Genomic DNA, 243,793 nt, shown 5'->3' on the forward strand with positions numbered 1-243,793 from the left:
ACTAAGTAAAATCTCCCTGGCTGTGGTTTTGTTTGGAAACATGAAGCAAAGGTTCTGACAGCTAATGCCCTCCTACTCTGCTGCTTATAAGAAAAGTACCCCCCACAAGAATTCCACCAAGGACCATCCATTCAGTCTCAAAATAAATGAAGATGACTGTCTTCTTGTAGGCTGTTGTTTGGGTTTGCAACTTGCTCTGTGTTAGTGGCTCTTAGGGGTGAGTTTTAAAAACCAAACCACGGTGTTCGCTCTTTGCATAAGGTGCTCTCAGCAGATGCAGGAACCTGGCATGGAAATCAAAGGACACAGTTATTTGGTGGATGTAGAGTGAGCCAAGGCACTTAACAGGCATCACTGTAAGGCAGCAATGCTTTACCAGCCTCTGCTGACTCTTGGAATGAATATTTTGAAGGTAGTGCAGCTTCTTCTTAATCTAATTTGGTGGACATGGATTCCAGAAGGAAGAAGATTTGACAGTGTTTCACAGAGCAGATGGCTGTATACGGATTTGGACTGAATTATTTCCATTTCAAGTCCTCTGCAACAGGAGGAAAAAAATATGATTTGAGTCTCATAGCTATATTTATGCCTGTAATTGCTGGTTAATACAATTCTGGTCAGAGTTTGGAGGATCATTTCTTTTGTTAGGCAGACAAGAGGCAGCTTCATCCATTAGCACTAATCCTGTTCTGTGAGAAGCCCAGTGTCTAAGGGTTAGAGTGATTTGTATTTCATCTTTGTCCCCCTTTTAAAATTGGAGGGAGGTTTGGCTTAGAGTTGCATGGATAAAGGTTGGTGTTCTGACACCTGCTAGTAGGTGTTCCTTGAAGGAATTGTTTGGGATGCCAAAGGAAATCTAACAGCTTTTACTTCATGGTTCCTGAATCAGTATAGGCATCCTGAGATGCCTTGGATTGTGAAGGTGCAAAATGAGGGATGTCACCTGGGATAAATGGAATGGGATTCATTATCTGCCTGTGAGTCACCTCAGTTGGAATCTGTCTGGTCATTGTTTTAACTGATAGAAGAGAAATGTCCACCTCATTTGGGTGGAATCCCAGCTGGAATGGGTGAAGGACAGCTGAAATGTGCACATCCCTGTTGGTTTCTCTTAATGCACAACAAGGGCTGCTTTGTCTTGATTTTGGCTTTTCTGGTATAAGCCCTGGGCATGTGAATCGGTGCAATACTTGCCAAATGGCAAAGTTATTTTTCCTCAGAAATAACCTTTATGTGTAGCACTTGAAGTTCAACAGGTACTTTTTGTGGGGGACCCTACCAGCTTTTTAAACTGCTAAGCAGGCACTGCAGAAAAGTCAAGTTTCTGTTATCACTCAAAATGGTGAAATGGGTATGTGGGAATCATCACAAACTGTAGGAAAACCAACCATGAGAGTGCCTGTGATCAACAGCATCAACCTGGAGAATTATGCTTTCCCCTTAAAAGGGAAAGGGGGGAAGATGAACTAAAGCCTAAAAACTGGCATGTTTCATCAGATAGTTCTAGTCAGATGGCAATAATACATTGAGTTGTCATTTTGAGGCCAAAAATATACAATAGCACATGTTAAATCCATCTTGTAGTTGAAGCACTATATATTGTGAAATGGGCTAATACCCTGGAGAAGGCTGGATTGGAGCTGGCAGTTACACTGTTCTTGCAGAAGCCTAAACATGTGCCCACATGTGGACTAAAGGACCCAAATTGGCTGCTTTGAAAAGGATGGTAACATGAGTTCTGCCAGGGGGGAAAAAAAAAAAAGAAGTGTTCATTCAGAGACATCACAGAGCAGGCTGACAGGAGGTGGAGGCAGCAGAATTTGTGCAAGGAGATGTCTGAATTTGGCAGGGCTTTAAAACTGAGCCTAAAATAAAGTGGTTTGTGTGCAGGCAGAGTGAATGGTGAGCCTGCACACTGTTCAGGGCCAGCACATTATGGGTAGAAGGGACACTGGAATGTGTCACAAAGCTTGGGCAAGCCCTCGTGCTGGGAAGGAGGGGGGTTATGGTTTCAAGAAATTCAGAGTTTTTTATTGAATATGAAAGCTATTTAGCTGTTAGGGGGTTCACTCACGTTTTTTATCGTTTTCAACTTGCACTGGTTAAGAAAATATGTGAAAAACTGGCATATGGTAAAGGTGGTGGTATGGATGCAATGTGAAATGATTTTCCCTTCAGAACAATATATTTTGGGTTGTGAAGGACCATCTAAGACAATCATACCTTTTATAGGATGTACTGTAAACTTAAAAGATTATTTTGAGTATAGAGAAACCAATAATAAATGCAATTCAGTCATAGAAGAGCGATGGATGATGTGTGGGTGGGAGAAATAAGAGTTGGGATTCATTTAAAAAAAACACCCCAAATTACTGAGGTCATCATGTAGCTTTTATTTAGAAACTATTTACTGTGGAGGATTAAAGCAATAATAAGAAAAAAATTCTTAAATTCAATTACTGAGTGCTTAGTTGAGGCGAAGTGGGAACATGTCATCTAAACTAATGTAACAACTAAACCCCATTAGTCTAATTGTCTTACCTAATTTATAACTTGCTGGGGAGCAGTGGAGGGCAACGTATGTATTCATGTCAGATTTGAGACCATGAAAATTAATGTATTTTTCTGTTTTTTTTTTTCTTTAGGTAAGTAACTCAAGGGGACATGAAGAATTGACATTTAAATGGCCAGCATGTTGCAAAAGGTATGTCTGTTCAGATTTGACAAGAAGTGTGTGAATAATTAATTTGAGTACAATTTTAATGGGTATTTTCCTGTTTTTTAAAATACTGTAATCTTCCTTTGTTCACTGAATGATTGAAAGGTGTAAAAATCAGCAAGCTCATGTTTGTAGTTTTGTGGTAATAACAATACTACTAATAATATGATAAATGAAATATGTAAGTATCATGCTTGAAATCTCTTTGTGCCCCAGGCTTTGCCTGAGGTCAGATGAGGCATTGCTGGTGATCCCTGGAAAAATATACAGTTTTTTTATATACATGTTTTCCATGCTGATCATCAAGTTGATTTCTCAGAGGTGGTGCCACTAAATAACTTCGTGCCAGCTAAACCAGGATCCCTAAACAGCCCCTTCCTTGCCAGCCAGATGGATATGGAGGTATGTGAGGGCTTATCCTGCCTTGGGAATCAGTGTCTGCAAATATGCTGGGAACAAAATTCCCCAGCTCCTGCTGGAGACACCCACACACAGGCTTCAAAGCACACCCTGCTGTATTTTGTTTGCAAGAGTTCTCCGAGGCATTATTGTTTTTTTTTTTTTTAAGTCACTGATAATCGATTATAATTTTGCAGAGTGTTTGTTGTCAAATGTGGTTGTCTGTGAAATCCATCTGGATTTCTGGAGATTGATGGGAGACTAATGGATACAGGGAGCAATTCCAGCTAATACCAGGCAGGGATGGTAACCCAAAGCTGTTTGGAAGGATCTTCAGAAAGGCTGGTTAAAGAAAGAGAATTCTGTCTTACAAAAAATGTCAGTGTTTCCTAATGATTTGCATGAGAGTGAAAGTTACACTTGTGAACATTTTTGACAGAAGGCTGGAAAGAGGAAGACAGACCTCTTGATTAGGGATACAGAAGGTAGATTCTATTTCTGATCTTGGTGAGGCAGAACCGAGGTTTCTCTCTCAATTTTCTATTTCTGAAAAGATTATGGAATCTAATGTTGTCCCTGGATTTTAAGTTAAACCCCAGACTATATTGGACACAAAAATTCAGTATTCTCTGACAAGATTTTCAGCTGAAAAAATCTGTTTCTGCCTTACATAGATTTTCCAATATTGGCTGCATGTGACTACTTTATCTTTTTCTGCTGTTCTTTCCGATTTTTTTCTTTCTCTCCCCTGGGATTCTACTGACATAGAAATGTCAGCACACAAAGCCTCACCTGAAGCTGATTGAGTGAACTGAGTTTGGGAATATTGCAGCTTAAAAAAAAAAGTTTGTCCATATGAAATTTGGGTTGCACTTGATTATTCTGTTTTGTGTTTTAAGCAAGAAGTGTTTTGAAAGATGTGGTATAAAGGTGTTGCAGCCAAGCAAGAAAACAAATCAGTTTGTTTCTCTCCCAAAACTTGCTGTAATTTTACTGGCTCAGAGGTCTTGGTGAACAGAAGCACAAACATATCAATGTGTACAAGTTCTGCTTATTATCACTGAAAAAATGCCTTTGTGGGAACTAAAAGGTCTTTTAAGTTCCCAGAGAATGCCAGAACATCATTTTAGCCTTTGAAAAGAGACAGCACTTGGCTAGCAATAAAACAAAATGCTGCTGTTTGTGCCTTCTTTTGATTTTTTTTTTCTTCAGTTTGAGGAGCTAAACATTAAGAAAGCCTCCAGTTGTGAAGGACAGGCAAAACATTCCGTTTGGGAATTGAGGTGGAACCTGCAGCAGAGTATAGTTGTGGAGTTCTGAGCACCAAATAACCCCCAGTTATTTGGAACTGATAAAACCATATAAAATCAGCAATAATCACTCGTGCACTAGTTTTATATAGCAAACCACAGGATTAGATTTGATGCAGTGTTTGCTGAATGCCTCATGTATTTGCGAAGTGTGGAATTAATACAAGTTGGTCCTGTTTGGGTTTGTGTCTCGTGGGCTGCATTAGGGTAGATTGTGGGGAAACAGATAGAATGGTATAAAAAGATGAAATTAGAGTTACTCGTTTCAGGCAATTTAGTTTATTGCACTTGACATCTTATCAGGTCTCTGAAACATAAGTAGAAGCTTTCTCTTGGAAACATGTTGTGTCCTGTCTGTGTTGATGATCATCAGTAGTGGGTTCTTATTCCTTTGCTGTAATGATGTGCTTTCTATCAGAAGCCAGCAGAGACTCTGCTGCGGAGGGACACAAAATTCCTTTAATTTTTATGGGAATAATAATAACCTAATTATATATTATGCCTTTGAAAGCTTTCAGAGGTCATCTCACTAACCCAGGCACTGCTCTGTGAGCTGCATCATCACTGTTTTGAGCAATATTGATTCTCGAAGTGTAGATTCTCTTTTTTTCACCCCCATTTTTGCTTGATTTTTGTCTGTTGAGCCACATGTGCAAGTTTGAGCTCTCAATTACAGGACTTTACCAGCTCAGTGTAACGCTCACAGTTCGCTCAGGTAAATGCCAAACAACAAACCTGGGGATTCTCAAAAGGAGGTCAAAATCCTCCAGGATTCCAGGTTCTCTGGGAACTTTGCCTTGCCTTTTAAAAGCACCGGTTTCTGCATGATCCTAGAGGCACCAGAGGAAACATGAGCTGTGTTCACACGGATTTCTCCAGAGGTAGGTGTTCTCTTTTTTTTTAATTTTTTTTTCCTAAGACTCTTAGGACTTGGCAGTCAAACCTCTGGGTGTGTTATCTGTGTTTTAGATCCCAGGTCAAAACGTGTTTCTTTGCCACTGGTGGGTAACAAGGTGCCCGGTGTTGTGCTGTGCAGCAGGGAAATGCTACCGTGTCTTTTATTCCCTCAAGCTTTTGATGAAGGACAACTTAGTGCATTTTTGGCACATGCTCTCCCTGGCTTTCCCTGGAGCTGGGCAGCAGGACAGGCTGCCATCCTTTCTTTCCTTTCTTCTCTCTGGCTCGGCTCTTAAAAGCCACATTTTTTCTTACTGGTGATCCTGAACTGAGGCAGTTGCTGCAGCACCTGATAAAATGCTGAGAAAAGCAGTAATTTTTCTTGGCAAAATTTGAAGCAACTGGTGGGGGGGGTTCAACATGCAACTCCACAAGAGAATTGTCCTGGAGCCTCTTAGTGATCATCCCAATGTCTTTTCAATGTTGGAGAACCAAAAAAATTTTGGTGAATAGGAACTGACTGGCAAAATCTGCCAGATTCCTAATGGCAAGACATTTATTGTGTCTTATTAGATCTGTGTGTGTGTGTGTGTGTAGGCTGTGTCTTTTTGTTTTTGAAACATCTGGCAAATCCTGTAGTTTGAGAGTATACTGTTCATATTGGTGCCAGCGAGCTCGTAAAGAGTGATGTGATTTTTGGAAGTAAACCTTGTGTGTAATGCAAAGAAAACCAAAAAAATATGAAGCTAATACAACAGTAGTCAGTATTGATAACTGTAAGAACATAGTCTCATTCTGGGGGGAAAAAAGCTCATGCTTTTTATATTCAGTTTCTGTGGAACTAAGAGGGTGTCAACTAACAGCAGTGGAGAGGAATCAAGCTTTGGAATTGGAGCAAAGGGAGGATATAATTTAGTTTTCTAATGTATGCCTCCCTGACTTGGAAGAGTTAGGAAAGAGCTACATAATGCCTAATTAGTTTATAACTGACTCGTTAGTTAGTCCTGATAACTAAACCTCTAAGCAATGGGAAAGATTTGGTTTACTCAGACACAGAACACAGAATTGGATCCTTGCACTTTGGTTTGGAAGGCTGACTGTGTCACACATGCTGGTGGTGGCATTTTCCTTTAGGTAACTTTACTGTCACACTGGTGAAAAAGGCTGGAAGTGGAGGACATGTGTGTTTGAGTAAGATTTTTACAGTGATCAGCATTAAGACAGAAGTATCTTCTGTCTGCACCTTGATTTTTGTAATGTTTTCCTTCTTAAAAAACGGATGCAGCACTTCAGGATTTCTTCTGTGTGTACATTCAAAGTTAAACTGCATCTTCTGAGATCAGTGCCCAAAATGTCTGTATGCACAAACATATGTGTATGTTTAAATTCTCTCTTGATATATAATAATAAGTTGTGCCTGTTTGGACTTTCTGAGGAACAGATCTGAACATCTGAGGAAAGCAGGATAGCATTTCACATGAAATGGTGTTTTTGTTGGCAGCTTCAGGGCACACAAAAGTTTAAATGGGCATAATGAATAAATTACCCTTTGACTTTAGACTATTCCTTCAAAGCAAGGTTGGAGTGGTGTGTGGTGAATTTGGTTTTTGCTTTTTGCCTCCGTGTATTTCTTTGTAGGTATGTAAGAGGCTCATTTTCTTCATGATTAATTTAATCCATCATAATCTCCCCTGTATTACAAAAAGCAAGGAAAAGCATTTTTATGGTGACCAAAATGAGCGTGGGGAAAAGTCACGGTTACTTTCTTTTGATCTTCTTGAGATCCGTGAGTGCAAAATGGGAGAAATTCCAGAGTCTCTCTGAAGACTTTGAAAAGTATTTCAGGTTTGCTATTGATTTTCACATGGAATGCTTTCAGATAGCGGGACAATTAGCCAGCTGATCTAAATCCAGCTGAAGCTAATGGGCCGTCAAGGCACGGGGGATAATTGGAGTGTCCAGCACTACTCTGAGCCGAGACTGCCACCAGAAGGAGTGGGAAGCGGGATACACTGGCCAGGGGCTGAATTGCTGGGACTCTGTAATAGCTGCTTTGAGAGATTGTGTAGCCATGCTTGAAAATACCTTCCAGTCTAGTGGCTGGGAAGGAAATGTGTGTGGAAAGCATCTCTGGCTGGAAGCAGTCGCGGTTTAAGAAGCAGATTGTATGTGGCCCTTTGGTGCCTTGGTCTCTTCTGATTTGGAGTTTTCCCTTTGCTTTTTCCCTGGGCATAAAAATAGAAAAGGAAGAAGCTGCTTCAAATAGGCTAAGGTCTCCCAAAGTGACTTTGCTTAATTTAAAAAAAGAGCCCAAAGTAGAAATCCTGAGGACGTGTCTCATATGGTCCTAAGTTTTTCCACAGCTTACTTTCCAGACAAAAAGAATGAAACCTGAGATGTGAAACATTGCAAAGAGCAACAGGTTGGCTGCCATTTTATTTTTTCTTTTTAATCCAGGTTACCCTTTCTGCTCAAGTCTGATTTATTTTCTTTTACCCATGGCAGAGAAAAGGGCATGATGTTTTTGCAGTGAGAGGATGGGTACCTGTTCCCAGCCAGACAAATATCTTCTGTGTATAAACATATGTTGAGAAAACACTTCATTCTAATGCAGCCTTTGCAGTTCCTTGATTGTGCCAGAAGAGATGAAAACATAGGTCTGGCCACTCTGCAGAGTTGCTTTTAGAGATATTCTGCTTGTTTTAATGTTTCAGACAACCTCAGACACGATGTAAATGCACAATGTTGTTGCTTTTGCTTTTCTCCATCCGTGTTCCAGTGCTATTTCTGGCACAGGTAGAGTTTGAGGATGGGCCAAGGTAGCCATCCTTGCCAGGCTTTCAAACACTGCTGGAGGCTGGGGAGTGTCAGGTGTCCTCCTTTTGAGCCTGTGCCTACCTCTGAGTGTGTTTGGATACTGCAGAAATCTCGCTCTCTTAAGTCTTCAAGTGCCACTTAAGAATGTACATCTAATCTTGGGTCCATCTGAGTGTTTCATGTGTGTTCTGCTCTCTCTGAAGGTTATTGTTTTGTTGGCTCTGTTCCAAGAGCCAATGAAAATCCATTGGAGGTGAGGTTTGTGTTGGGTTGAGAGTGTTAATGGTAGAAAGTTTTTTCCATTGACGTGGTTGAGGGCAAACCAGGTCAGTCTCATCACCATCACTCTTGTTGCTGTAATGGATAGGCTTGGTTGTTTTTTTTTTCCTTCCTGAAGTATCAGTGGTGTGTAGGTAATACATCTGTTTTTATAAACCCTTTTCTCCCTTAGGCTGTTTTACAGTGGCATGAAATAATACTTAAAAAATTATAATGCCTCGAAGTTTTTCATCTATTAAAAGTGATCGAGCTGAGGGAACAAAATATTGCCCCCAACACGTACCTCGGGTTAGGAACACAGAGCTTTTAATGAACTGTCAGATAAGCAATCTGTGTACTCCCACACCAGATCCTTTCTCCAGATTTCTCTGGGAAGGAGGGAAAGGGCTGACATGTATTGCATACATTTTAAAGTGACTGCAAAGCCAGTCTGTAGTTTTGTAGTTTTTACACCCATGGCTGTAATACCTCTGCAGAGGTGGGAACCCAAAGCAGAGGGAGTAATTTTAATTCCCTTTCTGTACTTGGGTCCTCTTCCCTGAAGAAACTGGGAGCTGCCTCGTTGTCTGCCCTTGTTTTGCTCAGGCTGTAACGTCACAGCAATTTGTCTCCCGAATTTGTAGCCATGAGAACAAATTACGATCTGCTGTAATGGTAATTACGTTAACCAAAAAGGTCATAAAAGTGAGGGGGAGAAAAAGCTGCGTGTACCAAAGCTGTGCAATGAGTTTCCTTCCCAAACATTTTTAATGAAAAGAAATTAATATCAAATTGTATGTGTGTATATATATATGTATGTATGTGAGTGGGTGCAGAGTGTATAAGTGTATGTTAAATAGAACAAAGCCCATACTCTTGGTTTGAGAGCAGCAAACACTAATGAATCTATAAATTCTCTGAGGGGAGGCAGCTGATGTAGCTGAGTTAAAAAACTCAAAGCCCTTGGATAAAATCCTGCTCAGCAGCAGGTAATAGGCACTTTCTGCCACATTAAGCTCTTTTCTTTAGAACTTACACACAAACAGCTATTTTTTTAGGTGGGAATTGGGTACGTTCTAAAGAGTGTTTGCCGTTGTTAAAGGAAGTGATTTATTTATAAGTGAATATGAATTGATTTAAATCAAAACCATTAAGCAGGGCCTTTGGAATGATGCAAAACTTAGGCTGGTGGTTATGGAGTTGCTGAGAACCCGCAGCTGCACCTTCTGACAGGAGGAGTTGCTTGGGAGTGAATGTGAGGACACGAGCAGTGGAAGGAGTTGCTGGGATCCACATTTAGGAACTCTCCAAGGAGAGCAGTTAATGGACTGAGCCATCAGTCTTCCAAAATTTAAAATGGAGTAGCAGCTGGAAAAGCTGAATTTTGCTTAAGGATTGGGCAAATACCAATGTAGAAGTCTAATGTAGAATCCTCTATAAATAATGTCTGAGGTTGGACACCTGTCCTGAAATGGGCTGGAAACAGAATAACGGTGACTGTCCAAGGAAGGCTGGGACTGCCCAGGAGAGCACAGGTGGTAGTTTGCAGAGGAGAGGAGAGAGGGAAGAAATGCTCCTCCCATTTAGGGAAAGGTTAAGTGAGAGTAGGTGACAGCTTTATTTATATCCCCCTGTTAGGAGGGTTGGCTGGGAGCTGCCACTTGCTCTGTATCTTCTCTTAACTCCCCACCAGGGGTTCGTCTGTCTGAAGATTGTGACCTCTAAGGTGGCCACTTTACTTTGTTCTCATTCCTCTTTGTGTTTTTATTAACTGGTGTTTTAAAAGTGACTTTAGTAATAGTCTTACAGCTGTAAGTACACCGTTAATTAATGACCCGTTGCTTGCCCTGTTCCTCAGACAGCCTGGAACTGTGCAACGATGTAAACTTGGTCTGGGCACTCAGATCTGAACCACGTTTGTCATCCATAAAAGCTGCATTTCAGCAAGACCTGAGGGTCTGTTTCCCAGTGTTTTCTCCTCAGCAATAGCCACAGCCTGGTGCTTGGGGAACAGGAGGAACTGGTACTTCCCCTGGATAATCTCCTGGCCTCCAGCTGCTTTCAGCTCAGGGGATTTCCTGAGCTGGATATTGTCTCTGTGATTTAATAACCCTCAGTAGTTTTCTCTTTCACAAACTTGTCCCTCCTCGAGCTGAGGTAACTCCTTCTCTCCTGCAAAATGAAGGGAAATTCTGCCACCACCTCTGCTCCAGAGGCTGGGCTGGAACACATGAAACCTGCTGTCCTAGAATATGTGTTCTTAAGTTCAAGGAGGGGAAATACAGTGTTTAAAGAGGAAAACAATGGTACTGCATAATTTGGATAGTTACTGCAGCAGTTGAAATATTGTGCTGAATAGGGGCATATGGTCAAGAACAAACCCAAAGCACTGAAAAAAAAGAGAATACCATGTTCCAAAGGCAGGAATCCTTATCCAAATGACGAGGCATTTGGGTCTTGGCAGTGGCTGTGTGTGTTTGTCTTGTCAGCGCTCCTGCTCTCCTAAGTATGGCTTTATTTATAAAATATTAGCTTTCAAAAGGAAGCCATCAGGAAATGAATAACTGTAGTCACAGCTGGGTTTGAAAAGGGAAGATGAAATAGGAAGCTCCATCCATTTTGTGTGCTGAATGATGCAGGAGTTCTGTGAGAAAGAATCTATTGGTTCTGCAAGACAAGAAATTAATGTACTTGATTTTCTCATTTCTGGCGTTACACGTTGTTCCAGGCTTTCGTATCAAACACTGAAAATTAATTTTATTTCTTTTTATTGGTACCTTCCTGATTTAAAAGTAACTTTGTTGAAGTGTAGGGACTTAGAAAAAGCATCATAATCTTCCCTACTCACTCTACACCTGGGACTGCTGGGACACTTCCAGCCTGGCTTTAAGCTGCTGTAACATTAAATGTTTAAGCTGTGGTTTTAGAGGCTTGTGACTTGTTCAGTTGTGAATTAATGTTCATGGGAATGGCAGAAAGCTTATTTATCCCCTGACATGGCAGCCAGATTTTCAAGGCTGTGCTCCAAAGCATGAATATTCTAGAGGTTTTCAGCTAAAGAGTGGTAAGAGTTTTCTTAAAATAAGCTGTTCTGCAGACACTTTCTTTTTTTATAGACCTAGACTGTCAGTCTAAGATAGACCCCAAGCACTGAGAGGGTTTTAAATTTGGTGTGTTAAGAAGCAACATGCCTTATACTGTAAATTGTTGGACAACTGCTCTCTGCACCACAGCAGTAACATCTGTTGGTGTAAGAATTTAATCTGGTTTGTCTAGTTCCCGGTCAGAGACTTATAAGAAAATATTTTGCTGCTCTTTAAACAATTTCTGCTTTAATTGCAAGTGGGTGGAATTATAAAAATGCTGAGAGCTGAACCGTTGTTCAAATACTTTGGCACATAAGGTACTGCCAATTGTTTATTGCTGGTAAAATAAATATTGCCAATAGTTTATTGCTATTAAAATAAATCTTGCCAGTACAATAACAGGAATTGAATTTGAGTCACGTTGTGGCAGTACCTTTCAGTAAAATACAAGTCCGGGTATTTATGCAGGTACCACAGTGATGTGAAAATACCCACACAGCTAAAATGAAGTTTTTTACTTTGATGCATATATTGACTGTAAATGTGACAACTCTCCCATTACTGTTCCTTTAAAACTTGTGCTGTCAATCTTTGGGATGTGCTCTCAAAGGTGAGCTGCTCTCTTCAAACATATACCCCAGTTAATTTTTTTTTTTCTTAATTACATCATTGGGATAAAATCAGCTTGAAAGTGATATTTTTCAAGGGTTTGGGGGTGGAGGTTGATGATTGTTAAGTTTATTTTTGAGTGTGTGGTAGTGTTTTCATGACCTGTAAGTCACTTTTAACTTACTAAGAGATATGAACACAGAGCATGAAGAAAAATAATGTTTAGGAGTTAGGAATTCTTTTAGTTTTTTAAAGGAAGTGTCTTTCATACCTTTCTTAAAAGAAAATGAGAAAGCTTGATTAGTTTGTGCTGATTAATTTACTTCGTAACTACCAAGCACCAAAGAGCAAATTGTCTCTTCCTCATCATTTCCCTTAAACTGAAGTTAAGAAGCAGTTAAAACCCAAACTCTGCCCAAATCCTGTTTCCAGGGGGCAGCAAAGTTATTTCTGTGGGACTGAAGTGCAACATTTCTCTGACAAAGGCCAGTGCTCTGGAATGAAGGTTAAATGGGAATGATGGTCCCCTGCCAGCCTGTCGGGGATATGGGGATCCTGGAATGTTGTCACCAAGCCAGGGCAAGAAATAGCTTTGGAATAATTTTCTTTATCTGGGAACCAGTCAGGGACCTGTAGAGGTGGGATAGCAGTGTGGTTATTTAAAAACACTGGTAATTAAGAGATTACAAGTGTTGGTTGCTCTGCTTTAACATTTTTTTTGTAAACAATATCCAGTACTTAGTTAATAGTTTGTTTCCTGTTTTACCCTTGAGTTACTTCATTTTGCTCAGTAGTAAAAAGCTACTAATATTTAGGCAAACCAGACTCTCTCAATCAGAAAGTGTCTACTAGTAATTTCATTATTTGCTGCTGAGGGGATGGTTGTGCCATGATTTATTTTTTTAACTCCTTAATCTCAGTGGATTATCAGACAGTTGTAGGCCAATAAATCTGAAATTACAGCTGCTGAGAGAGATTTCTTTACTATTTTAGCAGAACATGTGAATAGCTAACTACAGCTTTTCTATGTGTTGATTTCCCCTCCGCTGCCTGTTCTGGCTTATCATGGCATTTAAATGGCCAGATGATAATCTCTGCATCAATATAAAAATCCTACTTTCAGGTACCTGAGGCAACTGGACAAGATGCACCTGAATGTTCAGTCATCTGAAATCTCCATTTTGTTCACTTTGCCGCTTGGGGAAAACTCTTGCTGATGTTGTCTTTGAGTCAGAAAGGCTTGTTAGGATGTCAGATATCTTGGCTATTTCCACGTGCTTCATTCTGCTGGTGTTTTAAAATCTGACCTTTTGCAGTGATAAAGAAAACGAGGTGGGTTTGCTGCAGGATCCTTTTTGTGGTGGGTGAGCGGCGACCAAATCCGTGACTGTATTTATAGCTTGGCATTCCCAGCTCTACCCCCCCCAGCAGTGCTGGGGGCTGATCCTCTCCCAGACCATTGGAGCTGCTGCCAGGAATGTTCACTTGGCACGTTATAATCACTGTACAGACATGAAGGGAGACTCGGTGCTGCTGCTGTGGATCGTTTTCCATCCTCAGGTGATGGATGGCAGGGATGGAGACCTGCCAGTCCCGGCTGCAGGCACTGCTAATTGAGGCAGGGAGAATTTCCCTCATGCTTTACTCCTCAGTTCTCCTCTACTTGTTGTTGAGGTGGGAAGCTCAGCCCCTGCCACTTTTAATCAGGCTGTGTTCACATCTGTAGTAACCATGGGGTGTGTTGAAGGGGGAGTACATAAATAAATGCATGGAACCTAATATACACTGCTTGGGTTTCAGCTCCAGGTGCTGTAACATTACCTCTTAAACCCAAATAATTGCTAGTAAGCGTGGTTTTGTGGGTTTGATTTTGTGTGGTTTATTGGGATTTGGGTCATTTCACACCCTGAAGGGCTGTGGGCAGCATCTTGGGCAGGTACTGCTGCCTGCTGGGCTCAGGCTGGGGAAAGCAAGGCAGGAAAAAACTGTTTAATTGCCACGTTCACGTCAAGAAAAACTCTTTATTTTTGCGAGGTTGGAAACTAGAGAACTTGTGCAGAGCTTCAAAATAATTAACATTGCATGAAACTTGAGGAAACCCCTTTTCTGTGGTGCATGATCAGCGTTTGCTTGTGGTGTCACATCTGGCATCTTGGAAACGTTGCATATGAGACACCGATAAAAATAATTTATTTCTTTTCCCCCGCCGTTGTTTGATACTTTTCCGTTTGGCTCCGTCAAAACTGTGGGGGAAGAAACCCGATCCTAGCTGCCTGCAAATGTCTTGTAAGGCAGCGTGTGCCTGCTTCGCCTCCCTTTGGCCGAAAGAGGGAGGTCTCTGCCTTCCTCCCTCCCTCCCTTCACGCTTTTGCTGGAAAAGGGCGTTTCGGATAATCCCTGAGCATTTGAGGTGTCTCTCATCTTTCGTATGAAAGGGCACTTTCTGACTGAAGTTTTCAAGCTTAACTAGAAACCGGAGCTGAGCTGGATTTCTGTGTGGTTACCTGGTCGACAGTGAAGTGTTAAACCAGAGTATTTTTAATCTTGGAAAGAATAGGATGAAGTTTTCAATCCACTTTCCGCCAGTGCTCAAGAGATGACTTTTAAGAAACGAAGGGGAATGTTGTTGTTTAAAATGTAGTAAGACTTCTCAAATCTAGCTTTAAGGCAGGTGCTGATAATTTGGCTTTTCAGCTGCAGGTCCACGGGCTTATAATAATATTTCCTTAATTGACAAACTGCCCAAATCCCCCTGTTTTCTGTGTTCTTCTGATAAATGCAGGGAACCACGTAGGCAGCAAGCTACGTTTTGGGAAGTTTTGAGGAGAAAGGTAGACTTGCTACATGTCTTTTTACCCCAGAGTAATGCAGCCATGAGACATCACACCTAAACCTTGTTGCATTTCAGTGTGTGAGAGCAGGAGTCTAATTCTGAATAAAACGTCTCTGGATTTGGATCTGGTGCTCTATTGCCACCTTCTGCTCATCCCTCTTCCCGCCACGGTACGTGTTGCACCGGGGAACTTGCATTAGGGATGACATTTGATTTTACAGCCTCTTAAGGAAGAGGTGCCAGAAGGAAATGTCAGTTCCTCTTCTGGATTCCTGAATGCAAAGCCCTGTTTAAATAATCCCAGGAAAATGCCTTCCCTAGGAAAACGAATGATAGTTTGGATCCTTTTGAAAACTGAGATGTAGAGCCTTTCTCTGACACAGCTTCGATCACCTTGGAAGCTCACAAATCACCAACTGAAGCATCAATATTCGTGTATGGCATTGTGAACTGCAGAATTTGAGACTAATTTCAACCTTTGAATACTTTAATAGGGGATAGAAGCAATTGCAGAAGTAGAATTGATTGCTTAAAAGTGCATTGATTTGTTCCAAAGGTTTCTACTTGGTGTTCTCTGGGAAGTGTGTCCCTGGATGTTTAACCTTTCAGAATTTATGACTTATTCCATGGCCCAAACACTGCCTTTAGCTCCTGCTGCTCCATTAGGAACTTGGGTAAAAGGAAATGGCAAATATCAGCTCCCTTAGGATATCACCAGTGAAACCTGGTCCTTTTTAAAATGCTGGAAATAATGTGCAATTTAAATTAGAGCCGAAAGGCATATTAATTCTCTAGTAAAATTCAGGATAGAAGAAGGAACAGGGGAAACTTGATGGTGTTCCTGACAGGTACTTGTAGCCAGGAGAAGTGGGCAGGGGGAGAGGCAGCCTTAAAATTTCATGGATTGAGATCCATAGGAAGAAGCAGGTGTGTCATTACATACAAGTTTCTTCTTACCTTCTTTTGGCACTGTTTGCATAGAAGCTACAAATAGCAAGTTCTTTTTGTCTGCTAAACACCTGCAGCTTGTGAGGAGAAAGAATTAGAAGTCAGAGTTGTAGGAGAAATAAATCTGCCCAGCTAACAGGAGGTGTGCTGTGGAGGGGAGGATGGCAGGGCCCAACTGCACCGTATTTTACCTGTACTTATAAACAGTCCAAAGTAACATTCATTTTGCTCAAGTTATGTGATTACTCATCCAGTTGTTGGGGTGGTTGTATTAGTTGTCAAACCATGACAGTAGCATTTTTTCAGGGTTTCCTATTTTAGCTTCCATTGCTTTCCTGCTTGGGAAATGTAAGTTTGGCTTTTCTTTGGATTTCAACTTCGGTTACTTTATTGTCATTTATAGTTCAGAAGACAGACAACCTCATCAACATCTGGTCTGTAATTTGAAATGCTGTTCTTTGATGCTTAAGAATTGCAAATTAGATTGAGGCTGTCACAAAATGTTAGATAACTGGGGAATCACCAAGTGTCATTTCAGTTTCTGTCAGAATCTCTGTTTTAGTCACATTATGGTTTTGTTTAATGTTTTTGTTGCTTCTTAGTGTAGTATCAATAAACACATGTAAAAATTGGCTCTGACTTGGAGCAATTTTTTGGGGCATTGTTTCAGAGTGTAAGGAAATCTTGACATTTAGTCAAGCTTTGACATTTTCTGTTAGCCCAGATCAAACCTTCCTCCGTGGAGGTGCATTTCAATAGACCAGAGCACGACAGTCAGAGGGTCACCTTGGCCTCTGATGTAATGTCTGACTTTTAGGCAAGAAAATATCGGGATTGGACTTGGTCTCTGTCTGGAGCTGCAGGATGTGTCAAATGTTTCCATGGACTCAAACTCCAAATACCCCTCTTCTGTTTTGGGTTTTGTGTAGAACTTAAGTTCTAAGTGAGCCAATTGAATTCAACAGAAACAGAAGAGTCTTTCTAATGGTCCCCTGCTCGATGCATTGGTGGTTTCTGTAGGCACATTGTCTTCTGTTGTGCTCCTGCAAGTGCAATGTTCACGTCAGATTGTTTCATCCAAGTTGTCAGAAAACTGGATGACACCTCCTGTCTTGGGTTGTCTGCTTGGACACTCCCATAGGGCATTTCTGAGTGTTTCTGGAAAATTCCCTTACTATCATCTAGGCAGAACAAATGGGGGTTTCAGGTTACAGGATCTTTTTGCATTATAGGAGGAAACCCAAACCTGTATTAAAATGAACTTCTACGAACTCTTTCAGGGTAAAGTTTTTGTTTAGGAAGCAGAGGAGGTAGGACAAGTATTGATGAGCTTTTGAGGCTGTGTCTCTGGGAAGCTGGGTGCCAGCTGATGTATAGAAAATTTGTATTTAACCTGTCTCAATGGGCAGGACATTCTTTTATATTGTATTTGCTGTACAGATATATAGAACTGGATTCTCCTGTCTCACTGCCTTCGGGAGCAGGAGGAGTTGAGTGCATCTGATGGGGATGTTTTCTTTCCCTCTTGAGGCTGGATCACAGATGCATTTTTGTGCTTAGAAAATCAAAAGGTCAGAGGAGCACATGGTCTGTTTTTGCCAAAGAAAGGGCCTGGGATCTGCAGAACAAGGGGGCTGCTTTTAGTGGGAATTGAAATAAGGAGCTGTGCTGGTAAGGAAGAGCTGGCTGTTCAGTGTCCTGGCATTAACACTGAGGAGTCAAGATATAAAGAATAAACAGACATGTTGTTGGATGGCACTTGCTGAGGATCTTTGGGAAGGCAACAAAGGACAAGGCAGACAAGGAGAGGATTTGGCATGTTCAGGGGCTGAAATTTCCTGGAATTCTAGACTGTCTTAATCCACTTGTTTCTCAGATTCCCGGGGTTAAAACTACAGAGGGATGTCAAACTGCCTGTTAAGATAACATTAATCAATGTGTGGATGTTGAGATGGATTTAATCTGCATGGAAGGTCTGCCCTGAGCTCTGTGTGGAGCTCTGTCTTCCCCCTGGTTCCCTCCTGGGCACTCTCTGCCCCGAGCACCCACAGTTACACGTGTTGCTTCCTGTGCTGGTCTACACTGGGTGATGCTCCTCCACCGTGGCTTCAAAAGATGTTTTTTTTCTTATTTTGGCTGATAATATTAACTTTGAGCTTGTCCAACATTTGCCTTCAGTGGAAATCATGGAGTGTATTCTTGCTAACAGTAAGAAACGCTGCAAGAAATCCTGTGTGTCAGATGTTGGGAGCTCTGACAATGGGTGGGGTTTAACTGCTGATCCTTTCCTCTCATCTGTGCACTGGGTTCCTCATCCAGTCGTGGCTGGGTCAGGAGGTAAATGGCCATTACTGCTGAGGCTGTGTCCCTGAATCTCCCTCTGTGGTTAACTCTTACTGAGCCATTTAATCCTGCAGGTGCAGGGAGGAACAGGCTCCCTTCAGTCATCCTTTGGCAAAACAAGCTGTGACAACTGCATAAGTGCATTATCCTTAAATGAAAAACAGCCTCTCTAATTTACACTTGGGAATAATAGAGAATTTGCAATATTTTTGTCAGTCTTTATCACTCTAGTGTTTCTTTGAGTGTGGGCCAGTCCATCCCTGTTAAGCCTGTGTCTTTGTTGCAGTGATAAACAGTAAACTTCCAATGTAATCTGTATCTTTGGGAAATGTGCACTATGGATAATAAGTGAAAGAAGGTCAATAGGGAAGTGACCACAGCAAACACAGCTGCCATCAGCTGTTAGAGCACAAACTATTCCCTAATGCTTTAGTACAAGCACTTCTCCTTCTGTGTGAGGGAAGGTCAAGGAAATGGTGCCCTGTTTGCACGGATGTGACTCCTGGATTGACTGGCAGGGTGGAAAATGATGTTGCATGCTCTTTGGGGCAGGTATGGACATCCATTAGGAGGCCCTGTGTGCAATGGGGCTGTGTGTGAGAGCTCATCTTTATCTGGTGTTCCAGTGGTCATTCCACATCTGTACCTGTGCACTTGGCACATTTCCAGAGACCCAGGTCCCACAGTTCCTGGAAGTCTGAGGCTCTGTTTGAAATAAGGCAGTGTTTGCTATTGTGTGGGTCCCGTGTCCCTTCAGCCACAGCAGTGGGATGTTTCAGCACAGCATTCCAGGCCCTAGATGGATTCCCATGTTGTAGATTCCCAAGCTGTAGTGCAGCTGTCAAAAGTGGCAGTAATGAGTCTGCAGGATGTGCTGTGACAGCAGGGGAAGAAAGGAGCTGCATAATTTCATTATCCTTTTTACTTCTCTCTTCATCGACACTAATGCCTCTGGAATCCCTTTGTTCCATTAAACCTCAACCAGTTGGGGATACCCCTTTGAAACTGTAGTGGCTCAAATCAGAGCCTGGCATTAAGCTGTACATCATTTCAGGGGTCATAATGCCAACATATCTCTGCTTCTCCATCTCCATTTGAAAAGGAAACGTTTTATCCCGAATTGTATTATTGGTATTTCTATCCTGCCCCAACCCAGTTCTTTCTTAGCAGTCTCAACTTTTAGAATTGAAAAATGCTGGACTTCTCATTCCAGCAACTTAATTTTTAATCATTTAAGAGTTGTTTTTTACATAATAACTTCATTTGTGTAAGCCCAGAACATTGTTTTCTGGGAAGTTGTTGGCTTCCCCTTCCGAACTCTCTGCAGCATCACTCAGCTGCCACAGAAAAAAAGAGCATCTGTTTTTCTTCCTGGCACCTACTGAACATGACTGAAACGTTTTCCTATGTTAGAGATACACTTACACCTTTCAAAAACATCATTTAAGGAAGGAATCTGGGGAGAGGTGGTGGCTTTCCGTGTCCTGTGGAGCCTTTTCCACAAACAATATGGGGTCTGGTCCCGCTCTCTTGAGCTTGGCAGTAAAGTTGTGATAACTCCAAGAGTCAGTGAAGCTCCCTGGATTTCTGTGACTGGTAAGTAAAACACTGTGCACTGTGTGAAACAACTTGGTGGTGGGAAGTGGTGCCATCCAAGAACAGCATCTTTCCCTTGCTTTTTTAATTATGAATAGGCAGTACTCTTGGATTTGAACAGGAACCTTCATGAATATATTTAATTGAAGATACCAGAGGCTTAGAGAAATGCAGAACATCCTATATATATTAATTTGTAATTAATTCATTATTAATGAAACACTTAGATTAACAAACCACGTCTTTATAATTTTTTAATAGAGATTATGTTATTGGAGGCTTATGAATTTCTGAGTAGACCTTGTGATCAAGAGCTTGCTTGTTTGCTTTCACATCTTTATTAAAGTATGTTTCCTCTACTAAAGATTTTTCTTCTCCCCCTCCAGTAGTGTCTCAGGTCTTTCTGGGAAGGAAGGATCTGCTTATTCGGGTTATTCCAGGGCAATGTAGTGCTCATTTTTCTTGGTTGCTGACGGGGAGCAGGACATGCCTGAGTCATTTTTCAAGAGGGGTCCTTTGTGTGTACAAACCATGACCTTTCACGATGCTGTCAGCATCATTGGATAGAAGCAGTAATTCACTCGTCATGTTCTGCACAAGAGCAGGCCCAGACAGTTGCCATCAGGCAATGATCAGGTGGTGTTTGGCTGCCATTCAGGCCTCCCCTTACACTGCGTCCTGGCCCTACGTGGTGTAATGTGGGGCTGATAAAAATGGGCTGTCAGGACTGCTGAGCTGAGCGATCCTCATCCTGCCACCGAGCCTGTGTTGCTCTGCGGGGATGCCCGCGAAGGGATGGGCACCGACCAGCTGCTGCAGATCCTGGCAGCCCTGCCTGTCTGGGGGGTGGGCACAGCTTAGTGATAGGAAGCAACCAAGAAAGAAAGCCTTTAATATCCTTTAGTATTCCTTTAATACCCTTTTATTAGTATCCATAGTATTTTCCCTTTAATTTCCCCGTTCACTAACCAATATCGTGTTAATAGTTAACACAATATTGTGTTAAGATCCCTTTGGTATCTCATTTAACTCCCTTTTCACTAGTTAATATTGAATCCTGTTCTTAGTATTTGTTTTTAATGCCACCCAATAAGGTAGTTATATTGTATCCATTTTAGTTTTGATTCTCTGTGTTTATAATCCTTCCTTCCCAGAAAGACCTGAGACGCTACTGGAGGGGGAGAAGAAAAATCTTTATTCGAGGAAATTTACTTTAATAAAGATGTGAAAGCAAACAAGGAAGCTCCTGATCACAAGGTCTACTCAGAAATTCATAAACCTCCAATAACATAATCTCTATTAAAAAATTATATTTTCTTAAATTTATTATTATTATTATTCTCCCTGTAATCAAGATATTTTGTGTATTTCAATGTTTGTGGCACTTGTCTTTATTTTGGGCATGTATCCTAATGAACTGTTACAGTTCTCTAGTTAGCAGGTAAGAAAAGAAGGATGAGGAGATGGCTCTGTACAGAATGAGGATATTAGGCCAAAATGTAAGAGTTTTATCATGTAGAGTTGGTTTCGTCACAGCAGTAATGCCAATCTTTTTGTCTCTCTACACACACGCAGACAAAAATCTAAAATTCAATTACATATTTTTTCCTCTGTTAAAACTAACTTGCAAATTATGGATTGGTGCATTATTTTGTTTGCATTCAGGAGTCTTTCACTGGTCAGGTTTTTTTTATGGATAAGATTTGCACACAGGTAAGAGGAATGTCCTAAACCCAGATATTATTTTCTCCCTGGATGCACACAGGACATCTTCTGAAGAGGAATCTTTTTTTCAACGTGCTGCAATCCATTGGTCCCACTCACTGTTTGTCAGGCTATACATAGATCTCTGAAACTTATTTGAAGATGTGGCCACAGCAATGACTTTTGTTCCCTAAATGATATTTTTGAAAGGTGTAAGTGCATCTCTAACACATGAAAACGTTTCAGTCGTGTTCAGTAGGTGCCAGGAAGAAAAACAGATGCTCTTTTTTTCTGTGGCAGCTGAGCTGAAGTCAGTGCTGACGTCCCTGTTTACAGCATGTCATCCTAGAAACAGACTGTTCAGAAGATCCCTTGTTTTCTTTCGAGTCATTTGAAGTCTTAATTGTCGTGTTCTCTTGATTTGCCTTGTCTCGAGATAATGGAATTTAATACCGACATTGGGGTCGGGGGTTACAACCCTAAGATGCTAATGAAGCCACTTACTGTAATTGCCGCCTGGAAAACGATCTGCTGAGTAGTTGCTGACCAGAAAAGGTCCGTTTCTCTTGTTTTTCAGAGGGGTTGTTTTTGCCATTTTCTTGTGGCTTTAGATGTGTGTTTTTGATGCCCGCTCGGTTTGGAGGCGAGACACCCACTGTGGGAGGAGGTAATGAGAGGAGACAAAGGCATCTGCGTTCCTGGCTAATTTTAACCTCCAGCTATCTTTCCTCTCAGGATGCTCCGTGCAGACAGAAGAGCTCGTAGGCGAACAGGGAGCAAATGATTCTCCCCAAGTAAACTGATTGCGTGCCAGACAGAAGCGATTTTTGCCAGAATGACTGATCTCCTTCCAAAATCATTCCAGAACTGTTTTTTTTTTTTCAGCTTCCAACAGGGAGTAGGAGTCTGGTAGGTAGTAGTTGTGTTAGTGGAAGCTATGGCTGAATCCAAATAAATATGAGCCTTTAGTAGGTGTGTGCTGTGTTAGGCAGTGCAGAATATTCTGTGATTCTGTGGAGTTCATTACTAGAGATTCCATGTTTTGTGGTACTCATTCCATGTACCAAGTCACTAAATTAAATGTACATTTTGGGACAAGCAGATAAAAGAGAGACTCTCATACCTCCATTTCCACGTGCCCTGGCTATGTGAGTGATTCTAGCTGAGGAAGATGATTTCCAGGAACAATTTTGCTTGATGAATGAGCCTCCTTTCCTGATTGCAGATTGTCTGCAAAGAGATAGCAATTTTAACAAACTTGTTTGTTATTTATCATAGTTTTGTGCCTATTAATTCTTTTCTCCCCCCTGAAAATTGCTGTTGGTAGTGAGATTTACCCTGTGGTCCTGAGAGGACGCTGAGAGCGAACTCTTCCCTTAAAACATCTGTGATAACCAAATAGAAAATGTGGGCACACAGTTGGAGCAGAATCCTACAGAAGTCACGGGGATGTTTGCATATCGTTTTTCTCATTATTTGCTCGACTGTAGCAGTGAGGGGAAAATCGACACCATCTAAGAGCTGCTCAGTAGCCTGTGTAAAATGAGTCTGATGGGCCCAGGGGAGCTCCCAGCAGACGTATCCCAATCTCTTGGATCGCCTCCACGGTTGGCATTAATTGACAACCTGTGTTGGCTGCAGAGGCCGAGCAGCACGTGGCTCTGGAGTCTGGATGGCGTCTTCATGCAGGGTTTGGTTCTTGTCAGAACTCCCTGGGGAAAGGCTGCTGAAACAGCACAGAAAGGTTTTATGATACCACTTCTCCTACTGTGCCCGCCGTTATGTTCCTAAAAATGGTCTGGTCTTGATGAATATTGATATTGTATCTTTCCTTCTTAGCCAGAAGAGGTTTTATTTCATTATTTAGCTATTTTCTAGCCAGAACTGAACCCCACTCTCTTTTCTGCTGGGTTTGCTTGGTGGGGCTGGGGGAGAAAATACCTGTAACTAGGGAAAACCCAACAACCCTGAAGATTGCTGTGCACTAGGGACAACAGAGAGCTCTGCTACTGATTCTAGGCTGGCTTTGACTTGGCAAAGCTGTTAAAGAAGTGAACAGGCCCTTCAGTTCTTGTCTGATCTTCCTGCTAAGGCTGCCAACAAAGGCTGTGTTTGTACATGTATTTCTTGTGACAGTTACTTGTCTTGGAGGAATTAGAAAGAGATCACTGGCTCCTCACAGAATAATGGCCCTGTCCCTGCAGTGCTGAAGGGAGCTTTGATCCTGCTACCCTGGTGTGGGTGATCCTATACCAGTTAGTGATTTTATTGAGCCTTTGTGCTTGCACCTTATTTAAAAGTAATTAAAAAATTATATTCACTTGTGAGAGTTGGTTCTGTCCAAAGGTAGACTAGGAAACCCTTTATTTTACTTCCTTCCTTCACAGTTTGGGTTGCCATAATAGACAACAAGAAGTGTAGACTGGAAAGAGGCCAGGAGACCCATCTGCTAAAAAAAGAGGCATCTTTCTAATTACAGTCTGGTCGGCAGGGCCTGGGGATAATGACACACCTTTCCTCCCATGAATATTTTCATGAACTTTGCCTGTCTCAGGAGATTCCCTCAGTGCTGTGCTAAATTGGGTTGTTTGTATGGACACAAAAGAAAAGGACAAAAGATGTATGTTCTAGTCTTAGCGTGAAACCCTCTATCTTCTCACCAATTAAACAGCAGGAGGATTCTACCCCAATTTATGAGCAAAACAGTTGCTGAAGGTCAGGGGAATTTTTTTGTTCTATGCAAGTATGTATTTTAATGCTCTGCAAACTGGATCTGAGAAAGGAAGCTTCTTGCTTTGGTTGGTGTTTTAAAGTTGCCAGTAACTGTACGCAGAATCAAGAAATGTATTAAAACATTGTTCCAGCAGGCACTACCATTATGTCCATCCCCCGTTTATACCTTTATAAACAGCTCAGAATGATCCCTTTGCTGTACTTCAGTTTGGATTTTTAGCTTCAAGCAGTTTCCTGGTTAAAAACGAGAGGCATTTGAGCAGTGGGGTCTTCATGCATGTGGGTAAACTGGTGCAGATGGAGAAAGTTATTAAAAACAAACAACAATTGGCAGTGCAGTGTGTGTATATCCAGGTCACCTCCAGACAAATTCACAGCAGTTTTTTTTATTTGTTCAGGACATTAAAGATATCTGTGAAGATATGTATATGCTTGCCATGTATGCAATAAAAACCAACCTAAAAGGAAAACGCCAACCAATGTAACCTTGCAATTCTTCCCTCTGTGACCTCTGTTCCTCGTAATTCTGACTGCCCTGATTCCCAGTGCTCATAAATATTCCATTAGATCGGTGGCACAAAAGAAATTCCCTTGTAGCATTTCACATAAAGACCAAGATTCTTATTAATTTTGCATAAGTAATCTTTCTCCTGATGCCGAGACCTCAGTGCAGTAACTCCTGAGCGTTGTTGTTTGGATTGGCTCTGTTGGTTTCCTTAATCTGTAACAGGACTGAGGGGTCTCTTTATCTCCAGTGGTTCCTCCTTGTCTTCCTGTGCTAGGACAGCCCAGTTTTCTTTTCACTGCTTTGTCTTTTTGCTTCCAGCTGATCACTCAGAGATCAGTTAGAACTCAAGCCAAAGTTTAAAAACAATAATTTTTAAAAAAGGAGGGGATAGAGGCACAGCTGTAGCAGAGCAATTTCTGATCTCCTTGTGCTAATGGATCAGATCCTCTGGATGTAGAATCCAAGTAGCCAATCAGCCCTGCAGCTTGTGTCTCCTTGACATTTGCTGTGTTTCAGGGCTCCTTTATGTTCATATCTGGTCCTGCAAGATTGCTTAGGAAAGGGGTTCTGACAGGTCTCTGCTTCTTCACTCGTCATGGGCAGAATAATTACACCATTAGAGCAGGAATAAAATAAGCAAGTGATTAAAAAACCGTTTCAGAGACCTACCCTGGACTTTTTATGACTTGAATGTTTGATATAAGAATTGATTGAAGGAATTTCCATTTCAGTTCTAAGTGTCTGATTCTGTTCTCTGCATGATATAATGCTGTCACTCTATGTTCTTTTAACTAAGGTTTGCTTTGGTATTTTATGATAGTGGGTTTCCCTGTATGTTTTTGTCTCATTCATCATCACGTTGCAAATTACCGCGGAAAAGAGAAGCTGCTCAATAGGAGGGGTTCAGAGCTATTTTTAGCCCTTTGGTATTTTGAGGAAGTAGGATCAGAACGTGTATTATATTCAGTTATGTGTTTGCACTTGCAGAAATTATTAAAGGTGTTTTTAAAGCTACATGTAAGTGATGAATGGTGGTGAGGTGCATAAATCAAGCCAGTGTCTGGGGTAATATAACATAATGAGCAGAAGGGTTCACCAGTGTGAAGCCAGTGACCTTAGAGGATTAAGTTGTTTTAGCCAGTCATATTCCATAGCCTTTACTCAAGTAAGTAATTGCATTGAAGCTTTTTTTGCTTTTGTTTATGTAGAAGAGAAATGAGTAGAAGTAACAGCTTTAGGTGACTAATTCCTTACCTTATGTCTCACCATTTTCTAGCAGGTGTGGTGAGCATATATGAAGCAAACTTTAAATGTGGTGTAGATTTAGTGACCTAAAGTACAAGTTACAATGAAGATGGCATTAGGTTGAGTTCCTTGTTCTGTTTTAAAAAAAGAAGAAATAATTGTATGTATTGAAATGGAAACACAGAAAGAACAATTGTACATTTGGGAGAATCTACTTATTGCATTATCACTTGCCCCTTCCTGCCCACCCCGTGAGCTTTTCAGGTGCTTAAAGAACAAACCAGTATGACACTTTTTAAATGCCCGGTGTCAGTAGAAAACAGACCTGTTAAACAATCTGTCCACCCTGGAAAAAATTCAATCAGTACAGAGCACTTAGCTTTGCTCAATTTAGCTGGGTTTTAATGAGACACTTTCCACTCCACACTGAGCTGTGGCACGAGGTGATTAGAGGAAAGCAAATACTGGCTCAGGGAGCTCATCACTTGTTTTAATTTGGAACAGCAGCACAGACCAATATGTGAAAATTGAGATTGGGCCTCCAAGTTTGACAGGCAAGAGAACCAGATGTGTTAAAAACAACATGGAATAACCAGACTGAAGGATGTCAGCTCTGACTCCTCCACAATATACTGGTGCTTTCTGTGGAATGTTGCTTGAATTCCTGTGGGACAGAAAGTTTTAGTACGTGCTCCAACACTCGTGGATAAAGCAGACATCAAGGTGCTTTTTGGTGTTCTGTTTTTGCACTTTGGTTAGATAAATGAAGAATTGGAGAGGAAAATTTAATAAATGTGCCTTTCTAGTAGAGTTTTCAATCTCAGTGTATCGCAAAGCATCTCACTGTGGCGCTTGAGTCAGGGTTTTGAAGTTATTTAAGCTCCTGCCTGCCATTCATTTCACCTGTCAATACAAAATGTGCCCTGGCACACATCCAGTAAATAGAGAGACAAGGCATTGAATTGCAACCCAGCATTTTCTAATGATTTTGGAGCTGAGAGCATCTGCTCTGAGGGATTTATAACAAGGCACCACCTAAACAGTAGGTCTGTAGAGCAACTATTGAGATTGACTGTGGAGAATACAGCTGTCTTTGAATTCCAGTTGTGGCACACTGTTTGATTAACGTGGTTCAATATTGTTAGTATTAATTTAAAATGAAAGAAAAAGCATATTCTGAGGGCAGATATGTGTGTGTTAACTCTGCCAAGCTTCGTGTACTGGCTGCTTCAACCCACCAATGGTAAAACATTTAAAAAAAAAAAGGAAGAAAGATAGTACAGTGTCCATAGAGGGGCATTCCAATGGGACTTCAGATGGCTGAACCTGGCAAGTTTTTGTCATAAATGTGGGAGATTTGAGTCCATGCATCCAGCCTTAACCTTGTAGAATAACCATGTCCTTACACATAGTACATCTTGTTCCTGCGTGGAAGAACAGCTGCTCTGTAGGTCTTGCTCCTCACATCTTACCAGAGCTGGATAGAAGGTGGTTGAGTTCATCTTTCCAGTCCCCTTTAGCACATTTAGGCTGTGTAGAGCCCAGGGGTGCTGGAACCAGGAGGACTTGGACAACTCAGCCTCCCCAGCAGCCCCTGAATCCTTTTCCTCTGCTTTGTTGATGGCCTCACTCATTAGTATTAGATAACATGTTGTGGCATTGCATAAAAACTTCTTTCCTTGTTTTTTGCAATTTGAAATACTGTCCATCTACTTACATTTTCCCATGCTGTGCCTTTTAATTTTTCATGTTGCTATTTTGTGGGTTTATTGTCACTACAAACAAGACCTCTGTTGTTCTCCTTTCACTATCTCTGCAAAATTAACTTGGGCTTGCATGGTTTCTGACAGGCCTTTGAATTTTGGTATATTTGGCTATGCATTATTAATATCCCCGAGGCTTTTGCTGTTCTGGGTTTTTTTTGAACGTGACCTTACTCATTTTATAGTGATGTTCATCACCTCATTTTTTCTTTTCCTTCTGAGAGTCCTTAGGGGGTTGGGAACTTCTTGATATAAGAATGGTGGAAGAGAAAGGTGTCTCTTCATACTGGCAGAATAGTTATACTGTTGTTTTCATATATATAATTCCAAAATAAGTACTCAGACAGTTATAAATCTCCAATAACATAATGCCTGTTAAAGTTATGAAGATGTGGTTTGTTACTGTAAGTATTTAATGAATAGTGAAGTAACTACAAATGAACATTCATAGAATGTTCTGTATTTCTCACTCTCCTGTCAGTGGCCAGAGAAGCAGTAGAATGAGATTTCCTGAATTTGAGGAATAAGTTCAATTAACTTAAGCTCATACCAGACTAGAATGACTGCAACAATTTTACTCCTACAGACACATTTGAAGCAAAAAGTTTTGTAGGAAGATTGCTTACCAATTTAATAGACTAATTACAAGTAAGTCAATTAGATCCTTGACCTATTTCTGCAGAGCAACACAAGTGTTAGTTACACAGCACAGAACATGCTGGGAAACTTGAATTGTCAAATTCTTAGCTGAAAATTTTTAGGCAAAGATCAGCTTCCACGTTATTTACATGGAACAAAAGGAGCATCCTCTGACACCCATGGTTTTTTTTTTTTTTTTACCAGTTTGAATGGAGCCTTATGTTAAAAATAATAAATCCATCTATGGCACAAGTTCCTGAGCTGTGAGGAGCCTGCACCAAACTCTTGAATGGTCATTTTGATGTGCATTCTCTCAATGCAAGAAGTTAATTCTTCTAATCTAGAATATCTGCTGTTGTTCACAGATACAAGATATGGCTCGGGATCAGTTCAGTTTGCAGTGAGGGGGGTACTGGAGAATTCCTGCTTTTTTTTTTTTTTTTCTCAGGAGTTACTCTATGTTTCTGTGATAGCAAAATTTTACCCTGTTTCTTAAACAGCATTTTCTTCCCTAAGATCCCTGCAGCAACTCAGTGGAAAGAATACATAAAAAAATGAAAGGAATAACATTAATGTGAATACCTCTCAGCTCAGAAAGCACCAGGAGTTCCCCATTAGCATGTAGATCTCATTCCAAGGGAAATGAAAATTTACCGAAGAAATCTTTTGACCCAGTCAAATCTCAAGTGAACCAAACCTGAGTATACTATATCACCCACTCAGCTGTATTTTCAATGAGGCTTTTCAATGTCTTGAGAGAAATTAGTGGGAAGAGGAAACTGGGGGAAGGGAGAACAGGGTCCTACACATGTCCTGAATTTCCTTTTTTTTTCCTGCACAGTTCCTTGTAAGAGCTTCATCTTAGGGCAGGGTGGGAATCTGATCTCCTTAATCACAATTAATGCCTACAGGTAAAATGTTTTTCACCTTAGTTGGGTTACTGCCTTGAGTAATTAGAGTGAACTGCCCCCCAAAGTTAACTCATCCCTTCCCCTACGAGTAGGGCAGACCCAGACAGTTGCCATTAATTAGGCAATGATCGGGCGGTGTTTGGCTGCCATTCAGGCCTCCCCTTACACTGCGTCCTGGCCCTACGTGGTGTAATGTGGGGCTGATAAAAATGGGCTGTCAGGACTGCTGAGCTGAGCGATCCTCATCCTGCCACCGAGCCTGTGCTGCTCCGCGGGGACGCCCGCGAAGGGATGGGCACCGACCAGCTGCTGAGATCCTGACAGCCCTGCCTGTCTGGGGGGTGGGCACAGGTTAGTGATGGGAACAACCAAGAAAGAAAACCTTTAATATCCTTCAGTGTTCCTTTAATACCCTTTTGTTAGTATCCATAGTATTTTCCCTTTAATTTCATTTATATGGTCCATGTGACCACATGATTAGCTATGCAATTTATTGCCTGATTTCCCTAAATACAGTGTTGTGAACAGTAGCCAGTTAAAATAATCAGAAACAGTGAACTGGTATGAGGGAACAACAGATCCATCATGAGGATTTATTTAGTTGCTGTTAGATTTTCAGGCTGGCTGAGTTACAGCTTGCTGACATTAATAATAGCCCTGTAGAATATTCTTATTACAAAGTATTTTATGGCAGAGCAGTTCTGTGGCTTTTGCTTGCCTGGTGGGATTTTCCATACGAAGAAAACCAAAGACAATCCACTTTTCCCCTCCCTTTAGAGTATTTTAACAGTTGGAAGATTTGAAAAGATTGCTGAAGTGCTGAGTTGTTGTCTGAGTGTTTATATATAGTTTAATGAGAGCGTAGCTGGTGTCCTGAGAATACTGTCTGCATTGTCACCTCATAACTGCTCCCTTCAGGGTTAGTCTTTAAACTTCTTTTTTTGCTTTGTAAACATCTCGTTGTTCCTCACAACTGTTGTTATTGTCTGATTTTTCTTTGTTCTTCTAACAGGTCTTTCCATTCTTATCTCTTTGCTTCATCCCCCCTCCTGCCATGGCCTTGATGCTTTGGTTATTCCTTGGAATCAGCCTGATCTATTCTGACTCCCATGCCATTGCATCCCTGCTATCAAGGAATTTTTAGAGTAACTCAACTAAATATGCATGAAATCTGAGCCTCTCTCAGCTATATAGGACATATCCCAAATGGGTTTTTATAAAAATCTCCCTGTGTTTGTATATTTATTTATTCACTTGGGTTAGAGCTCAAGGTTTAACAGCTGCTGAAAAACTGACTTCTTGAATCATTAAAATGGGCAGAAAAAAACCCATTTAAAAATCTAGGGAGAGCCCTATCTCCTCCTTTTAGTTCTCTGACAAATGTAGTCTGAAAATAAGTGTTAGTCAGGCACTGTGGGGTTTTTGTTTTGGTTCTCTTTTTTTTAACTCAAGCACTCCAGACTAATACCACCATCCCCTGTTTGCTCCCAAAGATCCAGTAAGTAGGTCATGTAGCATCTTTTTGCAGACACAGAACATCCTGGGAAGAAATCTCAGGCTTCTGTCCAGTTAAAAAATATTTATTCTGAGTTATAAGTCTTAGAATATTTTTATTGAGAAATTCATGTGAACTCTATAACTTTTATTTTATTACAGCTTAAGGTTTATGGTTGTAGGGATTGTTTGAGAATCTTCCTTCACTAATTTAAGGAAGGTTCTTCTCTTTCTGCATGAGTAAAATAGGCTTTGAAAACTCCTTTAGTGGTGGGCCTGATTTTGCCTGATTTCTTTTTTTAAATGGGAATTCCTTTCAATGAAGTTCAAGGCTGTCTTGGAAAACCCAAGTGTGTAACCCTCGTTTGCTTGGTCAGGGGGTTCCAGAAATCAAGTATAAGTGCACACTAAATCTCTTTTTAAAAAAATCTCTGAACCTGTTAGTTACAGTGACTTACAATTAAAGAACCATTGTGAATCCTTTGTCTTGTATCTGTAAACAACAGCAGATATTATGGATTAGAAGAATTAACTTCTTGCATTGAGAGAATGTATGTCAAAATAACCATTCAAGACTTGGGTGCAGGCTTTTCACAGTTCAGGAACTTGTACCATAGATGGATTTATTATTTTGAGCATAAGGCTCTATTCAAACTGGTAAGAAAAATCCATGGGTGTGCATGGACTGGGTGAGGGGCAATAACAGCTCTGATGCTGGACAAAGACACTCTGTGTAAAAAAAAAACAAACAACAAACCAACAAAAAACAACCCAATAAAAAACAACAGCAAAAAAGAAAGAATAGGACCAAAAATAGAGTGAAGAAATGGAGATTGGATGAGGCATCCCCTAATTACTATTGGATCTTACAGAAAAAAGCCTCCATTCTATAGTATTGTGATAAACAATGTGGAGATACACAAAAGGGCAGATTTAAACTGTGTAATTCTGGCTTTTCTACTGCTTGAGGTTTATAGAGTTGCAAGCATGATGTTCTTTTAGCACCCTTTTTTTTTTCCTGTGTGACATGAGCAAGTTTGTTTAATGCACCATATGCTGCTGATGGAGAGCTCCTAACGTTTTCTCACCTTGGAAAACAGAGCTTTATAAGTAGTTTATTGAAAGTAAGGAGGATAAATTGCATTGGGTATATGGTGGCATCCTCAGCTTTTTTTTAGTTTATTAAAAGCACTTTTAAAAGGTTAAAAAAGGAAAATTTGCCATGTTTAAGACGGAATCTTTCAAATACCTCTTTTCACCTATTCAGAATGGAAATGACCTGAATAAATCATGTAAGGGTTCCTCACATGGGGGTTCTGGCTCGGCTCCATCAAAGTGACATAACTGTGAAAGGTTGTCAATTGGCATTTCTTTGGTCTTAGGGAAAAAAAAAAAAAAAGAAGAGTTAAAAAGCTTGTGTGTATAAATTGGATACTGCAATTTATGCAGCCTTGGCTTTGATTGCAGAATACATTAAGCCCGATGGTTAATATGATATGCTCTGTGGAATCTGTTCTGTGGCTGGGTTACATTGCAAATACAATAAGCTGGCATCTGACCTGGAGCACTGATATGTATTTCTAACATTGCCCAGTTGTTATCTGGGCTCGATTTTGGAGCAGAAAACAACACAAGGAGATGTCCAGCGTCGGGTCAGAGCACCTGCAGCCGCAGTTCTGTGCTGCGGGAGGAGATCTGCAGCCAGGGCTCGCAGGCAACTGCTGAGAAGAAATCTGTGTCAGCTGTGATTTTCCTTTTCTAGGCTAGAAAGCAAAATAATCAGCTATATATAGCACACTTGAAAGGGCCCACAAAATCTGGCCAAGTAAACACAGTACTGTTGGGCTCTTTGCAATGCCGTGCCTTGCATCTTCCCAGGGTCCCTCTGAAGAGAAACAGGCAGGAAAGGGAGAAGTAAAGCAGAAGCAAAGCTGATACTTATCAAATTCTCTGCGTTGTTAGCTGAGCATCTGGCAGAATTCTGCTCGTTTTGCAACTGATAAAAAGTAGCAAAACTGAAATGTCGAGCCTAATCTCCGTTTTATTCACGGCTATTGAGGCCAAGCCAGTGGGATTCTGGAAAGGTGCTGAAAGTTGCCCTTGGTCTGTGTTGGTACGGGGTCAAGATCAGGATCTTTGCAAACAGCTGTTGTCCTCCTGCAGTGTTTCCTGCAAGTGGCAGAGTTCATGGCGACAAACTAGAGGTGCTTATTACTACAGCAGGGAACTTTGAGAGGACTCTGTTCAGGAAGGGAGCCACAAACTTATCAGGAACTTTCTAGTCTAGGAACACTGAATAACTTCACTGAGTGACAGTCTTTTATTCCCCATTCGTAGTGTGAATGTATTTTGCTCCCTGATCTTAGCTGAGACTTGTAATATACTGCAGCAATCGAAAAAATGTAACCTGACATTGAGAACCTACTTACCTGAAAATTGCCATTCTCTGGCTTTTGGAAATCGAGCTAAGGAGACCTAAATTACATTTCTTGGGCTCTCTTATTTCAGAACGTGCAGTTAGGTTGTGTTTTCTGTTTGTTTGCCTGCAGCTTGCAAACTTTCCCTTGGAAGAGGCCCCCCTGAATGGCTGCTTCTGTAGAAACACTTAGGTTAAACCTTAAAGATCAGAGTTGGACATATGTATCAAAAATTGCAAAATATTTTGTCTGATTTCCTGGGCACGTGGCTTATGCTTAGTAATACTTGTTTTGAGCAGTGTTTTTTTTTTTTTTTTTTTTTTAATTTATGGGTCTTTTAAGTGATCTGTTTAGTGAGTACCAATCCAGAACAGAGCAGTGGGTCCATGAGGCTTTGTGGAGCAGTTGTCAGTCATGTCTAATTGATTCTCTTGGCACTATCAAGTACTTCTGCTGGCAGCACATCCAGGTTTGGTCCTGAGTAGCAGGTCCAGAGCGGTATTTAAGTTGTAACCCCCTCATCCATTTCCCTTCCAGCTCTAGTGTGAGTACTATTCCCGTTTTCATTCCCAGATGAAGTCCACAAAGCTTCACCTGTGTGATTTCAGTGATGCATTTTTAGTCTGACTTTATCTAATATACTTTAGGCCAGGGGAATGATGGGTGTGAAATAATAATGTGGATTTTCATGGTCTTGGAGCATCACAGACCATCAGTGCTGTCCTGTTTGCATCCTGAGGATCTGAAAGCATTGGCTGAACAGGTTCAGCGTGACTCTCTCTTTCCTGCACGGTATCCAGAGGCCAAACTTGCTTTCCTTGTTCTCCCAGTTGCAAATGGCTCTTGGTACTGGTGTGGCAGGTGGGGACCTGTGGAGGAGGCACTCCAGGTCCCAGCTCCTGCTGCCCTGATGGTTCTGCTCGTGCTTGGCGGGGTTTTAGAAATGAGGTTATGCAGCTTAGCCTTGGAGGAAAGCAGGGAGTGCTGGGGATGGAGAGTCAGGAGTGGTTGCTAAGAATATCAGATCAGCTGGGATCACCATGACAACCGTGTTGCCAGGATGAGAAACTTTCCCTGCAATCAGTCAGAATTCATAAGTACACAGCGTCTACCTGTCACATTGGAAAGTCAGCCTCAGAGTTCTGATCCAGAGCACACCTTTTATTAAATCCTTAAGGATTCATGTGCTTTGTTTGCTGAACAGTCTGGTCCAGAGGGCAAAGGAAAGCATCTGTGTGAAGTCAGGGAGTGCTTGAGGGGCTGGGTCGGAGACAGACATTTGCAGGGACAACCATATGAATAATCAGATTGCATTTGTGTTATCCCTTGGCTTGGTGGTTTAAGTTTTTCATTCCAGGTGAGGAGATGAAGTAAATCTCCTGTGGTTTTGTGCAAGGGCTGTTTCTAGTGCAGATCCATTTTATGTTCACTCTCCTTTATTAGTGTAACGTTGAGAGATTTGGATTGTGGTCATTGGTGGGGGTTATTCAGTGGCAATAAGCAGCCAAAAATAAGTGCTGTTATTTTACTGCTCACCTCAGTTAACTATTCTTACTAGAGTTTTAATTCACAGACAGAATACCTTTAAGAATGTCTACATCTGTGTCTGCTGAAGTTGATTTGCTTTTTTGGGGATCTGATGTTCCACTTTGTAGGCTACAGTTAATCCTAGCTGATATTTGTTAGTGTGGATTAAACAGTTGCATCAGTGGCAGAGCATTTCCCATCCTGTGATGGGTGGGCTCTGCTACGTTATTGCAGTGACCACAAATTTACTGACACTTTGACAGCTCTCAGAAGTACATTGACATTAAAATTATCCTCTGATAGCTTTAGCTGGGGGGATGAGTGGATATGCACAAATTGAAAAGGCTCTTTCAGGTCAGAAGTTGACTTGCCTTGTGACATATATGACATGGATAATAGGACATCTTAGTTTAAAATGGAGTTTTAATATTCACCTACCCATGAACAGACCAAATCCTCCTCTTAGCTTCCAGCTCTGCTCTGATCACCATTAAAGACTATCATTGTTTTGAAAAAGGGCTCTCAGCTGGCTTAAAACTTAAAATTTGCATTATCTGAGAAATTTTGACATGTTATCATAAATGGGCAAAAAATAGTTTTTAAAACAAACTGGAAAAAAATAGATCTGTTGTCTTTTGATTGAGAAAATGCTAGTGTGATTCTGATTTGGTTTCTTAATATAATGTTGTCACAGATATTATATGCACAAGTATATATGTAAGCTATATATAATACATGTTATCTATACAAGCACGATACACATTTTAAAGCTGTTAAAATCTAGAATGTCCTCTGCTGATAGCATTCTTTCTGAATACTGTTAATATTTAAATTCGGTTACCACAGTTCCCAAACGAAGGTTTTGTTTCAACAGATTAGAATTTGCTAAAAAAATCTCAACCACAAACCAAACTCACCCCACAAAACAAAACACCTTTTAATCAGAGAACCTCAAAGCAAATGTGACTGAGTGAACTCTTCAGCCACATCTGCATGTCATGCATCTCTATTTCTACCTCACTCAAAGCAGAAATTTTCATTTTCCAAGTCATCTGTTTTTCTAGAAATACCCTTTCCAAATTCTTCATTAGGAGTGTGTTGATGGAAATTTTATGGGCAAGTCTAGTCTCTTAACTCCTCCAACTTCACCACACGGCTGGAGGAGAGATTGGTGTAACTCCCTGTGGGGTTTCAGCATAACCTCAACTAAAAAGACAGTGTTGAGCCTGACATTCAAAACTGGTTTTGTTGGTTCTCCAAAGGCCCTGTGTTGTTTGAGGCCCGAAAAATGACTTGTAGCTTTTAGATTCTCTTAGCCTGGTGACAGGAAAAGTAGGTGAAGTAATGACTTTGCCTTGACTTGGTGCTGTTGGGTACATTTAGCTGTTTGAAGCAGCCTGTGCTGTAGAAATAGTAAAACAAAGGTGGAAGGGCTCGTGGGAGGAATCACATTTAGAGCCTTCTGTTGAAAAAATCGCTACCACAATTTATTTGTTCCTTGTAAAACACAAATTTTCCTTAATTTGGAGCTTCCCTCAGTGTGCAGCATAGGATTTCCCTGCTGAAAACTAAATGTGTGCTCACGTTCTTGAGGCTGTATTGCTGTTGGGTTACATGGGTTTATGAAAAAGGAATGAATCATAACAGAGAGATCTTTCGAAAAAATACGCTTACTACTTAATTATGAGGGGAAAAAACCCACAGGGCTGGTGCAACTACATTTTCCCATATTAATTCTGTTCCTATTCACAAATAATTCCTGTCTTCGCATTCAAGGCAGCTGTTGGACAGAAAAGTGATGATGAAATTGTCTTTTTGATGTGCAGGATGAAAGGCCAGTGTTAAAATATGTTATCTGCAATATATATAAATCTTGTGACCGTTTTCCCTTGGAAACCTTGGGGCTAATTAGGGGGTTGGAAAAAAAAAGGTATGGCGACTTCTTTGGTGGAGAGATGCCCAGGTTCTTTGTAACTCATACTGTAAGAGCAGGGTTTCTGCTGTGGTTTTGTTTCCTTCATTAGATGAGTCATTATTAGAAGGTGCCCTAATGATAAATTAATAGAGAGTGTAGATTAAACACTCCCAGGAATTCTTAGTTAACAGTCATTTGACCAGCCCCGCAGAAAGCTTGTTTTCCCTGAAATCCTGAAATTGAAGAAGGGATGATGTAAGCCCTTCAAAGGCTGGAGAATAAAGGGATTTTTTTTCCACCCTTTAATGAAAAGAAGCTTTTGTTAGGGAAGGCAGAGTGTCCTACAGCGTCTGGGAGCAGGAACATGCCATTCCTTCCTCTTCCCCCGCCCCTCTGCCAGGGTTTGGATTTCAGCAGTTCATGCTCGTGCGGAAAGGGCTCGGTTTTCTTCCCAAAATTTCACCACGTGAAATTGGTGTGGAAGCTCACAGGAACCGTGCATTCCATCTGGGAAAAAGGGGATGTTGAGGGCCCTGCTGGGAGCTGTGCATGATGCTCTGAGGGGAGGGCAGGACCTGCTTTGGTCACTGCCAGCTCCTCCCAGAGTTTCCACGTCCAGCACAAAGCTCTGCTCGATCCCACGTGCTGCTCCTGCTGTGGTTTCCCTCTAGGGCGTTTACTAGAGAAGTGAAGGCACACAAAGCCAGCATCCAGCATTCCAGAAGTGAGGAAACTCAGCGCACCGCTCAAGTTGTTCTAATAATTAAGGAATATGGGGCTGGATGTGCTGGGCACTGTACGGGTTTACAACAACAGGCAGTGCTTCTGCTAAAGAATTTGCTGCCCTAAATGGATGATTCACACACAGGGCAACAGAAGGCCCAGAACAAACAAGCTGCGGGAGGGTTGGTAAACACTCCCTGCGTGTTATTATTAAACACACACACGTGTATATATTTGGGTTCAGTTCAGCTAAAAGGGAAACTTGAGGAAATGGAATGAGGGGAAGAAGGGGAGAGTTTGTGGGGGGGGGGAAAAATGATACATAGGACCGGAGGCGTTAAACAAAAGTCAAAACACTTTTAATGACAAAAAAACCTAGGGAGGAATGTTGTGTGGGGTCTTTATATAATAAAGAAATGGAGTCTGCTCCTCGATGAGATAGTGATCAAAGAGACTTTATTTCAAACCTGGCACTCTTTTTATCCCTTACAACCCCGTGACCTTGTGACCAATGAGGTTATTGATTCTGGCACGTGTCCTCTGGCCTTCCCTGCCCTGGGTGCTTCCCCTGCACCCCTGGACATGCCTCCTACATCACCCCCTTCTCAATCATTTCAGATGGTCACAAAAACAGTGCAAAAACAACAGTGCAAATAACAGAACAGTACATTATAAACTACCGTAGCTTCGCAATGACCCAGCACATCGCTTGCTTTGGCTTCTTATGCATCTATTGTAAACCTTTTAAAACCTTCTTATAATTCTAAGGGGTAGTGCAACTTAGAAAAATAACTTTATTAACCTAGGGGCCTTAGCCCAACTGTGCATAGACTTACAACCTTTATTAATCTGAGGGTTTAAATAACTGGGAAATTCAACTTTATTTCAAAACCAGGGTATACTTAGCAAATTAAATTCTCTTAAAGTGACCACGTGGCTGAGGTGGTGTTGGTTTTGGGAAGTGTTTGGTGTTTAAGGTACTTGTCCAGCCAAAGAATTCTCTTATTCATTCACACGCACACTCACTGATGGCTGTCATTCCATTCATCATACACACACTCATGGGTTTTGTGTAGACTCTGCTTTTGCCACACTGGTAATCCTCAAATGTAGACCTGAAACATGAACATTATTACTGAAACATAACTGTTTTATAACTTCTGCATTACTCTGGTTCTCGCTGCTGTGGTTGTGTACCTAGGTAGGGTCTAACACACCTGGAAGGAATCCATTTCAGCTCCTTCCCTGTAGCCACACGGGCACAGCCTCGCCCCCAAGTCACAAGGTCCATCAATCCCGTCCACTGCCCTGAAATCAGATCTCTTACTATGACTGGTGGTTTGGGAGAGGCGAAAGCTTGAGGCTTGTGCTGCCTTTTGTGCCTGCTTTTTTCAGCACTGTCACAGTTTAAAAAACTTATATGTGGCTTTCCACAGATGCTCTTGAGGGCTACAGACAGATTCCCCCCTTTTCTGTTCAGTTAACGTGTCTTTCAGCGTGTGATGTGCCCTTTCAACAATTGCTTGTCCAGTGGGTGAGTGTGGAATACTTGTGGTGTGAGAAATTCCCCAATTTGACAGGAAGTTTCTTACCTTTTCTGAGATAAAAGCTGGCTCATTGTCAGTCCTAATCTGTTTTGGGGTACCAGGGGTTGCAAAACAACTGAGCCAGTGTCTTATTACATGCTTGGCCTTTTCCCCAGTGTGTACTGTGCCAGTTATGTATTGTGAGTGGGTGGCAACTGTGACGTGTATGTATTTTAATGTACCAAACTCGAGGATGTGTGTGATATCTTGTTTGCCATTAATCCTCTGGGGTTAACATCTTCCTGAGATGGCATGGGTGTGATTTGCTGATAGTCTGGGCATAACATGGTTATGTCTCAAGCCTGACTGTTATTTGAAATTGTCTCTTCAGTGAACGTGCGTTCTGGTGGAAAAACGAACGAGACAATTTTGCTTGCTCTAAGACTCTAGGTATGGTGTTAAACATTGCTGCTTTGTCAGCCTCTCGGTTCCCTTCAGCTGTTGGTCCAGGCATTTCTGTGTGTGACCTTGTGTGCATTATGTAAAAATCAGACTTTCTGTGATTGACAAGAAACCATCCAGAACACGTTTCAAACTACAGGTGAAGGGTTAGACACATCTTGAAGAAATAAACGCTTGAGATGGGACACTTACCCTACATAACAGGAATCTGTAACAGTATTAACAGGTTGTTCAGAAAACTTTCCCAAGGCAATACATATGGCAACCAGTTCCAGAACCTGCAGAAAACCTTGGTTCATGGTCTGTACCTCTCGTTCCCGTTGTCCTGTGTCAGGGTTTACCCATGCCACTGCAGCTTTTAGTTTCACCAGGTTTCCTGTCTTGTCCCATTTTTCTACGTGCAGAGCTTCTACAAGTGGCAGCTCTGGGACTGCTGCTTTAATGAACCCCACAAGCTCTGTTCGTTCATCCCATGTGGCTTGTATGTGGTGAGGTCTTAGCAGGGTAGATAATGCGTTTGTGTCTTGTGGAATGTCGGTGGAAAAAAGTTTCCCACGTTTTCTACCTCACTCTTGCCGCTGTAGATGCACGTGTGCGGCGGTCCTTTGTTTCGCGGCTGCTGCGTTTCACTTTGGGTTTCTGGATCGCCTGTTCTCTCGGGGCTTTCTTTCTTTTTGGCGTTCCGGGCGGCGTCTGCTCTTGTCCAGATCTCTGCTGCTGCTCCGACGGTTTGAGGGTGACGGCAGATGGCAGGGGGACCTCCCAGCGTGGTGCAGCGGTCCGGCGGCGGCGGCGTGAAGTTCCCTCACAGTCTGCAGCGCTTCTGGCGGCTGGTTCGGCGGTGTAGAGGCTGCACGCGGCGGCTACAGACACACACGGGCCGGCAGAAGGTGGCTACGAGGTCTTGCGACCTGCTGGGCAGGGTTTGGCGTTGCGGCTTCTACGGTCTTCTTTTTTTCTTCTTCTCTGTTCCTGTGCGCTTTCCCTAATCTTTCTTTGAGCTCTCTATACTAACTTGCGTCTCTCAGTACCGGCTGAGACAACGGCTTAAAGACGTCTGAGTTTTTTTTTTCGGTGAAAAATTCCCGTGTTTTCTAAAAATGAGTACGATAACCGGAATTTACCGATATTCCCTGATTGAGGGATTTCTGTTCTAGCCCAACCTAGGTTCTAAGTCCCTGTTCGGGCACCACGTGTCACATGAGGTCTTTATATAATAAAGAAATGGGGTCAGCTCCTCAATGAGGTGCTGATCAAAGAGTGTTTATTTCAAACCCAGCTCTCTTTTTATCCCTTAAAACCATGTGACCTTGTGACCAATGAGGTTATTGATTCTGGCACATGTCCCCTGGGCTTCCCTGCCCTGGGTGCTTCCCCTGCACCCCTGGAAACGCCTCCTACAGACTTGGGCTTCCCACTCTTTTCTGGAGTTCATGCTTTCAAAATTCGTGGGACTCATGGAAATGTGGTAGGGAACAACACCAGGGCTGGACTGGCCCTTCTAAATCTCTGCTTAGTTTACTGTGAACCGTGCTGTCCTGAGCCTCAGCCCACCTGGGGTTTTCCTCTGCCTTCAGTGGAGTGATGCCTGCTGGAAGGATATTTTCTTTCAGGAGTTTTTACCTTTCCTGAATTTTGCAGTCCCTGGATCCATTATTCCTCCAAACACTGATATTCTGATCAGCTTGACCTTTGCAGCAGCTTGTGGGCAGGGGAGCAGATCTGGTTCGTGTTCTGAAGAGCTATTTATTGACTGGGGAGAACAACAACAGAAAGCATCTCTGGAGGGAGGGGGTCCCATTATAATACAGAGCTGGATGTGGGAGAACTGCCTTGTCGGTGTTTTCTGTGGGAATTCACTCCAGGCCTCTAATAACAGCAGTAATAGCTCAGCCTTTTATGTGGTTAAACTACTGTGTGTTAAGATGAGCCAGAAATATGTAGTGGTAATACTTTTATCTGGATTTAAGATCCCTTCTCCTTGAGGTGTGCTTGATGAAAGGACTTGAAGCCTAATTTTCTTCCTGTGTTGCACACTAGTCCTTAACTTTGCTGAGCTCATATAACTTAAGAAATCACATACAACAGTATGAAAATGCAGAGGTCGCCTTCATCTCTGATCGATTCAACAGACTGCACTCAGCTGTGGGGATTGCTTGAAAAAGAAGAAATAAAAGCCTTCACTGAGGCCATGTTCAGTGTTGTTATCCCCCCCAAATGAACTTTGTTTAAATATACGCTTTGTAAAGTGAGCACTTTTCTTCCTATATTATAAGCCCTATGTGAGATAATTGTGTTTTACCTGTTGATGTTAATGTACAAGTGGAGTAATGCAACACTGTGGGTTAAAACCCAAGCTGGTTTTATGTTTTAAAAAATGAAATAAACCAAATTCTATGTCAGGACATGGTGTTTACCAGTTGCCTTTCACCATTTTTCACCATTTCTGTATTCCATTCAGAGATGATATCCAGGTTTTCATGCTGCAAAACTTTCCATGAAACTGAGAAACGAACAGTTACAGAATTGACTTGTTTTGCATTTCTCAAATGTTCTCCAAACACGGAGTGCCTTTCTAAAATTACAAATACTACAGGGAAGGAACAAAATCTCGTTACTGAGTGAAAAATAAATGAAAGCTTTTCTGCTGGAACAAAATAATCTTGTTTGAGATTAACCTTTACAAGTGGCATGTACAGGCAGTTGCCATCAGGCAATGATCAGGCGGTGTTTGGCTGCCATTCAGGCCTCCCCTTACACTGCGTCCTGGCCCTACGTGGTGTAATGTGGGGCTGATAAAAATGGGCTGTCAGGACTGCTGAGCTGAGCGATCCTCATCCTGCCACTGAGCCTGTGCTGCTCCGCGGGGACGCCCGCGAAGGGATGGGCACCGACCAGCTGCTGAGATCCTGACAGCCCTGCCTGTCTGGGGGGTGGGCACAGCTTAGTGATGGGAAACATTTGAGAAAGCAAATTTTATAATATCCTTTTAGTGTCCCTTTAATTCCCCTTTTATTATTGAATATTGTTACATAAATAAGTTCATAGTATTTCTCTTTAATTTCCACTTTTTACTAACCCATATCATGTTAATAGTTATCCATAATATTCTGTTAAGGTCCTTTTTTGGTATCCCTTTTTACTAATTAATATTACGCCATTTTGAATGCTATTCTTCATATTTCTTGTAGTGCCACCCAGTAAGGTAGTTATATTGTATCTTCTTTAGTTTTGATTCTTTTTGCTAAGATTATTATTATTATCCTCACTGTAATAAAAGATAGTTTGTGTTTTTGCACGTTTGTAGCACTTATCTTTATCCTGGACATGTATCCAAACAAACTGTTCCAGGCGGGTTCCATGTTTTGGCGGCTGTTGCGCTTTCAAGTCTCTTTCAGACTCTTCAAATGCAAACTTATGAAATTCAGAGTAGTTTTCAAAGTATGGCAGGGAGAAATGCTGCTGAGTTTTCTCTCTGGGAAAGGCTTATCACAGAGGAAATGAAAACCTATGGATGCCGCTGTGTGCCTTGATTTCCGAAACGCCTGCAAACCAGGCTGGTGCTCCTGGAGATAACTGTTCCCAGCTGTTGTTTCACATTCCAACTTTTACAAGTGTTCTTGCTGCCAATAGGAAATATTTTCAGGTCTTTGCTGGATAAGGCATCCATTTATTTTACCTAAGATGTTTTGTTTATCTTTTTGAATTACTCTGCGTGTGGAAATTTTGTGCACGTTTCCAGAATGAAAATTAGCTATTACTGTTACAGAGAGTTAAAAATAACCGTTGCCCTAAGTGTTCTGTTAGCTCTGATGTTTCAATGGCATTGGGTTTCAAAATTGTCTTTGCTATTGTAACTGGTTTTCTGGGAAAGAAATGCTAAAGCCACTTTTATACTCCTCCTGTTCTCATTAAGAATCCTGACTTTGGAGCAGAAGGAAGAGAAGCCTTTATTGATATATATCTCAGTCATAAAAATGCAACAAAACACATGCTAAAAGTATACTGCTTATTTTAGTGCAAGTTACTCTTTCATATTATAATCCAGATCTGCTGTCTGTGCCCTGCTTTGGTTGGACTCAAATATTTCAGGCTTTTTCTCCCCAAATTGTGCACGTGTTGGTTGTGATCTGCAAGCAGCGTGTTCATAACCCAGAGTTTAGAGATAAAAGGTCTTTCTTCAGAGCTTAGATTCACTCTTAAATTGGGTTCAACTCGTTTATTGCATCGGTTTCATGGTGTCTTATCAATTATGTATGAGGGTAGAACCGTCCTGGGTTTTACTTGCTTTCTGTTTTTCTTCCTCTCAATTTCTTTTGTTTCTTTGCACCAGGAGGAGAATTCCTGTTGTGCTTGGACTGACCCCAGCATCTTCCACTCTCTTGTCTCAAGTGTAGCAGAGGTCCCTGTGCCATGAGGCTCCTCAGGTGGCCTTCTCTTCCCTTCCAGATTGCATTTCTAGTGACATTCCAAGTGTGACTTTTCAATCCCCTGTCAAATACCACCAGAAATGGAGCAAAACAGTTACTATCTCCAAGTCATGTTTAAAGAGAAGTTGACGGTAATGCAAGGCTCAACAGGGAGATGCTTCTTTTTTTAACTATTACTATTTTTTAAACTGAGGTGAGCTCCTGGTGCACAGCAGAGGTATCTTCCCTCCCTCTGCACCCCGTTCCTGTTTTGTACAAGAGGGAGAACATTTCTCCCCCTTCCCAAAGTGATCAACTGTGGTGAGTTAGGTTTGCCTGAAGTGTCTGTGTGGGCAGCAATCAGGCCAACACAGCTTTTGGGGAGAGCATGTGTTCAGGAAGATGTGAAAATCATTTCCAGTTGCTGCATGGGGTGGCTCTGGACCCCACTGCCTCCCCAAATCCAGCTGTGGGGTGTCCCATGCCACCCCTCAGGCTTGGCTCTGGAGTAAACAGCGCTCCAGAGACCGTCCTTGCTCTTCACTGCCAGAGTTTCCCTATTGAGACAGGGAGTTAAAAATAAATGCATTCCCTGCTTTATATGCTTTGGCATAGGATACTATAAACAGCAAAATTATTCTAAGATCAAATGTATTTGGGCTGTTCACAGTATGGCATGTGAAGGAAAGACCTATTTTAAGGCAGAAGAATAGACAGTGGAACCATTTTCCTTGAAAACTTTGGGGTTTTTGCTGCTGCTAGAGTGATTCATCCTGTTACTCACCGTGGGAGTGTTAATTGTCAAAGGGTAAGAGAAGTGCCACCTCCTTAAGGTGAATCCAAGAGAGTAAGGCTGGGACATGCAAGGTACTGATAGTTTCTTTGGAGGAAGTGTCAGCTATAAATGATGGTCTCTTCCAGCGTGTTTCCAAAATGCAGCTCCGCCTTGGGCAGCATGTTGTGATGCTAAAATGATGTTTTTCCTTTTACATCGTTGGTTTGATTATTAAATATCATTTGCTTGTTGAATTGTTGTATATCCTGAGCAAGTCCTGCCTATCCAGTGCAACTTAGAAAGGACGAGCAGCATTTGTTTTGTGCATGTGTAAGAATTCTGACCTAAAAACGTTTATACTTCAGGGATGATTAAATCGAGGTAAAAAAACTAGACAGAAATGATTTTTCATCGTTTTACACTGTAATTTGTAGGATAGGCAAACTTACAGGCTGCTGTAGGAGGTAACTTTATAATTACTCCCCTCTAGCTTCTGTTGTAAGATCATCACGATACAGAAAAACACTTAAATGTGATTAAATGCTCGACTGAATTAAAACTTCCCTGAACGTGGTACTTGGCTGAGGGCAGAGCAAAAGGGTCATCTGAAACTCAGAGCACCCTCAGGGACCTGGGGGGGTCTTCTGTTACCTGTGGATGATGAAGGCACATCCACCAAAAACCCCGCCACAGCCTCGGCCTGAGCTTGTCTTCAGTCCAGCACTGAGGACCTGAACATCTCTGTGTACCAGGTGTCTTATCTGAACACAAAGAGAACACCTTATAACTCCTATTTTCCCCCCCCAATATTGTGAAAGTGGTTATTTTTAAAATATTTTTTTACTAAGTACAATAACTGTGGGTGAAAACAAAAAGGAAGCCCTTTTGATTTTTTTTTTTAAATATGTATTTCATTAAGTACATACTGGTACAGTTCCAAAGAGAATATTTTCTAACAGGATGGGTTTTCAGTTGAAGAATGTCAGCTTGACGTGTGCCAAAGTGTTCTTTTACAGTTAGGGAAGAACAAATTCTTTGTTAAATGTTACTCCAGTTTTTGTTGCTAAATATGTAGACATGCAGTTTTTCTCTGGAAGTTGGAGGAAATGTGTGTTTTTTGTTTTGTTTTGTTTTTTTTTTTTCCCCCACTCAAGGCAAGAAAAACTTGAAAATGGAACATTGTGGCAGGAAAAGATGGGGTGCAGGGAGATGCCAGTGCAGGCAGGCAGAGAATGGGAAGCTTTTTAGGGGAGAGGCAGCTCTCAGGGTCGTGGTGTTTTGTGATGCCTCCGTGGGCCTGGAGAAACAGCCCTGTGGAGTGGCTAGAAGGACTCTGTCATGCAGCTGTAGTAATAATAATCAGCATAAAACCAGCAGTTTGATACAGTGGCTTCAGAGCCACTCCTGGGGTTTCAGGGATTGGCTTGGTGATGCTTGATGAAAGCCAAAGGAGCTGGTGTTGGGATTAAGTTAGAAGAGCTTGCAATTCCTCATCTTGTCCATGGAATATGTGTTTTCAGCTAATTAACCTTTTCTTTCTGAAGTAATTCTTGCAAGCCCTTTGCAGTTTTCAGCAAGTTTCTAATGAGGGCTTTGATATCATGTTACCTGAGAGATGAGATCTCTGGAAACAGCAGTGACTGTCAGATCAGAAAATCTCCCTCTCTGATCCTCTTATATTTGAGTTCTTTCTCATTTTTTATATATATGCATGTACTTAAAAACTACACTGAGAGGAGTTAACAGAGAGTGCACAGTTAGGAGATGCTTTTGCATCCTCTGTTTGACCCAGTCATGTCTGTACATCACGATCCAGGGTTCAATTACACATGCCCCAATACTTTTTCCACCAGCTCCCGCTACTTTCGATGCACAAAATAATGATACATGTTTAATGACCAGCTATTCCAGAGGTTGTTTCCTGCTCATTGCTCGATTTGTGCCCCCAGGCCTTATTTACAACATGTTGTTTAAACATCCCTTTGAAGGCAGAATTATTAGTCCCTTGGGGGCTCATCTGTTGGGCTCATCCAAGTCGGAGCCAGTGCGTGGAAAATAATTAATTCATTTTCATTATGTTTCTGTTAAGTGGAGAGACACAGTTATTCCTGTTCAGTGGATGGGATGCTGAAAGACAGGGATATAAATGACATTCAGAAGTTTTTTGCTGTGTTTGGACCCTCAGTTGAGGAAAACAGGGAGTTGTGTTTTTCCGAGTTAGCGTATTCCGTCTCGCTGATCCCCTCTTGGCTTCGATTATCCCTGAGAGTTTTTAACCCTTGGAAGAAAAGATCCCAAGGTGGCTGATGAGCCTCCAGAAAGCGAGAAGCTTTACAGTGAACAGCTTGTTTTTAAGCACCTGTCTGGTATGAAGCATGAGGAGGGGACAGATGGAGCAGCAGGAATGCTGTTGTCTGCTGTGCTGATGGGCTGCCCCGGCTGTTCTGCTCCTTGTCCTACACCGTGTCTCCCAATTTCTCTCAATCCATCTGCAGATCAGATACCAGATGCCCTCTCTCTGTAGCTCCTGTTGATCCCTAAGTGTGTCCATCTCTGCCCTTGGAGCCAGGTGGTTCTGGTGAAATAACAGCTATGAAAGGAGTGTATAAAGCATTACTACAGGTAGAATTCAGGTTACCTGGCTACCTTTGCTCTTCACTTTTCCTTACTTCTGGAACAGTAGCCAACCATCTGCTCCTCTTGAGCTTTCCCCCTTGGTTTTGGAGGACACGAGGCTTTGGGAGGCAGTGACTCTTCTGTCCATCTCCCCTTTTTTCAACCTCCAGTGTAATTTCTTTGCCCTCCTGCACCAGCAGGACTGAATTCTCACGTTCAGTCCTGGTTCTGCTTCCCTGGTGTTGCCATCTTAGTACCCTTTTTGTGCACTTTGACCAAAGCATGTAGATGTAAAACCTTTAATAATAGAACTCTTTCAGGCGAATGTTTCAAGTTCATCTTGAGGCAGTATCAAAAACATCAAATCCAAGAGGTGGAAGTTAAATCAGAATATTTTACAGGAAATACAAAACAGTACCTAGCAAGAAAAGGTTGTATGTAACAATCATAACTAACAGCTACACCTGTAGTATTTTCAACCCTGGAGACTCACTTGAGTATCTGGGTAGAAAAAAATAAATTGTTTTCTTTGTTTTGTTACATTCTGCTGAAAACACGACACACTTCTCTTGCAGTGTATGCATGGTGCATGATACAGATACTCTATTGTATAAATCCTCTGACACAAACCTTTATTCTAATTTCCCTTTCTGTTATCGCTGATTTCACATTTAATTTCTGGTAGTCTTTGCTTTACCAGATGAAGGCAAAATACCCCCCCACACCCCTTCAACTCCTTTACTCCAAAATAAACCATAAATTAACAGTTATCTGAAGAATAATAATTGAAGGCATGAGAGAAGAAGGCTTTGAGCTCACAAGTCTCCATGGTAAGTGTCTGGTTACTATAGCAATCGCCATGGAGCACGTGACCTGCATGAGAATTGCAGGGGACTTAAGAGCCTTTCCTCCTGCCTAAGTTTGATGTCTTCACAACAGAGGTGTTGGGCGAGGTCACATCCCCTCCATCCCCATCCCAGATGGATGGATAAGGCAAACGCTCAATTTGCGACTCCCAGCGGGCAGAAAATGGGTTTTAATTTGTTTGATGTGCAGCACAACCCAAGTGAGGGCAGGAATTCCTCCTCCCCGCTCTAACATGTTTAAAATCTGTATTTTGACTGTCGGTTTGTATGGGAAGTTTGCTGTGTACGTGTTTTGTGGAGCACTTTGAACTACACGGGCAACCATATCTGTAAAGCTTGGCTCATGTTTTACTGCAGAAACACAGTAGAATCACAGCAACTAGGAGGTGTGAATATTGAGGGACAAAGTAACTTGGTGTTGTGTTAAAATAACCCACTGTTTTAAAGTTAATTCTTTGTTTAGACATTTATTTCATTTGTTTGGTGAGTGTGGTGGCTTGACTTCAATAGTGAGAAAAAACAGTAGAAAAATGTCTTTCTGGAAACAGAAAGAAGGCAAATTTGCATTGTGCATGACTTAATTTTTAGTGGATATTTGGATAGTCTCCCATTCATTCCAGCACACGGCAGTGCTGATTTGGCTTTCATCGCTGTTTAAAAGCTGTCGAGAACCCTATTTGAAAAACCTTAAATATTGATAGTTCCTTGCCACTTCCATGGAAGGACACTTTTCTAGAAGACAGAAGCAACAAGGAATAGAACCGAGTGATTCAATATGTCTGTGTGTTTTCTGAAAGATGGCTGTGTGTTTCTCAGCTGTCCTGAGAAAGATGAATTGCCAGGTCAGTCATGGCTGTGTAACAGAAATCCAGGTGAAAGAAAGATAACGTTGTTGTGTGTTTTAGATGCAAACTCTGTGACATCCCGGTACTTAAAAACTGCAGGTTATTTTTCTACGAGGACATGTAGTGTTAGGTCAGGTTTTAGGAAGAAATCCTTCCTTGTGAGGCCCTGGCACAGGTTGCCCAGAGAAGCTGTGGCTGCCCCGTCCCTGGCACTGTCCAAGGCCAGACTGGACAGGGCTCTGAGCAACCTGGGATAGTGGGAGGTGTCCCTGCCCAAGGCAGGGGGATTGGAAAGAGATTGTCTGCAAGGTTCCTTCCAACCCAAACCAGTCTGTGATTTTTAATGGAAAACTATAACACTGGTTAGAGGAATCTGCCTATTAAGCTTTTGTGTTTGTCCTTTATACATTGAGAAGGGAAGAAATAGGGATTGCTTATATGTATGAGATGATATGTATTATTAGTCATTTCATCATCATAAAAATAACTTGTTCAGTTTTTTATAAATTTCTGATATAAGTAAATAGATGCACAGTTTAACTCTTTGCTGTTTTAATGACTCAGTGGTAAACCATAGACAGCTTTTTCATCCCCCTCTGCTAGGCTCTATTGTTCCTGTCTTATCAGGGTGGGCCAGATGGAAGCTGAGGGTTCAGCTCAAGGTAACCAGCAGAAACTCCAGTAGGGGTGGGTCGATAAAATCCCAGCTGATTATCTGTGGCACTGCTGAGTAGACACTGAGCACTTGCAGCACATGACATTTACAGGGGGTTGGATAATAAGCACTGAAGCCACTGACAGAATATAGGTGTCCCCATTTTAAGAATGACAATATTTGCAATTAGCTTGGCTGGAATAGCCGAGTATTTTAATGCCTTTAACTGCTGGGATGCAACAAATACAGTGTTTGCTTTCAGAACAGGCGAGGTGGAGAGGGGTTTCTGGAGATCATCCAGTCCAATCCCTATCTCGGATCAGGGTCAGCCAGGACAGGTTGCTCAGGGCCATGACCAGTCATGTTTTGAGGATATCTAAGGATTGGGAATTCAGAGTCTAGCTAGGTAATCCATTCCTTTACTTTTAAAGTGATTTTTTTAGAAGTTTAAATAGAATTTCTTGCATTTCAGTTGATGCCCATTGTCTCCACTGGGCACCACTGAGAAAAGCCTGTCTCAGCTTCTTTACTGTCTCCCATTTGTATTTGACACATTGATAAGATCCCCCTGAGCCTTCAGTTTCCAAACTGTGGAATGTGGAAGTGTTCTGACTTGCTGACAGTGTTTTATCTTATTTTTTTTTTACTTTTTTGAAAAAGTACAGGCAGGACGGATGCAGAGTCTGAAGAAAAGTCAGAGTGCAGAAAGAAGTTCTAGTTGAACCAGAAGATGAGGTTCTAAATGTTGTTGTTGGTTGCAGTGGTGGGAATTAACACAGCTTAGTGGATCTGCTGCTGTTAAATTCAGTGGGAATAGAGCTGGCCCTGTAGGATTAAATTTTTTAATTGTGGAAGTAGCTGGGAATGATATCAAAAGCAATGACTCTGGGAAAGCCTGTGATGGACAGACAGACAGACAGACTGACAGAGGTAGTGATAAAGCTGATCTCTTGTACAGCAGCTGTGACCCAACTGCAGCATCCCAGCACTCAGTGCAGGCTGGTGACATCTGCCAGCAGCTGCAGCAGGGACATCCTCCTTTGACTTGGGTTCCTGTGCCTATGTGAATAAATTTGGGAGTGAGGGTCCTGGGGCTGGAAAACACCCTCAGCAAGGAAGTCCTTCCTGATCGTCCACACTTATCAGATTAAAATGATTCCTCTAATACTGCAGGAAACTTTTGGCAATGCTTGTGGAGAGGATGGGCCAGCACCTTTCCCAAGAGCTTTCAGGGAGCTGCTTTCACACCTTTGTGTCATTTGTTTTCAGCTCTGTAAAGCAAGTTTAAGCTGGGGTGGAATCCCCTGGAGAATGAAAGCTGTCTGAAGGGAGATGATTGTCCACTTGTTAACCTGGTTGTTACTCTGGAAGGTCCTTCAGATGTTGGGGGGATTAAGGCACTTGAGCTAAGCACCTGGATTTAGGTGTAATGAATACAGCCTGGAAACAACACAACCAACAGGATCTATCTGTGGGAATTACACACACACACACACACACACACTGATCTACCTGCTCACCTGAGCCCTCATTCATGGGAGTTGCTCATAATGAATTACCAGCCATTGATCCTGTTTGGTGGGTTGATAGATATGGTTTGGAGATCTGATCCCCCTTTTATAAACTGCTGAGGGCTGATCAGGAATGTGACTGCAGCTATGTTTCAAGTGAGTTCAAAATCACTCCTGTGCAGTTCCCCATACCTGAAGTTGACATCTACATGTATTTTCAGCTAATAAATTCTGTGAGGGGAATGCATTACACACCTTAGAGTATTTTTTTTCCTAACCACTTTTAAGTGGTGAGGAATGCCTTCAGCAGTTTTGAACGTTTAGGACTGACTGGGGTGTTTGGGCACTTCTGAGACAACTTGTGTGGTTATTAGGTCTGACTTTGTGCTGTTGTTAGACCTGCTGGCAGTTGACACCAGCTGTGATTCCCTGTGGGGTTGGGTTAGGTTTGTTAGGTGTCAGGCTGGATTTCTGGGATGGTGGGAAATGTTACTGAGCCAAGAGCACTTGTTTTCTTTGACTGCACCCAAGTCTGTATTGCCAAAGGTGAACGCTCAGGATGTGGGGACAGGAGCGAAGAGCAGTTGAGGTTAATAGGGTTGTCATCCTTCAATAAATTCATGATGGTTTCGTAGTTGAAATACTTGTCACAATAGGCTTTTCTGGTATTTTGGTTGTGGGCAGCGTTGCATCATACCTTGAATTCCCAGGGAGCGGTGTGACAGTCCCACTCTTGTGTTGCTGACAGAAATGAGGGAAAGATCAGGTTACAAGTGTGCAGCTTCAGGATGGAAATGGAAAATCCTCAAACTGTGTGTTTCTGTGTCACTCCTCCCTCACACCTTCCAGCTCTGGCTGCCTCCCTGGGTGCTGCCCTTTTGCTGCTCACGGTGACTCCCAGAGAATCCTTCCTTTCACCAGGCATCAGGCCTCCTTCCATCATTAAAGTCTCCTGGGAAAATCCACTTATTTCCTGACTATCACGGATGTCTCCTGCAATCCCATGTCCTTATTCTTTTCCAGCTTGAAGACCAGAGTAAATACAGAGTTAAAAATGGAGCAACAGGTCCCATCTCTTTTAGGGACAGAGGGAGAAGTGATGGATTTGGCTGAGTGAGATATTGTGCTCTTCATCCCCATCACCTCTGGGTTTTCAGAACGATCTCGTGTGATTTGTAGTTTTCAGAACCATCTTGTGTGATTGAAGTTTTGTTCATATTCACTTTCAGATATATCAGTGATTTTGTTTCTTTACACCTTGTTTCTTTAAACCTTGTAAGAAGAAAACACACAGTACATCATCACCATGTTACTAGAACAATCTACTTTAATCCAAGGATGACTTACTAGGAATAAACAAATATCAGATAAAGACTGTGAAAGACTTAGTTTTCTATGAGAAAGGACTGGGGAGGGGGAAGAATTTGTGTAAAATTGAACTAAAATGAGAAATGGGAGATGGCCTCTCTCTTTAAAACCAGCATCTGTGTGCAGAGCAGTCTTGTTTGCGAATTAAGAGAATGGCCACATCTCTACAGGTTCACAAATGCATTCCATGGATGTCTGATGCTGATAACAAATGACTGTTGTACGTCTTCCCCAAAATCCTTGCTGTGACAGTGATTGCAGCTCTAATTATGGCATAACAGATGCAGTGTTGTATAGCACCCGCCTTCTCCGAGATCTGTAGCTCCCCTTGCTTTTACATGAGTTATTTCTCATTTTAGTCTAGAATTTACTACTGCTTGCAGTAACAAAGAAGCCACTCTAAAGTAAAGGGGGAAAAAAAAAAAGGATTTCAGATTGTTACACTGCTCACATTGTTGTTGTGCTGCAGATGTTCGTTGTGTTTGCAGCCAGGGCGATTGTGGGAGAGCAAATTCATGCCTCATTGGGTCCTTTCCACTTTCTCCAGCCTCTCCTCTGCTGAGTAAGCAGTTAAAGGGAGTTTTTTTTTCTTTTGTTCCCCTGCCTTGGCTGCTGTTTGAGAAGGAGGGCAAGTTACTTGGCTGTTTTGTTCAGTCGTAAGTGGAAGGGGTATAATGTTTTTTCTTTCTCTTGAGTATTCACCAGAAGAAACAGAAGAGCGCATTTGCAAATCTCACATGCATTTACTTGTGAACGTTGCTGTGTTGTTCTTCCAAACCGAGGAGGAGGTGATTTATTTTAGTAGTACAAACTAACGCCTTGTGCTGTGTCAGTCACGCTGCCATTGTCTGCTCTAGTGCTGACGCTGAATCACCTCGGGGATGTTACAGTTGTGGCCAAACACCTCGTTCCCGTGTGTGGGTTTGGGGACAGGGAGGCGGGGTGAGCTGCACCTCATGCCACAGGGATGTCTCATCCCTGGGAGTGTTCAAGGCCAGGTTGGACGGGCCTTGGAGCAACCTGGGATAGTGACAGGTGTTCCTGCCTATGGCTGGAGGTTGCAATGAGATGATCTTTCAGGTCTCTTACAATGCAAATTATTCTGTGATCCTGTGATGTGGGATGCCTGGGAAGCACAGGGTGTCCCTTCCCTGAGCACAGCCAGGCACGGAGGAGCATTGGTGACTTTTTAGGGGCTTTTTCGTTTTTGAGGAAGGAGGACACAACCCAATACTTTGTTCTCGGCCTTTTTCCTCTCCAAATCTCTTTGTTTCTTGGTTCTGCTATTAAAAGAAAGCAAAACGATAACCTTTGGCCAGGGACAGTCTCAACACTGTCCCTGCAATTTTTGTCTGGTTGATGAAGTCGAAGTGCACGCTGTGCATTTTCCCATGCGACTTTAGCCTTCGAGAGCTCATTTCGGGTGGAGAGAAAAACAACCAGCGAGGCACCGACAGCCCGGAGGGGCTGTGGCTGGAGCATCCAAGCTCCAGGGGCTCGGAGCAACCCGGTCTCTAGCGGCAGCGGGTGTGCCTGCCCGCGGCCGGGGGGATGCTCGGAACCGGGAGATGAGCTCGGAGGGTGTTTTCCCACCCCGACCGTGGGTGATTCCGGCAGCGCGGGGTGTGCCGTCCCCGCCCCGCCGCCGCCGCCACGGCAACGCGGCCACTGTGCCCGCCCCCGGGCCGGCCCCGGCGGTGCCACCCTGGGCTGGGGCTGGGCGCCGAGCCTGCATGGCACAGCAGTGCCGCTCGCCAGCAGCATGAACGAGGAGGCGGCCCAGAAGAGCGACGGCGGCGAGAAGTGCAACGGGGGGGGCAGCCAGCGCAGGAAGAGACCCAAGAAGGTGGGAGCCGGGACCGGGGGTCGGGGTGGGGGGGGCGCGGAGCTCCTGCCCTGCCGGTGCTCGGCGGGGCGAGGGGGGCTCTCTCCCCGGGTAGGGTCTCCATGTGGAACCCGCGGCGCTGCGATAGCCGAGCCGGAGGGGGGTTCCTGCGTGTCTCGTTCCGTGGGAGTTGGCGTGGTTCGGCAGGGGATGCTGCCCCGGAGGGAGCGGGCGGTTTGTTTTGACAGAAGGGGGGGGTCTTGGCTCGTGTGCTGCCATCCCTTTTCCTTCAGGCGGCACAGATATGCGGGGTTTATAGACCTTCCGTTTATTTTGCCGGAGGTGGTTCTTAGGTCGTGCTGTAAACGATCTTGGAGGGATTATACATCGCTGGCTGTTGTGCCATCCGCGGTAATTCAGTGATGTTACCGACAAGTAACGGGGTAAAAATGTGAATTGTCCAGCCACACCCAGTTCCCGGGGCACGTTCCCCGTGTGTCCAGTCTCTGTCACAAATGGTTGATTTGCAAGGTGCAGCGTGCGGTGCCCGCTGCTTCAACCCCCTGCTTGAGGTAATCTCTTTTTAATGGCTTTAATTGCAGGCGGCTATTTATTTCTGTTTGGGCTTTCTCTCCCCCTTAGGAGGAAGGGAAGATGTCTGTGGTGCTGCATAATTATGACATAAACGGGTTTACAGTTAGTCCCCCCTCCCCTTCTTTTATGTCCATTGGTGTAACATGGGCTACCCTCTTGAAATTTGGGGGGGCTGCTTGCGAGGTGAAGAAGAATTTAATCCTTACAAAGTATATTCGCTGATGAATTCTTCAGTCCCTCATGTTGCATAGAATTTGCATTTTAACCAACGCTGTACACAAGCAAGACAAATAGCTACAAATTGAAATAACACCCAGACATGTGTTCAGGGACTTGTGCAAAGGCTTTGACCTGGTGAGGAAAAGCTCCTTTGCAACAAGGTGACGCTGTCAGGCCCTTTCTTATCACAGGGGGAAGGTTCTGTACCTGCAACCGTAAAGGCATGAGAGAATCCAGTCTAAGCGAGAATTTGAACAAAAACATCCTCACCCCACCCCATTGTGCTTGGAATATTGCCTGGATCTCCACACAGTGGGGGATTTTATATAGCATCTTGGCCTTATAGTTAAGCAGAACCGAGTAGGAGAGGGGATATCTGCTTGGTCTCACCTCAGGATTTGAAAGGTTCATTTGTGTGGGCATGGAAGTCTGTGTGAGGGAGCAAAAATCAAATGATTAAGTGCATACCCGATGTTTTAATTTGACTTTTAGATAACCTGGGAACAGTATCATACTAGGAGAGATGTTTTGAAGATCCAAGGAATCAAAGTGGGTGTTTTTATCACTTTTTTTTTTGTAATCAATGTGTTTGTGGTTTCATGTTTTCCCGTTTGTTTTCCAAGTCAAGTGGCCCAGAGCCTTTCAAGGTTGAAACAATTGCCAAATGAATGTACTTGGAAAGCATCTCTTATTTATTGAGTCTCCATATTCAGAGTCTTTATAACAGCTGATCCATCTTAATTTTTCAAAAGCGTAATAAATGGGTATCTTCTTAAAGTTATGTTTTGCAACCAGGAAATATTAATTAGGCATTTTGAATTGATAAATATTAGGCAAAAATTGTTAAACCCTGGGTTTGGATGCAATAGATGCTGGTGGCTCAGTTCTGGTTTTAGATAAGCCCTCATGAGTCTTTACCCTTAGTGACTTGCTGAAGAAATACAGCTTCAAGCTTTAATATTCCTTTTAAAATTCCATGAATTAATTTCTGAAAACCTCAAAATAGATAATTTTCTTGATGGGAAAGATACACCTTGGAATAGCCAAGAGTACAAGAATTCCAAATTGAATTCCTCTGTGTTTTGACTAGGTAGGCACAATTTATTTTGGGAACAGAGACCAAAGTGCAATGTGCAAGAGCTCCAAAATCCCAAGTAATGTAGCCTGTTTTCAGGTCCTGAACTACTTTTGCTGTAGAAGCTGCATTGCACCAGCCAACATGCCCTCTATCTGTTCTGCGGAAGTTGATCCCTTTTGTGTGGATAATTAAATATTAATTGAGCTGGATGAGTTTGATCTATGTATTGAGAGAGGCAGAGAGCAGCTTAGCTTGGATACAATGTTCAGCTGGATCTCCTGTATTCCAGGAGGGTGTTCTGGATGGGAAACCACATAGGCTTTTCTCTTAATTTTCAGGAGGACCCCATTTGTTTTAATGCATGCACACTTTAGGATAAGAAGGCTTCAGTTTTGCCCTAATACAGGAAAGGCAAATTGGAATTTTCATAAAATAGAGAAAATGACTACCTGCACAAAGCCAAATTTAATCCTCGTGGTGATGGTTGTGGCTTTGTGCATTCCATGGTTTGTGAATGCAGTGGTAGGGTTGCATCCAGTTTTCCAGTGGTACTTCTCCTCCATGTGATAACTGGGATATGACAGAAGGTGTGTTCCTGGGAGAAAAACCTGAGTTCATTCAGTTCTAGTATTGGAGTGCATTGGGATGCAGAAGGGAACAGAACAGGGTCATTCTGCTGCTGGTGTAACTTTGTGGAAACCTGCTGAGAGCAGCACTTGGAGTTGGCCCTCTCATCTTGGTAGCCAGCACTGGTGTTGAAGGAGTAGCACAGCAAGCCATCATAAATTTACAATATACTGTTTTTTTGATGTTTCCTTCTGTCCTTTACCAAGTACATATTGTGATGGGTCCAAGTACTAAATTCCTAGAATTCCTTTCAAAGATGGTTTTTTTTCTGTCTTGAATGTTTGAGATGAAAACCGACTACTGTTGTTCACCATGTAGGAAATGAAGCCTGTTCCCATATCTAGTATTAAAAGCCCTGATGGCAAAGGGCTTTCCAGAAGCTACAGGTTCTTCATAAACCCCACACCACTGGTGATTTAGTGCAAAAATAATCTGTTTTAGCTTACAGCAGATTTCCAGTCTTGGTATTGCTCATTTTTTCAGAGAAATTAAAAGCTTGGAGTAAGGCTCATACTGGAAAAGACTTGGAGGAAGTTGCAATGTTGATTTAGAGAGAGAGAGAAATGAGACTTCTTTTCCTAACCTAAGCGTAATCTCCTCCTTTAAATAAAATTGGGTGCATTAGGTGAGGTGCTTCCAGTGGAAGTTGTATACTTGCTAATGGAATCATTGGAGTGTACAAGCAAATGCTTTTAATGAGTTTTGATTAGTTATGATTGTTTATTCTGTGCATAAGGTAATTGAGACCCATTTTGGAGTATGAGCATCATGCTGTTCAAGAACGAGAATCCAAATGTACACAAAACATGTGGAGAGGGATTGCTGGAAGAGAGAGCAAAATGCAGAGGAGCTTGGCTTCAGTGTCCAAGCAAAAGGCTGTCAGAGGGGAAGAGGAAATGATCCTCTTCTGCAGCTTCTTAATGGGTTTAATCAGATAAAGAGCCAAGAGAAACTGAATTATGAATGAGATGTGATTTTTCTAACCTATCACTGGACTGGATTCAAGCCCTTTGAGGAGGTCCCTCTTGCTCCTGTATTTCTGTGCTTTCACCATCATCATCTATGGTGCCGTGATAATCTTAAACAACAGTTTAGTTGATGGCAAATGTGGCTATTTAAGTATTTTCAAACAGTGTTCATCTCTTCCAAAATCATTGTGAGGACTAGTGTGACAGCAGTTCCAGTCTGCTGGGTGGTGTGTCCCTAAATTGCCATCCTTCCAAGCTGGCCAAGCCCCGCTTTGCCTTCTCTACTTGCTGCTCTTTCCCTGGCTCTGCTGTTATTACTGGTGACAGACAAATTGCTGTGACCACCCTGCTCTTGGCTGTGCTGTTGGGTGACCCAACCAGGATGAAACCAGAGTCTGCTGCCTCTCCTGAGAGAGATCGTGTCCTCTGGTTTCAGAAGGAAGGTTTTCCTTCGGTCGATATGCAGTAAATTGAACAGGCAGAAAGAGCTAATGAGGAAAAAACACAGGCTTTCCTTCCTTTCAGCAGTAGGATGTCTAAAAGGCTTTATCACAAAGGAAAAGTGGTAGTTACAAGTTAACCCAGCTCGCTGGTGTTCAATATTATTAATTTTACTGGTAGTGCAGCTTCTGCAAGGTCTTATTCTTTCAGCTGAACCGGTGGGAGAGGGCTGGAACTGCATAATCCAATTTACACGAAAGTAAACAGGCAGAGAAATGGTACTAGAATTTGCTATGGAAAGAAGAGAGTAGATGGGGAAAAAGATGAACTTGTTTTAAAGTTGTGGAGGCAAGAGACAGGTTTGTGAAGACTGTGAAGGGTCAGACCAGTCGTACTCCTCAATGTCTGCCCTGTGCTTTAACATGATTTGCGCTGTCCTCAATCTGATGCAACTCCACTGATGTTCTTGCGTTACTGACATCAGGATTTGCTTGTTCCCTTTGCCTTTTCTTCCTAGCACGGGGCTTCCAGCACATTTTGTCCCAGCTGTAAAACTAACGTCGTAGCTGCAACTGCTCTGATGTATTTAGCCTTAGTTGCTGTGTGTGTGACGGTAACAAACCAAAAATGGTGTGTATTTGTCCCACTGTGGGATAGAACATCTCATTCCGTGTCCCAGGTTGCTGCAGAACAACCGTTGCATCAGCAGCCCCGTGGTGATTGACACTCTGGGGAAATAATTTCCATTCCCTTACGGCAGCAAGACAGGGAAAAAAATAATGATGGGTGACAGAGCTGAACGTGTGGAGTGGAGCGTTTTGTGTTGCCGTTGTGTTTTCCGGCAGCCTGAAGTGCGTAAGATGGAGAGGGCACACGGTCTCAGCCACGCAGCTGAGCCTGGCTTTTCTAGGTCTTCATGTTCTGGTGGAACAGGGTCACTTCAAACACTGTTGTGCTCTGGGATGAGCAATGAACAAGTCTTAGAGCTAACACAGCTACCTAGAAGGTTACATTTCTTCGTTGCGGGCTTTAAAGTTAATATATACATCGCTTTTAAAAACGTCGGGGTTTTCTTAACAGAGCAACAGGAATCTGCAAAGGGGTGGAGTGGTTTGAGTGCTTTAGCAGATTTGTGGTAGTGCTGCATTTCCCAGATGAAATGCTGTGAAGAGAGCAAGCAGGCAGTGATCTGGATCCGAGCGGTGGCTGTTCCACGGAGCAGCGTGGCGTGTTGATCCTGCACCCGCCTGCCCCGCATCCCGGGCTCCTGGTTTACCCTTCGCAGTTCTCGCTCGTTTTCACCAATGTTTGCCAAACATCAACTGAGTCAGAGAAGCAAGTCCCTTGTTCCCCAGCCAGCTTCCCCTTCTCCCTGCAGGATGCCTGAGGCTGTCAGGGATGGCACATATTGTCTCGCCTTCGCACATCTCGCAGCCTTGTCACGCCTTCCTGCGCTGACAGAGCCTGAGCTGGGCTCAAAGCCACCTGTCCTGGCTCTCTGGGGACATTGGGGCCACGCTGGAGGCAGCCACTTGCTCTGTCCTTGCCTCCCCTCCCCTCCTGGCCTCTGCCTCTCTTACCTGCCTCTCCCCATCAGAGATCCCGTGGTTTTGTGTCTCTGTGTCCCTGTCTCCACTGGGCATCTTGTGTTGATGCTTCAGATGACATTTCTGGCTAGGGAGGTTCTTTCACTCTCCAAATCGAGAGTGACATGTGCAGCACGTAGATATTTAGGTTAGGCACTGGGAGCCCTGGAGCTCTGAAATGCAAGGAACAGAGGGAGGCCAAAAAAATAATAAGATGGCTGGGGGCCCTTCCATCCTCATTTATTTGCAGGAATTAATTATTTTGAAATCTTTCCTAGCTGATTAAGTGGGCTGCTTTTGTCTTGGTGACAGAAATTGCTGAGCTAAAAGTTTGAACTTACTGTTATTATTCCTACACTGTGTAGGAATAATCCACTATTTTCTCAGTGCATTTTCGGTAGAAATGTGCCATACTGTTAGTCTTTCAGTGGGATCCTTGTAATTTTGCATTTTCTCATTTATTTACGCTTGATTTCATTGTTCTCTGGCACCAAATACAGGAGAGAGAAATATTTAAAAAGTAGATGGAGATGGGCCAATGTTTAAGGTTTCCTCAGAGTAGTTTCTAAAATTGCATGAGAGAGGCAGTGAATTGCTTCAGGTCACTTTTTGGTAAAAAATTCATGGTTGAAAAGACACGTAATTGATTTTCAAATTATCTTTCTCTCTTTGAAACGTGATTTTGGAGGATGGAAATGTAGTATTATCTCTTTACCTTTTTAACCAAAAAGGCAGTGTATCCTTTAGGGCATGTCAAAATCAAACCTGTTGGCCTGGATCGGTCTCTTCCAAACCTTCTTGAAATAGAAATGTTCCTTGAGCACATGGCAATTTAGGGAGTAAAGGTAGACATCAACTCATGTTATCTCACCTCTTCTGTGGTTCCTTCAGGCTGGCTGCACTTGTGTTACCAGCAGGTACACAATTTGTAACCTACTTCTGTTTTTCTCTCAGTTCAGCTCACACACACTCACACACGGGTTTAGTCCGTGAATGAAGTACTCCCTGGAGAATAGGATCAGCTCCTAAGGAAAGGAGAGAGCAAACTGCAGTAATTGCAGTTGGAAGTGATTTTCTAGGTTAAACAGCACATAGGGTTCTGCCACAGGCCGAGCAGTTCAGAAGGGATGGGTTGTTTTTATTTGTTTCATCCAGTCTTGGCTACCATGGGCTTATATTACGCTCTAGTACTGGATGTGAGCAAACAGAGGGTATGGATTTCAGTTGGCACCAGGAATGCACAGATTGCTGCAACGATTTAGCTCCATGATGATCAATTAAATCTGCTGGTTGTTCCACTCCTGGGGTTCCTTTACACAAGGCAGGGTTTGAAGTGTGTGTTGGTGCAGTTGAGGCAATGAAGAAAATGGGTGCTGGTTTAGAAGTATATAAATGAAAGTGGAAACTGATGTTTATAAATAATTTTCACCCTTTTATAGAATATACAGTTCTGAACCTTGTTTATCTCCTACTGTACTAGAAATGGTGCTGTTTTCCTGTGACTGAAATGCTCTTTCTAAAACATTTTAAATATCTAATATATCTGGCAGCTTTCAGTCTCAGAGAGCAGATGTCAACATGTAAATGTCAAGAAACAGTGGCAGTTATTCATGGTGCAAACCCTTAGCAATCTCATCTGACGGTCCTGGTGGATGCCCTGGTATGATCTAATCAAAAAATGAATGAATAGGCATAAACACCAGGAGGAGCAGGCTCTGGGCTCTGTGTGTGTGTGTGCCCTCGGGGGTGTGGTGGTGTGCTGTATCCTGTGGTTTTTCCAGAGCATGGCAGCAGAGCACAGTCAGTGCTGGATGGGAGCGTGGGTTTGGTGCAGCCGGCGGGGAGCTGGGCTCTCATTGCCCTGTCCCTCTGACAGAGCAGAGCAGGGCGAACATCAGGAAGCAGAAGCGCTGGAATGGGCACAGATTTTCCAATCAATCAGTGATTCATGCTCATTAGCTTTGAAGCACTGAAGAAAGGGGCTTTATGAGCTGGCATTTCCACTTGTGCTTGAGCTGCTTTGCTCGAGCCGAGGGCGGAACGATGACTGCGGCGTTCCCGAAAACGAGGGGGAGAGAAGCCTTGTCTAAAGGTCACTGCCCTGCCCAAGCCCCCTTGCTCCAGTTGGAGATCCTTCCAATGTGTCCCCCTCAGCCCTCTGAACTGCTGGTGGCCTCTTGTTTGGTGTGAAATCCTGGTTAAATGGGTCAAGTGTAGAGCTAAGTTACCATTTTCTTTGGTGCACTTCAGAGCTGGGGAGGAGAGGTGCAAATATCCCCTCCTGTACCTTGAGGCAAGCCCAGCTTTTGTTACTGCATTTATCTTTAATTAACCTCTTCTAATGGTGCAGAAGGTGTTTTCCAAGGAAAGCATGGCCCTTGCAGAGCTTGCTTGCAGTCTCTGTAATTGTGTTGGGGGGTGTAAGCGGGTGAGGGCTCGTGGTTAATTATACGTGAGGCCGTGTATTTGTGCACGCCTCTCTCCCCCCTGCTCGTCAGCAGAACTGCTTTTTTCACAGCCACATCACCAACAGAAGCAGCAGGCAATGGCTTTCAGTTGGAAAACAGCTGCCAGGATCTCATTATGCACTAATGTACACTTTAAGATTCGAGATTGCTCCTTTGCAGAGGGAGCTTAGGAGCGTGGCCCATTGGAAATGTGGCTGACAGCAATTAGGGTAGTGATGTACAACATGCCTTTCTTAGAAATCATTGTTATAAGCCAGTTGTTACCTCTGAACAGAAATAATACAGCCTGGCTCATACCTATACAGCAGTTCTGTGAATGGTATCCCAATTTTTTTAGTGAATGAGTGAAAAAATGCTACTGGAAATCTCTTCTGCACAATGTGACTTCACCTAAATGGAAAGCAAACACAATTAAAAAAACCCAACTCAATGGCTGAATGAAAGCAGTAAATACCATTAATGGGAGCCACCTTTTTGATTGATGCAATCAAAGTGACAAAGATGTGGTTACAAACCAGCTGAGCATGAGTTGGAGTCAGGGAAGCTTCATGTGTTGGGTGTTGATGGTGGAGACCAGGGTTAGTGGATCATTCACGTGGGCAAATGATGTTTGAACTTGGACCTCTGTTTATTTTCTCCCATCTGCCCTCTTGGGAGGATGAATGTGATAAGTTTTATTTTTTTTTTTCCCCTGAAAGAAGGAACAAATGGTTAACCTTTTGCTGGAGCTTTCTGAGAAAAACATAGTTTAACTGCCCAAAAGAGAAGCTCTGTTTAATAAAGAAGGAAACCAAATACTTCAGGTTCTAGTCTGAAAAGTCACCCAAGTCTGTAACGTAGATGTGGCATTTGTAATTGTGTTTAGAAATAAGTTCTGGCACTGATGGGATTTGGATCTCTCTGCTGTCCTTTCTGGGAACCAGAGTAAGAATCTCATCTGGGTTTGAGCTCCCCTCTTCCTCCCTGTAGAGGAGACAGGATGGGAAAGGGATGGAAATGAGCAGCTAGGAGAGAAGGTGAGGCTGGTTCTTTGTGTGACAGTGTTTTGGTGCTTGACTAGAACATCAGAGAGGTGTTTTTCACTATCATGTACTTAGAAAAACCCCTTTATTGGAAAAGCATGAAAAGCAGGTAATTCTTTGGTTCTTTTTTTTCCTCCTCAAAAAGACCAATGAAATGAGAGTGTGATTTGTGTTGCTTCAATGCTTGGTTCGACCAGCTGAGATTAAGCTGCCATTCTAATATTAATATACACTCATTTTCTCAAACAGCATTTGCCATCATTGCAGCTAATGGGCTTCATAGGAAAAATTGGGATCACTGCAGCCAGTAGCTTTGCAGGGGTTTGCCTGGGGCAACCTCAGGTGCAAGTGCCAAAACCAGGCTGAGAATCCAGTGATCCTCAGCTCTCCTGCCTCCCTCTCACTGCTGGGGATCAGCTTCGAGGCCCCTTATTTCCCACACACCCTCTCTTTAAAAATCCCTGCCTCTTCTTTTCGCTCTCCGTGCCCTTTACTTTTCCCTTCTGAGCCCAAAGTCTTTTCCCAGAGGTCACACAAAGCATCCAGGGACTCGTTCAGGTTGGATGTGCAGAGGAAAGCAGACCCTTAGCCGTGTTCAAACAAAACCCACAGCTCATTTTTAGAGCCTGAGTCAAACCTTGCTGAAGTTTGTGGAAGGATTTTCATTGACTTTGGTAATTTTTACTTCCTTTTAGTGGCTTTGAGATCCATCCCACCAGGAATGAATTGAATATTTCCTCGTTTACCTTTGACATTTATGGCATGTAGCTACATGAATAGCTGAATTAGGACTGCTTTTTGATATATTTAGAGCTTGGGTTGATAAATTCTGGGGCCAGGTATTTAATCCTTCTCTGGAAAATTTTTCCTTGTTACCTAATAAAATTATTAGATGGTTTTATTGCAGTAGTAATGAGAACCATTAGTATATATTGATGTTTGTGGAAAACATGATATCATCAGTCCATTTCCCAGCTTGTGCCATAAAATTCAGCAGATACCTGTGGAAACATGCAGTTAGTTCTTCCTGAAGCATGTCAATTGACCTTTGAAATATAAAAGCAGTGCTTAGCTGTGACCTACTGTATCTCAGCAGTGAGGATTGAGTAAGTCCATCACATGTCGCCTGGAGGTGGTGAAATGTGTAGGTAGATTATTTATTCCAGATGACATTACAACAGTTTCTTCTGGGGAGAGTTACTTTTACTGCTTTTTTAAAAATTATTTATTTTTGTAACCCTCAGAGTTCTCTTTCACTTGTTTCCCCCGAGCCTCCCAGTGTTGCTGGAAATCAAGGTGAGTTTTTGGCAAATCGGGCTGCGTGGTTGTTTCCAAAATATGAAGTGAGGTTCCTAATTATTGTGTGTGAATTTGAACACCCTGTCACGTCAGAAAAAACCCCCAACCCCAGGGAAGGTTTGGTGTGACCGGTTTGAGGGGTTTCAAGTGGTCAGAAGGTGACTTCCCCGGATTTGTCACACTGTTCTGTATTGCTGGAAGCTCCATCAGAGTTTGTGGTGTACAGACTGTGCATCTCAGGATGATGTAAGACGTGGCACATCAGTGCAGCGCTCCAAGGACAACGGGGAGGGCTCATTAATTGTGAGACGTGTTTGGAACATCGTCACTTGTGACACAGACTTGAGCTCAGGAAAGATGATGAGCTTCTCTCATTGCAGGGGGATAATGGGGTTGGGTGGTTGTGCTAACAGAGAAGATGACCTCAGTTTTACTGACTCTGATGTGGTCTTGTGTCTGTAATTTTGACCTCCTGTTGGCTGTGGTTGAGAACAGTGGGAAGGGCAAGGTGGGCAGTTAATTAGTCCAGAGCTGCCCCAGGGGCTGCACATGCACAGAGAGCTTCTAATGCAGAAGAACTACAGAGAAAACTCCAGGTGTGGAAAGCCCTTTACAAATAACAGCAGGGATTATTTAGGGTTTATTCTGATTTAGGTAAACTTGGTCTAGCAAAACATTTCAGGGCAGAGGCAAAACAAACATAGTTCCTTTACGTTGATCTCATTAAACATCTGTTTGAGTGGACATAAATGTTCAGGTTTGGCCTCCAGCTGGGGTTCAAATGGTTGCTGAAGGCCTTTGTCCACTCCAGCCATGCAGTGTGTTACTCCTTGCAGTGCTCAGTGGCTTTGTTTCTTAGGTTGCTAAATGCCTTCCATGTATCTGTCTGCTCAAATAAAGAACTATTTCTTTGGCCGTTCTAAATGAAGAAACGTTTCTGTAGCCTCTGGGAACTTACTAACTGCAGAGGTTTCACAATTGGGTTGCTGGCACATAATATAATTTCAGCGAAATAAAATGGAGACTCACAGAAGATAAAATTATGGAAAGGTTTTCAGGAAAATAACTTGAAAGCCAAAAAGGAACAATCTTGGAAAAGAATTGCATTTTAATTCCGAAAAGTACAGTGGGTTTATCAGCAGCTCACTATTCTTTAGGCTTAATGTTGAAAATATGATTTATCACCTCCTTTCCTTCATCTCTTCTCTAGATATTTTTAAAGAATACGCCTAAAATCTCTGTCTCACTGGCCTTGGCTGCCAGCCAAGCATTTAGTTCAGGATTTATTCTAGTTCTTGTCCTTTGCTGGCTTCATTGTCACCCCTGTGCAGGTGCTGGGCTCCCTGAGAGCGGGTGTCACAGTGGGTGGTGACAGCCTGGCCGTGGGCCAGGATTAATGAGCAGCAGCTTCCCCACTCACCTTCCCAGTCTTTAGTAGAAGAGCTGCCCTCCCACACCTCATCTGCTCTGAGAGGACCTTTAGAAATCACAGAACTACACAATGGCCTGGGTTTTGAAGGGACCTTAAAGATCAGGCAGTCCCACCCCCTGCCATGGGCGGGGACACCTCCCACCAGCCCAGGTTGCTCCAAGCCCCATCCAACCTGGCCTTGGGCACTTACAGGGATGGGGCAGCCACACTTTCTCTCGGCAACCTGTACCAGTGTGAGGGGGGTACTTTAGAATTAGATGATCAGTGGAGCATAGAGGAAGATGATGTGGGCAGGGGTCGCTGGCCCCTTGCCCTACAAGTAGGGCAGGCCCAGACAGTTGCCATTAATTAGGCAATGCTCAGGCGGTGTTTGGCTGCCATTCAGGCCTCCCCTTACACTGCGTCCTGGCCCTACGTGGTGTAATGTGGGGCTGATAAAAATGGGCTGTCAGGACTGCTGAGCTGAGCGATCCTCATCCTGCCACCGAGCCTGTGCTGCTCCGCGGGGACGCCCGCGAAGGGATGGGCACCGACCAGCTGCTGCAGATCCTGACAGCCCTGCCTGTCTGGGGGGTGGGCACAGGTTAGTGATGGGAGGCAACAGAGAAAGAAGACTTTAAATATCCTTTAGTGTTCCTATAATACCTTTTTATTAGTATCCATAGTATTTTCCCTTTAATTCCCCGTTCACTAACCAGTATTGTGTTAATAGTTAACACAATATTGTGTTAGGATCCCTTTTTGGTATCCCTTTAAACTCCCTTTTTACTAGTTAATATCGTGGTATAAATGCTGTTCTTAGTATTTGTTTTTAAGGCCACACAATAAGGTAGTTATTTTGTATCTTTTTTTAGCTTTTGATTCTCTTTGCTAAGTTTATTATTATTATTATTATTACTGTTATAAAAGATATTGTGTGTGTTTAAATGCTTGTGGCACTTGTCTTTATTCCAGACATGTGTCCAAACGAACTGTTACAGCCAGGGCCTCACCACCCTCACAGGGAAGAATTTCTTCCCAGTATCCCATCTAATCCTACTGTCCGTTCCCTTGGCTGGCAGCCAAGGCCAGTGAGACAGAGATTTTAGGCATCTTCTTTAAAAATATCAGGAGAAGAGATGAAGGAAAAGGGGTGATAAATCATATTTTCAAAATTAGGTTTAAAGAACAGTGAGCTGCTGATAAACCCACTGTACTTTTCGGAATTAAAAGCCGTTCCTTCTTGTCCTGTCCCTCGAGGCCCTTTGAAATAGTCTCTCTCCATCTTTGTTGTAGCTCCTTCAGGTCCTGGAAGGCCACAATTGGGTCACCCCAAAGCTTTCTCTTTTCCAGGCTGAACAATCCCAACTCTCTCAGCCTTTCCTCACAGCAGAGCCGCTCCCTCCCTCTGACCACCTTGGTGGCCTCTTCTGGTCCATGTCCTTCCTGTGTTGGTGCCCCCAGAGCTGGATGCAGCATTCCAGGTGGGATCTCACCAGAGTGAGCTCTCTGCTACTTTCCACACACTGGATGCCACATGTCCCATGGATGCATTTTTACCCAGATTAGGAATCTTCATGGCATTCATATAAAGCACAACACTCGTTGTGAGGAGTCCAGCAGGGAATGAAAGTGTTCTTAGGTTTCAGGGACATGAGTAAATATGAGATAAAAGATGAACATGTGGTTTCTCTCACCTTTTATGCTTACTTTTATGCAGAATAGTTTCAATCCTGCTTAATTAAGCCAGGTGGTGGTTTAGTTGATGATCTGCCAAAGAGGGCGAAGAGCATTTGAATTAGTTAGGATGCTGCTTTAAAAAAGTGGAAGGCTATAAAACAGCATGATATTTTAGTTCTGGTATTTAATGAGAAGGTGGTTTGAAATGTACCTGATTCTCTCTCAGGTTCACTGAATGTTTTTTTTTTTTTTTTGTATTTCTGTCTTGCAGCTTGCCAGGTGTTTTAGTTCAGAGTAGCTTGGACATGACACTTTGTGTCATCTACCCTCTGTTTGCATTTGTGTATTAATTTGAAACCCTATACACACATACATTTATATATTTTCTCATGGTTTACATTTAAAAAAAGGTAGTTGATATTTAAAAGCCCTAAGAGACTTTTCAGAAGGGTTTGTGTCAGTTTGGCTGCATTTCTTTCAGTATTATCAGGTCAATGTGTGTGTGTCACCTCAGAAATGTATAGGTGAAGGTGCTGAGAATATTCAGGGTAACCTGTTAATCACACCCAGTTAAAAGGATACTTTCTTAAGTATCTGAGACTTTCTTAAATCCCAGGCTGCAGTCTGTTATTTCTCCTTGCTAAGTTGATATTTCAGTGATTTTTACCATGCCATTTTAGCACAAATAGTGCTGCTTTTAAAGTGAATCTTGGAGGGAAACTCGTTTCTCTGACAATGGCCTTCACAGTGTGGTGTGAACGTGCTGATTTTGGATGTTATTTGCAGACAAGGAGTGGAGCCATTGACTTTTGGGGAGCTGCAGTGGAAGTTACAAGTAAGGAAGGCTGAGAAATGTTGAGCAATAATTAACAGCTTTCCTACAGCACATGTTCAGTGGGGATGGGGTGTGTGTGGGTTTTTCCTGTAGGTGCACATCTCACATGCCCAGCACGTGGGATGCACCAAGGTCCCCTGGGTGTTGACAGTGGGATGCCAGTCCTGGCCTTGAGGCTCTTGTGCCATTTAAAAACATCCTTCATGTTATTATCTGCTCATATATCCTCAAATAATACCTTTGAAAGGATAAAACAGTGATAGTGGTAGTGGGTGCTCTTTCTTTCCTGCATCTCCATGAGCTGCCTCATGGGAAGTGCTGGGTCTGGGGGGCTCCTGCCCTCTACCTGGGGCATTTTAGCTTTAAAGCAGCATCTCTCTCTGTGCAGTTCTTTAATGGGCATTAATACTATCAGCTCCACAGTTCACTGAGAGAAATTTAAGGTATTTTAATAACATGAACAAAATGAGTGAGAAAGAATTTTATATAATTTGATTCAAGCATTATTTGATCCTCCTTTTCCAGACTAGGAAGGCCCACTCTCTCAGTAGGCTTTTTAAAATGTTGCTGTTTTTAGATTAATGAACCTCTGCTGCTGACTTTGATCCTTAAGGTCCTTTCCAACCTGCTCTGTGTTTGTGACTTTGTTACACCCTCTGTGTGTCAGCAAAAGAGCCAGAGCACATTAACAAGGCAATCATCTGTTTTTATGCTGCAGGACAAAAACCACTTTAGATGGTACCAAAATCCACCTGACAAAAGTGGTAGTTGGTGAATGAAAGGCACCAGCCCCCATTTTTGCAATCCGTGGAACACGGAACTTTAAATGTTCTAACTGGAAATAAAGGAGAAAGGGGGGAAAAAAAAAGGATAGAAATGTTAAAATTAATTTCATCCTTTGTCTTATCTACGATAACTTCTGGTTTGTATGTTAATTTTCTTGAAACAAGTGTCCAAATCAAAGGCAAATCTTCAGAACTAAGATGTACCCTGGAATTAGCGTATCTGCAGCGGGCTCGGAATTTTTCCCTCTGATTATTTTCCGGGGAAGGCTTTTTATGCACAACTAGGCAATGCTTTTGAAGAGGCAAATGGGGTAAGGAGATATCTGTGCTCTGTATTTGTGTTGGAAATAACAACTAATGCAATTAGTAGCTGACTGCATGAGCGCCACCAATTAGAGCTGAAGAAGGTTCGAAGTCTGTCAGTGCAGAGCCACGTTTCTGTATCATCTCTGCTGGCAGAAAACCACGAAAACTCCACCGAGATGGGTAGAATTGTTCATTGATGTGGGCTTGCTTTAAACTTTTTTTTTTGGTCTAATTTTTCCCAGTTCTGATTTTTGAAGCTGAAACCAGCTTTTGGGCAGTGTGATGAGTAGGGCAGAGCTGATTCCAGCCCCTCCTCTTCTGGGTGAGGGACCTCCCCACCTGTGTTTTACATTTCAAGCTCCTGAAATTTTTATAAATCCACTGTCTCATCTCCAGCATTCATGGGTCAGAGATACCCAGCAAAGAATGGTTTTCTATATTTTATTAGGAAACAGCCTTATTTTTGTACTTTTATCTCTATTGGTTCCATACCAGTTTGCTTATGCAGGTCCATTTGAAAGGCTTATTACAATAAAACCACCCCAAGCCCTGCCATTTGTTTGACGTGATTAGTTCCTAACAAAATTCGCTTTGGCTGCTCCTGTGATCATTATTCCCTTTATGTCAGGGCTGCTCCATTGTTCTGGAAGTCCTCTGGGCAGTTTTGTGAAGGTTATCCAATTTTTCCTGCGATCCAGTCAGCAGGGAGCCGTTTGCAATTCTGGTTTTGCTGAGCCATGCAGGTGTCACTGGGGGGCCCAGTGGACACTCAGACAGAGCAGGTCTGTGACTGTCACCATGTACTTGGGATTTCAGAGGGCAGAAGTATTCCTAGGTAGGTCAGTAGATTTGCTCAAAATCCTTACAATTGGACTGCTTTAACAGGTTTTTCAGGGGTTTTCTGGGCATCAAAATTTTGGCTGACCGGTCACAAGCTCTTCATTCTTTGCTGTTACCTGCACTTGGTGCAAAAGTCATAGAATCATGGAGTCATTTAGGATGGAAAAGCCCTCTGAGATCGAGTGCAACTATTTCCCCAGCGTTGCCAAGGCCACCACTTAGCTGTGTCCCCAAGTGCCACATCTGCACACCTTTTACATCCTGCCAGGGAGAGGTTGCCCGGAGGAGCTGTGGCTGCCCCATCCCTGGGAATGTCCAAGGCCAGGTTGGACAGGGCTTGGAACAAACTGGGATACTAGAAGGTGCCCCTGCCAATGGCAGGGGGTGGGACTGGATGAGCATTAAAGGTCCCTTGGTTCCAACCCAAACCAATCTGGGATTTTACGGTGACTCCACCACTGCCCTGGGCAGCCTGTGGCAGAGCTTGACTTATCCTTCCCCCCCCCCCCCCTTTTTTCCTTAGTTCTAGAACTTTGGTACAAATCACTGATGTGTACAGGTCAGAACATCAGATCACCAATTTTCAAGTTTTGTTAACACAAAACTCCACCTTTGCTGTATTTTATTGCCTTTGAATTGTAACTGTGCTTTCCACAGCTTGGTTAGCAACCTTTTTGACTGCTGCTGGTGTTTGTATCATGTGAATATAAGAAAAAGAGGGAAAAACAAAGGAAATAAATATTAGTTACAGCTGCTGGGACTGAGCACACCCAGTTTATCAACACAAAGGGACTTTGTCCTTAAGCCTGTTGTCACTCTATCCTCACCAGTTCCAGGCCCTTGAGATTTTGCCACCTCAGTAACACTGCTGGGGATTATAGTAATTAACCCAGTCTTTCAGGGAAAGCTATTCAGCCTCCTGGAACGGATTGGCCAAATTTTGGATCATTTGGGTGTTACCAGTGACGATGGGAGAAAATGGCTTAAGGTGGTTTGTCCGAAATGACCAAACGGGTCTGACAGAGGAATGAAATTACAGAGAGAGAAACCTTCCTAATTGCCACATTCCTTCTGCTGTAGGAGCACTTCCAAGGACAGGTCCTCACCAAGTTCCAGTCAGCAGGATTCCTTTGGCTTGTCCAGCAGCTCCACGTCAGGTGATAAGGGAGGGCTGACCTTTGGTGCAGTGTGATTTTAAAATAAAGCAAAAAATACGTCACTCCGGTGACGGTCGCTCAGGCTGTAACGTTTACAAATGTGCTCCTGCTCTGGAGCTACCTGGAGATGCATCTTCACCTTGGAATCTTATTTGTAGTGTTGGATATATGTATGTAAGTCATATATATATATATTTATCAGCATCTTAATTGTGTGATAAACACAAAAAATAGCTGTATTTTGCACTTGACATCACAGGATGTCTGGTCACGTTTACTGGAGCCACAAGCATCAGTGTCCACAGTGCAAGTTTCTTGCATGGTAATTCTTTGGAAAAGTGTGGGAACAGTGCTTGGGGCTTATTTCTGGAGATGCCCTGAGGTAAAACATCAAAGCAGGTAACCTGGAGCAGGTTAATCAGCCTGCACATAACCTGACTGCCACGTTGGGTGCATGTTTATACCCCAGTGCAGACTGCTACAGATTACCATCCAAATATAGTTTTATCTTGGGAATTTTTTTTCCCCCCATCCCCAGGTTCCTCATTAATTTTGAGTCCTGACTGGCAGTGATTGCTGTTGTTGAAAGCAATATTTTCAGCAGGGTGGAAGGGATTTTTTGTACTGTACTGTCTGTCTCTTTCTCTTTTTTTTTTTTCTCCCCATCTCTAAGCAAAGGCAACTTTTTTAGGGGGAAATAGATATTTTCGTGATCTGCTATGATGCCTCATTAAGTGTGTTGTTTTGGCAAGCCATTATCCAGCTGAAAAAGTTTTGACTGGGAATTTTTTATGAGCACAGAGAAGCGTTTGCACTGAAAGTTACCTAAAACACTCCTGAGTTTGTATGGGAAGTGATTTGATGATCTGATTCCTCACAGGATGCAAATCCTCATCTCAAGCACCAAAATCCTCACAGCTGAGATGGCTTTTCTGACTTCACTGGAAGTGTCAGACTGGAGGCAGGGGTAGGAAACCAATTATTTTGGGTTCTGTTTTGAGAAGTGCTTATTTCTGTCCATGCCTGGATATGGAGCTGTCAGTTTGTAAGGCTCCTGGTGCCTGGGACAAGCACCAATAGGTTGTTTACTGTAATGAATTATTAGCCTTTTTAATGTATATTTGCCCTTGGTATGGGGGAATCAATATGTTTAATTTTTGCTGAATGGAATAAATGATTTGAGCATATTTCAGAGTAGAAGCTCAGGCAAGTTCTAGAGATATTTGACTTTGCATTAGAGTAAATTATGCTCATTGCAGTGGAATTGGACTGGATGACCTTTAAAATCCCTTTCAACCCAAACTGTTCTGTGACTTTGATTTGTGTAGGAGTTTCAAGAGCTGTTGACTACTGAGAGAAGAGCCCAGGACCCAGCAGTGAATTGTGTCCCCAGAGAGGGACATAGATTTTGAACATCCTACACACACTTCACCTCCATGGGATTGTTAGCTCAGTATCCTGCTATAAAATATTCCTGTACATTAGGGTTTTTTATGAATTAACTAAAGTGTTCTCACACCTGTTGCTAGGGATACAATACAAAATAAATGTGGGATACTGTTATACTTAGAGAGAGTATAAGATGTGTCTAGAACACTAATTTTAAAAGGTATTTTAAGGTTCTGTGTGGTTCTTACAAAAAGCATAAGGTAAGAAGAATGCACGGAGCTTGAAGATGCAGGCAGTTGGGTTTTAATTATTTCTTATTTATTTCTCAATGGCGTATGTGTATTTCTGAGATTAAAAAAAAACAAAACAAAACTAAATACAAACTAAATACAGAAGTAAACTAACTTGTGTCCAGTCACAAGGCAGAACTGCACAGAAATCCTGCAGAAACAGAGCGCTGGCCCTGTTGCCAGAGCCTAATTAGCTGTCACAATGCTGGGCCCTGCAGTCTATGACAGTTGGGGAAAATTGTTGTCACGGGGAAAAGGATTCATTTAATTTCATTTGCCAAATTTAAGTCTTGCTCTTTTTGCCCTGAAGAATTAAGCCACGAGACTCTAACGCTGAGGTCACCAGAGTTGTGAGTAGGTGTCCTTGCATTAATATTTAAGGTAAGTAAGCTTAGGTGATGTGTGTGTATGTGTGTGTGTGCTAAGAAACATTCACCATCAGCCAACTGTTCTGGGCAGATTCTTCAGAGCAGGTGAGTGATGTGGCTGTGCCTGACCTGCTCCTTTGGGATTGATCTCTGTGAGCTCCTAATCCCTGTGAAATACGGTTTTCTCCTCACTTTTTGCTGTCCTCCTTCCACCTGCTCTCCTGGTACACAAAACAACGTTCAGCAGGACTTCCCCACACGTTCTTGGTGGTTTTCCTCCTTGGCAAAGCATCAGCTTCTCGTTTTGCCTTTAGGAACACAATTCCTGTCAGCATCAGTAGAAATTACAGACGTTCTCCAAAGCCTTCTATAAGTCAATGGAAGCCTTTCTTTGACTAAGTTGGATTTTAATTTGTAAGCATGTAAAAGAGATAAGAAATCCCTAATTATAATTTACTAATGCGTTTTAAGACTCTTGTTACCACAGGCTTCTGTAGAAATAGAGTTTAATAGAGCTGGTAAAGCTGCAAGAAGTCATTTTCTTACGGGTTGAGTTCTGGGTCAATTAGAAATAAGCTGACTTATCTATTGTGCTTTATAGCAGCCCTGTACCCCAACTGTCTTGCTCTTGAGACTTTTGCAGGATTGGGTATTTCAGTCTTCTTTTTTTATTCTAGTCAGTGATTATTTAGCCAAGTCTTTAAGTAAATATATGTACAGATGTCTGTGTGTGGGTAGAGAGAGACAGAAACCTCTGTGGGTAAAGAAACAAAATAATTTTCTCATTATTTAAGGCAAGCGAATCCAGACTGCAACAACATTTTAAATGAGTGTATATTTATACAGGAAGTTGTCCAGGAACTTGCATGGCTTTTGTCAGGGGAAAAAAAAAAGTGTTGTTATTCAGTATCAAAGAAACAATTTGTTTTATGGTATTTCAGTAGTACAGTTACTCAGAAACCCAGGCTATTTATGAGAAAGTTGGCAAAGCAAAGGGAGAGGAGAAATGTAGCCAGTTTGTTGTACTGTGTAGGTGTTAAAGTAGCTGCTGGAATGTCTTGGATGGTGAGGACAGAGGGGGAAACACGCTTTCTTCCCCCAATTTGGAGAGTATGGGAAAAAAATAGTAGTGGAAAGTGCAGGTTTGTGCTAAAAAAGGAAGTTAATCTGCGTGGTGGTAGGTGTGTGGAACTTTGGCTTTCCATTTTTATCCGTGTGCATTAATAGAATCACACATCTGCTGTCGGAGGTTGCTTGCTTTTGTAGACGTGTTTATCTGCTGAAGTTACCCGGGGGGGTGGGCAGAACCACAGAGAATGTAGCACTCTACACCTTTTTACAGAATTTCAGTATGTTTTGCCTGGAGGAAAAATGGAAAACCGGCAGATGAGCCAGAAACACCCTGCAAGTGTCTGCTCCCTCTCCAGCTTCTGGACCACGGTCCCTCCTTGCCTCCTTCCCGTGTTTGTTGCTCATCCCACGCCAGCGTTTGCTGCGAGAGGCACGGTTGCAAAATTTGCAGGAGCGTGGCACGCCGATGGAGCAAAGCGTTCGTCGTGCGGGTCCTTTGAGCCTGGGAATGCTGCAGAGCTCACTGGCTCATCCCGTGTCAATCCACAGCCTGTGCAGGGGTGTTTTCCTGCCCAGCTCCGTTGCCATGGGGACCGGGGCTCTCGGCGGTGGAGATGCGATCCTCGCCCCCCGCCGTTAGTGATGCCGTGGGATCAGGGGCGGGGAACGCGCACGGCAGCCGGCACTGGGATCTCTGCTGACCCCATCTGCTGGGACCGACGGCGGCGAGGGAGCCTCGTCCTTGGCTCACACGCTTCCCAGCCTTTCCCCGTTGTGTTTGAACCGCGCGGGTCCCCGGGTGCCCTCCCCGGGACCTGCTGCCGGGAGGAGGGAAGGTGTCGGAATTCAGGAGGGATGAGCCTAAGCAGCCTTGCTGCCGAGCCTTCTGGCTTTCTACAGAATACCGAGTGCCGCCTGGAGGTGGATCCGACAGAAATCTGCTGGGGAGGACAGGACAGGGACTCTCTGGAAGGAAAAGGGGTGTGGGGAAATATTGCTACGTGGCAAGGATAAGGCAGGGCAGAAGAGGGAAGATGAGACTGGCTGCCAAAAGGAGTAAGGAGGTGTCAACAGATGATCCTTTGGTCCAGGGGCTTTTTTGGAAGGCAGGCAAGAAGCTGGCATTATGTTCAGTGCTTGCTGAGGGGAGGTTATTCCCTTTCCATATGGTTTTTTTATAGCTGTCTCATCCCATTCTGTGTTTCAGCAGTGCTTGGGGTGCAGCCTGTGTGCGGGTACAAATGGTGACACCGCTGGTGACACAGTAGCCTGACACTGTGTGTGTCAGGTGTGAGAGGGTTTGTGAGCATCCAGACATTCCCAGGAGCAAGTCTGAGGACAGTTATGCTTAAAGATTAGGAAGTGCCAGAAATAAGGTGTGTGTTCCCCTATGCATCACTCTGGTGACAGAGCTGTGCTCTATTTTTCCATGGTATATATGATTTTTACACATCTGATTTTAACAATAAGGGGTGGGAGGTGTTCTTGCTTGGGATATGTTGGAAGTGGGATGTCTAAGATGTGGGATCATGGGAAAGGGAGCAGAGCTGGCCATTCAGGAAACAGAGCCTTGCCCTGGAGATGTGGGCTTGGACTTTGTTCTCCTTTAAAGTTCCTACATGGTGCTGCTCACTTGGGAAAACTCAGGACAGCCAACAGTTACGTGTCCCCTCATTTGACAGGTTGGCTTGTGATTCCTGGTCTACCTGTACAAATATCAAGCACCATTATAGCAGATGAAGCCAACAGAAATACCACTTTTGGAATACAAACGTTGTGTCACGTCTATATCCTGAAAAATAAGATTCTAAGCGTTCCTGGTTGGTGCAGCCAAAATGAGAGGATTCCTTTGGCCTTGTAAATTGAAGATTAAGTCCCTTTCGTTTTGCAGAGCTGTTCTTGAACGTAAATGCATTATTACAGATACATATATATATATTTAACAGAACTACAGAAAGGCCTGTGAGGGAATTAATAATTTAATCTTGAGCAATCAGGTTTATCGTGCAGAATGGAAGTGCTTCTGCCACCCATTGAGCATAAAGGAGAAAATAAGCGCTCAAAGCTCTGTGTCTGAAGTGTGTGCTGCCTGGGCCTGCTCACTGCAGGGGGCAGAGGTCTCATGAATATATATATAGTATGTGATCCTTAATTACAGACTGTCTCACAGTACATGTATGTAATGGGGTTGAATAAAGATTATGGTCTCAATTAGGAATTTTTTAGGTTTTAAGTGGGAGCCTCATCGCTCTCATTTTTTCACAGTGAATCCTCAGGATTCAGCTCCCAGATCTCAGGGGTTAATTTCCTTATTTGAGCTTGTAATGATGGCAAGATCACAGAATAAAACCAGCTGTAGATGTGTCTCTTCATGCTCCTAGAAATGAAAAGGATTTAGCATCCTTTCCTGTCTCATACCACAGCCTGTTTTCTTCCACAACCCCCTCACTCTTCTTCCAGGCTACCACCTGTCTCTTCCCCCACACCTCTCACCTTGGCTGCATTTCTGTGTGGTGCAAAGTTAAGTACACACCTCTCAGTTTGAGATGCTGCAGGAGGCAAGACCGCACTTAGAATCCTGCCAAGCGTGTTCTTTGTTGCAGAAATTCCTTTTCCCCAGCACAGGAACGGGTTAAAACAGCCCCAGTAAACGAAGCGGGGTGAGGAAACTAAAGGGCAAAACCAGCAATAATCAGGTGGGGTGTTTTTTTTTGTGCTCTCCGGTACAAAACAGCAGCTGAAGCAACTACTGCTGCACACACATGCAGTTTGGTGTGTGATGAATTCAGAAAGAGCCTCCTTGCACATGACTGCACAGCAGCAGCTCGTCTGAGATCATACAGAGCACGAGCCAGCAGGAGACTTTGCAAAGGTTACTCCTCTGTCCTCGCCGGGCACAGTTTTCTTTTCTGCCTCGGGGGGATGATGAGCTTGTGGAAAACATCGTTCTCCGAGGCACCCGTGTTGATGGCTAAAAGGAATACGTTTGGCTTTTGAAAGTGGGAGGTTTGCCCCTCCCGTGTGTTGAAAGGGAGCATTAAATCCCAAGTGCATTTCTGCTGACCAGGTACTGTTCTCTCTCTCCTGGGCAAACTGATGATTGTGTGCAGGTATGCCCCAGGCTGTATGATGTAACCTCCTCAGTGTGTTAAACCATGACACAGTAACAGATTTGGAGAAATGGGAGAGGTAATTGTGGTGCAAAAAAGCAGGAGGCGCTGTGCTCTTTCCATGGTGGGAGAAAGCGAGCAGAGAGCCTTTGCTGGGAACACCTGTGTGCCAGGGTTATGGGAGGAGAGGGATGGGATCAGAGCAGTTGTAGCAGAGCTTCAGGCCAGCAGAACTGTCATTTCACTGCCCTGGAGCAGGCAATCTGGAAGGGACCTTCCCCAAGATTAGTGGAAAACTAGCTTAATTTTTATTTCAAGCAGTAAAAACCAGTTGCCCAGTGGAAAACGTTTTGTTCCCCTGAATTATATTAAGCTACTTAATACTATTAAGTGTATTAAAGCCTGTGATTGCAGTTCAAGACAGACTGAAATGTTAGCACCTGTGCTTTTCCTTAGACTGTGCCAGCATGGAGATCTGAGGCTGCTGGGGACAGCCGGGGCTGCAGTGCCACCCTGTGGCACCAGCGTTGGCAACACACTCTGCTTGGGGGAAAAAAATTGATTTATTAGTGGGAAATAAAAAGACAGCATTAAGCAGACTGTTCTTCCCCCTTCCCAGGCTCAACCTTGCTCCTTTATCCTTGTAGGGGGATGCTGTGTCCTTACAGGCAGTACATAACAGTTCCTCTCTGCCACTCCTTCCCTCTCTTCAGATGTTGAATTAAAGACTGATTTTCATTTAGAAAGCCTTCTGCTGTGCATCCTTGTGTCCTCAAAGAAAAGAGATGGAAGGGACTGCTGGATCCTGTTTGCTGGCTGGTTGCAGTTATGGAGATGAGAATCCATTGTTCTGTTTAGGATTTTTGAAAAGTTTGCAGGTATTTCCTTCAGTACGGAAAAGATGATGTCTCAGGATGTCTGTGTGTTATGGAATGGTGGACAATGCAGTGACCTTCAAGCCAGCACCAAGACAGACCAGGGAAGCGTGAGAGCACAAGGCTACCAATTAACCCAGGTAAAAGATGGGGCACAAGGTGCTGAGGTCCCTTTCCCACTTTTCCAACTGACCAGCGTGCTCTGCCATGAGGATGTGTTGGCTGACTCGGTGCTTTGACAGCCTGCTCCATTCCAAATCTCTGTCAAAAGAGGGGTGGTTAAGGCTTTGCTTAGAGATTTTGGATTCAGAGAGCTGTCTGAAGTCCCAAATGAATATATTGGTGCCGTACTAGTCTGTTCCTCCTTTTTTTGGAGTTGTTCTACTTTACATAAATAATAGTGTTTTAATTGGGCCATTCATTCATTGAGATGATAGGACACCTGGGATTTCAGATCTAGGTTTCTCACGTCCCCAGTGATGTGCTGAAGTGTTTGTCTTCATTATCCCTAGCTGGAAAGTCCAGCTTCTGCCTCTTCCACACAGACCAGTTAACTCCTGCTGTGAACCTCATCCTGTGTAATTGTTAGTGCCATCAGAGGATCCTGGGTGTCTTAAAAGGAATTCCCTGCCTTGAAAGGAGTTCTCAGTGTGGCAGCTCTGTGAGCAGGAGGAAGGATTACCTCTGTTCCACATGCTGCTCACAGGTGCTCCAGGAGCATGAACCGGGCAGAGCGGAATTAAAACACTCCCTGTAATCCAGTGCTGGTTGTTGTGGAGAGAAAAGCTTGTTTTGCTCTTTGCAAGAGCTTAAGGATGATAAATTGAGGGGAAAGCCTGGGATGAAGTATGCCTCTGGTGCAGACCGAGACATTTACAGTTCTTTTTGCCCTCCTTTTTAATATTAAGTCTCTATTTGCTGCCTTTATCCCTTCCCAGTGCAGAGCACGGCCTTAACCCCTGTGAATAAATCATCTGCCCTTTTGCTGTGGATATACCAACTGAGATGTCCAGCTCAAATTTGAGCTGCTCTGGCAGCTTTGCTTAGATCTGTGCAGAAATGTTTCTAGTCCTTTCTCACCCCGGTTCACTGCCACCTTGAGCACAATCACTCTGATTTCCAGGTGGGGGCATCCCATTGGTGACCTCCAGAGCAAGGGCGAGGAAACGGGTGAATTGCCAGATATTTATTCATCCTTTTTAACGCTGCTGTCTTGGTGAAATGTTAAATTCCCTGAGTGTGTAGTGACAGTCCAGGGGCATCATTAGACGAGCTCAGCTGGGTTTCAGCAAGACTCCCACGTCAGGTTACAGCGCCGTTTTTGCAAGGATGTGTTTTGGGTAATGGATGTCTGCAGTGCATTTCCAGATCTCCATAATGGCGAGAGGTTGTTTGGGAAAGTGGTTCAGACAGCTCCCCTTTGTAAGGTCTTTGTTCCCAAGGCTCCCCAGAAGTCACAAAGTGTTTTTCAGGAATTATTCCTGCTAGAAAGATAGCGTTTTTAAAGTGAAAATGATGATTAATCTAGACAGAGCGCTGCCTTTGTCCCATGAATTGGGACCATTTCCTGTTAGTTGTGTGAGAAGACAAATTCTTCATCCTCATCTTCCACAGGAATTAATGGGAATTGAAAGCACTTCAGGAACAAATCCATGGTAGTATATGCCTTTCTGTGTGTCCGAAACATCCCTTGATTCCTGGGAATGCTTTGTTTCACATAACTGAAGGTGTCCTGGTATGGTCAAGCTCTTTTACCCACTGAGTTCACAGTGAAAGAAAATGATGTGCATCAAATATGCCCTTTTGGGTGTGTCTGTGAGGAGTTTCTCATTGTATGATTCCATAAACACAGATCTGGAAGCTAACAAATTTAAAATTGTGCTACAGTATTACTCTTAGACAGACAAGGAAACAAAACTAGTGTTTTGAAAGTGAGACCTATGTTATTTTTTTAAGTTCTAAAAGGACAGTGAGCTAACATCTCCCATGACTTCCAAGGAATCTATGTATTTAGCTGACTCAAAAATGACTTTTAAAATTGATATGATTTAGAAAAGGTATTTGTAATAGGTTATAAAATGCTTTTGAAAGGTCACCTGGCAGATGTTTAGTGTGGAATGTCGACAATTAATCCAAGACCAACTCAGGAGGGAAGGGGGGCTCTCAGGCAGTGCCCCTGGACCCTGGTCAGAGGCCCATGGCCTGTTGCTGGGTTTGGTGTTCAGTCCTGGCTTTTTGGCTTTTGTCTGTCACATAAGGAGACTGCTTCTTTATTTCTGCTGCCTCAGGGGTCTTTGGATCTTCTCAGGTGCTTCCTGTAGAAATTCCCTGGCAGTCTGTGTCCTTGGGCCACCAAGGAATTCAGTGATGTGATGGATATACAAGGATATACATCTTGTTCTGTCTTACCCTAGAGCAGGGCTGTGTTTTAGCCATCCCAAAACTTTGTGCTCGGGCTGGTTTGATGCTTTAGCTGCATCAGAATTTTGGCCAACAGGTCAGGGCAGGTGATTCTCTCCCTCTGCTCCTCTCTTGTGAGACCCCACCTGGAGCACTGCATCCAGCTCTGAGGATCCCAGCAAGGGAAGGACAAGGACCTGTTGGAGCAGGCACGTGGGAGGGCCGTGAAGTTCAGGGGGTGGAGCACCTCTGAGAGTTGGGATCGTTCAGCCTAGAGAAGAGAAGGCTTCAGGAAAACCTTAGAGCCCCTTCCAGTGTCTGCAGGGGCTCCAAGAGAGCTGGAGAGGGAATTTGGACAAGAGCACGTAGGGCTAGAACAAGGGGAAATGGTTTTAAACTGATAAAAGGGTAGGTTTGGAGCAGATATTAGGAAGAAATTCTTCCCTGTGAGGGTGGTGAGCACAGGTTGCCCAGAGAAACTGTGGTTGCCCCATCCCTGGAAATGTTGAATACCAGGTGGGATGGAGCTCGGAGCAACCTGGGCTAGTGGGAGGTGTCCCTGCTCATGGCAGGGGGTGGAACTGGATGAGTTTTAAGGTCCTTTCCAACCCAAACCAGTCTGTGATTCTATGAAATGTGAACTCATGGCTGCCTTGGCATTACTTGTCCAGGAGAGGGGGATCGTTTGCCATCCATTCCCCAGGCACTCCCACTGGGAAGCACAAAACTGGCAGTGCTTCCCTTCCCTCCGTGTTTCCAACAGGAATAAGCGTTGTGCCACAGGAAGCAGCTCTGGCTTGCCTGGATTTTGAAACCTGCATTTTCAGCGGGCACAGAGGGGCACCAGGACGCGTCCCGAGCTGTTCCCGACTCCTCAGTTTTGCGCTCTTGGCGTTCCGTGCCCGCCCGGTGCATCCCCCGGGAGCTCTCCAGGGTTCTGGGCGCTCTCCAGGGTCCCGAGCACCCGCCGCTGCCCCGGGGGGTCCCCCAAAGGCACCGAGATACCTCTGCCCGGGGTGCCCGGGGGAGCACAAAGCTTGGGATTCGCTCTGTAGCAAATTCCTTACGTCCTCTCGCTGTCCTTGCCAAATAAAGCCCCGCTAAAGGCACTGTTTGGCTGTGCGTGTGGAATTCAGCATTCCGTAGGGAACAGCGCTACGTCTGGACTGGTTTGGTCAGGCACTGAGACCACTGAAGTTGTTTGGCTGAGGGAAGAGAAGCCAAAAGTAAAGGAAACAGAGAAAAGCACCTAGCTTAGAAAAAGGGTCTGATCTGTTAATGTGTTTAACATGGTTGCTAATTTGGGGAGTATCTAAAAATAGTCTCGGAGACCTCTTTAAGAATCCTTAATATAAAATTTTATCTTCTGCTTTTATAAATGAGTAGCAGACAGGTGTTCTCTTGTTATAAGCAGTGGGAAGATGTGCTTTAAAGACAATGGTAGAGGTCATACATAGGGGTGAAAAAGATAATGGTGAGAGGAAGATGATGTGGGCAGGGGTCGCTGCAGATGTAGAGCAGGCCCAGACAGTTGCCACTAATTAGGCAATGCTCAGGCGGTGTTTGGCTGCCATTCAGGCCTCCCCTTACACTGCGTCCTGGCCCTACGTGGTGTAATGTGGGGCTGATAAAAATGGGCTGTCAGGACTGCTGAGCTGAGCGATCCTCATCCTGCCACCCAGCCTGTGCTGCTCCGCGGGGACGCCCGCGAAGGGATGGGCACCGACCAGCTGCTGCAGATCCTGACAGCCCTGCCTGTCTGGGGGGTGGGCACAGCTTAGTGACAGGAGGCAACAGAGAAAGAAGACTTTGAATATCCTTTAGTGTTCCTTTAATACCCTTTTATTAGTATCCATAGTATTTTCCCTTTAATTTCCCCTTTTACTAACCAATATTTTGTGAATACTTATCCATAATATTGTGTTAGGATCCCTTTTTGGTATCCCTATAAACTCCCTTTTTACTAGTTAATGTTGTGTTATAAATGCTGTTCTTAGTATTTGTTTTAATGCCACATGATAAGGCAGTTCATTTGTATCCTTTTTTAACTTTTTATTCTCTTTGCTAAGTTTATTATTATTATTATTTTGTGTTTAAATGTTTGTGGCACTTGTCTTTATTTTGGACATGTATCTAAACGAACTGTTACACTACCATATATATATAATATAGGGCTATATATAGTATATAATATATTTTTATTTATTATATAAATATACGGGTTCATGACTTGGTCCTACTTTTCTTCCTCTGTACTTTGCGAACTGAAACAAACTGTGGAAAGCAATTTATTGTGTGGGTCACGTTTAATTTTAGAGGATTCATTTTTTTTTGGGGGGGGTGTCACAGGCTGTTACATGTGCAAATCCCCATACAATAACATTTGTGTAAGTGGCGATTACTCGAGCCTTTGTTTTGATCACTGTGGGCTTGTAAACTGGGAGTCGAAGGTAGGTCAGGCCCATTGAAATGTGAACCCGTGTGACCTGGTGCTGCACTGAAGTGCGGGGACACTTTTACACGTAACAAGGATGCTTAAGCAGAGCTGATTATGTGCAGCATCTAGGCTGCAACTGAAAGGATTTAAAGTGGGTGAGATCTGGGTCATGCTGGTTTTCAGCTTCCAACGCAGTGGCAAACAAGGCAGTTTTCCTGTTGTAAGCTCTTGCTGCCCAGGCATAATTATTTTTCACATCGTTGCAATTTGTGAAGTTATTTTTATTTACATCGCCCTGTTGGCTTTGGGAGAACAGAATTGTGCTTCCAGGTCAACAGATGTTCCTGTTAAATGGGTTACACGCCATCCAACACTGTAGTCCAGCCACGTGAGGGTAACAGGATCCTTTCTGAGTGGAATGAACTCTTACGGCACGTAGGTCAGCGGGGTTAAAATAAAGAGCCCTCCTTCTGACTCCCCAGGCAGCTCATATGCAAGGCTCCCCTGGTTTTTGGGAAGACAAGGAATAGGACTTTTAAGTAGCTAGTGGTGGGATGGATCTGTCAGGGACACAAGTGGAATGTGTGGCAGTGCCTTTCAGGGTATAACTTGCTTTTTGTGAATTTTCCCGGATAATTACCTTTAAGCTTGAAACGTGCCCTGTCTCAGGATTAGAGAAGGAGCCAGGATTAGAGAATTGTTCCCTTAGGCTGTTGGACCACTTGTCCATGACACCAGATGGTAGCTGGGGAGCAGCAGTGCTAGTGCAGACCCCAGCAAACTCCCCTGCTCTTGGCTGTGGGTGATCTGCCCTGGGTTGTCAGCAGAGCAGGGACAAACAGCACCTTCAGAAGGTGAGACCCTGCCCCTCTTGAGCAGATCCAACAGGTGTAAGGGCAGGGATGAGGGAGCCTGAGGAACACAGTGTGCACCTTGGGAGTCGGACCTGGCAGGTCTGCAGCACCTTCAGGATGATCCCTCTGCTCCTCCTTTGCTTTAATGACTTCATGAGATGAGAACACAATAATCAAAGGTGAAAGCGGGCAGGGCAGGAAGGAAGATGAGAAGGCACATTTCACTGGTGAATTAAAAGATCAAGTGTTCTGAAGTCCACTGAAATCAATAAAATGTCTGCTGCTGCCCTTAGCGAGCTATTGGGAGGGGCCCTGTTTGACTGAGTTAAAATACAATGTGACGTCAATATTTTCAATCAATATGAAAGCTACTATAAGTGGAGCGATACTGGGAGTTAATGCAACTTAAGCAGGCTTTGGAAAAAACACAGGATGGGCACTCTTGCCAGAAATAACCTATCTCTAGTTTATTTAGGGTTCTGATGAAACAAATACGCTTCTTGAATTGCCAACTTGGATGTCTTAACCGCCTAATTGGGATATTTCTTTGAACCAAAGGCATCGGTGTCTGAAGGGCCTTTCTACACCCTGTTCTTGGTGTTCAGAAAGTTGACTTGGTGTTCAGAAAGGATGGCTATGTAAAGGGAAATGCCTGGCACAGGTGCCCAGCAGTCTGAAGTGACCAGAAGCTGGGAGAATACTCGAAATTATCAGCCATGCTTGTCCTTTTCTACACTTTGCTAAATATCTGATTTTTGGCCACTGCTGAAGCCAGAAGACTTTGGTCTCATCCCACAGTGATTGTTCTTATGTTCCTAGGAACGTATTATGTCTTTTTCTTCACCCATAATATGGAAAAATTAATTTTATAAGAGCAGAATAATATTTTCAGTAACTCTCCCAAGATGAAGGTAGCTAAGCAGTATCTTTTTTTTTTCCCTCTGAGTAATTATTAATTGCATTTAAAGTTAGTCAGTGTTGAACTGAGTATGTTTGAGACAGAAACCTGCTGTGCAAGGGAGGGTGTGGGATTGCAAGTATTACTGCATCTGAAGTATGTTTTTAGTGCTGACCACCAAAGTGTCAGTGCTGTGACTTATATCCAGGTGGTGTAACAGAAAAGATGTTAAGACTGGTCTGATTTAGGTCTATTTGTACCTCAACTTGCCCTTTTTCATTTCTTGTTTTGTACTGCTGCTTTTCAGTTAGTAGAACAGATATAGTCAAGGTACAGAAAAAAGCTAGAACACAGTTTTATGTGTCATCTTTTTGGTACCAGCTCAATGACACTGATTTCCAACTTGGAACTTTCAAGAACATGTTATGTCCACTTGGTAACATAAGAATGAGAGAGTGTAGAGCTTTTCATTTTTTAAAGCTTGATACTTTTTCTCTTGGAAAATATAAAATGAAACCTACCCAGTATTGGGTGTGTGATTGGTAACTCAGTTCCAGGGTTATTGTACCTCTAGAATTAGGACAATTGCTACTGTGTGTGACTAATAAATAAGAGTATGGATTAAACAATGAGTGAGACAGGAGGCAATTTGTAACTGTAACCTATGCTTCCATTGTTGACTTCGTGCTTTTACTTTCTGAAAGGATTATTTTGCTGCTTTTCTAGGAATGTGCAATTCTGTAGATACTGAAATGGCTGAATATGCTAATATGCACAATCCAGATGAATAATTTAAAATAGTTGAATTAAGTACATTGTTACCCTCCCAGCAAGGAGGTAAATTTTAAACCAGTGCACAGTTTGTAGGGACAGAGGTGGTGGTTGTATATTTGTGAACTCCCTGGTGGATGTACCTGTTGGGTGTCACGTACAAGTATGGCTGTGCATCACTTTGGAGGAGCCCAACTCACAGAATTGTCATCTGCCTTGTCCAGAAGGGTTTTCTACAACACCTGGCAAAAAGTTGAGTTCCCCAGGGAAAAACTATTGCCTGAGACAGCTCTTTCTCCTTTTGATCTGTTTGAAATCACTCTGGATTTCTGGGCTGTTTCCTGAATGTACTAGATCTTAGAACTGGAAAGAACAGTCTCCCTTCTGGCTTCAAAGCATGAGAGGCTTTTTCCACCTCCTTTTTTTTTTTTTTTTTTTTTTGTACCTTTGGGAAGAGATTTGAGTCGCATTTTCTTGGTGTGGCTTCTAGGCTTGGTCTTAACTTTGTTTTTGCACTGCCCACATGATTGATGCAGAGAGGGGCTCATCTCTGTGAGATGGACCCTTGTTAGTGGATGTGCTTCAGGGGAGATAATCACTTCTTTACATCCTCTCCTCCTGTACTCAGTTACTCTTGGTTCTCATCCACTGGGTTTTTACAGACTGAAAATGCTGATTTGCTCAGCAGATCATGCCTGTCCACCTGAAAGCTGGCAGGTAAAAAGCCCAGTGCTGATGAGAGCTGTGGCTCTTGCAGCAGTGCAGGAGTTCATTGTCTCAGCTGCTGGGGCAGGTTGGAGAGCAAAACCTGGAGGCTGGAGTCTTACAAGCTTCATTATCCCAAGTTGGGGAATTTGTTGGATCTCACGAGTTCTCTATTTCTACATTCAGAGCTAGTGATGACACATGCTTTTCAGAGAAAACCCACCCTTTTTCTGGATCTGTGTTCTTCTTGTGTTATTGTGCATCTGCCCACTCTCCCACTCCCCTCCCACACGCCGTTTGTGGCAGCATCGCTGGATATTCTGCTTTTCTGAGGTACCAGCTCCACAATGCATTTTCTATGTTTAGGGGGAGATTGCTCAGGCTCCATTTTTGCTTGAAAATGTAATTTTCAGACTGATACGTGCAGAAGGATTTCTCTTTGTTAAGATCTAAATGCGCAGTGCGATGACAAGCCCTCTTCTACTTTTTTTAGGAAAATCTGTCTTAGAACAGAACACTCCTTTCCTGCAGGGACATAAGCTATGGCAAACATTGATACACACTTCATGTTCTTGTCTCCAGACTGGAGATGTTCTTTCCAAAATAACCTATTGAAAGTCACTTATTTTCACCACACAGTGGTGAAATATTTTTATGTCTCTTTGAGGTTAGGGAGAAAACGTTTATGGGACGTAATAGTGAACTCACAGAGCTGACTTGAAGTTCTTCTTTACCAATAATCTTATAAAGAATATTTGCTATTTCATTTTGTCTTACTTGGCACCAGTTGTTCAATTCCAGTGTCTGATGTTTTTCTCTGGTGTAACCTGGGTTACAAAGTGTATCAAGTCCTTTTTTAACTTTTAAGCGAGTTTTCTGAAAGAGTAACTATTTCATAGCGAGCTGATGAACCTGCACATATCAATCATCAGAAGATAAAATTGTTTAATAATCATGACTGCTCTCAGCCCTCCTGTGTATCAAACCTTACTATGTGCATCTTGTTATCAGGATTTAAGCATTTAGTGGCTGAAGGATGCCTTGAACTGTAATTTAGGGAAATCCCAAGGCAAGGATTTTTAAGTGTGGTGACCTGGAAGTTGGTCTTATTTCCACATTTCCTATTTAAGATCCCACAAAAAGGTTGGGAAGGTATCAGGAAGGTCGAGTTGTAGACTACCAGCTGTTCATTTCTGGTTTGCAAGTGAGGATCATACAACATGAAGAGGACAAGGCATGCCACAGTTCTTTAAAGATTCCAGTTTTCCCCTTTATTTTATCCCTGTAGCTGCCTCCACCTGTCTCACTTTGCTGGTGGCTGTGCTGCAGCTCCTGCTTGTGTTTCAGCCATTAGCTCTGTGTAGCCCAGTTTCTCACAAATGGGAACAACTGGGAGAAAACCAACCTGGATGTACAGAGGAGCCAGAAAAAGCTTGGCAGGCACTCCCTGCCCTGCTTCTTCCCATGCCTCCTTTCGAGTAGAGAAATGTATTTTTGATTCAGTGCACAATGCACGGGTCACTGGCACAAACACAAAATAGATCCCTGTTTTAAAGATGCTTTTACAGTGCTTGGTAGTTTCCACAGATATACCCTTGTGAAAATGTGGTCTGTGAGATTGTCAAAGTGAAACCTTGTAGTACCAACAGAAGTCATCAATGAGGATTAGTTCCATGGTGATGATAAATGGTCCTGGTCCATGTGAACTGAAACCAAGTTCTGTGGGTACCCCAGTAACGTGAGGTGGGGATTAGGGCTGCTCCATGAGCTGCTGTCACATGAAGGGCTGACAGGACGTGTGTCACTGGTGTGGAGGTGCTGTGTTACAGAGAAATCCATGGTGCCCTCCTTTAGGGGCCTTCAGTAAAGTTCAGCCTGAAGTCAAGGGTGCAGAGGGAAACCTGGCTAAGGGAGTTGTGTCTTTGGTGGGTTTTGGTGCTGCTGTCAGTGAGCTTCCATGTCCCTGTGTCTCTGGGGTGGCCAAACCGGGGATGCAAACAACTCTGAGTGTGGCAGCCCACCTCTCTCCCTCAGGACCTGCCTGGAAGAGGCCGGAGCAGTGGTGTTGGAGGGAGCTGGAGTGTGATCAGCTGTCTGCCAGTGACTAATGGAAAGGCTCTTTTTATCTACTCACATCCTATTTTGGTGAATAAATGCTTGATGCTAATAGTGATAACACCCTGGGAGGAGGGAGCAGAACTTTGATGTGCTGCTTCAGCAGGGGGATAAACAATGAGGGAATAACACGGACCCGTCTGTCTCTGCTATTAACGCCAGAAATCAGTGTCCCAAACCCAAATGTTATTTGGGAGGGGGAGGAGACTAAGTAACAACATGTTGTTGCTGTCTTTTTTGGTCCACGGCTGTAGCTGTTCTCCATCCTCAGCGCGGCTTTTTGGGTGGAATAATAACGAGCAGCGCCCTCGGTGGTGTTCTCTTGCCCTCGGTGGAGCTGAGCGGAGCGGGGCAGGCCGAGCCCGGATGACGGCGGTGCTTCCCCCTCCTCGCCGCTGAATGCAGCTCTCCTGATGCGGCCTCACGTGGCTGCGGGGAGGCACAAGGAGCGCTTGCTTGAGCTCCGCCAGCCCTTCCCCGGCGGCTCTCCGCGCTGCCTGCAGGTGAGCAGCCAGAGCCTGGCCTCTCCCAGCCCGCCGCAGCATCCTCTCGCCTTCCCATCCACCGGCTCGGCGGCCAGGGGGGAGATCGTGAGGAGCGCAGGGGCTCTCGCCGGGCTCCGGCACAGGCGGCGGCGGCGGCATCGAGTCCCTAAGTCAGACTGCACCATTTTCTTCTCACCCTGCGTAAAGGCGATGTGAGAAGCTGACGGGAGCTGCCCCCTCCCCCAGCTGCCGGTGATGCTGAAGCGGAGCCTTCCTCCCAGCCAGAAGACGCAGCCTCTCTCCGGTGGAATCCCGAAAGACCTTCCCACTTCGCTGATGTGTGTTTAAAGGCCGGTTTTTTCGTTTCCTTTTCCTTTTTTTTTTTTTTTTTTTATTTTTTCCTAATCCATCCTCCCCGGCTGAGCCTGAAGCCCGCCTTCTCCTGCAGCCGCAGCCACGCCGAAGGGCTTTCAGGCTGCTAGGAGGTTATTCCAGCTGCTCCCTGGCCGTGTGTGTTTGTGGCTGCGGGCACTTTGGCACGTCGTGGCTCCCTTGCTCCCGAGCCATGGGTGCTGCAGAGGCTGGAGCGGAGCCGTGACCTTTCCTGGGGTGCCGGAGGAGCAAGAGTGGATTACGACGTGAAGTTCTGGCTCGCAACCAGTGCCCTTGCGGGGGAAAAAAAAAAATAAATCACCTGGATATCTGCGTGTGGTGGGAACGGCTTCCTTGGAGCTGGGCTTTGCCTCGCCAAAATGGCTCACGCAGCCGCTTCCATTAAAAAAGTTCGAGAGTCTGAACTCGAGGAGAGGGAGAGAAACCTTGAGAAGGAAAGAAAAAGGCAGCGGAAAATCTCTAGGGCTGATCGGAAGCGCAAGGTACGAGGGGGAATCCAGCTCCCTTCTCCTTTTCTCCCCCGCCCTTCCTCCCTCTCTGCAGCACTTCGCAGGTGTTCGTTGCCATGTGTAGTGCTCTGCCCTTCATTTTCCGAACCTTTCCCATCACGTTTCCCTTTTGCATCCCTTCCCATCCCTTTGGAGCCCCCGCTGTGGACTCAGCCCATCTACAGTGAGATTAAAGTGCTGCCAGCCATGGCAGCCCAGAGCCACCCAGGAATCCTGCCCAGAGAGATGGCACGCCAGCATTGCCGCCTTCCCTGCATCCCCCGAAGAGCTGGAGCTGCCTGCCATCCTTCCCAGCCAGGTGTTCCAGGCCTCCAGCTGATCTGAAGGAGTTGTCAGGGAGGGAGGTGGCTGTGCTTGTGTTCTGCAGTGTGAAGGTGCATTTCTCTACTTCCCGACAGCATTTCCCCCCGTTTCCCACGTTCAGGTCCCCAGTAGTGCTCGGGGCTGTGTGTAGGACCTGTCTTGGGGTGCTGGGCACCTCAGCCGAGCCGTGATGCAGTTTTTGGGTGTCACTGGGGGATTCTGGGCTGGTGATTCAGTGTATTTACTCTGCACACTGCAGGTGCATTGTCGGGGTAGGGCCTGGCACACAGGTCTGCAATCTGTCGGGTTGGCAGTCTCTGATTCTCTTAAGGCATCTCTGTTTAGGTGGTTCGGATTTTGGGGAGATTTCTCCTGATTTCTAATTAACTGTTGTTTTCCTTCTGTGTTAAGAATGGGGACTGACAACTCCCGTGGCCACAGGGTAAAAAAATAAAGAAGAACAAAAAAATCAATAGAGGCGATTTGTTTGCCAGATATATATAATTTCCAAGGATGCAAAAAATATGAAATAGTGGAGAAAATATTAAAACCTGAAGGTTCTGTGAAGCTTAGCTTTAGGACTGTGTTACATTGGGAGTGCCTGTGTTAATGCCTCCTCATTGCTGTTTCTTTCCTCCCATCTCTGGAATCTCTAGCTTGTCACATGCATTAACTCCTTCCCTGACACCATGTTTGTATCCATTCTTTATAAATTTCTCAGAAGGAATAATATCAGAAGATATAATCTGCCCTTTTTTTTGTTTTCCCCCCTTTCTACTGTGTTGCATGCAATCACAGATCTCTGTGAAAAGAAAAACACAGAATCCAACCATGTAACATTTGAATTTACAGATCCTTTTGGCAGATCTCTAGGATTCAGAAGCCATCTGCTCCCTTGGCATACCTGGAAATTTTGAATTGATTTTACATTCAGTCTTGTGGATTTTCATATTCTGAACTGCAGGGCTTCAGTAAAATGACTGAGGTTGTTTTTGATGCCTTTGGGACCTTTGGGTGTGATCTCCGTGACTTTCCAAAGGCTCACTTTGCAGAGTTCATTAAGTCACATCCCAATTCTCTTCATCAAAACAGGAATGTCATTTCCAATGTATGCAGTGCCTGGATGCTGGGCAGAGCTGCTTGGGGCAGATTGTGATTACTCTCCTAATCCCTTAAATGGGACACTGCAGCATAAGGTAGTTTTTGTGATTACATTTTTGATTGTGGAATCCTCTGCAAAACAACCCCTTTTTTTTTTTTTTTTTCTGAAAAGATGTGTTTCATGTGTGGGTGTCCTTGCTGGAAGGGCTTTTTCCGTGTTTGCCCAGCACCCACCTCAGTTACTTCATCGGGGCGTGCGTTGTTTTTCCTGATTTTTTTTCACAAATCCTATTTCGGCAACGTGTTTGATTCAGATACCTTTTTGACTGCTTTAATTAAAGCTGGGCAGAATTGATACTGCTCCTTCTGCTCTCTCTTTTCCCAGAGAGCTGCAAGCAGGCAGGCTCAGGCCGCATCCATGTTAGTGATCATGTGTGGTGATGCAGGCTCCTAATCAGATTTTCAGATCCAGGGATCTCCAGCGGTCGTTGCTCAGAAAACATGGAGAACACCTCGGCGTTGGGCATGTTTCTCCCTTTTTAATATTCAGCCCCTGCTCCTGGCTCCCTTCTACTGCGGCTGTACCTCGCTGTTACATAAACAAGTGCCTGGCTGCACCCTAAACTTGCCTCCCCGTGGTTGGGGGTGGGTCAGGCTGGGCTTTTCCCTCTTGCTCCTGCTGCAGGAGACGCACAGCGGCACAGGGATGAGTTTGTGTCTCTGTGCATACGTGCTGCTGCTGTGCCTAGCTCAGCAGATCAGGTGCATGGATGTGTGTACACGCCCGTCATGTACACAGAATAACCCAAATACACAGTAGATGTTGTATATGTAATAGAATGTTTTTATTTAGTCGGCAGTTTAAGTGAGGTTTATACCACTGATATATGTATTTATAAATATGTCACTTAAGTTCCTTAAAAACAGTACATTGTTCTACTGTGAAATGGAATTATCTCCCAGTAGGTGCAGAGCCCTCCCAGCTTTTGTTGGCTTCCTTGGAAAACGGAGGCTGGGGACAAATTATGGGTGTGGGTCCGTGAGGGGCAAAATGCAAATGGATATTTTTTTGGTTGTTCTCAGCACTTCAGCTCTTTCTGCAATAGGGGGAATATGGTCCCAGCTTTGTGACTTATTTGAAAGCCCTTGCATTGCAGTGAGTGGATTTTCAGTGCAGTGGAGATCCATTTTGTTTGGAGAAGGATAGTGAGAGCGGGAATACGTCAGGTGTGGTGGGCTGTCTTTCCAAACCCTCAGTTGGATACACGCCATGTTACCCCTAGGAGCACTCCTTTGGCCTTGGGATGGAAACTTGTTCCCTGTCCCTGGAACATCCTGATTATGCAAAAGAGGATAATGAAAGGCCATGGCTTTATCTTTTCCGCTCTGCCAGGATGTTTGGCATCTATTGCTACCATCCCGTGCTTTCTCCGAGCTCCCGGGAACGCTGCAGGGTGTGGGCCCTTCGTGGCTCTGCTTCTTCTCCTGAGTGTTTTGCTTCGTGATGTTTTGCAGCGTGATCATCACCTGTCTTGGCAGCAGCACCACAAACGGTGGCTGCAGCTTCTGTGCTGCTTGGGGAGGACCAGAATGTTCCTAAATGTCATCACGTCTGCTGCCTGACGTAGCTCCGGGCCGGAACAGCTCCCTGGCCACCGGCAGGGCTGGGAACAGGCCCGGCACCAGCAGCAATCTTGCTCAGATGATCTCTTTTTACCCTCCTTAGTAGTTCTTTAAAGATGAGCAGAATTATTCCACACCCAGAACTTGGGGAAAGGGACCTGCATGCTGAAGACCTTTTCCTTCGTTCGTTTTGAGGTTGACTCGGTCGGTTTTAAAAACCGGTTGAGAAGAGGCAGCTCTGCTCACCTTGCATCCAAGGGGAAATTTTCCCTTTCATGGCAGGAATCTTTCCTTGCAACGTGGATGCAAACACATGTATTTAAACGAAAAACCCGCCCAACCATCTGAATAGTTGTGTGGATACCCAAATGTACCTATTAAAAGCCAGGTACTAACAGAGGAGTTGAGCAGTTTAAGTGTGTAAATTTTAGCAAAATTCAGGTGTGCTGAATCCCATTAAACCTAAATGTGAGGCCCAGCTCCATGTGCCTCTTGTGTCTTTTGAGAGAGCTGACTGTGGCTCATCCTCTGGGGAGTGAGTAGAGGGGAGCTGGTGTGATTATGCTGTGGTCACTCACTGAGTCAGCAGCAAAGCTGGAATTACAGCCTGGGAATCCAGCTGCCTTGCCCCTGGCTCTGTGTAACACACACTTGCTTTTCCCTGTCTAAAGTAGTTTTCAAAGCAGACAGAGCCTCCTGTCTCTCCATGTGACAAGTGTTGGAAAGATTTTAGAAAACCCAAGTAAAATAAAATCCCAAAGTAAAAAAAGCTGTTATAAAAATGGATTTTGCTGCCAAAGAAAACTAACTTTTCTGTGTTACAAATGTGGTAAGCTGGTGGCTGTTACCTTTTACCACCAGTAATGAGAAAAGAGTTTGAGCTCTACTCTCTTACTAGCAGTTAAGTGGGTATTGATTTAGTATTTTAAAAAAGTTTGGAAAGGGCCAGAATTCACTGAGGAAGGAGAGGGATTAATGAGTTTGGGCACGCTGGAAAAAGGCATCCTAAGGAGGAGGAAGTCACATGGAGCCGCAGTTCTTTGCTCTTGGTCCCTCCTGTGTTGGTTCATGGATACCAAACTATCTCACCTGGTGTGAACCTGCTGCAGGATCATCCTGGAGTTTATATCAGGCTAAGGAAGGCAGAGCAAGTCTCTCACTGCCTGACCTGTGTGTATGGGAGCTTCCAAGGTTCATTGCTGCGTTAACCCGCTGTTCTTCCTTTAGCACCAAGCAGTGTTGTGTTCCTTGCCTTGGCAAACACCTCTGTGCCTCACTGGGATTTCTAGATGTTTCAGGTGTTCCTCCAGCTATGAAAAAAAAAGTCTTTTTGGTGGTTTTTGATGGAGTGTTTGCGTAGGAGGTGCCAGTTCCTGGTGCCCTTCGAGCGTTTACCTCCCGTTTCTCAAACTTAGGTTTTCCTTACATAGATGTTTCTGGGCATGAAAATAATATCCCACTGTTTGCTTCCTTGTAAAATGGAGCTTTTCTAGGTGATGTTGCATTTCAGAACAGACTGGGACTTGCTGCTGCATTTTATCAGTGTCATATTTGAGGGGTGACGTGCAAGGGAATGAATATAAGGGGAGCGAAACAAGCCGGGGATTGTAGTAAAGATTGATGGTCCCCAATTCCCTTACTTCTGATGGGAAAGGAGCAATTTTCCACTGCAAGTTTAAATTTGCTCACCTTTGTGTTGTTGTCTAATTGTACCGTGATTTATATGTGGTATTTAACTTTAATGTCATTGGTAATTTTTGAAAGACAAGATTTATTCGGTCTTAATAAATCATATGAAGACAGTATTTCAAAACACAGATCATTTACCTCAGTGTGTTTTTGGTTTTGAGGGTGAATGTGCCTCTTCACAAGTTAAAATTGAATTATTCCATATCTGGAATACTGGAGAAAATATTGACAGGGTCTCCCAGCTCCATTGTGTGAGATGCTGTATTCAGGAGGAGGAAAATGTGTTCCTGGAATGCTCAATCCCTTTGCATGGTAAAGCTTGCTTGGTGCAGTCCAGTGTAAAGGTGTACACTTGGGATTTTATGGCTGGATTGACTCAGTATGTGACTGTTTCCACAAAGCTATGACAGTGTTCAAAATGCCAAAGTTTCCACCTCACACTCCATCTGTTACAGTAAAAAGGACTTTAAAAACAGCAACCAAGGGAGAGGAGAAATGTCAGCACCTGCCTATGGTGACTGTTCCCCCCTCCTGTCTCTGCAAATTTAACTTACCAGGAACCACGAATTATTAAAAGAATTGAGAGGGCATTTACCCATTGAAGGAGATTATCCCTGATAAACTTCTGTGGCTTTTGGGGTGGTTTTGTTGATCTCCTCCTAAAATGTCTTATGTCCTTTAAATTCATGATATTTCCTGCACCACTGGAAGAATTATTATGTGATGTTGGGCAGCTTTGTGTTAAGCAATTAAAAAAAGAGAAGTGTTTAATGTAGATGTCAGATGTTTAACTGGCAAGTGTCAAGCTTTTAGGAATCTGGCTTGTGTAGTTTAGTCCCTCAGGCTTTTCCTTTGAACTCCTGGGGAAAGTTTGGCACCTGAAGTAACAGTGGCATATGAGCACTGAGAGTTCATAGTTGAATGGTGAAGTCTGGAGCTGTGCCCTGGGGTATATATTTGCCAACATAAAGTGCCTCCAGAGTGTGGGAACAGCGAATGTGTCCCTAAGGGGTAGTAGGAGAATTGCCATTCAGGCAGCACTTCATTCCCTGAGTTGGTGCAAAATCCTACAGCTGCCAGTCAGATGGCTTTTCCTGCTTTATTGACTCGACTCTCTGCTCGCAAAACCTTTTTTGTGTTACTTTTTGAGAGTTTAGGTGTTACTGAAAGTTTTTAAAGAGGTAATTCCCGTTCCCTGCTTCAATCCCAAGCAATTCCTTTTGTGCAGTTGTTGTGGCTCTGGTAGTTTTGTTTCAATGTCTGATGACCTCTTCTGTACTTAACTAGATCTTGATGCATGTGCCTGTTAGCAACCTGTTAATAATCCTTTAGCCTTAGACAGCTAAAATCAACATTTTTTTCCCTGTTGTGTCCACGGAGCTGTCCAGATTGGAGTAGATATTCCCCACTGTTATACAATTCTGTACAGTCTTAGAGCATATAATACGAATTACTGAAATCTGACCATTGTAATTAAGTGGATTTTGGATGGTTCACAGAGCTGGCACCTCACAAGGTGCTGAGATGTTGGAGTATTCAAGGGATTTCTCTTGATAATTTTTTAAAAAACCTCCATGTATTATAAGTAGATTTGATGTTTATAGCTTATAGTTTTTCAAGGTTAGCATTCTATGCTAAGACCTTCTACCCAGGGATCAATATGGATTAATTGGTAGCTGCCCTTTTACAGGCAGCTGAAAACAAAGGCTGCAATTAAAAAAAATGTCTGTAATTACCATCTATTTGTCGATGCTAATGAAGAGTTTAGCATGTTAACCTCTCCAAAATCTTGGAGGTTTATTATCTCCTTGGGGCTTGGGAAAAGAGACTTTTTTAGGGAACCGAGCCAGTGTGTGTTTTAGAGGACACTTTGGGGAACTCCTCCTGTTTAAGGTCAGTGTTTTGTCCTCCAGCAAAATCCCATTCTGCTCAAGAGAGAATGAGAATGAACAGAAAGAGAAAGGGGAAGGAAGTAACACTAGATTTAAAAAGTTATCCTGTTTGCATGTGCTCTGAAGCAGGACCAGTGAGACTTAATTGTCTGGATCAGCTCAGGAATAATTCCCAGTGTTTCTTATTCAGAAAATTTTTATGTGATGCTGTTGTACATGACCCGAGGAAGGGTGTGGATATCTTTTTGCCTGACAGTTTAGCCCTGCCTTCTCTTTATTCTCTTACTGTCTTTATGTGTAAAATCCAGGCAGCATTGACAAGCGGAGTTCACCCAAACTGGGTGTAGCCCTTTTTTCCCCAGGCTTGTGGGGAATGATTTCAGCCCATAGAACCATAATTACAAGCCTTTCTAGGCTGTCTTAGGCTGAATAATTCAAGCTGATTTTAAATTATTTACTGCTCCTGGCCTGTGCTGTGCCAGGGTGTCTAACAGGGACATGTCACCGCTCAAACCCAGTGAAGCTCACAGTGCAACAGGAGACTCGAGCACACAAAAGCCGGTCTGCTCAGGCCTTGATTTACTGGGGACTGGCTGGACCCACCTGAGCCTTCCTGCTCCCCTGCTTCGTTCCTTATGAACGGAAGGGAGGAAAGGAACCACACACACCGTGTTGGTGATGGTCTCGCTGCTGGAGCAGGAAGAGGCAGTAATTAAGATTTCCCAGATGGCCCCGTTATGCCAACGGAGAATAGTTGTGCTCAGCAAGTATTTTCCTTCTGTTTTTGCTGATGAGCATGGTACTGGACATCAGAGCTGCCTGGGGAAAGGAATCGTTGCTGTCATCCTCGTTTCCAGGCCAGGGACACTCAATTCCACTTAGTTAAGTCAGGCAACAGTGTAACTTCTCTCTGTTTTAGGCTCTCTGTGGATTTAATATTAGCTCTGTTTAGGTCCTTTTGGAAGTCACAGAATCACAGACTGGTTTGGGTTGGAAAGGACCTTAAAGATCATCCAGTCCATAGGCAGGGACAGCTTCCACTAGCCCAGGTTGCTCCAAGCCCCGTCCAACCTGGCCTTGGACACTTCCAGGGATGGGGCAGCCACAGCTTCTCTGGGCAACCTGTGCCAGGGCCTCCCCACCTTCACAGGGAAGAATTTCTTCCTGGTATCCCATCTAACCCTGCCCTTTGGCAGTGGGAAGATGTTACCCCTTGTTATCGAAATATCATTCTTGCACCAAATAAACGAAAACCTCAAAACTTCATGTAACAGCAAAAGAAAAACCAGTAGTTTTCCAAACTATGTCTATTTCTGTTTGCGTTTCTTGTGGAAAAGATATATTAGGACTGTGTTTTGGTAGAGTTAAGGTGACTTTGCAGGAGGAATGGAGTGAAATTTAAAATGCTGATGTGAGCCTTTAAGTGTCATGCCAAGCTGCCGTGTGCGGAGCAGGGTTTCCCGGGCACGGACGGATTCATTCTGCAGAAGGGCGTTTGCTCGAGACAAAGAGTGATTTAGATTAAAAAGAAAAGTTATTTTGTCTGGTTAGTGGCAACAGCAACTGCTGTATCCCAGCAATATTTTCCTGAAGAAATGCACGGAGACTCCATAGCAACTAGATGAGATCTGTGCTATATTCTCCGTGCTGCTGCCGTGTTTCCTGGGGAGAATCCAGCCACCCCCACTGCCCCCCCAGACACGGTGTCTGTGCTGCACAGCAAATGGCAGCTCCAGCCAATGGCCACTGCACCAGGGGTGTTTTTAGGACGATGAAAAATCCCCCAAGTTGCATTTTATCTGCTTTTTTTCTTGATTGTCACAGGGACAGCACAAAGCCTGCAGCATTGTCTGAAAGGTAGCTAAACCACTCAGCCACTCCTTTGGTAATCATTTATTTACTAACTTCTCCTTTTCCTGGGATACAGGCATTAGGAACAGGTGCTTTAATAGAGCTGGTTCCCTCTAGTGGTGCAGGGTATTAGCCTGGTGAATGATGAGGCCCTGCAAAAGCTTTCCCAAACAAGTGAAAGCAGAAATAATTAATGGCCGTGCCCAGAGCCAGCTCTGCATTGCAGCACGAGTTCTCCCAGGCTTAAGGAAGTACGTGCTTGGCTGTCTTCCCTGGATTTCTAAGGAAGCCTAGCACTCAACCTGTTTGGTTTAAGGATTTAGTGATGCTCCCTGCACCTGCAGTGTGGCTCTGCTGATGGAGACGCAGTTCCAGCAGGAGGGAAGGTGGGATGTGGCTCCTTGCAGAGTGTGGGGCTCCCGTGTCCCTTCCAGTTACGTGGAATATTTGTCCCTGCAGCATTTAACTGTGGCACAGAGCTCTGACACCAACCTTAGCATGGATTTGCTCTTAGCAGGGCTTGGAAATTCCTTAAAAAAGAGGAATGAAGGAAATTCTCTGAGGGCAGCTTAGGAGGAACCGAGGTATTGCTACAACCAGTGAATATGCAGGTAGTAAAAAAGGTTAATTAACATCAGTATTCTCTTAATCTCAGTTTAGCCATTTTGTTAGTCATCTGGCTGGATTTAGCAGCACATATTCCTTTATTCTGAGCAATAAACCATCATTATTTTGTAGTCTCTATATAGCTGTAATAATGATTATCGGTCCAGAAACCTGAAACACAGGAAGGGGGATTTGATCCTTTTTTTAACCAACTTTAATATGCAAAATGAATGTTAGGAAAACAGAAGGCTTGAGAGGAACCAGACTCCTCCTGGAAAAGGTGTATGAGATGGACAAGGATAATTTAGAGATAAGGAACTGTAATTAAAGGTTATAAAGGAACACTTGGTTTTATAACACTATATATTATAATCTTAATTCATTGAAATCCCCGAAAGATTTGCTAACGATCTCAAGAGATTTAGGATTTTTTTTTTTTTCCAGATGATTTCAGACAGGAGATAATTCACCTCCTGTTACATAACCATCTTAGTGCTTTACGTTTTCCAAAGTAATTTTTGAACATGTGTCCTGTAATTTAGTTCCGTGAGATTATTTATGGCGGAAAATAATGTCACGCAAATATACCTTTGGTTCCAAAATGTTCTTTACGTAACTCTTTCATGTTCTGTGACCTGTCCTGTTCAAATCACCGTGTTTTTGGCACGGGGAGAGCTTTGGTGTTCTAAACTACTTATAAATGTAATACCTTCCTAAAAATAACGATTAAAATAATTAGAAAAGCAGAAAGAGCTGGAAAATCACAAATGGAATTGGAGGGAAAACTTGCTGCTGCTTTAATCCCCTCAGAGTTTTGTGGGGGTAGGAGACCCCTGTTGTCAGTGGAAAAACTGGATCAGAAAAGGAACAAGAGTGTTCCCTTCCTAAATGATGTTTTAGGGTTTCAGTGGTTTTACCTCAGATATTTGTTCAAGTGTTAAAAAATTTAAAAATAGGTGTTTTTCTGCTGTGCAAAGACAATACAGCATCAGGTGGTGGTCACTGAATGTATCAAAGTTTTGCCATGTGTGGGGGTTGTCCAGACCTGGAAGAGGCTGCCCAGGGAAGTGGTAGAGAATGGATAAGAATAGGCAAATATTGATTTAGTCAAACAGCTGCTTCCCCTGTCCATGATGTTGATATCCTCCCGTAAATGAGCAATAATAAGGAATTTTATTTGTCACTCAGAATGCAGCAGGACGTCTCAGAACTCTGGCACAGGATCCAAGAGCTTTCCCTTAGTCTTCGCTTGGCAGCCTCTTAAAGTATTTTATTATATAAAATTACTTTGTTTTAGAGTATCATTGCAACTTTTACTTGTCTGGGGGGTTTGGCTGTTGGTTAGCTTACAAAATTCCTTTTATCTCTTATTATTATTACTAGTTCTGAGTATAAAATACACATTGCAGTTGGAATTGTAGTCCATCTGGTGAAGACCTGGGACATGGGGCTTTGTCAGTCATCTTCATGACTTCAGGCTGAAATATTTACGTCTCCTGTTTCACTTTATCAGTGTTAAATTAAATGATCCTACTACTGACTTAAAGGCATTTACATCTCTAGTAAAGAACATTGCTTTGGTTCTGAAATATCATTTGGGTTGAGTTCCAGAATGCACAAGTCTCACAGGAAAGAGTAAGTTTAGGGCAGTATTTCACAAAATTGGGGGTTGTTTCCAGTGAGATGGGAATCTTGGTTCCTCTTCTCTATTTTTTTTTTAAATTATTACTTTTAATTTTCTCTAGTACAGGTTAAGGAGCAGTTTACCAGTAATTTTTTTGTTGATAAGCATTCAAATAAAGAAGTCCAGGGTCAGGCTGCTTGTAGGAAGAAGTGCTGCTCTCTGAAAGGAAGGGTAACAGGAGGCAGGTCCAGGTAATTGGGGTCTATTTCTGACCCTGCCTGTTACCTAATTGGAAATATATTAATTTTATGTTCCATGTAACTGAAATTTTATATATCTTCATCCCAGTTGGTTGTAGGAAGATGCTGTGAGAGAGGAAAACTGGAAGTCCAGTGTTGAGAGACGGTGATGGAGAGGGGAATGGTGGCTTATGTGGAGGCTTGTGACTTATTTTCCATCTTGTCCCTACCTTGGAGCCAAATTTTGGTCTGTGCAAGACTATTTAGTAAATTTTTCCGTTTCTTGCTGGCAGTAAATCCGTTGATTTATGTATGTTTGGGTTTTTTGCCGGTTTATTTATTTTAATTGACATTAATAGAGTTTACTGGCATCTAATTTTGGTTCTGTTGTAATTATACTTCTCCCAAAATTACCTTTTTGGGTTTTGAGAGGATCCAGTACAAACCTGATATTTCTTTGATTATCTCTTTGTTACGTGTTTATTTCTCCTAAGAATGCAAAGTCATTCTTAAAACCTTGGTTGTGTTGCCTCGTGTTCAACAACCACAGGTTGTGTACACCAATAATATTGTGCATTTTGCAGCATCATGAGTTATAAATGGCAGCTGAAGAAAGTTTTTACAGCATTCTTAGGACTTCTCTGGAAATAAACTTCTCTGTTTCCTCATCTTACCCTTGTGGCTCTCTTTAATTTATAGTTGCTGCTGGTTTTAATAGCCCTGAGAGACTACAGTGCACAAACACTTGGCCTTTTGTCAGTTGTTTGTAATCTCCCAATTTCTAATTTATACCTAATTCAGAATTAGCACAGAGTGACTTGGATGCAGACTTGGTTAGAGCTGATGTGCTTTTTGGTGTGTTCTTCGGTGCTTCTGTGGACTGCGTGGAGGTGGTTTGGTTTTTTCCCTGGGTGGCAAGTCTTAAGCAGCTGATAAATGATGTGAAGATGTGTTTTCAATCACAGGGGCTCAAAGTGTCTCTTTAGAACCTCTTGTATGGGTGCAATAATGGAAGTTCAGTCGGTTGCTCAGCAGACTTATTTGTTTTTCATGCAATTCTGGCCCTTGTTTGGATGATTTACGTGACTATGAGGCACAAATTGCTTGCTTATAGAAACAAAAATTCTTGTTTGTGCTCCGTTAGAACCCTTTTGATGGCAGAGAATTGCTTTTGGAAGATTGTCATCTTTTATTTATCATCTACTGCAACCTCCTTCAGCGGGGGGAAAGGCTCAGTATTAGATAGGAGTGAGACAAACCCAAGCTTTCAGGTGCTGTTTGCTGACATGTGATGAATCCAGCACGTAACTTTGCCTTTCATGACTCACTCTTTCTTCAAAGACTGGGAAGATAAACCCTTTGGAGCTCCAAAAACGGGTGGCTCTTGATCTGCACCTCGTTAAAACCAGAGACTCGGAGTCAGTAATGCTGGATTCGGGTTTGTTTTTTTTCAAGCAGCTGTTGGTGCCATTAGTCGAGCACATAAAACACAAGCTGTAATATTACAGCCTAGAAAAATTACAGCTTTACGGTGGTAGTTCAGCTAAGTGTAGGTGCACTTTGCACAGCCAGGTTGTTTTAAACAATCAATACAGGTATACCGGGTGTGTGTTTGCATCTGCGGTGCACTGACTCACTGGGTATGTGAATTGGGGGGGGATTAGGTTTAGTTGCCTTTCAGTGCCACTAATCTTCTCTTTACGATTCTAGTTTATAGCCATAAAGGGCAATTTACTAAAACAAACAGCTTAATATTCAAGATAAAAGTATTTTCTTACGCAGATTAATAGTAACTCTTGTTTCTAAGAGCTGTGTTTAATGGGCCCTGAGGTAACAGGCAGGCACAGGGTACAAAATGAAATAGAAACTGAGTAATGTACCTGTAATGTCCCATTTGGGATTATTTACTATTAATGATGACGAGTCTCCCCCTTTCCCTTGGAAGTAACTGCTGTTCAGACAAGAGGATGTTTCTCCACCTTTACACAGGCACCATTTCGGGATGCCTCGAATGCTAAAATAAAATGCGCTTTCTTCAAGCGTTTTAACAATCAGATCTTTTCCCCAGTCGCACAAAAGGCCTGATAAGACCATAAAACTTCCCATTAGCAGCCGTGACATTTTGCACGTGTTAAACTCTAAGCAGGTTTCATCCTCTAGCCTCGGACAGCTCTCGGAGGGGGGAGATGCTTTAGTTACAGCCCGTTTTTCTCTTTGAAGTTCCAGTGAAAGAATATTCAAAGCTCGTGATAAGGTAAATTTTAGGAAGGAAAAAAAGTAAACCTATTTTAAAACAGTGCTGTTTGTTTTCAGGATAAAGCCATGAAGGAAATCTTTCAGAACCTGCAATGTGGGTTCCAGATCTAAGGTTTTGTGCTTTTTAACATACGGGCAGCACTTGAAGTATTTCCATTTTCTCTTCCTCGTATCAGTTTATGAGCAAAATATTCCATTTCAGAAGTAAACAGTTCTCCTTCTCTGTTGCATCTTGCTGTTTTGCTGTGTTTTATTATAATTGATTGACCTCTGGATTCCCATCAGCAGCATTGCAGATATTCCTGCTACCCGTACAAAAAGAGAGAGGACAATTGACTTTTAGACAGGAAAACATTTAGACTTCAATAAATGTTGGGTATTAGCCTCAATAAAGTCAATTTTGGTGCATGTCACTGAATGAGAAGTTCTTTTGCACAGGAAGAATTATCAATTTAACGTTATCTTTCATTCGTGATTGAATTAATTGTTTTAAACTACAGGAAAGCAAAAGATGCCATATGTGGAAAACTTGATTGTGGATATTGTATTCCTATATATGAGGTGTATACTGTCTTTTATATGTTAAATGTGAAATATATATTTGCCCCCCCTCTGATTTTACAGGAAAATAGGCAATTTTTGGTTTAGGAAGTTGTATTAAATTTGTAAGAGATCAAACAGAAGCGAGAACTTGAGAAACTTGTGTATTTTAGCAATGAGGATTTAGGAGACTGGGATTTTTGGAGTCAGCAGTGAGCTCCTGCTGATATATCCAAAAGGGAAGATGGGATGGTTATCTTGGAGAAGAGGATTGAGGCCTTACTTGATATTCCATATTCGGAATGTGATGGCTTACCAGTATCCTACAGGATGGCTTAAGGCAGAATTAGTCTCTTATCTGTGTTAAGGAACAAAAATTAGGGCTAATCAAGGGCCAGAGGTTTGGTTTAAATTTAAACTGAGACAAATAGGTACCAATTAGAGCTTGCTCGCCACAGGGGGATATAAAAACATGAAGTTCTCAAAAAATGTTTTACTTCTGTTGAAATAATAATAATTAAAAAAAGCTATTTTGGGCACAAGAAGTGATAATTTATTTATAGCTGTGTTGGCATCGGTGGGCCTGAACTGCACCTTAACCCTTTACCCTCAGGGTGTTATTAAAAACTTCTTCTTCCACTGGTGTTTAGTTTTGTGATTAAGACAGCAATCCTTGTAAGAGTTCCCTCCTGCTATTCAGAGCTCGATGTTAACACGTGCCTTTCATTTCTGGTGAGAGAAAAAAGAAATGTTGACTGTAATTTTAATGAGGAAGGTATGTGATACATAAACTGCTGTGCCTGTGAAGGCACCTCTAGGAAAATTGGGATGGTTTTTACTTTCCACTTTCCTATCCATGAAACAGTCTTTCAAACCCAGTTCTGCCATGCCTGTAGCTGCAGTGATTAAACCCCGGGTTCTCTCTTTGTTTCTTCTCATAGTGATTAAAATATATCCAGGGTACCACTTGGATTAAGAGCTGTCCAGAAAGGATTGTTAGGCTTAATGTGTTGAATGATTCACCATCAAAAGCAGAGCAAGTCCTCTTCAAAATGGCTCAAAATAGATTTTTGCAATTGATTGGACTCAAATTATTTCAGCTGGAGGGGATTTGCTGTTGAGCCCTCTGGAGCAGACAATTACCCCTTCATAAAGGCTGCTTGGGCTTTGGGAATTGCTGGTTGTGGTCTTTGTGACCAGAAGGGAGAAAGGGCTGAATTTTTGGGAAATAGTGATTGCATCAGTGTCATTATTGTCAAACATAAAGGGGGGCATAAATGCTATAAAGGCATGAATCATCAGAGTTTATACTGTGCCTGAGCTCAAGATCTGACCTAAAATAATTGCCAACAGCAAGTGAGAGTCATGTTGTACTTGACCTTCCTGTGGAAGAATCCCCAAGAGTGAAAGACTTAGCATTTAGGAATCATTTCAAAGTTCAGGAATCTGCTAGAAATATATAGGTCCCAGTGCAGTCTCTCTCTTTTTTTTTTTTAATTACTGTGTTTAACCATAAAAATGTCATGGGAAATGGCTCTTTGGGGAAAGATTTGACAATAATAAATGTGGGGTTTATGTCACTAACAACTGTGAGTTGTCTTGATACTTGGAACTCTTTCTGTCTTTCTTCATTTTTTTCGCTTCTGTGTTTATTTTGTGGCTCTAAGTGCTATTACAGTGGCTCCTGAATTGTTATTTTAGCTAAACTAAACGAAATTGAAAACGTAATTGAAACATCTATGGACAAGTTAAGCTTTAATAGTAATAGCAGAAAGGGATAAAGAAGCATTTTTGATGGAAATGAACAGAGCAGTTCTGCTCTTGTTGCTGCCCACCTGTGTATGTGACTGTTTATAGTCCTGGACCGTGGAATGGTATCCCATGGAATGAAATCTCTCCCTGGAGATTAGCTTACAGCTTTGATTTCACTGCTTCTCACTCGTTAGTCTTTGAGGTCTTGGCTGGGATTTTGGGAGTGGCTGCAAACCAGTAGGTTTGTACCACACTGGGTTGTTTTTTGATGGTCATTAGTAGCAAACTCAGAGTATTTGACCCTGATGCCATTTGCTATGAGAATCCTTGGAAAAGATGCGATTCCCAGACGTCTGCTGAGTGGGTTTGTGTTTCTCTAAGGCTGATACCAATAAGTGCTGCAGGCTTAGCAAGACTTTAGGGATGAAAGCAGAATGTTCCCCCGATTTTGGGGGACAAGAGGCACCCTGTCCTAACACCAGTGCTCTAATACATGAGACACTCTACTCTCTTTCTTACAGGCACTTTAAAGTGTTTCTGAAGACTTCCTGGTGAAGGGTGTAATTAAGGTTTGGAGTTAGGAAGAGAGGGTACATTAAAGCACAGGAAAACAAGTGGATTCAGGGAATTACCCACAGGAGGTACTTTAGAGAGCTGTGCTCCCCCATGAGGAACCTTCAGAGCAGTTCTGGCAGTGTAACACAGAGGGGAGGGCTGAGGTGCTTTGCCATGAGCTCTGGCAGTGTAACACAGAGAGGAGGGCTGAGGTGCTTTGCCATGAGCTCCGTGCTTCCCAACCGTGCCTCTGTGTTTGGTTTCTCCCCCGCTGCCTGCCGGGAGAGACCTGCAGCCCAAACAACACAGCAGAGAGCATGGGAATGACAGAGATGTTGCAGCTTGTTCCCCCACAGAGGCTTTGAACCCCACATCATAAGACATGGACTTTGTTAGAATATGATGCCCCAGCAAAGTCTGGCAGGACATGAACGTGTCTGCTTTCTGAGTAATTTGCCCTCACGACTTCGAGCCATTTGCACAAACAACAGGAATATTGTTGGAAAGGCTCTGGCAGAGAGCTCCTCCATTGCTTTCCCTCTGATGGCTGCACAGATTGTTGCTTTCTGCAGGCATTATTTCCCAGGAATGCACGTTACTCACCCTTTCCTCTTGAGTGACGCCTCGTCTCACTTCTGTGTTTTCCAGTAAGTTCCTTTCACGTTAAATATCCAAAGATTTTTAGTTCCAGTTTGCGTTGGGACTTCGGTTATATGAACTTGGGTCATGTCAAGCATCTGGTGGGATTCCTTCTTGCATCCCTTTATTTTTATAAGTCCATGCAGAAGTTCTGGCAGTGTGTACACACCTTACTGCTGTCACAGGGGAGAGCAGAAGGAAATCAGTGACAGGGAACTACAGGCAGGTGAGCCTTGCACAGGCTTTCCTGAAACATGTGTCAGCTGCTGGCAAAAATGGAAAAAGAGACAAAGATGGCAATGAATTGAACTATTTTGTGTGTGTGTGTCTATCCAAGCGTGTGTCCGTGCTCGTTACACATCCCAGCGCCCGAGGTGTTCCCATCCCCTCAGCGAGGAAAAATGTTTAAATCAGCTGGTTTAAATCTCCCCCCTTGTAATTAACACAAAAGAGAACCCTGTGCCCATCAATAACCCTTAATAGGGGGGCTGGGGAGAGCTCAGTCTCTGGGATCATAGCTGGTGCTGCTGTGCAGGTTAACTGGGGAGAAGTCAATAGGCTGCCGTGGACAGCTGCCTGCTGATGTGGGTCACTGCAGAGGCAGTAGATTGAACCCCAAAGAGAAAAACGTTGGTTTGTTGTTGCAATTCCATGAGGATCTCCCTGTTTTCTGAAGAATTTCGGGTTTAAATTTTCAAATGCATGCCCATATTCCCTTAGGGGTTTGTTGTGCACTTGTGGTGTGTTCTGCAGCACTCTGGTGGTACCTGTACTCTGGGTAATGGGTGGATTCCAACATGCAGTCCTCAAAATTATTTTTATCTTAGTGGGTACAGTCATGATAACTAATTCCAACCTAGAGGAAATGTCCATATTCTCAGTTTTGATTGGAGTTTTGCTTGTTGCTTTTGTTTTGGTTTGGTTTTTTTTTAATTACCACTCTAGCTAAAAAATTAAGACCAACCCTAAACCAAAACAACAATAGAAACCCCGAAGCAAGATCAAATATGACACAGATAAGAGCAAAAGTGATCTAGCATCAGATATTGTCCTTTTTGGATGCAGTTGAGCTCGTCTGAAGTCATACCCAGGGGCCATATCAATCCAAAGCGAGCTCATCACAGTTATTAGCCACATGAACCCAAAACACTGCGTGAATCACAGGGAAAAATGCTCATGAAATCTGTGCTCATGCCCTTCCCCTTGGTTTGTAAGTACCCAATAGATTGAATTAACCCCGGTTTTGAGTTCGGAACCCCAGCGAGGTTCTGAAATTCGGCGCTTTGCGTAAACGCGGCGGGGACACAAATCAAACCCGTTGGCAGGCACGCAACTGGGTAACTCAATAAGGCCTGTGTGCAGAGCATTCCACCCGGTGGGACTTTTAACTTTCCGCGCTGGGAAGGCTGGCTGCGTGCTGGAGAGCCGGCCCCCGGCCCACCCCACGCCATTGACATGCATAGCTGGCCTGGTAGGTGTAAAAATAGCCCGGGCAGCGCCTGAATTGGAAATGGGCACCGAGGGCCGCCTGCAGTTGCTGGGGTTTCGGGTTCTCAGGGAAGGGAGCCTGGGACTTGTGGCCTGGGATCCTCCTCCTGGCTGCTCATCTGTCTTTCGGGAGCGCCGGGCGCCGCGATCCCCCCGGCCGGAGCGAGCGGAACTGATATGGGCAATGCACCGATTTGCCAGGCTTGTCACTCGGAGAAGGGGCTGAGAGCACAGGGGAACATCCAGGAGCTGGATAAAACTCCTGACTACTATGGATTCAACAGTGAAGAAAGTAAAGATCCCGAAGTCCTGGTAAGTCTTGGCTGAAGAAATCAGGGATCGAAGTGAAAAAACGAGGGTTGTGCATGTTGGGTTTGAAAAGGATCTCTCTGCTCAGAACCTCACTCGAGAGCTTGCAGTGCTGAGAGACCTGCTAGACACGTCCCTGTTAAAGCTTTGCTGTCATGACTGTGATTAAAGAGCAGCTGTCACTAAGCTGTGCACTCACTTCAAAGCACTGTCAGCTACCAAAAGGTTTAGGGATGTGGACGGAGAAGCCTGTGGGTGAAACGAGCCCTTGAGTGAATGGATGCAAGCAGTAATCCTGGTTTATACAACTGCTGGGAATCGTCTTGTATTGATCCTTCTCCAAACTTGAACTCAGAAACTTATTTTTAAGCTGTTGTCTGCCCAGTACATGACATTATTTTCTGTGTTTGCAGCTGAGACAGAGCCCCACAGATCCTAATGCAGATGAGGGTTCCAGTGAGTGGGACCAGGCACAGGCAAGGGGGTCATGCTGATGGTGGTAATGTCAGCATTTGCTCTGCAAACCACAAGAAAGTCGTTGAGATGAATAAGTTTATTGTGTCTGTGACAACTGAAGTGCCTCTTCTCCCTTTTTTAACTTTTTTTTTCCCCCTTTCTCTGTTTGGGAAATTAGTTGTTAAATGGTCATCTCATTCAAAATTGGCAATGAAAGGATGCAGTGTCAGAGCTTTTGGCAGAACAGGAAGATGAGAAAACCTTCAGCGTCAGTATATCCAAGCATTATGTTCTCTGCTATTTATATGTAATAAAATTGTCCTTAGGTCGATGCTGTGCTTTACACGTGCCTGAGTTGCTGCAGTGTAGTGTAGAAGTGTAGGAAGAGCTGACTTCCAGCATTTGTAGGGGAAGAGGAGACCAGAGGCACTCCCAGCAGCAGCTCTCAGGGAGTTTTGCATTGTCCTAGAAAGCACTTGGGATGCTGTCTTGCTTTCCTGGTAGGGGATTGGCTTGGCTGGATTGTTCTCCCCAATTTTACTGCTGATTTCACTGACAGCACAGCTGGACCCGTGCTTCGTAGAATCACAGAATGGTTTGGGTTGGAAGGGACCCTAAAGATCACCTAGTTCCAAACCCCCTGAAATAAAACTCACTTTGAGCTAAACCATGGAATTAAAACTGTGGAAGTGCCCTGTGACACAAAGCAACAAACTCTGAAACAGTTCTCTGAGCTGCCCTTTGGCATAAGGTCAGGTTTTTGAGGAGGCAGGACTGAGCAGCATGTGATCTTTGAGGAGTTTTTTTTCCTGGGTTTTTTCTCTTTTTTTTCTGGATACTTTTCATTCAGCCTACAGAGCTTTTCATGGCAGGCAGAGAACGGGCACTTTGATAATGCCTTTGATGTGTTTAATCATAAGATCTTGGCTTTATATGGCTCTGGTAGGGACTGGCCACATTTCTTTAGAATGTATGTCTTGATTCAGATGTTACAGTGCTCGGTGGATTACAAAGGAAAAGTCCTGTATTTCCCTAAAAAGGTTCACAGCCTCTCACCGTACTTATAATTCCATACAAAAAAAAGTTAAAAGGAAGAGGCATCTGTAAATTAGAAATGTCGTCAAAGTTTTGTGCTGAAGGGAGAAATTGTGTGTGTGTGTGTATATATATATATATATATATATACATATATATATACACATATATATATACGCACTATATATATATTATATATATATTATATATATAATATATATAATATATATATATTATATATATAATATATTATATATATATAATATTATATATATATATATATTATATATATATTATTTTTCCCAAACAGGAATGTGGTATCCAGCACAATGCCCTGTTAGCTATACATTTCCTCTGCTTTTCTGTAGCTGCAGCCATGCTCCTGTCTTGGTTCATTAAAAAGAGTTGCCACATCAAGGGAATGTGGTGACTCCAGGAGTCTTGTACCGGATACAAGGTTCAGAACAATCCAGCTGCTGTTCAGCCAACTCAGGTGGCAAAACTGCTTTGCTAATCAAATCTTCTCAAAACTAAAATCAAATGCAATCTGCTGCTTCAGGCCCAGGTATTTCAGACTGCCCAGGACAGACTGATTTCCAGGGCAGGATCATTCCAGCCTCCTGCTGCAGCACTCAGAGGAGTTTTCCCGCCCTGGTCAATCAGGTTTGGCAATGTGGAATTTTTCGTCGTTGTTGCTTTTATACAGATGGAGTTACATGAAACTGGTTCCTCTCTCTGCTTCCTGAGCTGACTTGTTTGAGGTTTAGGCCCAGGATTGCAGAGTTCTTCATTTACAGAATTCTTTGTTTACTTCCCTCAGTGTCCATTTTACCTTTCTGTTAAAAGTAGGTTGATGAGTCTTGCTGGCATTGAATTAGAAACTGCTGTGTTTCAGTAGCACCCTTTTATTTGCCTCTATTTCAGTCTATCCCAAAACAACATGAAATGATTTTTTTTTTCTGTTTTATGGCACCAGTAAGTTGGAAGTGATGGGCGATCGGTTAATGGTGTTCAGGGGACCAAAGCAGTTTGATTCTTTAGCAGGGGATGGTGTTTGCACATTTCTTTTATTGGAAAATGCCACTTTGACCGTAGGGAATGAAAAATGGAGAGTGATAGAATTATCTGTCAGCAGTCTGTCATAAACTTCACTTACAGGCTGGATTTTTGTTAAGCCCAGTTATTATCCTGCTAGATACGCTTGGAATGGCATCCTCATTCTTTCTAGAGGTGTTCTAGCATTATTACCTCTATTTAGGAACATCATCAGTGATGGAAACTTGCCATGGAAACCCTTGAGATGCCTGCCAAGTTCTACAGTTGTTACTAACACCTCAACATCTCAGTATATGCTACCCAGAGGATCCTGAATATTTTCCCTTCCTGGAATATTATTCAGTTCCTGCAGTGGAAAAATCTTGGTTCCATATCAGTATTTAAGAGACTTCAGTAAGTGTCAAGTAGGAGAACTGAGACTGATCCTGTGGCTCTTTTGAACATATCCCAAATCCTTGCTGTTTCAGGAAATGACCAAATGATACTTTGACTCAAATTCCAGCCCAGGAAATACTCCCATTAAACAACAGGATTACCCGTTTCAACTTTTTTAGAGTAGTTGAAAAGTCTTAGTAAAAGACAGGAAGATTTTTCTGGTTAAAAACTTTCATTCTTGAAAGCCAAATCCTTTGGGGTTTCGTTTGTTGTTTTTAAGTTGGTGGGGAGTTTTTTGTTTGTTTGTTTTTGTTGTTATTTGCTTGGGTTTTCATTTGTTTTGTTTCTGGGTGGTTTTTTTTTTGTTGTTGTTGTTGTTTTCGTCTTCTTTTTGAAATTACCCAGGTTATGTTTTCCAGACCCTTTTGAGATTCTGTTTTTTTGGCTCCCATCGATGATAATTCAGACTCACACACGTTGTTTCCAAGCTGGGATTTGTACCAAAATGTTTGTTTTTGAGAACATGAATAGCCCAGGGGGACATCAGGGATTACACAGGCCTGAAGTTCAGCTGGTACTGGTGTACTGTCCTGGATTAGATCCCCATTACTGATGTCGCTTTATATTTTAAGATCAGTATAGATTAAAATCACTTCCATCATTTCAAACACTGCCCTTGGAAGGGACATGCAGCTGGGCAAAAAGCTTTTATTCTATTTTTTTTTTTTCCTAGAAAACTATGCAGTTTTGCCTCAGTTCTCACAAATCCTTCATTGACACAGCCCAAGTCAGGAGCCAGGCCAGGATGGCAAGTTAATGAATGGAGTGGGAGGACTCCTACGGATGTCTGAGGCAGCTGAGGATCATAGAAGGTTTACAGAAGGCATTTGCTTCTTGGCTAAGGGAAGGGTTGATTTTACAGTAGTTTTCTCTTCCTCTTTTGCTGCTGCTGTATTTGCTAATATTGGCCCAAAGTCAGGGGCACAGCTGAGCACATGTTTAAATCCTCCCTTAAATCTGTTTAGTTTGATTGGGTAAAAATTAGGCACAGTTGAAGTATTTTGCCAAAATAGCCCCTTATTCTTCTCCTGGTTAAAACCAAAGCCAAACTGCTCAGGCTTTTGTGCCTCCCAGGGGAAAGGAAAGAGTGGCTGGATGGCTGGTGTCCTGCAAGCTCTGGAATTTCAAGGAGGAGCTGGCAAAAGAGGCAAAGGTGTTGAAATATGACCACCAGTATAAAATGAAAGTCACCCCTTAGAAATAATTGAGAATTTCACCCAGATGGAATGGGTGAAGCCTGGCTTTTCCATTAGTCAGAATTAGAGGTGTCCATCAGCATTAATAATTGTTCAGGTGTGTCTGTTTGGAGCAGGAACTGGTGTTCAGGTAAAGCTGTTACCTTGGGCAGTTTTCTTCTCCTTAGGTTGCTCAAAACCCTGTGTTTGTTGTGCTACTATAGCAGCCATAAGAAACTCCACATTTCAAATGCAGCTTTCTGAGAACATTCTTTGTAGTAAGATACGAAACCACCACAAAAACTGTTACATGCAAATATTAAGATGACTACCAGAGGACTTTCAATTCAGGTTGATGAAAATATGGTGGAATTATAATGCACTTGTTATCTATAATGTGCATAAATCATAAATCACTCAGCCTAGTTTTATTTTCTGAGCTTCCTTTTTGCAGTGGCTCTTTCCAAATTAATTTCTCGTGGATGCTCTACATCTTGAATCTCGTTACACGCCGTGTCTCCTTTGGGTTGCAGCCTCTTTGTCTGACATCAGAAAGCTTTTATTGATATGTATAATAAATGCAAACAATGTTACTCTTCCTACCTGCTTTGGCACTGCGTGTCTTGGGCTCCTACACATCCCTTAGCAGATCCAATATTCATTCTGGGGAGCACGGGACACGCTGAAAGGGTCACTTTGGAATCCAGTCAGTGCTATCCCAGGTTTCCAGGTCAGGCAGTCATTTTCTGTGTTGAAATGCATGCAGATTTAAAATCACTGATTATTTCAATCCTGGGTCATATGCAGTGTAGAGCACAAAAGCTTTTTCCCTTCTTATGGCTGTATCACCCTCAATGTTTTTTGTGTAAGTTTATCTGTAATCTTTATTTGTATTATGTCTTTATGCCCATGCCCACACTGTCTGTAACAATATGGTGAGGGCAACTGCAACCACAGCTCCAGCTCAATGCCAGTAAAAGTGGTGCCAACTTCTCCATCTCCTTCCTGATGTTCTGTGATTAAATCCTCCAAGCACTGTAAATTATTCAGGTGTATAATATACACTTGAAAGAAGGTTTTTACTTTTCTGATTTATAGCCATCATCATCAACCTAGAGAGACAGACCCCTGAGATTAAAAATAATTAATTGCTGGATGCTATTAGATCCATTTTGGCAGAGGATATTTAATTTACTAGTGATCTCTTCTCCCTGAAAGCTTACCTTCCTCTTCACACCCCGCAGGTCCTGTGGTTCCTCTTCTCATTTCTTAACAAATATTAGTTAATTATCAGGCCAGTTGTGAATTTTTCCTGGATAAGAAGATGATTGAGATTACGAGAACAAGATGTTCATTTAGTGAAAGCTGCTCTTTGAGAGTTGTGGGCTTTTCAGTTCAGCAGTTTATGAACAAATTCTGTACAACCAAAGGTACACAGAAGGATGAATCAGGTCTGCAGTGCTTGAGTGGGAAAAGCTGAGTGATAAAAAAATGCTTGCTTTGAAATTGAAATAAGAAAATTTGGCCTGTTGTTCATAAAGGAATTTAGATACTGAGATTTCTTTTAAGATCTGTGATTTAATCTTGTCTTCCTTCATCACCTCCAGTAAATGAATAGGAGCAAAACATAAATTTTTATGGGCAAAGGAAGTGGCTTTGAAAGGAAAGCAAAGCACTGCTGTATTTCTTTTATTCCAGGAGATGAATGTTATTTCATTAAAGGCTGGGAAAATATGTTTCCTTTATAGCTGTTATTATCTCATTTAAGTCATTTATCAGCATTAGATTACTGAGCCTGTGCCATTGCAAGTGCAAGATGTAGCTCGTTTTCTGGTGTGTCTATCAGAGCTGCAGGCTCAGACTCTGCTATGGGAGTTTAATTAAAACCAAAAAAATAAAAAAAAAAACCATTGCCTGCTCACAGTCACCACTGTCTTTTTGGAGATCAGCAGCACTTTCAGCTCAATAATAAAATAATTCAGTGTACAGAAGATAAAATGTGAGCCGCTGATAAACTCGCTGGCAAGTTTTAAGAAACTATTCCACGAGGAAAAGCGTTATTTTGGAATTCCCATCTTGTAGGGCTGAATGGAAGAATCTTCCATGCCAGCTGAAAATACCTGTGTGACAAGTGAGCTGGGTAATGGTAACACCTCATCTGCACTGCTTTTAGAGTTGCACCCAATGAAACGATGGCTGGTTGCGACAGATGGTTCCTGAAATCAGAGAATAACCAAGCCAACTGGGACAAAATTTAGTGGTTGTCTCAAGGGTAGGGAGCACAAATTGACACTTGTGAAAATATGGAATAAAGAAAATTAATGGATGTGTTTACAGCCCTGTCATTTTCCCCCCTTAAGTACTGAATAGCATAAAAAGGCCATGAAAACTCGAGTTTAGATGATGCAACTTCCCTTCTGCTGAATTCACAACTCCAGGCATTCCCTGGTATATTAACACCATGAGCCACCAGTCAATTAAGAGCTTCTTAATGAAGAAGAAGAGTTCACAAGCCATCAGCATTTTGCTAATTATAGGAACAACTGTTGGACAAACACTGCCTCCAAACTCTGGAGTTTGTAAATGGCATTAACACTGTGGCTTAGTGCTGATGTTACCTGCAGTGATAATACAGGATTCACCTCAGCATCAAAGTTTTTATAGCTGCTAAGAATTTCAGTTTCTAGATTTATATAAAGCAGGTTTTGCTCACCTCATGATCAGGGACAACATCTTCAAAAGTTGTAGCTAAATACTTTTCTTCCTCCATGAAATCCAAGCAGTATATCCCAGAGTCTGTACTTGAAAGGGAAGTCTGAAAGGGTTGTTACTACTCAGGTACACATTTTAATAGACATACAACCCAAATATGTTAAATTAAGGTGTAAACCTACTATGTGGTTATTAGACTTGAGTTTTGAATTCTGTTTTTGCTGTCTATCAGTAAATAAACTGCATTTAATGGGTGAGAATTGTTCAGTAGCCCTCGTTGCTGGACTCTGTTCTCCCACAGAGATATTGGTAACTAAGGACAGACTGGGGTCATTCAACTTACTTGGAGGGGGGGAAAAACCCAAATCCAACCTGCAGGGATCGTTTTTCTACAGACATGATTTCAGACAAGTATTTAGATGGTTTGGATGAGTGTTGCGTTGAAAGCTGTCCTTTGAAAACTTGTGGGAAAACTGAAGCCCCCTACTCGCAATCTTTCCTTCTTGTGCACGAAGCTGGTTTTCAGCAGCAGATTTGAGTATGTGGAGAAAATCCTTTGGGCTTGGTACAGCACATGATTCCAGGGGTTATTTTTGCACTTCTCCCTAAGATGCCTTTGAGGAACAGGCCCGAGCCGTGTGCGATCAGTGATGTGCTACCTCAGGAGACAGGAAGGGCAACCGGAGCGAGGGCAGAGGAACCAGAAGGGAAGGGGTTCTGACTGTTTGGTTAAAATATTAATTTTCACATATGATTTAATTACTGAGATTCCCTGAGATAAAGGTTTGGAATTCAGGCTAAATTCCTGCATTGCAATTAGCAAGAAAGAAGTTGAATCTGCAGCCTTTGGGTCATTTAAAAAATCATATAATCACTTGATCATTTGTAGTATTTTCTGACAACAAGGTACTTGTAAAGACACATTTGTATTCATGCTTTTAGTGTACTTAAAGCTATATTTGTTTTACATTGTAGCTTTGTTTGCTTGTTTGTTTGTGTAAACCTTCCCTTTCCCCTCTGGTGGAGTGTTTGCTTTTGAGCACAGTCAGCTTCCATGTGTAAAACTCCTAAAAAAAAGTCCCTCAGGGGCGTGTGCTTAGGAAGAGGGGATGTGATAGGTATCATGTGGTGCAAAGGACCTTGACTCTGTGTTTTATCTTGTCTCCTGTAAAGAAATTATCTTCAAATGACAGTTTGGTGACAGTTTGTCTTCAGTTTCTCTGTCACTGAAACGTCGTTGAACTCAACTAAAAATCTGCATGTAAGGAAATAAAACATTTCACGAGATTACTGAATCCACTGGAAAAGCCCACAGATGCAAAATGAGTATTTCCTGACGTGGTGAGACTGCAGGAAACTGCTGCTGTTGCCTGCTGAGGGGATTTTGTCAAAATGGATTTGAATTTGTAATGTGCTGAAGTGAGTAAATGGCTGAGGCAGAAGTACCGACCAAAATGCTTTTTAAAGGCTTAAAAGAACAGGGTAAAGGACAAACCAGTGACAACCTGCTGAAGAATTAGAGTTGGCAAACCAGGAAAGAAAACACAGATCTGAGTACTCCCAACTTCCAGGACTCCTAAGCTTTAAAACACGGTGCTGAATTTTTGAGTATTTAATGGAAATGGTGTCTGGTATTTGTATGGCAATGTATATAATGTATGGGTGAATTGTTGGATTACTCTTCATGTAGGCAAGAACTTCTTACTCTGTGCTGTGATCGATATTCAGGTGTATGGAAAGTGTCTTGAAGTGATGGACAGTGCAGTAATTTAATTTTGAGGTAAACAAAATTATGAATGAAGGAAATGAGAAAGGACTGCTCGTGTCTTCTTAGCCGGAAACAAATGGAATATAATCATGTGGGCTTAGCTGTGATCTGAGCTTCCAGCAGTAATGGAGATGTCAGCATTTTTAGTGTCTTATTGAGGGCAAAGATGCTTCTCTCAACCAGAACGTGCAGATTTACCCCTTGTGTGCTCAAATATTTGATATTGGTTAGTTCTTTTACCAAGGTCATTTAAAAATAAAAATATATTTTAGTGTCTTCATGGGCACATGCACATCCCAGTCCTCAGAGGGAACTTCTTGTGCCTGTCAGAATCTGTGCTGGAGTCAAACCTTATTCAAATGCTCCTGACTGAGGCCTGGAGCTATCCAAGGGTTCTGTCACCGTGAATTCCTGTGCTACCTTCCCCTTCCCCCTGCTGCGTGTTTAGAGGGAAGGTCTGATTTCTTAACAGCAGAAGCTGCAGAAAATGTGCTGAAGTTTGCTGAGAGGAATTTAAAAGGGAATATTTTGGTCTTGGCATGCAGCTGAGTTGTAAGGAGAATCGTTGTGCTGGCATCCATCTGTCGCAGATTAAAATAGGTTGGGCCCAGGGTTTGGGAAGTGAGTGAGTGCGGCGTGATGAGTGACCGAAATAAACCCTCTGGAATGGGTTGGGCGACTGAAAGAAGTGGGAAAGCAGGAGCTTTCAGGATATTCTCACCAAGTGAAAGAGTTGGTTCTACCCAGTGTTTGCGACGGGGAGGTGGAATTAGTTGAGGAACAGGGTGGGCCGGAGGCGTTCCAGAGGAACACCGAGTCCCGGTCCGATGGTGTGCGTGCCGACCTCTTCCTCTCCAATCACACCCCCACCAGACAGGCTCCCAAAGTTACTGAGCTGCTGTTTGCAACTCCCTCCCACACTGTTTATTGAAGTATGAGCATTGCTGCTGTCTCTGAGCGTGTTCCCAAATGCTTATGCTGTTTAATCCTTATTTCTCTTGCACAACTTCGGTTTTTCTCCTGCTCTCCAGGTGCCTTAGGAGCCAATTTACCTGTGTGGAGGTTCAAACAGTGTTACTCCATGTCATAATCATAGACAAAAGCAAGAGAGCTGATGCATTTCACACTCCCTTGTTTAACAGTTCATCCCACAACGTGGCTGAAAAAATGAAAACGTGTTTTTGCAGGTTTTTTAACCTTGTTTTTCACTGGGTGATTACAGGCACTTTGGGGCTGGGCAGGTTTACAGCGTGATCCTGGGCTCAGCCTGGTGTGCAGTGCTGCCCACTCTGAGCATATATATCCAAAAATAAAATATTAAAAAAATTAATATATATAAATATATAAATAACAGATATAGAGATCTGTAAATGAGATATAAAATTATATGTACAGGATGTATATATACATACATATGTGTGTATATATATATATATACACATACACATATATATATATGTATAATGCCTGAGAAAACTACGGCTGGCAAGTCAATGCACTTATTTTTTTTCTTGTTGACAATATCAGTTGCTATGATTTATGGTGGGGTGTTTCTTTTTTTTTTTGTTCTTGCTAAACTTTTGAACTCCAGCAATTACTGCACTATTTTGCTCACTCCAATGGGTCTGCAGTTCTTTCGGGCCGTTATTGCCTAATTTGAGTATGTTAATTAATGCAGATGTAATGCAAAGTCAGGGCTTTTCACTGTTTTATTTTCCTGCAGCATAAAATGTGAGAACCTTTCACCAGTGATAAAGTTGTGCTTTCTTTTAAGCAGGAGCTAATTAGAGATTTTTTTTTCCTTCTTACAGTCTGACAGCAATGCAAGCTTCCTCCGAGCTGCCCGAGCTGGCAATCTGGACAAAGTAGTGGAATATCTGAAAAGTGGAATAGACATCAACACCTGCAATCAGGTAAGATATTTGAAGGACAGAAGTTTGCAAAGGTGAGTTGTGAGACACACCTCCCCTAGTTTTTCCAGGCTGGATTCCTTCATACCAGTGTTTTGATTCACCTCGAGGCATGTTTTCAGTCTTGATCTTCAGCGGTCTCTTGTTTAATGTAATTTTTTTACATACTCAGTGTATTGTGTTTAAGCCCTGTAGAAGAGGACATTTTGAGTGTCACTGGGTCAAATCCAGTTCAACGTCTGCACTCACATTTTTGCTTAACATAGCTACCTTTCCTTTCAGGAAAGTTGTTACTGCTGTAAAATCACACTGTTAAAGTGTCACCGTTGATGTGACTGTAATGAGACAGAATGTTTTAACTTGGCTCTTTTGTAGGTCTGTCATATAAATCCAATTACTTTGGCTTCATAGCTTGGGGACCTACATTTGCAACATTTATTTAAGTGACTGGAACCATCAAATTTAATAGGACTGTGATGGAAAATAAATGTGCAAATAAGTGTCTGCATCAGTCCTGAAAAGTGTTTTGAGGTTCTGGTGAAATCAGTGCAGTTTTTTGATGGGGGAATTTGACAGCTCAGGTTTTATGGTGTCCAGCTTTCCCCTAACTCTTAGCCAGATGGAATCAAAATGACCACTAACTGGATGGTGGCTTTGCCTTTTGGAAGTAAAACCCCAGAATTGTGGCCCCTTTATTTTGGAAAAAAAGAGTAAATTGAAGAATAAGAAACAAAATAATCTAAAATATTTGGAGGCATCACCTTCCCTGTTTGAAGGAAAGCTGCAGGTGATTAAAGTAAGGATGTGTCAAATGGAAGTTGGGGCACAGGGCTGAGAGCAGCTCTGTTGTCAGTGCCAAGGAATTTAATGATGAGGAAAATAAGAGGCTTTTCATCTGCTGCTTATTGAAAACATACAGAAAAGAGCCTTCTCTTACTGTCTAGGAGAAAGTTCCCATTAAAAGCCTTGCTGTCAAGGAAGAACTTGCTGAGTTATATGGGACATGACCTGGCAAACTTCAAGTTCCCCAATCAGGACAGAGTAAATCAGACTCAAGTTTGATTACTATTCAAATAGGTCCAGCAGATTTTCCATTTTTATTATAAGCACCAGTATTAACAAAGAGATTCACCCCCAGGACAGAGCACAGTTAATGTGATAATTACTTGGGAGCATTATAAGGTTTTTTTTTCCAGCCAGTTCATATTCTCTTGGTGGTTGTGAGAGGAATATGAGCAGGGTTGCTGCAGATTTGTCTCCTGAGGAAAGTGCTTCCCACCTGCACCTGGTGCAAAGCTCCTCTTGCACTGCGTGGGTGGGATCAGAGCCAGGTGAGTGCAAACATCAGGAGAGAGGCTGTGGGATTTCTTAGTGGTTGGGAATAGATGAAGCACTCATGGATGTTATTATGTGGGAAAAAAAAAAAAAGTGGTTGACTAGTGTGCAAAACAGGAAAAATAACATATTAACGTGATTTAAGTAAGTAATGTGACTTGATGTTCCAGTTAAGCCTCCTCTGCTAGAGGTTAGGGAATAGTGAGTAAGCCATGGCAACTCCTTCTGCAGCCTTCCAGTTATTCCTTCTCCTCCTCCTCCTCAAGGTTTGACTGGGATGTCCACATGGTTGTGTTCCAGCTGTCTGTGGGGAGAAGTCAACACAGCACAGTCTGTGAAGAATGCAGGAGTGTCTTTTATTTTTAAGACTGAGCCATCTCATGCTCTTTCACAAATGAAGCCTTGTTACATGCAGGTTGTTTTTTTCCCCAGTATAATGCTATTTTTAGACGAGATCCCATCTGGGAAAACTGTACATAGTGTTAAGAATAAGCTTTCCTGAACAGAGGGAACACCAGGAGGTGCTTTCTCAAGTTCAGTGTTTGTTTCTCAGATCCTAAGTTTTTTCAGAGAGGTCTGTCTTTATGGAGAATCAAAGTATTTTTCCCAATGTAACTGTTTCCAAAATCTGATGGGGCTTAATGCTTCTGGATATACTGAATACAGGGAGTCATTACTAATATATAGTTAATAATTAATTATTATTTAATTATGCTTTATTAACTGCTGCTTTCATAAGTTCAATTATTATGGAATTGCACCATCATTTTTTTTGTCTGAAAATCATAAATCAATTATGTTTCTTTGTTTCTGGAGAGAGTTAGAAATGTCAGGGAACATAATTACCCTGTTTTAAGAATAGTCCCTTAAAAAAAAAAATATCTGATTCCTGGTATTTTGTAGGATGGATAGCTGATGGTCATTGGAACTCTCTGATTCCTTTAGAGCTATTGTGACAAATGTGTTTTTTTAGGATGTGATTGGTGTTTCTAGTAAAGTAGCAAGAGAAAAGATCTTGCTTCTGCGAGATGTTCAGAATGACCTTTAATTGGACACTCTGCATTTGGGCAGCAGGAGTTAGACCTCAACACCTGACCAGTCCAAGGGTTCACCAGCTGCCTGCTCCCTTTTGAAACAGAATTGATGATCCAAAGGCAACATAAAGTGACGTTTCTCCATCTTGTGCTTGGAGACCTGTCAGTTCTCATGGCGACAGAGTCGCTTCCTTGGAAGGAAAAATTTGCTGCATTTTGGCATTTGTTCTCAAGTCTTCTGCATTCCTAGAAACAGATGTGAAGTCTGATGCCTTGAACAGAACAGGATTCAAATATTAGGTAGTTTGGGGGTCCTCCAGCTCCAGGGCCCCGATTTAGGTCTGCTCGGCTTTGGCTCTCGTTTTGTTGGCTTCTTTCTAGTTCGGTTGGTGCCTCTCTTGCTGTTAATTCCCTCCCTTGCTCCAAAGGGAGAGGGACTCCTGCTCCCAGCAGTGCCAGCTGCAGCCTGCAGCAGCTCTGTGTCATAAATGAGGTCTGCAGGATGGCCTTTGATGTCACTCAGGGGGTTAATTCATTTGCTCGAGTTCGTAGACTAGAAAGCCCCACAAAAGGAGAATTTTCATCATCTGAAATGATTTTTCTTTTCTCAGCAATTCATTTCGTTTCTTTGTGGTATTTTTAGGAAAAACTTCAACGAACCTTGGGACTTGAGAAAGCCCTTTCCAAATGTTTCTTGAAGAGAGTTTGACCACACACACTTTTTACCTCCCCAAGAGATTTATTCGGCAGCAACCTTAGACTGACATCCATTAAAGAGACAGAGGAAAGAGTTTGACTTTAACAAAGACTATGATGTTTATTTTTAGTTTCTGCCTCTGCTGGGGAGTTAATTTTTGTTGTGTTTTAAAGTTATGCTTTGGCATTGGCCTTTATCATAGAATCATGGAATAGTTAAGGTTGGAAAAGACTCTACATATGTATAAGTCTGGGACCACAGCATCAGTGGAAGGAACTTGGTGAAAACACATTGCATTTCATACTTGAAGAATGTGGAAACATTACAAAAATAGGGGGGTTTATTGTTTTATTTTTGTTGGCTTTCATGGTGTTTTTATCTGTAAATTGCTTAAATGTCATTTTAATCTTGGGTGGCAAAGGCACAAAAGGTAGGTAGAAACTCAGCTCTTGGCAAATCTTCCTGCAAAGTGTTGCATCCCAACTCTGGGAGTTAAAAGGGGTCAGACTCTTCACATGAGGAAAGATGAGGGTTAATTTTGTCAACATACATTCTTGCTTCCTAAGGTATTTATTAAGCACTTAATAAATACCTTCAAATGGAAGGGAACTTCAGGGAAGTAGGAACTGTTCTATTCAACGAAGGTGGTGAGGCTGGTGATTTAGAAGCTGTAAGGCTCTGCAGGGAGACACTTGAAGAACCAAGCTTGGAAGGCTTAGTATGGTGCTCTTTCATGGGAGTTAAAATTACCAAGGAGCCTCCAGGAGAAAGGCAGTGAGGGTATATGTGTGCTTTGTCCTCATGCTGCACAGTTTTGCTTAGCAGACAACTAATTTCACCCTCCCCAACTTTTTGGTGGGCACGGGAGAGGGGAAAAAAAAAAAGGGACGTGTCAGAAACCTTTGTTGTTCTGAACTGGAAGAATCCAGTTGACAGGAACGGAGGAGTTGCGTTGATTAAATCTGAGATTCCATCATCAGAAGTGGCAGGGATCAGCCACGTGGGCCGGGAAATAATTGCAGCGTTGGTTCTGATTAGGGAGGAACAGAACAAAGGTTGCTTTAAGGCTTCAGTTGTGCTGGCCCTCAGCATTTAAAGTGCAGAGCTTGCTGCTGCTTACCCCAGCTTGCTTTATTTAGGGAATTACGGGGTTTGAATGTGTGTAGTGGGAACTATATTTAAGCTAGAGTTTCTTCCTGTGACCTTTTTACTGGACCTCAAGTATTCATTGAATTAAAAAGTTGCAGAGAAACTCATATAATCTATGCAGCAATATCACCTTTCAGGTGCTTAATATGGCATCAGCAGATATGTGTCTCAAAGGGAGGAATACAGGTATTTTAAGAGGTTCCTACTGATTAAGCACTGGGACAAACCTTGTTCTCTCCATCCTTTGGCATGTGGTAAACTAAACTGAAGGCTTCTCCTCATCCTTTTGCATTCAGAGGAGGGTATGGGCCATGAATATTGCAGTTACTGTGCTGTTTGTGGACTCCAGTCTGCTCCCAAAGAGTCAGAAAGGTTAATAACATGTCACAGCAGTACATCAGCCGTGGACAGCTGTAAGGAGCCCAAGCTGCCCTTGGTATTCCCATGGAAAGTGTTGATGACAGAATCGGTGGGATTAGATATGAGAATGTGTCTTAGTTCTCAAACAAAGAGAAAGAACACGGTGTTTCCCCACAAAACACTGTTTCAAAGCTCTCAGCCACTGCAGGTAGTAATTATGGTTAGTTAATACTCAACTGAGATTAAAACCCCCAGGAAGATTAGAGGTTTCTGAAACCTCTTCAGCCTGCAGAATATTCCCTGACATGTGCAGTGTTCCTCATCTTGGTGATTATGGTCAACCTCACCACGTATTTTTGGCCAAGGATTTATCCTTGATCCAGGGCACGGCACTGCTGCCACCCCTGGGCTCTGCAGCTCTCTAGTTAAGAGTGTTCCTCTGGATTAAGGAGGATCTGGTTGCTGCTGCTTTTCCCACATAATGGGATTTGAAACCGCGTTTCTCATTAACATTTCTTAACTGCCAGGCTGCAGGAGGGTGTTCCTCTGCTTTTGGCAGCCTGTGAGTGTAGCCTTCCTTCAGTTCCTCTGCTTTTCTCACAGTTCCACTTCTGAATTTGACCACAAAATCTGCCAGTGCTGCTCACGTGGATGTGGAATTAAATGGAGTTAGTGCAGAGCTGCCTTTGGATTGCTGTGTCCCAAGCCATTGGACCCACTCCCATTAAATGCCTCCTGTGAAGTGCTAAGTGCTTTAAAATCCCACTGGGAATTACAAGCCTGAACTGCCTCTGTGCATGGACAAAATGAAAGCCAGAAAGCTGCTTGTTTAGTTCACAACTGAAATGACTCTGAAGCGCTCAGAGATGAGCAAAGTGACAAAAATTATGCAGTGCTGTGCTTGCTGCTGGTGACTCAAATACCTGAGCATCACTCCTGATGCTTCCAGTGTGGAAACCAGGAGAGTGTTGCAGGGAATGGCAGGATCTGTCACCTGCCTGATGTAGCATGAAAATGTTGTAGGATTGTGAGAAACAGGTTGGCAATTGAGCTACAATAGACTGTCATTTTATTTTTTCCCCCTTGGGTGGAATGGGGATATTAGGAAGAAGAAGATAAGGTTTCTATGGCTGGAATTTGTCTGAGATTTGTCCTGTTGTTTAATATGGAGAGGATTTAGATGCTGACCTTCTTGGGTTGCTTTTTGGACAATCCTTGCTCTTACTTAATTTTGTTTTCCTTTTTGAGGTTTCAGAACCTCAAAGTTTCATGCAGACTTGCCTAGAAACCAGCAGGGGTGGGTGCCAGATGAAGGATTGATTTGCAAGCCACAAGTAATCAACGACCATTTTGGTCTGTTTGTGCTTTTGGGTTTCTATTTGATAACAGTTAGCCCAGAGGACAGTCCAGCGTTCAGCTACATCAGCATGGAATAATCCTGATTGAATAGACATATCCTGTGTAAATTTGGCTAAGTCCTGTGATTTCTCAGTGTTGATAATTCCTCAGGGGAACTGGATAAGGTTACAGTAAAGAGCAGGAAGGCAGAAACGCGCTCAAGTTTTGAAATATTGAGCTCCATGGAGATGCCCAAGGTAGGGGGGAAGTGGGAAACTGTCAGAAAGGAAGGAATGTCTTCTGGATCCTCACAAAATACACTTGGTTTTGATGTCTTTGTTGCTATGAGAAAAGCATCACCGGAGAAGTTTGTCACAGAGAGCCACATCCAAAATATCTGACTTATGTAGACAGCCAGCTAAGAGATGTAACAGTACTCCAGCTCCTAATCTTCCTCTTATCCCAGGGCAAGGTAGGAATGGGTATCTGATATTTGTAATGGATCTGGCCCTTGTGCTTGCAGAATGGACTCAATGCTCTGCACCTGGCAGCCAAAGAAGGCCACGTGGGACTGGTACAGGAATTGCTGGAAAGAGGGTCGGCCGTGGATTCTGCAACTAAGGTAAGTCACACTTGTCTGCAAGTTTATTCTCAGAAAGAAAAGGTCAAACACATGGGAGAAACACAGGCAAAAGATATAAATACGTTGCTGATATTTAAACTAGATTTTCTGTTTTGACCTGGGAACCTTTTTTGCTGAAGCCCTTCGGTAGTAAATGAAGAGGAAAATATTATTTGTACAATAATACAGGGGAAGCATTAAAAGTTTTTAGCGGTCCCAGATTGTTCCTTATTTCCAGTGACAGGTCCACATTAGACAGAGAGTGATTTTTTCAAATCTGTGAAAATTAGTCAGTGACTTTACCATATCCAGAACCTTTTCTCTCATGGGCACAATGGAAAAAACACCTGTGGGATGAGTTGTTTTGCTTTCAGCCTTTGCTTTCAACTGCTGCTTGAAATGATTCCTGAAGAAGGGTAATAATATTCTTTCATTTTCCCCCCCTTTCTCCAACAGAAAGGGAATACAGCCCTGCACATTGCATCCCTAGCAGGACAAGCTGAAGTTGTCAAAGTTCTGGTGAAGGAAGGTGCCAATATTAATGCACAATCTCAGGTATGGTGCTGTTTTTTTCCCTTCTCTCTTCTAAAAGTTACTTGGTGGGATTTATAAGGTAGGTCTGAGTTTTTAGGCACTGATTCCAAATATCCAAACCTGACAAATCAAGGGAATTGAGGCGTTCACTGGTAAGCAGAGTAAAAGTAAATAACAAATTGAAGTCATTATGTGCTTGTTGTGTGGACAGGAACTCGTGTTGTTGGTGACTGAAATGTTTTAGCATTTCCTGGTGTGCTTTAATAACTTGTTTCAGAAATTTTTCCAAGCATATAAATATTATATTTGAGTGGAATTTGATGAGCAGTAACAAACAAGAGAATTTCTCCATAACTCGATCTATGCAATTGCTTTATATGGTTATTTTTTGGCTAAAAATTTGCAGATAACTTTACTCCAGGCTTCTGAACTCCTTCCTTACGTGATCAGGAAGAATTTCAATCAGAGAGGTTTGTGATGTGCATTTGAACTGGGGAAAGTCACCTTGTCCTGGCAGGGAAACAAACTGTAGAAACTGTGGAGAGCAGGAGATGAACAAATAGCTTTACAAAGTAAATAGGTTTCTCTGTGCTGTCATCACATTAAAAATCAAGAGAGAGAAACTGAAAAGATCTTTAAGCTGCCTGATCTGAAGATTTAAAAAATATTGTCTTTATTATGGTTTTTGGCCCAAAAGAACTCCCAAAGAGCTCTCTGGGGACAGCTGGTGGTCAGTTATTCCCCGTGCTCTGCTCCCATTAAAGGTAAGAAATGGTGCAATTCCATTGCTCAAAAACTTAGCAAACTCCTGTCATAATGAGCAAACTGGATGAGTTTCTTCATACTTCCTTCAGCCTTTTCATGTGTATTAGAAGATAAAGTAACGTCTTTAATGTTAGGGTTTTGAGTATTTGAAGAGAAATAATTCTGAAAAATGTTCCTTTCACGAAGTGTTATCCCTCAAAAAGTCTTCATGAAGGCTTTTTCTTACTCTGGAAAAAGAAATGAGGTTTTCTAAATCAAAAAAAGAAAGTCCAATTGGAATTGGAAGATGTTTTCACAGGTATTATTTTATATAGTATTCTGGTTTGAAAGACATTTGTTGTTAGCAGTGGATGGTTTGTAATGCACACAGAGGTGCTAACAGGCATTTGCTACTTGATTTAATTGAATTAATGTGATGGAGGAAATTTTTCCCCCCATTACTGCTCCCAGGTTGCCTCCAGACAGGATGAATTCCAACTGCTGGGATACATATGTCCTGGATTTGTGACACACTGTCTTAATTAAACAAATCCTGTTGACTTGACTGGGAGGGTGAGTCCTCAACGTGGTGTCATCCAGCTTTGGGGCCTCTGGGTTGGGTCTTTCTGGCCTGCTGTGCTTTTCCAGAAGATAATAGCTGGATTACATCTCCTCAGGCAACAGGGAGGTGTTCAGAAGGCTAAGGAGGAATTCCAGTGAAAGGTGTACTTGAATTATAAAGGAATTTTTTTATGCTCCATGAATTATTAAGTTAATAAAGACTAGACATGTGCTTTATGATATAAGAATAAAAAAGATTCAAACATACGTAACTACAGCTGGTCAAAAAATGGAAATGTGAAGTTATATAGAAAAAGGGAAAAAGAATATGCTCAAATACTAAGTTTTTTAGTCAGCAAATACGTAATGGATGAAAAGATGGAAAGAAAAATATTGTTTCAGGAAAGAGCTTCATTGATAAAGTGAGAAATGAACAAAAATACAAATTAAGGGTAAGATTGAATACAGAAGTGGCAAATCATGACTGAATTTCTCAGCTTGTCTTTCTCCTGTTTTCCCCTCAATTCCATTTTTAAAAACAGATGCTGTATTGTCACCTTTAAACCTTTCAGGATCAGTTGTTGCTATTGGGGGTGTATGACACCCTCTCCTTGGTATCTCTGTTATTTCACACTTTATTTTTTGTAGGCCCCTGTGAGATGCCGTTTGCTGGTAGTGATTTAAAGCCAGGGGAGTTACTCAGGTTGCTCCATCACTTCCTCTTTAAAAAACTCAGTATCTGTCAAGGTCGTTCTCGTTTCCAGTGATGACAATTTGCCGTAGTGACAAAGTTTCTTCTCCGATGATGAACTGGTAGATAAAAGGGTAGTCACAACTCCAGTTTATTGGGTTTACTTTCATTTTCTCCATTAAATGGCATAAAAACACTGGCTTTTATCAGAACTTATGAGCAGTGACATCTGAAAAACCACACTCGTTTTCCAGTTCCTTGCAACAACGAAATAACAGAATTACCTCAGAAAATGCTATTAAAACCACTGTAACCACTGGGATTACAAACCCCATCTGTGCTATCTGAGGCTGTTAAGCATTCAGGGCTCTGATTTTGTGGATTTGGGGTTTCTATTAGATTACTTTGCTTTGCCCTTCAGCTTCATGTTGGCCTTCGGAGTTGTTATTTTGCTCATCTTCCTCTTTTATGAAGCCTGTTCCTTTCAGGCTAACATGTCATCACTGCTATTTTTAGAGAAGTAATTTCTATTTTGATACAAAGCCTAATTGCACAGTGATTGCTAATTGAGTGACTCCACTTTCACCTGCATCTCTGTCATTTGAGAGCTCACATCTTCCTCCAGCCCATTTCAGGCAAAGGCTGAAATGAGGGCACACCCAGAGATGTAGAAGTCACTGGTCTTTTTTGGCTTATCTCCTCCTAGAACTGGAGAAGTGTGCAATTATTTGGCTCAGTTAGAATTGCTTTTTGCTGCAAGTATTGCTGGAGTAGCTATATTTATGTAATGAGTGTCTACAAACCCTTCACTTGGCTGAGTCTGCTCATAATTCAGTGGGCAGATCTAAATGGGCATCAAGTGAAAAAGCAATTTCTGCAGTTTCTCTTCTTGATTTGACCATGATTTTGGTCCTGTGTAGGTCTGACCAGGCTGCACTAATTGATAATAGGAAATCTTCTCTGGGCACTGGATGGTGCAAACCAGAATGCAAAGTTGGTGATAGATCCACTGGGGTGTTCCAGGCTGTTCCTTTGAGCTTTACATTTCCCTGCAGAGCAGAACAAAGTCCATGGAACAACGTCATCTTTTGCACTCTGAGTTCACTTGGGTGGGTGATCCAAAAGGTACTTCTGAATTTCAGTGGAGAATTCAGATGAAGTCTTCAGGGAGCATTGAAATGTTTCATCAGGCAGACCCACGGAAGTGGGATTGGCCACTGACTTCTCTCACATCCACCCACATACCTCTCACACACTTTCACTGAGCCCAGTGCTATCCTCCTTTCACAGCTGGATCACTTCTTTACCCCAAACCCATTCTTAGATATTGCTTATGCATTGGAAGAGCAATTATTTTTGTGCTCTTCTTCCCATTGAGTGTCTGCTCTTGTGACACGTTCAGAATTCTTATGTGAGTTCTTGATCTTTTTTTCCCAAGTGGAAAAAACATCACCAGATTTAGTCAGTCCAACCCTTCCCCTTAAGAAATTCCCATTTGTCTCTATTGCTTTCTCTTAAAGTCTGATTGTACCATCTGATTCCTGTGCAGGCATCCGAGATGTCCCATAATAGGAGTATCAACCTGCCAAATGTGTTGATACCCCAAATGCAATAATCTTACTAACTGAGGCAACTTGTAGACTGTCCCTGCAGCAATGATGCTGAGCTGTTCTGACCATGCATCCCTTAAGGAATGGATCCATCCTGACCTTCCTCCATTCCAAACAAGGTCAAGAAAAGCCTCATGTGGAGAGAGTTGCACCTCTTAGGAGGAGGTGATTTGACAAATGCCAAGGGACTGAGGTACAAAGAGCTGAAAGGAAAAAGCAACATGAGGCAATACAATCTGCTCCTGTTTGGTAACTCTAAGGGAGGTGTGATGTCCTGGAGTCACCTAAGTAAGAAGTGATTCCCTTTGATTTTAAAATCCCTGCAGCTGAGACAACACTGGAACGTGTTCCCCATTAACTGTGCGGGTTGTGCTTTGACCCCTGCTTCCTTTAGGGGCCCTCACGAAAGGAGGAGCTCCCTTTTAATCATCAGATTATTTAAAGTGACCCAGATACAGAGAGCAAGGATTAGATAAATCAGTCCTCCCCCAAGCTGATTTGGTTATTTAAAAGCCCTCCGGTTTCCTTTCCTCGACATCCTGCTCTAAGTGCATTGGGAACACATTAGCCAAGGGGTATTTCTGTTGAAATTTGCCCCCATTACCGTCACCACTTCCCATGTCAACACCTGGGAGATGCTGTTGTGACTGCTGGAGGGTTCTTATCCGGGCCATCCATGAGGTTGAAGCAACCCTTGGAGCAGCACATCCCCAGCCCCGCGCGTGCATTCCCAAAAGGAGCCGCGAGAGCTCGTGGAATGTCCACATTCCGTGTCGCCACAAACCCAGGGGAGGATTGAGGTGACTCTCAGAGGAGTGATCAGCTTGTCTCTCTCAGGATGGCCCAGGATTTGCTTTACCAGGGATTGCTCTCCCTGTGGTTTGTGAGGATAATCTTACCTTCGGAATGGAGCGTGTTTTGTGGAGTATTTGCTGTTCCATTATGACAAAAGGCTTTAATTCCACCAACTGGTCTTGCTGCTTTTCTCTCAGTGTATTTAGAGAGGCAGATTTTTAACTGTCATTCAGCTGCAGTTCATCACTGCTAATGTAATAAAGGATCAGGCCCATTATCTGTTCACTGGAGGGAAAAAAAAGGCAAGAAATGCCTTCTGGAGGATTATATGGATTTTGAGAGATGTAAACAAAAATAATACATTAAGACCAATGAAAAAAAAAAACCCAAATATGTCAACCAACAAAGACTGAAAACCAGCTGCAAATATTTGTAGTATCTGTCTTATTTTTTTTTGTGATTTTACTTTAAAAGTGCTGTAAGGGGATGATTTGAAAGATTTTAATTTAAACAAAAAGTGTTTTTTTTTTTTTTCAGCCAATGATGTTTATTCTTAAAATGTATAAACTTTAGGAGGCTGCCCTGACTCAGCCTTTGGGCCCTCACCTGTGCCTAGTATCAAGGTGGTGTTTCCTTGTGAACCTGTTCTCTTCCCATTATTCTCCATCAACTCAGTTTCTGCTACAGGTTCCCTCTTTATAAAAATGCCATTTCCAAGGCCTGGAACACCTTGATTTTTGCCTGGCTCTGACGTTGCCTTGCTGTTCTTGTGGAGAAAATGGTGATATTTGGAGCTGCTGAAATGCAATATTTGTGCTCTTTAAATTCAGCATCTGAGCTGGGAAGTGACTTAGAATTCCATTTCCCAAGAGAGGAGATCTTGTAGCGGGGTCATATACATTGTGCTGCAGTTGGGAGTCCTGGGTGATCTCTCCTGAGTGAACTTAACAAGTTTGTCACACCCCAGACAACATAATATATCCATAGGCTTTATAATTACTGCTGTGGTGTAAGTGTAGAGTGGCAAACACTATTTATATATTACTAGGGAATTAGTGGGACAGCTGAAGGGGTGGTACTATTTTCAGTGTAGGCTTCTATGTCACTACATTTAAAAGAAAAAATGAATTATTTATTACGAATTAGTTTTATGATCTGCCATCTCAAACCAGAAAAATACCCTTTTCTTTTTTTTTTTCGTTTCACTGTTTGCACCAACCTCCCTAAATTCAGCAATTCTGGCCTTTTTCCTAAATGCTTTTTTTGTCTTTAATCTACGGGACCCTGTGGGCCTCAGCATCTGCCATGTGTGATGGATGCAAGAACTGTCACCTAAATGATTAGCTGCCACTTGTTGGGGGATTTTACAGTAGATTCAGAGTCCAGTAGCTCTCCTGTGCCACTTTATTCTGAGCAATTCTGTGCTCACAAATACTCTTTAGTCATAGATGTAGTAAAGGATAGTTTCCTTCTCTCCACCTTTGCATCCTCAATTTTGTGCTGCTTCAGCTGTCAGTTCAGCAAAGTGAGCTCTTGATTCGGATATTCCTAATCTTTTTCTCTGGAGTAGCCTTGACTGAGTAGCAAAATGAGACTCCTTAGGCACCTTAAATTTAAATTATCTGAATTTCCCTTTAGCTTGTCTTCGCAAGTTTGACAGTTGCATATTTGATTTAATGTAAGTACAGATGTAATAGTCCAGTTATTTATGAGATTTTTTTTTTTTAATGAAAAAGAGTATGGATTATCTGTCTTTTGTGGAAAATATATTCTAGCAGAAAGGAAATAGGAATGTGAATAATTGGAAAAGTTGCTGCTGTGTAAAACTTCTGGCTTTTGATGTAAGCTAACAACAACAAAAAAGAGACCTTTAAAAATTAAAGTTGGTACCTTGATCTATCCTTAATTCACCCTTTTATGCAGAGAATCTCTCCTGCTCAGATACAATCCTCTTACGTAGAGTTTATTTATGGCCTGGCTGAAAATAATGCTCTGAGCATCATGCACATCAGAATTCCCAGAACTGTGATATTGGTGATGCTGTCAAGATGGTTGCTCTGAATTTAGCTTGCAGACATTTATTTGTCACACTCATATTTCACTGATAACAATTAATTTTTTGCTTGGGTTGTTAGAGGCTTTTGGGAAGGTGCCTCCGGGGGTCATCTTGTGTGTCACTGAATAACGATTTAGATCAGGAACTTAATGTTCTGGAAGAGCAGAAAAAAAATCCTGAAACAGTTATTGAACTTGAAGGCCCCCCAAATGATCATGATCTTACTGCATAAAGTAGTGTTTTACCACATAACCATGAATCACACAGGTTTTATAGTATGTGTGTGAGCTGTTTTTGAGGAGTAATCTAAGCTTGTCTCGCCCTCGTCTCATTCTTTTTATCACTGTCCCTTCTTTTTGAGTAAGTAGAAATGAGCACTTGTATGTAAACTATTGGATGAGGTGCCAGTTTTTCTTGTCTGTCCTGGGAACCTCAGTGATCTTCTGATACAGTTTTAAGCAGTTCCTGGAGGCCTTTCAAATAAAATAGGTTGGTGCATCCGGGTTTATATTAACAAATTTAATCAGAGGGGATGTTGCTAACTCTTATGAATCCTCTTCAAAGAGGCAAAATGCAGAGATGCTGTTTCTCTATTTTCTCTTTTTTCCTTATCAGTATGAATATATATATATGGACATAATGTATGTAGATACTGTAGGTATATGGATACTGAAGTCTGATAATTCAGCACTGCATACAAAGAGGAACCCAAGTTCCTTGAAAACCTGCCATGGAATAAAGCTCCACCAAGCTACAGAACTGCATGATTTTCTCAATGTTCTAATAATCCCTCTGCTCCTTCAGCCTGTGTTCTTCATTAGGGCTTGGGCAAAATTTAATGATACAAACTCTGAGTCATAGATAGACTTGCCAATTTGCATTAATAGCTTGAAGAATCATTGAGAGCTACTCATTTTCTCCAATTAGCCACTAAATCAGTGAATGTAGTGGAAAGAAGGGGGTATGAAATATACTCTGTTTAGTGATAATTTCTCATTCTGACTTTATATTATAGCAGTAAACATCTTGCAGTTCACATTTGGGAGGATAATGAAATCGGAGTACTCTGTCCTCACTACAAATACTCTGATGAACCCATTGTTTGGAAGTGAATGTTACATATCATTACACAATTAATTTCAGTTTTTCAGAAGATGCAAAGAATGTAAGCACACAAATGCAACATGATTACCCATTACAATTCGCTTCTCCTTTTCCAGGTCACAGTCAATATTTTTACTTTAATTCTGGACTGTATTTTTGCAGTACAGGGCTGTAAAGGGAAGGGAAATTTATTGAAGTAATAATTCCCCAGCCCTGGCCCAATAAACCCTCTCTGTACCACTCCACATGCTGAGGGGAGAGGTCAGGCTCCCTTGCTGTAGTTCCATGCAGAATCACTAACCAGCATGTCATGGATTTGGTGGAAAACACTTAGGGAAAGTGAAACAAAAGCCAAGGGAAAACATGTTTCGTTCAGTTTGGAGAGATCTGGGATCCCGAGCTTTGAAGTATCTCTGGAAGCAGAACAGAGAAGTCAAGTGTTGGCAATATAGCTCTTGGAAACTAAGTGATGAGGAACTGGGAAAAAGGGATTTTAGACTGACCAGAGAAAAGGAAACTTCGGGAATGATCTGCTTTTGTGGGGGCATTCCCATTCAGCCGCAGGGCTGTCTGGTAGAGGCAGACACTTGCTGTGTAGGAGACAGACAGACAGACAGACAGACACATCCCAGAAGCCAGGCAGACTGGGAGGATGCACGGGACTCCTGGGGTCCAGGGGCCAGGTGAGAAGGAAGAACTCCAGCAGGGCTAACAGGCAATCCCCCTGGGCACAGCTCTGCCCAGGAGGGCAGGCATGTTGGGAATCCTAAAATAGGAGTTCTCTGGCCGAGGGCCAGGAGTGTTGAGGTCAGGGACGCTGCAATTAGAAGCTCTGAAACCAGAGCTTCACTGAAAGCAGTCTGAGAAAGCAGACTTCTCCCTGCCAGCATGAACAATCAGGCTTGACCTTGCCAGGGGGAAAAATTCAGTGGGATCTTTTTTCCAGCATATTGGTAGCTTTGCGTGCAGATCTTCCCATGTTGTTGTAATTCCCAGAATAAGCTGGACTTCAAGGAAATGTATACAGTAGTTTTAGACTATAATTAAAGCCTGGAGAGAAAAAAAAAAAAGATACTATGATCTTATGTGGAAGAATTTCCTCACCCCTGATTGTTGCAGTTTCAGGTGTGATTCTAGCACAGGTATGATATCATGGGCACTCCTCTGGATCTCTGCGTGGAAAAACATTTAGTACTTCTTGGTGCTAAACCATCATCAAGTCACATATATCCATTGTTTATGGTCTCCTAATCTGGGATTTATAGTCCTAATTCTGTTCCAGAACCAGGGACTTGATTAAAAAAAAAATTATGTTCTTCAAAGCTTTTAAGCAAATTGATTTACTCTGGCTTGAAAATCATCACATTCCCCCAATTTATATTAGTTGGCGTGATCCCTGTAATATGCAGTGCTAGAAGGACTTTACAAATGGCATGTATTACGTGTGGAAAATGAGACTTTAATATTAAAAAGCTGATGAGGCGGGTGGAAAATTACTCTAAGTTCTACCTAATAGGTTGCCATGTTGTTTCTTTCTGTAGTGGGAAGGAAAAAGGATTGTTTCTTTCTGGAGTGGGAAGGAAAAAGGCCACAATGAGCCAACTGGGTTACCTGCAGGTTCCTCTGTGTTTTCTGCACAAGTGCAGTGGAAAAGAACCCAGTCTGTTCCCAGTTCCCACTGCCAGCTTGTGCCTGTGCCTGGCGAGCCCCTGCACCTTCCCAGTTCCACTGGGAATGGTGTTCCCGCGTTTTCTGCGGCGAGGGGATCTCTCCTTCCTCCCTCTCTTTAAAGAGCCATCGGAGGAGCAGCCAGACCAGCACTCCCTGACTCACCTGCTCCTGCCCCAGGGTGGCCATGGAAGAGCCTGTCTCTGTGTGCATCCAGTTTGCTGCCTGGTTCGAGCAAGGATTTGGGAGGAGGGACTGACCTTCCTGTTGAGAGGCTTTTCTTGATGTCCAACCTGAATTTTCCCTCCAGCAACCTTGTAAACGTTGTGCTTTTTCATTTTAGTCGTCATGATCATGCAGAACAGACCTTTACCTTTCTCTTTAAGGACTGTTATCTTGTTTTCCTCGTTTGCCCTTTACAGGCAGAACACCACCAATTATGAGTCTTTTCTCAAAGAAAAATACCTTCCTTGGGGAGATACATTTTTGTGCCAGTGCGGGGATTGCCTTTATTATCTGCAGCATGAGCTCCTTGACCAGTGACCCTCTGGAAGACCACTGTGACCTTCAGGTCCTTTCCTGCAGAATTCTTCTCTAACTCATCATTCCCCATGTGCATAGTTCATTTTTCCTGCAATAGCAGAGAAACTTAGGTTTGTCCTTACTAAATGAATTCTCCAGGTTTTTTCTCCAAGGTTGCAGGAACCTTTCAAGTGACGGTCCTGTGGTGTGGTGGACTTGTAGAACATGTTGTCTGTGACTATAAGAAGAGGATTCTGTTCCCTCCTTGGAGTCATTTCTGAGAATATTGGATAATAACTGATTCCTGTGCAAAGCCACTCAAAAGACATCCCCCAGTCTTGGCATTGAACTGCTGTTAACTGTTCTCTGGGTGCCATATTTTAATTCTGTGCCCCAAGATTGTCGATGGAAACATCAGAATATTAGGCAAAACAGTATTAAAAGATTTGCTACAACATATATGACATATATCATACATGACAACCACAACATAAATGATGTTTATTGCCTGAACAATCTTCTACATTTGTAAACACAGAGGGGGGTTGTGAAGACATCAGTTCTACAATCTCTGTGTTATCTAGTGACTGAAAAATGAGATTTCATTTCATTAGGAAATTACTGGAATGTTTGCACAGCAGGTTTTTTTAGAAGGAGTAATATTGGCTTCTCTGAAACGAGGTTGTTAGTTATCACTGCATTAATTCTGACCCCATGTGTGAATGTTCAAAGCCTGTCATTCAGTGTGATACCACACCAGATAATAAAATAAATTACAAATAAATTGCATGTTTGAGGTCTGGTTTAGGGTTTATGTTTTATCTAAAAGTGCCACTCTAAGGCAGAAGAATGTTTTCAGAAGTATAGGTGATTATGTCCTCTCATGTTACTCAGTTATCTACAGAATATTGAAGATTTTTATAAGCTCTTTTGAGCAATCCTAAAATCTCTTAGAAAAATGTTATTAATCAGGCAGGCAGCTCACTTCCATGCTTTTGTTTTGTCAGGATTTTGTAGGTAATAAATTGAAATTGTTTGCATTAAAATATTTTAATGGGAAGAAAGGACTTGAATTTCTAATGAATTTGCCTGAATCAAAGTAGGTTGATTAACTTAAAAAGAATTTTTTTAATTACTGTTTTATCCAAAGCAAATTCTTTTAATAACTTTAGAACATTGTAACGTATGTTCTTAATTAAATGAGAGATGAACCTGCTGTATGGTCAGAAACGCAGTGGTTCCTTTGCAAGGCTGAGTTCCTTTGTGGTGGGTGATTTGCCATGATTTATGTATTACAGAATTTGATGTAGGATGTTAAGGCCTTGCCGTCTCTGCCGAGCTTGTCAGGAGGTATGGACTTCACGGGCTCCAGGGGATGACGTCTTTGCTCAAGTAAATGTAATAAGTGGAGGAAACTCTTGCTTTCCTGTCAGCTTTCATAAAACCTTCTAGGCAGCTTTGCAGTCCCTGAGCACTATCAGCAAGGAATAGCTGTATTAATAATTACTGTGACCACCGCTTCCGTAAAATACATGTCAGGAGAAAATGAGTGAGAGAGCACATAGAGTTCCGGGTTTCAGTGGCATTAAACATTACCATCTAAAGTTACAAATACAAAGTTGTTCTGTTACACACTTAGAGCATTTCAGTTGGGAAAAAAACCCCACAAATGCGTTTTGAACCGTGTGTTTCTTTGTGGTTTGTTATAGTCGGTGTATTCCCCTTTCCTTAACAGAATATTTTCTCCTGTGTTCTTCCTAGAATGGCTTTACTCCTTTGTACATGGCAGCTCAAGAGAACCACATTGAGGTGGTGAAGTATCTCCTGGAGAATGGAGCCAACCAAAGCACAGCTACTGAGGTGAGGGGAGTTTTTTTGTCTCATGTTTTTCTTTGCCTTTATATTCAGATTGATTAAAGTCAAGACTGTGTGGGCTGTGTCTAAAAGGGCGTCTGTGTGGTGTAAAATGGTATAAAACCAATTGATATCAACAGGTAGTTGTTAAAAAGCTTCCTTTTAGGATCATAGAATTGTTTAGGTTTGAAAAGACCTCTAAGACCATCAAGTCCAACCATAAACTCAGCACTGGGTCTTGGGATTTTAGATAAGCTCAGGAGTGATGAGTGGAGGAGGTTCCCTGTGGTGCTGGGCTCACAGAACTATTTGGGAGGTGACTTAGTCCAATTTCCTGCTGCTCTTTCCCCAAGTTCCTCTGGTTCTGAAGCTCATCTGGGACTTAGTGTAACCTGTGAGTATTCCTTATTGTCTGTGAACAGTGTAAGCTGGAAATCAAATGGCTGACAAGGATCACATCCATGAGCTCAGCAGGCCATGTGCTGTTCTCTCCACGGACACTTTATTTCTACTGCTGGGCCACGTGGGTGTCAAGGCAGAAAAGAGGATGTTAATTGGGGTTCTGGTTTGTCAACCTGCAGTGACTTCAGTGCAAGCAGAGCAGCCGCTAAAGTTGGGGAGATGAGACTCCATCTCAGGAGGAACTGAAGCACAGTAATTAAAGAGGGATTTAAGGGCAATGGGGAAAACATGGGGACTGTGCTCATTCTGTTCCCTCCTCTTGCTCTCTTTCTGCCAAGTGTTCTTTTATTCCAAGCCAAGGGGATGAGTGAACAGGCTCTGTGCTGCAAAGTGTGTCACCTTCCTGTTTGTGCCACGTGAAGTAGCAATGGGAAGGTTCCTTTCCACTCACAGGTTTTCCTCATGTTTCTTACTTTTCCCCAGTCTGTCCAGAAACATTGCCATTCTGGATTGACCCCACAGGTGGATGAATTTGAAATGCTGGTGCATTTATGCTCCCTCTCCTTCCCCTGGAAGAGAACTGTCAGCATTACCAGCTGTTTCACTGTCCCCTCTCTCAGTGGACACTGTACCATTTGGTGACAGCTCCTGAAATAATCCTCTCTGAGGTGATCACGTTACATGCCAGCTTTCTGAAGGATGAAAATCCCGTGGGATTGCCAGGCAACGTGGCAGAAACACTCCTTGTGAGGGAGCTGAGGGGAACTGGGGCTCTCCAGGAGCTCACAGTCACCTGCTGGCAGCCTTTCTCCCAGTGACTTTGTTGGCTGGGATAATCGGGTGCACTTGGAAATTCAGTCAGTTTACAGGAATTGCGAGGCCGAGGTGGTTATAATTCATGTGAAGAACTCACTATGTAGTCTGACTTCATAAAAAAAGGCAGAGGGGAGGAAAGAAACAAAATATCCCCACTCTGAACCTGATTCCAGGTTTGTCTGCTGCCATGAGAAAGGTCAGTTCTCACTTTGTAGTTTGGAAGGTAAAGGCTGTTGACATCCTTCTTGCAGACCTAGGTCACTTTTAGGTTCAGGTCTTGCTGAGGTGATGGTTTCCATGATTCTGTGGCTGTTCCCGAACCACCATCTGTTTCCACACATTCCCTGAGTTCATCTCATGAACAGGATGAAGAAATGGCACATGACAGATGCCCCTGGAATACATGGAGAAGGAGCTCCTCATGGCAGGTCAGGAAATGAAAATCCTTCTCCGAGCTCCGGTCGGCCGTGCTTTCCAGAAGCAATAGGAGAGGGAATGCAGAAAGAGTGGTGTCCTTTTAGAGAAGGGTGGACGATGAAATGATGCAAATCAAATGGATGATCTTGTCTTTGAAGCTTTGACACTTGCACTGCCTTTGAATGCGTTTGGTTTCCTCCCAGGCTTACATACTACGTAGGGATACAAAAGGAGGGTAAGGATGAGCTCAGTTTCACAGGGCCTCTAATCCAGGATTTGTTCTCATGTTCCCAGAGGCGAAAGGCAAATGCATTAAGCCATTTCAACACCTTATGTAGCCCCAATCTCAGAATTATCTTTACAGTTCAGCTGTTTCATCAGCTGTTCACCTCTTTTTAATTCCCTGCACAGAATTTAATCTCTGTTACAGGCAGAAACCACGGCAGTATCACTGTTACAACACACACCTACCCACCATTCAACGCAGAAGTTATTAGATTACTAAGGGGAAAAATGGCTTTGGCAATTCTTCAGATGTTTCTTTCAGCATATGTCAGCTCTGGTTCCTTCCTAACTTGGCCTTTATTATCTTACCCTCTTTCCATATTCCTGTTCCAAAGCATTTCTGTCCCGTCTCTCATGTGGTTACAGCACACCTGTGCTTGGGGAGAGTGCGTGACCAGAGCGAGGTTCGGTTTCAAATCAGAATGAAATATTTGGGAGCAGGCAGTACTTCAGCCAGGAGGAGCAGGCTGTGGTCATGGGATGGGTTTTAAAAGCACTGGCCAGCCCAAGCATGTGTGGAGGAGCAAGACAATTTGAAACTAATTTTAAAACAGGGCTAAAACTAGGAATTTCAAGCAGGGATGTTTTTCTTTGTTTTTCCAAAAGATACAAATAATGTGGTATTTTTCTCCTTCAAATTAGAATAAATTCCTAAACATGGTCGGGCTTTCTTGACTCACGGTCCACGTGTAACTTGGAAGGGGAACAGCAGCAAATGCGTCCAAAGATACGCTTTCTTTTCACAAACAGGCTCCCTGTGTGTTTTTCACATCTAGTTTGTTCAGTGCTCACTAAATTTAGCAAAAAATTGCTGAAAATATGCTTTGTGGCCTGTTTTAAGATGGGAAGCAATTAAGAGAGATGCTGTAGAACGACGCTTTGCTTGTGCTTGAGTTAAAAAGACCAAAGGGAGAAAAGATGTTCAAAAGCATTTGAAAGCCTTTTGAAGACGTTTGAAAAGGGTTAAAATGTTGTGCTGCTGATGGAGACGGAGGTGCAGAGGTGGGAAACAGCTGGCAAGGAGCGTCTCAGATACCTGCGTGCGAGCGAGTCACGGAAGCTCCGCGTCCTCCGTCTTACCGAGCGCGCCTTGGCTTCCTCTCCCCCCAGGACGGCTTCACTCCTCTGGCTGTGGCGCTGCAGCAGGGGCACAACCAGGCGGTGGCCATCCTGCTGGAGAACGACACCAAGGGCAAGGTGAGGCTGCCGGCCCTGCACATCGCCGCCAGGAAGGACGACACCAAGTCGGCGGCGCTGCTGCTGCAGAACGACCACAACGCCGACGTGCAGTCCAAGGTAACGGGGTGGGCGGCCCCTGGGATCCCTTCATCCCAGCTGTTAAAGGTAACTTCGGTATGGAGAGACGTGTTCCTCCTCCGCTACCACCAGCAGGATATTTAATTTTGCAGTAATTCCGACCTGCTCATTTTTTAATTTTTTTTTTTTAAACTTTTGAATCACACCTCCCATTTCTTTGGTAACCAGCTTTTTCCATGTTATTTGTAAACCAGAAGGCACTGGAATGGAGGCAGGATCGCTGCTTCCCTGTGGGTTTATCGCCCATGGGAGTATGGGTTGTGTTTAAAGTTAATGCATGCTCAAATGGCTTTTCCCATAATTAACAGCATAACTCATTTCAAAAAAAAGCAACATAGTTCTTCGTTTTGCGGCCAGTTTTTAATATTGTTCCTCTTTTTCCCAAACCACGCTGCATCAGATGATGGTGAATAGGACGACTGAGGTACCGAGATAAACAATTTTTAATTACTCTTTCTGTTACTTATGATTATTTTCTCTGCTCTGTGGCCATATTTCTTTATTATTTAGTACTGAAAGTGAGGATATGGCTTTTGCTTTAATACATAGAAATTTGGGACTTGGCAAACCTATTTTTATTCATCCTTTGTCTTAGAATTTCTTTTTATTTGTGTCACTAGTGAAGGACACTGTTGAGAATTCACATCAGTTCAAAGAAGTCTGAAGCGAGTAATGGAGCTAAGAGGATAAAGATGCTTTTTTAGCCCAGTTTCATTAATTATGAAAATTCACTCACTTGGCATAACTAAATCAAGGTGTCTGGCTCAGCCGGAATAATAGTAAAATTAATTTTCCATCTTTTCCAATGATAAATGTAATCAAATTCCCCAGGGTAAAAGCAGGGCATCTGCTTATTTTTACCCTTGTTCTTATTATGATCTTTTCCGTAAAGTTTTGCAAAGCTCTAAGGGATATAGCACACAATCAGAATTTACCTGTGGTAAATAATACATTTCTCACATGGCTTTTGGAAATACCAACTCTCCAAAGACTTAATCGTGGCTCTGATGGGCTCGAATTGGGATTTCTCCCTGAAATATTATTATTGCGTTTAGGAGAAAAGAACGATTTCCAAGAATGCAGTTGGTATTTGAAAGCCTGCTTTTTTGAATAATGGAGTTTTTCCTGTCAGAGGAGGGAATGAATTATGAATGGGTGCACCCATGGGAAAGCACTTCCCACTTGGTGTGTGCACACACATGAGCAGGTTGCCGGGAGGCAGCCGGTGATGCGAATTGAAGGGTGGCAGCTTCTCTTGGCATCTGACCCACCCACAGGAATGTTCCTGGCTGTGGTGAACATGGAAGTGTTGCTGCAGTGCCTGCTGAAGGGGGGCAACACGTGCCTACATTCCTTTGTTCCATGACTAGTCTAAAATGGTGGTTTGTCCACTGAAAGGAATAAAACATGCCGTAGTGAAGAGGCCAAAAGTATTTCTCTCTTTCTGTAACTATCAGTGAGATCCAATCAAATCAGTGTAAAGCTCTTCAGGGAAACCTCAAAAGCAAGGCCCTTTCTACTTGAATTACTTATGAGGCTGAAAGCTTGTTCTGTGTCCTACTTTCTGAAAATTTAATCTTTTTATCTGTTGTTGTCAAACGATTCTCTGTGTTGTAGCTGGAGCTGGTTTCAACTTCTAGTGTTCCAAACTCAATAAGTAAATTGGTTTTGTTTCTCATTTATAGATGGCAAAGTTTCTTCAGATCCTTTGTGATCCAAATCATACATAAACTTAAATAATTATGATTCTTTCACTGTGCTACTAAGTTTCTCATGTAAACCAAATTCTTGAATTACATTTTGAATAATTACTGTTTTCAAAAAAAAAAAAGGAAAGAGAAAAAAAAAGGGAAAAAAACCAGAGGGAAATATGTTGTCCCTGTTTCTAAGAGCAGTAAAATAAGAGACCAGCAACTTTGTGGATGTTTATCCAAACCCAGTAAACAGATGCAGCCCACAAGATCCATGTTGCTTCCAAATTGTAATAAGGAAACTTCCTTTATTTTCTTCAAGAATGGCTAATACATTAATATTTTGTAAGATGAAAACTACTTTCTGGCCACGGATGCAAAAGACTAAGTTGGAGAAGGAAAGACTGAAGTACTTGTGATAACCTTTAGTATGAAAACTGCCCTGAAAACACTGTGCTATAATATGGGTGAACTGGGTAAAATGGACAGCATACATTTGTTTGCCAGCAGGTTTAAAATCAAGCTGTAGTTGAGTTGATGGTCTTGTGTAAACTGAGTTGTGTAACAAGGGCTGTTTCCCTCTGCAGAGTGGCTTTACACCTTTGCACATCGCTGCACACTATGGGAATGTCAACGTGGCCACGCTGCTGCTGAACCGAGGAGCTGCAGTCGACTTCACGGCAAGGGTACGGGCTCTTTCCATGATCTTGTCACTTGGAGTGGCCTAAAAGTGGGCTGATCTTTTGTGTAACTCTTAGTCGAGGGCTGAGTTAAGAGAGGAGCAAAGTAAGGCTGAAATTCTGTTGTGGTCAAAGATGTCTTTTTTTGCAGTAATTTTTAAAGGTCGTCTCCGTGCAATGCATCAGAGGCCTTGGGAGTTGTGTAGTGACCCGAATTCCCAGCTGGAGGAAATAGGCTCCTTTGACCAGCTCCAGAAAGCTGATACTCTCGAAATGTGTCAACTGACTTCAGCTTTTCTGTCTGTTAGACATACTCTGGAAACAGGTGTAGGATTGATTGGCTGTTCCCAGTATCCAGTATTCACTGTGCTACTTTAATTTGGTGTTTTCACATATAAACATATTTTGAAAACGGTAAGCAGGGTATATTGCCCTTATATAAACTCTTTTGTGGTAAACGACTGCAGAGCTACATACCACAGTCCTTTTGCTGTTGCATATTATGTGATTGGAAGTATGGCATCTGGTGTGCCCTGGATACCTCTGGTAACCTCAGCCTGGCTCCTGGATCACACATCTGCTGTTTAATTTTGCCAGACACACTTGGAATTACTTTAGGGTTCTACCTTCCACACTGTCTTCCTTCCATATCCAACCTGGAGTAGCTGCTGATAGAACCTCTTGCCTCACCCAGAGCATCCTCAAGGACTCTCAGCCTGCACAGGGCCCTGCCCCTGACACGTTTGTGTACTCTGTGTGCGTTGCAGTGATTCAGAGGCGTCAGTGTTTTGTGACTATTGACTCCTCGGGACTCTGGTGTGTGTTGTTGTGTGTCTGACCCCAGGACTGCCATGTTTGCTGCTTGGGCAGATGCGCTGCTTCGTTTATTCGAGGGCCCCAGAACAACAAAGAGAAGAGTCTTGCTTAGAAAAGGAATTACTAACTCTAGCTTGTATGGTGTGTGCCCAGCTCTGATGCTCAACTACGTTTTCGTTTCTTCTCTACGACGTGATGGTCTCATTTGTTGTGATCCGACCCCAAACTCCACCCCCATTAACACACCTCCAAAATCCATCCGGCTCATGGTTTGTTCTTTTCATGGTGTAGAATGGAATCACCCCCCTGCATGTGGCTTCCAAAAGGGGAAACACAAACATGGTGAAGCTCTTGTTGGATCGCGGAGGGCAGATCGATGCCAAAACCAGGGTGAGTCTTTCTGTTCCCTGAATATGATATTTTCCCTCCTTGGGAGTGGACTGGGATTTTTTTGCTTGCTTGCTTTTGTTTTTTTTTTTTCCTGTGTTTGTTTTATGTAGACTGTTTTCTATGCTATCAGACTAAAGAACAGCAGGTGTTGGTGATAGTAGGAGGCAGAAGTACTATTTCCTTTAGTCTCCTGAATAATCTGCCTGTATCATAAAAGAAAAAGCTGATGAAACTGCTCTTTTTTAGGTAATAAGCCTGTTAGTTGGTCCAATTTCATGTGACACACGTGTGATGCATAGCTGTGGGGAAGCAGAGGGTTTGCACTCAGCTAAGCCTGACTCCTAAATGTCCGTGCCAGTCCCTGTGGAAACTTCTTCAGTGGGCTCAGTCCCTTTTTATTTGAGAGGCAATACTGGGAACAGGTAACTTTCCCTGTGCCAGCAACCACTTGCCCTTCCCCAGACAAACCATGGAGAATTAGGTGACTCTCACTGGCTTCCTCCTCCCAGCTGTGCTATTTGCAATGCCACATCATCACTCTGCTCTTTATTTATGGCTGATTTCACAGTCTTTCAGGACAAAAGAAAAACCCATCATTTTTTATGGGCAGGGTTAATTGTTTGAAATGGGATTTTGGAGTCGCCTGGGAAAACGTGGTCTTTTATTCAGACTGAACTGCACAGGGTTTGCTCTTGAGAGCTGCTGGTTTTTAAATACTTCGGCTGTAAAATTGTATTTCGAAGTAATAGGGGGTGTTTAGAATACAGAATTTAGAGCTGGACATGGGTTTTTGTTTAATAAAGTAGAAAAGTAGAGGATGTAACAGTCAGGTACCCTTGGGGTTCATTCAACCTCTGCAGTTACTTATTAATTACATCAACCGTGGGTTGCTTCATAAACTAAGAAGATAATCACTGTTGTTGTCTAACTCTATATGTGATTATGATTTCAATTTCTGATTATTTGTGAAATGATATCTTTCTTGCTATTTTTTTTTTTTTAAATTTTTTAAAAACTACTGCTGATGGAAAAAGTTGCCTCTCATGCAGGTGTGCAGTAAATCATCCCTGGTCAAATCTTCCACAATAAGTGCCTAAAATCTCATGGTAAAGAGGCCTAAAATGGTAATAGTACACTGCAGGCAGATATTACACATGCTCCCAAGCATGTCATACAGAAACAGTCCATCTGGCCTGTGGAATGGCAGCATTGAATTCACCTGTTTCCTGTTCACTACTTAGATACTTGTTTTAGACGAGTTGACAGAGGTGATTGTAAGGGATGTTTTGGATTTTAAGAGGTCAGGGTGTGTTCCCTTCCCTGCTCATCCCCAAAGGTTGATGCACAGTTGTGAATGAATCTGAAAGAACAGGATTTGCCCGATGTGGGCGGAAGGGCCTAATTTTAGAGTCTTCTCATTGTCTTGGCTCCCTGCCCTTTGTCAGCTGCTCAGAATGTCAGCACAAAGATATCCGTGAAAACCCATAAAGGTATCCTAAGGCACCCTTATCCCAGTTCCCACAGGCTCCACAGCTTCCTCCTGCTCAGAGGCACACGGTCGGCGGCGTGTGCTCCACAGTGGGGAAGATTCCAGAGCTTTGGTTTTGCTGTCCGTGTCTTTGTGCCAGCTGTTTGTATTGTCTCGGTGTCTCTCTCTTCTCCCTGTGCCATGTCCACATGCCCTGTGTGCTTGGCTTTGGCCACGAATCCGTGGGGTGTTGAGGAGGCAGGTGATGTGCTGCATGTGCTTTGTACGTGGAAGGACAGACCACGGGTACTAACACGCTTGCCTTCCCTCCTGCCTTCCCACTTCTTCCCAGGAACACCTGCATTCTTCCAGTAGGTCAGAATCCCTGGAAAACAGTGGAACTAAATATCCATTGCCAAGTTCTCAGGCTCTGTACCACATCAAAATAGGCTCTTTTTGGTTAAAAAAAGTCCTCACTGCTTTCATTCTGTTTATTTTTAACTCGCTTTGTTACATCCGATGCTGCATAAATTGAGATGCAAAAACTTACTTTAATGGATTTTAGGTGAGCCTCAGCGCTTCAATTTTGCAAGATTAATCTGTGAAAGCTTTTTTATGTATGAAAATGTTCCACTGGAATGATTCATTAGGATCCCCTGTGCTGTCTAAAAATATGAATTAAAATGTATGTTCTTCAAAGGGAATAAACGATGCACGTGCCCTGCTGTTCCCTAGTTAATGTGGCATGTAAAGCCCTACTTTCTGCAGGAGTTAGTACTTGTAATTTCTATACATTTCATAGTGCATTTGCTGAAGTTTTATGGCATTTCTCATTAGAACATAAAGATGTAGAATTGCTAGGAAATCTCCTTGCCACAATTATATATTTTAAAATAATATTTTACTTAATTTTTTTGGCAAGTTTTACAGTTTTTTTTTTTCTCAACTAAGTGGTAACTATGTTTTTAAAATGTGGAATTCAATTTCTCTTTTAAATTATATCCAAAGTGAAAATGTAAACTCCATTCCCCAATATATTAAGAGGATACTTTTATCTGATAGAGTAATTTAATATTATATAATAATAATAATACATATTCTTATAATGATAGATAACTATTATCTGACAATAAAATAACATTATAGCACATGCTATATAATATCTTGCATACATTTGTGCTACTTCCATTTACATGCAAGCCTTATCTGGGGTTTTGTTCACTAAGTAATGAATGGGCAAAATTTCTTAGACTTAAATATTTCAAATTTCAAATGTTGCTCAAACCTATATTCTCTACGTGTTTACCAGAGTAAAAACTTCAGTGACATAATTTAATTGAAAATTTTAATATTTGACCAAACTTCTGACCTGTTCAACTTCTGATGGTGGATCAGTGGAATTGGGGGTCAGAAGGACTTGGTGTGCAGAAACTTGCTCTCTGGAAGATGGTGGAAATTTCAGTTTATGATTAAGTTGATGTCATGTGGTCAAAAGTAACGTGGCAATTACCAATTCACACTTAGAGGTAAGGAAAACATTTACAGCCTTCCTGAAAAAGGATTGTTACAGGGAGAATTATTGTAAGCATTTAAAAACTGAGCAATTCCAGCATGGCCAAAATAAGTGTATTTCTGTTAAATAAAGAATCCTCATATAATGGCATAGTAAAAATAAGGACATGTGGGATATTGAAGTGTTCCTGACTCTTAAAAGATTTTAGGAATATTCTTTCTGAATGCAGGTTTTGCAATATCTCTATTTTTATCATCTCTCTCTATAAATTGTATAGGGAAAAGAGAGAACAAGAAAGGCTTTTTTTAGGTTTTGTATTTTTTTTATTATACTTTTAAAATACAGTGTTATTCACAGGCCTTTGTCACTTACTGGAATTTCCATTTTTGTGGGAGTATGCAAACACCCTTGGAAGGGGGGATGGAACACATATTCACCTGTCTCAGCTGCTGAAGCTGTCACACATTTTGTGTTCTTGCTGTTCAATCTTGCCAACATGGAAATCAGATTTTTCTTGATCTGGGGCCTTCTAGACTCTCCTCTTGCAAGCTTTCGCCCAGAATATTTACAGTTGGGGAAAACCCCTGGAATGAAATGGTCTTGGAAGGGGAAGCTTATTGTGTGGGGAAGTAACGGTGTTGTGTGCCCCGAGCGTGGCAGCTGGAGCTGGAGTGGGAGTAGTCGTGGTGATGGTGGGAGAAGGTCTGGTGCACCATTTGGGTTGGAGAAGGGCCACGGGAAAGAAAGGAGGCTCAGCTGGAGCTGAAAGAAGTGGCAGGTCAGTCGTGGAGACGTGCAATACCAGTGGGAAAAGAGAGGGAAGGAAACCGTGGGCGGCAGAACTCAGATGTGTTTGGTTTGGATTGGGGTTGTTTTTTGTGGGGGATGTGCTCCAGACACCCCTTAATGCTCACCCTGGGAACCTATTGAGATTTATTTGTAGTAATATCGCCTTTTGTAGATCTGCATCGTGAAAAAATAGGCACAGCTCTGTTATTTCCACATGGGAGTGGTAACAGTTGGAGCAGGATGCTGGCCCTATCTTGGCACCGTGCTCTGTTTACAGCGATTTTTTTTTTTTTGCTGCAGTAAAGCTGCTGTGACATTTTCTCCTCGTCTTCACACGCGCACAGAGCACTAATAATTCAGTTTTTGCCGTTCCTAAAGCAATGCCAGATTATAAATATCTCATCACAATGCAGATATTTGCTATAAAAAATTCAGTGGCTTCATATAATGTTTACGAGTGTGTAGGAAGGGGTGTTGTCCGGGTTGTCTAAGCAAGTTATGTAGATAATGACTTTTATTTAGAATTCTTATTGCTCAGGCAAGTGCATGGTATGTTTTTGCCGTATTTTTAAGATTTGTACTTTGAATGGCAGACCTGGAGGAATACTTTGCAGCATGTTTAATTATGCCAAGAGCTTAGAGCAGGAGGGAGACTCGCCTCGTTCATTTTTAAAGAGATGAGGTTTAGTCGTAATGAAAAATGAACAAATTAAAAGCCCTTTATTTGTCGAGAAAATTTAGACAATTTTGCATGTTTGACACATGGAATACTAAAATTTTACTTCACCCTTATAAAAATAGGATCATGCAGCTGCAGTTTGGAAGAATTCTTTGATAATTTGGCCTTTGACATTCATGTCTATTAGCAGTCTGTGGTCGAATGAGCACTGAATGGGAGCAACTGTCCTGTGAGGATGCTGCCCACATCGTTTCCCATTAAAAAGCCCTCAGAAGCACAGCTTCTTTTTGTCACAGTCTCTCTGGTAAGCTGAAGGGAAAGCATTTGTGGAATAACCCAATAATTTATCTTCCCAGGCCCTGCAGTTAGGCGTCACGCTCGGAATTCAGAATTAATTTTGCAGGTTCAAAGATGGCCAGTGATTGATTTTCAAGGGGGGGAAGAATACCCCAAAAGTTTACTTGGTATTTTGAGAGTCATTTGAGAAGAAATTAGGATTGATGGACTTCCATGGCTTCCATACACAGGGGACTGTAGTGCCATTTCTATTGGCGACATTGCAGAGTGGGAGAGAGGAAAGTACCAGGTATGACACCAGCAGAACACCGGGTGCAGGATGTCACTGGGGAGATGAAAAGATAAATACTGGACTTCTCAAAACACACAGTTGCTGAATTTCTTGTCTCTGGGCATGACAGCCTTTGTGTTTATGGGATATCCATTGTCTGTGCTTCGGAGTCTCCGTCCCTTTGACTCGGTGTTGCGTGTCCTGTCAAGGGTTGTGCTGGATGTTATGGCCACTGGGTGCTCTTGAATTAGCAAAGCAACGATTTAAAAAGTGCTTATGCAGAATCCTGCCATCCCCTTCAGAGCACTGAAGCTCATTGCAAACAGATAATGGCACAGGCAGGATTGATTTGGTCCACTGGTGTGTCTCGTGATGTTGGCTCATGTCAGCTTGTCCTTGGTGTATCCTGCACTAATTCTTCTGCTGCAACAGCTCTCTCCTTGCAATTTCCCTCACCCTTGAAGAAAGCACAGAAGCAAAAGTAGAATTTAAAGTCTTAAATATACAATAATTTTAAAATACACGCACTGTTTTCCCCAGGGCAGGGAAGAGGGTTCTGTGGGAAGTCTGCAAAGAAGCTGTGCCAGGATAGTATAGGATAGGTAACAAGTTTTTGTCTCTGCTTTTAAAGGGAATTGTGGATAAGAACAGAGGAGAAATCATGTTTTTTAATGATTTAGTTCTTTTTGGTTTATTTAGACTTTCTTGCAGAGTGGATGTGTTTTTTAGCTTGTATTTTTCTTCTTTTTCTCCCTCTGGGGATTTGTCCTGCTTTTTTCAAGGATTCACACAATTCTGCTTTTCTTTTGCTGTTTTATTAAACAGAATAACATCAAAGCCTCCATGCAGATAAGGAAAGTGAACCTCCCACATTGATTAAAAATGCAGAGCACAAGAGGCCAGAAACTGGAAAGAAATAACTTCTCTAGAAGTGCTTTTGGGATATATTCTCACCTTAGTAATGCCAATGGGAATTACCTGTACGATCCCTCTGGCAGTGAGATGATAATATACCTCAGTTGTGCATATAAAGACTTGGTTTAGGGGGCTCTGAAGTTTCAGTGAATAAAATACCAATTAAGCCAGTTACACCCAATTCTTTACCCCAACCCCACCTGCCAAGTGCTGAAAGCTGTGAATTCTGGTTTTGGGTTTGATGTTGCATCTCTTGGAATTCACTGTGAAGCTTCCATGGGATTTAGGCATGCTTGTGAGATAGTGAGCACTGAGACACACCTCACCCCTGTCGTATATCTCTGAAAAGCCTCTGGAAAAAGGAGATAAGTAAGGGAGAAAAATTTTTCTTACCTCATATTTACTCTGTTTTTTTGCATGAAGTCCAAACTGCAGCAAAAGTACCCAGAATTCATTCTTCCATTTAAGTATTTCATCAACACATCTTTGGCTACTGCTGCTGTCATCATTATCCTGAGCAAGTCTTTTGGTGCAGGATGGTTTTCTGCAATGGAAAAAAGTATTGTGGAGTTGGTGGTCTCACAGTAATTTTAGGCAAGAATTGTCAGCTCTTTGTTCACCCTCAGTCTCAGAAATGAAAATTTTAGTTTTGTTTCTTTTTTTTTCTCTGTTTTCAAATCTTCTTTCTCCTGCTGCCTGTTTAAAAACAGAAGAAAATTCTAGAGCAGATTTTCTAGCGTGAACATTTCCCGTTTCATCCCTCCATCAAAGGCAATCCAGAGGACAAGGGGTTGATTAATGGAGCATCCTTGGCCCAGCAGGCATTATCCAGGGAGGCAATGCAGAGGAGAGGGAGGGGAGGAGGCAGGGCGAGCTCAAGTTATCCTCTCTGATAAAAGATTTCAGCACACAAGGCTTTCAACACTCTAAGGCTTCTCTCCAACAGTAACCTTAGAGTGTCCTCTAAGGAAGAACAGAGATGGAACTTCATGTTATGGAACCAGCTTCAGTTAGGACTTGAAAAAGGAGCTTTTCCACACGTGTGCGGGGCTGCATTCCTGGCAGGGTCTTGCCCAGGGTGGCAGGACGGGCAGTTTAGAATTTGCTCATTGTTTTTCCCTCCTTTTGCTTTAAGGATGGACTCACCCCGCTGCACTGTGCTGCAAGGAGCGGACATGACCAGGTTGTGGAGCTGCTCCTGGAGCGAGGTGCCCCTCTGCTCGCACGGACCAAGGTGTGTGTGTGTGTCCTGTCAGACCCGGTGAACACCTCTGCGTGTCCTTTTGGAATATGTGAGCACCTCTGTGTAACTTCCCACAGGATTTTCAGTGTCACTGAAGGGACAAGGAAGGAGACAGGAACATTTCTGCCCTCCCAAAGGAAATGCGTTAATGGATAGAATGATCCAAAATAAGGTTTTTTACATAATTAGGGACTATCCTTTCCAAATAAATGAGAAGGGTGCATTTCTTTGCCCTGCACTGTAATACCAGACTTAACACATGATATGGAGTGCTACTGCCAGCACTTCAATTGTACTGCTTCCTGAACCTTAGGACACACAGGTGGGAGAGCTGGATTGGTCACTCCTAAGAGGTGATTTCTGCTATGTGTTTTCCGATCCTTTATATGAGATAACGAGAACCTGTTACTTGCAGCTTTTCCTGGTTGTTTTTTTGTTCAGACTTGGAAAATTATTTCATTGTGTTCTTACTCATTTCTGGAAAACACAGATTAATGCACTTCCTACAAATTCTGTCCCTTTGATCAAACTAATGAGAGGAAGACACCTGTACAACAGCAAACCCCGCTGAGCAGCTCCTCACGACAACAAATAACTTTTCTAATGTGTGCCGTGATCTAAGTGAGAGTTACTTAGAAGTTTGCTGTTTTCCTTTGCCGCAGAATGGACTGTCTCCCCTGCACATGGCAGCCCAGGGGGACCACGTGGAGTGTGTCAAACACCTGCTGCAGCACAAGGCCCCCGTGGACGACGTGACGCTGGATTACCTGACCGCCCTCCACGTGGCCGCGCACTGCGGCCACTACCGTGTCACCAAACTCCTCCTGGACAAGAGAGCCAACCCCAACGCCCGTGCCCTGGTAAACATGTCCCTCCTGTGCCGTGGAACAAAGCTGGGCAGGGCAGGGGAGTAGCTCTTCTTACCAGCAAGGCCAAGTGAAAAGGCTGTCAACAAACTCCACAGCCTTAAATAGGTGCAGTAGCAACAGGGGTGTCACACCTGCTGGTGTGTCATGGAGCACATCCCATGGCAAGTGGCTGTAGTGGCAGGTCTGGAAGCTCTGCAGAGTTCCTAAAATCAGAGCCAGTTCTGGCTGATGTTGATGTATGCATTGGTGTTTTACTGATTTAATTCTTCAGTTGTCCATACTGTGTGATACGATACACAGCTAATTTCTAAGCTTTCAACCGAAGCAGTAAGTTCATTGGCATAGAGAAAAATGTGTTGAAAAGGTAATATTTCTGCATTTATCAAGTTATGATATTCCCCTCTATTAGGTGCCCTTTTTCTTTTTTTTCAAAACCAGTTCTGATGCTTACAGGAACCCAGGTATGATTGCTCTCACTCACTGTTCAAACCATCACCCATAATGGAGATAAAAACATCCCATTTGGCTCCTGGAACATTTCAAGAGTCTTTAATCTATCCAAAGCCAGACAAGGTTCCAGTTTTCTCTAATAGGAACTGATAGCTGGATGGGAGTTAAAGTAGCAATATATTATACTCTGTGATGGAAATCAAGAGTCTGTGAACACTCGAGGTGGTTCAGCATGGCCAGAAGTCTGCCATTGCCTGCCCTAGTCCGGGCCCCCCCAGAACTTCCCCCTCAGGCTGCCTGGATGCCTTCCCCAGCTTCTTGCCCCAGTAGGACCCAGTGTTTTCCCGTGTAGACTCTCTCCCTATCCTTTACTTTCTTGGAACTGACTTTATTGACACCATTTTCTTTTGCCCTCTCATTTTTCTTGGTCTTTCCATACCCACAAATCCTGTAACCCCTCTTGCTTCCCCTTGTGCTTTGCTTGTTTTGTCTTTCTCAGTGTCATGTTCACTTGGCTGATCTTTTTTTGATGCTGTTTTCATCCTTTTTTTTTGTTTTTCTTGCTAGTCTCCTGGTTATCTCTAGCTGTACTTTCCTCAGCTACCCACACATACACTTTATATGCTACCCCCCAAATCTTTTTCCTTCCATGACTAGAAATATGCCTTCCCTCCCCCTCCCTCCCTCCCTCCCTGGGAAACATCTGATATGAAAGGAGAACACCCTCAGGCTCCTGCCTCTGTGCTCTCTTCACACCAAACTGTTTTTTCCCCCCTCTCTCGTTTCCTCTCCCATCAGGGACTTGTTGCCTCTGGCTTGTTTATAGCGTTTAATACATTAAATGAAGCTCATAATTTCTGTTACTGATACATTCTTTTTCTCTTCTCCCCCATCAAACTGTTCCTGACTTAAATAGAAGCAGCAAAATTAAATCAACTCAGTCAGTAAAATTCAGTGCAAATATAGAAAGTTCTGAAACAGTAAAACTCCCTGTGAAATATATAGAGAGATGTTGTGTGGGAGGTTAAATATCAGATGGTTTTGATTCCTTCCTTAGAAATTGGAGAAGCAGTAATAATATTCAGCAGAGTCCTGCGATGGAATAAATACTACAAATAATTAATTTTCAGCTAGACTTAAAAGAAATAATTGTTAATGTTTGCAAAATGCTTTGGGGATACAAGCACTATGTGTGTTCTTAGCACCTTCAAATCAACTAGTAATTAACATTTCCCTTAACAGAAGCTGCCTGTAGAATAATCTGTCACGTGCCTCTTCCCATGAGCTAAAATTTCCCTGCTAGGGCCTGGTTACTGCTGGTTGATTGTTTAGCAATGCTGATGCTCTTAATTAGAAAATACAGCAATTTTTCAATATTATCTAGAAAAATGTTACCTGTGCTTTTCACTAAAATGTTCACGTATGGTGAGTCAACGTGTTTGCTTAGCTTTAGGCACACACTTAAACCTGCATCAACTGTGAGAGTTCATCACCATACCGTGGCTGAAGGGGTGGCTCTTTATTTAAGACACCTCACACAGTGCACACACTCCCTCTCAGACGTGAATATTATGCCTTAGATTGATGCATGAATATAAAAGTTAATACACGCAGATGCTTCGATTACATGTAAATTGACCAAGTAAGGTGGAATGTGGAAGAAGTGCTCTGTTGTCTCTCAGTTTAAATGTCTTTAAAGTGAAAGACAGTAGTTAGGAAAAAAAAAATCTTCCCTGTGAGGGTGGTGAGGCCCTGGCACAGGTTGCTCAGAGAAGCTGGGGCTGCCCCATCCCTGGAGGTGTCTAAGGCCGGGTTGGATGGGGCTTGGAGCAACCTGGGCTAGTGGAAGGTGTCCCTGCCAGTGGTTGGAACGGGGTGAACTTTAAAGTCCCTTCCAACCCAAACCATTTGGGGATTCTGTGATTCTCCTAGAGAGGTATAGAAAATGCTTCATAAAGGCACTGATTCCAAAGTAATCACTATAATTTGTTAATATTTCCCTTTTGGTAGGCACTCTTGGGAAGCACTGTAAGGCCTCCTTAATGGACATATATGTTCTCCCTGGGGAACCATATGCAGACATCTGCACACATACACTTGGAAGTCAGGATGGGCTGTATCTGTATCTGGTTTTGGAGGTGGAAGCTCAGTTTGTCTCCACTGCCCTGAGAAGAGCACAGCAGCACTGCTTTGTTCTGCCTCAGACACTGGGAGATGTCTGTAATTCATCTGTAACCTGTCGTGCTTAGAGAGCAGTCGCTTCTGGTACTCTAACCCTTCTGCTCCCGGCGTGCCGGCGCGGAGCTGTGTGGGAAGTGTAGCTGCATGTTTCCGACTAACATGACTGTCTTTCGCACAGAATGGTTTTACTCCACTGCACATTGCCTGCAAGAAAAATCGCATCAAAGTCATGGAACTCCTGGTGAAATATGGGGCTTCAATCCAGGCTATAACAGAGGTAGAAAAAATGTTTCGTGTCCTGCAGAAACATTCCATCTCTCTCGCCCTTTTTGTTTCTTTTTTGTTTTGTTTTTTTTTTCGCCTCTCTGTCTCTCCTGTCACGCCTCACTTGTATTTTATTTAAACAAAGAAGCCCCTTCCCTACACCCGTGCAGGGGAGTAAAACTGCTCTTGCTTTGTTTCGCAGTCGGGCCTCACACCAATACACGTGGCTGCATTTATGGGCCACTTGAACATAGTCCTCCTTCTGCTGCAGAACGGAGCCTCTCCCGATGTCACTAACATTGTGAGTATGGCTTTGACTAGAATCATCCATGTAGTTCCTCCAGACAGTCTCTGGCCTATCATGGAGCTCAACCAAAGGTCACATTTTAATGATATTTTAGGACTTCGTTTGCATTTTAGGAGAAATTAATCTCTTGGTGCAGAGGGGGAAATGGTGACTGTATGTGATATTATGAGCCATCTGTGGTTTCATGTGTTCTCCAGCAGTGCTTGAGTAGGTAAAGTTTTCCTTAGAAACGGACAAAGCTTACCAAATACATCCAAAATGGATTATAGGCTAAATCCCACAAAGCCTGTGTTTCCATTCTGAAGGGTGAAAATTGACTCCAAATGGCTGTAGTTTCTGCCTGAGTAGCTTCGCTGGCTGCCATGAAATTGTGTCATTTCTGTCACTGAAAGGGCACAAAAATGCTTAAAACCCAACAAATGAAGAAAAAGGAGAACTGTGAAAATCAAGATGTTCCTCTTGGACAGGAAAGTCCATGAAGTGGTGATTAAATCTAGAAAATGTGACCTTTGGGAGGTAACACAAAACGCAGAACCTGACTTACCATAGAAATAAGTATTTGTATACCAACAGCTTTGTTACCAAGCAGAATAACAATAAAAAGAACGTTATAGTTTTCTGAGCTGTATTTCATAGGTATTTTACTGTTTGAATTTGTCAGTTTAAACAAATATTCAACTCAGGACCATTAGTACTTTGAGAGCAACCTTTTACCAGTAAATAAGGTTTTATAGGTAAATATTCCCAACAACAAAAGCTGGACTCATTAGTTTTTCTCAGAAGAACCTGATATGGGACGCAGTAAAAGTGTTGAGCACACAGAGTTGTTTATGTGACTCATTAGAACAGACTTCTCATACTTTTTTATAGAAGCAGTCTTTTATATAATAACTTTATTGATGGTATGAAAACCAACAAGAAATGCTTGTGGAAGCAATTAAAAGTATTGTGTTACTGGTCATTTGTGTGCAAAGTTTAACACTTTACAATTTCTGCTGTGCAGGTGTCTTGGCTTTCACTTGGTAAGCTGGGGATCCCTGTTGAATTACTGTTTCCAAAGACTAAATTGCTTTGCTAATTCAAGCTCAAAAGGGTCCTTGTAGAAATTTGATCTTTAGAGTGTGTGAAATGTAAACCTTATTCACATTTTAAACAGCTCGTTCTTCAGGTAGTAAAGTTTATGCAGATGAAATTATTAAGGTTTATAGCCAAGGCTGTGGGATTTTGTTTGCTGCCTACTTACTAATCACAGCTATGTTAATTTATATTAAATACAGTGTTAATTTAAAAATGACAAATCAACTCCTGGTGAAGAGGGTTTGCTGTAATTAGAAGTTCATGGGAGCAGGCAAGCTCAGGCTGCTTCTTTCCCTACATCTAGACCAAGGACAAGAAGACATGATTCCCATTCTGATGTAAAAGATCTTGACCAGAGTGTTCGTTTTGGCAGTTGCAGTTTAATTGATAGTCGAGGGGCTAAAGGCCTTTCAACAGGATATTCTCCAGCTCGAGTGTAAGAAAAATGAACAATTAACACAAAGGAAGGATCAGCCCTGCTGTGTTCTCACGACATGACAGATAAATACAGAGCTCCTGGTTGTGGAACTGTCCCAGTACCTGATGTACCAGATGCTGATGAGCTGCACAAGGACCGTTTCGGTCCAGTTTAGGACACTGCACTCAAAGAGCAGTGCAAAATTAAGCTAGAAGTGCCATTGCCAAGGAATACTCATTTTCGGTGTTTCTTTGCAAACCTGTGAAAAAGAATGCTTTCAATGTTTCTGACCTGAAATTCCATATCACGCCGGTCAGCTTTCCAAAATTTCATATTCTCCTGCAAATTCTGTGGGCTACAAAAGGCTTGAGGCAAGACTGATTCCCTAGCTGGGAGACAGAGCCTTGCTGCTGAGCACAGATTTTACACATTTCATGTACTGGCTCGGTTGTGTTCAGCCATTGCAAGGCCTTTTAATGCTGCCAGCTCCACACACAGCGAGCAGGAAGGGACCATCTGGAAAAACAGCCCCTTCCATCGTGAGGCTCATGTGCCTTGCAATCCCCTGAGAGGGAAAGGCTCAGTGTGCTCTTATCTCCTGTGAGGCACGTGAGCTGATGCGCTGCTACACAGAAAGCTGAGGAACATATGTGACCAGGGGAAACTTATGTGGCAGAATTTTCACTGAGCCAGGAGGTTTGTTTTGACCCTCTGTAGTCGAGATGATATTTATCTGGGATCTCCCAGCCTGCAATCCAAAGCATACCCAGGCCCAGCAACATGTATTCACACCCCATCCTGAGCTGCCCGTGCTGGGGCTGAAGCCAGAGTCTCAGCTGGCAGGAAGGCGGGTCTCTGCACAAGTTGTCATGGGTGGGAGTTACGCTGTCAGAGCTCTGTTTCTTCATGGGGGATTAGGACACTGAAATGCTTTTGCTTTTTCTGCAGCGTGGAGAGACTGCGCTGCACATGGCGGCACGTGCCGGGCAGGTGGAAGTAGTTCGCTGCCTCCTGAGGAACGGGGCCCTGGTTGATGCCCGAGCCAGGGTAGGTGTTCTGCTTACTGTGGTTCCTCTGGCAGAAGCAGAGGAGTTCAGGCAGTCACTCGTCACCACCCTCTCCTCTGTTACTGTTATTTTTTGCGTTATCCCTTCCTATAACTCCGCAAGACAAACGCACAGATGAGCGTGCGGGCATCAGCGCCAGGACGTGGTGTCCGGGGCGGTTCTACCTGTGCTGATTATCCGCTTGATTTGAGTTGTAGGAAGAACAGACCCCGCTGCACATCGCCTCTCGCCTGGGTAAGACGGAGATCGTGCAGCTGCTGCTGCAGCACATGGCCCACCCCGACGCCGCCACCACCAACGGGTACACGCCCCTGCACATCTCTGCCAGGGAGGGCCAGGTCGACGTCGCCTCCGTGCTCCTCGAGGCAGGCGCCTCCCATTCCATGTCCACCAAAGTAAGGCAAAACATTCCACCTCTGTGTCTTTTTCACACCGAGAAATCGGACTAGTTTGAGTGGTTTGCTTTGTTCTTAATCAACAACCATCCAACAGGCTGGAGTGATGTATCATGCTAATCAAATTTTCAGCTTATTTTACTGCCCTCTAAAATTGGGTTTGGTTCCCACTGAAGCAAAATGCAGATCTCGGTAAGCGCGCGGTCCCAACGGGTTTGAAAATGCCCTTGTTTTTCTCTTTCCTGTTGTCCTCTGGGTAGGGATTTTTTGGACAAAAGTTTCAAAAAGGAAAAGTGAACGGCAGTGACACATTTTTTATGAACGGGCCTCCTTATTCTTCAGTACCATGTTTACTTAACTAGTAAAATAATTCTGCTCTGTTTCTTTAGTTCTCCCAAAACATCCAGGTCAGCATCTGTCTAGTTGCATTCAATGCTGAATCTATTTTTGGTGGTTCTATAAATGAGATGTCTTGTGACACAACAGGCCATTTTGTCTGGGGTTATAAAAGACTCTGCAGAATCGTTGTTGGGTTTTTTAGCCAAAAATGTTTACCAATACCTTCCTAACAGATCGATGAACACATAAGAGAACAGATAGCTGTGAAAAGAATTGTATACCAAGATAGCTTTCCCAAATTTAAAGCATGTGATAAGTGAGAATCACGTAATTCTCACTATTTATTGACGTACCCTTGGTTTTGCAGCTGGAACTTAAAACATGTTTTTGAACAACAGGGTTTAGAAGACTAAACCAGCAATTTTCATATTATGGTCCACAGATTACTGGGAATGCTTGCTGTTCTCCTTTTATCCAGCTGTTAGATCACATTAGAATGGCTAAAAATACACTAAATACTTTCCTAATTTCCCATATTGCTTAATGGCAATTAGTATTGCAGGAACATTCTATAATTATGAATAGAAGATGCAACCCACTAGGTAATATCTCTACAGACCTGTGATACATGAACTGTTAAAACGTTTGAGATTTCCCAATATAAACTCTTTTTGAGGTGGGATTAATGGAACTAAATGACAATGATAATAAACATTAAACATCACTTATGTGCCAGGCAAATAGGTCATCATAGCTTCCCAAAATTCCTGTCGGGCAGCAGTGCAGGCTGCCACCTACTGTCATACATCCATGAATTTTCCCTGTCAGTTTTTAAATTAAAAGAGGCAAAGAGCAGGATTTTTTTTAGCTGGAGAACTTAGTGACTGTATAGACACTTGAGTCCAAATACAAATCATTTTTCAACAAACCCTAATGGAGGAATGTGAAGTTTGGAGCTTTTCTCCCCGAATTTAGTCGGTGTTTCATTGTTACTGGCAACAACTGATACAGGAAATATTTCTAAAGCTTGTCATCATGAAACAGAAGAGGTGCAGCTGGTTTGGGGTGTACATTTGAAGCAGTGCCTTCATTGCCCCCACGCAGTGTGTGTATCAGATGAAATGTCTGCCAGCCTGACAGCACGTAGGTATGAAAGAATAACAAAAGGAGAAGTATTTTCTTGTGTTTCTTTTGAGATATGCTGCTCTTTCTAGGTATGGCTATCGATTCTGAGAGCAGGAATATAGGTTGAAGAATAAGTGCTTAGTACATACTTCTTAGAAGTGAGATGTCAGCGTGACCTTTGACGCAAACCATCTGCCTTTTATCTCCCGGAATTTTTCAGAAGGGATTCACACCGTTGCACGTGGCAGCCAAATACGGGAGCCTGGAAGTGGCGAAGCTCCTGCTGCAGCGTCGTGCCTGTCCCGATTCCGCTGGCAAGGTACTGGTGGGAAAGAAAGCTGGGTTATTCCTCCTTAGGTGTGCGGCAGGCACACCGCGGAGGCTGGGGCTGCTTTGGCGCGGCGGGCTCGCGTTCCCCCAGGGTGGTAGGTTCGGCTCCACGGGGGCACGCTGTTTCTGTGGCTCGTGAAGTGCCGGTTCCATCAAGCTGCCCGAAGCGGATAAAACACAGGGGCAAAATTGCCCTCACGGGGCGGGGGTGATAGAAGCCTGAGCCTGCCGCCCTGGTGCAAATTTCCCTCACGGGGCGGGGGTGACAGAAGCCTGTGCCTGCCGCCCTGGTGCCAATTTCCCTCACGGGGCGGGGCCGACGGAACCCTGAGCCTGCCGCCCTGGTTCGCCCGCTCCACGGCTTCTCCCTGCTAACGCGCCGGGCTGCCTTGCCCTCCATCCCGATTCCCCCTTTTCCACCCCCCCGTCCCGATCCCGATCCCGATCCCGATCCCGATCCCTCTCTCCCCGCCGCCGCGTCCCCTCAGCGCCTAACGCCCCCCGTAACGCCCCCTGGCGGCCCCGCCGCTAACGCCGTAACCGCCGTTGCAGAACGGGCTCACGCCGCTGCACGTGGCCGCGCACTACGACAACCAGAAGGTGGCGCTGCTGCTGCTGGAGAAGGGCGCGTCGCCTCACGCCACCGCCAAGGTGAGCACGGCCACACCCGCACCCGTGAGGGGAGCCCTGCGGGGACACAGCCAGAAGTCACTTCATCATCATCATCATCGTCATGGCTAGGCTTCGGGAACGGCGATTTGAGAAGGACTCTACCCGCGCTTGCTGGCTGAAAAGGCCAGTGTGAGATAGACAAGTCCGGTTGCCAAAGGCGCAGAGGAATGTCTCCTCAGGCGGTATTGGCAAGGCACGGCTCTTTCTGGGTTGTCTTTGCTCCTCAGGAGTGATCTTGCGTGTGTTCTTAAAAGAAGCAGCAGCGTTATGAGTAGCGTGTCTCTGTGTCTCCCAGCTGGAGGCCAGGGTAGACCAATGATGATGATCAGTATGGCCAAAGCTGATGATGATGATGGTATATTCTGACCACAAACCCAGAGAACTCACTCCAGGCTTAGGAGAGGTGCCATAGTATCATCATGTAGGTGAGGGGAGCCCTGAGGGGACACCGAGGGGACCCAGCCCCGCCACAACTTTATTCCCAGCTGGAAGTCACTTCACTGCTTGTGCAATATTAACAATGTGTATTCTGACCACATACACTGGGAATCCATTCCAGGATTTGGAGCAGTGTCCGTATCATGGTATTGCTGTGTAGGCGAGGGGACCCTGAGGGGACCCAGCCCCACCACAGCTTTATTCACAGCTGGAAGTCACTTCACTGTTGTGCAATATTAGCAGCGACGTTAGAAATGTGTGTTCTGACACAGGACATTCATTTCACAGGGTTAGGAGTGGGGTGTCCTGGTATCACTGTGTAGGTGAGGGGACCCTGAGGGGAGCCCTCAGAGGACTCTGCCCCAGCACAGCTTTAGTCAAATTGCCCCCATGGTGTGTAATAAATCAATTAGGAGGTTGTCTTATTGCCAGCAAATGGCGTTCTGCTGTGCTTAAATGGTTAATTTGATTGCAGAAACATTCTTTCCCTTTGCTGTTTCCAGCCAGTGACTGACACACACATCAAAATTCCATATGCAAACACATCTCTACCCACGTGCTCTGAAAAAGCATAACGCGATGGAGAGTGTGCACCCATCAGTCATCATGGGGGATGTCACTCATCAGTCAGAAGTGATTATTTGCAACATAGGTTACACAAAATGTAGGTGTCAAACTCAGGATAATTTTGAAGGTATCCGTGGAACGGTCCTGCCCACCCTGGCGAGGGCTGGCTTTGTTCTAGTTTAGGCAGCGAAAATAACAGATGGACAAAGCAGCACAACAGCGGGGCTATGTGGGACATGTCTGGCCTTGAAAATTTAATGAACTCTCTTCTCTAATAATGAGGGTAACATCAAATAATCCTGCTTTATGGTGCCTGACTTCTTAGGCTTGTGTGGCTGTTGTGTTAACTTTATTCTCCTTTTGTCTCCTGGCTGGTGTTAGAACGGATACACCCCTCTGCATATTGCTGCCAAGAAAAATCAGATGCAGATAGCCACCACTCTGTTGAACTACGGGGCTGAGACCAACATTTTGACCAAGCAGGGAGTCACCCCGCTTCATTTGGCCTCCCAAGAAGGTCACGCTGACATGGCGACCTTGCTTTTGGAGAAAGGATCCAACATCCATGTGGCAACAAAGGTAACTCACAACCAGAGGCAAAGTACCGTGGGTGGGAATATCCGGTAAGATGCTAAGTGCAGTGCAGGAATGATGATACACTGCCAGGAATCCTCTCTGTTGGTGAGTCTGCAGGAGTGACAACAGGTGGGTGAACAGTAAAAATGAGGAGAGGGTGTCTAGGACTGGAAAATAACTGACCAGTTAACTTGTGTCATGTAATTAATAGCTCTGGTGGGTAATGCACAGGAGGAGCTGTGGCTGTTTGCTGTGCCCAGAGGAAACCTGTGTAACACCTGGCTCAGATGGAAAGGCAGACCAAGAGAATATTGTTTCTGAGCATTCAGTAAGGCAGGGCTGCAGTATTTTTGTTGTGCTGCATTCTTGCCATCTCTCAAGTGTTTTGCATGTGCTCCTGTAGTTCTACATGAGATGGAGAGGAAGAGGAATGTAAAATTCTGGACTTTGTGGGTCCATGGGCAGATTTATCAACATGCATCAAAACCTGAGAGCTGTGGTCTGACCAGCAAAGTCTCTTTTCCTCATGTGTTTATCCTTCAGTTTTTTTTCCCAGGGAAGAAATTGACAGTGTCTGGCAAATAACAGGACAACATTATTACTGGAATTGAGACTGAGAAAAATCCTAAGTGGGACCTTTCAGTTTTATTTTTTTTTAATAATTGTGCCTTACAGCTTTTTCATAGAAAACAAGTTCCTCAAAAAAACCCCATTATTGTAGATCTTCATAGGTCACAGGATTTATCCAGGGATATATGTAAATCTTACTTACTTAAGATGAAAAGCCTGCAGCTTTTGCTCATACAGGTCAAAACAGAAGGCTCTCCTTGTCTGGAATTAATGTGTTCTGCTAAGAGGAACAAGGTGATTTTCATTTCTTATACAAAATCTGTTCGGTGACTTGTTCACGTGAAAGTGCTGTGTGCGTGATCACAGTGAGCTTTCAGTTAGAGGCTGCATCCTTTCCCTTGGCATCTTTGAATGGGATCTATTTCTGGAATTAAGGTCTTCATTCTGACTCGTGCCTGCAGTTGTCAAGGTTCCCTTTCCTGTCTGAGGAGTGGGAAGCACAGTGAATGCGCTTCCCTAATTTATTAATGGGCTCCTCAGCTTCCCAAATGACATTATTGTAGAAAACCCGAGTGTGAGCACTGATGCCTGAAAGTTTTCCTCTATGGTTATGGAGATATAATTGCTTTGGAGCTGGAACAGGAGCAACATCAGCTCCACTTTGTTTAAAAACACCACCCATACTCAGAAGCTGTAGTTCAGATCTGTTCATGTTTTAAAGATGAGAAAATGGCAAAGTCTGGATTTTGTTCCCCATGTAAAGTAGGGTTTTACTTTTATTTCTGTCTATTTATTTATTCATTTTGTATATCCCACCTCTAGGCTGGACTGACATCCTTACACCTTGCAGCTCAAGAGGATAAAGTGAATGTAGCTGAAATACTCACCAAACATGGTGCAAACCAGGATGCTCAGACAAAGGTAAATCAGGGAGTGGCTGCTGTCTCCAGCACAAAGGATGCTACCCTTGTCCAAGGAATGTTCCACTGAGCTTGCAGTTTTACTTCTTTGTTCTCTTCTTGTAGCTTGGTTACACACCTTTAATTGTGGCCTGTCACTATGGAAACATCAAAATGGTGAATTTTCTCCTCAAGCACGGAGCAAATGTCAATGCTAAAACAAAGGTAAAGAGTTTCTCATTACTTTGGTTTTGCTCCTTATTATGAAGGTGGTAACCCAGCACTCTGAGGACATGCCACGGGTGCCTTTTCACTTGGAAGCTATAACCATGGCATGGGAGGTGTCAACCTATCTGTGACTGTAGTAGGATGACTTCCCCCTGCTCCATCTCACTGTGTGGTGTTCAAGAAAGAAAAGTCAGATAACTCTATGGGTGTATGAAAAAATGACTTGGGAGAATCCATTTTATTGTTTTTTTTTTTTCTTTTTCCTGTTACTTGCAAGCTAACAAATGCAAGTTTGTTTCTGATCTCATTTACACATGGTTTACACCAGTGTGCTGTCAAACCAGTTAGTAACAATTCAGGCACTTGGAGGGTGATGCCAGGTTCTCTCTAGTCTGCTGGGGGAAGAGTGGGAAAAATTCCTGCTGTTCAAGGCGTGGGTGGTATGACTCTGGGAGAGGAAGCAGCTGTGGTGAGGAAATGTGGTTTCCTGAAGGAGGGTTTGGGGATTTTTGAGGGGAATCTGGATATACTGGTACTGACCAGTTATGCTGAAATGGGCCTACCTGCAAACTTTGAACAAAGCTCACTGCCTTCAGCACTTTCTCCTTGGATAAACAGGTGGGCACACCTGAATGGGATGCATTTTGTAGCAGGAATTGTGCATCTCCTGAGAATACACAGAGAGGTTCTGGTGACGCCAACCGTGTGTGGCATCCCAGATATCATCCCATCACCCTTATCAGAAAAAGAAGGCTAACTCAGGAGCTGTGGGGCTGCAGCTTTGTTAGAGCTGGCTACCAACTTCGGGCTGGATGTCTTGGGATTGACAGGAAGCAGCCCCACTGATAATATTTTTAAGATCCCACCAAAATCACTGGCTTGTAGTCTGCTGGTCCCTCTGCCCAGCTCCTGTGTCCCCAGCTGTGACCTATGGGATGGACTTATTTCTCCAAGTAGCACTTACTTCATCACCGTGGTCACAGCTCATTGTGGTAAGAATAAGCCAAATAATAAAGATTCTGGGGCATCCCTCATGGGATCACCCAAAATCAGTGGGCAAAACCCAGGTATTTCAAAAGGAAAGGCAACACCGCTAGAAAAACAGCTGATGAGAATTAATAAAACAGACACTAGAAGGATCCAAAGTATAGCTGCCAAGACATTCAGCCGAGGTATTTAGAGGCTAGCTCAAGGGACAGACAAACTTGCATCTTTAGTATTAGGTCTCTCTCTATTTTTAAGGGGCCACTGGGGCAGATTCTGATTCCGTTTACCCAGGTATTTCACTTATTTATAATAATTTCATTAAAGTCAGCAAGTTTGTGTGAGGCAGCGCTTCTCCAAAATCTCACACCTGGGGACCAATAAAAATACTGGCAGTCTGTCAACTGGCACTGTGGAGTCAGTTTAAAGAGCAAATCCGTCCTGGCTGCATTCAGGATAGACATGTTAAAGACTAAGTAACCTCTGTTACAGCTTGGGCTTTAACTAGGGAAAGCCTACGTGAAGCTTTGTGAAAAATAGTAGGGCTGAATTCCAGTTTTGAAGGACTGCCCTAATACTGAAGTACAGACAGTGAATTTACTTTGCACTAGAAACCTAAAGTAAATCCTCCTTCGGATTCCTAGCAGTCCATGCACTCACAGTAAGAGCTGTAACAGTTCTGAACTATCACTGTTTAATTGGCAGTGAAAATCATTACTTGCATCTGTTGGTTTGCAAGAGAGGTACCTCTCAGAGCTTGTCTTTCAGAGCCTGCCCCCAGGCTTTATGTAAGTGTACAGTGAGATCAGCTTGGTGTTTCCTTCCAGTTTCTTCTCTGCCTGCTTTCAAAGCCAATTGCAACTAATTTTGTAAATGAATTGCCTGACTGGACTTTCACAATACTGTCTCAGATCAGCCAGCTGCAGCACACTTGGGCTGTGTTTCTGTCTTGTGTGACATTAGAATGAACCACTGGAGCAGAGAAGTGTATGGACTTAAGAGTGTTTATTAATACAGGCACTGTCTACGTGGGTTTTTTTAAGTGTAATTACAGCTTGGTCCAACCTTTTGAAGGCGAAGCTAAAGTTGATTGACATTTTTAATACTTATATGTTGTTAACCTTTTAAAAAGCAAATAGGCTCTAACCACTTCTGGTGAAATTGATGCACCTTTTTAATTGGCTCAGATATTTTAAAGGCAAATCTTGGGGCTTCTGTTGAAAACAAAGATGTGAGAGCAAGTTGAATGTTCTCTGCCTCAGCTATGATTCTGTACCCTTAACTTGCCACTTTAACTTTGCTCTTCCTCACTGTTCCTCCCTCTGATTTAGGAAATGAGGGAGAAATGTCTTTGTGAGGTAAAGATGATTTCTGAATAAAAATATTATATTCCTTTATATTTTCATTAATCTGGGGAAGGAAAACTATTGTTACTGAAGGTTTGTCATCTTTGGGTCAATCGATGGCATAATTTATGTTTGAAACGTCTCAAAAGGAGCAGAAGGAAGCAGAGTGAAGTTTCTAATCTAATTACTGCTACTTGTTGTTCATTGTTTGTTTGTTTTGCTTGTCAACAGAACGGGTACACCCCTCTTCACCAAGCTGCTCAGCAAGGTCACACTCACATCATCAATGTCCTGCTCCAGCACGGGGCCAAGCCCAACGCCATCACCACGGTAAGTCTGTGACCTGCCAGTGGGAACTTATTCCCTGGACAGTTCTTTCCTTTCCTTTCTTAAGGCTTGAGAGCAAGTTGTTGTTCTGGGGAAAGTGTTCCTCGTACAGCTGGTTGTCAGATGTGTAAATGTCGCTTCCTCTGCTTTTCCTTATCCTCTTAAGGTAGTGCAGATCTGATCTAACTGTGCACTGAGCTAAACGTGAGGGGGAGAAACGCATTTCTGAGCTGCAGGGTCGGGCTGGCCACAGCTGGCTGTGCTGGCCTTGTTCAGTTCCCCTCTGTCTGTAAATTGATATCTCCATGAGGAATTTTCCATAAAAATTGTGGGCAGTTCAGAACCTGGGCTTTTTTGAAAATTTAGGCCCACGTTTGTGTCCCTCTCTCCGCTGGATCCGTTTCAGGTTCTTGCTGAGTTCACAGATGTTAATGCCTCCTCAAAGACCGTCAGGAACTTCTGGCACAGCTCCTTCCCCACAGTCAGCCAGGAATGCGACTGTCCCATTTCACGTTGATGTTGTTATTAGTCACCTCTAATTGGGTAATCATTAAAATGCAGCCAGAGTGTCCAAAACTCGTGTCATTCCCCAGAGCAGCTCAGCTTTCTGCGTGTATGTAGCGCACGTGTTTTTAAATCAGCACTGGCGCCTTGTTGGGTCTTGGAACCATCATGTTGAGTAATCCTGGGTGAAGTTATCCACAATACCAGTTTGTGCATCAGGTCATCAGGTGACAGACCACTGTAGTCACCTTCTGGGGCTGTAGGCACTATTTGGCATGTTCAGCCAAACATCTCTTGACTTGATTTCAGTCGTCAGATTGTGGCTACTTAACCCAAGTCCAAGCAGAGTCTTAAGGATGTGTGTTACACAATTTACGTGGTTCCTCAGGTACTGGATCTGTTCTTGTCCACACATAGCAACCTCTGGCTTAAGATAAGAGAGAGTTTCAACCTGAGACATCTGCCAGTGGAAGATGGGAGTGGGTTGCAAATGACAGTAGCAGTCAGATTATTTGTGCTGCGAAGATGCTAATCTGTTCAATTTTGTGCTGCTAATCCACAAACCCTTGTGTTGCTGCAGGGCTGCTGAGCTAGACTAATACAGCAGAATTTAAATTACAGATAACTAAAGCCAGTACTGAAGTAGAGAGAAGCCCTCAGGCTGATATCCTGCACAGTGGGGTCACAAGAGAAATCATTTCAGTGCAAAGAGCGGTACAGTGACATTCCATGATTCCCCAGCAGGCCAGGATGTTGTCCCTTGGTTCAGTGCAAAACAACATGGAAAAATTCTGTGTAGAGCTCTTTACGAAGAACCGTGGATCACATCCCTTACTCCCCTCCCCAGGTTGAGTGCCATGAGGAACATGGACTGCCAGTGTTTCAGGTGGTAAAATGAGGATAAATAAGCCAAAACACTTACTCAGTTATCATTTTGATGTGCATTTGATGGATCACGTCTATGTATTACGAGCATTCAAACTGCACATAGTTGTATTTAAATGGAAAATAATTCCTCCCCCTCAAGCCTTTCGTGTTTTGTGTTTGTTAGGTCGTGAGCTTTTGTGTACTTTTATTGGAGATGCATTTTTGTTATATGAAGGAATAGAAGTGTATGCGGACAACACAGCTGTAATCTTTTATTCCCTGGGGAAGGAATTGTATCTGATAAAGGTTTAACAGTTTAAACTGGGAGCGAAACTGTAACATTTTTAAAAAACTTCCTGTGTTTTAGAAGAGTATTTCTGACGTTTATGCAAAACAAAACAGAAACTTCTGCAGGCAAGACACGTGCTGTCCAGTGAGATTTGAGCCCTGAAGGGTTAAACCATACAGCCTTTAGTATTTGGACTATCTGGCAGATGTAAGTGTGTTGTGTTACCATGGCGACCGGGGCTATAGTCTTAAAAGAAGTTACAAAGGCAGAGTCAGATGTAACGGTAAAAAAGCAGCGATTTTTTCCTAGGCTGTGCCTTGTTTTGGATGGAAATGCTGGCTCATGCAGCGCGGAGCGTGAGCTCATTGGTTCACATCACAGTCCTCCCTCTCAGCGCTCTCCCCCCTCTGCTCTCCCTTCAGAATGGGAACACTGCCTTAGCCATCGCCAGGCGCCTGGGGTACATCTCAGTGGTGGACACGCTGAAGGTTGTAACGGAGGAGATCACCACCACCACAACTGTGAGTTGCACATGCGTTACAATGTCTCTTCTCTATTCAGAATGTTGTCTTTCTCCTCGTCCCTCAGGCTCTCCAGGTAGCTTTTCCCCTGTTTTTTTGTTTTCTGGTTTTAGCCCCCGCCCCCCTTCCTGTTGGATTTTTGCTACGGTGCCTGCAGTGTATCTTTTAAGCATTGTGGAAGTGTGTGCAACACCACCGGCTCCACTGGGCTTGGGAACAAAATCTGTGTGCACAGAGATGGAAAACAACCCTCCAAAAGCAGAGTCAAACTTTTTCTAGATCTGGGTCTGAGCTGCAAGCCCAAACTTTCCAGAAGTTTGCGTGGTGTTGCTTAGGTCCTGCCCTGTTTATCTGTTTCTCTTCTCACCTCTCCTTCCCCACCTGGCCTGACATCTCCACACTTGTGACACCGACTGAGGCTCAGCCCTTGCAGCACGTCACGGTGTCCTCACGTTTGGGCTGTGCAGCCATGGCCTGGTGCCAAGCCTCATGATGCTCGTGGGATGGCTGTGGATCTCATCCATCATCTTCTTACTCAAGTCACTTACAGTTCAAACAGATCCCGTTTTTCCAAATACAGAGGAATCTTTTCTTATGTGCTGAGCCCCCCCACAGTCTTGGAGTGTGTATTTTGATGTCAGGGTTTGTGAATAGTGTGTGTGCTGAATGTCAGCAAGGTGGTACTGCAGCTTTAAGCCGGGAAAAACTGATCTATTTGGACACCCTGGGAAGGGAAGGTTTTCTCTTCTTGGACTTTTACCTCCCATCTACACGTGTCTTAGCAGGTAGAAAGGGAGAACAATAGGAACAGTGCATAATTAAATTAAATTCAATTTAACCTCAATTACTGCATTTATCTTGAAACACTGTTGTAAGGTCATGCTTTTTTTATTTTTTCAAGAAGGATTAACTGTCTAGAAAACAGCTCTACATGTAATTTAGGAGCTCAGAGCTTTAAAAATCCACAGATTACTTAAAAGATGCTGCTGCTCAGCCAGGGTGAGGGTTAGAAGAAGGGAAGAAATACAAAATCTCTTGTAAAGAAATGGGGAAATAATTTTAATGTTGTTGCATGCTGACAGCAAGTCCCAGTGATATGAACCAAGGAAGATGGAATAAGGTTACAAATAGAGTGAGTCATAATTTATTAATGACTTGCGAAGATCAGGCTGAGTCAGGTTTGGACAAGAAATTCCAGAGTAATTCCAGAAGTCTCTAATGAAGTCTGTAGGTTTTTGCTGTTATTCCTTCATGTTCTTGTTCAGTCATATAGCACGTCACACATGTACATGCATAAACATAATCTCATAATCAGAGATTTAGAAAAATAAAAGCTAGGTAAAACTTTTTGAGGAATTTCAGCTCTCTTCAAAAGACTATTTTTTAACCTCCAAGCACCCCTTTGCTGTTCTCTGTGCTTCGTCCTGGCACAGACTTCTCACCTCTTGTCTGATATAAGCTGTAACTTCCTTTTTGTTGTACATTATTTTGCACTGTGCAGCCTTGTACCTTGTCTTATGTAAGTGTAATAGTGTAATAATAGGGATTACACTATGGAAAGACACCTGTGAGTTATTTACTTTGGGTAAATATTTCTTTAAACTTAAAGGGTAATGGATTTTTCTACTGGACACCTGATGCCTGGGGTGTAGGACTGAGTCGAATACTGAACCTTACTTGCAGAGTTGACCTTTAATACTTGCACATAAGGCAAATCTGAAATCTTGACCTGTGCCCGTGTGCTTTGAAAGCCAGGTGGGAACCCTGGATAAACTCAGCAGATTCTCCAGCCATGAGTTCATCTGAACCTTGTACCTCAGGGATATATGGAATACACACTCTGGTGGCGGTGTTCGTGGTGGGGAATGTTGATTCAACATAATTTACAATAAGTCCTAAAAAGGAGGGTAAAGTACCAGGCACTCCCTGCAGTAAAGTTCTCCAGATGGTGAGGCTGGTGTTGGCAAACCTGCACACAGTGTTTTAGCACTGCAAAGAAGGTGCTGTCACCATAGCTACCTCATTCTCTGAGCTTGTGGCTGAGCCCTGCCTGGAGGATGTCAGACAGCCTGGTGCTTTATTGATATTCAAGTCACTGGCCTTGGAGATGAGGAAAAGATCTCCAGTGCCAAAGCCTTGCTTTGCTCTAACTTGGAACAAATTTTCCTCTCACTTGCATTAGTGGCGTTATTAGTGGAGCCACAGGAATATAAAGCAATAGAGAGAATAAAGTGCACTTTTTTTTTTTTTGCTGAAAGATTAGAGATGAGTAGGAAATAAATCAGAATAAACCGGACTTTCAGAGGTTTGCTGTGCAATTAAGTCTTGGGGCATTTATACAAACAAACACAGACTTCCTGTGGACAAATGAATATCTGAGGAGCTTTGGGGTTGTTTACAGTATTGTGCTGTTCAGTAAGTCATTGCTGAAAGCACATATGGGTTTATATATCTGAATTATTCTATGCCACCAGATGAAGATCTGGCCTCACAGTGAAAGCCTCAGAAACAGAAGCTGGAAGTAAAGTCCGTAATGGAATTCTCAGTGGCACCAAACAGTAGGGAGTTTAAGCAACACACATTGAGCAATTTTCCAAGTCTCATGGGGCTGGATGTTGATCTTAAATTTTGAGAGTATTTGATGTGCCTATCAATTAAAAAAACTCTAGTTTTACATTAGAAGTTCCTTTTAAAAGCATCAATTCCCAACAGAAGTTGTTGGAATTAGAATTAATGTAGAATTAATGATTAAGTAGGATTAGGAATTAAGTAGAATTAATGATTCTTGCTGAGTTCAGTGTTCCAAAGTGGGCCTTGCAGATTTTTTTCTTCTTCTTCTGAAGCAGACACGTGCACACTCTTTTGAGTCTCTTTTCCAAACTTCCTTTCAGTTGTTAAATTAGGTAATAATTTTTTTTTCCTGACCGATAGGAAAGTCAGGAAGTAAATAAAGTATCCCTGCTTCTCTGTTAATAAATAATAATGTCTGAGAGCCTTAGTCAGAGGCCAGACTGTTATTATATAGGGGCCTGTAAAAACCTAAGTTATGAATAAATTGATGTAAATGGTAAACAGAGCAGGGTAAAAGAAAAGCATACAGTGAGCCTCTATACCTGTAGCTTGTGGTTGGCTTTAGCTTATTGTCCAACTTATTTGTTAACTGTGCTGTTGAAGGGACAAGGTCAGTGTCACCTGAGTGGCAGCACCCTCCCCATCTGTCATCGCTGGCCTCGTCACCCCACTGCTGCCTGACATTTCTATCCCAGGAAAGCCATGGGAATACAGGGGGAAAAGTCAGACATATTGGCGGAGGCATTCGGTGAATATAAACTAGTTTTCAGCCCCGAACATGTGTTCTGCTGCAACAGAAATAATTAGTTGTCTTTACTCCTGGGTAAGAGTGAACTTGGGGGGGCCTAATTGGGACTGCCAGTTGAGGCAAAGGGCATTGTTCTCTCCCTGTTGCTCAGGAGGGTGAACTGAAAACTGCTGTCACAGTTAAACAGATTTCAAAAATGTGAAGCAGGCTTTTAAAACAAAGTTGCAAAGCAATTACACGCTTGGTAACATAGCTGTTTATGAAAGTGCAGTATGTTATAATAGTCAAGAATGCTGTCTTTGTGGGTTTGTTAGAACTAGAGAATATATACAACAGGATCAGGAAATAACTACTAAATTCTGTGCAACAAAAACTGCTGTTGACTTCACTGTTGCTATCAGTGGGCATTTTCCCAAAAGAATGTTGCACAAGGGACTCGGGATTTGGCTGACTTTTTAATTATCCCTCTCATTTTATGCTCCTTCCCTCCTTTTGCATGTAATGGTAATTTCTTCAGGATAGATACTGCCTCGGGCAGAGGCTGAAGCACTGCCTTAGTGGGAGCTTCCCAAGAAACACACGTGGCCTCCTGGCACTCTGCTCTGTGCCAGAGGGGCACATCTGCTCCCACAGACCTTAAAGGCCATGTGTGTGCTGCCCTCTGCAGCTCCCCACTTCAGCTGACTGGCTGCACAGCTGGGTGGAGCCAGGGAAATAGTTATTTTTTTGGGTTGTGACTAATGCAGTTCTGCTCAAACTGCTCTTTTTTGAAGCCCTTGGCATTTTGTGTCCTGTATCATAACATGCTCAAGAGTTTCCTCAGGCAACTTTCTCACACCTTGCACTTCCTACAGTTTCTCTCGTTGTGTTCTGCATGTCCCTCTCCAGACTGTATCATGGTGCTGAAAGGATGTCCCCATTCTTGATTCAGCACCCCTGAACATCATCTGTTTTGTCTCAGAAGTCATGTATGGAGATAAAATTATATAAAAAAATATCTTCCAGTGTTCTCCCACTCTGTGCTCTCATGTTTAATCAGTGTTCTCCCTCTATTCCTCAGTCCATACTTGCCTTGATTCATAATACTTAAAACTTTTAGGTGCACAAAATCAGAATCTTCAAATAACCTTTTTTTTTGTTCCTTCTGATGAGTACATACGTGATTTATGAAAAGAATATCATTAATATGCAGTGTAGGCATTTTTTTGGGGGGGAGGGAAGAAATGTTTCAAGTGATCTGTGTAAATCCCTCACATCTTTTTTTAGTTTAGGAATTTCACATCATTCATAACTTCATTTCCAAATGCTTTACGATTTAATAATTTCCATATGCCACATACAACTTTCTGAAGCTCTTCTGTAGACATTACCTAATTCCCTTTAAAATCATCTTGGAAACATTGAGCTGAATTGTTCTACATGCACCATTTATAAGTAAATTTTATTCCTCTGACCAGCACGTTATCTTTATGGTTTTTGTACTTTTCTGCCAGAAGAAACGTTACCTTACACAGCACTGAGAATGGGAACCTCTGGAGCACAGATGAAAAGGAGAGTTAGGGGAGGGGGATACACATTGTGAAGTGCCTCAGCACATCCCCCTGCTGTCAGTGTTGAAAATATCCCACTGCAAACTTTGCTGCTCTGTTTGGTGTTTCATTTGAGGACTGATGGTTCTGTCTTTGCAGACTGTAACAGAGAAGCACAAGCTGAATGTCCCCGAGACCATGACTGAGGTCCTGGATGTGTCGGATGAAGAAGGTGAGCAACTCTGCTAAATTCCGTATCACTTACGTCACCTCGAGAAGCTGCCTAAGTTCTTTGATGCCTTCATTTTGCAGTGCTTGAAATGCCTTTTTAAAATGATGTAATCATCATGGCATTTGGATAAAGATGCCAAAATTTGACCTAGAGCAAAATCCTGGACCCCTGCATCTTTTTCAGAAAAAGCTTGTCTGAACCAAATCAACAAATGTGAACGTTTCCCAACTTCAGATTTTAAAATTTCAATGTAGAGCTTTCTCAGAGCTGACTTTGACCCTCCCACGAAGAGGAATCTGAGCAGTAATTTTTTTGGCCCCGTGCCACCCATATCAGATACATATATCTAGGAATTCTGCCTAATTGGAAACATTTGTGTGAGGAGATGCATAAGGTGGAAGGTGAGCAGGCTGTTCCCTCCAGGGAGCTTTTGGCACACAGGACTCGTGGATACATGAGGCATGACATAAAGTAACAGCACGCTAATAAGTTTGGCACTTGGGTTTCAGAGTCCATTACATGTACAGACAGGAGACACGTGTTGTACTGCTTAGTAACATCCCCAGAAAATTTCTGTGAACTTCTGCAAGAATTGATAAAATATTGCAGTTTTGTACAGCACAGAATTACAGAAAAGGCTTAAAAACGTCCCTTTTTCAAAGTTCACAAGTGACTGCTTAGACATTTCAGTCACATGGCATCTGATAAATATGAACATGTTTGCAAGAATCTTCTGTGTTCTTTTTTACTCTTGGCAGTGTTAATTAATATTGCAGTATCTTACATATGCTATTTTATGGTTGTTTTTATTATTTCGTGCAAATGATTTGTAGAGTGACTAATTTCCAACAAGTCCTGGGGATTTGGGAACATGGGTTACAGGGTTGGGTTTTTTTCTTTTACAAAGGATGCAAATGCACTTGTGGTTCTAAATGGTGCAGGAAGTTAATGGCATTCATTAGTGCCAATACTACTTCTTGCATTGCTTTTGGAAATGGGATTTCTGCTGATAAATGAGTTACACTCTTGAGTAAATAACGGTGCTTAGGCTCCAGATGCAACTTTTTCTTTTCAAATGTGAAAGCAAAACAAGTGTGGTTCAAAATCAATTATTTTCTGCTGCATCATGACCGTTGAGATTATTTTGCTCAGGAATGTTTTTGCTGCTTTGTGTCTGAGAAACAATTCAACTACTCGTGTCATTATTGTGACAAATGGGCTTTAAACTGCTTATAGCTTTATGTTCACCTTGCTGAGTTTATTCCCAGTCTTTCGATCTACCGTTGAACCGTCTTTAAATCCACAAAGCCTGGTACACCTTTCTGCTTCTACGGGATTAATCCAGAGTATTCCCTTTTCTCAAACCAATTTGTGTGTTGTACAGCCTTTAAACACTCTGATGATGAACCCTTCAGTGATGGGGAAGCATGTAATGGCACAGGTGCTGTTAGCAGGAGTTCGTGGAGTAAGCCCTACAAACTTTCTCTTCTTGTTTAACCTGGACTGTTTGGTTTATTTTTGGTGTTGAAACAACACAGGTTTGCATACTCTGGGTGCCTAACACTGCTCCTCTCCGTTCCTTTTGAAGTGTGGCTGAGTGTGTGTTTCCTGAAAGGTGGGAGGAAGAAGGGAGGCCAGGAAAGCTCAGATTTATTACCTATATCTTGAATACGTTGGCAGAACTTGAAGGGGCCGTCCAGCATGACTAATGCTCTCCAGTGCTTTGAATTAACATTCCCTGCAAACAGTCCTAAGGTGGATGGTACTTGTGACAGGAACTTAAAATAGCTGGGGACAGGAAGACTGCAAAAACTCTTTTAATGGAGGGGATGAACCTTTCAGTGGCAGTGTAGCTTTGTAAGAGGCCAGCAATAAGATTTCTCTAACTCTGTGTTCTTTCAAGTGACACAATGTGTTCTGACATAAATTGATGTGACACCTAAACCTGCCAGCTGTAGTTACATAGTTACCAAGAGTAAAACACAAGAGTACTTGAGCAAAGAAGGGGTTCATGTTCCATTGTGGAGCCTGTTTGACCACTGGTGATAAGTATTTTGTGTTGTACCTGGAAAACAGGTATGTTGCATAATTGCATGCTGTTCTGTTGTTAACATAATATTCCTATTCCTACAACAAGCAGAAGTGCAACATCCCATGTTAACAGGATAAAGTAATGCACCAAATAATCTATCAAATAGCTCAGCTCGATTTGGCAGGTCCTACCCTGTGTAGCTTATTTTGAAATATTTTGCATGGACTGAGAATCCTCCTAATTTTTCCTCAATTTTCTTGCAGCATTTTTCTGTTTATCACATGTATTATTATTCAGAATTCTTTACCTTTTACAATACCTGGAAAAAGATAATCTTTCTTTTGAACAGAATTAGGTAATTTTTTTTTTCTTAATGGCATTTGATCCCCATCAATGGGGATTGCACTACAAATTCCCATAGGCAGAGCTGTTAAGTGATGTGGTTTGAGAAAGGTACACCCATGCCTGCAGAAATGCTTGGTTTGGATACAGTTGCACTAAAAAAACCTTGTGCATTTTTGTCTTTGCATCTGCCTTGGCTGTGAGTGTTGCTGCAAAGTTGAGTTCCTTTAAAGCTGTTGCCACAAAAGAAACACTTGGCCCCCCAGGGATCCTTAGAGTAGCAGAGGGGAATTACTGCAAAGCATCTCGTGAAATGTATTTTAGTCGTGTCTGGGGAATTAGTGAAGTTGAGCACAAGCAGATGTTTTTGTTAGGGCTGAGTCAGTGTAGACACACAGGAACATCTAGAAAAGACAGGAACCTGTTTTTTTTTTTTCCTCCCATATATTAATGTGCTTCTATGCACTCGTTCCATGCGTTATTTTAAAAGGGTGTTCAGGAACTCTCATTAGTTTCTCTTTGAGCCTCCTCATCTCCAGCTAATTTTCCAAAGTTGTAGGTTCCCTTCCTATTCGAGACTCAGTTCTGGCTGCTGCAGAAGCAGTCAAGTTCTGACTGTGGTTCCCCACATCCTCCATTCTGGCAGCACAAACGTTTCACCATGTAGGGAACCAAGCCAGAGAACTGACCTGTCTGCAAATTAATCTCTTTGTTTGTACTGACAAGTTGTTTTCTGGCCAAATGACTTTTGCAGGCAGAAGGGACTAGAAAGGCTGAAGTAGAAGGTGAGACAGTACTGTCAGAAGCAGCATGGCCTGAGATGGGCATGACCATGAAGGTCAGCTCACACCAAACAGTAATTAGTGCTGATATTTCAATTGCAGAGGAGGGATAGACAGAGGTTTTCATGTGCAAGTAGTCAATGGACTCTCAAAAACCCCATTGGAATCCCAGTATCAGTAGAACAAAAATTGTCTTTTTCATGAGGGAAACTTGTCCAGAAATTGCTGAGGAGTCAACCTTGTGCCTGGTTCCAACATAGTCACTGTAATAGTTTCTGTGTAAAAGCAGGATTTGCTGTCCCTTCGTGGAAGTGCATCAGTGCCAGGGTGGCAGGTCTGTGAACTGCTGTGTCACTTAAGGACACGGTAATGTGATCTGAGATTTCCAGGAAGCAGCTAATCCATTCCTGTTTGGATCAGATTTCTGATCAAAAAGGAAAAAAAACCCCACAGTGCTAAAATACAACAGTGAATTTCCTGGGTGCCTCCCTACATGGCCTTGGAGTAGCAAATACTGCTGCATATATGTGAGAAATGGGCACAATTCACTGCTGGTGTACATGCACATAATTCCTCTGCAGGAGCACCTTAATTAGTGGGAAAACTTAATTTCCTTAATTAATCCTGGAACTTAAAGTTGGAGCCAGGAGCTGTTCAGTGTATTAATATCTGAAACCACACGTGAAACTCTGCTTTCCTGCCTGGCTAAAAGTAAAGAAAATTTAAAGCATTAGCCAAACTGTAATCCAGGGAAACTTCTAGTGTGGACCATTAAGTGGAGAATTGACTTTAGGGAAGTGAAGGTGTCCAAGGAAAATGTCACAGAAACTCTGGAGTATACACATTCCATAAAAATTGTTCTTGCCATAGCTCTCCCTTCTCCATCTGTTACCTTTAAGGAGCAGCACTTCTGTGGTGAGCTGTAGACTTATCTGCATGCTGTAGAGAAAACAATAATTTTGGCAAACTCATCTGGCTTTAAAAACATCTATTAGAAACGATTTCTGGCAGTTTGACACAGACCTTTCTTTCTTTCTTTCTTTTTTTTTAACTTTTGCTTACATTTTCTCTGTGTTTTGTGAGAAACAATTCCAGAGCAATTCTCATACAGCAGTTGTGTTTTGCAGTTTATTTATGAGCAGCAGCAGTGTAGGAATGGTAGGAAGTGCCTTTGTTGAGCCTTCCCTAAATGAGTTGACTCTGCAGATGTCAGTACAGCCCTATCAGTGTGGGTCTCCAGTTCCTGGGGTTCAGTAAAATCCTGTGTGTCCAACCAAGCTCTCGCTGAAGAAGCAGATATGTGATCTCAGAATGTATCCTGTGTCACTTAGGAGTCTGTTCAGTGATTTAAAATGATTTAAAATGCTCAGAACTGTGTTCAGGCATTCAACAGTGGCAGCAGCAAGTGCAGGGGTTCAGCTGGGAAGGTGTTCTCTCTAGAAAACAGAAGATAAATCAATAAGCAGGTGACTCCTCAAAATCTACTTGTGAGTTCACAGGTGACCACTGCAAACAATGGAGCACCAGTGTCAAGGGTTATATTTGTCCCAGACTGCTTAGTGTGAGTGGTGAAAATGTTCCTGGCATCAATTTGATGGGGAATGTGATGGCAGACAAATCGTTTCTGGCACAATTAAAAAGGATAATTTCTTGTATGGCCTCAAAGCTGCCATCTGGTAAGATTTGCTGTGTAAGGAAGGCCTTGGTCAGCTGAATATGCAATCATTGAGGTTTAAGTATGTGGTTTTCCCCTTCATATCCTATAAGGAACTCCTTGGGAGTTCATCTCATTAGGGAAAGGTGGAAGGGCACAAAGGGCTGGCGGGGAGTGACTTTATCTTCTAGTTCCCTCAAGATTAGTCTGCTGTTGAAGGATATCCATGGATAGTCTGGTTACTGTTTGCAGATGTTCCCAGCACATCAAACAGAGGTACTTAGCCCTGGTATTGACAACTCTTAGATGAGAGGCCAAAGCTGGAATAAGAGCAGACTTTGGATTTTTTTTTTTTTTTTTTTTTTAAGGATGTGGGTGTGATGAAAGTGGTGAAGATTTTGCCTTTGTTTCTATTATAGATGGAATGTCTGGCATGATTATAATTATCTAGTTTATTTGAAATATAGCTTGGAATTCCTTTTACTGTTTGATTAACAGCATTGCCTTAATATCTTCCAAGTTTTCACTAAGCCCTGTGCTTTATAAAGTGACATTCCCAGGAAACAGGAGGCATCATCTGTCAGAAGACAGGAAACATGAAATGATTAAATGCATTTTATTGTTTTCTGTGAAACTGTGCCCAGTTTCTCCCTCTTAATGTGGGCAGATGGAATTTTCAAGAGCTCTTGTTGTTAGACTGAAAAGAGTCAAGCCTCATTTTTACATATAATATTAGTGTGTACAAAAAAAAGTCTTAAACCCCCCAAAATTTGCTTAGTTTCAGATGACAAATAACAAATTACTTATTTCTTAGCTGAAACATCCAGCTAGTAAAAGTAGCTTGATTTGTTTTTGTGAAAACAAATATCAAGATGACCTCCAGTTTGCCCACACAGCTTAGAAAATGAGAAAGTTTGAAGCCATCCACAGCCTAGGGTCTGGAAGGCTCATCCAGTAATTGGGAAAATGACTGAAATATCCAGGAGGAAGCTGTGGAGAGAAGGCATCTTGCAAATGGGAATGAAAAGAAACATCTACGTGTTGCTTGGCAATGGGATCTGTTTTGTTAGTCTGCTGGGGAAAGCAAACTGTGACTTCATATAGACAGAATTTCCTGGGGAAAATAATTTTGGACCTGAAAAAAAAAAGATTAAACCCTGTTGTTCAGAGTATATGCATAAAGGTTACTGTGTCAGAATGGTCATTTAGGTTGTGATTTGTTAGGAATTACTTTTCTGAAAAATCATCATTCTCATCTATGCAGGTGAGCTTATTTCCAGTTTCTGGATGTTGCTGTGTTTTAGAAATAAGAATTTTGTTGCTGATCACAGAAGGATGTTGTAACATGGGTGAGAGAGCCTCATATGATGTGGAGGTTGGACAGCAGAGAGTTTAAATTAGGATTTGCAACTATAAGGCATAAGGCCACAGAAAACATGTTTTCTTCTGCAAACAAACAGATTACTGTCAAATAAGTGGGGATATTTAACCATAAACTGTCAGGCTGGGATAAAGCATAGCTGTGACCAGAGAGCTGAAATAGATTTAAGGAACAGAGAGATTTTAGAGAATAGCAAAGAAATGTGCCCCTTAGCAGTATGTGGTGCAACAGCAAACAATAGATTAAATCTAATTGATTAATCAACTCGATTTCAATTTTTTTTTTAATATCTTGCTTGATGTGGCAGTGTCATTACATATATTAATTGCTTGTGGTTTGCAGTGTTTCCTGAGTGAGCAATGCCTTCCTGTTGATTGTGCTGTCCAGCTGTTGGATCCCGATGCGCAGCTGGAGTCACACCCCTGTGTGTGCTGAGCCCTGTCCCTTCTGTGATTGATTTACAGGTGATGACACAATGACAGGAGATGGGGGAGAGTACCTTAGGCCAGAAGATCTCCGAGAACTAGGAGATGACTCTCTGCCCAGCAGCCAGTTCTTGGATGGTATGAACTACCTGAGGTACAGCTTGGAAGGAGGACGATCGGACAGGTATTTGTCTGGAATCATCACTTTTCTTGCGATAGTTCCACACTCATTTTGTTACAAACGTTTGAAATCCCCTTTTCAGGGTCTCTCACTCGAGCTGGCAGAGGAACACCCACAGTTCTAGTTCTGAAAAGCTACCCGGGCACTCCTGGGTGGGAAATGTCTGCTGTAAGTCAGCAGTGTCTCCGGACTTACTGCCTTTAGAACTGGGGTACACTAAAGGGAATAAAAGAAAAAAGTGGAAGTCTTGGCAACAGAATTTTTAACCTACCTCGTTTTCCAGTCTTGATTGTTATTCTGGCAGCATCTCCGAAGCTCAGTGGAATCAGTAGGATCCCTTCTGTTTACTTCAGTAGGCTGTGAATTGCTCCTGGAACAAAAGATGTCAGGGAACAGTTTGGTTTTCCTCACAGCATGTGTAAATCCCATTATTCAGGTCTCACAAGCCTGGAGTCTTTGCTGGTTTTTAGGCAGTTCCAGAGAGTCTACTGAAAACAAAGTGACTGTGTGGCTTTTTAACTCCTAGAGGAAGTTTATGAACTACAGCAGAGTGCCTAAAGTCAATCTCTTTTGTTCTTTCCATGGTAACAAAGATTTTATTTAAGATGATGTATACAAATGATGTATATGCAAATGCACACAGATGTTAAGCCAGTTTAAGTTAAGCTCCCATTTAGAATGATTATACTGAAATGAAGCAAAATTATAAAGGGAAAAAGAATGAAAGAAGAAAAACGTCTTTCTAACTCCATGGTCTAATTTTCTGTCCCCTTCAGGTTACTGGTTTTAAGAATTTTCACATTGTTTTGCTTTAATGTGATTTTCATTGCATTATACCGACTTTGGTTTTCCAAGGAATTCAGTAAAGCAGAACAGTATTAGCAGTCTAGACTCATGTAACCTTATGCATTGATCAATTTGATTTCAAAACATATGTTTTTCATTTGTAACCATCTTCCCTATTTATTTTATTTCTCTCTCCCCTTCATTTTTCTTTCTTTTCCATATGCTTTCATTAGCATCATGCCCAGGTAGGTATCACATAGCATGAGCACCTGTTGTCTCTATACCCTTCTGTGGCACCTGTCTCTGTTCATCCACTTTGGAGGCCTGCTGTATGCCAGAAAGTTGGTTTGGAGGACCAAATGAAAGATGCTGCTGTTGGAAAGTGTTTTCAAGGTTGATTTGTGCAGTTTTCAACGATACCAGGTTTTTTCTCAGCCTCTGAAACAACATATACTTGAACAGGAATTACATTTAACTGGACCAGAGCTTGTTAGATCTCTCTAGGCTGGTGGATGTGCACTGCAGCGTGGTCTCCCAGGTATCCAGGTTAGAAACCAGGCTAAGGAATGCTGCTTATATTTTCTGGATATAACCTGGGCCTTGTTAAGGGCTTAGAAGAGAAGGGTGATACGTAAGGCACACTTTTACATTCAGGAGCTTTGTAGCATTCCTGGGTTCCACAGTTCCATCTCTGTGGCTGAGTGTTATTGGCCCCACAGCTTCTGTGACTTAAAATTCATCAACCAGATTTGGAAAGAATCTGTATTTAGATGGTATTTTTGGCTCTGATTTAGGTAGGTTTTTATTTTATTTTATTTTATTTAAAAGGATTCCTGAAGTACCTTTATTTCTGAGTCTTTAACTGCTGGTCTGCTCTTCGTTTAGCTGGTCCATCTCACAGAGAGGGGCAGTGCCATCTGAACACTAGGTTTGAAATTGAGTTTAGAAGGAAATTTAAATCTCTAACTGCAAACCTCAGTCATGTGTGTGCCTGTGGATAAAGCCCATAGCCTTTGATGTATTTACTGGAGCTTATGTACAGGTAGTACATAGTGGATATATACTTGTGGTGGTGGTAGTAGCAGTGAAGATGGACAAAATCACTGTGGAGATAACCAGCCAACTTTAGTTCAGGCTTCCTTTCCTTCAGTGTCTGTCCAGGACATGACAGTAGCTGAATAGCAGAACCTACAACTTGGATGGTGACTCTCTCACGAGCATTGCATGGCACAGCAAAGCAGTTCTGGAAGTGTCAAACGTGGAAATGAACACAGGATAATGAGGGCAAATGGGATCTGCTACTGAGGCTCATTTCTCAGCCAAAGAACAAACGTTGGTTTTGTTTTTTCTCAAGACTTTCCAAAACCTGATCCTTGTGTAGTGCCTGTCTTTGCTTCCAGTCTCGTACAGTCCATCTAGGATGCTAAACAGGCCTTTGGTATGAGTCAGTCATCCAGGGCATTCATTTTTCTTCCATGTCATATATTTCTAATAAAAATGAGGTAACCATTTGCTTCTAAAAATGGATCAAAACCCCCAAACCTGAGTGAATGTAGCTATTGTTAAAAAAGGCTGAGTGATCTGAATCAGATGGTATTTGAACTGCACTTAAAGCACTTGAAACTCATGTCTGTAGTGAATGCATGACTTGCTAACTTCTGAAAATGAATTATCCTTTAAAAATCTGTGTATCCAGATAAATGGCCTATTGTTCCGATCCCACATATTACTCATTCTCAGTACTACTCACGGATGTGTAAACCAGGAAAACAAAACTGCTGCCTTCAGTTATATGTACTGTATTCCTCTAGACCTATCACAGAGTACACGTACAACATCTGAAGGTGGCTGATCTGTTTTTAAAAACCACTCCTGTAAAACTGCAGCCAGTGAATATCGAAGGGACAAAACTAGTGCTGCTTGGTAGCAGAAACCCCATTTACCTCAACATGTCCTTCTGTGGCGTCCTATTTGTCTGGTTTTTTTTCTTTGCTTTTCGCTGGTGGATGCTGCAGTTACATTCTGAGCCAGTGCTTGGAAGCAGCTTATTTACTGCCTTGCACCTCTCATTGCTACAGCAACCAGTGTTGTGTGGAGCTGTGGGTACTTACAGCGAGATCCGTGCTCCCATTTGGACTGCCTCCCTAAAGATGCTGCTGGCATTCACAGGAACAGTCCTGTTTTCCACAGGAGCTTGTGGCTGGCCACACTTCACCTTGCCGTGTGTACCTTCCAGGGGACAATGTCAAGCTTGCTTATTTACAGTTTTAAAGGGAGAGAGTAGGTCAGGGGGCAAGAGTCGTTCCAGCTTTTCTTCAGGTGGCAGCGTTCTGGTTTTCCGCAGTGGTTTGCGGGACGTAGTGGAGAACTTCTCCGGAGAGCCTCGCTTAAAAGAAATTAATGCATTTTGTTGTAAGGAAACTGTCGTGCCACAAAGCCAAACCTAAAGTATCTGTGAGTAAGCAACTGAGTCAGTGGAGAGGCTTTGTGGCCCGCGGTCGGGGAGGTGGCACAGCCCCGCCGTGTTCCCCCGGGACTGGGATCTGCTCCCCCTGGAAGCTGCATCCCGTTGCTAATTGCACGCTTCTTTCATTCTCCCACTCGCTCTGTCATGACACCTTCCCAACATCATCTGTGCTGCTGATGCATTGCTATGGCATCCTACCAACCTGCCAGCCTGCGGTCCTTCAGTTCAGACAGGTCCCACACCCTGAGCCACGCCTCCTACCTGCGGGACAGCGCCATGATCGACGACACCGTGGTGATCCCCAGCCAGCAGGTAAGAGAGAACCCCCTGGACTCGCTGGGTGCCGGGAGAAATCGGGGCAGAGAAAAAGATCTCAGCGTGAATTGCACTAATGAGTCTGTGTGGTGTTCGCTGCTTGTTTATTTTAATACGAGTCTCTCTGTTTTTGCTGATATTTAACAGCATATTGTACTGTGCAGTGTTAAACTCTATTCCAAAATAAGTGGCTGAGCTGTGTGAGTTACAAGGACTGTGTTCTTAGTGTTTTCTCCATTTTAACTGAATTTTTTGAATGTTGCTACAGCCATCGGGCTAAACATTCTAATGAACTCACAGCCACTGTACTCAAAGATACTCTCCTGAAACATGCTTTTAGTTAGAAAAAGAGATTTAGGAAATGCCCTCTTGGTAAATCACAGCATTCATTTCACTGATACCACTAACACAGGATTACTTTAAGCAAATGCAGAATGTTACAGTAAGAGGTTTCTAATATCTTGATGCTATTCTTACTCCTTTGTTTTCTTTTAAAAAAAAATTATGCTTTAGGCACTGCTAAGCAAAATACATCTTATTGTTTACTTGATTATTTGATTTCATTGCAGTAAAAAGAGTTGGCGTTTTTTTTTTTGCTTCCCAAGGTAACAACTCTGGCCAAAGAAGCTGAAAGGAATTCCTATCGCTTAAGCTGGGGCCCTGAAAACTTGGACAATGTGGCTCTTTCTTCCAGCCCTATTCACTCAGGGTGAGTGTATCAATTAGCATTTTACTTAAAAATGAGAAGGAGAGTACCTGCAGTGGCAGCAGCTTCGACTAATGCTTAACTATGAGCTGTATTTTAATTCCTTACCTCCTGGAGCTGTCAATAAATTGTTATGATCTCTTTAAGCTCTGACAGTCAAGCAAATCTGAGTACCATGACTGTTCACTGAAATTGCTGCAAGTCAGTGAGCCCTGAGTCAAGTTCAAGAGGAATGAATAAGATAATTGACACATACACGCAGGAATTGTGTGAATTTTATGGAGAAATAAATCAGTGCCTCTTTGGAATTAGCAATAATTGAGATCAAGGGCCTAATCATTCCAGATGATGAGTACTTACCGTGCCAGTGGAGTAGTTTAGGTGAGCACCGACTCTGGTGTTTGCCTTTCAAATTGCAGGAATAGGCAAGCAACCTAAACATCGTATGCTTTGTGTATATTTGGGCACTCTCTTGATGTATAATCACAACTGACTCTTCATAACCACTTGCATTTAGGCAAGCCCGTTGTCGTGGCATAAGGCAGGTCAAACTGCAGGCCCAGCCAAGTTTATGCTTAGAAAACTTATCCTGGCTGGCCTTTTAAACACTCCTAGTCACTGTGTTTTAAGTAATTCTGTTTTTCACACTGAATTCTACACTTGTGTTCTGCTGTGAGGTTTGATTAGAAACATGCAGATGAGTTGATAAAAGAACTCATGTAATTAAAAAACCTTTAATTTGTGTGACGCTACGTTGTACACAGCATGGCTGGACATCACAAGGGGAAAGATGAGTTTTGTTAATCTCAAATGACTTTGCAACTATCTTACAGTCCATATCTTTCGTAACATAGCACTGGAGTCCCATTTGGAATGACAGGTCTAGAGGAGGAATAATATTGTCATAACTGTGATTGCAAATTGCTTAATGTGACATAGATGAGTGGCTGATAGGAGGATACTTGGCTGTGACCAGTGTTGTTTGGATTTTGCTTTTCATGAGCTCTAGAACTAACAAATGAAATGAAAATACTTAATATGTCAAGTATGTATGTGTTTTTATATATGCTGGTAAGCTTTAAAATTGCTTTGGTGCTTTATTCTAACCCTACATAGATTCCAAACTTTTCCCAAAGGATGTATTAGTTTTCCCTTTCAGAAAGGTGGGTCTTGCCTGTGATTGCAGAGGATGAACTAAGGACTTCCTAGGAGAGTGGCATTTATTTCTTGGATGTGCAGTACTTTTGTGGTTTTCTTTTAAATTATATTAGTGATATTTCGATCTTCTGGGATGACCAGGATGCTAGTGGTAGGAGAAGATATCTGATTTTAATAGGAACAACACTCCTGCAGCCTTATATTAAATAGTGACCTTTAACATGACACAAATTATGTTCCTCTTTCTATACATACCACTTGCCACTAAATATTGTAATTAAGAAACCTATAATAATGATTCCTTAGCCTTTGGAAAAGACCACACACCACTTCATTTTTATCTTGTTTAGATTTGTCCAAGTCATCATATCATCATAAACTGTTGGGGTATATATCTGGGGTTTTTTTTAGCAAAGCACATTGACTACTAGAGTTTGCTTTTGAAAGTGAAACAGTTGTAGAAGTGCTGGAACAACAAATATGTTTGTCATTTATACTCCTCTTGTCACCCACACCCTCCTCCACAGGCAGACACACACTATTAGTAGGTTCTTCTGAAACAGCAGCACTGCTAAGATTTGGGTGCATGCAGTGGAAGAGTATTTATCTGCCATGAAAGAAAACTCTTAGAATTTTCCGAGAAATCTTGTATAAACACTCTCAGTGGCCTTGGGCAAAGGTCTGGCCTTGATTTTGCCCCAGACACTGAAAATGTATTGAATTCAGATTGTGAAATAGTGTATCAGCAAGGCATTGGACATGAATTACTAGGAATCTAAGGAAAAAAATTACACCCTACACTGTTTCAGTGGTAAACTCCAAATTGTTGTTGGGTTCTTACTGATGTCCCGTTGTAGGGAAGTGTTTCTGTGGATCACCCCCCAGCAAAAGCATAAATTCAAAGAGAACTGTTCTCTCCGGGTGGAATTTCACAGGCACATATTTCAGCCTTTGCATAACTAAGCAAAACCCCTTCTATGTCTGAAATTTCAGAAGGGGAAAGTGTTTTAACTGTCCACTTACAAAGTGAATGTAACTACTGTTTCAATGTGTTGATAATTTCATCAGTAAGGGAGGAAAAGCAAGATCTTTTGTCAGAGTCGTTGGTAACTGTTTCAAAACCCAGAAAACGTTTCTCTCTTAAGAGGTGACATTATTGTGGTGCTCAAAATCTCAACATAAAGATCTCCTGGACATTTTACACAGCTGACAGTTTCTGAGTAGTTTCCTGTATTGGCTGAATGTAAAAATATAAATTCCTGCATTTAAACTCCCTTTCAGCGAATCAGATTTGCTTCTCCTGATAAAACAATCTGATCTTACATATTGAGCTAAGTTAAGGACCTCTGAATATACCAGAAAGTTTGGGTGCTAAATATCCAGTAAGATAAGAGTTTTATTGCTTTGCTGGTGATATTAGGGGATATTATTTATAATTTCCTGCTGAAGTGTTGTGACAGACAGAGCTACACCTACATAATTCAAATACGTTTCACAGTCTTACTCACATACCTCACCATATCCTATTGTGGAAGAACAAATTTTCTTGAAGTGGGAAGGCAAAAAATCACTGAACTGAAAGATTTCTTTTAACTTGCAGCTTTTAGCTTTGGGTCCAGGCTTTGATATTAACTTGATTTTGTGTTCTGGAGAAAATACGTAGCAGGTCTGCAAATGTTTCAGCTCTGACTTGCTCACAGTAAAACTCCTATTTAATGAAAGATATTGAATATATATAATTTGATGGAGAAGTCCCTATTTGACTATTTGATGATTTGAGAGTATCAGTACTTCTATCTTGAAAAAAAAGGTTGGGATATTATTAGTGAGTTTGTCTTTCTGGAAGTGCTTGCCTCCATCAATGAAAAAAGGTGAAGGATGAGGGACTGGTCATCTCATACTGTGACAAATAATGTGAATTATCATTCTTAGCTGCATGTCTGCAAAAAAGGAGGCTGGATCCTTGCTAACAAGGTAATCAAAATCTATTTCAAGTGTTGTATTTTGAATCCATAACATTGCTTTTCCCAATGTGAGATTGATTTCCTGGAAATCGTTATGGAAACAGGACCTGGCAGCGACCAGCTGATAGTCATTTCTTAAATCTGAAAGTCTGAATGACTTCAAATTTTGCTGTGGCTTTATGACCTTTGTTCAGAAAGTTACAGTAAGGAAAAAGAGCGGGTGTGTTTCATTAATAGCAAATTGGTGTTAATGGAAGAAAATGGCAATGGAGATCCATAGAAGAAGGGACACTGGAAAACTAACTGTCCGTGTGACACTGAGTGATTACCGAGAGCCTAAACAGGTCAAACCCAAAGTTTGGAATTTGTCGTTCTGCAGAACAAAAGGAGGACAAGAAACATGTTAAAATGGAGAAGAGGGGAGGACAGGAGCTGTAGATAGGGAAATCAAAGAAAAGAAATAATGATTCATCGTGTAATCAGGACCACACTGGCTGGAATTACCTTCGATTCCTTGCCCTCTGATAGATCACGGCCCACATTTCACACGTGGATGCCTGAACCGAGCAGGACTTGCCCCGATCTGCTCCTTAAAGGTTTCTTCAGAATCTAACTGTGCATTTCAGGCATCTGACTTCCAGTGGGAGAATGTCTGTAGAGGACCCAGATCACTGGAGTTTTACTCCTGTAGCAGCAGTGGCCGTTTGGAACCAGGGCTGTTTGCGTAGGCTCGTTTCCCATGCTCACTCCTGCCTTCTCCCACGGAATGAATATGCACATATATGTATATGTTCATGTGTTTGATTTAGAAATCAGTTTCATTTTTTTCCCAATATTTCAGTATTTCATTTAACTCATTCTTTCCCCCCCCCTTTCTTTTCCTTTTTGATGTTAAATCATCTATTCTATTGCAGATGCTCTTCTCCATGTCTTGATCTTGACAACAGCAGGTGAACTTCTGCATAATTTCTTTCTTTAATACATTGCACTTCTCACCCACCCTATTTATCCTCCCCTCTTACCTCACTTCAGGATGCTTTTGTGTTTTGATAGTGCACGTTAGCCAAGGCAAAAAATCAATTTAACTAGCAAGAATAGTTACATGTGGCCCTGTTTCTCTTCTTGTACAGTAAGTGCCCACTTTCTTCCTCTGCTTTGTCATCTATAACAAAAGGGTTCTGAACACATAATAAGTCCACTGCAAAAAAAACTTAACAAAACTCCTTATACATTCCTAGATTGTTTTAACCACTGGTTTATTTAACAATACCCTTTCTTTGTCCGTGGCATGCTTTAATATTAATATTTAAAGGAAGGTAAAAACCCTCCACAAAAACCCAACACAAACCACTGTAATTGTTAAATCACTAAGTGGGCCTTTTGTCTCGTTCTCTATATAAAGAATATTTCAGAGCCACTCCCTAGGCCATATTTGCCCAATTGTGCCACCATATTTGAACTAGTAGAATAACTGCCCAGGCTGAGAGTATATTATTTTTCATGCCACACGTATATTTCTGTGTGATGGTTAATCAGTGCTTGAAGCTGAACATTCCCAAAGGAGATTATCTTCCCTTGGCAAAACCGAGTGTTTATTGCCACCTCTTCAGCTCCTTTAACGTAACGGTAGAAAGGTGAAAATCTCCTTAAATATTCAGCTGTGCAAAATTGTAAAATGGCTAAATGAACCCCCAAACTACAACCCCATAATTGTAGGCCACGTCACTCAGTCTCTCAGCAGCTGGCTAATGCAGTGGATGTTACCAGAAGTCCATACTATAGCGGTTTCCCACGTAGGATCATGTTTTTTGTCCTCCTGGAATGTATCTTTTGCCTTGTTTCTGTATGGCACAGTTGCAGCCTGCTGGAAAGCACGCTGAGGTAGTTGAATGACTTGCTGTTGACTTCAGCGGGAGCTGGATCAAGGCCTTTTTTCGGAATTTCAGCCTCTCCGGGTTCTCCTCCTCCTGCTGAACACTTTGGGATGGCTGAAGCACCCTGATTGTTTGGTTCTGCTTCTTCACACTGCGACTAACACTGAATGCTGCTATCTCCTTGTTTCCCAGTTTCTGTTATGAGTTCAGAAAGCCTAATGCTGAAAAGTTCTATCATGTGTCTCCAGTGGATGTGCTCTCCTTGGAGCTTTTGTTTCCTGCTGCCCGATGAGCGCATGTGTGGCTGCACAGTCTGAGAGAATAATCGTACCTGAGCCGGGTGTATGAAGGTGGTGGTGTAGATTTTGCCTCTTCTGTGTGTTCCAAGAACTGTTGCCTGTCCCAGGAAGCCCCTTCCCCTGCTGGGTTTTGCATGGCTCTCCCAGTGACTCTGCAGAATGGGACGTGTGTTTGAGTGCCAACACCTGAGGCTGTGCCTCTCTCTTCATAGGACAGGGACTCCTCACAAAGCACACAACAACTATCTTCCTTCACCCCTCCAGCACTGACACATCCCTTTTTTAATTTATTTGTTCATCCTGCTGTTATCTTTCAAATGAGGATAGATACAGAATAAAACCAAGTTAATTCTATGTGAATGAAGTCAGCAAAGGGAGTAACTCAGGCTCTGATCTGAAATACAGATTTCATGAAAACACTCTCCAACTTTTTGTCCTTCTATCCAATGTGTAATACTGTCTGTGTTGTGTTCCAAGTGAAGCCATTAGAAACCCCCTCGCTGTTTGCTCTGCTCTTTGTAGAAGGCATGGAAACAACCTGAAAGATTTAGGGGCCTTTGTGTGTGTCCTCAACCAGAGGGACACTGTAGCCCATGTTAGTTGATACAGTTACCTTTCATATGGCAAGTATGTAGTTTTTAATTGCTCTAAAGTGGAGGAAAATGAAATGGCCTCTAATTTTTGAGTAAGTCTTGCTAAATTAGAAGGGAATGGATGATGCTTGAGCTGACTGCTGTGTGTTTAACAGAAGCATGTATAGGCTCCCCTGCAGTCTGTAACTGATTCTTATAAAATAATTGCTTTTGCACTTTGTTTTTTATTCAGAAATGTAGTCCTCATTTCCCCTTCATTCTCTTTAAAAGAAGGAGGCAATGATTTCCCCAAACCTGATTTGTTTCATTGATTTGCCTGTTATGTTGCATTGCCACCTTGCTAAATCCCAGGAAAGCTCAGTATCGATCCAATTTGCAAGACCGTGGGGGTCACATGTCTGTGTCATGCTTCATTTCTACCAGAACCTTTAAAACTGGAAGTGGAACTTACTCAAAGGCTGTCTTAGTACTGAGAAAGATGCATAATCTGCTTTGACTTTGAATCATCACTTAACTAAAATTTAAGTTAAATTCCTTTAATCCCCTTTATTTACTATGTCTTTTTTTCCCCCTCTTGAACCATTTGTGTTTCTCTTTAATGGTCCCTCTCCTCTTCATTTTCTGTACAGAGATGGTTGATAGTGCTTTTAGTTGTGCCCCATGCAGTTGACTCATGGGGTAAACTCTGAGTTTCCTGCTCAGCTTCAGGGAATATATATGAAATTAGGGTTATTAATATGCTGCTGTTATGCATTATTTTCTTTTTGACCATGGGAATTTATCACCATAAGGTGTATCACTTCACAGAGTGATGGCTTCATCTGCCAATTATTCCTGCTAGTTTTGTTTGTTGAGTGCAATCTCTTCCTATCTCAGCCTTGTCACTCAACAACACTGGTAAAAGAAGTGTTGGAGAGAGGAAAAATAACGTGTGTGCGCGTGGGCAGCAAAATAATTAGTTTGCATTTTATGTTTCCTTTATATTAGTCATACAATTTTTTCACTTCCCAAATGCACATTTCAGAAAGCATATTTTATATCATGCATTAGTTTTGTATGAATTATCTGTGTATTGATAGACACACTCCTTCAAAAGGGAGAAGCTTTTCCGGTCCTGGAACAGTAATGGCACATTCCAGATGCCCTATTATGTAGCAAATAGGCAGGAAAAGAGGCTGCTGTGATTCAGAAAATGCGTTATTATGAATTATTGGCTTCACCCTCTTGCATATCCAAAAGTATGTGAAATGTACTGATTAAAAAAAAAAGGAGATGGAAAGAAATTGGATTAAATAAGTGCATGACAAAATGGATATGGCAACAAGGTGGGAAATACAGGGTGGTGTGGTGGAAAAGGATGTGTTTTTACACTCTGTGTCAGCTCTACAAATCCTGTGTCAGTGTACTATCCTCTGAGGTCTAGAGCTGAGAAATTTTCCCCCTCAGTTTCTTTCCTTTGCACTGTATTCGTGGTAGTTCTCCAAAATCTGTTTTCCAGGAATTTCCTAGTATTACACAGCTGGGTTTGTGAACTGGCTCCTCCATAATGTGATAATTGGCACTAATCTTTCTGTGCTGTGCTCACACTATTCTGTGCTTGTCTGAATAACAACTTTAGATCTTCCTTATGATAGAAACAGCTGTTTTTACAGTGAAGAATAATAATAATAACGTCTTACTGTCTTTATTTTAACCATTGTTATCTTTGTGTCCTCTTTCCAGTGAGACTTGTCCTTGCCTGTTTTTCCACTCTTTGGAGCAATGGTTGCTTTCAGTGAGAGATGACTGATAGACTTTGTGATAGATTTACTGACCCAGCAGGCACATTCAGTAAACTTAAACGGAGAGAAAGAGTTGCAACCATGTTAATAGAAGGCAGACGATTTGGTTTGGAGCCCCACCTTTCCTGTGTATTTTTCTCTGGCACTTAACAGTGGGTTTGGCATTGCTGAGGCACAAGTGGAGATAAGGAGGACATAGGGTAGATAGGTGACCCAGCACTAACTGGACAGCGACAGAAAGTGATCCTGATGTTTAAGTACACAATCTTGAGTATTATGTCAATAATGAGAATAACTGACTCCCTAGACTGTTCATGACAGCTTACCCAGTGAGAAATGTGAATGCTGCTTCGGTTCAGTCAGAGCTTCTGGTAATTGCGGGGGAGCGTTTGTGTTGCTCGCAGTGTTAGCTTTAAAACGTGAAACTCCTCTTCCAGCAGCGTCACTAACTGCCTCAAACAACACCCCTTGTGCTGGAGACCTGCACCAATTCTCCGAAACAGCGCCACTTTGATAACACCACTTCATGCACTTACCTGGCGATTGCAGTGAGAGCCGAGAGCATTAGTGCAACAATTGAGCACTTTAGTATCTCTTAAGCTCTTCTTTCATCTGTGCTTTACCCTGTATAAAGAATGTATTTTGTGAAGGAAGCTCCCATTCTTCTCAACTAATCCCCCCGACAATGGAAGCTGTAAAATGTTTTCATTTTCTTTTTTTCCCCCCTTGTTAAAACCACAGAAACACCAAGCTCTCAGGAATGAGATAATGGTTGTACAACCCCGAGTTTTACACTAAGCAAAGCCTAGAGGTATCTGAATGGCAGTAGACTAGGCGACTGCATGTGTGAGACAGACTGGCATCCGTGGTGCATGGTGTGCTTCCGACTGGCGCTTGTGGCTCCTTCCCATCCTCCATCCCTCTGACTTGCACGGTGTGTCGAGTGTTGTGTTCTTACAGCATGTGGAATTCCTTGGGTGGACAACGAATGGATGCAATGTTTGTTGCACAGAACGGTCAAGGGGGCAGTGGAAAAATCCCTGTGTTTGTTACTCCTCTTACAAGGGAGTATATTTTCTCTGTTGCAGGTCCTTCAGTAGCATTTCTGTGACTCCCCATGAGATGATTCTGTTTTAGTGGCTAGAACTAGGCCTGACACCGTTCTGTCTCCTCTACTCTTACTTTCACTTCCAGCAGCCTGACATTCCCATCCCACATCAGGCATGATCCCAAGTCATAAACCAGTAAAAAAAAAAAAAATGGAAGTAGTTCTACACCTTTCCCAAGAATGTCCCAAATCTGTCAAAATCTGTGTTTGGTTATATGTGGAACTACAAAAAATTAAACACAAAAGAAATGCCAAACAAAATGAAATGTTTTTCTCCCTCTTAAAGAAAAAGAAATAAATAATTTACCTTGTGCTAGAAGAGGGCTCCCTGTAGATGGCTTTGTGCATCTCTGCGTCTTCCAGTGGGACACTGCATTGGTGTGCAAAGTAACACAGACAAACAGAAATCCATAAATAAATCTCTTACAAAGTTAATACACCTCTTGTTGTCTGACCAAAACCCAAAATTTGTCTTCAAGCACAAATGACTTGCTGGGGTTTTTTTATGACAACCCTACTGATGGAGTGTGAATTGTATCTGCACGCTCTAGAATGAATTTTTTTTTTAATATCCAAACCTATTTTTGTTAGAAATTGTATTTTACCGAAGAACCATAAAATTATATGGAGAACCCAAAAAAAATCCCAAACCATCCCATAATTGGCTTTGTATTTTTGAATCATAAATAATTTCCTCCAGTGGGGCGTATTTGCTTGTGAAGTATTTAATGAGTGCCCACTTTTAAGCACAGTTGTTTGCAGGCACCGAGGAGTGATACAGGCTCACATTTATTGGTGTCTGCTGGTACTTTACCAACAGCAGCACCGTGAAACAAGACTTTCGGTGAAGAACACTTAGGTACCAGTGGTTAATGAAAAAATGACCTCAGCATGATTTGGTGCTATCCATGGGAGAAAGGCTTTTTCTAATTGTGCCTCTTGAGCAAGAGCCCCGTTGACATACGTAGCGCGTTACGTATGTGGAACATACCCGTGGAACGTACCGTACGCTCCGTCTCTGACCGGTTTTCCCTGATTTTTGCAGCTTCCTGGTGAGCTTCATGGTGGACGCCCGCGGGGGTGCCATGAGGGGCTGCCGGCACAACGGGCTGCGCATCATCATCCCCCCGCGCAAGTGCACGGCCCCGACGCGCGTCACCTGCCGGCTGGTGAAGCGCCACCGGCTGGCCACCATGCCCCCCATGGTGGAAGGGGAAGGGCTGGCCAGCCGCCTCATCGAAGTGGGACCTTCTGGGGCGCAGTTCCTTGGGTAAGAGGGGGGGAGCGGCCACGCGGCCCGGAGGAAAAACGTTCCCAGCCGCGTTTTCGCGTTTTAAGTTGCACCGGAAGGGTTCCTTTTCTTGAGACGTGAGGTGAAAAAGGCCTTTGTGGCACGGTAGCAGGCAGAAACACAGATCTGTGAAATACAGGTCGGTTGCCACTTAACGAGTTGTGAAGGTTTTACACCTTTTCCTTTCAAAATGGGTATTTTAAGCACTAGCACTAAGGTTAATGTGCTTCTGTGGATATAATTATTACTCAGTGTTGTGTGATATTATAGTGGGAAGAGACTCCCTTAGAACCAGGAAAGGCAGTTCATGCTATATTTAAAAGATGAGTAGCACAGCACTGATCTAAACCCCGAATATGAACCCTGCTACGTACACAGTGGGCTATTTTAGGGACTTCTATTGTGTTATCAGTAATTTGGACTATCAGGGAAGCACAGTGCCTTTGATTTTTCTGGAGTTGAAATTGCTAAATTAAGCAATTGGACAACCCTGGAATTTTCTGGCCATTTCTTTTGTCCTGTGCTGCAAAACCCATAGAAAGGTCAGATTTGTGTCTGCTGCTCAGTTTGTTTCAGCAATTTTCAGCTTAAAGCAGCAGTCACTTGCACTTCGAAAAATTTGTTTTGCCAACTGTTCTTCCTGTCAACTGTGGCATCCAGAAGGAAATGATTGAAGGAACCCCTTCTATTACATTCAGAAACTATAAAAGAAGTGACTCTGTAAATGGCAATAGTTTAAATCCATTTGGGAACAACTCAGTTGCTTTAAAATCCTATTATAATAGGCAGTCATCAGAACTACCGTCTTCATTAGTGCTACCACTTATTCTTTTCACATCTTGGTCACCTTAAAGAGAAAGCAGAAAGAAATCTAAGGAGCAGAAGAAATATTGTGCTTTCACATTCAGTCTTCCCATTATCTCTGTCGCACACAAATGGATTTTAAGTATGTCTCCCATTTTTTTTTTAATGGTTTCTCTATCTAATGAGAAAGTCTCCCTAAAAGACAAGGCTGTAGCAGAGTTGGTTCATTCTCAGGTCTTTGTGCCCTTCCCGCGAGTGTTTTTCCGGGTGTTGTGCTGGCAGTGATATCAGAAGATCGCTGTGCAGTTTGCAGAGGTGCATTCTAAGGTCCATCAAGTTCATGGCCAAAGCCAAAGTTCATCAAGTTCCCATCAAGTTCATGGCCAAAGCCCCCATAAAGCAAGACAAGATCCTAAATTCATGAAACTGATTTTGCCGATTTTGGTCACCAAATTGTCACGGCTAGGACGGAACCTTATTTAGTGTACAGCCTAATTCCACTCTGTGCACCAGACAGTGGCACTGGCGTTCTGGCACAAAAAATACATAAAGTTTATTTATGTTCTTTCTTTCACTGCTGCTTTGGATGTACTCAGTAAACTTCATCTGCCTACGGCTCCTCCCCCACTTAATGAGGGAGAAAGCTTGGTCAGCCGAATCCTTCAGCTGGGGCCTCCTGGGACCAAATTCCTTGGGTAGGAGAGACTTGAAACAAATTGATGGATGCTGACCTCCCCATTCTTCTCCTCCTTCTGCAATATGATTTTTTTATTGTCATTATGCCCATGATATTGTCCCTTTCTATCATTTGAAATTTTGTACACTTAACCCTTAGTGGACCATTTTTCAACCTTTGTGATATGTGGTTTTGTTTTGGTGGTATGTTTGTATCTTTTTCTTCGAGTACTGTGGCCTTCATTTTTGTTTTGGCATGAAATCTTCCTAGTTATGTGCTTGATGTCTGTAGCAAAGCAACCTGGATTGGGACAAAAAAAAAAAAAGGAATCTACTGTAAATTTCAAGCTGTTTTTTTGTATCAAGGACTGATCAATCAATAAGTTTTAAGTTGGATACCACCAGTGTGATAGAACACATGGCATCTACTATGTACCTGGTAACCTGTGTGAGTCCTCTAATTAGAGAAGTGTTTATACAAATATATTTATATTTTCCTCTCTTATTTCTAAGAGTATGTATGTATATGTATATCTAAATATAGATATATTATATGTACACATGTGTATATGTGTGTGTATATATATATATATGGGCGCTTATGCTGATACATGTATTGACATGTGCTTGTAAGGCAACAAGGCAAATTCTTATCTCCTATACTGCAATAGCAACCCAGACAATCTCCTCAGACCTCCTCTATCTCTCCCAAGGTGTAAATCAGGAATAAGTTCATTGGAACATATAGAATTATGAAGAAGTAAATTGGTGCAGGACACAGCTGCCCCCTGATAGCAATGAAATTATTCTGATTTGCACTAGTATAAGTGAGATCAGAATTTGTCCCACTATTTCTATATGTTACAGTAGATTCTCTTTGAAATGAAGTTGCACAGGTTAACCCAGACAGTAGTGACAACTAAAACGAGCATGAGTTTTTGATGGATTTGCAAAACAATCACCAAATTTTCAGATAAGCACTATTATCTTACCAAATCTCATTCACACTGTGGAAAGAGGTGAATGCACTTTTTCATCTGTCCTTCAGCACTTACTGGGTCCCTGTAAACATTTAGTTTGTGTTAGTGGCCTACTAGTTTAGGATTGTGCCAAAGTGTTCCAGCCAAATAGGTAGAATTCCAGGTCACTTTGTAGCAGACTGAGTAGAGTTGCTGTTAATCCTGTCTCTTCCTCTCTCCCGTGTGCATTTAATGCGCTGTGTTGCCGTGCCAGGCCTGTGATTGTGGAGATCCCCCACTTTGCTGCTCTGCGTGGGAAGGAGAGGGAGCTGGTGATCCTGCGCAGCGAGAACGGGGACAGCTGGAAGGAGCATTTCTGTGAATACACCGAGGATGAGCTGAACGAAATCCTCAATGGGATGGATGAAGGTATCCGGGGGGGACTTGGCTTTTTATCCTGCTCCTGCACTGCTGCTCTAACTGGGGGTAATAGCTTTGACCATTTACTTACTTCCCTTGCCTGGTCTGCTGAAGTCATGGGATGAGACATCTGCCATCACGAAATGGGGAAGAGGTGCTACATTTGTGTTTACTGCTGCTCCTTTTCATGGTGTAAAACAAAAAGTTTCCATAGCAAACATCTTTCCAAAACAAGGCAATTATCGTACTAATCCTTTCCAAGCAGCCCCACGTGTGGGAGGAAATGTCAGTCACGGGTGCTCTTGGTTTCTGAGAGAACAGAATGGCCTTGGGCTGTCTTGGAGCTGCAAAATTTGTTATTTTTTTAGCAAAAAAGCCCAAACAAATACCAAAGTAAACAAGCCACCTCACAGAATTAAAGCCAAACTCATACTTTGATAGTTTTTTGTTTTGAAGTTTCGTTTTCTTCGTGCTGCTTCACGACGTTTTAAATATGTGAAGAAGAAAGGAGCTTGGACAAGTCCCTTGGTGTGTTTGACTGCTTATTTTGGAGATGTCAGCATATTCTGTTGGCTGTCTTAAGCTCCCTACAGTTGGTTGGTCAGTCTGTCTGTCTGTCCTTTTTCGGATTTCTCCGGTTTAGGTGAACACTGGGGTGTGTTTCCTTTTCGCCCTCGATTTCTAGACTAAAAAACTTTGTGTAAGGTGCATCAAACTGCGAAGAGCTTGACTGCATTTCGAAGGTTCTGTGAATCTCTTGTCTTCTGACCATCTCCTCTTCTGCCCTCAGTACTTGACACTCCAGAGGAGCTGGAGAAGAAGCGGATCTGCCGCATCATCACCCGGGATTTCCCTCAGTACTTCGCGGTGGTGTCCCGGATCAAGCAGGACAGCAACCTCATCGGGCCCGAGGGAGGGGTGCTGAGCAGCACTGTGGTGCCACAAGTGCAGGCAGTCTTCCCAGAAGGGGCTCTAACCAAACGAATCCGCGTTGGCCTCCAGGTACGGTGCAACAATCACAAGGTTTTTAGCGTAAAATCACCTTCTTTGAAGTTCTGGGCCCCTCAGTTTAGGAAGGGTATTGAGGTGCTGGAGAGTGTCCAAAGAAGGGCAATGAGGCTGGGGAAGGGACTGGAGCACAAGTGGTGTGAGGAGAGGCTGAGAGAGCTGGGGTTGCTCAGCCTGGAGAGGAGGAGGCTCAGGGGAGACCTCATCACTCTCTATAACTCCCTGAAAGGAGGGGGAGCCAGCTGGAGGTCGGTCTCTTCTCCCAGGAACCAGCAGTAGGACAAGAGGGCGCAGTCTTGAGCTGTGCCAGGGGAGGTTCAGCTTGGATATTAGGAAGAAGTTATTTACAGAGTAATCAGACACTGGAATGGGTTGCCAAGGAAGTTGGTGGACTCACTGTCCCTGGAGGTTTTTAAGAAGAGCCTGGGTGTGCCATCAGTGCCATGGTCTGGGTGACAAGGTGGTGTTGGGTCATAGGTTGGACTTGATAATCTCACAGGTCTTTTCCAACCTGGTTGAATCTGTGATTCTGTGAATGGAGAGCAGCATGTCCAGCTTACCGTGTCGTGTCGTATCTTATCTATCTAGTAAAGATAGTAATAATAAAAAAAAAATCCATGCAAAAGTCAAAGCAAGTGGTAAAGCTTTGGGTTTTCCAGTTAATTCAGATTCCTGTCTGTTAACTGTCCCTATAATCCTGGGAAAAGTACCTAATTTTGCTGATGATTATGATATAGTAATAATAATATTATATACTGATAATGATACACTAGGTCGTAGAACAGTTTCTTAAATACTTCTTATGAAAGGCAGCAGAAAAGTAAAAAGTGCTGCACTAATTAAGTCAAGTGTACAGATTCTCAGCATGAAGGAATCAGCCTAACAATTCACTCCTGAAAGAAAGGGAAGTCTTTTCCCCTTTCTCCATCTGGTCCTGCTACTTGCATCCCCAACTTACCTTGGCCAGGAGACTGTGCTTGTTGGGACTGGCTGAATAGCACACTTTTAAAACAGCTCTGAGCTTGTTCTAAGGGGAAAAAAAGGTATACGATACGCAGACCCAGTTGTTTACAAACTCACTGCACTGTTTTCAAGTAACCATTCTGTTATTTTTCCCGCTGCTCTGGCAAGGCTCAACCTATGCACACTGAACTTACAAAGAAGATTTTAGGCAACAAGGCCACCTTCAGCCCCATCGTCACGCTGGAGCCCAGGAGGAGGAAGTTCCACAAACCCATCACGATGACGATTCCCGTCCCCAAGGCCTCCAGCGATGGGATCATGAATGGCTACGGAGGCGACACGCCCACTCTGAGGTTACTATGCAGCATAACAGGTAGGATGCCAGTGCTGGAGCTTGCCATGTGCATCTTGAATCTGTCACTCCTCGTGGGCTGGAAAATGTTTTAAGCTGATTACACACATGGGAAGCTCGGAGAAAACCTGACTGGGATGAGAAGCTGTGAAAATGAACTACTTTGCAAACAATTATTTTTAAGCAGAAATAACATTTGTTGTTTGGACTAACAAGAGATGTGTAATATAATCATAGACTTGAGGTTTGGTGGGGTTTTTTTGCATTTTCCTTACAGTTTGTGTCTTGAAAACCAACATACCTCTGCCTGGCAGAGTAAGTGTGGTTCAGACTTAATGTTGCACTACACTTAGGTGAAAAATAATGGAGTTAAACACTTAGTGCTTGCTATAACTCCAAAGTGACCAGTGCCTCATTCAGTCTCACTTAAGGGGCAGAAATGAGCTGCATGCATTTAATTTAATAAATTAATTTAATCATCTTTAATTTAACCCCTCCAATCCTACCGGCATTGGTGGAATAATATGGAGGAGAAGGCATGTCTGGGATTATTACTGATTTCATAGCAATTAAAAACTCTGAAGAATTTAAAATATTTCTTAGAAGCAAAAGAGTTGCAGACTTGCTTGGTTTTAATTTATTATTTTTTTAAAATCTCTCTCTCTTCAGGAGGAACCACCCCAGCCCAATGGGAAGACATTACTGGGACAACACCACTGACATTTGTTAATGAATGTGTTTCCTTCACAACAAATGTGTCTGCCAGGTACCTACACAACCAAACATGAGTTTTACAGTGATGCTTTCAAGTACATGTCTTTTTTTCCCCAACAGATATTTCCTTTAAACTATTTTAGTTTATATAGTAGAAGGAACAGAGATACTTATTATTATACAAATTTCCATGGAAATAGGAATCCTTTGTTTGGGTATCTCATTGTACATCTTAGAAGAGATATTACTTCCAGAATATCCAAAAACTGAGAAGTCATGCAGGAAGACCTGTATGTGTACAAAACTGGGGTCTAGAAGCATCTCTTCCAACCATTTGTTCCTGGGACAAGGTTCAACTGCTTTCTTCCTGAAAACAGAATTTCGTATTAAAATAATAATAATAATAATACATATATATGTATGTATTTTAGTTTGTACACTGGCCATGATTTATATCACAGAAATGCACAGAAATCTCCTCCCCTGGAACAGGAGATGCAATCCATGATCTGGAAAGTGTTCCATTTAGGGAGTGTGGTCTAGCAAACAAAAATCTTGGATAACTTGCCCATGAAATTCAGTGCCAACCTTGAGTGTCCAGGGCAGTTATTACTATTAGATTAGATTTGTTATATGGTGAAATAAGGTATTGAGTGTTAAAATGAGATCAGCTCTTGCAGTCCAACCCCCAGTTTAACGTTAGGCAAAATAAAGTATTTTTTTTTATACTTTCTCAGTTCAGAAAGGGCTTTTTGTTCCCATTAAGCTGGATGCTTTGCTGATGTACATTCCTTTTTGGTTCAGGTCAACATTTTACTGTAACAGCAGTGGCCACAAGAGGGAGATCTTACAGTGTGTTTAACTCTCAGTCTGTGTAAAGGGCGAAATTAAAGCTGAATTAAAGGTTAATTTAAGAACCATATGTGGAAACTAGATGCAGAGTTTGAGAGGTCCAAGTCCCTGAAACTGTGAAGTCCCCAGCAAGGCTACATGTGAAATACAACCAGAATGAGGGTGACAGTTTATGAATCTACAGCCCCTATTTAGAGTGGATCTTTCCTAATCCTGATGATGACATGAAAACTGATTGCTGTTGTTAATGTTGTGTGATACAGGCAGGGTCCCATGTAGAGATTTTAAGGGGTTCTACCTTTTCTTTGTAAATGAAATGAATGTTCAGCTGACTCCTTTCACTCAAACGTGACTTTGAATGTTGGTAAAGTTAGAAAATGGGATTTTTCATGGATTTGGAGTCAGGGAAATAATTACTTTCTTTGCCAAAGGAAAAGCTAACTTTAATTTTTTTCACTTGTGCCCTGGTCTAAAAGTGCTGCTGTCCTTTTGCCTTGCCAAGAATGGGCTGATTTCTGACTGTTTGCTATTCACAGTAATTTTTTCTGTCTAGCTAAATCATTAATGATGGACAAAAATTTTCCCATTCACAAGACTTAACATTGTCCAAAATGAGCTTGGGAAAGAGATGCATTTGTCATGTGAATCACACTGCAGACTTGGAGGCCTGGCTGTTGTTTTCCATTTCCTGAACTGCAGCTTTTTAAAAAATTGTCTCTGTTTGGGCTTTTTAGCCCCTGGTGTATGACAGCAAATCATTGAGGCATCTGGTGGTTTCTCAGAGGATGTAGCCTCTCCAGTTTGAGTCCAGCACAGCATAGTTCTCCCACACAGGAAAAGGAAAGTATCAGTGTGCAGATCCTTTCTGTGCCACACATGCTTTCTCTCCTTCAAATGTCATCAGCTTGTTTTTTTTTTTGACCGATGTGTTTGTTAAATGTTCTGAAGAGCAGCACAGCACAAAATTCACTGTTATTCAGCTGCAGATGAGTAAGCCCAGGGCAGTCACGCTGAGGTGTGCTTTGGGGTTGTAATGCCATGTAATCCACAGTAAGGAATAAGCCCCCTGTAGATTAGATCAGCTTTTGAGCTGTCTTTGACCTCTCCCAACTTCCGTCTCCATCCTACGGGTATGAAACTCGAGCGTGATTTCCACCCACACAGTGGATTTCATGTAGAAGAAATGTCATCGACTCCGCAGAGAAACCAAAGGGATGGCTGGGAAAGCAGGCAGCACATGTTACTCCCTGGAAAATACTTGGTGATTAAACTCACATGAGAATAATTTCTGACATTACACACAGGACGAGATCATTTACATGGACCTAAAGACCTCCAGGTTTTGATATTGTATATAAGGAATGTGCTGTTATCCTTTAAGTTAGATGGGGGACAAAAACCAAGCGTGACAATTCTTTTTTTGTGACTTGTTATCTACAATTGCTGGGCTTACCAGCTAATGCTGCCAGGCTGGGGAAACATATAATTTTCTTTCTTAAATCTTTCTGTGCCGATTACCTGACTCTTCGTTTTCCTTTACAGGTTTTGGTTGATAGACTGTCGACAGACACAAGAATCTGTTACTTTTGCTTCCCAAGTGTACAGAGAGATTATCTGTGTCCCCTACATGGCCAAATTTGTGGTGTTTGCCAAATCCCACGATCCCATCGAAGCGCGGTTAAGGTGTTTCTGCATGACGGATGACAAGGTGGATAAAACTCTAGAACAACAGGAAAATTTTGCTGAGGTTGCCAGAAGCAGGGATGTAGAGGTACTGTACAGGACTCTTTTCCTCTATTTTATAGTGTATGCTTTTAAAGTAATATTTTCTGCCTTCTATCTGCCACAAGTACTGCAAAATAACTGCCAGCAACTACTGTCATGAGGCAGGATCAACTGTAGTGATAAGATGGATACTTGGACTTTAGTCAGATATACAAGAAAAGTAGTGATGAAACACTATTCCCAATGGGAAGCTGCTGAACTCTTAGCTGAACTTTAGCCCACAGGGCTAAAGGGGGATAGTCAGAGCCAAAAAGCAAATGTAAATCCCAATTTCCAGTAACTCCTAAATCCATATCACTAACCAAAAAGGCAGTTTGACAGTAGTCATGTTTTGTCAGTACCTTTACGTACCAAGAAGTTGAAGTAGCAAGTTTGATTAATATTCTGCTTTACAAAAATAAAATTAAATCTGCTGCTGAACAGGCAAAAGCTTTCCAGGAAATTGCCTGCTGAATGCAGTTTTTCTGGCTCTGTCAGCTTCCTCAGAAGGGATAACAGATTGGAAGTGCTTCAACTTACAGGCATGGCAGATTCCTCTGCTTAGTTCAGCCTCTTTTCCTTGAGAATCCCACGTTTAAAAAATCTGTCCTCGCTGTTCCTGAAGCTCTGACAGGCATTTCTTGTGCAAAGCAGGTAAATGAAATAAGGATTATCAAACTGCCAAGGCTAAATTTCTGGGAAGTAAGGATGAGACATTAATGTGTTGTCAGGCTGAAGGCAACATCTCCCAGACTGCTAATCTGATATTTAAACACGGGGGGACCCATAAAAGCACAATCTGAAGATGTAACAGTACCATTATATAGGGATTTAAGATAGATATTTACCTGAGACCTGACTTTGAAAAGCTCTAGGCCTTTACAAATCCACCTGAAGTAAATAGAAATCTACTGAGAAACACTGCCTTTGACTTTGGATTTGATTGCTGAAGAAAATACTGCTCTGCCTGTGATTTCTTCTGTAAGAAGAAATCCTAACCACCTAATCACTGTGATTAATTGGTGCTTTGCTGCTTTTTCCCTTTCCAACAGGTATTAGAAGGAAAACCCATCTACGTTGACTGCTTTGGCAATTTGGTGCCTCTCACAAAGAGTGGGCAACATCATATATTCAGCTTTTTTGCCTTCAAAGAGAATAGACTTCCTCTATTTGTTAAGGTAATGTTAATGACTCCTTTTTTGGATATTTCAAGTTATTGTTTCACCATATTTTTTGCAAACAAAGAAAAAAAAATCAATTCAGCTAAATTCCCAACTATAACTCGATTTTGTCCCTGGACTGTTCCATTTAAAAAGATGTATTTTTGCTCTGGCAGGTGCGAGATACCACTCAAGAACCCTGTGGACGACTATCTTTCATGAAGGAGCCAAAATCTACAAGGGGCCTCGTTCACCAAGCCATATGTAATTTAAACATCACTTTACCCATTTACACAAAGGTACTGTGAAATTACACTGATCTCTAGTCATCAGCATTATAATACAAACAAGAAAGGAGGAGGAGGAGGAGGGCAAAACACAGTTCAAGTTTCGTGGTCAGGGATTTTAAAGAGGAGTAAAGTATAATCCTTATTATAACATTTTTGTGTGCTTTTAAAACAGCACATCTCAACATATTTTAACTTTGAATGGGTAATGTTCTTAACTATTTTAAGTACTTATTCATGCTAATTTATAGAGAAAAAGCATGTATATATTTACAGTTTTGGTACAAATAAGGATCACTAGAAGTCTAACACCCAGAAACAACTTTTCTGTTTGTATTTTGCTCGGTTCTGTAGCCCTTTGTGTTTTAAACTGACAGTTCAGTTTTGCTGCTTTTTGACATAAGAAATCAATTGCAGAAACGTTCTGCATTTTCATCTTTTCTGTTAAATGTTGTCAGAAGTTACTTTTTCCTACTCTCTCCTAATAAAGTTACATTTTGCCTGCTGTTTTCCCCTTCTCTTTTCACATGGCAATTTGGAACTGAAAGGAATCAGATTCAGATCAAGAACCAGAAGAGGTAATGTTGCTAAATCAGCATGTTCGTGCCTACTCACACCACTCAAACACAACTAGCAGACACAACTTGGAAGATTAAATCTGTAGTAAAACAGGCACATTCATCCTTAGCTCAGTGCTACAAACACAAAAAGGAGGAGTGCAATTCAAGGCTCTTGGACAGGCTCACTTTTACAATGTACAGAGTTTAACTTGCCCCGTGTCAAAATTAGAAATCTTCTGCATTTATAACATCCAGCACAAAGTCAGTGTTAACTCAGAAGTCACAAGTAAGTTTACCTGGAGTATAAGGTTTAGAATTTTCATCTTCAGCATAAACTAAATGGCACCAACTCCCCTCTGTGCTCCCAGCCCTGTTCTGGCAGTTGTGGATGTTCCTTAAGGTCTGAATGGGTAACATCAGAAAAGCATCCCCACATTTTGATGATGTTCAGGTGTTGGAAAGAAGAGGGATAATAACCAACCAGCTCCCCAAAGCAGATAGACATCTTTTCCATCGGTGCAGAACAGAGTTCAGCAGTTCTGTGACATGGATTGCAGTTTCCTATTATCATTATAGAGGTATTTACCACTCCTGTGGTAAATATGACTTCTATTTGTGTGTAAGAAACTAAAGCACAAAAAGACAAGCCCGTTGGTGGCTAAAACCGCCTCCCATTTTAAATTATTTTTGGTTGACTTTATTATTTTTTATGTTAATAATATTTATGAGTATGCTGACATAATGCTGATCTGGAAGAACATAAAGTAAGGGAAATTAAAGGATCCCAGGTTACCATGTAGGGTGACCTGTGCATCAGAGGAATGCAGACTATTATGGATCCATAACACACACTGCTGAGTGTAAAATTTAATTTTGTGAGCCTAAGCACTGCAAGGCATGTACAGACATGCATGTGTGGCCAGTGATTTACTTCTGTTTGTTGTCAGTTTATGGAAAAGCAAAGATTTACTCACATCATAACTGAGCCAGTGTATTGCATTTATCTTTATCAAGAATATTTTCAAACAACTACAACGTTTTCAACACTCAACAAAAAAACTTGGGGGCCTTAACACACACGATATCTTGTACTTGCAGTACTGCACAGCTGATTTCCATTCCCCACGGTCATCCTACCCCCACCACGAGTTTGTACAGCAAACTGAGTGTTTAATGCTACTTCTAAATTTGGGTGCTTTTGCATGGCCAAATTTACCCGACATGTGCTTGTGTGGACAAATGCTGGCAGAACTGAAATAAACTCAAATCACAAGGCAACCTCAAAAATTTGCTTCTTGAATTTTCATAGTCTCACTGTGCATTTTGTTTCATGTGGTTTTTTTGGCAAGGTTTATGTTTTCTTTCACTAAAGAAATTAAGCTATGCTTTTGCTGTTACTGTAAATACATTCTTGGTTCCATATAAGTCCGTGAATCTGTGTGTCTCCATACATCTAGTGGATTTAACTTCACTTCCATGTATAATTTGATTTGAACTTCTAAATTTCCCCCTTTTTTCCCCTTCCAGGTTGACATGACGTCAGAAAAAAGTAAGATTTTCTTTTTTTTGACTTGAAAGTGTTATAATGCAGTTCGTATGAAAGACGGTTTAAGAGTAAACATAAGCATGAAAGAGAGCTAAGTTTTTAACTGCTGTTGCTAATAACATCAATACTTTACTAGAAAACAATTTATTATCGAAGCAGCTATCCAATTAAATACATTTTAACGTATAAATTAACAATTTAAAACCGTTCATCTAAGCATTTACTTTCCTTTGACATCCCTAGTGATCCTGCTATTGCTATTTTGCTTGTATGGATGCTCATCCCTCCATTTTTTTTGTTTTCTCCACTTGTTGACACCCATCCTCGCCTCATACTTGAGACAGAGGACAGTATCGCTTTTAATGAAAACTTAGTGAAGGCTCCCGTGTATTCCATGGATCTCATGGAATACAAGCGTGCCAAAAAGCGATACTGTCCAAAGTAACCAGGCTGTTTAACCCTCCCCGCCCTCCCTGCCCTGTACTGTGGTGAAATATGGCTGGAAATGTGACATTAAAGCTTGGCACAGCACGTGTACCCCTTGTACCTCCGGAATCAGGCTGCTACTGTTAGAAACTGAGGGCGAGGGGGTCACTGAGTTCTCCTTGGGAGAAGATGCAAATCAAACAAATACCTACACAGACTAAAGAGAGTCTCTAACGAGAGCTACTTCCAATTGAGCCATTTCTTGGATCTGTTTAGGGAAAGAATGACATCTGTTTTGTTTCCAGTTTAAAGTGCCACATCTTGCATTGTTCCACCGCTGCTTCCTCACCACCAGCTCCCCAGGCCACAGAGAAGCCCTTTATTTCCCACAGGAGCCGCTTTGCTTCCAGCTAATTAACTTGCTTCTTTGACCAGTGGGACAGTCATGCATTTGATATTGATGAAAATATATATTACAAGTCTGTGAAGCTACTGACCAGCATTTCAGTGTGTGCTGGACAGTTCACACCAAAACAGTGGCACAAAAAGGCCACATTTTCAGCACCATAATGCCCCTCATTGACCTGATTGTAATTAATGTACACCACAGACTTTTAGCATTCGCTACACCCAGGAGAACAGTGTAGCAAAACAGCTGTTTTTTACAGATAAATACAGCTACTTATGTATTGCTTAGGTTCTCCTTATTTGCATTAGAGCTTTGGCTTTAAGTCTGGAGTGCCGAAATGTGCAGTTCCATGTGACGTGCTACCTTTAAAGGGAAATAATGTCCAGTTGTAATTCCTAAGCATTGTGTTCTGTTCGTAACTTGCTTCAGTCCTCCACCGTTTCATTCTGTTCAATATCCGTTTCCTACGAGTCCTTGCTGAAAGAAAGAAACATTCCCAGCAGGCAGCTGTGGCATAATGGGAATTTGCTGCAGCCAGCTTCCTGTATCTTGATTGCCAGATTAGACAAATATTTCACCACAGTATGCCTTACAGGATTCTCATGTACCTTTAATTTTTATATGATTAATTTTTAGAGCTCTTCTTTTTTAACCGAAGCTACAACATCCCCAGCAGCATTTGCAACACCTTTGCTTTGCATGGAAATAACTTGCCTTACATGAATTGTACGTATGTGTCTAGTGTGACTGTCTCTGATTTTGGGTTGCCATACATTACATTTTTTAAAACTCTGAAATCACTTCTGAGTTGATTCACAGTTTTTTCCTATTCTCTCTCCTTTTCTTCTCTGTCTTCTCTTTCCTCAGTCAGTTCATTAGTTGTCAATGAGGATGTTCCAAGGAAAGGACCATGCCTCTTAAAACAAAAGACTGTTTGTTTCATTGTGTAGGTGTGAAATCCCCTTAGATGAAATGCCGGTTTGCAGCTGATTCAGATCTCTACGTATTTGGTCATATTTTAGATTACTGCAGAATTACTTTTCACCTTTTATTTTGGTCATTAAGAAAAACAAAACCGTTAACCCGATGTTACTCTGACAGTTTGCTAACACTGGCTTTCTCTTAGAGGAAATCGACTTTCAATCAGTTCTAATGCTTTCCCCCTTTTTTCTTGTTTTTTCTTTTTATTTGAACATTGATCTGTAACATCTGAACAATCTTGAGATGCCTCTCTTTGTGTAACTTCACTGTGTTTCTTCTGGTTTTGGTTTGAAATTTCGTTGTTGTTGTTTTGGTTTCTTTTTAGTGGTGTCCTGATTTGGTTTGTTCCAGCTTTGATACTGTATGTGTGGTTGTGCTCTAGCGATAAAGTGAAGCAAGTTATTTCCTGCCATTTTCCTTTTCAGTTGTTTTTTTTTTTCCTCCCCCGTTAGCTTTGCTTTGCTCTTGTACCCTCAGATCTTGTGGATCCATCATTCCCGGCCCATTTTGTTGACTTTCCCACCACTGCAACCAAAGACTGTCATTTTCAGTCCTGATTACATTTTCCAATCTCTATTTTTGATTTCCACTTTACTTTCAATGTTTTTCATTTGCATCAAAGATGACGAGACAGAGTCTACAGAAACATCTATCCTGAAAAGCCATCTGGTTAATGAAGTCCCTGTACTAGCCAGTCCAGACCTGTTGTCTGAAGTTTCTGAGATGAAACAAGATTTGATCAAAATGACTGCCATCCTGACAACTGACCCTTCTGATAAATCAGGCTCCATTAAAGTGAAAGATCTTGGAAAACCTGCTGAGGAAGAGCCAGGAGAGCCTTTCGAAATAGTTGAAAGAGTGAAAGAGGACTTAGAAAAAGTAAATGAAATTCTGAGAGGGGGATCCTATACCAGAGAAGAACATGTTTTGCAGAAGTCCCTTTCCAAACAAGAGCCTGTAGAAGAAGAATGGATCATTGTCAGCGATGAGGAAATCGAAGAGGCCAGAAGAAATGCTCCCTCAGAAGTCACGGAGCCAGCCGGTGTAGATGTCAGGGTAGACAAAGGGACAGCAAAAAAGGGGAAGCCAGGCACGGCAGGAAAGGTAGAGGATTTAAAAACACACGTTTCTCTTCCTGAGGTACAACCACGAGCCTTGCAAGAGGGCTTAGTAGAAGAGAAGGTTGAAACTGCAGTAATAAGCAGGGATTCTGAAAAAGGAGGAAAAGAATCTCCAAAAGCTGGAAAGGAGCAACAGAAAGCGGCCTCAGAAGTTAAAAAGCCCGTCAGGACAAAACTAAAAGAGAAACCAAAGCCAAAGGAAGGCAAGGTGCAGAGCAGCGGAGAAAAGCTGAGACTACCAAAGCTCACTGCAGATGAGTCGCAGGGCGGGGAACCTGGCCTAAAGGTGACAGCTGCTCCAGAGGCTAAAGCCGTGTCCCCTGTTATAGAGGACACTCCCATTGGCTCCATAAAAGATAAAGTGAAAGCTCTTCAGAAACGAGTGGAAGACGAGCAAAAAGGCCGGTCCAAACTACCCGTCAGAGTTCAAGCAAAAGAAAGCCCTGCCGAGAAAGCACCTAAGAAACCAGCACAAGTCAAGAAACCAGTAGCACACAAAGCCCAACCGCCCGTCTCGCCTTCTTCTAAGACCGAGAGACTCGAAGAGACCATGTCAGTTCGTGAGCTGATGAAAGCCTTCCAGTCAGGGCAAGACCCATCCAAGAACATATCTGGCCTGTTTGAGCACAAGTCTGTCAAACAGAAGCAACAGACCCCTGAGAAGGAGACAACTCGGAGGAAAACAACTCCTTTGCAGAGCGAAACGAGGCGAGTCGCAAGCCTCAAGACAGACAAACAGAAGGACAAACCGAGCCCGGTGTCAAAAGCAGAGAAAGAGCCGCAACCCAAAAAAGGCAAAACGCAAATTTCTACCACTGAAACCACCAAGAAAGCTGGTGGTAAAGACCAGGCGAAAGAGCAGAGCAGCAGGAAGCCAGTGGAACCTCTCCCTCCTGTAGCAGTTGATGCAAGTGCGAAAGAAATGGCATCTGGGAAGGGCAGGCCTTCTGATGACCAAGGAGATCCTGACTTCCAGATCAGCCCCGACAGGAAAACCTCAACAGACTTTTCTGACGTCATTAAAGAAGAACTGGAGGATAATGACAAATACCAACAGTTCCGACACCTCTCGGTGACAGAGGAGGGAGAACTTAACTTGGAGCAAGTACTGACCAGTCCTTTTGGTGTTGCTTTTCCCACAGAGGATGGGAAAGATGGATTCCTTCCCGCTCTTTCTCTGCAAAGTGGTGCTTTTGATGGGAGCTCAGAGAGCCTTAAACACGAAGGTGTGGCTGACTCTCCAGGCAGTCTACTTGACGGAACCCCTCAGATCAGCTCTGAGGAAAGTTACAAGCATGAGGGTCTTGCAGAGACTCCAGAAACGAGCCCAGAAAGCCTTTCATTCTCGCCAAAGAAAACTGATGGGCCAACTGAGGAAGCTAAAGGAGCGGCTAGAGCACACACAACAACTGAAACATGCTCTCCGAAGGAAGTCTCCTCAAAGGAAGATGAAAAAGGTATTACTGAGAGACAGCTAGATGCTGTTACTGAGACTAGTAAGTCTCATTCTGACCATTTATCAGAAGAGCGTGTACCTACAGCCTCTGAAGAAGAGGCTGATAAACTTAAAGAAAGTAGCTCAGCTTCCATTATGAAAGATATTAGCAGGGATAAAGAATCCAGAACCACTGCACATTTCACTAAGTCTTCTGAAACACATGACACTGCTTTAGAGAAAGAAAAAGATATAACCTGTGAACGCCGCGTTGCAGTTAGAAGTCCCCAGAAATTGGAACTTTCACTTGCTAGCCATGATAGTGAAGGCTTTAGCCCAGTTGCAGATGACTCTTTGACTATAAGTCATAAAGACTCCCTGGAAGCAAGCCCAGTGCTAGAAGATAACTCATCACACAAAACACCCGACTCTTTGGAGCCCAGTCCTATGAAAGAGTCTCCCTGCCGTGATTCCCTTGAAAGCAGCCCCGTAGAACCAACAGTGAAGGCTTGTATTTTGGGGCAGGGTCCTCTGCAACCTGTTCTTAGCAAAGGAGAAGGCTGCCCAGAGCTGGCATCCGTGCGTTCCAGGATTCTCCGTGACCCCGAGGGAAGTGCCGATGATGACAGTCTAGAGCAAACATCCCTCATGGAGAGTTCGGGGAAAAGTCCCGTTTCACCCGAGACTCCCAGTTCAGAAGAAATTAGCTACGAAATCACACCTAAAACGGCAGACTTGCAGTCACTGTCAAACATACCGAAGTCGGCCACGATCCCTGAAGTCAACGAAGAGCCAGAGGATGACTCGGAAAGCGAACCGAAGAAGAGATTCACCCCTGAAGAGGAGATGTTTAAAATGGTGACCAAAATCAAAATGTTTGATGAATTGGAGCAAGAAGCAAAGCAGAAGAGAGGTTACAAAAAGAATCGTAAGCAAGATGAATCTTGTGTGGTTGCCAGCTCGGAAGCTCCATGTGAAACCGAAACAGCAGAGCCAACGGCTGTAGTAGAAAAAGACGTACCTACAGTAGTTACACCTGCAACTGAATCTAGGAAAAGCTCTTCCTCTTCGGAAAGCGAGCCAGAATTAACCCGGCTCAAAAAAGAAGCCGACTCAGGCCTCTTAATGGAGCCTGTGATCCGAGTGCAGCCACCCTCACCTTTACCATCCAGTGTGGACTCCAGCTCCAGCCCCGACGAAGCAGGTTTCCAACCCATTGATTCCCAGCAATGCTCTGTCGGGATGGGCACAGTTAAAACAGAAGGCAAAGGTGACAAAGAGGAACCGCTTATCCTTGGGCGCAGCTGTGAGGTTTCCACGGGAGAATCAGGCACTTGTCATTCTGATGGTTGCACTGAATCTAAATGTTGTGGCAGTACAGGTGACTGTGAGACAGTCACACGACCTGGGGGTGCTCTCTGTCACTCCGTTGGTGACAGTCCTCAGAAAGAAGTTCACGCTGAGTCTTCGTTAACACTCGAGCAATGCGAGGCTACCGAAAAGGATGTCAGACCCGCGGCAGCATTACACAGAGATCTCATCTCTGCAGGAGCTGTGTCAGAGAGGGCAGGGGGCCTTTCTTGTGGGCATGGTAGCACCCAGTACTCTGTACCACAAGATGGCAAACTGGCTGAGGATGATACCACTGACCATTCTGCTTTGGGAAGGGATTTGGGAAAAGCAGATACAGGTTTCGAAACATCTCAAAGAGATAGTCCTGCTGAGGAACCATTACCAGAGTATCCATCCCTTACCACTGAAACAGTGGAACTTGACAGTTGTGTAGCAGATGCCACTGACAGTAGTGCTCCATATATAGTGAGCCCTTATGAAAACGTGTCTTCTGGACATTTCTTTATTGACTCTGAAAGTGAGGTAGGATCTGGTAGAAGTCTGCACTCTAGGGAAACCTATTCTCTTGCAGAAGGGAAAGATCAGACGGGTGAAGCTTTACTTAGCAGAGACACAGGCAGTGAGTATTGCTCTTCAGAGGAAGTGTATATGGAAATAGAGCCCAAACCAGAGCATGGATTTCAGACCACGTCACAAGGGTCTTTGTCCTCAGATTCCACGCAATTAGCTGAATCTGCCCTTGAGGATATAAGAGATGAAACGGAGACACTGATGGGTCACGTTGTCATCACTAGAACCGATGTGGATTCTGACATGTGGAGCGAAATACGTGAAGACGATGAAGCTTTTGAAGCTCGGGTGAAAGAAGAGGAACAAAAGATATTCGGGTTGATGGTAGACAGGCGATCGCAAGGCACAACCCCTGACACGACACCGGCCAGGACACCCACTGAAGAAGGGACGCCACTCAGCGAACAAAACCCTTTTCTTTTTCAGGAAGGCAAGTTGTTTGAGATGACTAGAAGTGGAGCCATTGACATGACCAAAAGGAACTACCCAGATGAAAGCTTTCACTTCTTCCAGGGTGGGCAGGAACCTCAGGAAGAAGTTTCATTATCTGAAGAAGTGAAAGAAGCAGCAGAGGAGGAATCTTCGAAGCTGGAGGGCTCGCTGAACCCATTTGCACCTTCAGAATCAGAGGAGTCAGATACACCAGAAAAAGACACAGTGAAATATTCACCCCCGTCACCCGAGTCTAGTGATAAATCAGAAGAAATCACAGGTGAAGGTGTCAGCACAGGCACCTCAAAAGCAGATCTTAAATCCAGAATTCCAATTAAAATGGGTATTTCAGCTTCTTCAAAATCACCAAAGAAAGAAACTGCTGCCTCTGAAGCTGAGCCCCTCTCCAGAACGGAGACTGACACGGTTGATAGCAGTCAGGTGCCTTGCCCCATCTCTCCTGAGCAGTGTGCGGTAGAAGATGAATTAGATTTTTCCAAAGTCACCAGATCAGTTAGTTCCGAACAGGGCGAGGAGTCCCCGGACTCTTCCCCGGAGGAACAGAGATCTGTGATTGAAATCCCCACTGCTCTAATGGAGAGCGTGCCTTCTGGTGAAAGCAAATCCAAAATCCCCGTCCGAACAGCTGCCGCCGCATCGCAATCCTCGCAACAGTCGGAGAACGAGAGCCTTTCCCCGGACGACTTCCTAGACAGTTCACAGTGTGAAGGAAAAGACGAGCAAGCAAAACCAAAGTCTAAAATTCCCGTCAAATCCGCTTCCCAAAAAGCCGAACCACAGTACACCTATGCGGACGCGTCTGCCCGCAAGCTGGAGTCCCCCAAAGCTCTCGACGTGACGAGCGCTGTACCTACGAAACAAGATAACCGGAGTAAATCGGAATCTGACGCGAGTAGTCCCGTGGACCCAAAGGCTAAGCGTTCAGTCAAAGCTAGGAGTTATGCTGAGGTGGAAGCAGAGACCAGAGAGAGGGAGAGCGAGATGAAGTTTGAGCTAGACTCAGATGAGGCAGCAACAGCAAGATCGAAGGTATTTTCATCGCGGTTGCCAGTTAAAAACAGAAGCACTACAGGTTCCCGCGGTGCTTTTAGTCCCACAAAAGAAAGTAAGGACCATTTTTTTGATCTTTACAAAAACTCCATAGAGTTCTTTGAAGAAATTAGTGATGAAGCTTCTAAATTAGTGGAAAGACTCACGCAGTCAGAGAGAGAACAAGAATTAGTTTCAGATGATGAAAGCAGTAGCGCCCTAGAAGTTTCAGTTATTGAAAATGTGCCATCCAGTGAGACTCAGCAGTCAGTTCCTGAAGACATCTTTGACACCAGACCCATTTGGGATGAGTCTGTAGAGACTCAGATTGAACGTATCCCTGACGAAAATGTCCATGACCATGCTGAAGGTATTTGCCAACGACTGGGATTCCCTGTGCGACGCATGTCATGAATTAAACTTTTTTGTTTTCTGTTTCCTTTGGGGTGTGTGTGTGTGCGTGTGTGTGTGCGTGTTTGTGTATGGGTGTAACACGTGTGGCATTTTCTTTTCAGCTTTTGGTGGTTAGTTGTGCGTTTGTTTTTTTTTTTTCCCCCCTGTGAGCCGTGTTTGGTTTTTTTTTTGTGTTGTGTCTGTGTTCTTGTCTGTGAACCGATCTCAAGATTGCAAACCATAAGTGCTTGTGGGAAGTGTTGCCTTAAGAAACAAAAACACTTCTAAAAATACCTATTGTTTTGCCATTAAAGCTATTGCTTAGGTCATGCACGTTTTGGCTTTTGACTTTCCCTGGCTCTGTTACTAACTATTAACTTTTACTAATAATAAAATATTTGGGCATCGATTGCAAGCGAGACGGGCAAATTCTTTCGAGTTGTTACACAAAGAGATCTGCAGAAGTTTTAAAGAATTCAGCTTTTCATGTTCCTTTTTTGGATGATCTGTGTCTCAAGAAAGCTCTGAGTCACCGGTAATTTTAGTACAAGTTTTCTGGGGTTCGGTTTTCCTCTCGCCTACTTGTGTACTCCTGCTGAGCCGCCACAGTGGAAATCCAGGAGCTGAAATGACACGTGCATGTATCGTGAACCCTAAGCAATGTCCTGGTTCTGAGGTATCACAGTCTGTGTGTGCGCTCAGGGAAAATCAAAACTCAAACTCTGCCATCCTCAAATTAGCTGTGGGGATGGGAGGAGCCGTCAGTCTGACCCTTAGCTGAATAAACGAAGACTGACGAATGGCCACCTGATTTTTCCTTGCCTTCGTTGTGAGTACTTTGTCTCACTCCCTAGTCTGAAGAGTCAAAGACACTTAAATTAACAGTGTCTCAAATACAGACCATATTCCAAAGTGCTATATGGTCTGTTTGAACAGAACTTTCCCTGCTACAGAAAGGACGTAATCAGAAGCACCGGTCCCAATGAATTCTTCAACCCTGGCATTTACTAAGGAGGCATGGAAAATTATGGCTCTCAACCTAGATAAAGTCTTCAATTTAATGTCAAAATGAAGTTTTAGAAAAAAGTGCTTGGCCCAGATAGTCACAGTAGGCGCTTCAGTCCTGGCTTAAACTTTCACTGGAAAGCCTGATTTTCAAATGGAAAATATAGATAGTCCCGTGCTTCTTAAAAAAAAAAAAAAATCAAGCTTTTTGGTTTTATTTTTTAACCTGGGGATTTATAATCCTTGCTCTAGTTATGCAGCCTGTTCGCATTTAGACACAGCAGTTAGAAAAAACAGCGCCTTCCCTTCTTGGACTGTATCACCCGTTGAAACTGGTTTTAACTTGTAAAAGGCAACTTGTAGCTCTCTTTGACCTTTAGATCAGCAGGATGATCAGGAAAGGACAGAGGAAAGACTGGCCCACATCGCTGATCATCTTGGATTCAGCTGGACAGGTAAAATGCACGTCCTCTGCTCTGGAGAAAAAGGACGGTCCGCACTCTTTTCTTGTTTCTTTTCCTGATTATCTAAAAAATGTTTTATGGAAATATTTCATCAGCTTACTGTCTTTGGGTTACTGAAGATTCCTAAAGTGGGTAACGAGGAACTTATTCTTTACCAATCACTTTGGGACTGTGGGTTTAATAGACCTGAGGCAGCAAATGGGACTGGGGACAAGTGAAAGGAACACGGAATGACCTGCAGATATCACTGAAAACCAGCTCCAAGGCTCTTACAAAGAGAAGGAGCTGTGCAGAAATCTCTCTGCTGTGTCAAACTGTGTGGTCTGACAAAAACAATTGATGCAAAAAATTATGTCAGGTCTGCACTTTTTTTATATCTCTCACTAGAGCAGTATCAGGCTCCTGAAAATAAGCCATGCTCTAGGAGTTAGGGAATAGCTGTATACCAGGGAAAACATTTTAGTTCCTTGATAGTGGAGATTGTGTTCTATACTGTTTTCAGAAGTGCCCTCAGAGTACATGCAAAACATCACTGATACTTTTTTGCTTATGTTGCTCACCTCTTCCTTTCCTGTCCTGTGCTTCAATCCATAGAGTAACTGGGAGGATGGGTCACTCATCCCAACATGGATTTATCCTGAAATCAGTAGGACTTGGACCTGTGCAATGTAACAGATTAGGAATACACTAAAAAATTAATAGACAGCTCTGAAAACAAAACTAGAAAAAAGTGGGTGCTTGTCAAGATAGACGTTAATATTCTATGGCGTTATAGGGAGGGCAGATTAATAGACCTCCATAAATAGTCCTTTTTATATTATGGTAAAGATTGCTTCTATTAAAGATTACTTTGTCAAATGTTACTGTGGAGGGTGAAATAGTGGTTGGTTTTTGTTCATCAGAAAGACACCAGTTTCCTGTTTTTTCAGATTTTGGGGTTCAGCTGTAACTCATAGACATTTACTTTTCTGTAAATGAAACGAGTCCAGGGGAGTACTAGATGACCCCTTTACAGAGATGGATTTCTTTTTCAGAGCTAGCAAGAGAACTGGATTTCACAGAAGAGCAAATTCACCAGATCCGAATCGAAAATCCCAATTCACTTCAAGACCAGAGCCACGCACTCCTCAAGTACTGGCTTGAAAGGGATGGGAAACACGCAACAGGTTCGTTTCCATTTGGCATCTGACTGTCTCCTATTTGCTACTTGATTGTGTTGTAATCACAAAGAGGAAATTTGGGCAATATTTTGCCTATGGAAAGAATGGATTATACTTACGGAGTGTTATTTCTAGTATTATCTGTATAACGTGGCAAAATTGTTAAAGGAAAAAAATCAATTTTTATAGCAGCCATTCGGTTCTTTTTGGATTTTGCATAGCAACGCTTCCAAATGCATCTGTAATTTATATATGATATTGTATCGGTCGGTATCCCACGTATGCCTTTCACGTGGAAAACAGAAAGGAGAGGCCATGTTTAATTCTTAACTGAGTTCCACGGTGTTGTTCTGATGCCACAGATACAAATCTTACCCAATGTCTCACGAAAATCAACCGGATGGATATCGTTCACCTCATGGAGACCAGCGGCATCGACTCCACGCAGGTCCACGGCACCCGCACCTACACGGAGATGGAACAGTCCATAGGACTGGACCACAGCGAAGGTAAGTGGCTGCTCAGCCAGTTGGCAGAAGCTTCTGTTTGGAAATGTTTGAGCACTAGAATCCCATTTTGAAAGCACGGGTAGTATGGATGAGTGAATGCAAGCCTGGCATCACACGGGTCACTGTCTCACCAGGGATAAGATCTGCGCTGTAACTGATTCTTAGCAAGCAAATAATGTACTCAGAGACTTTTGCCTAGTCTGTTGGGGTTCTTTTGCTCGTACAAGTACTTTCATGACAATTCAGAAGGTTGTATTAGGATTTGATAGAGATTTGTAAAAGGAAAACTCAAGCATCCAGGGTATTGTTATTCTGCTAGGACATGATTCCGTTTCTTAAGTTTAAAAGTTCGGTGGATTAGATCATTGATTGCAAACTGAAGAAACACTTCCAAATTATGTGAGTACAGAAGTGAGTCTTCTATGTGCTTCATTCAATATTGCTTTGAGATTAGGGGTTGGGGGTGAGTGGGTGTGTTTGTTATGCTTTAAAGCACATAAATGAGCTAGTTCTTGTATCAAATCCTGTTGTGAATCTTCTTGCATACTTTGAGGGTTTCGAGATTAATTAATTTAGTTAAATTTCTGGGTGAACTTTATTTTGTCTGTTACTGTCCAAATTTGGCAATAGTAGTGGTACTCTATTGTTACTTCAGCTACTAAGAGAGGTTATGTCCCGTCACACTCAAGATGTTTGAGAGTTGCAGGTAATGTGTCCCATGCACATTTTGAATGCAGATGGAGCACAAGAGGGAGTTCCTGCCTTCTCGTAATGCCATTTCTCCTCTGTGTGTTGTTGAAGGGTTTTCTGCACTGCAAGAAGAAGTGTACAGCTCAAGACACAAACAGGAACACCACAGAATATCTAAAGACAGTGAGCCAACCGAACACCCTCCTCTCGTCTCCGAGGAAGAAGTGTCTGCCAGTTATTCTCCTTTTCAGGACAGTACTCCCAGGAGCGAGGCAGAGGTATCCATGGCTGAGCTCCTGAGGCAAGCACATAAGGAACAAGTAGAAACCGAATTCTCAGGGAAACCCCAAGACGTGCCAGGAAAACCATCTGCTTCACAACATGAATATTCGTAAGTGTCAAGAGACCAGGGTGAAACCTAGGTGGAACAGATTCCCTCTTCTTTGTGTAATAAGAGGATTTTTACAGTTTTCTTTGAAACACAGGAATGCTGTTTCATTTTCCTGCAATTGTGCCCAGGCTTGGTTTTTCAGTCCATGTGAAGGAAGCCTTAAGGCTCAGGAGAGAAAGTCACTTTGTCACTGTAAACACAAAGCAATAACCAAGTGTAGTGCACATGGAAGAAAAGAGGGTTAATGTAGAGGTGGGGTTGGTTTTTTTCCAAACTGTGTATAAGTTTTTGTGTGTTACGTGGGAAGTGATGTTAAACTTAGTGGAATTAACCCTGAATTCTTCTGTGGGGCTCTCAGTGGGGTTGGTGTCGTTTGAAAAGGAACTTGAAACGGATCACATTTATTTATCCACACCATCCCTAATCCTGTGACCATGCTGAGACCTCTCCACTGGGTTGATCAAGTTGATCAATGATTTGATGTGGAGATGCAGCTCCAAACAGTCAAAGGGCAGTTGAGTCCAGCAGATGGTCTCTTGTGCTCAGGATGTGCTTTACAGCCAGGACAGAGAGAGTGGGAGACAGAAAAGAGCATCTAAGGTAGAAGACTTTTGTTGCACCAATAGGTAAAAATACCAATGCTTCCTAAGGGTTTGCCTGAAGAAATGAATGTTTTTGAGGAATAGAGAAGACATGTGAGACAATATTGCCAATACTACACAAGAGGAGTGATGGCAGGAGAATATCACTACACTGCAGGTCCAAAAATTGGAGGAAAATTGGGCTAGTTTTAAATAGCTTGTAAAGAAGATGTTTTAAGAGGAATTATACAACAATATTGCACATACATATGCTTGAATTAGATGTGCTTCCTTCATATATATATGTTGCATAGTAAAGTATGTAATAATAAGTTTCAATAACTTGCAACAGCAGTGAAACCATAGCAGTGTCCAACCGTGAAAATAGAAATACAATCAACACCAGATTCTCTACGAAGTTTCTGTTTGGTAAGGCTCTGAAATTCTACATAAAAGTTGGTCTCTCCTCCCCTGCAGCTTTGTAGATTGCAATTAATGTAGTAGTTGCTCCTCATCCATCTATAGCGATCTCTTTACCTAAAATACTAGTAGGTAATATATAGAGTTGTGAGGGCACAGGTGACAGTGAAGCTCGCTGAAATATTTTACAAGTGCCACGTTTTGTAGAAGTGGGTGCAAGGTTTGGATATTCATTTGGAGATTGGCTTGGGAAGGTGAGAGGGATGCCCAGCCAGATGACTGTGTAGTTCTTGTCAAGGAGTACCAGTTATTTCTAGGTGACAGGTGACGCAGCAATATTTATTCACTGCATAGTGTTCCATTTATGGCACTTGGGAAGCACTGCATGGTGGTAACTTCTTGGACCTGTGATTGACAGGGTCACAGCTCCAGGAACTGAGCAGTCTATGGCACCGGTAACTGGGAAAGCAGCAAGCACAGCCAAGGGAGAGACAGAAAAAGCATCCCCACAGCCCCCGTCCTCTGCACAGAGAGGTGACTCTCCCATCGTCCAGGAGCCCGAGGATGCCCAGCTCCACCAGGATGACCCCTCTCCAAGGAGAACTAGTCTTGTGATAGTGGAGTCAACCGATGAGCAGATGGAGAAGTCTGGCAGGGGCTATGAAGAGGAATCTTTAGAAAAGGTAAAGAACAATTTTACTTCAAAATTATGGACACAAAAGGTTTTTATGTCTCACTCATTCCTTAGGATGAGAATAGTTTTAACTAATCCCCATCTGCCACGGAGTCTTTTCTCCCTCCCTCTGTGGCTAGAAGGGTTAGCTATAGGCATTTCTGTAGAGCTTTGCAAAGCTGAAGCAATTCCAAGATCCTAAAGTCTAGGCTGTAGTTCTGGTTCTGCTCTGCCCTTATTTGACCTTTGGTCTGTGACAGTTAACAGAGAGAGAATTAGTGTCACTAACAATTGCAGAAACAAACCATGAACAAGCGAAAGCTGAAACAGATGTAGTGCAAAATAAAGTAGTAACATTAAAAGCTTATAAAGAAAGGCAAGGCTAGCCCAGAGCAGCGTGAAAAAAATGGCATGAAAGATCTGTGAAGTTGGTGAGATGGAAAAGAGGTAGCAGGTTGTGCATTTACTAAGGATGTACTGGAAGAATGGTGTTTATGTAGCATGCAGGCAATAAAGAGAGATGGGGATGGGAGAGAACATCAAAAACAATATGAGGCAGGTCTTTGGCTGTGTGAGAAAAGGGACTTTATTGCGATGTTCCGAGAGGGAAAGACATCAAGAGGGAAGGAAAGAAAGCAAACCATATGGCTTTTAGTGGGGAATTAAATTTTCTTGGCAGATAAAGGTTTAGGAATAAACAGCTTGCTTTGCCTGTTCTAAGTGAAAGCTAAGGAGAAGGCATCCTTGGAAAGTGGGTTTATTAGTTAAGTTAGAGCAGAGAAGGCACAGTTCTACTGATGTAGAAACTGCTTCCTATCTTGACAACTCACCTTGACATTTATTAGAAAAAGGCTCTTCTGCCTGTGCTGTTTATGTGGCCAAATGTGCCACCTCTAGAATGGAGGGCCTCTGGGATCTCAGAAGAAAGTGGAATTTAGAGTGTGTCAGGTGATTCAAAGAGTACCTACAACAGGGCTCAGTACAGGGGCTGCTGCAGGAAAGGCTGCCCTCAAAATAATGGGCTGCTTTTTCCCTCCAGTTCTTTTATTAAAGTAAAATAACAACTGACACCACTAAAAAGAAACACCCCCCCTTAATTTATTTTCCCCTTTATGTTTTCATACTGTTGCTATTTCCCAAGTCATTCTTTTTTGCCTTCTGACCTCTTCATTTAGACTTCTAATTCTCCCATATGCAGGAGAGAGAACTCCAGCACTTGGTCCAGATACGCTGCCCTCTGATTAAAACTGTTCAGTCCTGCTGTGTGTGCTGCACTCTGTACCTCCTAACAAGGAGGATTAGTAGGCTTTCATATATTTTTCTGTGTAATTAACACAGAAACCACGTGCAATATGCAGGAATTCCAAGGCTGGTGTAACGAGGCAGAAGCTGTAAGTACTGCTGGTACCACACTGTATTAGGGAGAGGTTCGAACGTACTGAAGCTTGAAAATGATGACAGCGTTGCAAGCTCAGCAAAACTGATATTTATTACCAAGAAGTGGCCAGCAAAACGAACAAACCCAAAAGGGAGGAAGGAGGAGAGAAATAAGCCCCCAGCAGGACCTCCCCAGTTACCCAACTGTTGCCCATAAAGTTATCTTACTGACCTAGCATACTGATAATTACCCATGGCAGAAGCTGCATCCTTGGAGAGTCAGTAAGTTCACAAACTGGCAGGCATCCCTGCCAAAAGGCAACGTTGTCCTTGGTGTGAAGCGAGCTCCCTTCCAAGAAAGCACTGTCTGCTTTTATACAATTAACTAAGTGACCTCAGCCTAGGCAGGAGTGGTCATCACTGCCCAGCCAGAGGTTTTCAATCCCACCCCCCTTGGTTATGTAAGTCCATCCCTTCAGCACATGGGTGAGAACTTCGGCAGTCCCTTAACGCACATGCAGTACGCTTTGGGGGTCTTTTCTGATTGAGTCGGGGGTCAAGCCTTCCTCGCCTCCTCTTGGATTTCTCCTTCAAATGCCCTTGGCAGACAATGAACCAATAGTAGTAGAGCACCAGTTAAAATAGTTTATACAGAATTTCTCCCTGCAAGGATGAATTCACTGTTTTATCAGTGAACTTGGCAGGGAGAATATAAACTACTACAGGTGGCTGGGGCCAAACACAGACCAAAAGTATCAGCATAAATTCACCAAGCTACATTCCACTGTGTGGTCTGTGGTTGGACCATGACACAGGTAAGTGACTTGAACAGCGTATTGATGAAGTGTCATCTCCAAAAATGTCAAAACATAAGAACTGAGTAACAGCAAAAGTACAGACAATAATATATTCATGTCCATCCCCATTGAGGAGATCCAAGTGGGTTACAGTGGTCATTTACTTGAAGTCAACAGTACTTGAGATAATCTTTTCCCGGTTGGCAGACCTAGTTTCCAAGTTTGGACCGATGAACAGGTGTGTCTGATTGTGTGGGCCCGGACAACGTGATGAATCTCAGGAATTTCTGCAAAATATAAAGTCCAGTACAACAGCACTTCGCATTTCAGAAACTTTATAATTTTTATAATTCGGATTCATCTTTAATAGTATGAAGTGGTTGACTGCCAGTCACACATTTATGGGCCCATTAGGGAGCCATCACAGGCAGTGTATATCTGGAGTTTGATGCAACACCAGTAAACATCCTGGTCTCACCAAGGGCTCTCACAGAAAACTTGCACTCTCTGTACAGATTCCAGGCCTCATTGGGGGCAAACTGTCCTGCCTCAGTTTACCCCTGACTGCAGTCAATCCCCCTCCACCTCATGGAGTGATAGTACTTGAGTATGAAATCATTTCTGCACTTAACTAGAATGTTACTGGTTCATCACAATAAAATTGTAAGCATGATGGGAGCCAGAGCCCATAGAGAGGTCCACAAACATCAGTCTTTCATTTGCAGTCTTGCCAACCAGCTTTTCAACATAAGAATTTTCTTCTGCGAGGCCCAGCACCTCACACATGGTTATTTCACAATCACATATATTCTTGTGTAGACTTGTAAACCAAAAGGTTTTTGTCATATGCTGATTCCAAATAATTTTTGCCACCTACTGTAACACTACTGGGATAAAACACATACAAATATGAGCACTGCAAAACAGTGTCTGATTTAGAATCCCCAAACCACACCGTTCTGCCTGATCTTCACAAACATCACTGGTGTGACATGAACAGCACCGAAATGGATCATTCTATACAGTGATGACCATTAGGCCTCGGGATGTTACAAGTTGTGTAGTTTTCCCTTGTCTTCTTTCCCCTCTTAGTGACACATCTACCTCATCCCAGGAGGCAAAACCAAGCACAATTGCAGACACTCTGCACACAGCATCACATATTTCCTTCACATGCTGAAGCCAGGGCTTAGCTCTAGCTTTTTTCTTTAACCCTGCTGTCATAACAACTTAGCAGCACACAGTTGAGGAATACTATTCCAATTCTGATTGTTGCTTACCAGTAATACAAAACAAAGCATACAGATTGTTGGTGCCACTCATCTAAGAAATATAGACCTTCTTATCTCTGGAATAGTGGATCCAGGGATCCGTCGGGACACGAGACCTATTTGAAAAAGAATAACCAATCCATTTTGTTATTCAAGATCCATGGCCTGCACTGAATAGGCTAATGCAGGAGTAGGCTGTGGTAGCTGTATCCTCCCAGCCCCTGGCCAGGCTCACTGAGAACCACAAATGACAAATAAGGATCACCGGAAAGGCATTGTTCATTACACGAATCACAACATCAGGTGTGGACAATAAGACACACAAGAGACAGGTACACAGTAACTGAGTCATTACACCAGTTAGTAAAAGTTAGTAGATACAATGAATTATATTTAGGATATATTTTCTTCCATGTGATATTCGGGTTGGTCTGGTGCTGCTCAGCATTCACTGATCTCTATCCAGAATTCTTGCTGCTCGTGATAAGGTTTCATCAAAAATGCTGGAAGCCAGCAGGGTCCTGTGGGAGACAAAATAAAAACAAATCCCCCTTCCCATACTAACAAGTTAATGTCTACTGGGGGTGTCATATTGCTCCTCCTCATTACAAAAGTATAGTTTTATCAAGTTCAGGTTTTGTTCTATTCTTGTTCTTTCTCTTACCTTGTTTTTATTTTCTTTACCTTGGTTTTAACAGTTATACTTTCAAGGAATCTGGCAGTGTTCTGGGTTTGTGAGGATTCTCAAGAACCATAAATCTCAAGACATGTTTCATTCTTCTGTTTGTGACCCCAACCCACCACGTGAACTCAAAATTACCACCAAGTGAACTTAAAGTAACATGACTTATCAATTTTATGCCAAACTTCCAAGAACCTAAACCCACCATGACTTTGAGGCTGGCAGCTGCTTGTCTCACTGCCTTCCCAAGGGCCATAAACCCCCATATTCACTAAAACCCTCAAGGGACAAAGTGTCACTGGCTCCACGTAGGTTAATTCACAACATACAGAAGAGTCACAGCAACTAATTTTTCACAACCATTGTGAAAACAAAGCTCCTTGACTGCATCCCAAGCAGTGCTTCAGCTAATTCTCAATTGACTTCTCAGTACAAAGCTGGCTCCTAAAAATGCACCCTTTCTGGAAGGCACAGTTGGGTCTGGAACAGTTCCTGCTGCTCTGCGCCTTCAGAGGAGAAACCAGCTGCTGGGGGCTGCTGGATTCCACAAGTTACATGCTATTAGCCATGCCAACTTGACAAACATAACCACAAACCCCCTAGCTAGGGCTTTCAACACAACCAGATCCCAAACATAGGCATAAATTAAACAATCAGTTCAAAGTTCTAACCTTTTTTCCTCTCCTCATCAAATTCAATACTATTCTTAACCTTCTCTAAATCTGGCTATAACATGTGTGCGAAGGCATCCACTTGCCCATGTGCACCCAGAACCTGGTGCTTGCTGGCCTAAAACTCAAAACACACTATATAAACAATTTTCCCTTATGAAAGTTACCAAAACCAAAAATTATCTCCCTGCTGCCTCAGCTGCTGAGGGGGCTGCAGTCCCCCTCTGCCTGGGGCTGTAGAAGGGAAAAGCAGCTAGGAGCTGCTTTACTCCTTTTTTTTTTTTTCTCTTGACTCGCTGCAGCTGCCAAATCCCTCGTCTTTGAAAGGGGGAGCGCAGCGGCTGAGAAAAGGGGGGGAAAAAAAAAAAGTCAGAAACTGCTTTTTGTGTCTCTTTTTTTGTTTTTTTTTCTCTGCCTGCTGCAGTTTGCTGCTGGGCTCCTGTCAGCCCCCCTCACATGAACTCCCAGTAAACTCAGCTTAGAACACACCCCAGCATGGCCCCAGGGGAGAAAAAGTCCATTCCCCCTGGATCCCGATTAGAACACATCCCGGTGTGGCCCTGGGGGGGAAAAATGCCTTTCCCCCCTGAGTCCTGGACTAGAACACATCTGGCGTGGCCCCGGGGGGAAAAATGCCCATTCCCCTGGGGTCCCAGACCAGAACACATCCTGGTGTGGCCCTGGGGGGAAAATGCTTGACACCCCCCCTTCCTGCCCCCGGGTCCTGGGCTTACAACACATCCCGATGTGGCCCCAGGGGGAAAAATCCTGTCCCCCCCTCAAGGTCCTGGGCTTAGAACACAGCCAGCATGGCCCCAGGGGGGAAAATGCCCATTTCCCCTGGGTCTGGGACTAGAACACATCCGATGTGGCCCCAGGGGGGGAAATGCCCATTCCCCCAGGATCCTGGACTAATCCTGGCGTGGCCCCGGGGGAGAAAATGCTTGCCCCTCCCAGGTCCTAGACTAGAACACATTCGGCATGGCCCCGGGGGGGAATATGCCCATTCCCCTGGGTCCCAGACTTCACTACAGATAACACAGAGCCTGATGCAGCCCCCCCACCCAGGGAAACCTCTTTCCTTGGCAGCCCCTGGGGTGGCAGCCTGGCACTGGACTTGACTCCTGTACAATCCGTGAGTGAATATCAAAACTCCGGTGTCCACCCGGGACACTGACGAAAGGGGTAACACTACGACCCCCATCCTGGAGTTTACCCACCGTGTCCTACACCCACAACTCCCTGAAACGCTCACAAACACTAACACTTGACTCAGAAAGAGTCTTGTCAGACAGCAACCGGCCAACCCTGCCACTCCAAGCAGTGATGGGGCCCTTCTGATGTCTTTTCCCATAATATTCCATGGCATGGGATATTCCTTTGGCCTGTTCAAGCCAGCTCTCCTGGCTGTGCTGCCTCCCAGCTTTCTTGTGAACCAGCTCCCTAAAACAGCATGAATTCTATCCCAGCCAAAACCAAGTGTATCACAACAAAACCTTCGACAGAAGATGAAGATCAACAGAAGCACGGGGAGTCAGCTATATTCTGTAGCCTGCCACCCTAGCCCAATTTCCTACAAAAAACAGCAGTTCACTCCACAGGCTATGCATCCCACCTGTGAATCATGCTTTGTCCTTGGCAACGGTGTGTTTCGTGCTCAGTATGACATTCTCGTCGCCAAAAAACATGTTAGGGAGAGGTTCGAACATACTGAAACTTGAAAACCATGACACTGTTGCAAGCTCGACAAAACTGATATTTATTACCAAGAGGTGGCCAGCAAAACGAACAAACCCAAAAGGGAGGAAGGAGGAGAGAAATAAGCCCCCAGCAGGGCATCCCCAGTTACCCCGCTGTTGCCCATAAAGTTATCTTACTGACCCAGCATACCTATAATTACCCACGGCAGAAGCTGCATCCTTGTAGAGTCAGTAAGTTCACAAACTGGCAGGTGTCCCTGCCAAAAGGCAACAGTGCCCTTGGTGTGAAGGGAACTCCCTTCCAAGAGAGCACTGTCTGCTTTTATACAATTACCTGAGTGACCTCAGCCTAGGCAGGAGTGGTCATCAAGGCCCAGCCAGAGGTTTTCAATCCCACCCTCTTGGTTATGTAAGTCCATCCCTTCAGCGCATGTGTGAGAACTTGGGCAGTCCCTTAACGCACACGCAGTACGCTTTGGGGGTCTTTTCTGATTGAGTCGGGGGTCAAGCCTTCCTCGCCTCCTCTTGGATTTCTCCTTCAAATGCCCTTGGCAGACAATGAACCAATAGTAGAGCACCAATTAAAATAGTTTATACAGAATTTCTCCCTCCAAGGACAAATTCAGTGTTTTATCAGTAACCTTTGCAGGGAGAATATAAACTACTACAGGTGGCTGGGTCCAAACACAGACCAAAAGTATCAGCATAAATACACCCTGCTACACACACCCAACAGAGCACTGCTTCCATGCTTCCCCTAGGAGTTAGCAGAGGAGTTGGGTGGGCTGGAGATGAGCTCGGACGAGGACGAGATGGTCACTACCAGGGTCGTTCGGCGCCGGGTGATTATTCAGGTACCGAGTGGTGAACAACTGCATGAGCCTGTGGTGTCTTAGGACCTGGAAACACGGGGAGAGCCACTTAGCTGGAGTCACAGCTCAAGCTGGGACGCTCCCAAATAATGCATGGGCATTGGATAAGCCATTCCAATACCTCAGGATTACAGTAATACTGCTAACCCAACTCTAAACTCCATTAGGCACCTTGGTAGGAGGAGGAAGATGACTCCTCAGCCCCATACCCAATGCAGTCAACTAACATATCTTTGCCTGTCTGCTGTGGCATAACATTTTGTTGCATGCCTTTCTAAGGATTTATTTGCAGAACAGATTTTTTTCCTAACACTTTTCAATTTTTCCCCCCCCATTCTATAACCGATTAACCAATTTTAAAATTGCTCGTTTCAAAAGACCCGCATGGAGGCCTCGCTTCACACACACCTTTGTTCTTTGTCATACAGGCTGATACTATGCCTGACATGCCACCAGAAACAGTCACAGAAGAGCAGTATACAGATGAACATGGCCATACAGTGGTAAAGAAGGTATTGTCAGTTCTGCCCCTTCCTACCTTTTTCCTGTTCTATAGAAGGCAGGATAAAACCATCCACATACATGCCAGATTTTCTGCTGTGTGAAAGGGGCATAATTTGCAGAGTAGAGAGCGGAAGGAATGAGAATTTCTTTTCATGAGAGATACAAAGTTCAAAGAATTATTTTGCTTCTCAAGATCATTCTGTATTACAGTATATAACCTCAGAGGGACATATTTTGTTAATTTTCCCATGTAAAGCCAATAAAAATTCTGCATATACCCAGGTCTTACAAGCAAGTTGTTTGTTTTTTTTTTTAAAAAAGGTACCTGTTTGAATTCATGTTAGAATAAACCACCCCAGCCAAATATTCCTGGGTTTTGATGTACAGGAGTGAGCATGACTGTATTCTTATGGATGCCTTGGACGATGCCGTGTAGAGCTCTGGGTCATCCATAGAATGATGCACACCTGTCCTCCTGAGAAATTTCTCTCATCTTGAGCCCTGTTATTGTCTTCTGCTCCTCCTCCTTTGTGCCTCAAGAGCTCGAGCACCAGATGAGTCTCTTCAGTGGGTTCATTTTAGCTCACTAGTTCAGTAGTGCTTAGTACCATGAATCTTATCTCTGAAGCCTTTTTGAAAACGCCAGTCTGAAAGCGTTTCCTAGTGGTTGTGCATTCGTAAAGTGTATTTTCTCTCTGAAATGCTGTAATCACTGCTTCAGGGAGTCGCTCCACTATCTCTGTTGTGCCCACCTACAAAGTAGGTTCATGGAAGCTTTGCCATGTGGTTGACCAAAGTAAGGCGACCGCTTAGACTGGCAGCATCACCACAGGTCCTTGTGAGCACTTGTGTGGAAGACTAAAGAGTAAACCATCTGTGCAGGTTCTTTCATGTGGGAAAAGATGCCCTCTGAGTGGAAAATGCTGCACAGAGAACTAGGAGGAATACAGTGCTGCTAATTCATGTGGGACTAAGCTCCATTGCATCCGCACAGGTCACTCGGAAGATCATCCGTCGGTACGTTTCTCCAGATGGCACAGAAAAAGAGGAAGTCCTAGTGCAAGGAGCACCACAAGCACCTGTCACCGTTGAAGAAGGAGATGGCTATTCCAAAGTTGTGAAACGGGTTGTGCTGAAGAGCGACAGCGAGCAGTCAGAGGTAGATGGTTCTTTCCTTGCAATGCTACAAAGCACCAGCACCCCAACAGGGAACTTAGTCACTGCATCTTATCGTGCTCATTGTACAACCAAGTCTACACCTGGATTAAATGACTGGCCTGTTCTTTGCTTGAAAAACACCTATGACTTTGATGCAAGCTGTTTTAGAGCCAGATAATTAAAAATAAAAACAACCTGAAAAGCTGAGTGCTTTTCAGTCTGCCTTCTCATGCCATGCTTACACTGTGTGGCCCTGCAGACCTTTGGATATGCAAAACTCTTGGGACAGAGGGCCAGGAGCTGGGACCTAGAGCGCATGCTTTTAGGAGTCCTGGGGTGAGATGTAGTGAATAACAAGCAGTGATTAGAAATGCAAAAAGTGTCATGGATGTTTTTTCTTGCCAGAATTCCTCATCAGAATTAATTCTCTAGGAGTAAGGTCACAAGCAAGCAGAGGCTTTTTATTTTGTTGGCTGACCCTTAACAGAGCTACAATTTACTGTATGGAGCCCACAGGCGTGAAAGGGATCTTTTGCTAGAGCAAATTGTGCAGCATGGAATTCATCTCCTTCCAGGTGACCCTGTCGGAGCCTGCCGTCGTGCCTAGTGCCTCCAAATTCCAGTCGGAGCCAGTGGAAGGCCGGAAGGTCAGCAAAGTCATCAAGACCACCGTAGTGCACGGAGAGAGGGCGGAGAAACACCTGGGGGATGCCAGCTTAGCTTCCGATCTGCCGTCAGCCAAAGAGGACTTCGAAGAGGTACACGTAACTTTTATAGAAGTATTAAAAGGAGTGTTGCAACATCTGAATCCAGTTTATTATCCCTTTGAATAGCACACCTTAGAACTTAGATGAACAGAGAGATAAAATACATAGATAAGTAGATAAAAGCTGTGTGGCATTAGATGAAATGTATGTTTGTGGGTTTGTTTTTAATGTGAGGAAATAATAGCATATAAAAGCATTGAGGGGTGTTGGAAGGAATGCAAATGGCAACCAGCATTATCTTCTGCTCTAAGTGGTTCAGTTTTGTTTTAATCTGAAGTTTATGTTTCCCTTGGAGGCTCTGAGCTATACAGGTAACCACGTGAAATTCCAACTGCCTGCTTTAGTAGAGAAAGAAATCAGGAAAGAAGATGGATCGATAATTAAAAGGTTTGCCTTGGCAAGTCAACAAAGTGTTGCTGGAAAAAAATTAACAGACTCACAGTATATGAGTGGATTTCAGTTGAGTGCCTGAAGTGAAACATGCACTAGCACCTAAAGCTGGATTGTGAACAGTACTAAAAAAAACTACTAACAAGCAGGGTCAGTGTGAGGGCTGGAGTGCGTAGGAGGAGAAAACTCACCTGGAAACATTGGGGGAATGAGGAGAAAGAGGAAAAAGCAAAAGTGCAAAATCAATGGATGGAAAGACGAGATAAAAAACACCTGGAGAGTGAGTGGGTGGGGAAGTGAGCAGAGCTTGCGGAGTGAACGGGGGGTCCGGACTAGACCGGACTGCGCCCCCGCCGGGGGAGAGAGCGGGCTAGCTAGGGCACGACTGGGGGTCCGCCGGGGGCGCAGACCGGTCTAGTCCACTAGTCTAGTCCCACCAGTGTGTAGTCCAGTGGACTAGACCGGACTGCGCCCCCGCCGGGGGAGAGAGCGGGCTAGCTAGGGCACGACTGGGGGTCCGCCGGGGGCGCAGACCGGTCTAGTCCACTAGTCTAGTCCCACCAGTGTGTAGTCCAGTGGACTAGACCGGACTGCGCCCCCGCCGGGGGAGAGAGCGGGCTAGCTAGGGCACGACTGGGGGTCCGCCGGGGGCGCAGACCGGTCTAGTCCACTAGTCTAGTCCCACCAGTGTGTAGTCCAGTGGACTAGACCGGACTGCGCCCCCGCCGGGGGAGAGAGCGGGCTAGCTAGGGCACGACTGGGGGTCCGCCGGGGGCGCAGACCGGTCTAGTCCACTAGTCTAGTCCCACCAGTGTGTAGTCCAGTGGACTAGACCGGACTGCGCCCCCGCCGGGGGAGAGAGCGGGCTAGCTAGGGCACGACTGGGGGTCCGCCGGGGGCGCAGACCGGTCTAGTCCACTAGTCTAGTCCCACCAGTGTGTAGTCCAGTGGACTAGACCGGACTGCGCCCCCGCCGGGGGAGAGAGCGGGCTAGCTAGGGCACGACTGGGGGTCCGCCGGGGGCGCAGACCGGTCTAGTCCACTAGTCTAGTCCCACCAGTGTGTAGTCCAGTGGACTAGACCGGACTGCGCCCCCGCCGGGGGAGAGAGCGGGCTAGCTAGGGCACGACTGGGGGTCCGCCGGGGGCGCAGACCGGTCTAGTCCACTAGTCTAGTCCCACCAGTGTGTAGTCCAGTGGACTAGACCGGACTGCGCCCCCGCCGGGGGAGAGAGCGGGCTAGCTAGGGCACGACTGGGGGTCCGCCGGGGGCGCAGACCGGTCTAGTCCACTAGTCTAGTCCCACCAGTGTGTAGTCCAGTGGACTAGACCGGACTGCGCCCCCGCCGGGGGAGAGAGCGGGCTAGCTAGGGCACGACTGGGGGTCCGCCGGGGGCGCAGACCGGTCTAGTCCACTAGTCTAGTCCCACCAGTGTGTAGTCCAGTGGACTAGACCGGACTGCGCCCCCGCCGGGGGAGAGAGCGGGCTAGCTAGGGCACGACTGGGGGTCCGCCGGGGGCGCAGACCGGTCTAGTCCACTAGTCTAGTCCCACCAGTGTGTAGTCCAGTGGACTAGACCGGACTGCGCCCCCGCCGGGGGAGAGAGCGGGCTAGCTAGGGCACGACTGGGGGTCCGCCGGGGGCGCAGACCGGTCTAGTCCACTAGTCTAGTCCCACCAGTGTGTAGTCCAGTGGACTAGACCGGACTGCGCCCCCGCCGGGGGAGAGAGCGGGCTAGCTAGGGCACGACTGGGGGTCCGCCGGGGGCGCAGACCGGTCTAGTCCACTAGTCTAGTCCCACCAGTGTGTAGTCCAGTGGACTAGACCGGACTGCGCCCCCGCCGGGGGAGAGAGCGGGCTAGCTAGGGCACGACTGGGGGTCCGCCGGGGGCGCAGACCGGTCTAGTCCACTAGTCTAGTCCCACCAGTGTGTAGTCCAGTGGACTAGACCGGACTGCGCCCCCGCCGGGGGAGAGAGCGGGCTAGCTAGGGCACGACTGGGGGTCCGCCGGGGGCGCAGACCGGTCTAGTCCACTAGTCTAGTCCCACCAGTGTGTAGTCCAGTGGACTAGACCGGACTGCGCCCCCGCCGGGGGAGAGAGCGGGCTAGCTAGGGCACGACTGGGGGTCCGCCGGGGGCGCAGACCGGTCTAGTCCACTAGTCTAGTCCCACCAGTGTGTAGTCCAGTGGACTAGACCGGACTGCGCCCCCGCCGGGGGAGAGAGCGGGCTAGCTAGGGCACGACTGGGGGTCCGCCGGGGGCGCAGACCGGTCTAGTCCACTAGTCTAGTCCCACCAGTGTGTAGTCCAGTGGACTAGACCGGACTGCGCCCCCGCCGGGGGAGAGAGCGGGCTAGCTAGGGCACGACTGGGGGTCCGCCGGGGGCGCAGACCGGTCTAGTCCACTAGTCTAGTCCCACCAGTGTGTAGTCCAGTGGACTAGACCGGACTGCGCCCCCGCCGGGGGAGAGAGCGGGCTAGCTAGGGCACGACTGGGGGTCCGCCGGGGGCGCAGACCGGTCTAGTCCACTAGTCTAGTCCCACCAGTGTGTAGTCCAGTGGACTAGACCGGACTGCGCCCCCGCCGGGGGAGAGAGCGGGCTAGCTAGGGCACGACTGGGGGTCCGCCGGGGGCGCAGACCGGTCTAGTCCACTAGTCTAGTCCCACCAGTGTGTAGTCCAGTGGACTAGACCGGACTGCGCCCCCGCCGGGGGAGAGAGCGGGCTAGCTAGGGCACGACTGGGGGTCCGCCGGGGGCGCAGACCGGTCTAGTCCACTAGTCTAGTCCCACCAGTGTGTAGTCCAGTGGACTAGACCGGACTGCGCCCCCGCCGGGGGAGAGAGCGGGCTAGCTAGGGCACGACTGGGGGTCCGCCGGGGGCGCAGACCGGTCTAGTCCACTAGTCTAGTCCCACCAGTGTGTAGTCCAGTGGACTAGACCGGACTGCGCCCCCGCCGGGGGAGAGAGCGGGCTAGCTAGGGCACGACTGGGGGTCCGCCGGGGGCGCAGACCGGTCTAGTCCACTAGTCTAGTCCCACCAGTGTGTAGTCCAGTGGACTAGACCGGACTGCGCCCCCGCCGGGGGAGAGAGCGGGCTAGCTAGGGCACGACTGGGGGTCCGCCGGGGGCGCAGACCGGTCTAGTCCACTAGTCTAGTCCCACCAGTGTGTAGTCCAGTGGACTAGACCGGACTGCGCCCCCGCCGGGGGAGAGAGCGGGCTAGCTAGGGCACGACTGGGGGTCCGCCGGGGGCGCAGACCGGTCTAGTCCACTAGTCTAGTCCCACCAGTGTGTAGTCCAGTGGACTAGACCGGACTGCGCCCCCGCCGGGGGAGAGAGCGGGCTAGCTAGGGCACGACTGGGGGTCCGCCGGGGGCGCAGACCGGTCTAGTCCACTAGTCTAGTCCCACCAGTGTGTAGTCCAGTGGACTAGACCGGACTGCGCCCCCGCCGGGGGAGAGAGCGGGCTAGCTAGGGCACGACTGGGGGTCCGCCGGGGGCGCAGACCGGTCTAGTCCACTAGTCTAGTCCCACCAGTGTGTAGTCCAGTGGACTAGACCGGACTGCGCCCCCGCCGGGGGAGAGAGCGGGCTAGCTAGGGCACGACTGGGGGTCCGCCGGGGGCGCAGACCGGTCTAGTCCACTAGTCTAGTCCCACCAGTGTGTAGTCCAGTGGACTAGACCGGACTGCGCCCCCGCCGGGGGAGAGAGCGGGCTAGCTAGGGCACGACTGGGGGTCCGCCGGGGGCGCAGACCGGTCTAGTCCACTAGTCTAGTCCCACCAGTGTGTAGTCCAGTGGACTAGACCGGACTGCGCCCCCGCCGGGGGAGAGAGCGGGCTAGCTAGGGCACGACTGGGGGTCCGCCGGGGGCGCAGACCGGTCTAGTCCACTAGTCTAGTCCCACCAGTGTGTAGTCCAGTGGACTAGACCGGACTGCGCCCCCGCCGGGGGAGAGAGCGGGCTAGCTAGGGCACGACTGGGGGTCCGCCGGGGGCGCAGACCGGTCTAGTCCACTAGTCTAGTCCCACCAGTGTGTAGTCCAGTGGACTAGACCGGACTGCGCCCCCGCCGGGGGAGAGAGCGGGCTAGCTAGGGCACGACTGGGGGTCCGCCGGGGGCGCAGACCGGTCTAGTCCACTAGTCTAGTCCCACCAGTGTGTAGTCCAGTGGACTAGACCGGACTGCGCCCCCGCCGGGGGAGAGAGCGGGCTAGCTAGGGCACGACTGGGGGTCCGCCGGGGGCGCAGACCGGTCTAGTCCACTAGTCTAGTCCCACCAGTGTGTAGTCCAGTGGACTAGACCGGACTGCGCCCCCGCCGGGGGAGAGAGCGGGCTAGCTAGGGCACGACTGGGGGTCCGCCGGGGGCGCAGACCGGTCTAGTCCACTAGTCTAGTCCCACCAGTGTGTAGTCCAGTGGACTAGACCGGACTGCGCCCCCGCCGGGGGAGAGAGCGGGCTAGCTAGGGCACGACTGGGGGTCCGCCGGGGGCGCAGACCGGTCTAGTCCACTAGTCTAGTCCCACCAGTGTGTAGTCCAGTGGACTAGACCGGACTGCGCCCCCGCCGGGGGAGAGAGCGGGCTAGCTAGGGCACGACTGGGGGTCCGCCGGGGGCGCAGACCGGTCTAGTCCACTAGTCTAGTCCCACCAGTGTGTAGTCCAGTGGACTAGACCGGACTGCGCCCCCGCCGGGGGAGAGAGCGGGCTAGCTAGGGCACGACTGGGGGTCCGCCGGGGGCGCAGACCGGTCTAGTCCACTAGTCTAGTCCCACCAGTGTGTAGTCCAGTGGACTAGACCGGACTGCGCCCCCGCCGGGGGAGAGAGCGGGCTAGCTAGGGCACGACTGGGGGTCCGCCGGGGGCGCAGACCGGTCTAGTCCACTAGTCTAGTCCCACCAGTGTGTAGTCCAGTGGACTAGACCGGACTGCGCCCCCGCCGGGGGAGAGAGCGGGCTAGCTAGGGCACGACTGGGGGTCCGCCGGGGGCGCAGACCGGTCTAGTCCACTAGTCCCACCAGTGTGTAGTCCAGTGGACTAGACCGGACTGCGCCCCCGCCGGGGGAGAGAGCGGGCTACCTAGGGCACGACTGGGGGTGCGGTGCGTTCGAACCCCACTCTCCACTTCCCTGATCTTCTGAGAAGGAGCTAAGGTTTATAGGAATAAACCACTCAGACACCCTGTCAAGTTTATTGATTTCTTCTAAAAAATATCACCACATTTGTGTTTTATGAAGATCTTCATTGAGACGACCCATATTAGACACTAGGTATTTTATTACCCCTGTCAGTGTTCCCCCCAGTCCCTTATGGGTGTTGATGTACTGGGAGATATTCAATGACCTAAGGGCTAGTGTTTCAGCACTGCTGCAATGCTACTCCTCTCTAGTATTTTCAGTTACTCTTTGCATGTTTGTTTGTTGTAGCATGTTGTTCCAGTAATCCCAGCCCGTACCTTTACCCTCGAGAGTCATTTCTCAAGAGTTTACATGATGTGCCTTGCATCCAGCACGTGTCACCCTTCCTCAGCAGCTTAAGAAGGAAATAGCTGCACATTTGCAGGATCTGTGGTCTTTTTAAGTCACAACTCTGCTTTTTTTTCGTTTTAGGACAACCCTAAGTAAAGCCAGCACTCAGAAGAGGACCGTGATGAAGGATCGGTGTGGCAAACGTGTTCACATAGAAGAGCTGGAAGACACCCCAGAAGCGCTCCCCAGGGATGACCTCCAGCACGACCTCCAGCAGCTTCTTCGGCACTTCTGCCAAGACGACTGGAAACAGGAGGCCAAGTGAGAAGCTGCTGCTCACTCCCGTACCCCCCCAGCTCCACGTCGCCCTCCGTCCCGTGCGCTGCCGTCACCTTCCCTGGGGAGTTGACGTCATGACCGACACTACCGCCCCCTGTCACTGCCATTTCTCCTCGTGCAGCTGCAGCGAATTCAGTCCTTACCCACCTTAAAATCCATTTTGTGTTTTTCTTCTTTTGTACCCTGTAAGCTAATTTGTGACCAAAGATAGCATCCTTCGGGCAGGAGGATTTCTCCCCCGCCGCGCCTCCTCCTTGGTGGTGCCGCCGCTTCTCGCTGTCCCTTTGCTCCGGCGCTCCTCGAGCCGACTTCATCCACAGGCCTCTTCCAGTGACTATGTACAAGGGAGTGCACATGTAAACTGTAAATAGACAGAGTATTTGGACTTACCAGACTGCAGGAAACACGCTGTCCGTGGCTCCCGTCGCCCGGCGACGCTGCGGAACGGCGACGGATCGCGCGACGTCGTCCCCGTCGACTGCAAAACACGCACGGACTGAGGAGGAAGCGCTGCGCAGCTACCGAGTCCTAAGACTTACGGTTTAGGGATCTCTTGTAGTTAAAAGGCTCTAAGAGTCAGGCTAAAAACCTGGAAACCCAGCTGCTCACATGAGTAACAGCTGCCTGTGGCCATTAATACTGTTAAGACCTTCTGACAGCCGTTGAAAGATTTCCAGAAGGAAAATCCAAGAAATAATACCCCGTTAGGTAACAGAGTCGCTCCCAGCTATAGCTATGGCACATCCCCATGCAGTGTTACAGCCTATTAGATCCGGACCTGGGGCAGGGCGTATTAAACAATTCCAACTCCGGTAGTTTCCCGTTTCCGTCACCGCTTAGCCGACCTCACCGACAGACCGGTGGTACTTCCTGCTGGCCACTGCACTGTAGATAACTGCGGGAAAAAGACTTACCCACTATACAGGGAGAATAACTAACTCACCGTGTTTTATCGAGATTGCCTCTTAGCTGAGCCGTGCATGTGGCATTCCAAGGTCAGAACCAAACCCTCCTAGAACCATGTCAGCTTCTCCGCCCTCTTAGCACTGAGCGAGCAGTTTTTATCTTCCGATCGAGCGTTTTTTAAAGAACAAGTGCTCACAATCCTCGGCAGCCAGTTTCTGTTCATATTTTGTTATGTAACTATATATAATATATATATTTCTAAACCGACCCTCTGAAAAACCACGATAGCATGTCTGCACTTTTATTTTCCGAAAAGGGAACATAGGGATCTGAAGCTTTGGGTGTTCTATACCTTAATATTTAATGGAGGGAGCTCCGTAGGGTTTTAGCATCACACACGTACACACAAACACACTGATTTCATGTTTTTAAACAGCCGTTAATTCATTTTTTTAATAGTAGACTCGACACCAGAGTAAAACCAACCCTCTCCTCTAGGAGTAATCCTTTGTCCGAGCTTATCTGGCCTTCTGCAGTTATAGGGTTCTTTGTTTTTTTAACGACTCACTCAGTGCTCAGAACAAGGGCACTTCCTCATTAAGGTAATGATGCCAAAAGCATGGAAACATCTCTGCAGTTCTGGCTTCCTGCGGGCAGAACCACCTGAGGTGCCGTGCTGACACTTTTTTGGGCAGGCAAGAAAAAATTAAAAAAAAAAAAAAAAAAAGCTAAAAGAAAAAAAAGTGTTTTGGCAGCCAAACCGACTGAGACCCGTGATGACACATCTCACAGCGCATCGTGGCTTCCCCGCCGTCCGAGACGGCGCGGGAGGGTCTTCGAGGATGGGGCTCTCAAGAAATGCATTTCTGTTGTGTTATTTGCGGTGCAGATGATGTTCTGTGTAACAACATAATGGTTATTCACCTCTTATTTTGATTTTTTGCTGTGTTATCGGAGAACTTGAATACTGTGAGAAGAAGTGAATTTTAAGTTGACGAATCAGCATCTTGTTCCCATGGTGATAACACTAATTGAATATATCTATGAGGGCATGTATTAGTTAAAAATTAAAAAGATACAACACTAACAATACATAGCTGCAATGTGTACAATGGCTGATTTAACTAAATAAAAATGTACAAGTGTTAAATGTAGAAATGGTGGCTCACTCGCTTTTACTGCAGGCACAGCAGGATGAGGGAAGTGCAACTCCTCTGCACCCAGCTCCCTTCAAGACATATTTAATTCTGCATTCAGCACTATTGATAGGTTCTAAGGCAGATAAAATTTTTATTAAGAGTAGTTGTTATTAATTTCTCAAAGGGGATCTAGCCTTGTTTTCTAGTTATTTTATTGGGCTGGAAACAGCAGAGGTTCCTTCAAATGTGCCTCAGACTGTTTGCTACGGTCAGTGTCTTTTCCAGTGCCCACTACCAACAGTTTCTCACCAGAAGAAAGACAGGGAAGAAAAATATAGGGTGAAATCCTGTCACATCTTACACTCACACCATGCACAAAAAATATTGGGAAGAGGTCTGCTGCCAGTTTAAGTTTATTCCATATAAACCCAGAGCCTGGAACACAGGGCACCAGCCACCAGTCCCTTGTCACAGACGCAGCGAGACCTGTCAAGGTGAGGACTTAAACCAAAAGTACCAACTATTTCCTCCTACTCTTCTTTTTCCCATCAAAGAGTCCAACCATCAAACAACAAATCCAACTCAAAACCCCACACAGCAACCAAGCAATGCCCGTCAAGAACTTGCACCCCCCTGCACCACACTACCATCACAGTGGCCTGAGGACAAGTGGGAAATAACAGATGGGAATAAGAGGGAATAACTCAGTACTGCTCAGTTTGAGCCACACTATCAGCACTTCCAAATACAAACACTATTTTGCTGAAAGACTTGGCCAGTTCTGCTAAATACCTAAAGTAAACACCTTTTCTGAAGTCACGTTCATTTATTTTTTAGCAAACCAGTGATTAAATGCAGGGACTAACGTTGTGCTTCTCATGGCCTCATAAGTGGCAGCAACAATTCAGGAACTAAAGTTGCTCTTTCCTTCCACCTTGAAAAACCAAACCCTTTATTTCTGCATATAAATAAATATCACCCAGTTCTAAAACTGAGGGGGGGTTATTAAAAAAAGCTAGTTAGTTATATCATCAAGCTTTTATTAGTCTGACTGTAAAGCAGCTCAAAAATGAGTTTTATGACCACAGTTTCTGCTCCCTCCTGCCTCTGTTCCCCAGCTAACCCTGAAAGAGAGTTGGGCTCTATGACCAGCAGAGCTGATTCAGTGAGTTTTAATCATCTCTGATGATCCTGGCAGTAGCTGCCACCAAAGGGAGCCACGTGCCACCTGTGAGAGCTGTCTCCTTCTGTGGATTACCCCAATGGTAACCTCTCCTGTGTGTCACTCCAGATACTTTTAGTGTCCAGTGATAGTCTTAGTTCACATTCCATAAAACTGGACTACAACTGGTGGAGCACCCTGGCAGGACCTGTGGGCACTTCCTGAATGATGCTGGATTCACAACACACAATTAAGTGGGCCAGAAGACACAGAGAGCCCGACTTTCCATCTGACAACTCGTGCCATACCTGGGCAGTCACTCAAGTTGTAGGTACAAGCTGTGTACTCCCCACACTACAGCCTAGAACTTCAGGCCTATGATAGTGGGCAACTTCCAAATTTAATGTATTTCCCTGAGGAAAAAAAAATTCAAACTGCTTCTCCTGCACCTTTACCTTATCCTGGCTATGAACCCTGCAACTGCTGCAAGCTCTTGGCATGAGAAGCAGCGTTTCAGAACAGCCTGGAGCTACAACAGTTATCAGGTTTCAGAATATCTGGTAAAGAGGTCACTGGTGGCAATTTTTGTCTGTGCAGCATCAGTGCCACGAAGAGCAGCTGTATCCTCAGTTTTTGCCACCTTTTTCAGTCCCCTGCACAGAGATGGCTTGTCTTCCAAGGCCTAACCCTCTTCCCAGGTCTCTATTAGAGAGCAATTAAACACTAGGAGCCTATCATGGATATATTGCTCTAATTTGGTCTCTACAGGTAAAGGACTAAGGTGAGCTGTGGCAGAACCGGTTTCTGATGCACTGTAAGGATATGAGGAGTAACACTCATTCCACATACACACTGCATGGATATTTAGACCCAGGACTGAATCCAGAACTCAATTCTTTGGCTAGTTAAATAACTCCAAGCAAGGATGTGCAGCAACACAACCAGCAACCATCCTCAAATAGGAAACCCACTCACACCGCCACAGCCCTGGACCCTTTTGTCCCACTGAGCAGACACGACATTTACAGGTCACTCAATGTCTAATAAGGCTTTTTACTTATTTCAAGAATCAAGAACTCCCTTTTCCCCCTGCTTGTCAGATCCACTCCATCAACACCCTTTTTGCTCAAACTTAAGCTTTTTTTAATAAATCTGACACCAGCTTTGTCCATTGACTAAATCAATACCATGATGCCCAACATTGTTCTTGTTGAGCTTAAGGCTAAAGCTGAGCTCCCCTGTCATCTAACTCCCTTAAAACTAAATTAAATTAAAACTTCGTTTAAAAAGACCAAATAAACACACAAATATCTCAATCCAATTCATTAACTGGTGTTCCCTCTTGGCTCTTTGTGTTCCAGCACGTGGCTGACCATGAGGATTTTCTCTTTGCCATGCTATAGTTTCAGCTCTGTGTGCTTAAGTCAACATGACTCCACAGGAGCTGTCAGAATAATGGGATTAAATCTGAAAAAAGTGGCTGTGAAAGCAGGGCTACAAGTCTGTCTGAACTCCCATTCTGCCTGTGACACCTTCCCAGCCCCAAAAGAAAGTCTCAGTTACATCACTGCCTTCAACATTAACCAGAGCTGGGGAGAGGACATGGGAAAACATTGCAGACAGCCCATTCTGTTTCCAGGCTCACAGAAACAAAGGCTACAACTGCACAGTCCCCTCTGGCTTTACTCAGTGACTTGTTGGCAAGACAGTCAAATAATTTTCCAGCCCCTCATCCCAGGCACACGGAACACAGGCTGCTCCCAGTCCTCTCTCCTCTACAGGATGCTGGCTTAACTCTGAGTTGGAGAGTATCAAGGTCAAGGAAGAGAGGTACAGAGAAATACATGAATCCAAGGGACTTAAAGGAAAAGTCTTTTAAGTAATGCAAATAAGAGGAGTCAGTCCATAGCAGGATGCTCTGCCTGGAAGGGGGGTAAAACAACTTGAACTCCCAATTTGGAAAGCTGTCAGTGGTGAACAGATAAGTGGGGGTGTGTGTGTCACACTGCTTTTGAGGTCTAAGAAAGCTCAAACCAGCCTGACTCACCAATCCCAAAGTTAAACATCCCCCACAGTGAGGTGAAGATGTGGCAGAGCTGATAAAATGCCTGATAAAGGAATAAATAAGTCATACAACTGATAACTTATCTAAAGCTGAGCTGACACGGCTGGCCTGGACACACACCTGACAATCACTCTATACAATAAAGTCCAGTCCCACTTTGGAACAGTGGGATCTTGTGACATCCCCCTTCCAGGGGTGTATGTGGAGATTCCTCCCTGGAGTGGGGTTTCCCCTCAAGGTCACTCCTCAAGCTGAGGAAGGTTGTCCCACAGTTGTTGGAAAGAATGAGTTACATCCATCTCTACTCAATAATTGGTTTTGCTGGCTTTAATATCATGGCTTCAATATTCCTGCAAAAATAGGGCACTGCACTAGCAGTTCCAGCTATCTGGACTAGGTAGTAAATAATTCTGATCATGGTCTTTTAGTCTAACTATTATCATAGTAAATCATTTGTTTCATATATAAGTTTGCTCTGCTATCCTTAATCCTGTGGGGAAAAGTTGTAGAAGGGTTCAATTACCCCTGTATAATCCTTTAGACATAAACCATTGACAAAGCTCAGACTGGACCCACAGCCACACCCAGACCCCTTTCTGAGAAGTTTAGAAAGCCAAGGGGTCCTTCTGCACCCCGTGACTCAAAGGAAGCT

The 243,793-nt window shown here is 43.4% G+C and overlaps 1 protein-coding gene across 17 annotated transcripts; it reads left to right on the forward strand.

The window, feature by feature from the left end:
- Positions 1-54,085: 54,085 nt before the first annotated feature.
- Positions 54,086-239,929, forward strand: ANK2 (ankyrin 2). Of its 17 annotated transcripts, XM_051804872.1 has the most exons (52): positions 89,723-90,211; positions 119,154-119,255; positions 125,689-125,787; positions 126,244-126,342; positions 137,834-137,932; positions 140,957-141,142; positions 141,564-141,587; positions 143,442-143,540; positions 144,642-144,740; positions 151,808-151,906; positions 152,578-152,775; positions 155,594-155,692; positions 155,882-155,980; positions 158,430-158,528; positions 158,746-158,943; positions 160,628-160,726; positions 161,290-161,388; positions 162,796-162,993; positions 164,383-164,481; positions 164,586-164,684; positions 167,249-167,347; positions 169,427-169,525; positions 174,533-174,605; positions 175,990-176,070; positions 181,261-181,405; positions 184,865-184,967; positions 185,576-185,679; positions 188,767-188,808; positions 189,713-189,748; positions 195,499-195,723; positions 197,145-197,243; positions 198,457-198,611; positions 199,393-199,604; positions 200,742-200,946; positions 201,595-201,691; positions 204,034-204,262; positions 205,308-205,433; positions 205,592-205,714; positions 206,251-206,280; positions 207,790-207,811; positions 210,247-215,955; positions 217,364-217,438; positions 218,482-218,613; positions 218,970-219,116; positions 219,918-220,197; positions 221,617-221,881; positions 229,131-229,223; positions 229,670-229,753; positions 230,740-230,904; positions 231,479-231,661; positions 231,966-232,057; positions 237,672-239,929. In XM_051804872.1, exons 1-52 carry the CDS (start codon positions 90,089-90,091, stop codon positions 237,853-237,855), a joined length of 12,030 nt encoding a protein of 4,009 aa, XP_051660832.1. In that variant the 5' UTR covers positions 89,723-90,088; the 3' UTR covers positions 237,856-239,929. The 17 variants fall into 17 exon arrangements, with proteins under 17 accessions (XP_051660834.1, XP_051660835.1, XP_051660836.1 ...); XM_051804874.1 differs by lacking the exons at positions 89,723-90,211; positions 175,990-176,070 and adding an exon at positions 54,086-54,273; XM_051804873.1 differs by lacking the exon at positions 175,990-176,070.
- The last annotated feature ends 3,864 nt before the right edge of the window (positions 239,930-243,793 follow it).

This window comes from Manacus candei, unplaced genomic scaffold (assembly GCF_025592945.1).
Source record: "Manacus candei isolate 608988 ecotype Guabito, Panama unplaced genomic scaffold, ASM2559294v1 h1tg000062l, whole genome shotgun sequence".
Taxonomy (NCBI): Eukaryota; Metazoa; Chordata; class Aves; order Passeriformes; family Pipridae; genus Manacus; species Manacus candei.

Coding starts and splice junctions, on each gene's coding strand:
- ANK2 (XM_051804872.1), top strand. CDS start 90,089: ATGGCTCACGCAGCCGCTTCCATTAAAAAAGTTCGAGAGTCTGAACTC. Junction 141,588..143,441: donor TGGTGAATAGGACGACTGAG/GTACCGAGATAA, acceptor TTCCCTCTGCAG/AGTGGCTTTACACCTTTGCA. Junction 198,612..199,392: donor CCTCAATGGGATGGATGAAG/GTATCCGGGGGG, acceptor TTCTGCCCTCAG/TACTTGACACTCCAGAGGAG.